Below are 249,869 nucleotides of genomic sequence, written 5' to 3'. Positions count from 1 at the left end.
TTCCACACTGCATAGAACATCGATAACTACCTAGAACGAACTGAAGATTGTGATTAGATGGTCAAAAATGTATATTTAATGCTAGAACTAGGTAACCAGTACATAATTAATTCCTATATTTCCGTGAACTATTTTTATCTTTCGTCTCATCTCGCTTGAGTTGTTCCACACAAAATAAAATATCCGGTACCTAATTGAAATCATAATTTCTAATTGGATATTAGTTTTAGGCTTAACTCATATACTTAGTGTGCTGTAACTAAATAACCTACATTTCCGTGAACTATTTGTATCTTATGTCACACCCTGTCTTCATCATCCCAGTTCTTGGTGAAAAGTAAAACAGGGAACACCATTTTTGATCGCACCCGGAGTCCGTCTTTTAGCTGTCGTTCTGCTTTCCGAATCGTCCTCGGAAATTAGGACGGGTGGGTGGGTGTTTGGGGGCAAATGGTTTAACGCGTGCGAGTTAGATCATAAGTTCTGTATTGAATCAAGTGGTGTGGTTTCGATTACAAGCTTGTACGTTACAAGTGGGTTTTCACTTGCTCCTCCGGTTTCCTCCTACTACTCAAGACCTCTACTCGCAAGCGAATTACTGAAACAGAATTGAACCGGTTGTTGTTTCAATTCATAAGAAACATCCACAATCCCAACAACACCTTTTATAATCACTGGTGTTTATTCATTTCAGGAAATGGCATCATACAAGGCAAATATTTTGTTAGAGGAAGATTTATTTTAGGGGTCTCACCAGATTACTTTAATAATGCATACTTATAGGATATTAAAGTAACACGATAAATTGTGGACATGAACAACAATAATTGTGATTTTGTTAGTTATAAAACTAGAAATGAGAATTATTTTTGCATACTATGAAATGAAATAAAATGAAATAGGCTTTGTCCTACTTTTCTGCACCGACTAGATCATTTCGGGACTAACATGGTTCAATTTTATTTCAATACTTCGCTTGCGCGTTGGGGTCTTTAGCAGTTGGAGGAAACCGGATGACACGGAGAAAACCCATGAGGTTGGACATGCTACCCTACTCCTTGTCACGTTCTACTGGGGAATCGGAACCACGCCAATTGACTCATTGACAGACCTTATGATACTGCGCTCACGGGCTAACCATTCCCCCCTTCGGGCTAACAAAGACTGGGCTTATACACTATAATAAATATACACCAATGTTACTTAGGGGGTGGCTGTGTTGACCGCGAAAGTTCCCCCTGATTGTCCAGTATGGTTTTGGAATTGGAAATAAGAGTTGGTCGTAGTGCCGCTGTCCGGGCAAAATTTCCTTCTTGGCATATACTAAGCCCGCCTTCATTAGCCCAGTAGGTGCAGATAAGTAGGACGTTAAATCTCATTTCAATTCCAGTGCTACTTGATATAATTATAGCTTATGCTTCGTTTGGTAGCAATGTGTCCATAATGTGAACCGATCGCAGATAGAACTGCAAAGCTTTCACACAATGTAGCCGATGCAGCCAAACAACAGTGATATTGATGACCTTCATCTTTTCGAGTGACTTGCTTCAAAACCATGTCCACTGGCACATTAACACATTTTCTTTGTATGTATAATAACACAAACCTCAATTGGTTAATTAAACACGATGGTACTTGATATATAGCAACATTATGCCATTAGGTTCTGAGGGGATCGTGGGTTGATATATTAGTGTAAAATAAGCATGGTTCATATTGCCTCTCGGCTATACAACTCGAGGTATTTGCTACAAGAGACGAACAGCTGAATTATATAACGCGTGTATGGTCGACCATGGACATAAACTTACAATTATGTTATATACAGTAGCCAATAACCTTTATAACCTCTCGTTTACACGCCCGACATTTCCCACATTTATTTTCACAGTTATCAATTAATAACAAAATACCTGTAAAAGCCTTGGAGGAAAAACCTGTTGCTTATATACATTTAATGTGTTGTTAGTTTTTTACTGGTAGTTACTATGCTCGGCCATACATCTACTAATTACCAAAACAGATTTAGAAGACAGGACTTGAGTGGAAAGCTTAGTAGAGCCCATTAACAAGATTAGATGGTCAGTTATTTTGGTAGACGGCGATGATTCATGGAATTTGCCACCTACCTAGAGATATAGGATAGTTTTCAGACAATTTGTTAGTTTTATTTATCGTTACTTTTTTTACTTACTATCACGAGTGCTTGCTTTTTATCTGTGTTTGTTTTAATTGTGCGTTTAGTATGAGGAAAGTGTGAAGAAAAACGCTCAATTTCACACCCCGTTCGTTATACACCATATGTGTTTATCTATGCAGTATTTCTAATTCATCTTATCAGATAACATCATAAATATAATGTTTTATCTTTTGACTGTAAATAAATAAACATTATTATGAAAGCTAACATAAATCGCAATTGTTCCTACTATAGCAAATGTCGTAAATGTAGCTTTTCTAATATATAGAGGATATTTGTCGTTTTAGTGTGAATAACATATTTTATTTCGTGAAAATATAAACGTTTTCTTGCTTAAAGATGAAATAAAATATCTTATTCATGACAAAACGACAAATGTTCTATTTATTTTATGATTTTACAATCATTTTAGGTAAAAACAACTATTTCACTGCTAGCCAGTGGAATAACACTTTTATTTCACTGATAAAACGCGGCATTCCACTACTGATCATAAAATAAATTCATTTATATAACAGTGATTATTTCAGTGAGTATTTAACTGATCGATTCCCTGCTTGTACGCAGCAATGCGTAATAGGGTCGCCTGTCGAACTTTATCATTCTGCACACACAGATCTCTGCCAGGAATGACCGCCATATTCAACCTTGAGCATCGCTAACGCTGCAATATAGACCCACATTCCTACTTTGATTGATATGGTACTTTTTAAAATGAAGAGAATAAAATGCAAAGAAGGCTAGGCGTTGGGTTTGTTTTGCCAAATTTACAGACACACTATTAACAAAAAAGTGGGCGTGTGGCACCGCCCCTGGGGGTCAGAGCATGCACCAAAATAAATAGTTGCTGTCTTTACGGTATAAGGAATAAATCTGCAAGTTCCAAGATGATGATCCATTCAGAATTGCAGTCTGTAGACGATAAATACAAAAATCAGGCGTGGCTCCAGATCATTCCAAATCTGTTAAGCTATATATCATATACAGACAAAATATCAACAAAGAGTGGGTGTGGCACCGCCAAAAGGGCAGGGGGCGGGGTATCGTGCACCAAAATCAATAATTGCCGTCCTAAGAATTGTGGCCTTTGGGCAAAAAGTTTGCGTGGCTCATTCCCTGGGGGTCGGGGCATGCACCAAAATCAATAGTTGCCGCCCTTAGGCTATAAGGAATACATAAGCCAATTACTACTGATTAATTCAGATTTGCGGCCTGTGTAAGATAAACACAAAAATTATGCATGTCTCTGCCCCTGGGGGCGGGAAATGCAGTTGTCGTCCTTGGGCTCTAAGGAATACATATCCCATGTTCCAAAACGATCCATTAAGAATTTTGGCCTGTAGGCAACACGCAGAGACACAAAAAATGGGTGTAGCTCCGCCCCTGGGGGTCGGGCATGCGCCAAAAACAATAGGGATCATCCTTAGGGTATAAGGAATAAATATGATTTTTTTTTAAGTCAATCGACTTGTAGAGGACGAAGAAATACAAGAAATGGACGTGGCTCTGCCCCTGGGGGTCGGGTATGCACCAAAAACAATAGGGATCATCCTTAGGGTATAAGGAATAAGTCAGTAAAGTTTCAAGATGATCACTTAAGAATTGCGGTCTGTACGCGACACACACACACACACACACACACAGACAGGGGCGACGGCAATATATATACTATTCAAAAAAAGTAGGGGATATTTGATTTTTAAGTGTTATTAAAGTCACCTAATGAAACTGACGAAGAAACAAATGACAAAATGAAATGAAGTTCACATTCATCGATTTATTCCAAATGATCGTTAGACTAAGTAAGGCACAGACTGACCATTATAAGGGTAAAATGATACCCGGGGTCAAACAGCAAAGTTACCACAGCATCACAACCAAGTCAGTAACGGGTGAATCCTCCTCTGTTTGCCAAACAAGCATTGATCCGACGTGGCATACTCCTAATGAGACGTCTAAGGTCATTTTGGTCCAGATTGTCCCATTCCTGTTGCAACGCAGCAGCAAGTTCTTGGACATTGGCAGGACGTTGTTGACGTTGACGTAACCTCTGTTCAAGCATGTCCCAGACATGCTCGATGGGGGAGAGGTCGGGACTCAGTGCTGGCCAAGGTAATGTGGTGATGTTCTGTTGTTGGAGGTAACCTGTAACGATCCTGGCCCTGTGACATCTTGCGTTGTCATCCTGGAAGACGAAACGGCGGCCATGACGTCGTGCGAACGGCACAACATGGACTGCCAAGATGTTGTCCCGGTAGTACTGGCCTGTAACACGCCCTGCAACAACATGTAAAGCCGTTCTTCCAGCAACAGTGATGCCTCCCCAAACCATAACAGAACCACCCCCAAATCGATCATGTCTGATGACGTTACGTCTTGGAAGCGCTCGTTTCGACGACGCCACACCCTCCTACGTCTGTCCAAAAAATCAACAGTTAACCTTGACTCATCTGAAAACATCACATTGCTCCAGCGTCGATTATCCCAGTGTTGACGATCCCTACACCAACGACGTCTTGCCTGAATGTGATGATCTCTCAAACAAGGGATCACGCGAGGACGTCGGGCGCGAAGGTGACCCCTATGCAGTCGATTCCGAATCGTCTGGCCACTCACTCTCACACCAGTGTCTGTTTGAAGACGAGCGCTGATCTGATTTGCTGTGATGACACGATTTCTCAAAGCCAAGGTACGGATAAATCGATCCTGGGCTTGAGTTGTCGCCCTTGGTCGACCTGAGCGTGGTCTGTCCTGTACAGATTGTGTATCACGGTATCTGGACCATAGCCTGCTTATGACAGACTGAGAAACATTCATCGTCCGCGCCACAACCGCCTGTGTTGTGCCGATCTGTAGCATGCCAAGGGCACGTAACCTTTCATTTTGGGTAAGCCGACGCATATCAAAATTTGTTTTCTGGTCACTAAAACAATTAAACTGATGTTTCCACCCTGGAATTCAATGCCACAATGACTGTAACATTCAAAGTCAGAGTCGTGCAAATCTTGGGTTGGACCCCCATGATGATCCCAAGCATCACCTGCATTCCATGCGGTAGCTATTGGTGCGTTTGGGCGTCACATGTAACTGGAAATGTTTCTTCTGTTAGGTTCTATAGTGACTTTTTTCGTAGTCATTTGCATATTTTAGTATTATGCCCCCAAAATCAAATATCCCCTACTTTTTTTGAATAGTATACTATTTCATGCACACAAAGACTAAATAAACCTTTTCAGTTTTATTAAACGGCAGCGTGATAAATACTTCTTAAAATGTCGGCCAACTAGTTTGCGTCTGTTCTCAAGCAGAGCTAACTGTAGACAGGCACCTACAGATTAGTATGGAACGTCATTGGCGACTTATTGCAATACAAATAATCTCTCTCCCTCTAGCTCAATGGCAATAGTAGCCGACATAAGAGTAATCATATACTGCATCGTGCAATATACTCGTCAATATCTATAGCGTATAACGCCTGGCATAGGTAGCGCACAGGGTGACTCCGCGGTGATGCCAGATGACGCAACGGACCACTCACGCGAATTTAAATGACAGATGACGTAACTAGAGTGTCAACCTGGCTTTTGGTCGTCAGGTTGCTGCACATTTCTGAGGCAAGTACTAAAGTAGCGCAAGCGTCATATTACTCCTGAAAATATAATTATTTATCTATTTCTATTGCCTGTATCATACTAGTGTGTCCCCTTTCTGTGTAACCCCTTGTGCCACCTAGCGTAGGCATTTGCGCAGAATAGTGACGCACTTGTGTGAGATAGGCTTCAGACTAAACATTGGCCAGCTTTTGTGATATTGTGATGACGAGACATTATACTCCATTTATGTCTTATCTGAACGTCGTGTTTAATGCTGGGTAATTAAAAGACGTAACATGTGGGTAGGAGTACAAACATATAAGAAAGTTTTACTTATGTGAAGATCCAAAATGTTCAGTGCTGCAAACAATAGGATTAGTCCCGTCACATTCTGTTAATATCAATTCGACACAAGAGACGCGAAAAGAGATACGTGTCACCTAATCATCGGATTTAATCGCTATCGTCAGATGGCTACAACATCTAAATTCTCTAGATAATTTGGTGAGACTTATCATTAAATCTTTAATCAATGTCTGGGTAGGTATAGATCGCTTCTATTGTTATTGAATTCGACTTCTTTCAACAAATTCAATTTGCTTGAATTTAAAATTGGTTTAGAATAAAAGTCTTAGTAGTTAGAGAAATCTTTAATGTGTTGCAGCATACCTCTTAAAGGACAACTTTAATTAAAAGCGATTTCCGTATTACCCGTTGGCGTTTCTTTTAATGTTCAATCACCACTATGTCGACTTCGTTATATGTAGGCACTAATACAATTATAAAAACTCGCAGACAAAACAGTATACCCTGAACCGGCATTCAAAATATACAGAATAATGAATTTATAATATAATAGTGGAAATATATACATACAAACTTAACGACCTGTTTATATTCCAGTTATTATAAAATAGAGAAAACAACAAAATGTTGACAATTATGTAAGCGCATATGGCCAATAATAATTTGTCTTAATCACAATGAAGAAAAATAAACGTTTTGAAGTGTTCTTTAATCTTAAGTAGCATTTATTAATCGAGAAACACACCAACAAGTTAGTATCCTCTTTTCGTTATCAAGCACAATATCGCTCTTATATAAATAATAAAACAAGTTATTGTCTCCCATAAAAATTGTGTTAAAGTCTTCTTGGACTGGAAGTTCGTGGACAGAAATGAAATATCGTCCAGGCGTTGGTAAAGCGTGAAATCCATGCGACTGTTTGATTTGAATAATTTCTCGACTAATGTGCTCTTTTAATCAGCCTACATTTCAATTTCAAAATCCTTATTTGCATTTTAGTCTAGAATATATTTTCTATAATTTAAGATACGAAAGCTGGATAAAAATGTCTGGCACCATGAAAGTTCCAGATGGATGGAAAATGATATCGTTTAGATTTTCGAGATACATTAAGTATTTTCTGTCTCGTCTACGACACTCATAGCTCTGGCGCCGAGCTGCCATAGATTAGAATTTGCTACTTTTCATTTAAAGTGAGGATTGTCGTTTTACAGCAAATATTTGTGGGGAGAAATTAAGCCTTCCCTCGATCGCAGAGATACAGAATGATTTACTTCTCTCAGCATCAAATTTTATAATTTCCCGTTTCAATAAGTCTTTTCACGTATTCTTCGTTATTCAGTTAGTGTAGATTTTGTAAAAGGTCGCAATTTAAAGTTAAGTAGTACTGAAAACGGTGATGCAAATAAATAAAACACCAAGCAAAAAAGTAGCGAATTTCAAGTAATTTTCTCAGCCTCAATTTGAAATATTTATTGGGAGTGTCGAATTTGTGTATCATTTAATGACGACAAAACCGTTTATAGCTTGTGTCTTTTCTGGAAAGTTCGTTAAATTGCGCCAAAGAAACAGGGACTTTTTTTTATCACTCAATAATACATTCTACAGTAGATATCGCTTTACATGAATTTGATTGGTCAGTTGAAAAGGAACTACTTTTTTTTCAAAGAACAGTTCATTTCTTATTAAAAGTAATTTGTTTTTTTATTAAAAATGAACTATTGTTATTCAATTGACCTTGATGGAAACACTGGGTCAATATAAAGGACTTTGCAATGGTTGAATTGCTGTCAAAAAATGATGTATCACTACGCCGTAATGTTCAGTAAAAGTGAAATCTACAGCAAAGAATTATATTTATCTATTTGTGCATGTAAGAAGGGATTGGGTGATAAATAAAATCTCCTACTCGTCTTTTTTGATATCAAAAAATATCAACACTCGTTGATAAAGTAAAAAAAACCAACTCGGCAGAGCCTCGTTTATTGTTACTTTATCAACTAGTGTTGATATTTTTTGATATCAAAAAAGACTGGTAGGAGATTCTCTATATATGCAATTACATACGTTTAGTTTTATTTTGTAAAATAGCATTTGAATAGATTTAATAACTAGAATTTCAAGTGTAGCCAATACTAGAAGGTGTGTTAATATCAGATAGTACATTAATCACCATCTGATCCAACAAATGCAAGACAAATATCTATTCTTATCTCTAATAGAGATACATGATACCGTTCACATATTGGATAGGTAGTTTGATAAAGTAGGCAGAAAACATGGTCAGATAAACATAGGCTACTTGAAAAATACACGTAGCCTCAAGACCTTTTTAATCAATCAAAAGATGTTTGTGTTGTCCAGAAAATATGCACGATTCACAGGCTCAACATTCCAAATTTAAATATGGAATAAGATCGTCAGTACATCGCGTTGATTTCGGTTTATGTTGCGAGTGGTTATCGATAAATAAACTATTCAAATTAATTTAACATGTTTCATATGAATTTAGACGTGGGTAATGCTTTCTGACATTTAGAACTTTGTCTCTTATACATTTTTACACGAAGCGAAGAGATCGGTATTCATCTGCTTCCCACATGCAGAGTTACGTACGTTACACGCAAATCAGGCCCAACGCTTGACAGGAACACGGGGGCCAATCGGACCCCTAACTGATAACATCAGGGAATTTGCTAATGTGTTTGTTGTCTGATACCATATTGCGCATGCCAGAATATTCTCTCTTTTAGCATTTGATTGTTATAAATACCCAAAATTAAATGACGAATCCCAAATATTCAATGGTTTTTGTATCAAGAGTGAATTGCCATTTAACCTTTTTATCACATAGCACACATATTAGCAATGTTGTGAGAATTATTAAATCTTTAGCATATGTCACTTAATGTCTTTGGATAACAATTTAGTTAGTTTTTCAGATGTCACATATGAATGCAAATAAAAACCAAGCCGCTGCCTTTTTATACGTCCACATTCATAATGTGGTCGTATATTGCCGTTGCCCCTGTCTGTGTGTGTGTGTATATGGGGTGCTGGGTGTCGCCTACAGGCCACAATTCTTACGTGATCATCTTGAAACTTTACATACTTATTCCTTTTATTTTTGGCGCATGCCCGACCCCCAGGGGCAGAGCCACGCCCATTTCTTGTATTTGTTTTTCGTCTACAGGCACCAATTCTTACGTGATCATCTTGAAACTTTACATACTTATTCCTTATACCCTAAGGATGCACAACCCCCTGCTCCACCCACCCCCTGCCCTTTCGCGGTACCACACCCACGTTTTGTTGATATTTTGTCTGTAAATGATATAAAGGTTGCAATTTTTAACAGATTTGGATCCAATTTGAAATTATCCAGCATATGGTTGTACCTATATATATTGGTCCATGTCAAACCCAGAGGGCAGAGCCACGATCAATTTTTCTGCTTTTTGTCTACAGGCTAGAATTCTAAATGGATTATCTTGGAACTTGGCATATTTATTCCTTATTCTGTAAGGACACCCCCTTTTGTGTTAGTTTTTATTTGTAAATACTCTACAGGTTGCAATAATTAACAGATTTTGTTCAAATTGAGCATATCAGTCATTTCAATAACAGGGTGGTACTATTTACATATTGTTCCATATCCAACCCCCAAGGGCAGCGCCACGCCCAATTTTTGTATTTATCGTCTACAGGCTACAATTCTGAATTGATCATCTTGGAACTTTGCATATTTATTCCTTATACCGTAAAGACAGCAACTATTTATTATGGTGCATGCCCCGACCCCCTGGGGCAGTGTCACACCCACTTTTTTGTTAATATGTTGTCTGAAAATTTGTCAAAACAAACCCAACGCCTAGCCTTCTTGTCATATTACAGCCATTTCATATTTCATTCAAAAAAGTACCATATCAATCAAAGCAGGAATATGGACGTATATTGCAGCGTTAGCGATGCTCTCATAATTCAAATGTAGCTGTACATAAAAAAGTTGAATTATAACTGGGGTCCATATGGACCCCTGATAACCTGCTATGTGATTCTCACAACGTGCACCCACAAGGGTTAAACCGGCGAAATTGCAGGAATGTGGACGTATATTGCAGCGTTAGCGATGCTCTTGTAATTCAAATGTAGCTGTACATAAAAAGTTTGAATTATAACTGGGGCCCATATGGACCCCTGGTAACCTGCTATGTGATTCTCACAACGTGCAACCACAAGGGTTAAACCGGCGAAACTGAGCATGAATCTACACATAAATGAAATTAAATTTGAAATGAAATTTGGTTTAACGTATAACATATCTGCCCCGACACGGCTAACGAAGACCGTAATACACCATAAAGTGTACTGGGAGTGAAAATTTGCTTGGAAAGCGGCACTACCGCCTTCTCTAATTACAAATTCTGTCAAGGATTTTTTTACGTGAACGCCAATATGTATACGGGACCTCATCGGGCCCTCCTCCGTCCTGCAACACTGACAAGGGGGAATCAAACCACATTGGAAAATCCTAAGGAACTGTCTCGGTCAACACCGGGAGCAAACCCGAGACCTCTTCGTTAGCGACCCAGTGTCGTATTCACGGAGTCACGGTGGTTCCAGTGACATGAAATGAGTTTTAACGTAATACTGTTCTGCACCAACTGGGATATATTAAAGACGAGCTTACACCATACTATGGTGGAAATAATTGCCCGGAAATTTCAACTGTCAAGGGTTCTTTTACGTGCACACGGGAACTCGTTTTTATGTCCCTTCAGAACTAGACATGGTCCTGGTCAAGTCCTTCGTCCTGCAACACTAACAAGTAAAATCCGAGACCTCCTGGTTAGCGTGTACTTCATTTGCCACCGCGGTTCCATAAAGAAAAGAACAAGACCAGAAAAGAACACGATCTTCGGCAATCTAAATAAAATAAAGGATATGTAGCAAACATCCGTATTCATCCCTTTCATCTCAGTCGGGCATTATAAGATTATCTCCAAATAACTCTGGGTTTCACGGTTGCTCAGAAGAGAGGAATTATATTATCACGATACAAAGTCGGAAATATCTACATGGTTTTACGCCTGATTAGTCTTCACTGTATTATAATTATCATGCTAACGAATTCCCATGAATACATCTGTGAATCGTCTTACTAAAAACAGAAAATCTTAATGTCTGGCGTCAAACACGATAATGCAGATTTCGTGTAATTATGCAAGAACGGTGATTGGGCGGCAACAAACTTTGCGAACAACATGGCAAAGTTCTTAGATCTTGATTATGTTCAGCTGATCAATCGACAGTACAAAGGAGTTATTGTGTGGTTATCTTAGAAAAGATTGCTGGCTTTTTCTATAATAACGCATTCTCTAGTTTCATTTGTCTTGTCCAAAGTATAGGAACATAGAAAAGGAATGGGGATTAACGCCCTACTGGTCTGCGCCGACTGGGTTAATGAAGACAGGCGTACGCAATTCAATCTGTTAAGAGGAATAATCTTGCCTGGGCAGCGGCGCTATGGCCTACTCATATTAGAACTACCAAGGGTAGTTTTACTTGTTCCTCGGTTGTTCGTCCCATCCGAACGACTGGACGATGACCTTGTCAAGCCCCCCGACTTGTACCTCTGACCAGGTGAAACAATGCTGGAATATGCCGGAGAAATTTCTTGGCCAACATAATAAGCCACAGTGCCTCCGAATACACACACCCGATTACATTAATTTTTCTATTCATGGATACAGATGAGATGTAATTACATAGAAGTTGGATATATCGTTACCTAATCAGTTGTAATGGTTGAAATATAGGCTTTTACTATTCAAAGAAATGGTGTCAATTTATTTCCTTCCAATCATTTAATGATTTATACAGTTTCACTTACCTAACGAATATAATTCATTGATCCCAGATATATTCTTCTACACCCCAGTTCTATTCGCGTGTAACGTGAGATCGATGTCAGTTTTTGTTAACTGAACAATGGACATTGTACATATTTTAGGGCCCGTCATTCCACGGCAGTAGCCACCAAGGAGTCAGTAAGATACTGCAAGTCATTCAATTGTGTAACAAGCGGTTGCCAGGCAAGATTTTTCGTAAATCAGGGGCCATAATCCAGGAAGTTATGGTCTTAAATGCGCGAATATCAAAGGTGACAGATCTTTTGGATATATTTTAAATTTCATCAAAATCGGATAAACATTTTGACCACTAGAGGGTTCACAACCTTCGTATTACATACTTTTACACAATTTGCGTACCAGGAGCGGCCATTCTGTCCGGCAGTTTCGGTCCGATTTTCACTAAACCCTCATTTCAAGTTTCGCTAAAATCTGATAAAAATTGTAGAGTGACCACAAACAAAATGTGAACGGACGGACAGGGTTGTCGAAAATATACGTCCACACGAAAATGTGGGCGTATAAAAACAGACGCACTCGCCAAACTCTGTTAAACAATGCCGCAAAGAGCGTAATGATGGACCCTACAATGTGAGATATCGAATAGAATATTACAGTGGCGATATACACGCAACTGACTTGTGTTTACCATAATTCGTGTGACAATAATTTTAGGCTCTGCGTGCACAATTCTCTGAATAGACAAACGTGCTAGTAAGTAGACGGGGGTTGGATGGCCGAATGGTAAGCACGTGCACGCTGTATCACGAGGCCTGTCATTGCGTGAACTGGCGTGGTTTCGAATCCCCAGTTGTACGTGACAAGGAGTAGGGTTGCCTGTCCAACCTCGTGAGTTTTCTCCGGGTCCTCCCACTGCTAAAGACCCCTACGCGCAAGCAAATTATTGAAATAAAATTAAAACCATATGTTAGTACCGAAATGACCCAGTCTGGGTCGAGTGGACGTTAAACCCCATTTCTCTCTCTCTAGTAAGTAGACCTGATATTAAAAGAAGAACAGTCGCAGGATGTCATGAATTTATGCTCTCTAGTCGAAAATAATGACAAATAACAATGAACCAACTTGAAACGTTGTGATAAAATGGCTTCATTTCCAGACGAAAGGAAATGTTGAAATCTTACTTCGGAGATTCAAGAGCATTCGTCCAGAAAGAGGGACTCTGAGATGTAATTAATCTTAGAGAAACAACTCTTACAATGTCACGCACATATTATGAAAATACAAGTACGGATTCCAGTGATGAAAAGTTTCGTCATGATTAATGCTACAATCAGATTCCTAATTTTCTATGAAACGATAAACTATCTTATGTAGAATCTGTCAAAGATTACTATCCAAACTCCAGTAAACTAAGCCTCATTTCTGGTTTGATTTCCTCCCTGATACAGTCCGATACTTTAATCAGTGGAACAGAAACTAAACAATAAGTTACGTCGTTAGGACAAGCTATACAGACGGACTGTGATGGCACCCTTACAGCTAGGATTAGCGATGCAACTACATGGCTATGGGATTTTGCTCATCGTAGAGTGGGGTTCCCATATTGAATTTAAATGCTGCCTGCTGTGACGTGGATATGCCAATAGGTGCGATGTCTGAAAAAGGACTCTCGTTTGCGGCTGATAATGTTGATTATAACATTACGATGGAAAGGGTGAATTTCACGGATTGGGGTGACAGCTACAGTAACACCAAGAAACCATGTTGTTCAGAACATTCCACTTATAGATGTGCCGAAGTTGAATGTATCTTGACATTTGCGACAGACCGGATCACTTCAGCCTCAACAAAATACACCGAACTGGGTAGGCAGTATATGAACCTAATTTACGAAGACGGTACTTGTCACGGATAGTCCTCGTGGTACGTACTGAATATGACATATATATATATATATATATATATATATGCGTTCTAGTGTCATATCTTGTCAACTATAGTTTACAATTACCAGCTTTTGGAAGGCATCGGCAATTCTGAATGATTTGAATGAAGATAATGATTTGGAAAATAGTGTGTTGATACTTGGATATTTCATACACCGATGAACTTATTATGCGTTATTAGGACTCGGATGATACGAGTCAAGTGAGAATGGCAGTATGTAAGACCGTTGAATTACTGGTAGGAAAAAACTTAAATCAGATACTCGAGGTAATTAATTCCAAAAGGAACGAATTGTGGTCAAAGACGGGGACGTATGCACCTTCAAAATATGGCGAAATTAGAAACTACGCAGTTCTCGAAATTTCATCCATGTTCTTGCCACCACAAGTGAACAAATGCTTACATTTTCCTAATTATGGGGATTTCATAAGTTTAAAAAATGTCGTCGATTTCTCCAAGTTTGAAAATCCTTGATGTACCAACTTTGCGGAAGACCCCCGGACCCATTGACTTGAATTCATATTCGTTGTTTATTTCTTGCAATGTCTATGTAGTTTGTATTGTCCGCAGGTTTGTCTTGTCGGTTGAGTTTTGTGTGTAGTGCGGTTCTCCTGTACTTACTATCAGAACAATTTTATTGTTCAGAATCAATTGATTTTGTAAAAAGTTAAAAAGATCCAAAATAAATATAAGGCTAATAATATATGTGTTGTAGTATAGTACCACCTCATTCGTCTATAGGCCTTATATATAAAGTCTCATTTTTATGGACACATGCTTGACCAAATACTACATGAAAACTGAAAAAAGTATTTCACAATCTCCACAAGAGATAAATATTCGTGCTTTGTCTTCCGTCACACTTTTTGGGACACAATAACTCTCTTTCTAATTGAGCTAGAATGTTCAAACACGATAACTTTAGTTCTAATTAAGTGAAAGTGATGACATTTGGTGTATAATTTTATTACATCAATACCTTGAGCAAGTTCAATAATGAACATTTTCTGCTCAGGGTAAGCAGAGCAATAAGCAATTTGATTAGCCGAGACTTTGGAACCCAATAACTCTCATTCTAATTGAGCTAGAATGTTCAAACTTGGTGTAGGTGTTATAAGCTCAATGCCTAGATGAGGTTCGAAAATGAGCATTTTCGGCTTAGGGTAAGTAGAGATAAGCATTTTGATTGGTTGATGATTTGGGACGCGATAACTTTAGTTCTAATTTAGTGAGAGTGATGAAACTTTGTGTATAGTTTCATTACATCAATGCCTTCACTAAGTTTGATAATGAACATTTTCTGCTGAGGGTAAGCAGAGCAATAAGCAATTTGATTGGTCGATACTTTGGAACACAACAACTCACCTTCCAATTGAGATAGAATGTTCAAACTTGGTGTAGACGTTCATTTAAAGGTGAATGCCTTGATGGAGATCGATGATGAACATTGTCTCGTTACGGTAAGCAGAGATAAGCAATCTAATTGATTGATGCTTTGGGGCACGATAACTTTGGTTCTAATTAAGTGAGAGCGATGAAACGAAAAGTATAGATTCATTACCTTAACTAAGTTCGATGATAAGAATTTTCTGCTTAGGCTGCTTTTAATTGAGGTAGAATGTTAAAACTTGATGTAGATGTCCATTATGTGAATGTCTTGACTGCCGAGTTCAATGATTAACATTTCGAGCTGAAGCTAAGCAGAGCTAATCAATTTCATTGGTCGATCCTTTGGGACAAGATAATCTTGATTCTATCTGATAGAGAGTGATGAAACTTGGTGTATATGCTCGATACTTTTGAAAAAAATAAATGTGCGATTAATTAATTAATATGTGTCATCTATTTATTTTGGGATTTCGGCGGGGGGCATCAGCCTCACTGTTGGCTTGTTTATCCAGAACCATATCAGTTCAGAAAAGAGGTTTGATCATATTACAACCAATTACTTCTATATATACAACTTTTATTTTATGATCATCAGCAGTATACCAGTATGTAAATAATTGCAGTCACAATAACGTTTATCAATCTTTCATCCACAGTACAGTTATATTCAGCTTTGTATCAACAATCAAACATACAAAAAACTAAACAAACGACGACTGCAGTTGAAGGGTTTACACATACATTAATTCCACTTTCAATTAAATTATTTTTAAAGGTTTTTTTAAAAAAAAAAAAAAAATACAGATTAGGAATGTACAGGAGAAAACTCAGTTTAAGAACCACACTTGTTAATCTTAGATTTTAAATTGAAATAACACAAGACATTAACTATGTCTTCCAAAATAAACCAAAGATATGAACATTTATATGAAAGGACTATTAAAGTTACACAAGTTCTAATTAAAGTCGGAAACAGTTTTTAATTCATCCGCAAATTTCTTGCCAAAAACAAAAAAAAAATCCAACAAAAAAAACCCAGTTGGTTAACTTTATCGGAATTTAAACATGTTTGTTTACAAGACACAATATTTCCATTAGCGCTAAAGAGCCTTTCTGAAGGGCAATTTATAGCAGGAATGCACAGATATATACGAACAAGGTCACTTAATTTTGGGAAAAAAACTGTAGTTTTCTTTCCAACATCCCAACGTGTTGGATTCATACTCTGTATTGGCAAGAGCAAGATACCTTTTCAGATCAATGTCAATCACCTCGGCATCTTTAAGGGAAGTGTCTGTGTCATGAAACAGATTACCCAGTCGCAGCGTTTTAGGGGGTTGTGGAGATAATGTAAAAGAATCACTGGTGGTTGGGTACGTGTTACGAAAATTCAATGAAGTAATAGCCTCCGTTACTTTTATTTGAGTGTTTAGATTGTCTGCGGCTGTCAGAAATTTAGTTTTGTACCGCGGTCTAAGAATGAAGCTATGTTTAATAAAGGCTTTGACCTCTCATTTGAGTATTTGTCATTTAGATAGTCTAAAATTTTAATTATCTCTCTGATTAAAGTTGCATCTTCTTCTTTGTGAGCCAAAATATCATTATTAAGTAATTGAATAACTGGCCTCACTATTGAAACATTGACATGATTTTCACCGCTGAGAGCATCTGTGAACTCTACAATGGTGTGCATGGCTTTGATGACTGCCTCCAAGACTTCTAAATTCTGCCACTTTGTAAGTAGAGACACCCCTTTTCTGTCAGACGGTAGAGCAAACTTTATGGCCTTTTCCTGCTCCAAAAAACGATCAATCATCTTTTGAGTTGTATTATGTGTGCAACAAGGGGATGTCGAGGTAAATCCAGCTCTGTCTGAACCATCTCCGCATTACATTACACGAACAACCCTCTTACAAACTGTCACAGCTCGATTCTGTCGGGGGGTTGGATGGCCGAATGGTTAGCACGTGTGCTGTATCATAAAGTCTGTCATTGAGTCAACTGGCGTGGTTTCGAATCCCCGGTGTACGTGACAAGGAGTAGGGTCGCCTGCCCAACCTCGTGGGTTTTCTCCGGGTCCTCCCACTGCTAAAGACTCCTACGCGCAAGCGAATTATTGAAATAAAATTAAACCATGTTAGTCCCGAAATGACCTGGTTCGTGTCGAGTGGACGTGAAACCCCATTTCTCTCTCGATTCTGTCGTCCTTGGGAGGCCACAATTTACAGCAAAATGAAGCCGGTACCCACAACCTTGTAGACCTTGCCATTCGTTTAATTCTGAAGCTTTGACTGTATTCGACCTATTATTTGTTGGTTCGTCCGTCTGTCTGTCCATCCATTTGGTACACAATAACTCTCCTTCTAATTGAGCTAGAATGTTCAAACTTGGTGTAGGTGTTTATTATAAGGTCAGTGCCTTGACGGAGTTCGAAGATGAGCATTGTTTGCTTAGGGTATGCAGAGATAAGCAATTTGATTGGTTTATGCTTTGGGACACGATAACTTTAGTTCTAATTTAGTGAGAGTGACATTACATCAATACCTTGACTAATTTCAATAATGAGCATTTTCTGTCCAGGGTAAGCAGAGCGATAAGCAATTTGATTGGCCGAGACTTTGGAACACAATAACTCTACTTCGAAGGGAGGTAGAATGTTCAAACTTGGTGTAGGCGTTCATTGGGTGAATGTCTTGATGATGAACATTGCCTGCCTACGGAAGAAGAGATAAGCAATTTGATTGGTTGATGCTTTGGGACTTTAGTTCTAATTAAGTGAGAGCGATGAAATTTGGTGTATAATTTTATTACATCAATACCTTGACTAAGTTCGATAATGAGCATTTTCTGCTCAGGGTAAGCAGAACGATAAGCAATGGAACACGATAACTTTAGTTTTTATTGAGTGAGGACACTTGGTGTATAGTTTTATCAGATCAATACCTTGACTAAGTTCGATAATGGGCACTTTCTGCTCAGGGTAAGCAGAGCGATAAGCAATTTGATTGATCGAGACTTTCGAACACAATAATTGAGGTAGATTGTTCAAACTTGGTGTAGGCGTTCATTAGGTGAATGCCTTGATCTAGTTTGATGATGAATATTGTCTGCTTACGGTAAGCAGATGTAAGCAATCTGATTAGTTGATGCTTTGGGGCACGATCACTTTGGTTATAATTAAGTGAGAGTGATGAAACTCTGAGTATAGATTAATTACATCATTACCTTGACTAAGTTCAATGATGAGAATTTTCTGCTTAGGCTAAGGAGCGATAAGCAATTTGATTGGTCAAGACTTTGGAACATAACAACTCTGCTTGAGGTAGAATGTTTAAACTTAATGTAGATGTTCATTAGATGAATGTCTTGATTAACATTTTGAGCTAAAGCTAAGCAGGACTAAGCAATTTCATTGATCAATGCTTTAGGACAAGATAACTTTGATTCTATCTGATAGAATTAATATGTGTCATCTATTTATTTTGGGATTTTGGCGGGAGACATCAGCCTCACTGTTGACTTGTTCTTCTTGAAATCTCCATGAGTTTAGAGTATTTTTCAAAACCAGCTGCAATGTATACACCCGTATGGTCATCTGTGAAAAAGACTTTTCAATAGTATAAAAGGGAAGCATTCCTTTGCTAAACATTGTGTGATGGCGTTTGTCAGTGTTAACAATCTTTTGGATGTCTTCTGACATGATGCCCAGTATTGACGACTTAGAAGTATTTTGCACATTAGATTTAATACTGTTAGTGTCTGCCCCTGCCCCTTTGCATGTATTGTTTTGGGACGTTTTATTACTAGAAGTTGCACTCAAAGTTTTCTTTGGATTATCTACATCAAATGTTATTTTGATCAGTATCCTTCACGTCAAATCCAAAGTAAAGCCAAATACGTTTTGTGCAGTTTCTCTTCAGGACAATATGCGTGGTTGTCTCTTCTACTTCAATTACTTGAAGTACTTCGTCGGTGGCTGCAATTTTGTGGCCTTACCGATGGCTACAGACATCGTCGACCATCCAAAACTTTACAAATTTAAAGTAGCTAAGTATTTAGCTCAATATCATCCACAGTCCGCCACATTGAATACATGAATTATTTGTCAATTTAAATCAACATTGATGTTTTGATTTTACCGGGAAAGATGGGCTTCTGATATCCAATATTTAAGACAAAATAAACATTACAAAGGCTAGACATATTCAACAAGTCATGTCAAACGGTGACGTCATATTCTTATTTGGAGAGCATGTGCAATAAATACTATCGGTGTAGACGGGAATAATCAGATGCTAGAGATTGCCATTTGATTGAGACTTCTGGCGTATTTCGCCGAACATAACTGATTAGAAATTATAGTAAAACCAGAAACGATTGAATCTAAATCAGTTTATATACATTTATATTTCATTATTATGTGCGTTGCGACCCATTTGTGTCAATTTCTAGGTCTCATATATTAGCGATTTAGCTCCTTTAAATTTAACATTGACAATCAAGACTAGAAACATGCCGAGAATTGTAACGGTTTTTCCAGGGTTTTATAGTGTCGTTCCACTAGTCAGGATATTGACTAATTCGATTATATTTACCAGAAAAATGTGTATTATTTCTTCCTTAATCCATTATTAGCATGTGATATGTCGGATTAGATATTCGGGGCTGTCACTGAAGAATTATTAACGATAGTTGAAAAATTGTAATCGTTCTAATGAACGTTCTGAACTAAATTCGAAGAATATTGCAGTACCAACCGTGGTATTTGACACCAAACATACCCTAGAAGAAACCCGAAGGCATGATCGGTCTTGCCACAATTCTATTACTACATTATTGTCGACATCATCGACATTAGAAAAGCGGATGCCTTCGTTCGCTTCCATTTTGTCTATTTATAAAGTAACATGGCTCTTATCACGTGTTGTTATTTCCAAGAAAACGAACTGACGCCAGTTGAAAGAGCGCTCATGTCGACGGCAACCAGTTGCCGAATTTTGAAGCAAATTGCAGAAAGTTTAACATGGAGGAACTGGCTTCAACCGACTGGGAACTAGTTGCCTTGAGTTGTAAGAGGCGCCCAGGTCGACCTTTTCAGTTGGCGAACGCCAGTTGCTCTCAAACGTTATTCATTGCTTCGACTTTTTTATTTTAAAAAAAACGTTCAAATATACCACCGTTACATCATAATCATGGTTGAGTTCGAATTGCGTGAAAATCGGACCTAAACTTCTTGTCAAAATAATCTCTCACCTTTACGCAAATAGTGTGAAAGCATGTAATAAGTATACCAAAACGGTGGACCCTCTAGTCTGGCCAAGATAATAAATAACCTAGAACAAACTGCAACAGAATTCTTCTCGACAGAATCTGGTAAAGGGGACCCTGAAAGTTTCCCAAACAAAAATCTTCCAAAATAAAACGATTGGTTTTCGAGTAATTAGCATAAATTTAATATCTTGGGAATGGTTGAGTATAAAGGTTATGTATTGCGGATAGATAGAAAGCTGGTGTCAAAGAATCAGAAAATACATAGCCATTTGACGTCATACGTTTAATAATTAGCACGCCCGTTATTGAAACCTTAAAACTCCAATACCTCGGGAATAGTTGGGTCGCACTGGCCGAGAAAGTTTATCGGGATTTTCCGACGTGGTGCAGTGAAAAAATAAAGTTTTATGCCAAAAATAATTCTTCTAGTCTACACTATGTGACAGTGTTGACCAAACCACGATTTAAACATGAAAATACGGTATAGTTAATGTCATACGCTTAAAGATGCATTATGTAAGAGCTATATCTGTCTATTGCAGGTTTTTATGTTATATAAATTATTATTTAAATATTTATTCACATGACAATCCTATAATGAAATCTCTAGACTATCGGATGGCGCAGGTAAAATAATAAAAATACGGTCGTCATTTAATGATTTTATTTAAAAATGGAGAAGCAAGGTTGAGTCTCGATTAACAAGTAAAGTTGCTACTGTAATAAACAATATGTGCCAAAAACTTCAAACAGTGATAACTTCGCTCAGAATGAAGTAATTTTGATTAAATTTTCAATATATCAATTTTTAATTATTTATTTTGTAGCAAGAATGTGCAGGTTTTTATCTTAATCTTGCATAATGCATCTTTAATGAAGTAAATCAAGTGGGGAATTAGCGAGAAAAATGAAGTTGTAAACAAGGCTATAATACTGTCATCTTAATTCAGGAACTCATCCGTATTGCCTTTTAGTATTGTGTCTTTTTAACAACCTTCTATTATTTGTAAAAACCTTGTTTAAAGATACTTTCCAGCCTACAAACTGTGTGATTTGATGATATATTTGGACTAAAAACATATTCAAACTAGATAATCTATCAAAAATTTGCTTCAAATTCCTCTCAAAAGCTACAAATGAACTGTTGTTAGAAGCCATATCTGTCACCTCAACAATTCATTAAGGGAGGGTCTATTTTTCAGAATGTACTTGTCATTACTTACCATTGGGTGTTTGTCGAGTAATCCAGTATTTTTGTCCCCCGCCTTTCGAAGAAAGCAGGGGACTATTAAAATGGGTTCGTCTGTCTGTCCGTCACACTTTTTGGGACACAATAACTCTCTTCCTAATTGAGCTAGAATGTTCAAACTTGGTGTATGTGTTTATTAGGTCAATGCCTTGATGGAGTTCGAAGATGAGCATTTTCCGCTTAGAGTAAGCAGAGATAAGCAATTTGATTGGTTGATGCTTTGGGACACGATAACTCTCTTCCTAATTGGGCTAGAATGTTCAAACTTGGTGTATGTGTTGATTAGGTCAATGCCTTGATGGAGTTCGAAGATGAGCATTTTCCGCTTAGGGTAAGCAGAGATAAGCAATTTGATTGGTTGATGCTTTGGGACACGATAACTTTTAATTGAGCTAGAATGTTCAAACTTGGTGTATGTGTTTATTAGGTCAATGCCTTGATGGAGTTCGAAGATGAGCATTTTCCGCTTAGGGTAAGCAGAGATAAGCAATTTGATTGGTTGATACTTTGGGGCACGATAACTCTCTTCCTAATTGAGCTAGAATGTTCAAACTTGGTGTATGTGTTGATTAGGTCAATGCCTTGATGGAGTTCGAAGATGAGCATTTTCCGCTTAGGGTAAGCAGAGATAAGCAATTTGATTGGTTGATGCTTTGGGACACGATAACTTTAGTTCTAATTAAGTGAGATTGATGAAACTTGGTGTATAGTTTCATTACAGTAATACCTTGACTAAGTTTGATAATGAGCATTTTCTGCTCAGGGTAAGCAGAGCGATACGCAATTTGATTGGTCGAGACTTTGGAAAACAATAACTCTCCTACTTTGATTGTTAGACTATAAGTAAAGATATACTGTTTGATTGTTCAATACTTTGTAAAAGATAATTTGTGATAAATTTATATGTGTCCTCTAATTATTTTCCTATTTCGGCGGGGGACATCAGCCTCACTGTTGGCTTGTTCTCGTACAATTAGGTGTCAATACTTCTCTTACATACGAAATTTCCCATACTTTTAACCACCCGATAAATATTTTCGGGACATTGTATCGTTAATATCTTGTTCAGTGTTACTATTTATAATTAATTATGTTCTACCAACATTAAAGCTTGGTTAACGTTTGGTACCATCTACAGCACCTTTGTTTATATTGAGATAATATTGGAATGATTTTTTTTTTGTAAAATATGGAAATCTTTCAGTCAACCAATTACCCTCTCCACGTGAATACGAACATGAGCAAGCTGCCTTGACTCATTTACGTCGCTTACTAATAACTATGATTTCCCCTTAGTAAAACTCGGACATTCCCTTTTTCAAACACCTCATGAATCAAGAAGCCACGATCAGCCAAATTGCAGTCGCCAGTAGACAGCTTAACAATAAAGCCAGAACCTACGATGATCTGTTTATCGGACACTCTTCCACGTAAACCTTCAGAAACTGAGACAGATAGCTAACGATACTCGCAGGACTTATTCCAATCAGATATTAACCCATGTTGTGTTTATAAATTGACCATGATTGTGCACTATGACGATGATCTTCATATGATGGCACAGTTTCACGTCGTCTTTAATTAAATCAAGCACCCAATTTAACACTGCACTAGTCCAGTATAAAAATTCACAGTTCTATCATTTTTTTTTATTTTGTTAAAACTAAATAGAGGCTTTGACTTTTCTTCCTTTAGCATTATTTTTTTGTCGGACGTAGAAGATATTTTTATTTCCTTCACTTGATTCATTTTGTTAATCTTTATCATCCAGAAAAACATTCTACAAATATTAGTTTGGGTGCGTTGTCAACATTTTAGAATAAAAGGCCATTGGCTAGATTATCCGGTCTTTTACATTATCATAATCAGCGTCTAAGGGAGGTAACTCGTACTATAACAAGATGACGCCTATGAAATTAATTTAAGAATGCCATTTCAAATAATCCATTTGATTGCATGCCAGTTCAATATCCAACACTCTTATTTTTTTTATTGTAAAATTTCTTTCTTCATGGGCCATGTCTATGTTTTTAAATTAATTCTAATTCGTCGTCATGATTCATGTTTGTTTATATTAATGCAAGCATTATGGGATTTATTGCAGGAAGGGGTGCAACTCTTACTTGACTTGGCCAGATACTGGATAATCACTGACATTAAAAAACAAACTCCCTGTTACGCATGGGTAATGGACTTTGGGTCCCAGACCCTCCGTACGTTGAAGACTATGAAGTTCTGGGTGACCGAGACTATCATAAGCTTTTGATAGTTTCTTTTAATAACCTGATTTCCCTTTCAGTTTTTCTAAGTTATTCAGTTTCTGTAATATCACCAATCTCATCATTTCTATTTCCTTGTTCTGCATAGTCCTGGGAACTTGGAAGCTCATTTTTTGATCGGTTATCATTGATATGACAATATCTAGTTTTAATTTTTAAACACCCGCATTTTCATGTGGACGTATTATGCCGTCGCCCGTTCTTCCGGACGTCCGTCCACAATTTGTTTGTGGACACTCTACAGGTCACAATTTTTATTCCATTTTGACGATCTCAGTCCCTTTCGATATTGGCATGTATTGGACCATAACTTCATGGATTATGACCCCTGATTGTACACTCTAGAGGTCACACTTTTCATCTGAATTTGATGAAACTTGACATGCATGTTTATAACCCAAAGATCTTGGTTCCTTTCGATATATGCGCATATCGGATTGTAACTTCCTGAATTATGGCCCTTGATTGTACGAAAAATCGCGTATTTAGCTTGTGGTCCCTCTTATAGGTCACAATTTGTAGAGTTCGAATTTCGTGAAAATCGGACCAAAACTTTGTAACAATTGGCCATTAACTTCATTAATTTTCTTAAATCTATCCCAGGATTATCTTCCACTCATTGTTTCTAAATTGTACCTATCTACAACAGATTAACACACGTGTGTACATGTTTCCTATTACCTATATACTATGTAACCATAGACAATGGTAACTATAGCCAATTAAAACCACAGTGTTACTATGTAAATATGTATAAATGCACTAAACTGTCAATATTTATGACCTTTTTTATGAATAGTACGGACGAAAAGTACTTGTTAAAATCTTATTAAACCAGTGTTGAAATCAGTTTGTGTCGGCATACCTTTACCGTCTACCATGAAACAAAGAGTTGTTTTACTACAGAAAATTCGGTTTTTGCGAGTACTTCTTTCCGCTTTATTAAGCTTCTTCTGGTAAACTTTACCAATTCCAATAATTGATGAAATGAAATGGAGTTTAACGTCCTACTGTTCTGCTCCTATGCTGGGCTAATGAAGACGGGCATACGCCATACAGTGTGCTATGAGGGAAATTTTGCCCGGGCAGCGGCACTATCGCCTACTCTTATATCGAATTCCAACTGCCAAGGGATCTTTTACGTGCATTCTGCATCACTTTCTGATGAACTTTTTCGGCCAATGCAGGGATCGAACACCCGACCTCCAGGCTAGCGAGCCAGCGTCTTACCCACTTAGCCACGTGATCCCCATGTGACATAATAACGTCACGGTTACACCATTGAACTATAATGGATATATTACTATGCACGATAAAATAATATGCATGTGTCATTAACGAAATTATTAATTAAACTTTTATAATCATCGAATTGTTCAATAAAATATGACTCCTTTGCTTCTAATAATAGGTCGTTGATTTTGCTGTTTAATTGATATAACGGATTTGCCACAAACATCGAGGTGTCGGCACAGGGGTATCATCCTGTATAGCGGATTACGAATATGTTGTCGATGGAGGTTCATTCTTAATCTAAGCATAATTTGTGGTCTTTCCGATATATCTACCCTTTCAGCCCGGACAAATTATAACATATATTGTAATCTGATTTACAAGTGATGGGTTGTTTTACATGAAATGTAAAATTGTCTGTAATATTTATGGATGAACCCTCAATTATGATTGAACACGTTTTACCTTTGGATTCATTACACTTGTTAACTGTGGGTATGATTTTAGTTGATTCGAATTTTGATGAGATTAGTAATTTATTATTTTTGAATTATTTAATATATCTTCCAAAGTCGGGCTATTTTTAAGAATATGGAGATTATTATTAATTATAAATATATAGAAAGGATCTCGAATTATTTCGATGACTGTTCACATCGGATCTCCCGATCTTGAGTTATGCTCCCTTTCCCGAAATATTGTGAACGCAATAAACGTTCTGAATGCGATAACCACTACAGTTTTGATATTCAGATTCCCGTTGCCGAAATATCAAAGTTGATCAACATCCAAGCTTTCCAGTCGGATAAGCTGCTGCTGAGACATTGCTGCTCTGTGGGCGTATTTCCATGCTTAGAGTGGATATCTTTACCAATCACGTTAATACAATTAGTTTAATTCAGCGAAACCACTACTTTCAAAAAATAAATATTTCCAAATTGTATGATTGGAATTCACTGGAACTACTTAACAGCTAGTCCTTACAAATAGACTTTCTTATTTATTGTTTTGATTAATATATTCTTTCATTTGTATTAAATCCGATTTTACGATAAACCCCCAAGACATCATTGTCTGATGTGATTAGAACTTTAGATAAAAAAAACCTTTTAATATAGAAAATAACTCATCATGGTGGAAGAGGATTTGAAAGCATAGTCCAGTCACATTATGTTAAGATATATACGACACAAGACATGTCACGTAATCTTTAGGTTTTAATCATTAGTCAGATAGATTCAACATTCAACTGGCGAAATAATTTGGTTAGACTTACCATTAAATCTGTTATCAATTTCATATATTACCTCTTTTATTACCAAGGCCGGTTCCTTTCTACATATTCAATTTGAATTTACTTTAGCACCGAAGTTGTAAATCAGCAAACATCTTAAAAGAGTACATTTGACTAGAATCGTTTTCTTCATGTTGGCTCTCCTGTATAAAAAAATAAAATATTACATCGAAACCGAATGTTGACTATTGATACGATTATCAGTAACCCTGCAAGCGATAATACCTTGAACCGATATTCGATCTAAACATTTTGATACTTTTACAGTTTCGTATTATGTTAGTTTTAGGTACAAAAGTAGGACATGGTTTGTTTAGCACCGAAAAACGTCCAGGTGAGTGGTATAGTGGTATTTTCTGTATGTCGCTTCTATGACTCGCATATAATATATATATATAACTGGTTTTCCAGCAATAACTTTGGGAGAGGAGTTAAATGTATAAAATGTTGTAATTATTTCTATCACATTTTATCAATTCCTTTTTTTGTAAGCCTGTTCACTTCACCCAATTTTAAGGAATCAGTTGGTGAGGACCTTAGGAGAAAGAGTACTGAAATAATTGTAGGTGCAATGATATGCAAAACAAATCGAGCAAACGACCAGAGAATGGGGATGGCCTCAGCTGTGATGCGAGACATTATTTATATGATCAAAACCCTTACAGACCTGCGACTTTTTTTTAGAATGTTTGTTGCCTCTAATAACGCAGGGACTGTATAGGCTTTAGGAATCACCTAAAAGCTTAAAGTGGCTTGCGTGTAGTCTAGTATTAAAAGAGTTTGGGATGGAAAGCCGAATGCCTTGAAACGATTTGAGGAGCTGTTTAGAACGGAAATGGGAACTAGCTGTATAAAAAAGGGCAAACGTATAACAATACCTCGAATGCACCACTGCTGTCTTAAATGAAAAGCCAAGGGACCAATCAGATTTGCAACGATACTGCTAGGACATATGCTCAAATATTTTGATGAGGTACCAACTAACAAACCTGAAAAAGGAATAATATAAATCGACTGCACCCCATGTTGTTTACTCCCAGTAGGCCTACAGGTTATTCGTGTCTTTATATATGAATGGTTTCAAGCGTTTAAGACTCCTTTATTTAAAGAACTTTGTCGGGGAAATGGGGTTCAGGATGTTTACATCTTATATGTATACATATTTATATAAAAGACTGGACCATATGACCGATCTGATTCACTGGTCTTTGATACTCGATCCATAAACGACCAGCATGTGGGGCTGGATCATTACATGTATAGTTTAAAGTTACTTGCAGATGATTCTAGTTTTACTACGTATTCATATGCGTGTTAATGTTGGCTATACTGTCTTAGTACTAATGCGAATGAGCACGTGTAATCCGGCGAAATAAATCATCCACTACCCCGTTTTATTACTTCGTTAATTGAGCTTTCAAACAATTAGTTTTGTGTATATAGTGGCCCGAGGCGGTTATACAATTACCTTCATCTAGTTTTTATTTTGTAATGAATCATATGCATGTATTTAATAATAAACATTTATCAGTCAGTGCCGATAGTGCCAGAAAGCAATAATACATTAATCACCATCCGATCAACAACTGCTAGACAAATATCTACTTGCGTATCTATCATGGTATACATGTAATTATGGGTCTCCCGTGCTTCTGTTTCATGATAGACTGTTTAATACACTGGCAAATATAGTCTATTTGAAAAACACATGTTAAACGTTTATTTATTAAAATTCGTGTTCCTCTCTAGTGAGCCTGTAGATGTTTCGGAGCATTTTCATGGGCAACGTAAAATTGTAACACAGGTTGACAAAGAGAGAATCTAATTTTTGACAGCTAGGGTACTATTTCACCGTCTTAACTTTTACCATCAACATTTATATTACAGGGCCTATGTATTACACTGGCACTATATTGACTTCAACTTCTATGAACCCCCGGGTATTTAAGATTAGCGATTATAGCTAAATATCACAATTAAACAGAGGTCAGTTGGATCGGGTAAACCAGAGGTCACCCTATTAGCGTGAGCAAAATAATTTGTCTCGGACATGCGAGGCAAAATATGATTGGACTTCAGCTTTCATTTGATACTTTATGGTTTGTCTTCAAGTTGTTACACAATTTAGTAATATAATAGTATATATTACAGAAAGAAGGAATAGTCCCCTATCTCGTCTTCATTATGGGTAATGATATCAATCCACGAAGTTCCGGTAATAATGAAATGTGGCTTAAGGTCGTACTTTTCTGCACATACCGGGTTAATCAAGGCGTTTTCTTGTAATACCATGGGCTAATAGCACCATATTTAATAAGGTTATTCATTTGTAAAATATATGTACAGTTTTTGTTACAATCAAATTTAGTAAATCACTAGATAACGACAAAAAGCAAAGTTGTTTTCACTGTATAATGTTACGGTTATGTCTTTGCCATTCACTAATGCAATGTACAAAATACCTTGTATGCATTAATTACTGTCCATCAGATATTCTTGTATCTATGTTATTGTAACCGTTTGTACAACATTATATCGTTAATTTACTAAACTAAAATAATCAACTAAATCTGTTAATTTCTGGATAGATGATATTCTGCTCCTGAGCACTAGAACCGACTGTAACAGTGGTCAGTATCTGTATGTAATAGGGACGATAGCTGCAGTATACCGGAAAGGCGATTTCCGGACGGATACACCAGTACCACTAGGCGTCATTATGCATTTTAAAAATACATAGGTTACAAGCACAGATTAAAAAATAAAGTCATTCTCTCTATCTCTCAACCCAGATGTTGCCCCTTGAAGCTCAAGAGTCTACTCCAACGACATGATGTTTGCCCTCTCAAATCTACATATGATGTCTAAAATCGAGTGTTTGTATATGCCTTAACTTTTGCTACCTATTATTTAATTGGTCAAATATTACATAAATTAATAATGATGATTTGCTACTAAGTCTAATCACCACATGACTAAGCCAATAAAAGTTTAATCTTGGCCATAGACCGCTGTGTCCTGTTATTGTGGGTTCTTCATTGATGTCAGGGTTTGCATAATCAGCTTACCATTGTATATTAAATTTCGACAAATGATACCAGTAAGCCAAGACGTATATAGCCTAACCCGACAAACTGAAATTTTTTATCTTTCTCCATCGATTTCAATATGACTGAAAGAAAATTGAAAGGTTATACCGGAAGGCATAGAAACAAATATATACCGGACGTCAGTTGCTTCAAAACTTACACTCGTGTGACAAATTTAAAGAGTAAAAATGTAGGACATGGGTAAAGAGTATTGGTATTGCATATCTCAGTACTCTTTGTTTAATGGATCCCAGTGTGTAGACGGCAAACATAACTAGAATCACATTAAAAGGGTTACATGGGAATATGTGTCTTAAATATCTGGTTTTACTACTTGATTAGTCTTCAATGTGGTTTAATTATCATGTTAACAATTTTCAATGAATACATCTGTGAACCGTCTTACTAAAACGGATAATCCTAATGTCTGGCGTTAAACACGATAATGAAGATTTTATGCAATTATGCAAGGACGGTATTCGCTGGGGATAGACCAACATGGCAAGATTTGTACAAAACATAATATTCTATGGCTAAAGAAGGTGTCTGGTTATGGTCAACCAGTGTTTTATAAATATTATCAAAACCCATGAAAATTTGTTGGCTTCGTGTTAAGTTTTACTGAATAATTATGTAAATGAACCATTTTCGTAAATTATGTCCAATTTATAGAATTAACATAGTTGATGATATTAATTTTATATCCACGGAGACCTGAAATATATCCGATTTGATATAATAAGATCATATATGAATACCTAATTATCACATTAATGTATAATTAAGATCGAGAGAAAGATCGTAAATTTCTTGCCAGTAATCCACATACTAATTTATGGTCTCAGTTAACTATAGAATTACTAGTAATTTGTCATAGTTCTTGTGTAGTTCGACTATATATAGAATATCTATCTTGGTCCTCTTTCTTCCATTTTCCTGACAATTTTTGTTGACTTTGAGGTCAAGAATCGAAGATGTAAAAGTGCACGAATTGGGCAAATCACCTAGGTTCGCTACCGCCTAAATATTCCCTAAACCCTCTTCAATATTTTAACAGATAATTGTGAAACCATTAGTTCTTTCAGTCCCGACAGAATCGTGCAAAATATCATCAGAGTTTTGCATTTTATAGTAAAAGTATAAAACGCAGGTACTAACTTGGGGGGCAAAATTTGGGATTATTATGCAGTTTTGTCATTGCATGCAGAGAGTTCGTCATTACGTGCGGTGGCTTTTTCTTTACACATTTCTTTACATATATGGATGTTGTAAGATATCTTAATAACACTTAAAGATTCGTATAATAAAGAATGCAGACCAATTACCCCCTCGACTATGTAATCTGAAGTCACATAAAAAATATAGGAACATTTGGAGTCAACTCTATAGGTTAATCTTGTAACCTACCATATGTGGCGTTATATTATCACTAACGAAAAAATACAACTTAAATAATGTCAGTTATATTTAACTTTATTTCATGTCGTGTGCGCAACATGGTGTGTGGAAGCATTATTGGCTGTGCTGAAAAGTTTACTACATTAAACATAAAAATTATTGGAAAATGGGTAATCATAATGCTTAATAAGAAGTTCTTCGTCCGGCAACGGTACAGTTTCCGACGGTCTTGGAAGATAGATCCTATTAATACACTGTTGGAAGTTGGCAAATATGAAGGGGTGTTTGGTTGAGTAAATTTGATGGTTGGCTAAATCGTAAAACCCAAGAAGGTTTCCTCTTCAGCTGCTGTAACAAACCTTAAGCCTTCAAACAAAGTAACTCCCCCTCTACGTGCACCTATAATTAAAGGTATTGAAAGCTCTGCTAAGAATTGAGATCAACTTTGAACTATTCATGGAAGCCTAATTTGCATATTTGCCGAATGTATGACAACTCATCCCAAGGATCACTCGGGCAAAGATAGAATATCACTCGGACCAAGATAGAAGACTACTCGGACCAGGTTCAGAAGACCGCTCCGACCAAGTTTAGAAGACCAATCATCTCACAGTAGTTGCGTTTGTTATAATATGGTCCGAGATAGACGACCACTCGGACCTAATTAAAATAAAATACCTCTTCATCACTTCCACCTTCTTTATTTGATGGAGCCACGGTTGCTCAGTGGGGAGGACGCCGGCTCGCTAACCTGCAGGCCGTGTGTTCGATCCCTGAATTGGCCGGGAAAGTTCTGGATTTTCCGGGGTGGTTTCCCCTTGTCAGTGGTGCAGGACTGAGGGCCTGACAAGAACAGCTGTCTAGTCGTTCGCGGATGGGACGAAAAACCGAGGTCCCGTGTACACATTGACGTGCACGTAAAAAAATCCCTAGACTGTAGGAATTCGATATAAGAGTAGGCCATAGTGCCGCTGCCCAGGCAAAATATCCCTCATAGCACTCTGTATGACGTATGCCCGTCGTCATTACCCCAGTCAGAGCAGAACAGTAGCACGTTAATCCCCATTTCATTTCTTTATTTCATTGAAAAGTGTTGTTATGAACGTGTGGTAGAAGTGAACACTTCAGTGCATCAAATGTTTTTTTGTTTTTTTTTTAAAAAAAAACAGCACTTTTATGAGGAAAGTGTCACGGTCGTGTGCTTTAGCCTTTATCATCAGATGGTTTGATGGGATGGGCATTCAAAGAGCTATATAATGATGCTGATATGTGTGATGTCACAATTTATGATTTGCATCAATGAAATTGAATCACAATGTGATTATATTAATTCGTAAAACGTCAAACGAGGTGTTGGATTTCTCTCTTTTAAAAGCTCAGTGTGTATATATGCCAACGTAATTAGGAGAGGATGGCATCATATATTGTCAACTGTCAAATTTCTTTAACAGAAACCGGGCAAAGCCGCTCCTGCATAAATTTCTGGACCTAGCCCTGGTATTACTTCGAACACGTCTCTGTGTCGCCTCATTAACACTTCATATTCATGGCGTCATCACTTAATTTGGGTAAGAAAAGAATATTGGTGGTTAGAGAAAATTAAACGGGATTTAACGTTCTACACTACTGGATCAAATGAAGACGATCATAAGCCATACGGCTATGGGGGAATTTGGCAAACTCCAGGGTATTTATATTATAACGTTACTACCAATGGTATTCACCAGATCTAACCTCGTATTCCCATGTTCGATCCCTGTGTTGACAGAAAAAAATCATCGGGATTTTTCCGGCGTGGATGCCCCTCGTAAGTGGTGCAGGATGGAGGGCCTGGCAAGGGACAACGTATACGTGTACATATTGACGTGCATGTAAAAGATCCCTCGGCAGTTGTAATTCGATATCAGAGTAGTCCGTAGCGCCACTATCCGGGCAAAATTTCACTCATGGCACACTATAGCTGGAGCAATTCATTTTGGCTACCCTTCTCTATCACCCGATTAGATTTTATTACATACTTCGAGAAGGTATTTGTTGAGTACTTTAAACCCAATTCTTACCCTAACCCTAATGGCACTGGCGTGTTTAAAGATAAAGATTCGAATATCACATATATTTGTAACATTCTGTAGGCTCTAAGAAGAGACACGCATTATACCACTTAGTATTTTAATATGGCAAACTACAAGACAATAGAGACACCCGATTAGATTTTATTACATACTTCGAGAAGGTATTTGTTGAGTAATAAAACCTTCTAGTAGTTTATCGAGGGCTGGCCGTCCTTACCGCACGGTACAAATAAAACCTTCTAGTAGTTGTCCCCCGCCTTTCGAAGAAAGCAGGGGACTATTAAAATGGGTTCGTCCGTCCGTCTGTCTGTCCGTCACACTTTTTGGGACACAATAACTCTCTTCCTAATTGAGCTAGAATGTTCAAACTTGGTGTATGTGTTTATTAGGTCAACTTGGTGTATGTGTTTATTAGGTCAATGCCTTGATGGAGTTCGAAGATGAGCATTTTCCGCTTAGGGTAAGCAGAGATAAGCAATTTGATTGGTTGATGCTTTGGGACACGATAACTCTCTTCCTAATTGGGCTAGAATGTTCAAACTTGGTGTATGTGTTGATTAGGTCAATGCCTTGATGGAGTTCGAAGATGAGCATTTTCCGCTTAGGGTAAGCAGAGATAAGCAATTTGATTGGTTGATGCTTTGGGACACGATAACTCTCTTCCTAATTGGGCTAGAATGTTCAAACTTGGTGTATGTGTTGATTAGGTCAATGCCTTGATGGAGTTCGAAGATGAGCATTTTCCGCTTAGGGTAAGCAGAGATAAGCAATTTGATTGGTTGATGCTTTGGGACACGATAACTTTTAATTGAGCTAGAATGTTCAAACTTGGTGTATGTGTTTATTAGGTCAATGCCTTGATGGAGTTCGAAGATGAGCATTTTCCGCTTAGGGTAAGCAGAGATAAGCAATTTGATTGGTTGATACTTTGGGGCACGATAACTCTCTTCCTAATTGAGCTAGAATGTTCAAACTTGGTGTATGTGTTGATTAGGTCAATGCCTTGATGGAGTTCGAAGATGAGCATTTTCCGCTTAGGGTAAGCAGAGATAAGCAATTTGATTGGTTGATGCTTTGGGACACGATAACTTTAGTTCTAATTAAGTGAGATTGATGAAACTTGGTGTATAGTTTCATTACAGTAATACCTTGACTAAGTTTGATAATGAGCATTTTCTGCTCAGGGTAAGCAGAGCGATACGCAATTTGATTGGTCGAGACTTTGGAAAACAATAACTCTCCTACTTTGATTGTCCCCCGCCTTTCGAAGAAAGCAGGGAACTATTAAAATGGGTTCGTCCGTCTGTCTGTTTGTCTGTCTGTCCGTTCCGCTTATGGTAAGCAGAGATAAACAATTTGATTGGTTGATCTTCGAATTGAGTAAATGTCCATGCTTATTGTCCCCCGCCTTTCGAAGAAAGCAGGGAACTATTAAAATGGGTTCGTCCGTCTGTCTGTTTGTCCGTCCGTTCCGCTTAGGGTAAGCAGAGATAAACAATTTGATTGGTTGATGCTTTGGGACACTATAACTTTAGTTCTAATTAAGTAGATAAACAATTTGATTGGTTGATGCTTTGGGACACTATAACTTTAGTTCTAATTAAGTGAGAGTGATGAAACTTGGTGTATAGTTTCATTACAGTAATACCTTGACTAAGATCGATAATGAGCATTTTCTGCTCAGATTAAGCAGAGCGATAAGCAATTTGATTTGCTGAGACTTTGGAACACAATAACTCTCCTTCGAATTGAGTTAAAATGTTCAAAATTGGTGTGTATGCTTATTGTCCCCCGCCTTTCGAAGAAAGCAGGGGACTATTAAAATGGGTTCGTCCGTCGTCTGTTTGTCTGTCTGTCCGTCACACTCCTTCGAATTGAGTTAAAATGTTCAAAATTGGTGTGTATGCTTATTGTCCCCCGCCTTTCGAAGAAAGCAGGGGACTATTAAAATGGGTTCGTCCGTCCGTCTGTCTGTTTGTCTGTCTGTCCGTCACACTTTTTGGGACACAATAACTCTCCTCCCAATTGAGGTAGAAGGTTCAAACTTGGTGTAGGCCTTTATTAGGTCAATGCCTAGATGGAGTTCGAAGATGAACCTTTTCTGCGTAGGCTAAGCCGACATAAGTCATTTGATTGGTTGATGCTTTGGGACACGATAACTTTAGTTCTAATTAAGTGAGAGTGATCAAACTTGGTTTATAGTTTCATTACATGAATACCTCGATAATGAGCATTTTCTGCATAGGCCGAGATAAGCTATTTGATTGATTGATGCTTTGGGGCACGATAACTTTAGTTCTAATTAGATGAACCTTTTCTGCGCAGGCTAGGCCACTTATGTATACATTTAGGTTACATTATAGCCTACATGTCCCGACTCAACTTGCCACATTACATGTCATAATATTATAACCAGGTATTGATAAAAGCATCAATTGAGCAATTCCAATACAATCCAATACAATGAATATAGGCAAGGTAAATAAACAAATAAATGGAAAAAACAAATTGAAAAAGAAACTATTATAAATTAATTAAATATGTAGTATGCAATAATGAATTGACATTTAATGACAGAAAGAAAACAGTGAACTTTGCACAACTTGCAGCAAGATGGAAAATAGACCCGTTGATACAACCAAACTCTAGATCTGTTGGCATAGAGCATGTTTTCCCCTTAATATGCTATAATTATTCCATCAAAAACATTGTATGCTTAGACCATAAGTAAAGATATACTGTTTGATTGTTCAATACTTTGTAAAAGATAATTTGTGATAAATTTATATGTGTCCTCTAATTATTTTCCTATTTCGGCGGGGGACATCAGCCTCACTGTTGGCTTGTTTATCGAGGTTCGGGTGCTTCCGGAGTCCAAAATGGCCGCTTTATATAAATGAGAATTTTGGGGATAACTAACCCGAACCCTAACCCTTTTTAAAAGACTGAACTTGGGTCTAATTTAGTTTTTACTTTTCTTAAAAGGGTTAGGGTTCGGGTTAGTATTCCTCTAAATACTCATTTGTATAAAGCGGCTATTTTGGTATGAGTTCTGGCTTGTTCTGGAATTTGTTGCTTCTAGTGGTGATAATATTTGTACCGTGCGGTAAGGACGGCCAGCCCTCGATAAACTACTAGAAGGTTTTATTTAGGGTTATAGCTTGCCCCTTTACATCCCGTGACGTTGACGAAACCCGGTTGTGGCCTCAACATTTACATATAAACAGCTACAAACTTTGGGCTTGGGACACTGATTCTGTCACCTATGGTTTCTACACCTAGATGTATAAGTTCATTGTCTGCGATATTTGTAATGATTTCCATGTTCCATTAGATTCAAAACTGATCAATAGGTCTGGTAACCGTAAAACTTTCTGAATCGACGCCATAATTGCTTGAAGAGACGATCGCTTTGGCAAGATCGGTCGCATTATTCCGTTACATCTTTGTGTAAATCGTTTTTTTTTCCATTTTGAGTGAGGCCCGGGACTGTACAACGCAATGGAGGCTTACGGCTTGATATTTGTTGATTTTTTGCAATGTCTATAATCTGTCTTCTCCACCCACAGGGTTGTCTTTGCGTGTAGTGCGGTCCTCCTGCACTTTATATTAGGAAAAGTTATCCCCCTTTAGACTGGATAACCTCCTCTAAAAGACGTCATGTTTCTCCTACGTCACGGCGCTATGAGAACTTAAATAGTTATAATGATAATTCACCGCATGTAATCAAGAATACACATCACGTAATGACATAACCACATCACGTCACGTAATGACATAACCACATCACGTAATGACATAACCACATCACATAATGGCAGTAGGCAGTAGTGTATGGTACACCGTTTCTGCCTTAGGTGGTTATATTTTGGATGATTATGTAGTTTTGTCATCGAAAGTTCTGCGGAATGAACTTTCAGCTCTTGGAAAAGGTACCCTTAAAGAACTGATAAAATTCTGCGACTTTTATATTCATCTTTTACAAATTTTGTTTCGCTGCTAAAGAAATAATAAATGCCCGGTTACATTTTTATTGGCTATAATTGAACTATTGAAACCAGATAATTATAAAACTTAGGCCTTGTCCATCATTTGTTTGCAATACGAGAACCGAGTTTTTATTTCATCTACATAATTATGAAACCATAATTAGGCCTTGTCAATCAATTATTATAGTACTATAAGTGTGCCAGACACGCTACCAGGCACGCCACGGTTTTTGTAGTGTAAACGGGTCAAACATAAGCGTGTCGAACTGAGTATCGTGCCAATTTGGCCCATTGAAGCGAGGTGGTCTCGGCACAGTGCCAGACACGGCATGGTTAAACTGTGGTGTAAACGCTATCCGGTCCTTTGTCTACGATATCAGCTTAGGTGGAAGTGGACATAAAACTCTAGGAACGAACGAACTATCCGGTCCGAGAATGGTTACCATTACGATTACTGTCCATGCGCCAAATGAACCTTGACCCTGTTTCCCGCGAACTTTGACAGTTGTGTCAAAATGTTTTCAACCGGGTAATTTGCATAGGGGCTGAAATTAACTTTTCTGTGAAGAGTTCTGCATTTGGCATGTCTGGTACGGTTCCGAGGACGGTTATTTTAGAGTAATGTAAACGGGTAAATTTCTTGAAATTTATCGCGGCCGGGTACCGTGCCGAGGAAGGCACTCTTGTCGCGGCTAAGTGGAAATGGGGCTTATGCCTTGATAAATCGCAATCTTCTTAGTTTGCGACAAGATGGTTATGGATTTTGAGATCTTAGCGATTGGCCGAGACTGATTAGTAGCGGTGTGATCCTCCAAGCAACGACTCCAGTAGTTATAATGCAGTAGTTACAATATAAACATTAGTTACAATATAAGCAGTAGGTAAACCAAGTTAAAATATAAAAATTCGTTACAATGTCAGCAGTAGTTAAATGTGAACATTAGTTAAAATGTAAACATGAGTTATAATGTAAATAATAGTTATAAAGATAACTCAGCACGTAAGAAGAACGAACATCACGTAATTGTAAAACCACATCGCATAATGGGAATGAATGCGCACCACGTAATAACAAAATGATACGCACAACTGGTAATGGCAACGCCACCATATATAAATAAAAAACAACAGCGCGTTATGACTAAACCACCCCATGTCATGTCAAAACTTCATAATCATCATAACCACCTAAGGCAGACCCGGCGTTCCATATAACAATCTGAAAACAGCCACACGAGAAAGTAACAGCGTTACATATAAAAGCACCAAATTGGACAGAATGATAGGTTATGGTGTACTTAAATTACTGGATATCGAAATATATCCCTTTTTGCCCCGTCACTGCCTGACTGATGTGTCTAATAATATACGATTCATGCCTGCGTGTAATTACTGCCACTACGTTCCTGCGAATGTTTGGCTCTATGGTTTTTTGTGTAAATCGTTTTTTTTTCCATTTTGAGTGAGGCCCGGGACTGTACAACGCAGTGGAGGCTTACGGCTTGATATTTGTTGATTTTTTGCAATGTCTATATTCTGTCTTCTCCACCCACAGGGTTGTCTTTGCGTGTAGTGCGGTCCTCCTGCACTTTATATTAGGAAAAGTTATCCCCCTTTAGACTGGATAACCTCCTCTAAAAGACGCCATGTTTCTCCTACGTCACGGCGCTATGAGAACTTAAATAGTTATAATGATAATTCACCGCATGTAATCAAGAATACACATCACGTAATGACATAACCACATCACGTCACGTAATGACATAACCACATCACGTAATGACATAACCACATCACATAATGGCAGTAGTGTATGGTACACCGTTTCTGCCTTAGGTGGTTATATTTTGGATGATTATGTAGTTTTGTCACCGAAAGTTCTGCGGAATGAACTTTCAGCTCTTGGAAAAGGTACCCTTAAAGAACTGATAAAATTCTGCGACTTTTATATTCATCTTTTACAAATTTTGTTTCGCTGCTAAAGAAATAATAAATGCCCGGTTACATTTTTATTGGCTATAATTGAACTATTGAAACCAGATAATTATAAAACTTAGGCCTTGTCCATCAGTTGTTTGCAATACGAGAACCGAGTTTTTATTTCATCTACATAATTATGAAACCATAATTAGGCCTTGTCAATCAATTATTATAGTACTATAAGTGTGCCAGACACGCTACCAGGCACGCCACGGTTTTTGTAGTGTAAACGGGTCAAACATAAGCGTGTCGAACTGAGTATCGTGCCAATTTGGCCCATTGAAGCGAGGTGGTCTCGGCACAGTGCCAGACACGGCATGGTTAAACTGTGGTGTAAACGCTATCCGGTCCTTTGTCTACGATATCAGCTTAGGTGGAAGTGGACATAAAACTCTAGGAACGAACGAACTATCCGGTCCGAGAATGGTTACCATTACGATTACTGTCCATGCGCCAAATGAACCTTGACCCTGTTTCCCGCGAACTTTGACAGTTGTGTCAAAATGTTTTCAACCGGGTAATTTGCATAGGGGCTGAAATTAACTTTACTGTGAAGAGTTCTGCATTTGGCATGTCTGGTACGGTTCCGAGGACGGTTATTTTAGAGTAATGTAAACGGGTAAATTTCTTGAAATTTATCGCGGCCGGGTACCGTGCCGAGGACGGCACTCTTGTCGCGGCTAAGTGGAAATGGGGCTTATGCCTTGATAAATCGCAATCTTCTTAGTTTGCGACAAGATGGTTATGGATTTTGAGATCTTAGCGATTGGCCGAGACTGATTAGTAGCGGTGTGATCCTCCAAGCAACGACTCCAGTAGTTATAATGCAGTAGTTACAATATAAACATTAGTTACAATATAAGCAGTAGGTAAACCAAGTTAAAATATAAAAATTCGTTACAATGTCAGCAGTAGTTAAATGTGAACATTAGTTAAAATGTAAACATGAGTTATAATGTAAATAATAGTTATAAAGATAACTCAGCACGTAAGAAGAACGAACATCACGTAATTGTAAAACCACATCGCATAATGGGAATGAATGCGCACCACGTAATAACAAAATGATACGCACAACTGGTAATGGCAACGCCACCATATATAAATAAAAAACAACAGCGCGTTATGACTAAACCACCCCATGTCATGTCAAAACTTCATAATCATCATAACCACCTAAGGCAGACCCGGCGTTCCATATAACAATCTGAAAACAGCCACACAAGAAAGTAACAGCGTTACATATAAAAGCACCAAATTGGACAGAATGATAGGTTATGGTGTACTTAAATTACTGGATATCGAAATATATCCCTTTTGGCCCCGTCACTGCCTGACTGATGTGTCTAATAATATACGATTCATGCCTGCGTGTAATTACTGCCACTACGTTCCTGCGAATGTTTGGCTCTATGGTTTTTTTGATAGCTTGTAAAGTGCTTGATGGCCATGGGTGAATCAGCAAGATAAACTTCAATGATTCGGAGATTTCTGCGAATTTTTATACATGTATGCCCTCTCCTACATATACGTATTATACCTTTCTATGACTTATATATCCAAGCTTAATCACAGAATAGACCTACCACAAATTGACAATTATCAACCTTTCGTCAGCAGGTGATACTGTTTTATTTTCCAAGAGCTAATTGGGTTGTTTATTCAAGATTCTAAATCCAGACAATTTGGTTCCTGGGTCTGTGAGATTCGATCTTAAAAATCGCAATATTTTAATCGAAGTTTCAAAATTTGTCATGAAATCAAAAATAATTTTAGAATAGTTGTTGGAATACAATTTTAGATGACGTACGGTAACATCGGCTAAAAGTCAGTTCGACACAACAGTGCGTTCTTCTACATACTTTAATTTCAAATCTTGTCTCTTTCCACAACAGACGTAGCAACATCTGGCAATGTTTTTCTCTAAAACTTGTAAGAGGTTGACGATGGGAATTGTTAAGACACAAAATTAGAATGGTCATAGCCTTCTAGTAAACATGTAGGCCTAATTATCTGCCGTGCATATTACCGTAATAAACCTATTAGCTTTATGATTTTTTTCGGCTCTATACCATTAATATTTAGCAGAATGGGGCAAATACTCTCTGATTAGATCGTGGATCATAATTTTAACAAAAATGAATATGAAAGAGAGAGGGGTGGAAGTGGGGGTATCCTGCAGATAACCACATAACGTGTCCACTATTTTAGACAATATGGCGTCATTGGAGGTGGAGTTTGTCTGCGATATCACATCGGTGGAAGCAGACGTAAAATAAAGCTATTTCACACACATTAGAGGTGAAATTACTATTGATAAAATATTTTATTTTGACAGCTTGAGATGAGCTTCTTGACGAGAGACCGATTTTTATTATGATAAACCCGCCTTTAACCTTTAAGGCAAGTCCCTCTATTTGTTGTTGTAATTTTTTTCCGATTTATTGCCCAGTTGTCGTCTCTGAGTTATTTGTTCCAGGAGCCGCTGTGGTTCAGCATAAGAAGCTGGCTCGCTTACCAGGTCTCGGTTTCGCTTCCGGTTTTGATCGAGAATGTTCAACGGGCCCTTGACTGTGGTTATAGTAGATTATATTGGTAATAGATTATACATAATATCTGATAAAAATAGAACAAAAGGTTTTAGGTATAAAATACGAGATTTCTTACTCGGTCTTAACGGGTGTAAATTGAGCAAAATACAATATCAATGTTTAAACGTAATGAGATGAGATATATGTCTATAGATCAATTACGAAATCTGGCTGTAAACATATCAATACACATTTCCTTGGCAGATATTCTTGGACGGTAGTTGATATAATTTTTATCTCCGGTACTAATGGATATTCTGTTTATTTACAACTGGCGGTAGTTTTTTCTTTGATGACGTCATCTCAGGTCGATATATTCCGTGCATATCAACCGCTGATGACGTTTATGATTGAAATAATACAAATACCACAGAAATAAATATTTATTCTTTTGACAATTAAAAAATGTTATGGCACAGTTTGTAAAATAGAGCACCGAAATAGACGGCGTACTTATCGGCATGTGTAGATCGGTTATCCATGTCTAAGGTATCTTTCGGAATTTTCTTGTCCACATTTCGATTAATTCTCAACACACTCCAATACTTGAAAGTATTTATAGCCCAAGAGTTCCACTGTAAAGTATTTTTGGGTACAGTCCACTTAATACAGTCGGTTAAATCATTCTCTGAACATACCGAAAATCTTCACGGTTTACTGTCAGAATTAATTATCTTCAGCATTTTCACTAGCAACTAGTAGATCCTCGACGAAATTACATTCACATCTATTCCACCGTCAATCTGTTGGCTAAAAGGATTGATTATTCGTCTGATAACGTATTACTATCCTTTTTGTTTTTGCTTTCAATTCAATTTAACATAATATATTTACTCCAAAATGACAAGGTATTTGGTTATTAACAATGCAGTCTCTTGATTAGTTCGGTAATGTTCGTTATTTGGCGGAAATATCCAACAATAATATCCAATCATTGTTGACTTTTAATGGAAGAGTCCATTTAATTTAAGGGTAATTAAAACTATGACGTTGTATATGTCGGATATAAACCTTCTCTCCCTCGAATTGATATGATGGAGAACGCCTGGGCTTCGCCCACGTGTTCTCTATCATATCAACCTCGGGTAGGTTAATATCCTATACTTACTGCGTTTACAGATCCCCGTTAATAATGGTTAGAATGCCAGAAGAGTGATGCGTTCGAACATATTTTGTAATCCGTTCAGATAAATTACCAACTATCCGACTTTGTCCCCAAGTAAATGGATCTTTCAGATGGGTAGTTTGTGGGTGGCGTGTAACTATATTCGTCTACTTTATATAAACAAGCGTTTGATAGGATTTAATAATTCTTATGTATCAGGAAGTGTAGACATTGCTAGAAGGGAATGTTAATGTGAATAGAAAGGCAATACATTAGTCACCATCTTTTTAGCGAAGGCTAAAGAAATATATAATTGTATCTATCTCTATTATGCGTCTCTCACACCGCCGTTTCCTGTGTGGATATATTGTTTGATAAAGTAGTAGAGTGAAAGAAGTAGTTTATATTAAGATTCCTTTATAAATGTAGTCATGTGGCCTTAAGGTGTATTTAATAAATCAACATGTAGTTGCTTTACAGGTTCTACGTTATACATTTGATTTTCCATTCACCTCGTATATGTCTGCTGATGACTGTCCTCAACAGCGAGACATTAGGCGTGTAAAGACCATCGACGAGTCTGGGCAATAAATATAATATCATCGATCACAAAGAGAAAGCATATTAAAGGTCAATAATTTCATCAAAAGAAACAAGTGTAATAGCGTGTCGAGTCGAAAATAGAGCATGTTCCTTAAGCAGCGGAAGCGAGTTTTACAAGATCTAGCCATTGCTAGATTAGTCTGAAATTCCCGAACTTTAAGGTACGTTGTCACCCTTCACCACACTCGTGAACAATAACGTTGGCCAATAAGAGGTCGGTATACGAACACATAAGGGAACAGAAACGTTTACGGCCTTTTGGGGGCTTTTTGAGTTGAAAATACACGGAACACAAAAGAAAAATGAACTTACTAGCAAACAGAAGAACAGAAAAGTCAATTAGAAAGGTTTGGACTAAGATGTGAAGTGGGTCAGTGCATAATCATAGCGAAAAAGCTTAGGCTGAAGTAGAAAAGTTCCAACAACCCTGAAGTTGAACGAACCTTGAACTTTGCAGCTCGATTATCACAGGTAGACATTTCAATTGTAAAGTGCGAGACTATCGAGGAGTCGGAGAGGTCTGGAGCTGGGGTCTAGACCAATCGAAATTAGTGACGAAAAATGTAAAGTATTACGTGAAGGGCCCGATTGGATTTACTGAGATCAAGCATTCTATTGAAGATGAATGTAGGGAAGCATTATAAAGTATTCCGAGTAAAGTTAACAAGACAGAATTTAAATTTTACGGAAGACCATTAGGATCAATCAAATGAAAAAAAAAAAAATTCTGATTATCTTGTAATTAAAAGATAGCTATCTTCCAAATCTTTGAAAATCGGAGTTGATTATTGTCTTGTCATGTTAATAAATGTCTAATTAATAGTGCATATAACATTTGAGGCCCAAAGAAATACCTCCAATAGTCAATATAATCCAAATCTGTTGAAAATCGGAGTTGATTATTGTCTTGTCATGTTAATAAATGTCTAATTAATAATGTGTATATAATATTTGAGGCCTAAAGAAAGACCTTCAATGGTCAGATTTGAAACTTGCATAATGTATGTTTAAGGGAGCTAAGTCTCTAAACACGAATTAGAATTCAATATTAATCAATTTCTATCAATATTGAGGTTATCTTGCCCTGAAGCTATAGGATCCTAATATCCAATATTTAAGACACAATTAACATTTTATAATCGGTACACGATTTGCGCATATCAGATCGTAACTTACTGGATTATGGCCCCTTATTGTACGAAAATCGCGTTTTTAGCTAACGACAAAATAATAATTTAAGAAACGTGTAGAATGCTCTAAGCAGGCGTAAATGACTGCCGTTCAATTTGAACTGTTCGCGTAATTCAACGAACGTAATTGATTAGAAATTACAATATAATACATTAATAATATATATTTCAAGGTTCCAAAAAAATAGAGCCATACGCCCTTTAATAAGAACCCACTGACGTATATTTAGGTAAATTTGTATCACAGTTTTGTTTTAGTTCGTGTTAACTTGAAACAGTCATACATGTATAAGTTTTGGTCGTTTTGGATTAGCACCGTTTCGTCCATATCCCTTTAGGTTTCGATGAACCTCTTTCATGCGCCTCTATTTAATTCGATTGGATCCAAGCCTGCAAATTATCTATCCTTGCTATCTTGATTTTGATTTCTTTAATGATCTATTGGTGTACATTCAGGCTTGGATTAACAAACTTTTCTGAAAAATTTAAATGGCATTCCGTGGATTTAAAGATACATTGTCCCGAGAGTATTTATCTGGTGGTTATTTGGAATAAAAGTATGGCAAATTTGGTATATATAGACACCCAATGTTACTGGAAAAAATACTGGATTACCCGAAAAAAAAACACCAATGGGGCAAGCAATGGGCAAAATTGTCAGGATATCACGAACTGGCAACCCGACTGTTATATGCGAGCTTATTGTATGCTAGCTTGCCTGAAATAAACTAGTCAGAACACTTTTTTTCATATGATTGGCCCTAATGGGCTTCTCCGTATCTTGTAATTATAAGATAATCAGAATATTTTTTTTTTCATTTGATTGACCCTAATGGTGTTCCATAAAATTTCCCTTTTTGTTGTGTTATGTGAATATTGTACCCACAGCTCCAAATCGTGTCTAAAATTCATCGTTTCTCCCCTCTAACTTTTCACTAGTTAGGTGTAAACTGTGAACACCATTTTAAACAGCATTACTAATAGTGCTGTCGTGTGCTGTATAGCTTGTTCTTTATCGTGTTAACTACCATGGCCTGTCTTGTAAAAACTGGAAAATCTTAAGATCTGACGTCGACGCGATACTGAAGATTGCGTGTAATTATGCAAGAACGGTAATCACAAGGGATACATCTTCTCATTTACATAGCACGGCATTTAGATCCAGCTTACGAATCAATTGATTAATCCGTCGTATAAAGAATGTGTCTGTTATTAATCACGTTGTATTTTGGAGTCCAGGAACAATTACTGGCTTCTTGACAAGTTTGTCTTGAAGAATTATAATGAAGCATTATCTTGCTTCATTTGTCTGGTCCAAATTACACATTTACCATCACTGATTAAATTTATTTTCTGCCCATTGATAGAAGAAATATATGTAATCGTGGGGTATAATCGTGTTTATATATTCTTATAACTTTATTTCTATACTGATTACTTATGTTCTTGGAACTGTATAATCATACTAAACTCTAAATAAAGCCACTTGAATTCAGTTAAAGCCATGTCGTTACCATTCACGGACACCGTCAACTGACGTGCACAACGAATACAGTCGAGACATAAGCATTCTACATTGCTATATCCATTATTTCCAAGTCGCTGCATCTACAAAGTGGTAAAAACTACCGTCAAACTTTCGCATAAGTCCAACACTCCATAAACTCAAATTTGTCTTGAAAACTTATTTGGATTAAATTTTTAGACACGGTCTCTATATAAATGGGCATATTAATATTATTATTCTCCGTGTGCTAGGAAAGAAATTGGGATTAAGGTCCTACTTTAGAGAGAGAGAGAGAAATGGGGTTTAACGTCGACTCGACACAAACTATGTCATTTCGGGACTAACATATGGTTTAATTTTATTTCAATAATTCGCTTGCGCGTAGGGGTCTTTAGCAGTGGGAGGACCCGGAGAAAACCCACGAGGTTGGACAGGCGACCCTAATCCTTGTCACGTACAACCGGGAATTCGAAACCACGCCAGTTAACTCAATGACGGGCCTTATGATACAGCACGCACGTGCTAACCTTTCGGCCATCCAACCCCCCTCCTACTTTAGAAATAAATCAGATCTTCTTACTCTCATTATCTTCAACCATTTAACTTCGATTTCTTCCATGACTACGGATCTGAATACAAACACATCTTTCATGTTCATATGTATATATGGTGATCGTAATTAGGGCCAAGCTTTCTGTATTTTATCGTGTGAAATAATCCTGATAATCTAGTCCTGTCAGTCGTCTGAGATCATGACTAATTTCAAATCATTTTAAGATGTGCTTAGCAGTTTAATGCCCGTGTCCGGTCGTCGTGACCATCTATTGTTATTGCTTTGAAATGGTTATAACTTATTAGATGCAATGTGACTATTTATATAGTTATAAGAAACTGGTTGAGGGGGGGGGGGGGCTGCTATAATATGAATATTGTGGCAAAACTATCGATATATTAGAAAATGTTATCATATGATGGGATACCCTAGTAACCCTAACTAAGGGAATCGGTTGCTGAAAATTGTTGTATCGACTTTGACATGTGATAATAAACCTATTAAATTCTATAATAATTAACTAGATGTAATTTACCAATGAAATATCCTACGCATTTGAAGAATTCTTGAATTACTAAAGATCCGTGCAAAGTAGGTAGTTGTGTTTTAATTTCAACAAGCCAACGGTGAGACTGATGCCGCCCCGCCCCCCCCCCCCCCCAGGTTTTGAAGTACCTAGTAATGAGTGAAATTCTACACTAAGTTTCATCACTCTCCTTCAGTTAGAATCAAAGTTATCTTGTCCCAAAGCATCGACCAAAGAAATGCTTAGCTCTGCTTTGCTTTAATGGGAAATATTAATCATTGAACTCAGTCAAGACATGCACCTAATGAACATCTATACCTCAATTAAAAAAGCAGAATTGTTATGTTCCAAAGTCTTGACCAATCAAATTGCTTATCGCTCCTTAGCCTAAGCAGAAAATTCTCACCATCAAACTTAGTCAATGTATTATATAATGAATCTATACTCAGAGTTTTATCGCTCTCGCCCAATTAGAACCAAAGTTATCGTGTTCCAAAGTCTCAACCAATCAAATTGCTCATCTCTGCTTAGCCTTAGTGGAAAATGCGCATGAACGAACTATGTCAATGTATTCACGTAATAGACACCTACATCAATTTTGAACATTCTAACTCAATTAGGGAGAGAGAGACAGAGAGAGAGAGAGAGTTATTGTGTTCCAAAGTCTGGACCAATCAGATCGAAGTCTCTACTCTGCCTAAGCAGAACATGCTCAACATTGAACCATGTAACAGTATTGATGTAATAAATCTATACACGAAGTTTCACCACTATCACGCAATTACAATCAAAGCTGTCGAGCTCCAAATTGCTTACCCCGAGCCGAAAATGCTTTCATAATCCAATTTAGTCAAGGTATTGATGTGATGAAAGTATACACCAAGTTTTATCACTCTCACTTAATTAGAACCAAAGTTATCGTATCCCAAAGCATCAACCAATCAAGTTGCTTATCTCTGCCAACACTAAGCAGAACTTGTCCTCTTTAAAATTCATCAGGGCATTCACCCAATCAACGCCTACACCAAGTTTGAACATTCTACCTCAATTCGAAGGAGAGTTATTTTGTTCCAAAATATTGGCCAATCAAATTGCTTATCGCTCTGCTTACCCTTAGCAGAAAATGCTCATTATCGAACTCGGTAAAGGTATTGATGTAATGAAATATACACTAAATTTTGTCACTCTCACTTAATTAGAACTAACGTTATCGTGTCCCATAGCATCAACCAGTCAAACCCATTTTAATAGACCCGTCTTTCGAAGAACAATAAATCATAGCAAAACCTCTGATGATCATTAACGAAGCGAAGCATAGTTGAGTGACTATGAGACATTTATACGCATTAAAGTTGTGTTATGCCTGTTTTTTTTTAATTTAATATTTGTTTTTATTTTATGTATTATGAAATGGGGTTTAACGTCTACAAACTCGGTCATTTGGGGACTAACATAGGGTTAAAATTTTTTAATAATTTGCTTGCGCGTAGGGGTCTTTAGCAGTGGGAATAAACCGGGGGATTTGGAGAAAACCCACAAGGTTGGACAGGTAATCCTACTTCTTGTCACGTACAACCGGGAAATTGAAACCACACCAGTTGACTCAATGACAGACCGTATGTTGCAACGCGCATGCGCTAACCATTCAGCCATCCACACCCACCCTATCCTGATTGGTTCTGACATACTATAACACACCATTGTATACATTACTTTCGTCTATCGCAGCCGCTCGTACATTGTATTTCTAAAATATGATCAAGAGAGAAATGGGGTTTAAAGTCCACTCAACATAAACTAGGTCATTTCAGGACTAACACATGATTCAATTTTATTTCAATAATTCATTTGTGCGTAGGGGTCTTTAGCAGTGGGAGGAAACTGGAGGACTCGGAGAAAACCCACAAGGTTATGCAGGCGACCCTACTCCTTGTCATGTGTAACTGGGAAATCGAAACCATGCAAGTTGACCCTATGAAAGACCTTATGATACAACACGCTAACTATTCGGCCATCCAACCCCCCGAAATATGATTGAAACCCCCATCTTTATTAACCCAGTTGGTGCAGAGAGTAGGATGTTGAAGTCCATTTCCCCAACATTTAGTCAATATAAAAGGAGGCTACTGCCGTTTTATCCAGACAGGTTTTGTATATTGAATGTATGTAAAACAACTGCTTTTTTAATAATCAAAACATATGAAATAAACAATATGTATACCATGTCACACTGACTTAAAAATGTAAAATTTATGATAAATTTATAACCTTTAAAGTAAGTAACTTCTGGTACAATTGTATTTCAATAATTTTGTAGCGTGAGGAAAACCCCCACAAGATCAAACAGGCAACTCTGCTCATTTTTGTCATGTACATGCTTGGAGTCGAAACAACACCAATTTACAAAATCACAGACCTTATGATCGAAAGTATGCTATGAGGGGACCTCATTATTTTTGTCCCAACAATGTTCCTTGCCAGGCCCTTTATCCTATACCACTGACAAGGAAAAACCTGAATCAAACACAGGACTATATGGCTTAAAAAGGCAATACGATATTATCAGATTAATATTATATAACACCAGAATCCCACCAGGTCAGTAAAATTCTCGCCGCCGTTATATCATTGTAACAAATTAACGTTCAGTAACAATTGGCTAGAAACTTCTGATCAGAAGATACATGTACCAGAGGAAGCCGAATGTTGCGAAATTGGCAATGCAAAATATCTGTCTAAATTATGAAGGGCATTGATTCATTTTTGTCGTTTAAACGGGATTCAATTTAAACACATGGTTGTACCAGTTGGGTGATAGTCGTCAACAGATAAAAATGAGCATTTATTACCTTTATTTAACATTTAACAAACCTCACTAGCACAATTTGACAAATTCATGTGCAAAATAACAAACATAATACACTCAAAATATTCCACAATAGATGTATGTAAAAAAACTGTGTAATGGATTAAAGGCAAAAATAGAACAACATTTAATATAAAATACAAAACACCATGTTAAATTAGCATGGATTACAAAAATAAAACAATATATCATTCAGTAGTAGGTCCAATAACACTGACAGTGTAATAATATAAAGATGGGGTGGAAATTAATAATTGCATTATCATTTCACTTAGAAACTAAATGCAAATAATTTTAAATATAATATTTTTAAAATAACTATTGACTCTTAATTACAGATAACCAAAGTATGGAGGCCATGGAAGAAGCTGTTTTGAGCAAGTATTCTTAAACTCAAAATCTTTATTAAAAAAATTAAAACTTTATCATCTTTGCGAATTACTAATAATGAATGTGGGTATATAACAAAAACTCAACAATAACTAAGATATTTTGGGACTAACATGATATGTAGTTCCATTTTTAAGTAATTTGCAAACAGATAGGAGCCTGTGGTCATTCGCGAAAACCAAATAAAGCCAGAGAACACCATTGAGGCCTGGCACACAACCTTCCCACAATTGAATTGTGACAGATACATGTATCATCCAAACTAAACAATAACTAAAACATTTTGGGACTAACATGAGATAATTGCATTGTTAAATAAATTGCTTAATGGGAACCTGTGGTAGTGCGAGAAATAGACACACAACCCAGTTTATCTTGTGAGGTACCTGCAACTGAACTGACAGATACATGTATGATCCACAGTATTCCACAGTGTAGTGCTTTTTACAAGAAAACATTGAAATTTTTTACTCATAATCTATAAGTGTATTGTATCTGCATGTGTACATGTAGAGCAAAACATACAGTGGTAATTGTTTAACTGAATGGAATATGGCACAATGGCTTGAATGGGGTCTCTAAATATATACAACATTTTAACATGATACAACTTACTGTAAAATGATATTACAACAAATAGAAAGGTGTGTGGTACAATATACATGTAGTTAGCCAGTAAGGGACCTCTTTCGGTGGGGATAAAATAGGCATAAAATTACTTTATACATTACTGTCTGAGTCATGGATTACACATTGCAATTCATATTCCAATCTACAAATCAGATGATCTATATTGATCAAAAATTGTATTTAAATTTGCTTCCAATCCAAAATAATATTATTTGTTGTAATTATGTAACCATTGAATTTTGTGGCAGTTTTTGAATACCCATTTTTCTAAGAGTTAAGCTTTTCTGTGAAATCTTGGATCGAAAGAGTACATACATGTAAGAAGTACAAAATTTATCTATAGTTATAAAATTAGTTGTTTGAAATTATATTACAGGATATTTTTCCATAATATTGTATACACAAAACATGTTAATATCTAATCCCAACGTATTTATAGTTAACATACACAAATGATTCAGTGTATGGAGGAGTTATTTCCCTTTAATAAATAAAAGCTGGGTTATTATTAAAGCTTCAAAACATAAAAAAGTTTAGAACATATATGTAGTAACAAGTATCCAAGGCACTGCATCAGAAATATGAAAGAAAATGTATATTGTACATAAAATCAAGGTACAGGTACCCAAAAATATGTCAACTGAAATAATAATAATCAATATTGCATGGTTAAAAATGTCAGGGTAATTCAAAATACAAAATATACATACATATATAACAAACATATAAAAAGAAATATAAAAGTGCAAATATGCTGCAGTTTCGGGAGATAGACACATTGTTCCTTTAAAGTTATTGTAAGATTACTTTAAGAGGACTTGCCAATAGACGTGTTACTAATCAATCATGCTCACAACACACAAGAAAATGTATAAGATTCAGAAGTTCATCACTTGCAGAAATTTTTTTAAACTTCATTAATCCTTTTAGCGCTTAGACCGCTCAATACTAGGGCCCCTTAGACAACCCCAAACCTTCTAGCAGATGCATACATTGTACATGTAGCTGTGGCGCATGCAAAATGGTCCTATAGTGTGGAAAGTTATTCATATATTCAGGGTGGTTTGAGGTTGTTTCAGGGATGTACCGGTACCAATATTAATATGTCACTTTTCTCTAATATTTTTCAATATTTACATGTACCAAGAGCTAAAGGGTTAATATTTGTGAGTAATTATATTAAATATAATTTATGAAAGTGATGACATGCTCGCCACCCTTCTGTTCATTTCAAGCTCAGTAAAACAGACAGTTATTTAAGTTTACCCAGTTTTACGTTAACCCTATGTAGTGTAAATATACAGTTTCAACAGTAGGCAAAACATCTTTTAATAGAATGTAATGCTTCAAACTATCTGGTATGTTCAACTGAGCTATTTTACTATGTATATTTTTACCTAATGTTCCTCGTATCATTTTACGGGAGTAACTTTTCAGGGACGGCACTTTCCCATACAAATTATTCAGCCATTTGTAGACATTTTCATCCTTACTGCACTTTTGCTTGGCCCAGTAGAATTTTGTATAAGTACAACCGCTTTTAACAAGAACATCCGCCACCTCCAAACATTTTCTTTCCAGTGCCAGGAGAAATGGGGGAGATAGATTAGTTTTGAGCATAGTTCCATACACTGGAGCACACAACATGTCCAGTTCACAATTATGATAAATAAGAAAGGTCACAGCATCTAAACAGCGTTTCCATGCAGCATAATGTAAAGGTGTCCAGCCCAGGCTATCAGCTTGATTTATATTAGCTCCTGCTTTAACCAGTGCAATTAATAACATTAAACGACTTTTACTATCTACCAATTCACTAAAACAACAATGAATAGCTCCAACACCATTATCATTTGTAAAATTAACATTGCAGCCTTTTTCGATGAGAATGTGTAAGCAGTCGACAGATCCATAGAAAGCAGCATCCATTAAAGGCGTTCTTCCTTTCGAGGAGACTTGATTTTTGTTGATTTGGGGTAAACTAACAAGAAATTCTGTGACATCAGTTCGCCCGTCTAGAACTGACTTATGCAGAAGCGTAGATTCATAATAACGTTTATTTACATCAGCTCCTTCAGAGATTAAGTATTTTAATCCTTCAATGGACCCAACCTCAATTGCACAATGCAACAAAAATGCAATAATGCCAGGGAATGTGGTAAAGATATCAATGCTTGAACATTTGGCTTTTTCAATCAGATATCGTAAACATTTCATATGGTTTTCATAAATAGCTGTGGCACAACATTCCAAAATAGTTGCAGTGTCCATTTTCTCTGTGTCTAATATATATTCGAAACTCTCCATATCTCCCTGATAAATTGTAAACTCTAGCCTCCTGTAACAAACAAAAAAAGAGGATTTCAATGATTGAAATCTGTTAATTAATGATAACTAATATAGGCTACATGTACATGTATTAGCAAAGCTTTTTGTTCATTTGATGATACAAATATGATAGGTGGATATAGGTTGGCTTTGGGTTGTCCGTTAAATTGTTCATCTGCTTGGCACTAAAGGCTTGCTTAGTGTCATTTTAGAAACTGATCACGAGCATGTAGGCTACATCGCACTGTGACTACTAAATTTATTTTGACAAATGGCTCTATCAATGTCAAGGCTGTAGAAAGATAATGCTGAAACCATTACATCTAGCCTATTTTATTTAATTAAATAAGTTTACTGAACTTTATAAATCATAATAACACAGACTTGTCTTGACTTTTACTGAATGTCCACACATTAATACATGGTATAAATGATACTGACTATTGCTTGATAAGGCAGTTGAAAATTATTGACATGAGAGATGAACTTCTTGTCACTTTTCAGTTTTGCATCATCATAATAATCACGAAACAGCTAAAAAGAAATAGCAGCATATTTTCTTTCAAGATTTATCGTATTAGTTCGAGGGTTTTCCACCTTTACGGTTAACTATCAATGTACAAATAATGTTACGACCATAATTACCATTTCGGACTCTTTTGAAGGCGCCTCCAACTCTCTAAATCCATATTATTTTGTCATAGAAAAACAAAAACAATTTTTTCCGTCATTTTATCAATAACACTAAGAGTTATCTCCCTTCGTGTAGTTTCGATTATCCTGCAAAATTTCCCCCCCTACTAGTTTATTTCCAGTGGCATCTGAAAATGAAATGGCGTTTAATGTCCTACTTTTCTGCACCAAATTGACGAATGAAGATAGATGTAGTCTATAATAAGCACCTCCGTAGACAGCCGGTGGGGGGGGGAGGGGTTCCCAAAAAAGTGATTTGCCCACTCCCGGAAAAAATATTGCCAACCATATAGTTCTAGAATACCTACTGTTTGCAATAGGCAGCAGTCAGGGATCATCATGTCACATATGTAGTATTGATTTGGGGATGTGGCACCTTGCACCCAGTCCCATGTTATTCGTTATGTTCTGTCATCTATATGCCAAATATTTTGTACTGACTTACCCAATGACGTACTGTCTTGTCACCATATGTTAATTGTTCATCGAGTTCGTTAGAGAACGGTTTTTAGGGCTGGAAAACACGTCCGGCCGTCCAATTTTCAAAATTTTCAGGGGGAGAACCAATGACCGATCATGAAGACCCATTTCCCCAAAATCGTGAAACATAGTTTTGAAATTATGACGTAGGTCAGATAAAAATTGATATCAACGATTCCACCTTGTTTGGGTTGAGCGGGAAGGTTATATCAGAAATGTTTTCATAGCCCGTAACCCGAAAGAGTACATGTATTTCTGTTTGACAGGTACCGGTCTTGTTAATTGTCCAATTTTCAAAATTTTCTTGGGGAGAACCAGTTATGGATCATGGGGAGGGCAACAGAGGCCAATGCCTGGGGCCAAAACCAAAAGGGGTCCAGTGATTTGGTGACAATGTTTTGTACCCCCCCCCCCAAAAAAAAAACCAACAAAAAAAAAAAAAGAAACATAATAGTGGCCTTTTTTCGATGAGTTTTGAAATTATTAATTAGGAGGACCCCAAGGAACATTGGCCAGAAAAAAAAAGTTGATATCAACGATTCCACCTTGGGTGGGTTGGCAGCGGGAAGGTGATATCATAAATGTTTCCATAATCCGTAACTCGAAATACTATTTCTTGTGGTAGCGGTCCGTTTGGTCCTCGTTTCTCACTCGGGGGGTTGGATGACTGAATGGTTAGCGTGCGCGCGCTTTATCATAAAGTCTGTCATTGAGTCGACTGGCGTGGTTTCGAATCCCCGGTTGTACGTGGCAAGGAGTAGGGTCGCCTATCCAACCTCGTGGGTTTTCTCCGGGTCCTCCGGTTTCCTCCCACTGCTAAAGATCCCTACGCGCAAGCGAATTATGTAAATAAAATTAAACCATATGTTAGTCCCGAAATGACCTAGTTTGTGTCAAGTGGACGTTAAATCCCAATTCTCTCTAGCTCGTTTCTCACTCAACCAGCTCGTTTGACAATAAGAATCGCGAACCGATGTAATTTTCCAATGCCACTAAAAGTTCACTTTCCCTCTGCAGCCAACAGGCTGCATGGCTACGGGCCTGATTATAGGTAACGGTCAAACACGTTATGGACCGTTAGATGTAATGGACAAACACGTTATGGACCGTTAGATGTAATGGACAAACACAATTGGATAATGTCAACAATGCTAACATAGGAATTATGTACCGGTATTTATAATGAAGATAATAATAAACATAAATAGATTACAATTAATACATGTATAATTTTGACAGGGCTGTGTTGTTTTTCCGTTTTAAATGTGTTAAATGCTTCGTCACTATTTTCACCGGATAGTGTGTCGTAATTCCATTTTCTTTTTTTTCTTTTTTTACTTTTCAAGTTGAATGTCTTGACTTGAAGAGGAAATGGAATGAATTGACCGGAATCAGTTAGTGACCTAGTTCTTTGTACACTGAGCCACCGCAGCTCCCGTCTTGAAGACGACTAAGGCATATTAAATTTAACGGCCTACGTTTCTGAACGCCAATGTAGTGTCGTGTAACTGTCAAGGGTTCCTTCCCATACATGTGTATCCGGGACCCCCGAACGATAAACAAATGAATATAAATATTTTGGTGTTATCTGGCTTTTATTTTGAAAAATCATAGGTTTGTAACAGGAAAAATCAAATAACAACTAATAAAACAAATACGATGATAACAGAAATATACATTAATTATACAGCCCATTTGATCAAATTTTACGATCCTCGCTGTAGTTCACAGAATTCCATACTAAAATTGTCAAACGGTGGTTCAGATCCGGTTGCCTCTGTAAAACTTTCTTGGTTCGTGTTCGAAGGAGGACTGTTTGTTTCACCCCGAAGATCGCTAATAATACCGTTTACGCAGTCTTGAACTTGCACCCACTTCAATCTTCTGTACATGTCGAAGGTGTCACGTAACCCCTGTACCACACGTTTCCTAAGGATCAGTTGATAACCGCCGCTGATATAGCCTTCATCGCTTCTGGAAGAAATCTTGAAATTAAGTGACTGCAACAGTTCATCTGCAAAGATAAATTAGATAAAAGATGGTAATAAAAAGAATAGCCAATTAGAATATAATTATGTTAACCCGTTCAGATATTGCCAGATATCAATAGATTAATCAATATATGGACACACCTAATTGTTGAAGATTTTGCACACTGTGATCGTGCACTTTCAAAAGCGATCGTAGTTTAATTGCCGCCGTCAAACTATCCATTCTGAACAACAGTCGTATTGCAAATAATGAGACTAAGACCGATTAAAGAACAGAAGTGTTTAATGCTCAGTACTTTCTCTACTGGTTATATATAGTGTAGTTAGTTTTCTGAATTTACTCACAAATCAAAAGTAATGATAAGGTTTTACTTTAATGGTTGCCGATGCTCTTCCCTGTGTAAACATCTAGGATGGTCATTACTTTGATCATTATTGATTGATTGGTAATGATATTTCGACCTCACGGCGATCTACGTCTTTGATCTCGAATGATTAAATGATGACGCGTTTATTTCTTTGATGTTACAAACGAAGCCATTTGTACATGATCGACTTTAACCAAAGCCATTAGCATATGATTGATTGATTGATTGCTAATGCCTTCCTTCTTTGATATTTTGACCACACCGCGATATTCGTCTTTGATCCCCAATGATTAAATGACGACGCGTTTATTTTTTTGACGTTACAAACGAAGCCATTTGTATATGATGGACGTTATAACAGAAACCATTTGCATATGATCGACGTTATAACAGAAACCATTTGCATATGATTATTATTGATTGATTGCTATATGCCTTCCTTCTTTGAGATTTCGACCTCACAGCGATATTCGTCTTGTATCTTGATAAAATGATAACCCGCTTATTTCGTTCAAGTTACAAACCAAACCATTTGTATTATGATCGATGTTTAAGAACGGGTTGACTTTTGAACCAATAATTAATTAATCCTTGATTGCACAAGGATTGGTCAATTCATTCGGAAAGTGTTGGATCATAGACATTGGTAGATATTTTGAATACGTTTTGTTCAATATTTCTCGTTTACACATTTCTTACTTTGTAAGCTAATCATAGACTTTTGTTTAAAGAATCTCAATTTCAGCAAATAAGCATTTAAACAAAAACTTATTTAATTTACAGGGTAGAAAAATTTTATAATTTTTCTGTTAAATTTGATGATTGGCTGATCTTTAAAAATGATAATTTGATTAATAAAGGGGAAGAACGGTTTGACTTTTGAGCCAATAATTAATTAATCCTTGCACAAGGACTGTTCAATTCATTCGGAAAGTGTGCGATCATAGACTTAGATATTTTGAATATGATTTGTTCAATATTTCTCGTTTACTCGTTTCTTACTTTGTAAGCTAATCATAGCCTTTTGTTTAAAGAATCTCAATTTCAACAAATACGCACCTAAACAAAAACTTATTTAATTTACGGGATAGAAAGATCCGTAAAAGGATTATAATAAACTATAATTTTTCTGTTAAATTTGTTGTTTGGCTGATCTTTAAAAATGATCATTTGATTAATAAAACGTTATAGACATGTTAATATAGTGTTCTGGGATGTGTTTGTGTCCATTTGGTATCTGAACACCCAAGGTTCCGTAAAAGGTTATAATAATCTATAATTTTCCTGTTAAATTTGTTGATTGGCTGATCTTTAAAATTGATCATTTTAATATAGTGTTCTGGGATGTGTTTGTGTCCATTTGGTATCTGAACACCCAAGGTGATGCGTTATGTTAACCTACCTGCCCAATTTTAAAATATTCGACGCTGCGAGCAGGATTCGAACCTGCGCGGGTAGAACCCATTGGATTTCGAGTCCAACGCCTTAACCACTCGGCCATCACAGCGACAAATGATGAAAAGAAAATCCTAATAGAATTCGAACATAAGAACAAATTTAACGGCCTACGTTTTTACTTTTCAAGTTGAATGTCTTGACTTGAAGAGGAAATGGAATGAATTGACCGGAATCAGTTATTGACCTAGTTCTTTGTGCACTGAGCAACCGCAGCTCCCGTCTTGAAGACGACTAAGGCATATTAAATTTAACGGCCTACGTTTCTGAACGCCAATGTAGTGTCGTGTAACTGTCAAGGGTTCCTTCCCATACATGTGTATCCGGGACCCCCGAACGATAAACAAATGAATATAAATATTTTTGGTGTTATCTGGCTTTTATTTTGAAAAATCATAGGTTTGTAACAGGAAAAATCAAATAACAACTAATAAAACAAATACGATGATAACAGAAATATACATTAATTATACAGCCCATTTGATCAAATTTTACGATCATCGCTGTAGTTCACAGAATTCCATACTAAAATTGTCAAACGGTGGTTCAGATCCGGTTGCCTCTGTAAAACTTTCTTGGTTCGTGTTCGAAGGAGGACTGTTTGTTTCACCCCGAAGATCGCTAATAATACCGTTTACGCAGTCTTGAACTTGCACCCACTTCAATCTTCTGTACATGTCGAAGGTGTCACGTAACCCCTGTACCACACGTTTCCTAAGGATCAGTTGATAACCGCCGCTGATATAGCCTTCATCGCTTCTGGAAGAAATCTTCAAATTAAGTGACTGCAACAGTTCATCTGCAAAGATAAATTAGATAAAAGATGGTAATGAAAAGAATAACCAATTAGAATATAATTATGTTAACCCGTTCAGATATTGCCAGATATCAATAGATTAATCAATATATGGACACACCTAATTGTTGAAGATTTTGCACACTGTGATCGTGCACTTTCAAAAGCGATCGTAGTTTAATTGCCGCCGTCAAACTATCCATTCTGAACAACAGTCGTATTGCAAATAACGAGACTAAGACCGATTAAAGAACAGGAGTGTTTAATGCTCAGTACTTTCTCTACTGGTTATATATAGTGTAGTTAGTTTTCTGAATTTACTCACAAATCAAAAGTAATGATAAGGTTTTACTTTAATGGTTGCCGATGCTCTTCCCTGTGTAAACATCTAGGATGGTCATTACTTTGATCATTATTGATTGATTGGTAATGATATTTCGACCTCACGGCGATCTACGTCTTTGATCTCGAATGATTAAATGATGACGAGTTTATTTCTTTGATGTTACAAACGAAGCCATTTGTACATGATCGACTTTAACCAAAGCCATTAGCATATGATTGATTGATTGATTGCTAATGCCTTCCTTCTTTGATATTTTGACCACACCGCGATATTCGTCTTTGATCCCCAATGATTAAATGACGACGCGTTTATTTTTTGACGTTACAAACGAAGCCATTTGTATATGATGGACGTTATAACAGAAACCATTTGCATATGATCGACGTTATAACAGAAACCATTTGCATATGATTATTATTGATTGATTGCTATATGCCTTCCTTCTTTGAGATTTCGACCTCACAGCGATATTCGTCTTGTATCTTGATAAAATGATAACGCGCTTATTTCGTTCAAGTTACAAACCAAACCATTTGTATTATGATCGATGTTTAAGAACGGGTTGACTTTTGAACCAATAATTAATTAATCCTTGATTGCACAAGGATTGGTCAATCATTCGGAAAGTGTTCGATCATAGACATTGGTAGATATTTTGAATACGTTTTGTTCAATATTTCTCGTTTACACATTTCTTACTTTGTAAGCTAATCATAGACTTTTGTTTAAAGAATCTCAATTTCAGCAAATAAGCATTTAAACAAAAACTTATTTAATTTACAAGGTAGAAAAATCTTATAATTTTTCTGTTAAATTTGTTGATTGGCTGGTCTTTAAAAATGATAATTTGATTAATAAAGGGGAAGAACGGTTTGACTTTTGAGCCAATAATTAATTAATCCTTGATTGCACAAGGACTGTTCAATTCATTCGGAAAGTGTGCGATCATAGACTTAGATATAGTGTAGTTAGTTTTCTGAATTTACTCACAAATCAAAAGTAATGATAAGGTTTTACTTTAATGGTTGCCGATGCTCTTCCCTGTGTAAACATCTAGGATGGTCATTACTTTGATCATTATTGATTGATTGGTAATGATATTTCGACCTCACGGCGATCTACGTCTTTGATCTCGAATGATTAAATGATGACGAGTTTATTTCTTTGATGTTACAAACGAAGCCATTTGTACATGATCGACTTTAACCAAAGCCATTAGCATATGATTGATTGATTGATTGCTAATGCCTTCCTTCTTTGATATTTTGACCACACCGCGATATTCGTCTTTGATCCCCAATGATTAAATGACGACGCGTTTATTTTTTGACGTTACAAACGAAGCCATTTGTATATGATGGACGTTATAACAGAAACCATTTGCATATGATCGACGTTATAACAGAAACCATTTGCATATGATTATTATTGATTGATTGCTATATGCCTTCCTTCTTTGAGATTTCGACCTCACAGCGATATTCGTCTTGTATCTTGATAAAATGATAACGCGCTTATTTCGTTCAAGTTACAAACCAAACCATTTGTATTATGATCGATGTTTAAGAACGGGTTGACTTTTGAACCAATAATTAATTAATCCTTGATTGCACAAGGATTGGTCAATCATTCGGAAAGTGTTCGATCATAGACATTGGTAGATATTTTGAATACGTTTTGTTCAATATTTCTCGTTTACACATTTCTTACTTTGTAAGCTAATCATAGACTTTTGTTTAAAGAATCTCAATTTCAGCAAATAAGCATTTAAACAAAAACTTATTTAATTTACAGGGTAGAAAAATCTTATAATTTTTCTGTTAAATTTGTTGATTGGCTGGTCTTTAAAAATGATAATTTGATTAATAAAGGGGAAGAACGGTTTGACTTTTGAGCCAATAATTAATTAATCCTTGATTGCACAAGGACTGTTCAATTCATTCGGAAAGTGTGCGATCATAGACTTAGATATTTTGAATATGATTTGTTCAATATTTCTCGTTTACTCGTTTCTTACTTTGTAGGCTAATCATAGCCTTTTGTTTAAAGAATCTCAATTTCAACAAATACGCACCTAAACAAAAACTTATTTAATTTACGGGATAGAAAGATCCGTAAAAGGATTATAATAATCTATAATTTTTCTGTTAAATTTGTTGTTTGGCTGATCTTTAAAAATGATCATTTGATTAATAAAACGTTATAGACATGTTAATATAGTGTTCTGGGATGTGTTTGTGTCCATTTGGTATCTGAACACCCAAGGTTCCGTAAAAGGTTATAATAATCTATAATTTTCCTGTTAAATTTGTTGATTGGCTGATCTTTAAAATTGATCATTTTAATATAGTGTTCTGGGATGTGTTTGTGTCCATTTGGTATCTGAACACCCAAGGTGATGCGTTATGTTAACCTACCTGCCCAATTTTAAAATATTCGACGCTGCGAGCAGGATTCGAACCTGCGCGGGTAGAACCCATTGGATTTCGAGTCCAACGCCTTAACCACTCGGCCATCACAGCGACAAATGATGAAAAGAAAATCCTAATAGAATTCGAACATAAGAACAAATTTAACGGCCTACGTTTTTACTTTTCAAGTTGAATGTCTTGACTTGAAGAGGAAATGGAATGAATTGACCGGAATCAGTTAGTGACCTAGTTCTTTGTGCACTGAGCCACCGCAGCTCCCGTCTTGAAGACGACTAAGGCATATTAAATTTAACGGCCTACGTTTCTGAACGCCAATGTAGTGTCGTGTAACTGTCAAGGGTTCCTTCCCATACATGTGTATCCGGGACCCCCGAACGATAAACAAATGAATATAAATATTTTTGGTGTTATCTGGCTTTTATTTTGAAAAATCATAGGTTTGTAACAGGAAAAATCAAATAACAACTAATAAAACAAATACGATGATAACAGAAATATACATTAATTATACAGCCCATTTGATCAAATTTTACGATCCTCGCTGTAGTTCACAGAATTCCATACTAAAATTGTCAAACGGTGGTTCAGATCCGGTTGCCTCTGTAAAACTTTCTTGGTTCGAGTTCGAAGGAGGACTGTTTGTTTCACCCTGAAGATCGCTAATAATACCGTTTACGCAGTCTTGAACTTGCACCCACTTCAATCTTCTGTACATGTCGAAGGTGTCACGTAACCCCTGTACCACACGTTTCCTAAGGATCAGTTGATAACCGCCGCTGATATAGCCTTCATCGCTTCTGGAAGAAATCTTGAAATTAAGTGACTGCAACAGTTCATCTGCAAAGATAAATTAGATAAAAGATGGTAATGAAAAGAATAACCAATTAGAATATAATTATGTTAACCCGTTCAGATATTGCCAGATATCAATAGATTAATCAATATATAGACATACCTAATTGTTGAAGATTTTGCACACTGTGATCGTGCACTTTCAAAAGCGATCGTAGTTTAATTGCCGCCGTCAAACTATCCATTCTGAACAACAGTCGTATTGCAAATAACGAGACTAAGACCGATTAAAGAACAGAAGTGTTTAATGCTCAGTACTTTCTCTACTGGTTATATATAGTGTAGTTAGTTTTCTGAATTTACTCACAAATCAAAAGTTATGATAAGGTTTTACTTTAATGGTAGCCGATGCTCTTCCCTGTGTAAACATCTAGGATGGTCATTACTTTGATCATTATTGATTGATTGGTAATGATATTTCGACCTCACGGCGATCTACGTCTTTGATCTCGAATGATTAAATGATGACGAGTTTATTTCTTTGATGTTACAAACGAAGCCATTTGTACATGATCGACTTTAACCAAAGCCATTAGCATATGATTGATTGATTGATTGCTAATGCCTTCCTTCTTTGATATTTTGACCACACCGCGATATTCGTCTTTGATCCCCAATGATTAAATGACGACGCGTTTATTTTTTTGACGTTACAAACGAAGCCATTTGTATATGATGGACGTTATAACAGAAACCATTTGCATATGATCGACGTTATAACAGAAACCATTTGCATATGATTATTATTGATTGATTGCTATATGCCTTCCTTCTTTGAGATTTCGACCTCACAGCGATATTCGTCTTGTATCTTGATAAAATGATAACGCGCTTATTTCGTTCAAGTTACAAACCAAACCATTTGTATTATGATCGATGTTTAAGAACGGGTTGACTTTTGAACCAATAATTAATTAATCCTTGATTGCACAAGGATTGGTCAATTCATTCGGAAAGTGTTCGATCATAGACATTGGTAGATATTTTGAATACGTTTTGTTCAATATTTCTCGTTTACACATTTCTTACTTTGTAAGCTAATCATAGACTTTTGTTTAAAGAATCTCAATTTCAGCAAATAAGCATTTAAACAAAAACTTATTTAATTTACAGGGTAGAAAAATCTTATAATTTTTCTGTTAAATTTGTTGATTGGCTGATCTTTAAAAATGATAATTTGATTAATAAAGGGGAAGAACGGTTTGACTTTTGAGCCAATAATTAATTAATCCTTGCACAAGGACTGTTCAATTCATTCGGAAAGTGTGCGATCATAGACTTAGATATTTTGAATATGATTTGTTCAATATTTCTCGTTTACTCGTTTCTTACTTTGTAAACTAATCATAGCCTTTTGTTTAAAGAATCTCAATTTCAACAAATACGCACCTAAACAAAAACTTAATTTACGGGATAGAAAGATCCGTAAAAGGATTATAATAATCTATAATTTTTCTGTTAAATTTGTTGTTTGGCTGATCTTTAAAAATGATCATTTGATTAATAAAACGTTATAGACATGTTAATATAGTGTTCTGGGATGTGTTTGTGTCCATTTGGTATCTGAACACCCAAGGTTCCGTAAAAGGTTATAATAATCTATAATTTTCCTGTTAAATTTGTTGATTGGCTGATCTTTAAAATTGATCATTTTAATATAGTGTTCTGGGATGTGTTTGTGTCCATTTGGTATCTGAACACCCAAGGTGATGCGTTATGTTAACCTACCTACCCAATTTTAAAATATTCGACGCTGCGAGCAGGATTCGAACCTGCGCGGGTAGAACCCATTGGATTTCGAGTCCAACGCCTTAACCACTCGGCCATCACAGCGACAAATGATGAAAAGAAAATCCTAATAGAATTCGAACATAAGAACAAATTTAACGGCCTACGTTTTTACTTTTCAAGTTGAATGTCTTGACTTGAAGAGGAAATGGAATGAATTGACCGGAATCAGTTAGTGACCTAGTTCTTTGTGCACTGAGCCACCACAGCTCCCGTCTTGAAGACGACTAAGGCATATTAAATTTAACGGCCTACGTTTCTGAACGCCAATGTAGTGTCGTGTAACTGTCAAGGGTTCCTTCCCATACATGTGTATCCGGGACCCCCGAACGATAAACAAATGAATATAAATATTTTTGGTGTTATCTGGCTTTTATTTTGAAAAATCATAGGTTTGTAACAGGAAAAATCAAATAAGAACTAATAAAACAAATACGATGATAACAGAAATATAAATTAATTATACAGCCCATTTGATCAAATTTTACGATCCTCGCTGTAGTTCACAGAATTCCATACTAAAATTGTCAAACGGTGGTTCAGATCCGGTTGCCTCTGTAAAACTTTCTTGGTTCGAGTTCGAAGGAGGACTGTTTGTTTCACCCTGAAGATCGCTAATAATACCGTTTACGCAGTCTTGAACTTGCACCCACTTCAATCTTCTATACATGTCGAAGGTGTCACGTAACCCCTGTACCACACGTTTCCTAAGGATCAGTTGATAACCGCCGCTGATATAGCCTTCATCGCTTCTGGAAGAAATCTTGAAATTAAGTGACTGCAACAGTTCATCTGCAAAGATAAATTAGATAAAAGATGGTAATGAAAAGAATAACCAATTAGAATATAATTATGTTAACCCGTTCAGATATTGCCAGATATCAATAGATTAATCAATATATAGACATACCTAATTGTTGAAGATTTTGCACACTGTGATCGTGCACTTTCAAAAGCGATCGTAGTTTAATTGCCGCCGTCAAACTATCCATTCTGAACAACAGTCGTATTGCAAATAACGAGACTAAGACCGATTAAAGAACAGAAGTGTTTAATGCTCAGTACTTTCTCTACTGGTTATATATAGTGTAGTTAGTTTTCTGAATTTACTCACAAATCAAAAGTTATGATAAGGTTTTACTTTAATGGTAGCCGATGCTCTTCCCTGTGTAAACATCTAGGATGGTCATTACTTTGATCATTATTGATTGATTGGTAATGATATTTCGACCTCACGGCGATCTACGTCTTTGATCTCGAATGATTAAATGATGACGAGTTTATTTCTTTGATGTTACAAACGAAGCCATTTGTACATGATCGACTTTAACCAAAGCCATTAGCATATGATTGATTGATTGATTGCTAATGCCTTCCTTCTTTGATATTTTGACCACACCGCGATATTCGTCTTTGATCCCCAATGATTAAATGACGACGCGTTTATTTTTTTGACGTTACAAACGAAGCCATTTGTATATGATGGACGTTATAACAGAAACCATTTGCATATGATCGACGTTATAACAGAAACCATTTGCATATGATTATTATTGATTGATTGCTATATGCCTTCCTTCTTTGAGATTTCGACCTCACAGCGATATTCGTCTTGTATCTTGATAAAATGATAACGCGCTTATTTCGTTCAAGTTACAAACCAAACCATTTGTATTATGATCGATGTTTAAGAACGGGTTGACTTTTGAACCAATAATTAATTAATCCTTGATTGCACAAGGATTGGTCAATTCATTCGGAAAGTGTTCGATCATAGACATTGGTAGATATTTTGAATACGTTTTGTTCAATATTTCTCGTTTACACATTTCTTACTTTGTAAGCTAATCATAGACTTTTGTTTAAAGAATCTCAATTTCAGCAAATAAGCATTTAAACAAAAACTTATTTAATTTACAGGGTAGAAAAATCTTATAATTTTTCTGTTAAATTTGTTGATTGGCTGATCTTTAAAAATGATAATTTGATTAATAAAGGGGAAGAACGGTTTGACTTTTGAGCCAATAATTAATTAATCCTTGCACAAGGACTGTTCAATTCATTCGGAAAGTGTGCGATCATAGACTTAGATATTTTGAATATGATTTGTTCAATATTTCTCGTTTACTCGTTTCTTACTTTGTAAACTAATCATAGCCTTTTGTTTAAAGAATCTCAATTTCAACAAATACGCACCTAAACAAAAACTTAATTTACGGGATAGAAAGATCCGTAAAAGGATTATAATAATCTATAATTTTTCTGTTAAATTTGTTGTTTGGCTGATCTTTAAAAATGATCATTTGATTAATAAAACGTTATAGACATGTTAATATAGTGTTCTGGGATGTGTTTGTGTCCATTTGGTATCTGAACACCCAAGGTTCCGTAAAAGGTTATAATAATCTATAATTTTCCTGTTAAATTTGTTGATTGGCTGATCTTTAAAATTGATCATTTTAATATAGTGTTCTGGGATGTGTTTGTGTCCATTTGGTATCTGAACACCCAAGGTGATGCGTTATGTTAACCTACCTACCCAATTTTAAAATATTCGACGCTGCGAGCAGGATTCGAACCTGCGCGGGTAGAACCCATTGGATTTCGAGTCCAACGCCTTAACCACTCGGCCATCACAGCGACAAATGATGAAAAGAAAATCCTAATAGAATTCGAACATAAGAACAAATTTAACGGCCTACGTTTTTACTTTTCAAGTTGAATGTCTTGACTTGAAGAGGAAATGGAATGAATTGACCGGAATCAGTTAGTGACCTAGTTCTTTGTGCACTGAGCCACCACAGCTCCCGTCTTGAAGACGACTAAGGCATATTAAATTTAACGGCCTACGTTTCTGAACGCCAATGTAGTGTCGTGTAACTGTCAAGGGTTCCTTCCCATACATGTGTATCCGGGACCCCCGAACGATAAACAAATGAATATAAATATTTTTGGTGTTATCTGGCTTTTATTTTGAAAAATCATAGGTTTGTAACAGGAAAAATCAAATAAGAACTAATAAAACAAATACGATGATAACAGAAATATAAATTAATTATACAGCCCATTTGATCAAATTTTACGATCCTCGCTGTAGTTCACAGAATTCCATACTAAAATTGTCAAACGGTGGTTCAGATCCGGTTGCCTCTGTAAAACTTTCTTGGTTCGAGTTCGAAGGAGGACTGTTTGTTTCACCCTGAAGATCGCTAATAATACCGTTTACGCAGTCTTGAACTTGCACCCACTTCAATCTTCTATACATGTCGAAGGTGTCACGTAACCCCTGTACCACACGTTTCCTAAGGATCAGTTGATAACCGCCGCTGATATAGCCTTCATCGCTTCTGGAAGAAATCTTGAAATTAAGTGACTGCAACAGTTCATCTGCAAAGATAAATTAGATAAAAGATGGTAATGAAAAGAATAACCAATTAGAATATAATTATGTTAACCCGTTCAGATATTGCCAGATATCAATAGATTAATCAATATATAGACATACCTAATTGTTGAAGATTTTGCACACTGTGATCGTGCACTTTCAAAAGCGATCGTAGTTTAATTGCCGCCGTCAAACTATCCATTCTGAACAACAGTCGTATTGCAAATAACGAGACTAAGACCGATTAAAGAACAGAAGTGTTTAATGCTCAGTACTTTCTCTACTGGTTATATATAGTGTAGTTAGTTTTCTGAATTTACTCACAAATCAAAAGTTATGATAAGGTTTTACTTTAATGGTAGCCGATGCTCTTCCCTGTGTAAACATCTAGGATGGTCATTACTTTGATCATTATTGATTGATTGGTAATGATATTTCGACCTCACGGCGATCTACGTCTTTGATCTCGAATGATTAAATGATGACGAGTTTATTTCTTTGATGTTACAAACGAAGCCATTTGTACATGATCGACTTTAACCAAAGCCATTAGCATATGATTGATTGATTGATTGCTAATGCCTTCCTTCTTTGATATTTTGACCACACCGCGATATTCGTCTTTGATCCCCAATGATTAAATGACGACGCGTTTATTTTTTTGACGTTACAAACGAAGCCATTTGTATATGATGGACGTTATAACAGAAACCATTTGCATATGATCGACGTTATAACAGAAACCATTTGCATATGATTATTATTGATTGATTGCTATATGCCTTCCTTCTTTGAGATTTCGACCTCACAGCGATATTCGTCTTGTATCTTGATAAAATGATAACGCGCTTATTTCGTTCAAGTTACAAACCAAACCATTTGTATTATGATCGATGTTTAAGAACGGGTTGACTTTTGAACCAATAATTAATTAATCCTTGATTGCACAAGGATTGGTCAATTCATTCGGAAAGTGTTCGATCATAGACATTGGTAGATATTTTGAATACGTTTTGTTCAATATTTCTCGTTTACACATTTCTTACTTTGTAAGCTAATCATAGACTTTTGTTTAAAGAATCTCAATTTCAGCAAATAAGCATTTAAACAAAAACTTATTTAATTTACAGGGTAGAAAAATCTTATAATTTTTCTGTTAAATTTGTTGATTGGCTGGTCTTTAAAAATGATAATTTGATTAATAAAGGGGAAGAACGGTTTGACTTTTGAGCCAATAATTAATTAATCCTTGATTGCACAAGGACTGTTCAATTCATTCGGAAAGTGTGCGATCATAGACTTAGATATTTTGAATATGATTTGTTCAATATTTCTCGTTTACTCGTTTCTTACTTTGTAGGCTAATCATAGCCTTTTGTTTAAAGAATCTCAATTTCAACAAATACGCACCTAAACAAAAACTTATTTAATTTACGGGATAGAAAGATCCGTAAAAGGATTATAATAATCTATAATTTTTCTGTTAAATTTGTTGTTTGGCTGATCTTTAAAAATGATCATTTGATTAATAAAACGTTATAGACATGTTAATATAGTGTTCTGGGATGTGTTTGTGTCCATTTGGTATCTGAACACCCAAGGTTCCGTAAAAGGTTATAATAATCTATAATTTTCCTGTTAAATTTGTTGATTGGCTGATCTTTAAAATTGATCATTTTAATATAGTGTTCTGGGATGTGTTTGTGTCCATTTGGTATCTGAACACCCAAGGTGATGCGTTATGTTAACCTACCTGCCCAATTTTAAAATATTCGACGCTGCGAGCAGGATTCGAACCTGCGCGGGTAGAACCCATTGGATTTCGAGTCCAACGCCTTAACCACTCGGCCATCACAGCGACAAATGATGAAAAGAAAATCCTAATAGAATTCGAACATAAGAACAAATTTAACGGCCTACGTTTTTACTTTTCAAGTTGAATGTCTTGACTTGAAGAGGAAATGGAATGAATTGACCGGAATCAGTTAGTGACCTAGTTCTTTGTGCACTGAGCCACCGCAGCTCCCGTCTTGAAGACGACTAAGGCATATTAAATTTAACGGCCTACGTTTCTGAACGCCAATGTAGTGTCGTGTAACTGTCAAGGGTTCCTTCCCATACATGTGTATCCGGGACCCCCGAACGATAAACAAATGAATATAAATATTTTTGGTGTTATCTGGCTTTTATTTTGAAAAATCATAGGTTTGTAACAGGAAAAATCAAATAACAACTAATAAAACAAATACGATGATAACAGAAATATACATTAATTATACAGCCCATTTGATCAAATTTTACGATCCTCGCTGTAGTTCACAGAATTCCATACTAAAATTGTCAAACGGTGGTTCAGATCCGGTTGCCTCTGTAAAACTTTCTTGGTTCGAGTTCGAAGGAGGACTGTTTGTTTCACCCTGAAGATCGCTAATAATACCGTTTACGCAGTCTTGAACTTGCACCCACTTCAATCTTCTGTACATGTCGAAGGTGTCACGTAACCCCTGTACCACACGTTTCCTAAGGATCAGTTGATAACCGCCGCTGATATAGCCTTCATCGCTTCTGGAAGAAATCTTGAAATTAAGTGACTGCAACAGTTCATCTGCAAAGATAAATTAGATAAAAGATGGTAATGAAAAGAATAACCAATTAGAATATAATTATGTTAACCCGTTCAGATATTGCCAGATATCAATAGATTAATCAATATATAGACATACCTAATTGTTGAAGATTTTGCACACTGTGATCGTGCACTTTCAAAAGCGATCGTAGTTTAATTGCCGCCGTCAAACTATCCATTCTGAACAACAGTCGTATTGCAAATAACGAGACTAAGACCGATTAAAGAACAGAAGTGTTTAATGCTCAGTACTTTCTCTACTGGTTATATATAGTGTAGTTAGTTTTCTGAATTTACTCACAAATCAAAAGTTATGATAAGGTTTTACTTTAATGGTAGCCGATGCTCTTCCCTGTGTAAACATCTAGGATGGTCATTACTTTGATCATTATTGATTGATTGGTAATGATATTTCGACCTCACGGCGATCTACGTCTTTGATCTCGAATGATTAAATGATGACGAGTTTATTTCTTTGATGTTACAAACGAAGCCATTTGTACATGATCGACTTTAACCAAAGCCATTAGCATATGATTGATTGATTGATTGCTAATGCCTTCCTTCTTTGATATTTTGACCACACCGCGATATTCGTCTTTGATCCCCAATGATTAAATGACGACGCGTTTATTTTTTTGACGTTACAAACGAAGCCATTTGTATATGATGGACGTTATAACAGAAACCATTTGCATATGATCGACGTTATAACAGAAACCATTTGCATATGATTATTATTGATTGATTGCTATATGCCTTCCTTCTTTGAGATTTCGACCTCACAGCGATATTCGTCTTGTATCTTGATAAAATGATAACGCGCTTATTTCGTTCAAGTTACAAACCAAACCATTTGTATTATGATCGATGTTTAAGAACGGGTTGACTTTTGAACCAATAATTAATTAATCCTTGATTGCACAAGGATTGGTCAATTCATTCGGAAAGTGTTCGATCATAGACATTGGTAGATATTTTGAATACGTTTTGTTCAATATTTCTCGTTTACACATTTCTTACTTTGTAAGCTAATCATAGACTTTTGTTTAAAGAATCTCAATTTCAGCAAATAAGCATTTAAACAAAAACTTATTTAATTTACAGGGTAGAAAAATCTTATAATTTTTCTGTTAAATTTGTTGATTGGCTGATCTTTAAAAATGATAATTTGATTAATAAAGGGGAAGAACGGTTTGACTTTTGAGCCAATAATTAATTAATCCTTGCACAAGGACTGTTCAATTCATTCGGAAAGTGTGCGATCATAGACTTAGATATTTTGAATATGATTTGTTCAATATTTCTCGTTTACTCGTTTCTTACTTTGTAAACTAATCATAGCCTTTTGTTTAAAGAATCTCAATTTCAACAAATACGCACCTAAACAAAAACTTATTTAATTTACGGGATAGAAAGATCCGTAAAAGGATTATAATAATCTATAATTTTTCTGTTAAATTTGTTGTTTGGCTGATCTTTAAAAATGATCATTTGATTAATAAAACGTTATAGACATGTTAATATAGTGTTCTGGGATGTGTTTGTGTCCATTTGGTATCTGAACACCCAAGGTTCCGTAAAAGGTTATAATAATCTATAATTTTCCTGTTAAATTTGTTGATTGGCTGATCTTTAAAATTGATCATTTTAATATAGTGTTCTGGGATGTGTTTGTGTCCATTTGGTATCTGAACACCCAAGGTGATGCGTTATGTTAACCTACCTACCCAATTTTAAAATATTCGACGCTGCGAGCAGGATTCGAACCTGCGCGGGTAGAACCCATTGGATTTCGAGTCCAACGCCTTAACCACTCGGCCATCACAGCGACAAATGATGAAAAGAAAATCCTAATAGAATTCGAACATAAGAACAAATTTAACGGCCTACGTTTTTACTTTTCAAGTTGAATGTCTTGACTTGAAGAGGAAATGGAATGAATTGACCGGAATCAGTTAGTGACCTAGTTCTTTGTGCACTGAGCCACCACAGCTCCCGTCTTGAAGACGACTAAGGCATATTAAATTTAACGACCTACGTTTCTGAACGCCAATGTAGTGTCGTGTAACTGTCAAGGGTTCCTTCCCATACATGTGTATCCGGGACCCCCGAACGATAAACAAATGAATATAAATATTTTTGGTGTTATCTGGCTTTTATTTTGAAAAATCATAGGTTTGTAACAGGAAAAATCAAATAAGAACTAATAAAACAAATACGATGATAACAGAAATATAAATTAATTATACAGCCCATTTGATCAAATTTTACGATCCTCGCTGTAGTTCACAGAATTCCATACTAAAATTGTCAAACGGTGGTTCAGATCCGGTTGCCTCTGTAAAACTTTCTTGGTTCGAGTTCGAAGGAGGACTGTTTGTTTCACCCTGAAGATCGCTAATAATACCGTTTACGCAGTCTTGAACTTGCACCCACTTCAATCTTCTGTACATGTCGAAGGTGTCACGTAACCCCTGTACCACACGTTTCCTAAGGATCAGTTGATAACCGCCGCTGATATAGCCTTCATCGCTTCTGGAAGAAATCTTGAAATTAAGTGACTGCAACAGTTCATCTGCAAAGATAAATTAGATAAAAGATGGTAATGAAAAGAATAACCAATTAGAATATAATTATGTTAACCCGTTCAGATATTGCCAGATATCAATAGATTAATCAATATATAGACATACCTAATTGTTGAAGATTTTGCACACTGTGATCGTGCACTTTCAAAAGCGATCGTAGTTTAATTGCCGCCGTCAAACTATCCATTCTGAACAACAGTCGTATTGCAAATAACGAGACTAAGACCGATTAAAGAACAGAAGTGTTTAATGCTCAGTACTTTCTCTACTGGTTATATATAGTGTAGTTAGTTTTCTGAATTTACTCACAAATCAAAAGTAATGATAAGGTTTTACTTTAATGGTAGCCGATGCTCTTCCCTGTGTAAACATCTAGGATGGTCATTACTTTGATCATTATTGATTGATTGGTAATGATATTTCGACCTCACGGCGATCTACGTCTTTGATCTCGAATGATTAAATGATGACGAGTTTATTTCTTTGATGTTACAAACGAAGCCATTTGTACATGATCGACTTTAACCAAAGCCATTAGCATATGATTGATTGATTGATTGCTAATGCCTTCCTTCTTTGATATTTTGACCACACCGCGATATTCGTCTTTGATCCCCAATGATTAAATGACGACGCGTTTATTTTTTTGACGTTACAAACGAAGCCATTTGTATATGATGGACGTTATAACAGAAACCATTTGCATATGATCGACGTTATAACAGAAACCATTTGCATATGATTATTATTGATTGATTGCTATATGCCTTCCTTCTTTGAGATTTCGACCTCACAGCGATATTCGTCTTGTATCTTGATAAAATGATAACGCGCTTATTTCGTTCAAGTTACAAACCAAACCATTTGTATTATGATCGATGTTTAAGAACGGGTTGACTTTTGAACCAATAATTAATTAATCCTTGATTGCACAAGGATTGGTCAATTCATTCGGAAAGTGTTCGATCATAGACATTGGTAGATATTTTGAATACGTTTTGTTCAATATTTCTCGTTTACACATTTCTTACTTTGTAAGCTAATCATAGACTTTTGTTTAAAGAATCTCAATTTCAGCAAATAAGCATTTAAACAAAAACTTATTTAATTTACAGGGTAGAAAAATCTTATAATTTTTCTGTTAAATTTGTTGATTGGCTGATCTTTAAAAATGATAATTTGATTAATAAAGGGGAAGAACGGTTTGACTTTTGAGCCAATAATTAATTAATCCTTGCACAAGGACTGTTCAATTCATTCGGAAAGTGTGCGATCATAGACTTAGATATTTTGAATATGATTTGTTCAATATTTCTCGTTTACTCGTTTCTTACTTTGTAAGCTAATCATAGCCTTTTGTTTAAAGAATCTCAATTTCAACAAATACGCACCTAAACAAAAACTTATTTAATTTACGGGATAGAAAGATCCGTAAAAGGATTATAATAATCTATAATTTTTCTGTTAAATTTGTTGTTTGGCTGATCTTAAAAAATGATCATTTGATTAATAAAACGTTATAGACATGTTAATATAGTGTTCTGGGATGTGTTTGTGTCCATTTGGTATCTGAACACCCAAGGTTCCGTAAAATGTTATAATAATCTATAATTTTCCTGTTAAATTTGTTGATTGGCTGATCTTTAAAATTGATCATTTTAATATAGTGTTCTGGGATGTGTTTGTGTCCATTTGGTATCTGAACACCCAAGGTGATGCGTTATGTTAACCTACCTACCCAATTTTAAAATATTCGACGCTGCGAGCAGGATTCGAACCTGCGCGGGTAGAACCCATTGGATTTCGAGTCCAACGCCTTAACCACTCGGCCATCACAGCGACAAATGATGAAAAGAAAATCCTAATAGAATTCGAACATAAGAACAAATTTAACGGCCTACGTTTTTACTTTTCAAGTTGAATGTCTTGACTTGAAGAGGAAATGGAATGAATTGACCGGAATCAGTTAGTGACCTAGTTCTTTGTGCACTGAGCCACTGCAGCTCCCGTCTTGAAGACGACTAAGGCATATTAAATTTAACGGCCTACGTTTCTGAACGCCAATGTAGTGTCGTGTAACTGTCAAGGGTTCCTTCCCATACATGTGTATCCGGGACCCCCGAACGATAAACAAATGAATATAAATATTTTTGGTGTTATCTGGCTTTTATTTTGAAAAATCATAGGTTTGTAACAGGAAAAATCAAATAAGAACTAATAAAACAAATACGATGATAACAGAAATATAAATTAATTATACAGCCCATTTGATCAAATTTTACGATCCTCGCTGTAGTTCACAGAATTCCATACTAAAATTGTCAAACGGTGGTTCAGATCCGGTTGCCTCTGTAAAACTTTCTTGGTTCGAGTTCGAAGGAGGACTGTTTGTTTCACCCTGAAGATCGCTAATAATACCGTTTACGCAGTCTTGAACTTGCACCCACTTCAATCTTCTGTACATGTCGAAGGTGTCACGTAACCCCTGTACCACACGTTTCCTAAGGATCAGTTGATAACCGCCGCTGATATAGCCTTCATCGCTTCTGGAAGAAATCTTGAAATTAAGTGACTGCAACAGTTCATCTGCAAAGATAAATTAGATAAAAGATGGTAATGAAAAGAATAACCAATTAGAATATAATTATGTTAACCCGTTCAGATATTGCCAGATATCAATAGATTAATCAATATATAGACATACCTAATTGTTGAAGATTTTGCACACTGTGATCGTGCACTTTCAAAAGCGATCGTAGTTTAATTGCCGCCGTCAAACTATCCATTCTGAACAACAGTCGTATTGCAAATAACGAGACTAAGACCGATTAAAGAACAGAAGTGTTTAATGCTCAGTACTTTCTCTACTGGTTATATATAGTGTAGTTAGTTTTCTGAATTTACTCACAAATCAAAAGTAATGATAAGGTTTTACTTTAATGGTAGCCGATGCTCTTCCCTGTGTAAACATCTAGGATGGTCATTACTTTGATCATTATTGATTGATTGGTAATGATATTTCGACCTCACGGCGATCTACGTCTTTGATCTCGAATGATTAAATGATGACGAGTTTATTTCTTTGATGTTACAAACGAAGCTATTTGTACATGATCGACTTTAACCAAAGCCATTAGCATATGATTGATTGATTGATTGCTAATGCCTTCCTTCTTTGATATTTTGACCACACCGCGATATTCGTCTTTGATCCCCAATGATTAAATGACGACGCGTTTATTTTTTTGACGTTACAAACGAAGCCATTTGTATATGATGGACGTTATAACAGAAACCATTTGCATATGATCGACGTTATAACAGAAACCATTTGCATATGATTATTATTGATTGATTGCTATATGCCTTCCTTCTTTGAGATTTCGACCTCACAGCGATATTCGTCTTGTATCTTGATAAAATGATAACGCGCTTATTTCGTTCAAGTTACAAACCAAACCATTTGTATTATGATCGATGTTTAAGAACGGGTTGACTTTTGAACCAATAATTAATTAATCCTTGATTGCACAAGGATTGGTCAATTCATTCGGAAAGTGTTCGATCATAGACATTGGTAGATATTTTGAATACGTTTTGTTCAATATTTCTCGTTTACACATTTCTTACTTTGTAAGCTAATCATAGACTTTTGTTTAAAGAATCTCAATTTCAGCAAATAAGCATTTAAACAAAAACTTATTTAATTTACAGGGTAGAAAAATCTTATAATTTTTCTGTTAAATTTGTTGATTGGCTGATCTTTAAAAATGATAATTTGATTAATAAAGGGGAAGAACGGTTTGACTTTTGAGCCAATAATTAATTAATCCTTGCACAAGGACTGTTCAATTCATTCGGAAAGTGTGCGATCATAGACTTAGATATTTTGAATATGATTTGTTCAATATTTCTCGTTTACTCGTTTCTTACTTTGTAAGCTAATCATAGCCTTTTGTTTAAAGAATCTCAATTTCAACAAATACGCACCTAAACAAAAACTTATTTAATTTACGGGATAGAAAGATCCGTAAAAGGATTATAATAATCTATAATTTTTCTGTTAAATTTGTTGTTTGGCTGATCTTTAAAAATGATCATTTGATTAATAAAACGTTATAGACATGTTAATATAGTGTTCTGGGATGTGTTTGTGTCCATTTGGTATCTGAACACCCAAGGTTCCGTAAAAGGTTATAATAATCTATAATTTTCCTGTTAAATTTGTTGATTGGCTGATCTTTAAAATTGATCATTTTAATATAGTGTTCTGGGATGTGTTTGTGTCCATTTGGTATCTGAACACCCAAGGTGATGCGTTATGTTAACCTACCTACCCAATTTTAAAATATTCGACGCTGCGAGCAGGATTCGAACCTGCGCGGGTAGAACCCATTGGATTTCGAGTCCAACGCCTTAACCACTCGGCCATCACAGCGACAAATGATGAAAAGAAAATCCTAATAGAATTCGAACATAAGAACAAATTTAACGGCCTACGTTTTTACTTTTCAAGTTGAATGTCTTGACTTGAAGAGGAAATGGAATGAATTGACCGGAATCAGTTAGTGACCTAGTTCTTTGTGCACTGAGCCACTGCAGCTCCCGTCTTGAAGACGACTAAGGCATATTAAATTTAACGGCCTACGTTTCTGAACGCCAATGTAGTGTCGTGTAACTGTCAAGGGTTCCTTCCCATACATGTGTATCCGGGACCCCCGAACGATAAACAAATGAATATAAATATTTTTGGTGTTATCTGGCTTTTATTTTGAAAAATCATAGGTTTGTAACAGGAAAAATCAAATAAGAACTAATAAAACAAATACGATGATAACAGAAATATAAATTAATTATACAGCCCATTTGATCAAATTTTACGATCCTCGCTGTAGTTCACAGAATTCCATACTAAAATTGTCAAACGGTGGTTCAGATCCGGTTGCCTCTGTAAAACTTTCTTGGTTCGAGTTCGAAGGAGGACTGTTTGTTTCACCCTGAAGATCGCTAATAATACCGTTTACGCAGTCTTGAACTTGCACCCACTTCAATCTTCTGTACATGTCGAAGGTGTCACGTAACCCCTGTACCACACGTTTCCTAAGGATCAGTTGATAACCGCCGCTGATATAGCCTTCATCGCTTCTGGAAGAAATCTTGAAATTAAGTGACTGCAACAGTTCATCTGCAAAGATAAATTAGATAAAAGATGGTAATGAAAAGAATAACCAATTAGAATATAATTATGTTAACCCGTTCAGATATTGCCAGATATCAATAGATTAATCAATATATAGACATACCTAATTGTTGAAGATTTTGCACACTGTGATCGTGCACTTTCAAAAGCGATCGTAGTTTAATTGCCGCCGTCAAACTATCCATTCTGAACAACAGTCGTATTGCAAATAACGAGACTAAGACCGATTAAAGAACAGAAGTGTTTAATGCTCAGTACTTTCTCTACTGGTTATATATAGTGTAGTTAGTTTTCTGAATTTACTCACAAATCAAAAGTAATGATAAGGTTTTACTTTAATGGTAGCCGATGCTCTTCCCTGTGTAAACATCTAGGATGGTCATTACTTTGATCATTATTGATTGATTGGTAATGATATTTCGACCTCACGGCGATCTACGTCTTTGATCTCGAATGATTAAATGATGACGAGTTTATTTCTTTGATGTTACAAACGAAGCTATTTGTACATGATCGACTTTAACCAAAGCCATTAGCATATGATTGATTGATTGATTGCTAATGCCTTCCTTCTTTGATATTTTGACCACACCGCGATATTCGTCTTTGATCCCCAATGATTAAATGACGACGCGTTTATTTTTTTGACGTTACAAACGAAGCCATTTGTATATGATGGACGTTATAACAGAAACCATTTGCATATGATCGACGTTATAACAGAAACCATTTGCATATGATTATTATTGATTGATTGCTATATGCCTTCCTTCTTTGAGATTTCGACCTCACAGCGATATTCGTCTTGTATCTTGATAAAATGATAACGCGCTTATTTCGTTCAAGTTACAAACCAAACCATTTGTATTATGATCGATGTTTAAGAACGGGTTGACTTTTGAACCAATAATTAATTAATCCTTGATTGCACAAGGATTGGTCAATTCATTCGGAAAGTGTTCGATCATAGACATTGGTAGATATTTTGAATACGTTTTGTTCAATATTTCTCGTTTACACATTTCTTACTTTGTAAGCTAATCATAGACTTTTGTTTAAAGAATCTCAATTTCAGCAAATAAGCATTTAAACAAAAACTTATTTAATTTACAGGGTAGAAAAATCTTATAATTTTTCTGTTAAATTTGTTGATTGGCTGATCTTTAAAAATGATAATTTGATTAATAAAGGGGAAGAACGGTTTGACTTTTGAGCCAATAATTAATTAATCCTTGCACAAGGACTGTTCAATTCATTCGGAAAGTGTGCGATCATAGACTTAGATATTTTGAATATGATTTGTTCAATATTTCTCGTTTACTCGTTTCTTACTTTGTAAGCTAATCATAGCCTTTTGTTTAAAGAATCTCAATTTCAACAAATACGCACCTAAACAAAAACTTATTTAATTTACGGGATAGAAAGATCCGTAAAAGGATTATAATAATCTATAATTTTTCTGTTAAATTTGTTGTTTGGCTGATCTTTAAAAATGATCATTTGATTAATAAAACGTTATAGACATGTTAATATAGTGTTCTGGGATGTGTTTGTGTCCATTTGGTATCTGAACACCCAAGGTTCCGTAAAAGGTTATAATAATCTATAATTTTCCTGTTAAATTTGTTGATTGGCTGATCTTTAAAATTGATCATTTTAATATAGTGTTCTGGGATGTGTTTGTGTCCATTTGGTATCTGAACACCCAAGGTGATGCGTTATGTTAACCTACCTACCCAATTTTAAAATATTCGACGCTGCGAGCAGGATTCGAACCTGCGCGGGTAGAACCCATTGGATTTCGAGTCCAACGCCTTAACCACTCGGCCATCACAGCGACAAATGATGAAAAGAAAATCCTAATAGAATTCGAACATAAGAACAAATTTAACGGCCTACGTTTTTACTTTTCAAGTTGAATGTCTTGACTTGAAGAGGAAATGGAATGAATTGACCGGAATCAGTTAGTGACCTAGTTCTTTGTGCACTGAGCCACTGCAGCTCCCGTCTTGAAGACGACTAAGGCATATTAAATTTAACGGCCTACGTTTCTGAACGCCAATGTAGTGTCGTGTAACTGTCAAGGGTTCCTTCACATACATGTGTATCCGGGACCCCCGAACGATAAACAAATGAATATAAATATTTTTGGTGTTATCTGGCTTTTATTTTGAAAAATCATAGGTTTGTAACAGGAAAAATCAAATAAGAACTAATAAAACAAATACGATGATAACAGAAATATAAATTAATTATACAGCCCATTTGATCAAATTTTACGATCCTCGCTGTAGTTCACAGAATTCCATACTAAAATTGTCAAACGGTGGTTCAGATCCGGTTGCCTCTGTAAAACTTTCTTGGTTCGAGTTCGAAGGAGGACTGTTTGTTTCACCCTGAAGATCGCTAATAATACCGTTTACGCAGTCTTGAACTTGCACCCACTTCAATCTTCTGTACATGTCGAAGGTGTCACGTAACCCCTGTACCACACGTTTCCTAAGGATCAGTTGATAACCGCCGCTGATATAGCCTTCATCGCTTCTGGAAGAAATCTTGAAATTAAGTGACTGCAACAGTTCATCTGCAAAGATAAATTAGATAAAAGATGGTAATGAAAAGAATAACCAATTAGAATATAATTATGTTAACCCGTTCAGATATTGCCAGATATCAATAGATTAATCAATATATAGACATACCTAATTGTTGAAGATTTTGCACACTGTGATCGTGCACTTTCAAAAGCGATCGTAGTTTAATTGCCGCCGTCAAACTATCCATTCTGAACAACAGTCGTATTGCAAATAACGAGACTAAGACCGATTAAAGAACAGAAGTGTTTAATGCTCAGTACTTTCTCTACTGGTTATATATAGTGTAGTTAGTTTTCTGAATTTACTCACAAATCAAAAGTAATGATAAGGTTTTACTTTAATGGTAGCCGATGCTCTTCCCTGTGTAAACATCTAGGATGGTCATTACTTTGATCATTATTGATTGATTGGTAATGATATTTCGACCTCACGGCGATCTACGTCTTTGATCTCGAATGATTAAATGATGACGAGTTTATTTCTTTGATGTTACAAACGAAGCCATTTGTACATGATCGACTTTAACCAAAGCCATTAGCATATGATTGATTGATTGATTGCTAATGCCTTCCTTCTTTGATATTTTGACCACACCGCGATATTCGTCTTTGATCCCCAATGATTAAATGACGACGCGTTTATTTTTTTGACGTTACAAACGAAGCCATTTGTATATGATGGACGTTATAACAGAAACCATTTGCATATGATCGACGTTATAACAGAAACCATTTGCATATGATTATTATTGATTGATTGCTATATGCCTTCCTTCTTTGAGATTTCGACCTCACAGCGATATTCGTCTTGTATCTTGATAAAATGATAACGCGCTTATTTCGTTCAAGTTACAAACCAAACCATTTGTATTATGATCGATGTTTAAGAACGGGTTGACTTTTGAACCAATAATTAATTAATCCTTGATTGCACAAGGATTGGTCAATTCATTCGGAAAGTGTTCGATCATAGACATTGGTAGATATTTTGAATACGTTTTGTTCAATATTTCTCGTTTACACATTTCTTACTTTGTAAGCTAATCATAGACTTTTGTTTAAAGAATCTCAATTTCAGCAAATAAGCATTTAAACAAAAACTTATTTAATTTACAGGGTAGAAAAATCTTATAATTTTTCTGTTAAATTTGTTGATTGGCTGATCTTTAAAAATGATAATTTGATTAATAAAGGGGAAGAACGGTTTGACTTTTGAGCCAATAATTAATTAATCCTTGCACAAGGACTGTTCAATTCATTCGGAAAGTGTGCGATCATAGACTTAGATATTTTGAATATGATTTGTTCAATATTTCTCGTTTACTCGTTTCTTACTTTGTAAGCTAATCATAGCCTTTTGTTTAAAGAATCTCAATTTCAACAAATACGCACCTAAACAAAAACTTATTTAATTTACGGGATAGAAAGATCCGTAAAAGGATTATAATAATCTATAATTTTTCTGTTAAATTTGTTGTTTGGCTGATCTTTAAAAATGATCATTTGATTAATAAAACGTTATAGACATGTTAATATAGTGTTCTGGGATGTGTTTGTGTCCATTTGGTATCTGAACACCCAAGGTTCCGTAAAAGGTTATAATAATCTATAATTTTCCTGTTAAATTTGTTGATTGGCTGATCTTTAAAATTGATCATTTTAATATAGTGTTCTGGGATGTGTTTGTGTCCATTTGGTATCTGAACACCCAAGGTGATGCGTTATGTTAACCTACCTACCCAATTTTAAAATATTCGACGCTGCGAGCAGGATTCGAACCTGCGCGGGTAGAACCCATTGGATTTCGAGTCCAACGCCTTAACCACTCGGCCATCACAGCGACAAATGATGAAAAGAAAATCCTAATAGAATTCGAACATAAGAACAAATTTAACGGCCTACGTTTTTACTTTTCAAGTTGAATGTCTTGACTTGAAGAGGAAATGGAATGAATTGACCGGAATCAGTTAGTGACCTAGTTCTTTGTGCACTGAGCCACTGCAGCTCCCGTCTTGAAGACGACTAAGGCATATTAAATTTAACGGCCTACGTTTCTGAACGCCAATGTAGTGTCGTGTAACTGTCAAGGGTTCCTTCACATACATGTGTATCCGGGACCCCCGAACGATAAACAAATGAATATAAATATTTTTGGTGTTATCTGGCTTTTATTTTGAAAAATCATAGGTTTGTAACAGGAAAAATCAAATAAGAACTAATAAAACAAATACGATGATAACAGAAATATAAATTAATTATACAGCCCATTTGATCAAATTTTACGATCCTCGCTGTAGTTCACAGAATTCCATACTAAAATTGTCAAACGGGGGTTCAGATCCGGTTGCCTCTGTAAAACTTTCTTGGTTCGAGTTCGAAGGAGGACTGTTTGTTTCACCCTGAAGATCGCTAATAATACCGTTTACGCAGTCTTGAACTTGCACCCACTTCAATCTTCTGTACATGTCGAAGGTGTCACGTAACCCCTGTACCACACGTTTCCTAAGGATCAGTTGATAACCGCCGCTGATATAGCCTTCATCGCTTCTGGAAGAAATCTTGAAATTAAGTGACTGCAACAGTTCATCTGCAAAGATAAATTAGATAAAAGATGGTAATGAAAAGAATAACCAATTAGAACATAATTATGTTAACCCGTTCAGATATTGCCAGATATCAATAGATTAATCAATATATAGACATACCTAATTGTTGAAGATTTTGCACACTGTGATCGTGCACTTTCAAAAGCGATCGTAGTTTAATTGCCGCCGTCAAACTATCCATTCTGAACAACAGTCGTATTGCAAATAACGAGACTAAGACCGATTAAAGAACAGAAGTGTTTAATGCTCAGTACTTTCTCTACTGGTTATATATAGTGTAGTTAGTTTTCTGAATTTACTCACAAATCAAAAGTAATGATAAGGTTTTACTTTAATGGTAGCCGATGCTCTTCCCTGTGTAAACATCTAGGATGGTCATTACTTTGATCATTATTGATTGATTGGTAATGATATTTCGACCTCACGGCGATCTACGTCTTTGATCTCGAATGATTAAATGATGACGAGTTCATTTCTTTGATGTTACAAACGAAGCCATTTGTACATGATCGACTTTAACCAAAGCCATTAGCATATGATTGATTGATTGATTGCTAATGCCTTCCTTCTTTGATATTTTGACCACACCGCGATATTCGTCTTTGATCCCCAATGATTAAATGACGACGCGTTTATTTTTTTGACGTTACAAACGAAGCCATTTGTATATGATGGACGTTATAACAGAAACCATTTGCATATGATCGACGTTATAACAGAAACCATTTGCATATGATTATTATTGATTGATTGCTATATGCCTTCCTTCTTTGAGATTTCGACCTCACAGCGATATTCGTCTTGTATCTTGATAAAATGATAACGCGCTTATTTCGTTCAAGTTACAAACCAAACCATTTGTATTATGATCGATGTTGACTTTTGAACCAATAATTAATTAATCCTTGATTGCACAAGGATTGGTCAATTCATTCGGAAAGTGTTCGATCATAGACATTGGTAGATATTTTGAATACGTTTTGTTCAATATTTCTCGTTTACACATTTCTTACTTTGTAAGCTAATCATAGACTTTTGTTTAAAGAATCTCAATTTCAGCAAATAAGCATTTAAACAAAAACTTATTTAATTTACAGGGTAGAAAAATCTTATAATTTTTCTGTTAAATTTGTTGATTGGCTGATCTTTAAAAATGATAATTTGATTAATAAAGGGGAAGAACGGTTTGACTTTTGAGCCAATAATTAATTAATCCTTGCACAAGGACTGTTCAATTCATTCGGAAAGTGTGCGATCATAGACTTAGATATTTTGAATATGATTTGTTCAATATTTCTCGTTTACTCGTTTCTTACTTTGTAAGCTAATCATAGCCTTTTGTTTAAAGAATCTCAATTTCAACAAATACGCACCTAAACAAAAACTTATTTAATTTACGGGATAGAAAGATCCGTAAAAGGATTATAATAATCTATAATTTTTCTGTTAAATTTGTTGTTTGGCTGATCTTTAAAAATGATCATTTGATTAATAAAACGTTATAGACATGTTAATATAGTGTTCTGGGATGTGTTTGTGTCCATTTGGTATCTGAACACCCAAGGTTCCGTAAAAGGTTATAATAATCTATAATTTTCCTGTTAAATTTGTTGATTGGCTGATCTTTAAAATTGATCATTTTAATATAGTGTTCTGGGATGTGTTTGTGTCCATTTGGTATCTGAACACCCAAGGTGATGCGTTATGTTAACCTACCTACCCAATTTTAAAATATTCGACGCTGCGAGCAGGATTCGAACCTGCGCGGGTAGAACCCATTGGATTTCGAGTCCAACGCCTTAACCACTCGGCCATCACAGCGACAAATGATGAAAAGAAAATCCTAATAGAATTCGAACATAAGAACAAATTTAACGGCCTACGTTTTTACTTTTCAAGTTGAATGTCTTGACTTGAAGAGGAAATGGAATGAATTGACCGGAATCAGTTAGTGACCTAGTTCTTTGTGCACTGAGCCACTGCAGCTCCCGTCTTGAAGACGACTAAGGCATATTAAATTTAACGGCCTACGTTTCTGAACGCCAATGTAGTGTCGTGTAACTGTCAAGGGTTCCTTCACATACATGTGTATCCGGGACCCCCGAACGATAAACAAATGAATATAAATATTTTTGGTGTTATCTGGCTTTTATTTTGAAAAATCATAGGTTTGTAACAGGAAAAATCAAATAAGAACTAATAAAACAAATACGATGATAACAGAAATATAAATTAATTATACAGCCCATTTGATCAAATTTTACGATCCTCGCTGTAGTTCACAGAATTCCATACTAAAATTGTCAAACGGTGGTTCAGATCCGGTTGCCTCTGTAAAACTTTCTTGGTTCGAGTTCGAAGGAGGACTGTTTGTTTCACCCTGAAGATCGCTAATAATACCGTTTACGCAGTCTTGAACTTGCACCCACTTCAATCTTCTGTACATGTCGAAGGTGTCACGTAACCCCTGTACCACACGTTTCCTAAGGATCAGTTGATAACCGCCGCTGATATAGCCTTCATCGCTTCTGGAAGAAATCTTGAAATTAAGTGACTGCAACAGTTCATCTGCAAAGATAAATTAGATAAAAGATGGTAATGAAAAGAATAACCAATTAGAATATAATTATGTTAACCCGTTCAGATATTGCCAGATATCAATAGATTAATCAATATATAGACATACCTAATTGTTGAAGATTTTGCACACTGTGATCGTGCACTTTCAAAAGCGATCGTAGTTTAATTGCCGCCGTCAAACTATCCATTCTGAACAACAGTCGTATTGCAAATAACGAGACTAAGACCGATTAAAGAACAGAAGTGTTTAATGCTCAGTACTTTCTCTACTGGTTATATATAGTGTAGTTAGTTTTCTGAATTTACTCACAAATCAAAAGTAATGATAAGGTTTTACTTTAATGGTAGCCGATGCTCTTCCCTGTGTAAACATCTAGGATGGTCATTACTTTGATCATTATTGATTGATTGGTAATGATATTTCGACCTCACGGCGATCTACGTCTTTGATCTCGAATGATTAAATGATGACGAGTTTATTTCTTTGATGTTACAAACGAAGCCATTTGTACATGATCGACTTTAACCAAAGCCATTAGCATATGATTGATTGATTGATTGCTAATGCCTTCCTTCTTTGATATTTTGACCACACCGCGATATTCGTCTTTGATCCCCAATGATTAAATGACGACGCGTTTATTTTTTTGACGTTACAAACGAAGCCATTTGTATATGATGGACGTTATAACAGAAACCATTTGCATATGATCGACGTTATAACAGAAACCATTTGCATATGATTATTATTGATTGATTGCTATATGCCTTCCTTCTTTGAGATTTCGACCTCACAGCGATATTCGTCTTGTATCTTGATAAAATGATAACGCGCTTATTTCGTTCAAGTTACAAACCAAACCATTTGTATTATGATCGATGTTTAAGAACGGGTTGACTTTTGAACCAATAATTAATTAATCCTTGATTGCACAAGGATTGGTCAATTCATTCGGAAAGTGTTCGATCATAGACATTGGTAGATATTTTGAATACGTTTTGTTCAATATTTCTCGTTTACACATTTCTTACTTTGTAAGCTAATCATAGACTTTTGTTTAAAGAATCTCAATTTCAGCAAATAAGCATTTAAACAAAAACTTATTTAATTTACAGGGTAGAAAAATCTTATAATTTTTCTGTTAAATTTGTTGATTGGCTGATCTTTAAAAATGATAATTTGATTAATAAAGGGGAAGAACGGTTTGACTTTTGAGCCAATAATTAATTAATCCTTGCACAAGGACTGTTCAATTCATTCGGAAAGTGTGCGATCATAGACTTAGATATTTTGAATATGATTTGTTCAATATTTCTCGTTTACTCGTTTCTTACTTTGTAAGCTAATCATAGCCTTTTGTTTAAAGAATCTCAATTTCAACAAATACGCACCTAAACAAAAACTTATTTAATTTACGGGATAGAAAGATCCGTAAAAGGATTATAATAATCTATAATTTTTCTGTTAAATTTGTTGTTTGGCTGATCTTTAAAAATGATCATTTGATTAATAAAACGTTATAGACATGTTAATATAGTGTTCTGGGATGTGTTTGTGTCCATTTGGTATCTGAACACCCAAGGTTCCGTAAAAGGTTATAATAATCTATAATTTTCCTGTTAAATTTGTTGATTGGCTGATCTTTAAAATTGATCATTTTAATATAGTGTTCTGGGATGTGTTTGTGTCCATTTGGTATCTGAACACCCAAGGTGATGCGTTATGTTAACCTACCTACCCAATTTTAAAATATTCGACGCTGCGAGCAGGATTCGAACCTGCGCGGGTAGAACCCATTGGATTTCGAGTCCAACGCCTTAACCACTCGGCCATCACAGCGACAAATGATGAAAAGAAAATCCTAATAGAATTCGAACATAAGAACAAATTTAACGGCCTACGTTTTTACTTTTCAAGTTGAATGTCTTGACTTGAAGAGGAAATGGAATGAATTGACCGGAATCAGTTAGTGACCTAGTTCTTTGTGCACTGAGCCACTGCAGCTCCCGTCTTGAAGACGACTAAGGCATATTAAATTTAACGGCCTACGTTTCTGAACGCCAATGTAGTGTCGTGTAACTGTCAAGGGTTCCTTCACATACATGTGTATCCGGGACCCCCGAACGATAAACAAATGAATATAAATATTTTTGGTGTTATCTGGCTTTTATTTTGAAAAATCATAGGTTTGTAACAGGAAAAATCAAATAAGAACTAATAAAACAAATACGATGATAACAGAAATATAAATTAATTATACAGCCCATTTGATCAAATTTTACGATCCTCGCTGTAGTTCACAGAATTCCATACTAAAATTGTCAAACGGGGGTTCAGATCCGGTTGCCTCTGTAAAACTTTCTTGGTTCGAGTTCGAAGGAGGACTGTTTGTTTCACCCTGAAGATCGCTAATAATACCGTTTACGCAGTCTTGAACTTGCACCCACTTCAATCTTCTGTACATGTCGAAGGTGTCACGTAACCCCTGTACCACACGTTTCCTAAGGATCAGTTGATAACCGCCGCTGATATAGCCTTCATCGCTTCTGGAAGAAATCTTGAAATTAAGTGACTGCAACAGTTCATCTGCAAAGATAAATTAGATAAAAGATGGTAATGAAAAGAATAACCAATTAGAACATAATTATGTTAACCCGTTCAGATATTGCCAGATATCAATAGATTAATCAATATATAGACATACCTAATTGTTGAAGATTTTGCACACTGTGATCGTGCACTTTCAAAAGCGATCGTAGTTTAATTGCCGCCGTCAAACTATCCATTCTGAACAACAGTCGTATTGCAAATAACGAGACTAAGACCGATTAAAGAACAGAAGTGTTTAATGCTCAGTACTTTCTCTACTGGTTATATATAGTGTAGTTAGTTTTCTGAATTTACTCACAAATCAAAAGTAATGATAAGGTTTTACTTTAATGGTAGCCGATGCTCTTCCCTGTGTAAACATCTAGGATGGTCATTACTTTGATCATTATTGATTGATTGGTAATGATATTTCGACCTCACGGCGATCTACGTCTTTGATCTCGAATGATTAAATGATGACGAGTTCATTTCTTTGATGTTACAAACGAAGCCATTTGTACATGATCGACTTTAACCAAAGCCATTAGCATATGATTGATTGATTGATTGCTAATGCCTTCCTTCTTTGATATTTTGACCACACCGCGATATTCGTCTTTGATCCCCAATGATTAAATGACGACGCGTTTATTTTTTTGACGTTACAAACGAAGCCATTTGTATATGATGGACGTTATAACAGAAACCATTTGCATATGATCGACGTTATAACAGAAACCATTTGCATATGATTATTATTGATTGATTGCTATATGCCTTCCTTCTTTGAGATTTCGACCTCACAGCGATATTCGTCTTGTATCTTGATAAAATGATAACGCGCTTATTTCGTTCAAGTTACAAACCAAACCATTTGTATTATGATCGATGTTGACTTTTGAACCAATAATTAATTAATCCTTGATTGCACAAGGATTGGTCAATTCATTCGGAAAGTGTTCGATCATAGACATTGGTAGATATTTTGAATACGTTTTGTTCAATATTTCTCGTTTACACATTTCTTACTTTGTAAGCTAATCATAGACTTTTGTTTAAAGAATCTCAATTTCAGCAAATAAGCATTTAAACAAAAACTTATTTAATTTACAGGGTAGAAAAATCTTATAATTTTTCTGTTAAATTTGTTGATTGGCTGATCTTTAAAAATGATAATTTGATTAATAAAGGGGAAGAACGGTTTGACTTTTGAGCCAATAATTAATTAATCCTTGCACAAGGACTGTTCAATTCATTCGGAAAGTGTGCGATCATAGACTTAGATATTTTGAATATGATTTGTTCAATATTTCTCGTTTACTCGTTTCTTACTTTGTAAGCTAATCATAGCCTTTTGTTTAAAGAATCTCAATTTCAACAAATACGCACCTAAACAAAAACTTATTTAATTTACGGGATAGAAAGATCCGTAAAAGGATTATAATAATCTATAATTTTTCTGTTAAATTTGTTGTTTGGCTGATCTTTAAAAATGATCATTTGATTAATAAAACGTTATAGACATGTTAATATAGTGTTCTGGGATGTGTTTGTGTCCATTTGGTATCTGAACACCCAAGGTTCCGTAAAAGGTTATAATAATGTTAAATTTGTTGATTGGCTGATCTTTAAAATTGATCATTTGGTATCTGAACACCCAAGGTTCCGTAAAAGGTTATAATAATGTTAAATTTGTTGATTGGCTGATCTTTAAAATTGATCATTTTAATATAGTGTTCTGGGATGTGTTTGTGTCCATTTGGTATCTGAACACCCAAGGTGATGCGTTATGTTAACCTACCTGCCCAATTTTAAAATATTCGACGCTGCGAGCAGGATTCGAACCTGCGCGGGTAGAACCCATTGGATTTCGAGTCCAACGCCTTAACCACTCGGCCATCACAGCGACAAATGATGAAAAGAAAATCCTAATAGAATTCGAACATAAGAACAAATTTAACGGCCTACGTTTTTACTTTTCAAGTTGAATGTCTTGACTTGAAGAGGAAATGGAATGAATTGACCGGAATCAGTTAGTGACCTAGTTCTTTGTGCACTGAGCCACTACAGCTCCCGTCTTGAAGACGACTAAGGCATATTAAATTTAACGGCCTACGTTTCTGAACGCCAATGTAGTGTCGTGTAACTGTCAAGGGTTCCTTCCCATACATGTGTATCCGGGACCCCCGAACGATAAACAAATGAATATAAATATTTTTGGTGTTATCTGGCTTTTATTTTGAAAAATCATAGGTTTGTAACAGGAAAAATCAAATAAGAACTAATAAAACAAATACGATGATAACAGAAATATAAATTAATTATACAGCCCATTTGATCAAATTTTACGATCCTCGCTGTAGTTCACAGAATTCCATACTAAAATTGTCAAACGGTGGTTCAGATCCGGTTGCCTCTGTAAAACTTTCTTGGTTCGAGTTCGAAGGAGGACTGTTTGTTTCACCCTGAAGATCGCTAATAATACCGTTTACGCAGTCTTGAACTTGCACCCACTTCAATCTTCTGTACATGTCGAAGGTGTCACGTAACCCCTGTACCACACGTTTCCTAAGGATCAGTTGATAACCGCCGCTGATATAGCCTTCATCGCTTCTGGAAGAAATCTTGAAATTAAGTGACTGCAACAGTTCATCTGCAAAGATAAATTAGATAAAAGATGGTAATGAAAAGAATAACCAATTAGAATATAATTATGTTAACCCGTTCAGATATTGCCAGATATCAATAGATTAATCAATATATAGACATACCTAATTGTTGAAGATTTTGCACACTGTGATCGTGCACTTTCAAAAGCGATCGTAGTTTAATTGCCGCCGTCAAACTATCCATTCTGAACAACAGTCGTATTGCAAATAACGAGACTAAGACCGATTAAAGAACAGAAGTGTTTAATGCTCAGTACTTTCTCTACTGGTTATATATAGTGTAGTTAGTTTTCTGAATTTACTCACAAATCAAAAGTAATGATAAGGTTTTACTTTAATGGTAGCCGATGCTCTTCCCTGTGTAAACATCTAGGATGGTCATTACTTTGATCATTATTGATTGATTGGTAATGATATTTCGACCTCACGGCGATCTACGTCTTTGATCTCGAATGATTAAATGATGACGAGTTTATTTCTTTGATGTTACAAACGAAGCCATTTGTACATGATCGACTTTAACCAAAGCCATTAGCATATGATTGATTGATTGATTGCTAATGCCTTCCTTCTTTGATATTTTGACCACACCGCGATATTCGTCTTTGATCCCCAATGATTAAATGACGACGCGTTTATTTTTTTGACGTTACAAACGAAGCCATTTGTATATGATGGACGTTATAACAGAAACCATTTGCATATGATCGACGTTATAACAGAAACCATTTGCATATGATTATTATTGATTGATTGCTATATGCCTTCCTTCTTTGAGATTTCGACCTCACAGCGATATTCGTCTTGTATCTTGATAAAATGATAACGCGCTTATTTCGTTCAAGTTACAAACCAAACCATTTGTATTATGATCGATGTTGACTTTTGAACCAATAATTAATTAATCCTTGATTGCACAAGGATTGGTCAATTCATTCGGAAAGTGTTCGATCATAGACATTGGTAGATATTTTGAATACGTTTTGTTCAATATTTCTCGTTTACACATTTCTTACTTTGTAAGCTAATCATAGACTTTTGTTTAAAGAATCTCAATTTCAGCAAATAAGCATTTAAACAAAAACTTATTTAATTTACAGGGTAGAAAAATCTTATAATTTTTCTGTTAAATTTGTTGATTGGCTGATCTTTAAAAATGATAATTTGATTAATAAAGGGGAAGAACGGTTTGACTTTTGAGCCAATAATTAATTAATCCTTGCACAAGGACTGTTCAATTCATTCGGAAAGTGTGCGATCATAGACTTAGATATTTTGAATATGATTTGTTCAATATTTCTCGTTTACTCGTTTCTTACTTTGTAAGCTAATCATAGCCTTTTGTTTAAAGAATCTCAATTTCAACAAATACGCACCTAAACAAAAACTTATTTAATTTACGGGATAGAAAGATCCGTAAAAGGATTATAATAATCTATAATTTTTCTGTTAAATTTGTTGTTTGGCTGATCTTTAAAAATGATCATTTGATTAATAAAACGTTATAGACATGTTAATATAGTGTTCTGGGATGTGTTTGTGTCCATTTGGTATCTGAACACCCAAGGTTCCGTAAAAGGTTATAATAATGTTAAATTTGTTGATTGGCTGATCTTTAAAATTGATCATTTGGTATCTGAACACCCAAGGTTCCGTAAAAGGTTATAATAATGTTAAATTTGTTGATTGGCTGATCTTTAAAATTGATCTTTTTAATATAGTGTTCTGGGATGTGTTTGTGTCCATTTGGTATCTGAACACCCAAGGTGATGCGTTATGTTAACCTACCTGCCCAATTTTAAAATATTCGACGCTGCGAGCAGGATTCGAACCTGCGCGGGTAGAACCCATTGGATTTCGAGTCCAACGCCTTAACCACTCGGCCATCACAGCGACAAATGATGAAAAGAAAATCCTAATAGAATTCGAACATAAGAACAAATTTAACGGCCTACGTTTCTGAACGCCAATGTAGTGTCGTGTAACTGTCAAGGGTTCCTTCCCATACATGTGTATCCGGGACCTCCGAACGATAAACAAATGAATATAAATATTTTTGGTGTTATCTGGCTTTTATTTTGAAAAATCATAGGTTTGTAACAGGAAAAATCAAATAACAACTAATAAAACAAATACGATGATAACAGAAATATGAATTAATTATACAGCCCATTTGATCAAATTTTACGATCCTCGCTGTAGTTCACAGAATTCCATACTAAAATTGTCAAACGGTGGTTCAGATCCGGTTGCCTCTGTAAAACTTTCTTGGTTCGTGTTCGAAGGAGGACTGTTTATTTCACCCTGAAGATCGCTAATAATACCGTTTACGCAGTCTTGAACTTGCACCCACTTCAATCTTCTGTACATGTCGAAGGTGTCACGTAACCCCTGTACCACACGTTTCCTAAGGATCAGTTGATAACCGCCGCTGATATAGCCTTCATCGCTTCTGGAAGAAATCTTGAAATTAAGTGACTGCAACAGTTCATCTGCAAAGATAAATTAGATAAAAGATGGTAATAAAAAGAATAACCAATTAGAATATAATTATGTTAACCCGTTCAGATATTGCCAGATATCAATAGATTAATCAATATATGGACACACCTAATTGTTGAAGATTTTGCACACTGTGATCGTGCACTTTCAAAAGCGATCGTAGTTTAATTGCCGCCGTCAAACTATCCATTCTGAACAACAGTCGTATTGCAAATAACGAGACTAAGACCGATTAAAGAACAGAAGTGTTTAATGCTCAGTACTTTCTCTACTGGTTATATATAGTGTAGTTAGTTTTCTGACTTTACTCACAAATCAAAAGTAATGATAAGGTTTTACTTTAATGGTTGCCGATGCTCTTCCCTGTGTAAACATCTAGGATGGTCATTACTTTGATCATTATTGATTGATTGGTAAAGATATTTCGACCTCACGGCGATCTACGTCTTTGATCTCGAATGATTAAATGATGACGCGTTTATTTCTTTGATGTTACAAACGAAGCCATTTGTACATGATCGACTTTAACCAAAGCCATTTGCATATGATTGATTGATTGATTGCTAATGCCTTCCTTCTTTGATATTTTGACCACACCGCGATATTCGTCTTTGATCCCCAATGATTAAATGACGACGCGTTTATTTTTTTGACGTTACAAACGAAGCCATTTGTATATGATGGACGTTATAACAGAAACCATTTGCATATGATCGACGTTATAACAGAAACCATTTGCATATGATTATTATTGATTGATTGCTATATGCCTTCCTTCTTTGAGATTTCGACCTCACAGCGATATTCGTCTTGTATCTTGATAAAATGATAACGCGCTTATTTCGTTCAAATTACAAACCAAACCATTTGTATTATGATCGATGTTTAAGAACGGGTTGACTTTTGAACCAATAATTAATTAATCCTTGATTGCACAAGGACTGTTCAATTCATTCGGAAAGTGTGCGATCATAGACTTAGATATTTTGAATATGATTTGTTCAATATTTCTCGTTTACTCGTTTCTTACTTTGTAAGCTAATCATAGACTTTTGTTTAAAGAATCTCAATTTCAACAAATACGCACCTAAACAAAAACTTATTTAATTTACGGGATAGAAAGATCCGTAAAAGGATTATAATAATCTATAATTTTTCTGTTAAATTTGTTGTTTGGCTGATCTTTAAAAATGATCATTTGATTAATAAAACGTTATAGACATGTTAATATAGTGTTCTGGGATGTGTTTGTGTCCATTTGGTATCTGAACACCCAAGGTTCCGTAAAAGGTTATAATAATCTATAATTTTCCTGTTAAATTTGTTGATTGGCTGATCTTTAAAATTGATCATTTGATTAATAAATGTTATAGACATGTTAATATAGTGTTCTGGGATGTGTTTGTGTCCATTTGGTATCTGAACACCCAAGGTGATGCGTTATGTTAACCTACCTGCCCAATTTTAAAATATTCGACGCTGCGAGCAGGATTCGAACCTGCGCGGGTAGAACCCATTGGATTTCGAGTCCAACGCCTTAACCACTCGGCCATCACAGCGACAAATGATGAAAAGAAAATCCTAATAGAATTCGAACATAAGAACAAATTTAACGGCCTACGTTTCTGAACGCCAATGTAGTGTCGTGTAACTGTCAAGGGTTCCTTCCCATACATGTGTATCCGGGACCTCCGAAAGATAAACAAATGAATATAAATATTTTTGGTGTTATCTGGCTTTTATTTTGAAAAATCATAGGTTTGTAACAGGAAAAATCAAATAACAACTAATAAAACAAATACGATGATAACAGAAATATGAATTAATTATACAGCCCATTTGATCAAATTTTACGATCCTCGCTGTAGTTCACAGAATTCCATACTAAAATTGTCAAACGGTGGTTCAGATCCGGTTGCCTCTGTAAAACTTTCTTGGTTCGTGTTCGAAGGAGGACTGTTTATTTCACCCTGAAGATCGCTAATAATACCGTTTACGCAGTCTTGAACTTGCACCCACTTCAATCTTCTGTACATGTCGAAGGTGTCACGTAACCCCTGTACCACACGTTTCCTAAGGATCAGTTGATAACCGCCGCTGATATAGCCTTCATCGCTTCTGGAAGAAATCTTGAAATTAAGTGACTGCAACAGTTCATCTGCAAAGATAAATTAGATAAAAGATGGTAATAAAAAGAATAACCAATTAGAATATAATTATGTTAACCCGTTCAAATATTGCCAGATATCAATAGATTAATCAATATATGGACACACCTAATTGTTGAAGATTTTGCACACTGTGATCGTGCACTTTCAAAAGCGATCGTAGTTTAATTGCCGCCGTCAAACTATCCATTCTGAACAACAGTCGTATTGCAAATAACGAGACTAAGACCGATTAAAGAACAGAAGTGTTTAATGCTCAGTACTTTCTCTACTGGTTATATATAGTGTAGTTAGTTTTCTGACTTTACTCACAAATCAAAAGTAATGATAAGGTTTTACTTTAATGGTTGCCGATGCTCTTCCCTGTGTAAACATCTAGGATGGTCATTACTTTGATCATTATTGATTGATTGGTAAAGATATTTCGACCTCACGGCGATCTACGTCTTTGATCTCGAATGATTAAATGATGACGCGTTTATTTCTTTGATGTTACAAACGAAGCCATTTGTACATGATCGACTTTAACCAAAGCCATTTGCATATGATTGATTGATTGATTGCTAATGCCTTCCTTCTTTGATATTTTGACCACACCGCGATATTCGTCTTTGATCCCCAATGATTAAATGACGACGCGTTTATTTTTTTGACGTTACAAACGAAGCCATTTGTATATGATGGACGTTATAACAGAAACCATTTGCATATGATGGACGTTATAACAGAAACCATTTGCATATGATTATTATTGATTGATTGCTATATGCCTTCCTTCTTTGAGATTTCGACCTCACAGCGATATTCGTCTTGTATCTTGATAAAATGATAACGCGCTTATTTCGTTCAAATTACAAACCAAACCATTTGTATTATGATCGATGTTTAAGAACGGGTTGACTTTTGAACCAATAATTAATTAATCCTTGATTGCACAAGGACTGTTCAATTCATTCGGAAAGTGTGCGATCATAGACTTAGATATTTTGAATATGATTTGTTCAATATTTCTCGTTTACTCGTTTCTTACTTTGTAAGCTAATCATAGCCTTTTGTTTAAAGAATCTCAATTTCAACAAATACGCACCTAAACAAAAACTTATTTAATTTACGGGATAGAAAGATCCGTAAAAGGATTATAATAATCTATAATTTTTCTGTTAAATTTGTTGTTTGGCTGATCTTTAAAAATGATCATTTGATTAATAAAACGTTATAGACATGTTAATATAGTGTTCTGGGATGTGTTTGTGTCCATTTGGTATCTGAACACCCAAGGTTCCGTAAAAGGTTATAATAATCTATAATTTTCCTGTTAAATTTGTTGATTGGCTGATCTTTAAAATTGATCATTTGATTAATAAATGTTATAGACATGTTAATATAGTGTTCTGGGATGTGTTTGTGTCCATTTGGTATCTGAACACCCAAGGTGATGCGTTATGTTAACCTACCTGCCCAATTTTAAAATATTCGACGCTGCGAGCAGGATTCGAACCTGCGCGGGTAGAACCCATTGGATTTCGAGTCCAACGCCTTAACCACTCGGCCATCACACCGACAAATGTTGAAAAGAAAATCCTAATAGAATTCGAACATCAGAACAAATTTAACGGCCTACGTTTCTAAAGACGACGGGCATACGCCAATGTAGTGTCGTGTAACTGTCAAGGGTTCCTTCCCATACATGTGTATCCGGGACCTCCGAACGATAAACAAATGAATATAAATATTTTTGGTGTTATCTGGCTTTTATTTTGAAAAATCATAGGTTTGTAACAGGAAAAATCAAATAACAACTAATAAAACAAATACGATGATAACAGAAATATAAATTAATTATACAGCCCATTTGATCAAATTTTTACGATCCTCGCTGTAGTTCACAGAATTCCATACTAAAATTGTCAAACGGTGGTTCAGATCCGGTTGCCTCTGTAAAACTTTCTTGGTTCGTGTTCGAAGGAGGACTGTTTGTTTCACCCTGAAGATCGCTAATAATACCGTTTACGCAGTCTTGAACTTGCACCCACTTCAATCTTCTGTACATGTCGAAGGTGTCACGTAACCCCTGTACCACACGTTTCCTAAGGATCAGTTGATAACCGCCGCTGATATAGCCTTCATCGCTTCTGGAAGAAATCTTGAAATTAAGTGACTGCAACAGTTCATCTGCAAAGATAAATTAGATAAAAGATGGTAATGAAAAGAATAACCAATTAGAATATAATTATGTTAACCCGTTCAGATATTGCCAAATATCAATAGATTAATCAATATATAGACATACCTAATTGTTGAAGATTTTGCACACTGTGATCGTGCACTTTCAAAAGCGATCGTAGTTTAATTGCCGCCGTCAAACTATCCATTCTGAACAACAGTCGTATTGCAAATAACGAGACTAAGACCGATTAAAGAACAGAAGTGTTTAATGCTCAGTACTTTCACTACTGGTTATATATAGTGTAGTTAGTTTTCTGAATTTACTCACAAATCAAAAGTAATGATAAGGTTTTACTTTAATGGTAGCCGATGCTCTTCCCTGTGTAAACATCTAGGATGGTCATTACTTTGATCATTATTGATTGATTGGTAATGATATTTCGACCTCACGGCGATCTACGTCTTTGATCTCGAATGATTAAATGATGACGAGTTTATTTCTTTGATGTTACAAACGAAGCCATTTGTACATGATCGACTTTAACCAAAGCCATTAGCATATGATTGATTGATTGATTGCTAATGCCTTCCTTCTTTGATATTTTGACCACACCGCGATATTCGTCTTTGATCCCCAATGATTAAATGACGACGCGTTTATTTTTTTGACGTTACAAACGAAGCCATTTGTATATGATGGACGTTATAACAGAAACCATTTGCATATGATCGACGTTATAACAGAAACCATTTGCATATGATTATTATTGATTGATTGCTATATGCCTTCCTTCTTTGAGATTTCGACCTCACAGCGATATTCGTCTTGTATCTTGATAAAATGATAACGCGCTTATTTCGTTCAAGTTACAAACCAAACCATTTGTATTATGATCGATGTTTAAGAAAGGGTTGACTTTTGAACCAATAATTAATTAATCCTTGATTGCACAAGGATTGGTCAATTCATTCGGAAAGTGTTCGATCATAGACATTGGTAGATATTTTGAATACGTTTTGTTCAATATTTCTCGTTTACACATTTCTTACTTTGTAAGCTAATAATAGACTTTTGTTTAAAGAATCTCAATTTCAGCAAATAAGCATTTAAACAAAAACTTATTTAATTTACAGGGTAGAAAAATCTTATAATTTTTCTGTTAAATTTGTTGATTGGCTGATCTTTAAAAATGATAATTTGATTAATAAAGGGGAAGAACGGTTTGACTTTTGAGCCAATAATTAATTAATCCTTGCACAAGGACTGTTCAATTCATTCGGAAAGTGTGCGATCATAGACTTAGATATTTTGAATATGATTTGTTCAATATTTCTCGTTTACTCGTTTCTTACTTTGTAAGCTAATCATAGCCTTTTGTTTAAAGAATCTCAATTTCAGCAAATACGCACCTAAACAAAAACTTATTTAATTTACGGGATAGAAAGATCCGTAAAAGGATTATAATAATCTATAATTTTTCTGTTAAATTTGTTGTTTGGCTGATCTTTAAAAATGATCATTTGATTAATAAAACGTTATAGACATGTTAATATAGTGTTCTGGGATGTGTTTGTGTCCATTTGGTATCTGAACACCCAAGGTTCCGTAAAAGGTTATAATAATGTTAAATTTGTTGATTGGCTGATCTTTAAAATTGATCATTTGGTATCTGAACACCCAAGGTTCCGTAAAAGGTTATAATAATGTTAAATTTGTTGATTGGCTGATCTTTAAAATTGATCATTTTAATATAGTGTTCTGGGATGTGTTTGTGTCCATTTGGTATCTGAACACCCAAGGTGATGCGTTATGTTAACCTACCTGCCCAATTTTAAAATATTCGACGCTGCGAGCAGGATTCGAACCTGCGCGGGTAGAACCCATTGGATTTCGAGTCCAACGCCTTAACCACTCGGCCATCACACCGACAAATGTTGAAAAGAAAATCCTAATAGAATTCGAACATAAGAACAAATTTAACGGCCTACGTTTCTGAACGCCAATGTAGTGTCGTGTAACTGTCAAGGGTTCCTTCCCATACATGTGTATCCGGGACCTCCGAACGATAAACAAATGAATATAAATATTTTTGGTGTTATCTGGCTTTTATTTTGAAAAATCATAGGTTTGTAACAGGAAAAATCAAATAACAACTAATAAAACAAATACGATGATAACAGAAATATGAATTAATTATACAGCCCATTTGATCAAATTTTACGATCCTCGCTGTAGTTCACAGAATTCCATACTAAAATTGTCAAACGGTGGTTCAGATCCGGTTGCCTCTGTAAAACTTTCTTGGTTCGTGTTCGAAGGAGGACTGTTTGTTTCACCCTGAAAACTTTCTTGGTTCGTGTTCGAAGGAGGACTGTTTGTTTCACCCTGAAGATCGCTAATAATACCGTTTACGCAGTCTTGAACTTGCACCCACTTCAATCTTCTGTACATGTCGAAGGTGTCACGTAACCCCTGTACCACACGTTTCCTAAGGATCAGTTGATAACCGCCGCTGATATAGCCTTCATCGCTTCTGGAAGAAATCTTGAAATTAAGTGACTGCAACAGTTCATCTGCAAAGATAAATTAGATAAAAGATGGTAATAAAAAGAATAACCAATTAGAATATAATTATGTTAACCCGTTCAGATATTGCCAGATATCAATAGATTAATCAATATATGGACACACCTAATTGTTGAAGATTTTGCACACTGTGATCGTGCACTTTCAAAAGCGATCGTAGTTTAATTGCCGCCGTCAAACTATCCATTCTGAACAACAGTCGTATTGCAAATAACGAGACTAAGACCGATTAAAGAACAGAAGTGTTTAATGCTCAGTACTTTCTCTACTGGTTATATATAGTGTAGTTAGTTTTCTGACTTTACTCACAAATCAAAAGTAATGATAAGGTTTTACTTTAATGGTTGCCGATGCTCTTCCCTGTGTAAACATCTAGGATGGTCATTACTTTGATCATTATTGATTGATTGGTAAAGATATTTCGACCTCACGGCGATCTACGTCTTTGATCTCGAATGATTAAATGATGACGCGTTTATTTCTTTGATGTTACAAACGAAGCCATTTGTACATGATCGACTTTAACCAAAGCCATTTGCATATGATTGATTGATTGATTGCTAATGCCTTCCTTCTTTGATATTTTGACCACACCGCGATATTCGTCTTTGATCCCCAATGATTAAATGACGACGCGTTTATTTTTTTGACGTTACAAACGAAGCCATTTGTATATGATGGACGTTATAACAGAAACCATTTGCATATGATCGACGTTATAACAGAAACCATTTGCATATGATTATTATTGATTGATTGCTATATGCCTTCCTTCTTTGAGATTTCGACCTCACAGCGATATTCGTCTTGTATCTTGATAAAATGATAACGCGCTTATTTCGTTCAAATTACAAACCAAACCATTTGTATTATGATCGATGTTTAAGAACGGGTTGACTTTTGAACCAATAATTAATTAATCCTTGATTGCACAAGGACTGTTCAATTCATTCGGAAAGTGTGCGATCATAGACTTAGATATTTTGAATATGATTTGTTCAATATTTCTCGTTTACTCGTTTCTTACTTTGTAAGCTAATCATAGCCTTTTGTTTAAAGAATCTCAATTTCAACAAATACGCACCTAAACAAAAACTTATTTAATTTACGGGATAGAAAGATCCGTAAAAGGATTATAATAATCTATAATTTTTCTGTTAAATTTGTTGTTTGGCTGATCTTTAAAAATGATCATTTGATTAATAAAACGTTATAGACATGTTAATATAGTGTTCTGGGATGTGTTTGTGTCCATTTGGTATCTGAACACCCAAGGTTCCGTAAAAGGTTATAATAATCTATAATTTTCCTGTTAAATTTGTTGATTGGCTGATCTTTAAAATTGATCATTTGATTAATAAATGTTATAGACATGTTAATATAGTGTTCTGGGATGTGTTTGTGTCCATTTGGTATCTGAACACCCAAGGTGATGCGTTATGTTAACCTACCTGCCCAATTTTAAAATATTCGACGCTGCGAGCAGGATTCGAACCTGCGCGGGTAGAACCCATTGGATTTCGAGCCCAACGCCTTAACCACTCGGCCATCACACCGACAAATGTTGAAAAGAAAATCCTAATAGAATTCGAACATCAGAACAAATTTAACGGCCTACGTTTCTAAAGACGACGGGCATACGCCAATGTAGTGTCGTGTAACTGTCAAGGGTTCCTTCCCATACATGTGTATCCGGGACCTCCGAACGATAAACAAATGAATATAAATATTTTTGGTGTTATCTGGCTTTTATTTTGAAAAATCATAGGTTTGTAACAGGAAAAATCAAATAACAACTAATAAAACAAATACGATGATAACAGAAATATAAATTAATTATACAGCCCATTTGATCAAATTTTTACGATCCTCGCTGTAGTTCACAGAATTCCATACTAAAATTGTCAAACGGTGGTTCAGATCCGGTTGCCTCTGTAAAACTTTCTTGGTTCGTGTTCGAAGGAGGACTGTTTGTTTCACCCTGAAGATCGCTAATAATACCGTTTACGCAGTCTTGAACTTGCACCCACTTCAATCTTCTGTACATGTCGAAGGTGTCACGTAACCCCTGTACCACACGTTTCCTAAGGATCAGTTGATAACCGCCGCTGATATAGCCTTCATCGCTTCTGGAAGAAATCTTGAAATTAAGTGACTGCAACAGTTCATCTGCAAAGATAAATTAGATAAAAGATGGTAATGAAAAGAATAACCAATTAGAATATAATTATGTTAACCCGTTCAGATATTGCCAAATATCAATAGATTAATCAATATATAGACATACCTAATTGTTGAAGATTTTGCACACTGTGATCGTGCACTTTCAAAAGCGATCGTAGTTTAATTGCCGCCGTCAAACTATCCATTCTGAACAACAGTCGTATTGCAAATAACGAGACTAAGACCGATTAAAGAACAGAAGTGTTTAATGCTCAGTACTTTCACTACTGGTTATATATAGTGTAGTTAGTTTTCTGAATTTACTCACAAATCAAAAGTAATGATAAGGTTTTACTTTAATGGTAGCCGATGCTCTTCCCTGTGTAAACATCTAGGATGGTCATTACTTTGATCATTATTGATTGATTGGTAATGATATTTCGACCTCACGGCGATCTACGTCTTTGATCTCGAATGATTAAATGATGACGAGTTTATTTCTTTGATGTTACAAACGAAGCCATTTGTACATGATCGACTTTAACCAAAGCCATTAGCATATGATTGATTGATTGATTGCTAATGCCTTCCTTCTTTGATATTTTGACCACACCGCGATATTCGTCTTTGATCCCCAATGATTAAATGACGACGCGTTTATTTTTTTGACGTTACAAACGAAGCCATTTGTATATGATGGACGTTATAACAGAAACCATTTGCATATGATCGACGTTATAACAGAAACCATTTGCATATGATTATTATTGATTGATTGCTATATGCCTTCCTTCTTTGAGATTTCGACCTCACAGCGATATTCGTCTTGTATCTTGATAAAATGATAACGCGCTTATTTCGTTCAAGTTACAAACCAAACCATTTGTATTATGATCGATGTTTAAGAAAGGGTTGACTTTTGAACCAATAATTAATTAATCCTTGATTGCACAAGGATTGGTCAATTCATTCGGAAAGTGTTCGATCATAGACCTTTGGTAGATATTTTGAATACGTTTTGTTCAATATTTCTCGTTTACACATTTCTTACTTTGTAAGCTAATCATAGCCTTTTGTTTAAAGAATCTCAATTTCAACAAATAAGCATTTAAACAAAAACTTATTTAATTTACAGGGTAGAAAAATCTTATAATTTTTCTGTTAAATTTGTTGATTGGCCGATCTTTAAAAATGATAATTTGATTAATAAAGGGGAAGAACGGTTTGACTTTTGAACCAATAATTAATTAATCCTTGATTGCACAAGGACTGTTCAATTCATTCGGAAAGTGTGCGATCATAGACTTAGATATTTTGAATATGATTTGTTCAATATTTCTCGTTTACTCGTTTCTTACTTTGTAAGCTAATCATAGCCTTTTGTTTAAAGAATCTCAATTTCAGCAAATACGCACCTAAACAAAAACTTATTTAATTTACGGGATAGAAAGATCCGTAAAAGGATTATAATAATCTATAATTTTTCTGTTAAATTTGTTGTTTGGCTGATCTTTAAAAATGATCATTTGATTAATAAAACGTTATAGACATGTTAATATAGTGTTCTGGGATGTGTTTGTGTCCATTTGGTATCTGAACACCCAAGGTTCCGTAAAAGGTTATAATAATCTATAATTTTCCTGTTAAATTTGTTGATTGGCTGATCTTTAAAATTGATCATTTTAATATAGTGTTCTGGGATGTGTTTGTGTCCATTTGGTATCTGAACACCCAAGGTGATGCGTTATGTTAACCTACCTGCCCAATTTTAAAATATTCGACGCTGCGAGCAGGATTCGAACCTGCGCGGGTAGAACCCATTGGATTTCGAGTCCAACGCCTTAACCACTCGGCCATCACAGCGACAAATGATGAAAAGAAAATCCTAATAGAATTCGAACATAAGAACAAATTTAACGGCCTACGTTTTTACTTTTCAAGTTGAATGTCTTGACTTGAAGAGGAAATGGAATGAATTGACCGGAATCAGTTAGTGACCTAGTTCTTTGTGCACTGAGCCACCGCAGCTCCCGTCTTGAAGACGACTAAGGCATATTAAATTTAACGGCCTACGTTTCTGAACGCCAATGTAGTGTCGTGTAACTGTCAAGGGTTCCTTCCCATACATGTGTATCCGGGACCCCCGAACGATAAACAAATGAATATAAATATTTTTGGTGTTATCTGGCTTTTATTTTGAAAAATCATAGGTTTGTAACAGGAAAAATCAAATAACAACTAATAAAACAAATACGATGATAACAGAAATATAAATTAATTATACAGCCCATTTGATCAAATTTTACGATCCTCGCTGTAGTTCACAGAATTCCATACTAAAATTGTCAAACGGTGGTTCAGATCCGGTTGCCTCTGTAAAACTTTCTTGGTTCGTGTTCGAAGGAGGACTGTTTGTTTCACCCTGAAGATCGCTAATAATACCGTTTACGCAGTCTTGAACTTGCACCCACTTCAATCTTCTGTACATGTCGAAGGTGTCACGTAACCCCTGTACCACACGTTTCCTAAGGATCAGTTGATAACCGCCGCTGATATAGCCTTCATCGCTTCTGGAAGAAATCTTGAAATTAAGTGACTGCAACAGTTCATCTGCAAAGATAAATTAGATAAAAGATGGTAATGAAAAGAATAACCAATTAGAATATAATTATGTTAACCCGTTCAGATATTGCCAGATATCAATAGATTAATCAATATATAGACATACCTAATTGTTGAAGATTTTGCACACTGTGATCGTGCACTTTCAAAAGCGATCGTAGTTTAATTGCCGCCGTCAAACTATCCATTCTGAACAACAGTCGTATTGCAAATAACGAGACTAAGACCGATTAAAGAACAGAAGTGTTTAATGCTCAGTACTTTCTCTACTGGTTATATATAGTGTAGTTAGTTTTCTGAATTTACTCACAAATCAAAAGTAATGATAAGGTTTTACTTTAATGGTAGCCGATGCTCTTCCCTGTGTAAACATCTAGGATGGTCATTACTTTGATCATTATTGATTGATTGGTAATGATATTTCGACCTCACGGCGATCTACGTCTTTGATCTCGAATGATTAAATGATGACGCGTTTATTTCTTTGATGTTACAAACGAAGCCATTTGTACATGATCGACTTTAACCAAAGCCATTTGCATATGATTGATTGATTGATTGCTAATGCCTTCCTTCTTTGATATTTTGACCACACCGCGATATTCGTCTTTGATCCCCAATGATTAAATGACGACGCGTTTATTTTTTTGACGTTACAAACGAAGCCATTTGTATATGATGGACGTTATAACAGAAACCATTTGCATATGATCGACGTTATAACAGAAACCATTTGCATATGATTATTATTGATTGATTGCTATATGCCTTCCTTCTTTGAGATTTCGACCTCACAGCGATATTCGTTTTGTATCTTGATAAAATGATAACGCGTTTATTTCGTTTATTGCACAAGGATTGGTCAATTCATTCGGAAAGTGTTCGATCATAGACCTTTGGTAGATATTTTGAATACGTTTTGTTCAATATTTCTCGTTTACACATTTCTTACTTTGTAAGCTAATCATAGCCTTTTGTTTAAAGAATCTCAATTTCAACAAATAAGCATTTAAACAAAAACTTATTTAATTTACAGGGTAGAAAAATCTTATAATTTTTCTGTTAAATTTGTTGATTGGCTGATCTTTAAAAATGATAATTTGATTAATAAAGGGGAAGAACGGTTTGACTTTTGAACCAATAATTAATTAATCCTTGATTGCACAAGGACTGTTCAATTCATTCGGAAAGTGTGCGATCATAGACTTAGATATTTTGAATATGATTTGTTCAATATTTCTCGTTTACTCGTTTCTTACTTTGTAAGCTAATCATAGCCTTTTGTTTAAAGAATCTCAATTTCAGCAAATACGCACCTAAACAAAAACTTATTTAATTTACGGGATAGAAAGATCCGCAAAAGGATTATAATAATCTATAATTTTTCTGTTAAATTTGTTGTTTGGCTGATCTTTAAAAATGATCATTTGATTAATAAAACGTTATAGACATGTTAATATAGTGTTCTGGGATGTGTTTGTGTCCATTTGGTATCTGAACACCCAAGGTTCCGTAAAAGGTTATAATAATCTATAATTTTCCTGTTAAATTTGTTGATTGGCTGATCTTTAAAATTGATCATTTGATTAATAAATGTTATAGACATGTTAATATAGTGTTCTGGGATGTGTTTGTGTCCATTTGGTATCTGAACACCCAAGGTGATGCGTTATGTTAACCTACCTGCCCAATTTTAAAATATTCGACGCTGCGAGCAGGATTCGAACCTGCGCGGGTAGAACCCATTGGATTTCGAGTCCAACGCCTTAACCACTCGGCCATCACAGCGACAAATGATGAAAAGAAAATCCTAATAGAATTCGAACATAAGAACAAATTTAACGACCTACGTTTCTAAAGACGACGGGCATACGCCAATGTAGTGTCGTGTAACTGTCAAGGGTTCCTTCCCATACATGTGTATCCGGGACCTCCGAACGATAAACAAATGAATATAAATATTTTTGGTGTTATCTGGCTTTTATTTTGAAAAATCATAGGTTTGTAACGATAAAATCAAATAACAACTAATAAAACAAATACGATGATAACAGAAATATAAATTAATTATACAGCCCATTTGATCAAATTTTACGATCCTCGCTGTAGTTCACAGAATTCCATACTAAAATTGTCAAACGGTGGTTTGTTTCACCCTGAAGATCGCTAATAATACCGTTTACGCAGTCTTGAACTTGCACCCACTTCAATCTTCTGTACATGTCGAAGGTGTCACGTAACCCCTGTACCACACGTTTCCTAAGGATCAGTTGATAACCGCCGCTGATATAGCCTTCATCGCTTCTGGAAGAAATCTTGAAATTAAGTGACTGCAACAGTTCATCTGCAAAGATAAATTAGATAAAAGATGGTAATGAAAAGGATAACCAATTGAATATAATTATGTTAACCCGTTCAGATATTGCCAGATATCAATAGATTAATCAATATATGGACATACCTAATTGTTGAAGATTTTGCACACTGTGATCGTGCACTTTCAAAAGCGATCGTAGTTTTATTGCCGCCGTCAAACTATCCATTCTGAACAACAGTCGTATTGCAAATAACGAGACTAAGACCGATTAAAGAACAGAAGTGTTTAATGCTCAGTACTATCTCTACTGGTTATATATAGTGTAGTTAGTTTTCTGAATTTACTCACAAATCAAAAGTAATGATAAGGTTTTACTTTAATGGTTGCCGATGCTCTTCCCTGTGTAAACATCTAGGATGGTCATTACTTTGATCATTATTGATTGATTGCTAATGATATTTCGAACTCACGGCGATCTACGTCTTTGATCTCGAATGATTAAATGATGACGCGTTTATTTCTTTGATGTTACAAACGAAGCCATATGTACATGATCGACTTTAACCAAATCCATTTGCATATGATTGATTGATTGATTGCTAATGCCTTCCTTCTTTGATATTTTGACCACACCGCGATATTCGTCTTTGATCCCCAATGATTAAATGACGACGCGTTTATTTTTTTGACGTTACAAACGAAGCCATTTGTATATGATGGACGTTATAACAGAAACCATTTGCATATGATCGACGTTATAACAGAAACCATTTGCATATGATTATTATTGATTGATTGCTATATGCCTTCCTTCTTTGAGATTTCGACCTCACAGCGATATTCGTCTTGTATCTTGATAAAATGATAACGCGTTTATTTCGTTTATTGCACAAGGATTGGTCAATTCATTCGGAAAGTGTTCGATCATAGACCTTTGGTAGATATTTTGAATACGTTTTGTTCAATATTTCTCGTTTACACATTTCTTACTTTGTAAGCTAATCATAGCCTTTTGTTTAAAGAATCTCAATTTCAACAAATAAGCATTTAAACAAAAACTTATTTAATTTACAGGGTAGAAAAATCTTATAATTTTTCTGTTAAATTTGTTGATTGGCTGATCTTTAAAAATGATAATTTGATTAATAAAGGGGAAGAACGGTTTGACTTTTGAACCAATAATTAATTAATTCTTGATTGCACAAGGACTGTTCAATTCATTCGGAAAGTGTGCGATCATAGACTTAGATATTTTGAATATGATTTGTTCAATATTTCTCGTTTACTCGTTTCTTACTTTGTAAGCTAATCATAGCCTTTTGTTTAAAGAATCTCAATTTCAGCAAATACGCACCTAAACAAAAACTTATTTAATTTACGGGATAGAAAGATCCGTAAAAGGATTATAATAATCTATAATTTTTCTGTTAAATTTGTTGTTTGGCTGATCTTTAAAAATGATCATTTGATTAATAAAACGTTATAGACATGTTAATATAGTGTTCTGGGATGTGTTTGTGTCCATTTGGTATCTGAACACCCAAGGTTCCGTAAAAGGTTATAATAATCTATAATTTTCCTGTTAAATTTGTTGATTGGCTGATCTTTAAAATTGATCATTTGATTAATAAATGTTATAGACATGTTAATATAGTGTTCTGGGATGTGTTTGTGTCCATTTGGTATCTCTAACACCTAAGGTTCCATAAAAGGTTATAATAATCTATAATTTTCCTGTTAAATTTGTTGATTGGCTGATCTTTAAAAATGATCATTTGATAAATAAAACGTTATAAACATGTTAATATAGTGTTCTGGGATGTGTTTGTGTTCATTTGGTATCTGAACACCCAAGGTTCCGTAAAGGGTTATTATAATCTATAATTTTCCTGTTAAATTTGTTGATTGGCTGATCCGTAAAAGGATTATAATAATCTATAATTTTTCTGTTAAATTTGTTGTTTGGCTGATCTTTAAAAATGATCATTTGATTAATAAAAGGTTATAAACATGTTAATATAGTGTTCTGGGATGTGTTTGTGTCCATTTGGTATCTGAACACCCAAGGTTCCGTAAAAGCTTATAATAATCTACAATTTTCCTGTTAAATTTGTTGATTGGCTGATCTTTAAAATTGATCATTTGATTAATAAATGTTATAGACATGTTAATATAGTGTTCTGGGATGTGTTTGTGTCCATTTGGTATCTGAACACCCAAGGTGATGCGTTATGTTAACCTACCTGCCCAATTTTAAAATATTCGACGCTGCGAGCAGGATTCGAACCTGCGCGGGTAGAACCCATTGGATTTCGAGTCCAACGCCTTAACCACTCGGCCATCACAGCGACAAATGATGAAAAGAAAATCCTAATAGAATTCGAACATAAGAACAAATTTAACGGCCTACGTTTCTAAAGACGACGGGCATACGCCAATGTAGTGTCGTGTAACTGTCAAGGGTTCCTTCCCATACATGTGTATCCGGGACCTCCGAACGATAAACAAATGAATATAAATATTTTTGGTGTTATCTGGCTTTTATTTTGAAAAATCATAGGTTTGTAACAGGAAAAATCAAATAACAACTAATAAAACAAATACGATGATAACAGAAATATAAATTAATTATACAGCCCATTTGATCAAATTTTTACGATCCTCGCTGTAGTTCACAGAATTCCATACTAAAATTGTCAAACGGTGGTTCAGATCCGGTTGCCTCTGTAAAACTTTCTTGGTTCGTGTTCGAAGGAGGACTGTTTGTTTCACCCTGAAGATCGCTAATAATACCGTTTACGCAGTCTTGAACTTGCACCCACTTCAATCTTCTGTACATGTCGAAGGTGTCACGTAACCCCTGTACCACACGTTTCCTAAGGATCAGTTGATAACCGCCGCTGATATAGCCTTCATCGCTTCTGGAAGAAATCTTGAAATTAAGTGACTGCAACAGTTCATCTGCAAAGATAAATTAGATAAAAGATGGTAATGAAAAGAATAACCAATTAGAATATAATTATGTTAACCCGTTCAGATATTGCCAAATATCAATAGATTAATCAATATATAGACATACCTAATTGTTGAAGATTTTGCACACTGTGATCGTGCACTTTCAAAAGCGATCGTAGTTTAATTGCCGCCGTCAAACTATCCATTCTGAACAACAGTCGTATTGCAAATAACGAGACTAAGACCGATTAAAGAACAGAAGTGTTTAATGCTCAGTACTTTCACTACTGGTTATATATAGTGTAGTTAGTTTTCTGAATTTACTCACAAATCAAAAGTAATGATAAGGTTTTACTTTAATGGTAGCCGATGCTCTTCCCTGTGTAAACATCTAGGATGGTCATTACTTTGATCATTATTGATTGATTGGTAATGATATTTCGACCTCACGGCGATCTACGTCTTTGATCTCGAATGATTAAATGATGACGAGTTTATTTCTTTGATGTTACAAACGAAGCCATTTGTACATGATCGACTTTAACCAAAGCCATTAGCATATGATTGATTGATTGATTGCTAATGCCTTCCTTCTTTGATATTTTGACCACACCGCGATATTCGTCTTTGATCCCCAATGATTAAATGACGACGCGTTTATTTTTTTGACGTTACAAACGAAGCCATTTGTATATGATGGACGTTATAACAGAAACCATTTGCATATGATCGACGTTATAACAGAAACCATTTGCATATGATTATTATTGATTGATTGCTATATGCCTTCCTTCTTTGAGATTTCGACCTCACAGCGATATTCGTCTTGTATCTTGATAAAATGATAACGCGCTTATTTCGTTCAAGTTACAAACCAAACCATTTGTATTATGATCGATGTTTAAGAAAGGGTTGACTTTTGAACCAATAATTAATTAATCCTTGATTGCACAAGGATTGGTCAATTCATTCGGAAAGTGTTCGATCATAGACCTTTGGTAGATATTTTGAATACGTTTTGTTCAATATTTCTCGTTTACACATTTCTTACTTTGTAAGCTAATCATAGCCTTTTGTTTAAAGAATCTCAATTTCAACAAATAAGCATTTAAACAAAAACTTATTTAATTTACAGGGTAGAAAAATCTTATAATTTTTCTGTTAAATTTGTTGATTGGCCGATCTTTAAAAATGATAATTTGATTAATAAAGGGGAAGAACGGTTTGACTTTTGAACCAATAATTAATTAATCCTTGATTGCACAAGGACTGTTCAATTCATTCGGAAAGTGTGCGATCATAGACTTAGATATTTTGAATATGATTTGTTCAATATTTCTCGTTTACTCGTTTCTTACTTTGTAAGCTAATCATAGCCTTTTGTTTAAAGAATCTCAATTTCAGCAAATACGCACCTAAACAAAAACTTATTTAATTTACGGGATAGAAAGATCCGTAAAAGGATTATAATAATCTATAATTTTTCTGTTAAATTTGTTGTTTGGCTGATCTTTAAAAATGATCATTTGATTAATAAAACGTTATAGACATGTTAATATAGTGTTCTGGGATGTGTTTGTGTCCATTTGGTATCTGAACACCCAAGGTTCCGTAAAAGGTTATAATAATCTATAATTTTCCTGTTAAATTTGTTGATTGGCTGATCTTTAAAATTGATCATTTTAATATAGTGTTCTGGGATGTGTTTGTGTCCATTTGGTATCTGAACACCCAAGGTGATGCGTTATGTTAACCTACCTGCCCAATTTTAAAATATTCGACGCTGCGAGCAGGATTCGAACCTGCGCGGGTAGAACCCATTGGATTTCGAGTCCAACGCCTTAACCACTCGGCCATCACAGCGACAAATGATGAAAAGAAAATCCTAATAGAATTCGAACATAAGAACAAATTTAACGGCCTACGTTTTTACTTTTCAAGTTGAATGTCTTGACTTGAAGAGGAAATGGAATGAATTGACCGGAATCAGTTAGTGACCTAGTTCTTTGTGCACTGAGCCACCGCAGCTCCCGTCTTGAAGACGACTAAGGCATATTAAATTTAACGGCCTACGTTTCTGAACGCCAATGTAGTGTCGTGTAACTGTCAAGGGTTCCTTCCCATACATGTGTATCCGGGACCCCCGAACGATAAACAAATGAATATAAATATTTTTGGTGTTATCTGGCTTTTATTTTGAAAAATCATAGGTTTGTAACAGGAAAAATCAAATAACAACTAATAAAACAAATACGATGATAACAGAAATATAAATTAATTATACAGCCCATTTGATCAAATTTTACGATCCTCGCTGTAGTTCACAGAATTCCATACTAAAATTGTCAAACGGTGGTTCAGATCCGGTTGCCTCTGTAAAACTTTCTTGGTTCGTGTTCGAAGGAGGACTGTTTGTTTCACCCTGAAGATCGCTAATAATACCGTTTACGCAGTCTTGAACTTGCACCCACTTCAATCTTCTGTACATGTCGAAGGTGTCACGTAACCCCTGTACCACACGTTTCCTAAGGATCAGTTGATAACCGCCGCTGATATAGCCTTCATCGCTTCTGGAAGAAATCTTGAAATTAAGTGACTGCAACAGTTCATCTGCAAAGATAAATTAGATAAAAGATGGTAATGAAAAGAATAACCAATTAGAATATAATTATGTTAACCCGTTCAGATATTGCCAGATATCAATAGATTAATCAATATATAGACATACCTAATTGTTGAAGATTTTGCACACTGTGATCGTGCACTTTCAAAAGCGATCGTAGTTTAATTGCCGCCGTCAAACTATCCATTCTGAACAACAGTCGTATTGCAAATAACGAGACTAAGACCGATTAAAGAACAGAAGTGTTTAATGCTCAGTACTTTCTCTACTGGTTATATATAGTGTAGTTAGTTTTCTGAATTTACTCACAAATCAAAAGTAATGATAAGGTTTTACTTTAATGGTAGCCGATGCTCTTCCCTGTGTAAACATCTAGGATGGTCATTACTTTGATCATTATTGATTGATTGGTAATGATATTTCGACCTCACGGCGATCTACGTCTTTGATCTCGAATGATTAAATGATGACGCGTTTATTTCTTTGATGTTACAAACGAAGCCATTTGTACATGATCGACTTTAACCAAAGCCATTTGCATATGATTGATTGATTGATTGCTAATGCCTTCCTTCTTTGATATTTTGACCACACCGCGATATTCGTCTTTGATCCCCAATGATTAAATGACGACGCGTTTATTTTTTTGACGTTACAAACGAAGCCATTTGTATATGATGGACGTTATAACAGAAACCATTTGCATATGATCGACGTTATAACAGAAACCATTTGCATATGATTATTATTGATTGATTGCTATATGCCTTCCTTCTTTGAGATTTCGACCTCACAGCGATATTCGTTTTGTATCTTGATAAAATGATAACGCGTTTATTTCGTTTATTGCACAAGGATTGGTCAATTCATTCGGAAAGTGTTCGATCATAGACCTTTGGTAGATATTTTGAATACGTTTTGTTCAATATTTCTCGTTTACACATTTCTTACTTTGTAAGCTAATCATAGCCTTTTGTTTAAAGAATCTCAATTTCAACAAATAAGCATTTAAACAAAAACTTATTTAATTTACAGGGTAGAAAAATCTTATAATTTTTCTGTTAAATTTGTTGATTGGCTGATCTTTAAAAATGATAATTTGATTAATAAAGGGGAAGAACGGTTTGACTTTTGAACCAATAATTAATTAATCCTTGATTGCACAAGGACTGTTCAATTCATTCGGAAAGTGTGCGATCATAGACTTAGATATTTTGAATATGATTTGTTCAATATTTCTCGTTTACTCGTTTCTTACTTTGTAAGCTAATCATAGCCTTTTGTTTAAAGAATCTCAATTTCAGCAAATACGCACCTAAACAAAAACTTATTTAATTTACGGGATAGAAAGATCCGCAAAAGGATTATAATAATCTATAATTTTTCTGTTAAATTTGTTGTTTGGCTGATCTTTAAAAATGATCATTTGATTAATAAAACGTTATAGACATGTTAATATAGTGTTCTGGGATGTGTTTGTGTCCATTTGGTATCTGAACACCCAAGGTTCCGTAAAAGGTTATAATAATCTATAATTTTCCTGTTAAATTTGTTGATTGGCTGATCTTTAAAATTGATCATTTGATTAATAAATGTTATAGACATGTTAATATAGTGTTCTGGGATGTGTTTGTGTCCATTTGGTATCTGAACACCCAAGGTGATGCGTTATGTTAACCTACCTGCCCAATTTTAAAATATTCGACGCTGCGAGCAGGATTCGAACCTGCGCGGGTAGAACCCATTGGATTTCGAGTCCAACGCCTTAACCACTCGGCCATCACAGCGACAAATGATGAAAAGAAAATCCTAATAGAATTCGAACATAAGAACAAATTTAACGACCTACGTTTCTAAAGACGACGGGCATACGCCAATGTAGTGTCGTGTAACTGTCAAGGGTTCCTTCCCATACATGTGTATCCGGGACCTCCGAACGATAAACAAATGAATATAAATATTTTTGGTGTTATCTGGCTTTTATTTTGAAAAATCATAGGTTTGTAACGATAAAATCAAATAACAACTAATAAAACAAATACGATGATAACAGAAATATAAATTAATTATACAGCCCATTTGATCAAATTTTACGATCCTCGCTGTAGTTCACAGAATTCCATACTAAAATTGTCAAACGGTGGTTTGTTTCACCCTGAAGATCGCTAATAATACCGTTTACGCAGTCTTGAACTTGCACCCACTTCAATCTTCTGTACATGTCGAAGGTGTCACGTAACCCCTGTACCACACGTTTCCTAAGGATCAGTTGATAACCGCCGCTGATATAGCCTTCATCGCTTCTGGAAGAAATCTTGAAATTAAGTGACTGCAACAGTTCATCTGCAAAGATAAATTAGATAAAAGATGGTAATGAAAAGGATAACCAATTGAATATAATTATGTTAACCCGTTCAGATATTGCCAGATATCAATAGATTAATCAATATATGGACATACCTAATTGTTGAAGATTTTGCACACTGTGATCGTGCACTTTCAAAAGCGATCGTAGTTTTATTGCCGCCGTCAAACTATCCATTCTGAACAACAGTCGTATTGCAAATAACGAGACTAAGACCGATTAAAGAACAGAAGTGTTTAATGCTCAGTACTATCTCTACTGGTTATATATAGTGTAGTTAGTTTTCTGAATTTACTCACAAATCAAAAGTAATGATAAGGTTTTACTTTAATGGTTGCCGATGCTCTTCCCTGTGTAAACATCTAGGATGGTCATTACTTTGATCATTATTGATTGATTGCTAATGATATTTCGAACTCACGGCGATCTACGTCTTTGATCTCGAATGATTAAATGATGACGCGTTTATTTCTTTGATGTTACAAACGAAGCCATTTGTACATGATCGACTTTAACCAAATCCATTTGCATATGATTGATTGATTGATTGCTAATGCCTTCCTTCTTTGATATTTTGACCACACCGCGATATTCGTCTTTGATCCCCAATGATTAAATGACGACGCGTTTATTTTTTTGACGTTACAAACGAAGCCATTTGTATATGATGGACGTTATAACAGAAACCATTTGCATATGATCGACGTTATAACAGAAACCATTTGCATATGATTATTATTGATTGATTGCTATATGCCTTCCTTCTTTGAGATTTCGACCTCACAGCGATATTCGTCTTGTATCTTGATAAAATGATAACGCGTTTATTTCGTTTATTGCACAAGGATTGGTCAATTCATTCGGAAAGTGTTCGATCATAGACCTTTGGTAGATATTTTGAATACGTTTTGTTCAATATTTCTCGTTTACACATTTCTTACTTTGTAAGCTAATCATAGCCTTTTGTTTAAAGAATCTCAATTTCAACAAATAAGCATTTAAACAAAAACTTATTTAATTTACAGGGTAGAAAAATCTTATAATTTTTCTGTTAAATTTGTTGATTGGCTGATCTTTAAAAATGATAATTTGATTAATAAAGGGGAAGAACGGTTTGACTTTTGAACCAATAATTAATTAATTCTTGATTGCACAAGGACTGTTCAATTCATTCGGAAAGTGTGCGATCATAGACTTAGATATTTTGAATATGATTTGTTCAATATTTCTCGTTTACTCGTTTCTTACTTTGTAAGCTAATCATAGCCTTTTGTTTAAAGAATCTCAATTTCAGCAAATACGCACCTAAACAAAAACTTATTTAATTTACGGGATAGAAAGATCCGTAAAAGGATTATAATAATCTATAATTTTTCTGTTAAATTTGTTGTTTGGCTGATCTTTAAAAATGATCATTTGATTAATAAAACGTTATAGACATGTTAATATAGTGTTCTGGGATGTGTTTGTGTCCATTTGGTATCTGAACACCCAAGGTTCCGTAAAAGGTTATAATAATCTATAATTTTCCTGTTAAATTTGTTGATTGGCTGATCTTTAAAATTGATCATTTGATTAATAAATGTTATAGACATGTTAATATAGTGTTCTGGGATGTGTTTGTGTCCATTTGGTATCTCTAACACCTAAGGTTCCATAAAAGGTTATAATAATCTATAATTTTCCTGTTAAATTTGTTGATTGGCTGATCTTTAAAAATGATCATTTGATAAATAAAACGTTATAAACATGTTAATATAGTGTTCTGGGATGTGTTTGTGTTCATTTGGTATCTGAACACCCAAGGTTCCGTAAAGGGTTATTATAATCTATAATTTTCCTGTTAAATTTGTTGATTGGCTGATCCGTAAAAGGATTATAATAATCTATAATTTTTCTGTTAAATTTGTTGTTTGGCTGATCTTTAAAAATGATCATTTGATTAATAAAAGGTTATAAACATGTTAATATAGTGTTCTGGGATGTGTTTGTGTCCATTTGGTATCTGAACACCCAAGGTTCCGTAAAAGCTTATAATAATCTACAATTTTCCTGTTAAATTTGTTGATTGGCTGATCTTTAAAATTGATCATTTGATTAATAAATGTTATAGACATGTTAATATAGTGTTCTGGGATGTGTTTGTGTCCATTTGGTATCTGAACACCCAAGGTGATGCGTTATGTTAACCTACCTGCCCAATTTTAAAATATTCGACGCTGCGAGCAGGATTCGAACCTGCGCGGGTAGAACCCATTGGATTTCGAGTCCAACGCCTTAACCACTCGGCCATCACAGCGACAAATGATGAAAAGAAAATCCTAATAGAATTCGAACATAAGAACAAATTTAACGGCCTACGTTTCTAAAGACGACGGGCATACGCCAATGTAGTGTCGTGTAACTGTCAAGGGTTCCTTCCCATACATGTGTATCCGGGACCTCCGAACGATATAAATATTTTTGGTATTATATGGCTTTTATTTTGAAAAATCATAGGTTTGTAACAGGAAAAATCAAATAACAACTAATAAAACAAATACGATGATAACAGAAATATACATTAATTATACAGCCCATTTGATCAAATTTTACGATCCTCGCTGTAGTTCACAGAATTCCATACTAAAATTGTCAAACGGTGGTTCAGATCCGGTTGCCTCTGTAAAACTTTCTTGGTTCGTGTTCGAAGGAGGACTGTTTGTTTCACCCTGAAGATCGCTAATAATACAGTTTACGCAGTCTTGAACTTGCACCCACTTCAATCTTCTGTACATGTCGAAGGTGTCACGTAACCCCTGTACCACATGTTTCCTAAGGATCAGTTGATAACCGCCGCTGATATAGCCTTCATCGCTTCTGGAAGAAATCTTGAAATTAAGTGACTGCAACAGTTCATCTGCAAAGATAAATTAGATAAAAGATGGTAATGAAAAGAATAACCAATTAGAATATAATTATGTTAACCCGTTCAGATATTGCCAGATATCAATAGATTAATCAATATATGGACATACCTAATTGTTGAAGATTTTGCACACTGTGATCGTGCACTTTCAAAAGCGATCGTAGTTTAATTGCCGCCGTCAAACTATCCATTCTGAACAACAGTCGTATTGCAAATAACGAGACTAAGACCGATTAAAGAACAGAAGTGTTTAATGCTCAGTACTTTCTCTACTGGTTATATATAGTGTAGTTAGTTTTCTGAATTTACTCACAAATCAAAAGTAATGATAAGGTTTTACTTTAATGGTAGCCGATGCTCTTCCCTGAGTAAACATCTAGGATGGTCATTACTTTGATCATTATTGATTGATTGCTAATGATATTTCGAACTCACGGCGATCTACGTCTTTGATCTCGAATGTTTAAATGATGACCCGTTTATTTCTTTGATGTTACAAACGAAGCCATTTGTACATGATCGACTTTAACCAAAGCCATTTCCATATGATTGATTGATTGATTGCTAATGCCTTCCTTCTTTGATATTTTGACCACACCGCGATATTCGTCTTTGATCCCCAATGATTAAATGATGACGCGTTTATTTCTTTGATGTTACAAACGAAGCCATTTGTATATGATCGACGTTATAACAGAAACCATTTGCATATGATCGACGTTATAACAGAAACCATTTGCATATGATTATTATTGATTGATTGCTATATGCCTTCCTTCTTGATAAAATGATAACGCGTTTATTTCGTTCAAGTTACAGACCAAACCATTTGTATGTTTAAGAACGGTTTGACTTTTGAACCAATAATTAATTAATCCTTGATTGCACAAGGATTGGTCAATTCATTCGGAAAGTGTTCGATCATAGGCATTGGTAGATATTTTGAATACCTTTTGTTCAATATTTCTCGTTTACACATTTCTTACTTTGTAAGCTAATCATAGCCTTTTGTTTAAAGAATCTCAATTTCAGCAAATAAGCATTTAAACAAAAACTTATTTAATTTACAGGGTAGAAAAATCTTATAATTTTTCTGTTAAATTTGTTGATTGGCTGATCTTTAAAATTGATAATTTGATTAATAAAACGTTAAGAACGGTTTGACTTTTGAACCAATAATTGATTAATCCTTGATTGCACAAGGATTGGTCAATTCATTCGGAAAGTGTGCGATCATAGACTTAGATATTTTGAATATGATTTGTTCAATATTTCTCGTTTACTTGTTTCTTACTTTGTAAGCTAATCATAGCCTTTTGTTTAAAGAATTTCAATTTCAGCAAATACGCACCTAAACAAAAACTTATTTAATTTACGGGATAGAAAGATCCGCAAAAGGATTATAATAATCTATAATTTTTCTGTTTAATTTGTTGTTTGGCTGATCTTTAAAAATGATCATTTGATAAATAAAACGTTATAAACATGTTAATATAGTGTTCTGGGATGTGTTTGTATTCATTTGGTATCTGAACACCCAAGGTTCCGTAAAAGGTTATAATAATCTATAATTTTCCTGTTAAATTTGTTGATTGGCTGATCTTTAAAAATGATCATTTGATTAATAAATATTATAGACATGTTAATATAGTGTTCTGGGATGTGTTTGTGTCCATTTGGTATCTGAACACCCAAGGTTCAGTAAAAGGTTATAATAAATGTTATAGACATGTTAATATAGTGTTCTGGGATGTGTTTGTGTCCATTTGGTATCTCTAACCGTAAAAGGTTATAATAATCTATAATTTTCCTGTTAAATTTGTTGATTGGCTGATCTTTAAAAATGATCATTTGATTAATAAATGTTATAGACATGTTAATATAGTGTTCTGGGATGTGTTTGTGTCCATTTGGTATCTGACACCCAACGACAAATGAAGAATAGAAAATCCTAATAGAATTCGAACAAAAAGTTATAATAATCTATAATTTTTCTGTTAAATTTGTTGATTCGTCGATTTTTAAAAATGATCATCTGATTAATAAAACGTTATAGACATGTTAATATAGTGTTCTGGGGTGTGTTTGTATCCATTTGGTATCTGAACACCCAAGGTGATGCATTATGTTAACCTACCTGCCAAGTGTTAAAATATTCGACGCTGCGAGCAGGATTCAAACCTGCGCGGGTAGAACCCATTGGATTTCGAGTCCAACGCCTTAACATCTCGGCCATCACAGCGACAAATGACCTAAAGAAAATCCTAATAGAATTCGAACATCATACAAATTTAACGGCCTACGTTTCTAAAGACGACGGCCATACAACAATGTAGTGTCGTGTAACTGTCAAGGGTTCCTTCCCATACATGCGTATCCGGGAGATCCGAACGATAAACAAATGAATATAAATATTTTTGGTATTATATGGCTTTTATTTTGAAAAATCATAGGTTTGTAACAGGAAAAATCAAATAACAACTAATAAAACAAATACGATGATAACAGAAATATAAATTAATTATACAGCCCATTTGATCAAATTTTACGATCCTCGCTGTAGTTCACAGAATTCCATACTAAAATTGTCAAACGGTGGTTCAGATCCGGTTGCCTCTGTAAAACTTTCTTGGTTCGTGTTCGAAGGAGGACTGTTTGTTTCACCCTGAAGATCGCTAATAATACCGTTTACGCAGTCTTGAACTTGCACCCACTTCAATCTTCTGTACATGTCGAAGGTGTCACGTAACCCCTGTACCACACGTTTCCTAAGGATCAGTTGATAACCGCCGCTGATATAGCCTTCATCGCTTCTGGAAGAAATCTTGAAATTAAGTGACTGCAACAGTTCATCTGCAAAGATAAATTAGATAAAAGATGGTAATGAAAAGAATAACCAATTAGAATATAATTATGTTAACCCGTTCAGATATTGCCAGATATCAATAGATTAATCAATATATAGACATACCTAATTGTTGAAGATTTTGCACACTGTGATCGTGCACTTTCAAAAGCGATCGTAGTTTAATTGCCGCCGTCAAACTATCCATTCTGAACAACAGTCGTATTGCAAATAACGAGACTAAGACCGATTAAAGAACAGAAGTGTTTAATGCTCAGTACTTTCTCTACTGGTTATATATAGTGTAGTTAGTTTTCTGAATTTACTCACAAATCAAAAGTAATGATAAGGTTTTACTTTAATGGTAGCCGGTGCTCTTCCCTGTGTAAACATCTAGGATGGTCATTACTTTGATCATTATTGATTGATTGGTAATGATATTTCGACCTCACGGCGATCTACGTCTTTGATCTCGAATGATTAAATGATGACGCGTTTTTTTCTTTGATGTTACAAACGAAGCCATTTGTACATGATCGACTTTAACTAAAGCCATTAGCATATGATTGATTGATTGATTGCTAATGCCTTCCTTCTTTGATATTTTGACCACACCGCGATATTCGTCTTTGATCCCCAATGATTAAATGACGACGCGTTTATTTTTTTGACGTTACAAACGAAGCCATTTGTATATGATGGACGTTATAACAGAAACCATTTGCATATGATCGACGTTATAACAGAAACCATTTGCATATGATTATTATTGATTGATTGCTATATGCCTTCCTTCTTTGAGATTTCGACCTCACAGCGATATTCGTCTTGTATCTCGATAAAATGATAACGCGTTTATTTCGTTTATTGCACAAGGATTGGTCAATTCATTCGGAAAGTGTTCGATCATAGACCTTTGGTATATATTTTGAATACGTTTTGTTCAATATTTCTCGTTTACACATTTCTTACTTTGTAAGCTAATCATAGCCTTTTGTTTAAAGAATCTCAATTTCAACAAATAAGCATTTAAACAAAAACTTATTTAATTTACAGGGTAGAAAAATCTTATAATTTTTCTGTTAAATTTGTTGATTGGCTGATCTTTAAAATTGATAATTTGATTAATAAAACGTTAAGAACGGTTTGACTTTTGAACCAATAATTGATTAATCCTTGATTGCACAAGGACTGTTCAATTCATTCGGAAAGTGTGCGATCATAGACTTAGATATTTTGAATATGATTTGTTCAATATTTCTCGTTTACTCGTTTCTTACTTTGTAAGCTAATCATAGCCTTTTGTTTAAAGAATCTCAATTTCAGCAAATACGCACCTAAACAAAAACTTATTTAATTTACGGGATAGAAAGATCCGTAAAAGGATTATAATAATCTATAATTTTTCTGTTAAATTTGTTGTTTGGCTGATCTTTAAAAATAATCATTTGATTAATAAAACGTTATAGACATGTTAATATAGTGTTCTGGGATGTGTTTGTGTCCATTTGGTATCTGAACACCCAAGGTTCCGTAAAAGGTTATAATAATCTATAATTTTCCTGTTAAATTTGTTGATTGGCTGATCTTTAAAATTGATCATTTGATTAATAAATGTTATAGACATGTTAATATAGTGTTCTGGGATGTGTTTGTGTCCATTTGGTATCTCTAACACCTAAGGTTCCGTAAAAGGTTATAATAATCTATAATTTTCCTGTTAAATTTGTTGATTGGCTGATCTTTAAAAATGATCATTTGATAAATAAAACGTTATAAACATGTTAATATAGTGTTCTGGGATGTGTTTGTGTTCATTTGGTATCTGAACACCCAAGGTTCCGTAAAGGGTTATTATAATCTATAATTTTCCTGTTAAATTTGTTGATTGGCTGATCCGTAAAAGGATTATAATAATCTATAATTTTTCTGTTAAATTTGTTGTTTGGCTGATCTTTAAAAATGATCATTTGATTAATAAAAGGTTATAAACATGTTAATATAGTGTTCTGGGATGTGTTTGTGTCCATTTGGTATCTGAACACCCAAGGTTCCGTAAAAGCTTATAATAATCTACAATTTTCCTGTTAAATTTGTTGATTGGCTGATCTTTAAAATTGATCATTTGATTAATAAATGTTATAGACATGTTAATATAGTGTTCTGGGATGTGTTTGTGTCCATTTGGTATCTGAACACCCAAGGTGATGCGTTATGTTAACCTACCTGCCCAATTTTAAAATATTCGACGCTGCGAGCAGGATTCGAACCTGCGCGGGTAGAACCCATTGGATTTCGAGTCCAACGCCTTAACCACTCGGCCATCACAGCGACAAATGATGAAAAGAAAATCCTAATAGAATTCGAACATAAGAACAAATTTAACGGCCTACGTTTCTTAAGACGACGGGCATACGCCAATGTAGTGTCGTGTAACTGTCAAGGGTTCCTTCCCATACATGTGTATCCGGGACCTCCGAACGATATAAATATTTTTGGTATTATATGGCTTTTATTTTGAAAAATCATAGGTTTGTAACAGGAAAAATCAAATAACAACTAATAAAACAAATACGATGATAACAGAAATATACATTAATTATACAGCCCATTTGATCAAATTTTACGATCCTCGCTGTAGTTCACAGAATTCCATACTAAAATTGTCAAACGGTGGTTCAGATCCGGTTGCCTCTGTAAAACTTTCTTGGTTCGTGTTCGAAGGAGGACTGTTTGTTTCACCCTGAAGATCGCTAATAATACAGTTTACGCAGTCTTGAACTTGCACCCACTTCAATCTTCTGTACATGTCGAAGGTGTCACGTAACCCCTGTACCACATGTTTCCTAAGGATCAGTTGATAACCGCCGCTGATATAGCCTTCATCGCTTCTGGAAGAAATCTTGAAATTAAGTGACTGCAACAGTTCATCTGCAAAGATAAATTAGATAAAAGATGGTAATGAAAAGAATAACCAATTAGAATATAATTATGTTAACCCGTTCAGATATTGCCAGATATCAATAGATTAATCAATATATGGACATACCTAATTGTTGAAGATTTTGCACACTGTGATCGTGCACTTTCAAAAGCGATCGTAGTTTAATTGCCGCCGTCAAACTATCCATTCTGAACAACAGTCGTATTGCAAATAACGAGACTAAGACCGATTAAAGAACAGAAGTGTTTAATGCTCAGTACTTTCTCTACTGGTTATATATAGTGTAGTTAGTTTTCTGAATTTACTCACAAATCAAAAGTAATGATAAGGTTTTACTTTAATGGTAGCCGATGCTCTTCCCTGAGTAAACATCTAGGATGGTCATTACTTTGATCATTATTGATTGATTGCTAATGATATTTCGAACTCACGGCGATCTACGTCTTTGATCTCGAATGTTTAAATGATGACCCGTTTATTTCTTTGATGTTACAAACGAAGCCATTTGTACATGATCGACTTTAACCAAAGCCATTTCCATATGATTGATTGATTGATTGCTAATGCCTTCCTTCTTTGATATTTTGACCACACCGCGATATTCGTCTTTGATCCCCAATGATTAAATGATGACGCGTTGATTTCTTTGATGTTACAAACGAAGCCATTTGTATATGATCGACGTTATAACAGAAACCATTTGCATATGATCGACGTTATAACAGAAACCATTTGCATATGATTATTATTGATTGATTGCTATATGCCTTCCTTCTTGATAAAATGATAACGCGTTTATTTCGTTCAAGTTACAGACCAAACCATTTGTATGTTTAAGAACGGTTTGACTTTTGAACCAATAATTAATTAATCCTTGATTGCACAAGGATTGGTCAATTCATTCGGAAAGTGTTCGATCATAGGCATTGGTAGATATTTTGAATACCTTTTGTTCAATATTTCTCGTTTACACATTTCTTACTTTGTAAGCTAATCATAGCCTTTTGTTTAAAGAATCTCAATTTCAGCAAATAAGCATTTAAACAAAAACTTATTTAATTTACAGGGTAGAAAAATCTTATAATTTTTCTGTTAAATTTGTTGATTGGCTGATCTTTAAAATTGATAATTTGATTAATAAAACGTTAAGAACGGTTTGACTTTTGAACCAATAATTGATTAATCCTTGATTGCACAAGGATTGGTCAATTCATTCGGAAAGTGTGCGATCATAGACTTAGATATTTTGAATATGATTTGTTCAATATTTCTCGTTTACTTGTTTCTTACTTTGTAAGCTAATCATAGCCTTTTGTTTAAAGAATTTCAATTTCAGCAAATACGCACCTAAACAAAAACTTATTTAATTTACGGGATAGAAAGATCCGCAAAAGGATTATAATAATCTATAATTTTTCTGTTTAATTTGTTGTTTGGCTGATCTTTAAAAATGATCATTTGATAAATAAAACGTTATAAACATGTTAATATAGTGTTCTGGGATGTGTTTGTATTCATTTGGTATCTGAACACCCAAGGTTCCGTAAAAGGTTATAATAATCTATAATTTTCCTGTTAAATTTGTTGATTGGCTGATCTTTAAAAATGATCATTTGATTAATAAATATTATAGACATGTTAATATAGTGTTCTGGGATGTGTTTGTGTCCATTTGGTATCTGAACACCCAAGGTTCAGTAAAAGGTTATAATAAATGTTATAGACATGTTAATATAGTGTTCTGGGATGTGTTTGTGTCCATTTGGTATCTCTAACCGTAAAAGGTTATAATAATCTATAATTTTCCTGTTAAATTTGTTGATTGGCTGATCTTTAAAAATGATCATTTGATTAATAAATGTTATAGACATGTTAATATAGTGTTCTGGGATGTGTTTGTGTCCATTTGGTATCTGACACCCAACGACAAATGAAGAATAGAAAATCCTAATAGAATTCGAACAAAAAGTTATAATAATCTATAATTTTTCTGTTAAATTTGTTGATTCGTCGATTTTTAAAAATGATCATCTGATTAATAAAACGTTATAGACATGTTAATATAGTGTTCTGGGGTGTGTTTGTATCCATTTGGTATCTGAACACCCAAGGTGATGCATTATGTTAACCTACCTGCCAAGTGTTAAAATATTCGACGCTGCGAGCAGGATTCAAACCTGCGCGGGTAGAACCCATTGGATTTCGAGTCCAACGCCTTAACATCTCGGCCATCACAGCGACAAATGACCTAAAGAAAATCCTAATAGAATTCGAACATCATACAAATTTAACGGCCTACGTTTCTAAAGACGACGGCCATACAACAATGTAGTGTCGTGTAACTGTCAAGGGTTCCTTCCCATACATGCGTATCCGGGAGATCCGAACGATAAACAAATGAATATAAATATTTTTGGTATTATATGGCTTTTATTTTGAAAAATCATAGGTTTGTAACAGGAAAAATCAAATAACAACTAATAAAACAAATACGATGATAACAGAAATATAAATTAATTATACAGCCCATTTGATCAAATTTTACGATCCTCGCTGTAGTTCACAGAATTCCATACTAAAATTGTCAAACGGTGGTTCAGATCCGGTTGCCTCTGTAAAACTTTCTTGGTTCGTGTTCGAAGGAGGACTGTTTGTTTCACCCTGAAGATCGCTAATAATACCGTTTACGCAGTCTTGAACTTGCACCCACTTCAATCTTCTGTACATGTCGAAGGTGTCACGTAACCCCTGTACCACACGTTTCCTAAGGATCAGTTGATAACCGCCGCTGATATAGCCTTCATCGCTTCTGGAAGAAATCTTGAAATTAAGTGACTGCAACAGTTCATCTGCAAAGATAAATTAGATAAAAGATGGTAATGAAAAGAATAACCAATTAGAATATAATTATGTTAACCCGTTCAGATATTGCCAGATATCAATAGATTAATCAATATATAGACATACCTAATTGTTGAAGATTTTGCACACTGTGATCGTGCACTTTCAAAAGCGATCGTAGTTTAATTGCCGCCGTCAAACTATCCATTCTGAACAACAGTCGTATTGCAAATAACGAGACTAAGACCGATTAAAGAACAGAAGTGTTTAATGCTCAGTACTTTCTCTACTGGTTATATATAGTGTAGTTAGTTTTCTGAATTTACTCACAAATCAAAAGTAATGATAAGGTTTTACTTTAATGGTAGCCGGTGCTCTTCCCTGTGTAAACATCTAGGATGGTCATTACTTTGATCATTATTGATTGATTGGTAATGATATTTCGACCTCACGGCGATCTACGTCTTTGATCTCGAATGATTAAATGATGACGCGTTTTTTTCTTTGATGTTACAAACGAAGCCATTTGTACATGATCGACTTTAACTAAAGCCATTAGCATATGATTGATTGATTGATTGCTAATGCCTTCCTTCTTTGATATTTTGACCACACCGCGATATTCGTCTTTGATCCCCAATGATTAAATGACGACGCGTTTATTTTTTTGACGTTACAAACGAAGCCATTTGTATATGATGGACGTTATAACAGAAACCATTTGCATATGATCGACGTTATAACAGAAACCATTTGCATATGATTATTATTGATTGATTGCTATATGCCTTCCTTCTTTGAGATTTCGACCTCACAGCGATATTCGTCTTGTATCTCGATAAAATGATAACGCGTTTATTTCGTTTATTGCACAAGGATTGGTCAATTCATTCGGAAAGTGTTCGATCATAGACCTTTGGTATATATTTTGAATACGTTTTGTTCAATATTTCTCGTTTACACATTTCTTACTTTGTAAGCTAATCATAGCCTTTTGTTTAAAGAATCTCAATTTCAACAAATAAGCATTTAAACAAAAACTTATTTAATTTACAGGGTAGAAAAATCTTATAATTTTTCTGTTAAATTTGTTGATTGGCTGATCTTTAAAATTGATAATTTGATTAATAAAACGTTAAGAACGGTTTGACTTTTGAACCAATAATTGATTAATCCTTGATTGCACAAGGACTGTTCAATTCATTCGGAAAGTGTGCGATCATAGACTTAGATATTTTGAATATGATTTGTTCAATATTTCTCGTTTACTCGTTTCTTACTTTGTAAGCTAATCATAGCCTTTTGTTTAAAGAATCTCAATTTCAGCAAATACGCACCTAAACAAAAACTTATTTAATTTACGGGATAGAAAGATCCGTAAAAGGATTATAATAATCTATAATTTTTCTGTTAAATTTGTTGTTTGGCTGATCTTTAAAAATGATCATTTGATTAATAAAACGTTATAGACATGTTAATATAGTGTTCTGGGATGTGTTTGTGTCCATTTGGTATCTGAACACCCAAGGTTCCGTAAAAGGTTATAATAATCTATAATTTTCCTGTTAAATTTGTTGATTGGCTGATCTTTAAAATTGATCATTTGATTAATAAATGTTATAGACATGTTAATATAGTGTTCTGGGATGTGTTTGTGTCCATTTGGTATCTCTAACACCTAAGGTTCCGTAAAAGGTTATAATAATCTATAATTTTCCTGTTAAATTTGTTGATTGGCTGATCTTTAAAAATGATCATTTGATAAATAAAACGTTATAAACATGTTAATATAGTGTTCTGGGATGTGTTTGTGTTCATTTGGTATCTGAACACCCAAGGTTCCGTAAAGGGTTATTATAATCTATAATTTTCCTGTTAAATTTGTTGATTGGCTGATCCGTAAAAGGATTATAATAATCTATAATTTTTCTGTTAAATTTGTTGTTTGGCTGATCTTTAAAAATGATCATTTGATTAATAAAAGGTTATAAACATGTTAATATAGTGTTCTGGGATGTGTTTGTGTCCATTTGGTATCTGAACACCCAAGGTTCCGTAAAAGCTTATAATAATCTACAATTTTCCTGTTAAATTTGTTGATTGGCTGATCTTTAAAATTGATCATTTGATTAATAAATGTTATAGACATGTTAATATAGTGTTCTGGGATGTGTTTGTGTCCATTTGGTATCTGAACACCCAAGGTGATGCGTTATGTTAACCTACCTGCCCAATTTTAAAATATTCGACGCTGCGAGCAGGATTCGAACCTGCGCGGGTAGAACCCATTGGATTTCGAGTCCAACGCCTTAACCACTCGGCCATCACAGCGACAAATGATGAAAAGAAAATCCTAATAGAATTCGAACATAAGAACAAATTTAACGGCCTACGTTTCTTAAGACGACGGGCATACGCCAATGTAGTGTCGTGTAACTGTCAAGGGTTCCTTCCCATACATGTGTATCCGGGACCTCCGAACGATATAAATATTTTTGGTATTATATGGCTTTTATTTTGAAAAATCATAGGTTTGTAACAGGAAAAATCAAATAACAACTAATAAAACAAATACGATGATAACAGAAATATACATTAATTATACAGCCCATTTGATCAAATTTTACGATCCTCGCTGTAGTTCACAGAATTCCATACTAAAATTGTCAAACGGTGGTTCAGATCCGGTTGCCTCTGTAAAACTTTCTTGGTTCGTGTTCGAAGGAGGACTGTTTGTTTCACCCTGAAGATCGCTAATAATACAGTTTACGCAGTCTTGAACTTGCACCCACTTCAATCTTCTGTACATGTCGAAGGTGTCACGTAACCCCTGTACCACATGTTTCCTAAGGATCAGTTGATAACCGCCGCTGATATAGCCTTCATCGCTTCTGGAAGAAATCTTGAAATTAAGTGACTGCAACAGTTCATCTGCAAAGATAAATTAGATAAAAGATGGTAATGAAAAGAATAACCAATTAGAATATAATTATGTTAACCCGTTCAGATATTGCCAGATATCAATAGATTAATCAATATATGGACATACCTAATTGTTGAAGATTTTGCACACTGTGATCGTGCACTTTCAAAAGCGATCGTAGTTTAATTGCCGCCGTCAAACTATCCATTCTGAACAACAGTCGTATTGCAAATAACGAGACTAAGACCGATTAAAGAACAGAAGTGTTTAATGCTCAGTACTTTCTCTACTGGTTATATATAGTGTAGTTAGTTTTCTGAATTTACTCACAAATCAAAAGTAATGATAAGGTTTTACTTTAATGGTAGCCGATGCTCTTCCCTGAGTAAACATCTAGGATGGTCATTACTTTGATCATTATTGATTGATTGCTAATGATATTTCGAACTCACGGCGATCTACGTCTTTGATCTCGAATGTTTAAATGATGACCCGTTTATTTCTTTGATGTTACAAACGAAGCCATTTGTACATGATCGACTTTAACCAAAGCCATTTCCATATGATTGATTGATTGATTGCTAATGCCTTCCTTCTTTGATATTTTGACCACACCGCGATATTCGTCTTTGATCCCCAATGATTAAATGATGACGCGTTGATTTCTTTGATGTTACAAACGAAGCCATTTGTATATGATCGACGTTATAACAGAAACCATTTGCATATGATCGACGTTATAACAGAAACCATTTGCATATGATTATTATTGATTGATTGCTATATGCCTTCCTTCTTGATAAAATGATAACGCGTTTATTTCGTTCAAGTTACAGACCAAACCATTTGTATGTTTAAGAACGGTTTGACTTTTGAACCAATAATTAATTAATCCTTGATTGCACAAGGATTGGTCAATTCATTCGGAAAGTGTTCGATCATAGGCATTGGTAGATATTTTGAATACCTTTTGTTCAATATTTCTCGTTTACACATTTCTTACTTTGTAAGCTAATCATAGCCTTTTGTTTAAAGAATCTCAATTTCAGCAAATAAGCATTTAAACAAAAACTTATTTAATTTACAGGGTAGAAAAATCTTATAATTTTTCTGTTAAATTTGTTGATTGGCTGATCTTTAAAATTGATAATTTGATTAATAAAACGTTAAGAACGGTTTGACTTTTGAACCAATAATTGATTAATCCTTGATTGCACAAGGATTGGTCAATTCATTCGGAAAGTGTGCGATCATAGACTTAGATATTTTGAATATGATTTGTTCAATATTTCTCGTTTACTTGTTTCTTACTTTGTAAGCTAATCATAGCCTTTTGTTTAAAGAATTTCAATTTCAGCAAATACGCACCTAAACAAAAACTTATTTAATTTACGGGATAGAAAGATCCGCAAAAGGATTATAATAATCTATAATTTTTCTGTTTAATTTGTTGTTTGGCTGATCTTTAAAAATGATCATTTGATAAATAAAACGTTATAAACATGTTAATATAGTGTTCTGGGATGTGTTTGTATTCATTTGGTATCTGAACACCCAAGGTTCCGTAAAAGGTTATAATAATCTATAATTTTCCTGTTAAATTTGTTGATTGGCTGATCTTTAAAAATGATCATTTGATTAATAAATATTATAGACATGTTAATATAGTGTTCTGGGATGTGTTTGTGTCCATTTGGTATCTGAACACCCAAGGTTCAGTAAAAGGTTATAATAAATGTTATAGACATGTTAATATAGTGTTCTGGGATGTGTTTGTGTCCATTTGGTATCTCTAACCGTAAAAGGTTATAATAATCTATAATTTTCCTGTTAAATTTGTTGATTGGCTGATCTTTAAAAATGATCATTTGATTAATAAATGTTATAGACATGTTAATATAGTGTTCTGGGATGTGTTTGTGTCCATTTGGTATCTGACACCCAACGACAAATGAAGAATAGAAAATCCTAATAGAATTCGAACAAAAAGTTATAATAATCTATAATTTTTCTGTTAAATTTGTTGATTCGTCGATTTTTAAAAATGATCATCTGATTAATAAAACGTTATAGACATGTTAATATAGTGTTCTGGGGTGTGTTTGTATCCATTTGGTATCTGAACACCCAAGGTGATGCATTATGTTAACCTACCTGCCAAGTGTTAAAATATTCGACGCTGCGAGCAGGATTCAAACCTGCGCGGGTAGAACCCATTGGATTTCGAGTCCAACGCCTTAACATCTCGGCCATCACAGCGACAAATGACCTAAAGAAAATCCTAATAGAATTCGAACATCATACAAATTTAACGGCCTACGTTTCTAAAGACGACGGCCATACAACAATGTAGTGTCGTGTAACTGTCAAGGGTTCCTTCCCATACATGCGTATCCGGGAGATCCGAACGATAAACAAATGAATATAAATATTTTTGGTATTATATGGCTTTTATTTTGAAAAATCATAGGTTTGTAACAGGAAAAATCAAATAACAACTAATAAAACAAATACGATGATAACAGAAATATAAATTAATTATACAGCCCATTTGATCAAATTTTACGATCCTCGCTGTAGTTCACAGAATTCCATACTAAAATTGTCAAACGGTGGTTCAGATCCGGTTGCCTCTGTAAAACTTTCTTGGTTCGTGTTCGAAGGAGGACTGTTTGTTTCACCCTGAAGATCGCTAATAATACCGTTTACGCAGTCTTGAACTTGCACCCACTTCAATCTTCTGTACATGTCGAAGGTGTCACGTAACCCCTGTACCACACGTTTCCTAAGGATCAGTTGATAACCGCCGCTGATATAGCCTTCATCGCTTCTGGAAGAAATCTTGAAATTAAGTGACTGCAACAGTTCATCTGCAAAGATAAATTAGATAAAAGATGGTAATGAAAAGAATAACCAATTAGAATATAATTATGTTAACCCGTTCAGATATTGCCAGATATCAATAGATTAATCAATATATAGACATACCTAATTGTTGAAGATTTTGCACACTGTGATCGTGCACTTTCAAAAGCGATCGTAGTTTAATTGCCGCCGTCAAACTATCCATTCTGAACAACAGTCGTATTGCAAATAACGAGACTAAGACCGATTAAAGAACAGAAGTGTTTAATGCTCAGTACTTTCTCTACTGGTTATATATAGTGTAGTTAGTTTTCTGAATTTACTCACAAATCAAAAGTAATGATAAGGTTTTACTTTAATGGTAGCCGGTGCTCTTCCCTGTGTAAACATCTAGGATGGTCATTACTTTGATCATTATTGATTGATTGGTAATGATATTTCGACCTCACGGCGATCTACGTCTTTGATCTCGAATGATTAAATGATGACGCGTTTTTTTCTTTGATGTTACAAACGAAGCCATTTGTACATGATCGACTTTAACTAAAGCCATTAGCATATGATTGATTGATTGATTGCTAATGCCTTCCTTCTTTGATATTTTGACCACACCGCGATATTCGTCTTTGATCCCCAATGATTAAATGACGACGCGTTTATTTTTTTGACGTTACAAACGAAGCCATTTGTATATGATGGACGTTATAACAGAAACCATTTGCATATGATCGACGTTATAACAGAAACCATTTCCATATGATTATTATTGATTGATTGCTATATGCCTTCCTTCTTTGAGATTTCGACCTCACAGCGATATTCGTCTTGTATCTCGATAAAATGATAACGCGTTTATTTCGTTTATTGCACAAGGATTGGTCAATTCATTCGGAAAGTGTTCGATCATAGACCTTTGGTATATATTTTGAATACGTTTTGTTCAATATTTCTCGTTTACACATTTCTTACTTTGTAAGCTAATCATAGCCTTTTGTTTAAAGAATCTCAATTTCAACAAATAAGCATTTAAACAAAAACTTATTTAATTTAATAGAATTCGAACATCATACAAATTTAACGGCCTACGTTTCTAAAGACGACGGCCATACAACAATGTAGTGTCGTGTAACTGTCAAGGGTTCCTTCCCATACATGCGTATCCGGGAGATCCGAACGATAAACAAATGAATATAAATATTTTTGGTATTATATGGCTTTTATTTTGAAAAATCATAGGTTTGTAACAGGAAAAATCAAATAACAACTAATAAAACAAATACGATGATAACAGAAATATAAATTAATTATACAGCCCATTTGATCAAATTTTACGATCCTCGCTGTAGTTCACAGAATTCCATACTAAAATTGTCAAACGGTGGTTCAGATCCGGTTGCCTCTGTAAAACTTTCTTGGTTCGTGATCGAAGGAGGACTGTTTGTTTCACCCTGAAGATCGCTAATAATACCGTTTACGCAGTCTTGAACTTGCACCCACTTCAATCTTCTGTACATGTCGAAGGTGTCACGTAACCCCTGTACCACACGTTTCCTAAGGATCAGTTGATAACCGCCGCTGATATAGCCTTCATCGCTTCTGGAAGAAATCTTGAAATTAAGTGACTGCAACAGTTCATCTGCAAAGATAAATTAGATAAAAGATGGTAATGAAAAGAATAACCAATTAGAATATAATTATGTTAACCCGTTCAGATATTGCCAGATATCAATAGATTAATCAATATATAGACATACCTAATTGTTGAAGATTTTGCACACTGTGATCGTGCACTTTCAAAAGCGATCGTAGTTTAATTGCCGCCGTCAAACTATCCATTCTGAACAACAGTCGTATTGCAAATAACGAGACTAAGACCGATTAAAGAACAGAAGTGTTTAATGCTCAGTACTTTCTCTACTGGTTATATATAGTGTAGTTAGTTTTCTGAATTTACTCACAAATCAAAAGTAATGATAAGGTTTTACTTTAATGGTAGCCGGTGCTCTTCCCTGTGTAAACATCTAGGATGGTCATTACTTTGATCATTATTGATTGATTGGTAATGATATTTCGACCTCACGGCGATCTACGTCTTTGATCTCGAATGATTAAATGATGACGCGTTTTTTTCTTTGATGTTACAAACGAAGCCATTTGTACATGATCGACTTTAACTAAAGCCATTAGCATATGATTGATTGATTGATTGCTAATGCCTTCCTTCTTTGATATTTTGACCTCACCGCGATATTCGTCTTTGATCCCCAATGATTAAATGACGACGCGTTTATTTTTTTGACGTTACAAACGAAGCCATTTGTATATGATGGACGTTATAACAGAAACCATTTGCATATGATCGACGTTATAACAGAAACCATTTGCATATGATTATTATTGATTGATTGCTATATGCCTTCCTTCTTTGAGATTTCGACCTCACAGCGATATTCGTCTTGTATCTCGATAAAATGATAACGCGTTTATTTCGTTTATTGCACAAGGATTGGTCAATTCATTCGGAAAGTGTTCGATCATAGACCTTTGGTATATATTTTGAATACGTTTTGTTCAATATTTCTCGTTTACACATTTCTTACTTTGTAAGCTAATCATAGCCTTTTGTTTAAAGAATCTCAATTTCAACAAATAAGCATTTAAACAAAAACTTATTTAATTTACAGGGTAGAAAAATCTTATAATTTTTCTGTTAAATTTGTTGATTGGCTGATCTTTAAAATTGATAATTTGATTAATAAAACGTTAAGAACGGTTTGACTTTTGAACCAATAATTGATTAATCCTTGATTGCACAAGGACTGTTCAATTCATTCGGAAAGTGTGCGATCATAGACTTAGATATTTTGAATATGATTTGTTCAATATTTCTCGTTTACTCGTTTCTTACTTTGTAAGCTAATCATAGCCTTTTGTTTAAAGAATCTCAATTTCAGCAAATACGCACCTAAACAAAAACTTATTTAATTTAAGGGATAGAAAGATCCGTAAAAGGATTATAATAATCTATAATTTTTCTGTTAAATTTGTTGTTTGGCTGATCTTTAAAAATGATCATTTGATTAATAAAACGTTATAGACATGTTAATATAGTGTTCTGGGATGTGTTTGTGTCCATTTGGTATCTGAACACCCAAGGTTCCGTAAAAGGTTATAATAATCTATAATTTTCCTGTTAAATTTGTTGATTGGCTGATCTTTAAAATTGATCATTTGATTAATAAATGTTATAGACATGTTAATATAGTGTTCTGGGATGTGTTTGTGTCCATTTGGTATCTCTAACACCTAAGGTTCCGTAAAAGGTTATAATAATCTATAATTTTCCTGTTAAATTTGTTGATTGGCTGATCTTTAAAAATGATCATTTGATAAATAAAACGTTATAAACATGTTAATATAGTGTTCTGGGATGTGTTTGTGTTCATTTGGTATCTGAACACCCAAGGTTCCGTAAAGGGTTATTATAATCTATAATTTTCCTGTTAAATTTGTTGATTGGCTGATCCGTAAAAGGATTATAATAATCTATAATTTTTCTGTTAAATTTGTTGTTTGGCTGATCTTTAAAAATGATCATTTGATTAATAAAAGGTTATAAACATGTTAATATAGTGTTCTGGGATGTGTTTGTGTCCATTTGGTATCTGAACACCCAAGGTTCCGTAAAAGCTTATAATAATCTACAATTTTCCTGTTAAATTTGTTGATTGGCTGATCTTTAAAATTGATCATTTGATTAATAAATGTTATAGACATGTTAATATAGTGTTCTGGGATGTGTTTGTGTCCATTTGGTATCTGAACACCCAAGGTGATGCGTTATGTTAACCTACCTGCCCAATTTTAAAATATTCGACGCTGCGAGCAGGATTCGAACCTGCGCGGGTAGAACCCATTGGATTTCGAGTCCAACGCCTTAACCACTCGGCCATCACAGCGACAAATGATGAAAAGAAAATCCTAATAGAATTCGAACATAAGAACAAATTTAACGGCCTACGTTTCTAAAGACGACGGGCATACGCCAATGTAGTGTCGTGTAACTGTCAAGGGTTCCTTCCCATACATGTGTATCCGGGACCTCCGAACGATATAAATATTTTTGGTATTATATGGCTTTTATTTTGAAAAATCATAGGTTTGTAACAGGAAAAATCAAATAACAACTAATAAAACAAATACGATGATAACAGAAATATACATTAATTATACAGCCCATTTGATCAAATTTTACGATCCTCGCTGTAGTTCACAGAATTCCATACTAAAATTGTCAAACGGTGGTTCAGATCCGGTTGCCTCTGTAAAACTTTCTTGGTTCGTGTTCGAAGGAGGACTGTTTGTTTCACCCTGAAGATCGCTAATAATACAGTTTACGCAGTCTTGAACTTGCACCCACTTCAATCTTCTGTACATGTCGAAGGTGTCACGTAACCCCTGTACCACATGTTTCCTAAGGATCAGTTGATAACCGCCGCTGATATAGCCTTCATCGCTTCTGGAAGAAATCTTGAAATTAAGTGACTGCAACAGTTCATCTGCAAAGATAAATTAGATAAAAGATGGTAATGAAAAGAATAACCAATTAGAATATAATTATGTTAACCCGTTCAGATATTGCCAGATATCAATAGATTAATCAATATATGGACATACCTAATTGTTGAAGATTTTGCACACTGTGATCGTGCACTTTCAAAAGCGATCGTAGTTTAATTGCCGCCGTCAAACTATCCATTCTGAACAACAGTCGTATTGCAAATAACGAGACTAAGACCGATTAAAGAACAGAAGTGTTTAATGCTCAGTACTTTCTCTACTGGTTATATATAGTGTAGTTAGTTTTCTGAATTTACTCACAAATCAAAAGTAATGATAAGGTTTTACTTTAATGGTAGCCGATGCTCTTCCCTGAGTAAACATCTAGGATGGTCATTACTTTGATCATTATTGATTGATTGCTAATGATATTTCGAACTCACGGCGATCTAGAACCCATTGGATTTCGAGTCCAACGCCTTAACATCTCGGCCATCACAGCGACAAATGACCTAAAGAAAATCCTAATAGAATTCGAACATCATACAAATTTAACGGCCTACGTTTCTAAAGACGACGGCCATACAACAATGTAGTGTCGTGTAACTGTCAAGGGTTCCTTCCCATACATGCGTATCCGGGAGATCCGAACGATAAACAAATGAATATAAATATTTTTGGTATTATATGGCTTTTATTTTGAAAAATCATAGGTTTGTAACAGGAAAAATCAAATAACAACTAATAAAACAAATACGATGATAACAGAAATATAAATTAATTATACAGCCCATTTGATCAAATTTTACGATCCTCGCTGTAGTTCACAGAATTCCATACTAAAATTGTCAAACGGTGGTTCAGATCCGGTTGCCTCTGTAAAACTTTCTTGGTTCGTGTTCGAAGGAGGACTGTTTGTTTCACCCTGAAGATCGCTAATAATACCGTTTACGCAGTCTTGAACTTGCACCCACTTCAATCTTCTGTACATGTCGAAGGTGTCACGTAACCCCTGTACCACACGTTTCCTAAGGATCAGTTGATAACCGCCGCTGATATAGCCTTCATCGCTTCTGGAAGAAATCTTGAAATTAAGTGACTGCAACAGTTCATCTGCAAAGATAAATTAGATAAAAGATGGTAATGAAAAGAATAACCAATTAGAATATAATTATGTTAACCCGTTCAGATATTGCCAGATATCAATAGATTAATCAATATATAGACATACCTAATTGTTGAAGATTTTGCACACTGTGATCGTGCACTTTCAAAAGCGATCGTAGTTTAATTGCCGCCGTCAAACTATCCATTCTGAACAACAGTCGTATTGCAAATAACGAGACTAAGACCGATTAAAGAACAGAAGTGTTTAATGCTCAGTACTTTCTCTACTGGTTATATATAGTGTAGTTAGTTTTCTGAATTTACTCACAAATCAAAAGTAATGATAAGGTTTTACTTTAATGGTAGCCGGTGCTCTTCCCTGTGTAAACATCTAGGATGGTCATTACTTTGATCATTATTGATTGATTGGTAATGATATTTCGACCTCACGGCGATCTACGTCTTTGATCTCGAATGATTAAATGATGACGCGTTTTTTTCTTTGATGTTACAAACGAAGCCATTTGTACATGATCGACTTTAACTAAAGCCATTAGCATATGATTGATTGATTGATTGCTAATGCCTTCCTTCTTTGATATTTTGACCACACCGCGATATTCGTCTTTGATCCCCAATGATTAAATGACGACGCGTTTATTTTTTTGACGTTACAAACGAAGCCATTTGTATATGATGGACGTTATAACAGAAACCATTTGCATATGATCGACGTTATAACAGAAACCATTTGCATATGATTATTATTGATTGATTGCTATATGCCTTCCTTCTTTGAGATTTCGACCTCACAGCGATATTCGTCTTGTATCTCGATAAAATGATAACGCGTTTATTTCGTTTATTGCACAAGGATTGGTCAATTCATTCGGAAAGTGTTCGATCATAGACCTTTGGTATATATTTTGAATACGTTTTGTTCAATATTTCTCGTTTACACATTTCTTACTTTGTAAGCTAATCATAGCCTTTTGTTTAAAGAATCTCAATTTCAACAAATAAGCATTTAAACAAAAACTTATTTAATTTAATAGAATTCGAACATCATACAAATTTAACGGCCTACGTTTCTAAAGACGACGGCCATACAACAATGTAGTGTCGTGTAACTGTCAAGGGTTCCTTCCCATACATGCGTATCCGGGAGATCCGAACGATAAACAAATGAATATAAATATTTTTGGTATTATATGGCTTTTATTTTGAAAAATCATAGGTTTGTAACAGGAAAAATCAAATAACAACTAATAAAACAAATACGATGATAACAGAAATATAAATTAATTATACAGCCCATTTGATCAAATTTTACGATCCTCGCTGTAGTTCACAGAATTCCATACTAAAATTGTCAAACGGTGGTTCAGATCCGGTTGCCTCTGTAAAACTTTCTTGGTTCGTGTTCGAAGGAGGACTGTTTGTTTCACCCTGAAGATCGCTAATAATACCGTTTACGCAGTCTTGAACTTGCACCCACTTCAATCTTCTGTACATGTCGAAGGTGTCACGTAACCCCTGTACCACACGTTTCCTAAGGATCAGTTGATAACCGCCGCTGATATAGCCTTCATCGCTTCTGGAAGAAATCTTGAAATTAAGTGACTGCAACAGTTCATCTGCAAAGATAAATTAGATAAAAGATGGTAATGAAAAGAATAACCAATTAGAATATAATTATGTTAACCCGTTCAGATATTGCCAGATATCAATAGATTAATCAATATATAGACATACCTAATTGTTGAAGATTTTGCACACTGTGATCGTGCACTTTCAAAAGCGATCGTAGTTTAATTGCCGCCGTCAAACTATCCATTCTGAACAACAGTCGTATTGCAAATAACGAGACTAAGACCGATTAAAGAACAGAAGTGTTTAATGCTCAGTACTTTCTCTACTGGTTATATATAGTGTAGTTAGTTTTCTGAATTTACTCACAAATCAAAAGTAATGATAAGGTTTTACTTTAATGGTAGCCGGTGCTCTTCCCTGTGTAAACATCTAGGATGGTCATTACTTTGATCATTATTGATTGATTGGTAATGATATTTCGACCTCACGGCGATCTACGTCTTTGATCTCGAATGATTAAATGATGACCCGTTTATTTCTTTGATGTTACAAACGAAGCCATTTGTACATGATCGACTTTAACCAAAGCCATTTCCATATGATTGATTGATTGATTGCTAATGCCTTCCTTCTTTGATATTTTGACCACACCGCGATATTCGTCTTTGATCCCCAATGATTAAATGATGACGCGTTTATTTCTTTGATGTTACAAACGAAGCCATTTGTATATGATCGACGTTATAACAGAAACCATTTGCATATGATCGACGTTATAACAGAAACCATTTGCATATGATTATTATTGATTGATTGCTATATGCCTTCCTTCTTTGAGATTTCGACCTCACAGCGATATTCGTCTTGTATCTCGATAAAATGATAACGCGTTTATTTCGTTTATTGCACAAGGATTGGTCAATTCATTCGGAAAGTGTTCGATCATAGACCTTTGGTATATATTTTGAATACGTTTTGTTCAATATTTCTCGTTTACACATTTCTTACTTTGTAAGCTAATCATAGCCTTTTGTTTAAAGAATCTCAATTTCAACAAATAAGCATTTAAACAAAAACTTATTTAATTTACAGGGTAGAAAAATCTTATAATTTTTCTGTTAAATTTGTTGATTGGCTGATCTTTAAAATTGATAATTTGATTAATAAAACGTTAAGAACGGTTTGACTTTTGAACCAATAATTGATTAATCCTTGATTGCACAAGGACTGTTCAATTCATTCGGAAAGTGTGCGATCATAGACTTAGATATTTTGAATATGATTTGTTCAATATTTCTCGTTTACTCGTTTCTTACTTTGTAAGCTAATCATAGCCTTTTGTTTAAAGAATCTCAATTTCAGCAAATACGCACCTAAACAAAAACTTATTTAATTTACGGGATAGAAAGATCCGTAAAAGGATTATAATAATCTATAATTTTTCTGTTAAATTTGTTGTTTGGCTGATCTTTAAAAATGATCATTTGATTAATAAAACGTTATAGACATGTTAATATAGTGTTCTGGGATGTGTTTGTGTCCATTTGGTATCTGAACACCCAAGGTTCCGTAAAAGGTTATAATAATCTATAATTTTCCTGTTAAATTTGTTGATTGGCTGATCTTTAAAATTGATCATTTGATTAATAAATGTTATAGACATGTTAATATAGTGTTCTGGGATGTGTTTGTGTCCATTTGGTATCTCTAACACCTAAGGTTCCGTAAAAGGTTATAATAATCTATAATTTTCCTGTTAAATTTGTTGATTGGCTGATCTTTAAAAATGATCATTTGATAAATAAAACGTTATAAACATGTTAATATAGTGTTCTGGGATGTGTTTGTGTTCATTTGGTATCTGAACACCCAAGGTTCCGTAAAGGGTTATTATAATCTATAATTTTCCTGTTAAATTTGTTGATTGGCTGATCCGTAAAAGGATTATAATAATCTATAATTTTTCTGTTAAATTTGTTGTTTGGCTGATCTTTAAAAATGATCATTTGATTAATAAAAGGTTATAAACATGTTAATATAGTGTTCTGGGATGTGTTTGTGTCCATTTGGTATCTGAACACCCAAGGTTCCGTAAAAGCTTATAATAATCTACAATTTTCCTGTTAAATTTGTTGATTGGCTGATCTTTAAAATTGATCATTTGATTAATAAATGTTATAGACATGTTAATATAGTGTTCTGGGATGTGTTTGTGTCCATTTGGTATCTGAACACCCAAGGTGATGCGTTATGTTAACCTACCTGCCCAATTTTAAAATATTCGACGCTGCGAGCAGGATTCGAACCTGCGCGGGTAGAACCCATTGGATTTCGAGTCCAACGCCTTAACCACTCGGCCATCACAGCGACAAATGATGAAAAGAAAATCCTAATAGAATTCGAACATAAGAACAAATTTAACGGCCTACGTTTCTAAAGACGACGGGCATACGCCAATGTAGTGTCGTGTAACTGTCAAGGGTTCCTTCCCATACATGTGTATCCGGGACCTCCGAACGATATAAATATTTTTGGTATTATATGGCTTTTATTTTGAAAAATCATAGGTTTGTAACAGGAAAAATCAAATAACAACTAATAAAACAAATACGATGATAACAGAAATATACATTAATTATACAGCCCATTTGATCAAATTTTACGATCCTCGCTGTAGTTCACAGAATTCCATACTAAAATTGTCAAACGGTGGTTCAGATCCGGTTGCCTCTGTAAAACTTTCTTGGTTCGTGTTCGAAGGAGGACTGTTTGTTTCACCCTGAAGATCGCTAATAATACAGTTTACGCAGTCTTGAACTTGCACCCACTTCAATCTTCTGTACATGTCGAAGGTGTCACGTAACCCCTGTACCACATGTTTCCTAAGGATCAGTTGATAACCGCCGCTGATATAGCCTTCATCGCTTCTGGAAGAAATCTTGAAATTAAGTGACTGCAACAGTTCATCTGCAAAGATAAATTAGATAAAAGATGGTAATGAAAAGAATAACCAATTAGAATATAATTATGTTAACCCGTTCAGATATTGCCAGATATCAATAGATTAATCAATATATGGACATACCTAATTGTTGAAGATTTTGCACACTGTGATCGTGCACTTTCAAAAGCGATCGTAGTTTAATTGCCGCCGTCAAACTATCCATTCTGAACAACAGTCGTATTGCAAATAACGAGACTAAGACCGATTAAAGAACAGAAGTGTTTAATGCTCAGTACTTTCTCTACTGGTTATATATAGTGTAGTTAGTTTTCTGAATTTACTCACAAATCAAAAGTAATGATAAGGTTTTACTTTAATGGTAGCCGATGCTCTTCCCTGAGTAAACATCTAGGATGGTCATTACTTTGATCATTATTGATTGATTGCTAATGATATTTCGAACTCACGGCGATCTACGTCTTTGATCTCGAATGATTAAATGATGACCCGTTTATTTCTTTGATGTTACAAACGAAGCCATTTGTACATGATCGACTTTAACCAAAGCCATTTCCATATGATTGATTGATTGATTGCTAATGCCTTCCTTCTTTGATATTTTGACCACACCGCGATATTCGTCTTTGATCCCCAATGATTAAATGATGACGCGTTTATTTCTTTGATGTTACAAACGAAGCCATTTGTATATGATCGACGTTATAACAGAAACCATTTGCATATGATCGACGTTATAACAGAAACCATTTGCATATGATTATTATTGATTGATTGCTATATGCCTTCCTTCTTGATAAAATGATAACGCGTTTATTTCGTTCAAGTTACAGACCAAACTATTTGTATGTTTAAGAACGGTTTGACTTTTGAACCAATAATTAATTAATCCTTGATTGCACAAGGATTGGTCAATTCATTCGGAAAGTGTTCGATCATAGGCATTGGTAGATATTTTGAATACCTTTTGTTCAATATTTCTCGTTTACACATTTCTTACTTTGTAAGCTAATCATAGCCTTTTGTTTAAAGAATCTCAATTTCAGCAAATAAGCTTTTAAACAAAAACTTATTTAATTTACAGGGTAGAAAAATCTTATAATTTTTCTGTTAAATTTGTTGATTGGCTGATCTTTAAAATTGATAATTTGATTAATAAAACGTTAAGAACGGTTTGACTTTTGAACCAATAATTGATTAATCCTTGATTGCACAAGGATTGGTCAATTCATTCGGAAAGTGTGCGATCATAGACTTAGATATTTTGAATATGATTTGTTCAATATTTCTCGTTTACTTGTTTCTTACTTTGTAAGCTAATCATAGCCTTTTGTTTAAAGAATTTCAATTTCAGCAAATACGCACCTAAACAAAAACTTATTTAATTTACGGGATAGAAAGATCCGTAAAAGGATTATAATAATCTATAATTTTTCTGTTTAATTTGTTGTTTGGCTGATCTTTAAAAATGATCATTTGATAAATAAAACGTTATAAACATGTTAATATAGTGTTCTGGGATGTGTTTGTATTCATTTGGTATCTGAACACCCAAGGTTCCGTAAAAGGTTATAATAATCTATAATTTTCCTGTTAAATTTGTTGATTGGCTGATCTTTAAAAATGATCATTTGATTAATAAAACGTTATAGACATGTTAATATAGTGTTCTGGGATGTGTTTGTGTCCATTTGGTATCTGAACACCCAAGGTTCCGTAAAAGGTTATAATAATCTATAATTTTCCTGTTAAATTTGTTGATTGGCTGATCTTTAAAATTGATCATTTGATTAATAAATGTTATAGACATGTTAATATAGTGTTCTGGGATGTGTTTGTGTCCATTTGGTATCTCTAACACCTAAGGTTCCGTAAAAGGTTATAATAATCTATAATTTTCCTGTTAAATTTGTTGATTGGCTGATCTTTAAAAATGATCATTTGATAAATAAAACGTTATAAACATGTTAATATAGTGTTCTGGGATGTGTTTGTGTTCATTTGGTATCTGAACACCCAAGGTTCCGTAAAGGGTTATTATAATCTATAATTTTCCTGTTAAATTTGTTGATTGGCTGATCCGTAAAAGGATTATAATAATCTATAATTTTTCTGTTAAATTTGTTGTTTGGCTGATCTTTAAAAATGATCATTTGATTAATAAAAGGTTATAAACATGTTAATATAGTGTTCTGGGATGTGTTTGTGTCCATTTGGTATCTGAACACCCAAGGTTCCGTAAAAGCTTATAATAATCTACAATTTTCCTGTTAAATTTGTTGATTGGCTGATCTTTAAAATTGATCATTTGATTAATAAATGTTATAGACATGTTAATATAGTGTTCTGGGATGTGTTTGTGTCCATTTGGTATCTGAACACCCAAGGTGATGCGTTATGTTAACCTACCTGCCCAATTTTAAAATATTCGACGCTGCGAGCAGGATTCGAACCTGCGCGGGTAGAACCCATTGGATTTCGAGTCCAACGCCTTAACCACTCGGCCATCACAGCGACAAATGATGAAAAGAAAATCCTAATAGAATTCGAACATAAGAACAAATTTAACGGCCTACGTTTCTAAAGACGACGGGCATACGCCAATGTAGTGTCGTGTAACTGTCAAGGGTTCCTTCCCATACATGTGTATCCGGGACCTCCGAACGATATAAATATTTTTGGTATTATATGGCTTTTATTTTGAAAAATCATAGGTTTGTAACAGGAAAAATCAAATAACAACTAATAAAACAAATACGATGATAACAGAAATATACATTAATTATACAGCCCATTTGATCAAATTTTACGATCCTCGCTGTAGTTCACAGAATTCCATACTAAAATTGTCAAACGGTGGTTCAGATCCGGTTGCCTCTGTAAAACTTTCTTGGTTCGTGTTCGAAGGAGGACTGTTTGTTTCACCCTGAAGATCGCTAATAATACAGTTTACGCAGTCTTGAACTTGCACCCACTTCAATCTTCTGTACATGTCGAAGGTGTCACGTAACCCCTGTACCACATGTTTCCTAAGGATCAGTTGATAACCGCCGCTGATATAGCCTTCATCGCTTCTGGAAGAAATCTTGAAATTAAGTGACTGCAACAGTTCATCTGCAAAGATAAATTAGATAAAAGATGGTAATGAAAAGAATAACCAATTAGAATATAATTATGTTAACCCGTTCAGATATTGCCAGATATCAATAGATTAATCAATATATGGACATACCTAATTGTTGAAGATTTTGCACACTGTGATCGTGCACTTTCAAAAGCGATCGTAGTTTAATTGCCGCCGTCAAACTATCCATTCTGAACAACAGTCGTATTGCAAATAACGAGACTAAGACCGATTAAAGAACAGAAGTGTTTAATGCTCAGTACTTTCTCTACTGGTTATATATAGTGTAGTTAGTTTTCTGAATTTACTCACAAATCAAAAGTAATGATAAGGTTTTACTTTAATGGTAGCCGATGCTCTTCCCTGAGTAAACATCTAGGATGGTCATTACTTTGATCATTATTGATTGATTGCTAATGATATTTCGAACTCACGGCGATCTACGTCTTTGATCTCGAATGATTAAATGATGACCCGTTTATTTCTTTGATGTTACAAACGAAGCCATTTGTACATGATCGACTTTAACCAAAGCCATTTCCATATGATTGATTGATTGATTGCTAATGCCTTCCTTCTTTGATATTTTGACCACACCGCGATATTCGTCTTTGATCCCCAATGATTAAATGATGACGCGTTTATTTCTTTGATGTTACAAACGAAGCCATTTGTATATGATCGACGTTATAACAGAAACCATTTGCATATGATCGACGTTATAACAGAAACCATTTGCATATGATTATTATTGATTGATTGCTATATGCCTTCCTTCTTGATAAAATGATAACGCGTTTATTTCGTTCAAGTTACAGACCAAACTATTTGTATGTTTAAGAACGGTTTGACTTTTGAACCAATAATTAATTAATCCTTGATTGCACAAGGATTGGTCAATTCATTCGGAAAGTGTTCGATCATAGGCATTGGTAGATATTTTGAATACCTTTTGTTCAATATTTCTCGTTTACACATTTCTTACTTTGTAAGCTAATCATAGCCTTTTGTTTAAAGAATCTCAATTTCAGCAAATAAGCTTTTAAACAAAAACTTATTTAATTTACAGGGTAGAAAAATCTTATAATTTTTCTGTTAAATTTGTTGATTGGCTGATCTTTAAAATTGATAATTTGATTAATAAAACGTTAAGAACGGTTTGACTTTTGAACCAATAATTGATTAATCCTTGATTGCACAAGGATTGGTCAATTCATTCGGAAAGTGTGCGATCATAGACTTAGATATTTTGAATATGATTTGTTCAATATTTCTCGTTTACTTGTTTCTTACTTTGTAAGCTAATCATAGCCTTTTGTTTAAAGAATTTCAATTTCAGCAAATACGCACCTAAACAAAAACTTATTTAATTTACGGGATAGAAAGATCCGTAAAAGGATTATAATAATCTATAATTTTTCTGTTTAATTTGTTGTTTGGCTGATCTTTAAAAATGATCATTTGATAAATAAAACGTTATAAACATGTTAATATAGTGTTCTGGGATGTGTTTGTATTCATTTGGTATCTGAACACCCAAGGTTCCGTAAAAGGTTATAATAATCTATAATTTTCCTGTTAAATTTGTTGATTGGCTGATCTTTAAAAATGATCATTTGATAAATAAAACGTTATAAACATGTTAATATAGTGTTTTGGGATGTGTTTGTATTCATTTGGTATCTGAACACCCAAGGTTCCGTAAAAGGTTATAATAATCTATAATTTTCCTGTTAAATTTGTTGATTGGCTGATCTTTAAAAATGATCATTTGATTAATAAATATTATAGACATGTTAATATAGTGTTCTGGGATGTGTTTGTGTCCATTTGGTATCTGAACACCCAAGGTTCAGTAAAAGGTTATAATAAATGTTATAGACATGTTAATATAGTGTTCTGGGATGTGTTTGTGTCCATTTGGTATCTCTAACCGTAAAAGGTTATAATAATCTATAATTTCCTGTTAAATTTGTTGATTGGCTGATCTTTAAAAATGATCATTTGATTAATAAATGTTATAGACATGTTAATATAGTGTTCTGGGATGTGTTTGTGTCCATTTGGTATCTGACACCCAACGACAAATGAAGAATAGAAAATCCTAATAGAATTCGAACAAAAAGTTATAATAATCTATAATTTTTCTGTTAAATTTGTTGATTCGTCGATTTTTAAAAATGATCATCTGATTAATAAAACGTTATAGACATGTTAATATAGTGTTCTGGGGTGTGTTTGTATCCATTTGGTATCTGAACACCCAAGGTGATGCATTATGTTAACCTACCTGCCAAGTGTTAAAATATTCGACGCTGCGAGCAGGATTCAAACCTGCGCGGGTAGAACCCATTGGATTTCGAGTCCAACGCCTTAACATCTCGGCCATCACAGCGACAAATGACCTAAAGAAAATCCTAATAGAATTCGAACATCATACAAATTTAACGGCCTACGTTTCTAAAGACGACGGCCATACAACAATGTAGTGTCGTGTAACTGTCAAGGGTTCCTTCCCATACATGCGTATCCGGGAGATCCGAACGATAAACAAATGAATATAAATATTTTTGGTATTATATGGCTTTTATTTTGAAAAATCATAGGTTTGTAACAGGAAAAATCAAATAACAACTAATAAAACAAATACGATGATAACAGAAATATAAATTAATTATACAGCCCATTTGATCAAATTTTACGATCCTCGCTGTAGTTCACAGAATTCCATACTAAAATTGTCAAACGGTGGTTCAGATCCGGTTGCCTCTGTAAAACTTTCTTGGTTCGTGTTCGAAGGAGGACTGTTTGTTTCACCCTGAAGATCGCTAATAATACCGTTTACGCAGTCTTGAACTTGCACCCACTTCAATCTTCTGTACATGTCGAAGGTGTCACGTAACCCCTGTACCACACGTTTCCTAAGGATCAGTTGATAACCGCCGCTGATATAGCCTTCATCGCTTCTGGAAGAAATCTTGAAATTAAGTGACTGCAACAGTTCATCTGCAAAGATAAATTAGATAAAAGATGGTAATGAAAAGAATAACCAATTAGAATATAATTATGTTAACCCGTTCAGATATTGCCAGATATCAATAGATTAATCAATATATAGACATACCTAATTGTTGAAGATTTTGCACACTGTGATCGTGCACTTTCAAAAGCGATCGTAGTTTAATTGCCGCCGTCAAACTATCCATTCTGAACAACAGTCGTATTGCAAATAACGAGACTAAGACCGATTAAAGAACAGAAGTGTTTAATGCTCAGTACTTTCTCTACTGGTTATATATAGTGTAGTTAGTTTTCTGAATTTACTCACAAATCAAAAGTAATGATAAGGTTTTACTTTAATGGTAGCCGGTGCTCTTCCCTGTGTAAACATCTAGGATGGTCATTACTTTGATCATTATTGATTGATTGGTAATGATATTTCGACCTCACGGCGATCTACGTCTTTGATCTCGAATGATTAAATGATGACGCGTTTTTTTCTTTGATGTTACAAACGAAGCCATTTGTACATGATCGACTTTAACTAAAGCCATTAGCATATGATTGATTGATTGATTGCTAATGCCTTCCTTCTTTGATATTTTGACCACACCGCGATATTCGTCTTTGATCCCCAATGATTAAATGACGACGCGTTTATTTTTTTGACGTTACAAACGAAGCCATTTGTATATGATGGACGTTATAACAGAAACCATTTGCATATGATCGACGTTATAACAGAAACCATTTGCATATGATTATTATTGATTGATTGCTATATGCCTTCCTTCTTTGAGATTTCGACTTCACAGCGATATTCGTCTTGTATCTCGATAAAATGATAACGCGTTTATTTCGTTTATTGCACAAGGATTGGTCAATTCATTCGGAAAGTGTTCGATCATAGACCTTTGGTATATATTTTGAATACGTTTTGTTCAATATTTCTCGTTTACACATTTCTTACTTTGTAAGCTAATCATAGCCTTTTGTTTAAAGAATCTCAATTTCAACAAATAAGCATTTAAACAAAAACTTATTTAATTTACAGGGTAGAAAAATCTTATAATTTTTCTGTTAAATTTGTTGATTGGCTGATCTTTAAAATTGATAATTTGATTAATAAAACGTTAAGAACGGTTTGACTTTTGAACCAATAATTGATTAATCCTTGATTGCACAAGGACTGTTCAATTCATTCGGAAAGTGTGCGATCATAGACTTAGATATTTTGAATATGATTTGTTCAATATTTCTCGTTTACTCGTTTCTTACTTTGTAAGCTAATCATAGCCTTTTGTTTAAAGAATCTCAATTTCAGCAAATACGCACCTAAACAAAAACTTATTTAATTTACGGGATAGAAAGATCCGTAAAAGGATTATAATAATCTATAATTTTTCTGTTAAATTTGTTGTTTGGCTGATCTTTAAAAATGATCATTTGATTAATAAAACGTTATAGACATGTTAATATAGTGTTCTGGGATGTGTTTGTGTCCATTTGGTATCTGAACACCCAAGGTTCCGTAAAAGGTTATAATAATCTATAATTTTCCTGTTAAATTTGTTGATTGGCTGATCTTTAAAATTGATCATTTGATTAATAAATGTTATAGACATGTTAATATAGTGTTCTGGGATGTGTTTGTGTCCATTTGGTATCTCTAACACCTAAGGTTCCGTAAAAGGTTATAATAATCTATAATTTTCCTGTTAAATTTGTTGATTGGCTGATCTTTAAAAATGATCATTTGATAAATAAAACGTTATAAACATGTTAATATAGTGTTCTGGGATGTGTTTGTGTTCATTTGGTATCTGAACACCCAAGGTTCCGTAAAGGGTTATTATAATCTATAATTTTCCTGTTAAATTTGTTGATTGGCTGATCCGTAAAAGGATTATAATAATCTATAATTTTTCTGTTAAATTTGTTGTTTGGCTGATCTTTAAAAATGATCATTTGATTAATAAAAGGTTATAAACATGTTAATATAGTGTTCTGGGATGTGTTTGTGTCCATTTGGTATCTGAACACCCAAGGTTCCGTAAAAGCTTATAATAATCTACAATTTTCCTGTTAAATTTGTTGATTGGCTGATCTTTAAAATTGATCATTTGATTAATAAATGTTATAGACATGTTAATATAGTGTTCTGGGATGTGTTTGTGTCCATTTGGTATCTGAACACCCAAGGTGATGCGTTATGTTAACCTACCTGCCCAATTTTAAAATATTCGACGCTGCGAGCAGGATTCGAACCTGCGCGGGTAGAACCCATTGGATTTCGAGTCCAACGCCTTAACCACTCGGCCATCACAGCGACAAATGATGAAAAGAAAATCCTAATAGAATTCGAACATAAGAACAAATTTAACGGCCTACGTTTCTAAAGACGACGGGCATACGCCAATGTAGTGTCGTGTAACTGTCAAGGGTTCCTTCCCATACATGTGTATCCGGGACCTCCGAACGATATAAATATTTTTGGTATTATATGGCTTTTATTTTGAAAAATCATAGGTTTGTAACAGGAAAAATCAAATAACAACTAATAAAACAAATACGATGATAACAGAAATATACATTAATTATACAGCCCATTTGATCAAATTTTACGATCCTCGCTGTAGTTCACAGAATTCCATACTAAAATTGTCAAACGGTGGTTCAGATCCGGTTGCCTCTGTAAAACTTTCTTGGTTCGTGTTCGAAGGAGGACTGTTTGTTTCACCCTGAAGATCGCCAATAATACAGTTTACGCAGTCTTGAACTTGCACCCACTTCAATCTTCTGTACATGTCGAAGGTGTCACGTAACCCCTGTACCACATGTTTCCTAAGGATCAGTTGATAACCGCCGCTGATATAGCCTTCATCGCTTCTGGAAGAAATCTTGAAATTAAGTGACTGCAACAGTTCATCTGCAAAGATAAATTAGATAAAAGATGGTAATGAAAAGAATAACCAATTAGAATATAATTATGTTAACCCGTTCAGATATTGCCAGATATCAATAGATTAATCAATATATGGACATACCTAATTGTTGAAGATTTTGCACACTGTGATCGTGCACTTTCAAAAGCGATCGTAGTTTAATTGCCGCCGTCAAACTATCCATTCTGAACAACAGTCGTATTGCAAATAACGAGACTAAGACCGATTAAAGAACAGAAGTGTTTAATGCTCAGTACTTTCTCTACTGGTTATATATAGTGTAGTTAGTTTTCTGAATTTACTCACAAATCAAAAGTAATGATAAGGTTTTACTTTAATGGTAGCCGATGCTCTTCCCTGAGTAAACATCTAGGATGGTCATTACTTTGATCATTATTGATTGATTGCTAATGATATTTCGAACTCACGGCGATCTACGTCTTTGATCTCGAATGATTAAATGATGACCCGTTTATTTCTTTGATGTTACAAACGAAGCCATTTGTACATGATCGACTTTAACCAAAGCCATATGATTGATTGATTGATTGCTAATGCCTTCCTTCTTTGATATTTTGACCACACCGCGATATTCGTCTTTGATCCCCAATGATTAAATGATGACGCGTTTATTTCTTTGATGTTACAAACGAAGCCATTTGTATATGATCGACGTTATAACAGAAACCATTTGCATATGATCGACGTTATAACAGAAACCATTTGCATATGATTATTATTGATTGATTGCTATATGCCTTCCTTCTTGATAAAATGATAACGCGTTTATTTCGTTCAAGTTACAAACCAAACCATTTTTATGTTTAAGAACGGTTTGACTTTTGAACCAATAATTAATTAATCCTTGATTGCACAAGGATTGGTCAATTCATTCGGAAAGTGTTCGATCATAGGCATTGGTAGATATTTTGAATACCTTTTGTTCAATATTTCTCGTTTACACATTTCTTACTTTGTAAGCTAATCATAGCCTTTTGTTTAAAGAATCTCAATTTCAGCAAATAAGCATTTAAACAAAAACTTATTTAATTTACAGGGTAGAAAAATCTTATAATTTTTCTGTTAAATTTGTTGATTGGCTGATCTTTAAAATTGATAATTTGATTAATAAAACGTTAAGAACGGTTTGACTTTTGAACCAATAATTGATTAATCCTTGATTGCACAAGGATTGGTCAATTCATTCGGAAAGTGTGCGATCATAGACTTAGATATTTTGAATATGATTTGTTCAATATTTCTCGTTTACTTGTTTCTTACTTTGTAAGCTAATCATAGCCTTTTGTTTAAAGAATTTCAATTTCAGCAAATACGCACCTAAACAAAAACTTATTTAATTTACGGGATAGAAAGATCCGTAAAAGGATTATAATAATCTATAATTTTTCTGTTTAATTTGTTGTTTGGCTGATCTTTAAAAATGATCATTTGATAAATAAAACGCTATAAACATGTTAATATAGTGTTCTGGGATGTGTTTGTATTCATTTGGTATCTGAACACCCAAGGTTCCGTAAAAGGTTATAATAATCTATAATTTTCCTGTTAAATTTGTTGATTGGCTGATCTTTAAAAATGATCATTTGATTAATAAATATTATAGACATGTTAATATAGTGTTCTGGGATGTGTTTGTGTCCATTTGGTATCTGAACACCCAAGGTTCAGTAAAAGGTTATAATAAATGTTATAGACATGTTAATATAGTGTTCTGGGATGTGTTTGTGTCCATTTGGTATCTCTAACCGTAAAAGGTTATAATAATCTATAATTTTCCTGTTAAATTTGTTGATTGGCTGATCTTTAAAAATGATCATTTGATTAATAAATGTTATAGACATGTTAATATAGTGTTCTGGGATGTGTTTGTGTCCATTTGGTATCTGACACCCAACGACAAATGAAGAATAGAAAATCCTAATAGAATTCGAACAAAAAGTTATAATAATCTATAATTTTTCTGTTAAATTTGTTGATTCGTCGATTTTTAAAAATGATCATCTGATTAATAAAACGTTATAGACATGTTAATATAGTGTTCTGGGGTGTGTTTGTATCCATTTGGTATCTGAACACCCAAGGTGATGCATTATGTTAACCTACCTGCCAAGTGTTAAAATATTCGACGCTGCGAGCAGGATTCAAACCTGCGCGGGTAGAACCCATTGGATTTCGAGTCCAACGCCTTAACATCTCGGCCATCACAGCGACAAATGACCTAAAGAAAATCCTAATAGAATTCGAACATCAGAACAAATTTAACGGCCCACGTTTCTAAAGACGCGGGGCATACGCCAATATATTGTCGTGTAATTGTCAAGTTTTCCTTCCCATACATGTGTATCCGGGACCTCCGAACGATAAACAATTGAATATAAATATTTTTGATGTTATCTACCTTTTATTTTGAAAAATCATAGGTTTGTAACAGGAAAAATCAAATAACTACTTATAAAACAAATACGATGATAACACTGAACCAGTAAAGACAGATCGTTCGTTCTTGCGTAGGGTTTTACGTCCGCTCCCAGCTTGGGGGATATCGCATTTTCATCAATGCTATGATCATGTCTAGGCTAGGTTTTAATATCTGCCCGAGATATACTAAATTAGGCCACGGTTTCTGGCTTCCCAAGTAATTAAAATCAACAAAGGAACGCACACGGCGGAGTCTAGCGTCGTCGTCCGTAAAGATTGGCAAAGTGAAACAATACAGTCCTGTCCTGGATCTCGCTTCGGTACCGTTGGCGTTGGCTATTGAGATTACTTCTAACTGTTACCAATGGAAGCGCACAGTCAAAAGAAAGACATCCCCGTGTCATGATAGAGCCATTGCCGAATGGAACCTATTCTAGGATGTTCCTCGGCGCATATGCCATGTTAATAGATCGACATGTCCGTGTTCTACCATCTCGCAAATGCTGTCATAATATATACATTGTACAATGAGACAAAAGTATCGCACTGGGTTTCGTATAAAGGTATTTCAAAGGATAATAAATATTATCTTTGTAGGGTCAAGGTCGACACCTTTGAATCAGCCTACTGTTACGCTGATAGATATTCATTTATAGTGTCAGCTTTTGATAAAATGACATGCGAAGATTTCCCAAATAATTGATCAGTTATGAATAATTATTTCTGCATAATAGCACTGATTTTGTACAATGTCCATGGCGCACCGACAGACTTATTTCACAGTGCTCTGAAGTGTGGTTACGGGGTAAGTTTATGTTTTAATTCTAAAACGAAAGTAGTTAACACAGTGTAAAATGTTTGGGCCATTTACCGTTGTAAAACAAAACGAGAAATTTCATTATTGTAGAATAATGCACGTTTCATCACATCTTTCTTTCTATATAAAATAAACAGCTTCCATTTGATGATATCACATGTGAGACGAACGAGTTTCCTGGTGTAATCTACGGTGAATCATCGTTGCCAATACATATTAAACATTTTCGTTTTTGCAACGCGAAACAACTTCCATTCCGATAGCGAAATGGAGATTATAATTTATTGCCTGCAAAATCTGGTCTTAATGTTGATGTAATATCATGTATCTGGTACATTATAATAGTGAGTGAAGGGGGATCGCACTACACGCAAACAGAACCAATAAGACAAACCTTCGTTCAAGACATTGCAAGAAAATATTAAAAAAAATATCAAATCAAGTGAATGCAGGTATAATCTCAGATAGTGAATTCTGTCATATTTCCTACTATTACAACGATATCGTATCGAAAGGTTGTTATTACTTATTATCTAGTTCAATACGCAACCTGATTTTATACTGGCTATTTTAAAATAGGATAATACTGAATAGGTTAGTTCATACAGTGGAACTATTTTCCCACATTGTACCGAATGTTTGTTCAAATTCATTGGACTAGTTAATCAAGGTTGGCTAGTAACCATGTGAAACACGAGATGTTAAATGTGTTAACATTTATTGTGTAGAGTTGGAATCCCTTAAAAGGATGGGGTGGCAAATATAAAATGTATTAGTTTTAATCTAGTTCAAGGTGGGATAATGTAATCTTTATCGATATTTATTTGCGAGAGTTGTAACCCTGATAATGATGTTGGAGGGGGGGGGGGGCAAATGTACAAGTATATCAATATTTGTTATTGGACAGTTGTAATCCGGTTAAAGATGGGGTGATCAAATTATCTAAATCAATATTTGTTGTTATAGATTTGTAATCCGGTTAAATATGGGATGATACATGTAATCTATATCAATATGTGTTCTTGTACAGTTGTAATCCGCTAAAGGATGGGGTGATTAATGTAATCTATATCGATATTTGTTATTGTAGAGTTGTAATCCGATTAAAGATAGAATGATAATTGTAATCTATATTAATATGCCTTGTTGTAATCCAGTTAAAGATAGGATGATAATTGTAATCTATATCGATATTTGTTGTTGTAGAGTTGTAATCCGGTTAAAGATGGGATGATAAATGTGCACCTGGTACCACATACACACGATGACGTTGGCTGGTTAAAAACAGTAGATCAATATTATTATGGAGGTTTTAAAATTTATTATTCTTAAAATAATACTAATTATCCGTTAACTTTAACTATTAGTTGTCTTGGAATACGACATATATAAAGTCATGTGTTTAAATATACTACAGTACTACAAAAGCTCGTTCGCTATGTGAACTACTCAAATTGCCTCAAATTGTTTAAATACGAAACATTTGGATACAGCCGCGACCTTTGTGTCTACATCAGCAAAGGAAATAAAATTTTGTGAAGATGTAAACTTTAACTTTTATATTACTGCCACATTTTCAACTGTACGTGTGACCTTCAAGTTTATCATTTCTGTTGCGTTGTCACTTTATTATCATTTAATATCAGCGATCGTAGTTTAATTGCCGCCGTCAAACTATCCATTCTGAACAACAGTCGTATTGCAAATAACGAGACTAAGACCGATTAAAGAACAGAAGTGTTTAATGCTCAGTACTTTCTCTACTGGTTATATATAGTGTAGTTAGTTTTCTGAATTTACTCACAAATCAAAAGTAATGATAAGGTTTTACTTTAATGGTAGCCGGTGCTCTTCCCTGTGTAAACATCTAGGATGGTCATTACTTTGATCATTATTGATTGATTGGTAATGATATTTCGACCTCACGGCGATCTACGTCTTTGATCTCGAATGATTAAATGATGACGCGTTTTTTTCTTTGATGTTACAAACGAAGCCATTTGTACATGATCGACTTTAACTAAAGCCATTAGCATATGATTGATTGATTGATTGCTAATGCCTTCCTTCTTTGATATTTTGACCACACCGCGATATTCGTCTTTGATCCCCAATGATTAAATGACGACGCGTTTATTTTTTTGACGTTACAAACGAAGCCATTTGTATATGATGGACGTTATAACAGAAACCATTTGCATATGATCGACGTTATAACAGAAACCATTTGCATATGATTATTATTGATTGATTGCTATATGCCTTCCTTCTTTGAGATTTCGACTTCACAGCGATATTCGTCTTGTATCTCGATAAAATGATAACGCGTTTATTTCGTTTATTGCACAAGGATTGGTCAATTCATTCGGAAAGTGTTCGATCATAGACCTTTGGTATATATTTTGAATACGTTTTGTTCAATATTTCTCGTTTACACATTTCTTACTTTGTAAGCTAATCATAGCCTTTTGTTTAAAGAATCTCAATTTCAACAAATAAGCATTTAAACAAAAACTTATTTAATTTACAGGGTAGAAAAATCTTATAATTTTTCTGTTAAATTTGTTGATTGGCTGATCTTTAAAATTGATAATTTGATTAATAAAACGTTAAGAACGGTTTGACTTTTGAACCAATAATTGATTAATCCTTGATTGCACAAGGACTGTTCAATTCATTCGGAAAGTGTGCGATCATAGACTTAGATATTTTGAATATGATTTGTTCAATATTTCTCGTTTACTCGTTTCTTACTTTGTAAGCTAATCATAGCCTTTTGTTTAAAGAATCTCAATTTCAGCAAATACGCACCTAAACAAAAACTTATTTAATTTACGGGATAGAAAGATCCGTAAAAGGATTATAATAATCTATAATTTTTCTGTTAAATTTGTTGTTTGGCTGATCTTTAAAAATGATCATTTGATTAATAAAACGTTATAGACATGTTAATATAGTGTTCTGGGATGTGTTTGTGTCCATTTGGTATCTGAACACCCAAGGTTCCGTAAAAGGTTATAATAATCTATAATTTTCCTGTTAAATTTGTTGATTGGCTGATCTTTAAAATTGATCATTTGATTAATAAATGTTATAGACATGTTAATATAGTGTTCTGGGATGTGTTTGTGTCCATTTGGTATCTCTAACACCTAAGGTTCCGTAAAAGGTTATAATAATCTATAATTTTCCTGTTAAATTTGTTGATTGGCTGATCTTTAAAAATGATCATTTGATAAATAAAACGTTATAAACATGTTAATATAGTGTTCTGGGATGTGTTTGTGTTCATTTGGTATCTGAACACCCAAGGTTCCGTAAAGGGTTATTATAATCTATAATTTTCCTGTTAAATTTGTTGATTGGCTGATCCGTAAAAGGATTATAATAATCTATAATTTTTCTGTTAAATTTGTTGTTTGGCTGATCTTTAAAAATGATCATTTGATTAATAAAAGGTTATAAACATGTTAATATAGTGTTCTGGGATGTGTTTGTGTCCATTTGGTATCTGAACACCCAAGGTTCCGTAAAAGCTTATAATAATCTACAATTTTCCTGTTAAATTTGTTGATTGGCTGATCTTTAAAATTGATCATTTGATTAATAAATGTTATAGACATGTTAATATAGTGTTCTGGGATGTGTTTGTGTCCATTTGGTATCTGAACACCCAAGGTGATGCGTTATGTTAACCTACCTGCCCAATTTTAAAATATTCGACGCTGCGAGCAGGATTCGAACCTGCGCGGGTAGAACCCATTGGATTTCGAGTCCAACGCCTTAACCACTCGGCCATCACAGCGACAAATGATGAAAAGAAAATCCTAATAGAATTCGAACATAAGAACAAATTTAACGGCCTACGTTTCTAAAGACGACGGGCATACGCCAATGTAGTGTCGTGTAACTGTCAAGGGTTCCTTCCCATACATGTGTATCCGGGACCTCCGAACGATATAAATATTTTTGGTATTATATGGCTTTTATTTTGAAAAATCATAGGTTTGTAACAGGAAAAATCAAATAACAACTAATAAAACAAATACGATGATAACAGAAATATACATTAATTATACAGCCCATTTGATCAAATTTTACGATCCTCGCTGTAGTTCACAGAATTCCATACTAAAATTGTCAAACGGTGGTTCAGATCCGGTTGCCTCTGTAAAACTTTCTTGGTTCGTGTTCGAAGGAGGACTGTTTGTTTCACCCTGAAGATCGCCAATAATACAGTTTACGCAGTCTTGAACTTGCACCCACTTCAATCTTCTGTACATGTCGAAGGTGTCACGTAACCCCTGTACCACATGTTTCCTAAGGATCAGTTGATAACCGCCGCTGATATAGCCTTCATCGCTTCTGGAAGAAATCTTGAAATTAAGTGACTGCAACAGTTCATCTGCAAAGATAAATTAGATAAAAGATGGTAATGAAAAGAATAACCAATTAGAATATAATTATGTTAACCCGTTCAGATATTGCCAGATATCAATAGATTAATCAATATATGGACATACCTAATTGTTGAAGATTTTGCACACTGTGATCGTGCACTTTCAAAAGCGATCGTAGTTTAATTGCCGCCGTCAAACTATCCATTCTGAACAACAGTCGTATTGCAAATAACGAGACTAAGACCGATTAAAGAACAGAAGTGTTTAATGCTCAGTACTTTCTCTACTGGTTATATATAGTGTAGTTAGTTTTCTGAATTTACTCACAAATCAAAAGTAATGATAAGGTTTTACTTTAATGGTAGCCGATGCTCTTCCCTGAGTAAACATCTAGGATGGTCATTACTTTGATCATTATTGATTGATTGCTAATGATATTTCGAACTCACGGCGATCTACGTCTTTGATCTCGAATGATTAAATGATGACCCGTTTATTTCTTTGATGTTACAAACGAAGCCATTTGTACATGATCGACTTTAACCAAAGCCATATGATTGATTGATTGATTGCTAATGCCTTCCTTCTTTGATATTTTGACCACACCGCGATATTCGTCTTTGATCCCCAATGATTAAATGATGACGCGTTTATTTCTTTGATGTTACAAACGAAGCCATTTGTATATGATCGACGTTATAACAGAAACCATTTGCATATGATCGACGTTATAACAGAAACCATTTGCATATGATTATTATTGATTGATTGCTATATGCCTTCCTTCTTGATAAAATGATAACGCGTTTATTTCGTTCAAGTTACAAACCAAACCATTTTTATGTTTAAGAACGGTTTGACTTTTGAACCAATAATTAATTAATCCTTGATTGCACAAGGATTGGTCAATTCATTCGGAAAGTGTTCGATCATAGGCATTGGTAGATATTTTGAATACCTTTTGTTCAATATTTCTCGTTTACACATTTCTTACTTTGTAAGCTAATCATAGCCTTTTGTTTAAAGAATCTCAATTTCAGCAAATAAGCATTTAAACAAAAACTTATTTAATTTACAGGGTAGAAAAATCTTATAATTTTTCTGTTAAATTTGTTGATTGGCTGATCTTTAAAATTGATAATTTGATTAATAAAACGTTAAGAACGGTTTGACTTTTGAACCAATAATTGATTAATCCTTGATTGCACAAGGATTGGTCAATTCATTCGGAAAGTGTGCGATCATAGACTTAGATATTTTGAATATGATTTGTTCAATATTTCTCGTTTACTTGTTTCTTACTTTGTAAGCTAATCATAGCCTTTTGTTTAAAGAATTTCAATTTCAGCAAATACGCACCTAAACAAAAACTTATTTAATTTACGGGATAGAAAGATCCGTAAAAGGATTATAATAATCTATAATTTTTCTGTTTAATTTGTTGTTTGGCTGATCTTTAAAAATGATCATTTGATAAATAAAACGCTATAAACATGTTAATATAGTGTTCTGGGATGTGTTTGTATTCATTTGGTATCTGAACACCCAAGGTTCCGTAAAAGGTTATAATAATCTATAATTTTCCTGTTAAATTTGTTGATTGGCTGATCTTTAAAAATGATCATTTGATTAATAAATATTATAGACATGTTAATATAGTGTTCTGGGATGTGTTTGTGTCCATTTGGTATCTGAACACCCAAGGTTCAGTAAAAGGTTATAATAAATGTTATAGACATGTTAATATAGTGTTCTGGGATGTGTTTGTGTCCATTTGGTATCTCTAACCGTAAAAGGTTATAATAATCTATAATTTTCCTGTTAAATTTGTTGATTGGCTGATCTTTAAAAATGATCATTTGATTAATAAATGTTATAGACATGTTAATATAGTGTTCTGGGATGTGTTTGTGTCCATTTGGTATCTGACACCCAACGACAAATGAAGAATAGAAAATCCTAATAGAATTCGAACAAAAAGTTATAATAATCTATAATTTTTCTGTTAAATTTGTTGATTCGTCGATTTTTAAAAATGATCATCTGATTAATAAAACGTTATAGACATGTTAATATAGTGTTCTGGGGTGTGTTTGTATCCATTTGGTATCTGAACACCCAAGGTGATGCATTATGTTAACCTACCTGCCAAGTGTTAAAATATTCGACGCTGCGAGCAGGATTCAAACCTGCGCGGGTAGAACCCATTGGATTTCGAGTCCAACGCCTTAACATCTCGGCCATCACAGCGACAAATGACCTAAAGAAAATCCTAATAGAATTCGAACATCAGAACAAATTTAACGGCCCACGTTTCTAAAGACGCGGGGCATACGCCAATATATTGTCGTGTAATTGTCAAGTTTTCCTTCCCATACATGTGTATCCGGGACCTCCGAACGATAAACAATTGAATATAAATATTTTTGATGTTATCTACCTTTTATTTTGAAAAATCATAGGTTTGTAACAGGAAAAATCAAATAACTACTTATAAAACAAATACGATGATAACACTGAACCAGTAAAGACAGATCGTTCGTTCTTGCGTAGGGTTTTACGTCCGCTCCCAGCTTGGGGGATATCGCATTTTCATCAATGCTATGATCATGTCTAGGCTAGGTTTTAATATCTGCCCGAGATATACTAAATTAGGCCACGGTTTCTGGCTTCCCAAGTAATTAAAATCAACAAAGGAACGCACACGGCGGAGTCTAGCGTCGTCGTCCGTAAAGATTGGCAAAGTGAAACAATACAGTCCTGTCCTGGATCTCGCTTCGGTACCGTTGGCGTTGGCTATTGAGATTACTTCTAACTGTTACCAATGGAAGCGCACAGTCAAAAGAAAGACATCCCCGTGTCATGATAGAGCCATTGCCGAATGGAACCTATTCTAGGATGTTCCTCGGCGCATATGCCATGTTAATAGATCGACATGTCCGTGTTCTACCATCTCGCAAATGCTGTCATAATATATACATTGTACAATGAGACAAAAGTATCGCACTGGGTTTCGTATAAAGGTATTTCAAAGGATAATAAATATTATCTTTGTAGGGTCAAGGTCGACACCTTTGAATCAGCCTACTGTTACGCTGATAGATATTCATTTATAGTGTCAGCTTTTGATAAAATGACATGCGAAGATTTCCCAAATAATTGATCAGTTATGAATAATTATTTCTGCATAATAGCACTGATTTTGTACAATGTCCATGGCGCACCGACAGACTTATTTCACAGTGCTCTGAAGTGTGGTTACGGGGTAAGTTTATGTTTTAATTCTAAAACGAAAGTAGTTAACACAGTGTAAAATGTTTGGGCCATTTACCGTTGTAAAACAAAACGAGAAATTTCATTATTGTAGAATAATGCACGTTTCATCACATCTTTCTTTCTATATAAAATAAACAGCTTCCATTTGATGATATCACATGTGAGACGAACGAGTTTCCTGGTGTAATCTACGGTGAATCATCGTTGCCAATACATATTAAACATTTTCGTTTTTGCAACGCGAAACAACTTCCATTCCGATAGCGAAATGGAGATTATAATTTATTGCCTGCAAAATCTGGTCTTAATGTTGATGTAATATCATGTATCTGGTACATTATAATAGTGAGTGAAGGGGGATCGCACTACACGCAAACAGAACCAATAAGACAAACCTTCGTTCAAGACATTGCAAGAAAATATTAAAAAAAATATCAAATCAAGTGAATGCAGGTATAATCTCAGATAGTGAATTCTGTCATATTTCCTACTATTACAACGATATCGTATCGAAAGGTTGTTATTACTTATTATCTAGTTCAATACGCAACCTGATTTTATACTGGCTATTTTAAAATAGGATAATACTGAATAGGTTAGTTCATACAGTGGAACTATTTTCCCACATTGTACCGAATGTTTGTTCAAATTCATTGGACTAGTTAATCAAGGTTGGCTAGTAACCATGTGAAACACGAGATGTTAAATGTGTTAACATTTATTGTGTAGAGTTGGAATCCCTTAAAAGGATGGGGTGGCAAATATAAAATGTATTAGTTTTAATCTAGTTCAAGGTGGGATAATGTAATCTTTATCGATATTTATTTGCGAGAGTTGTAACCCTGATAATGATGTTGGAGGGGGGGGGGGGCAAATGTACAAGTATATCAATATTTGTTATTGGACAGTTGTAATCCGGTTAAAGATGGGGTGATCAAATTATCTAAATCAATATTTGTTGTTATAGATTTGTAATCCGGTTAAATATGGGATGATACATGTAATCTATATCAATATGTGTTCTTGTACAGTTGTAATCCGCTAAAGGATGGGGTGATTAATGTAATCTATATCGATATTTGTTATTGTAGAGTTGTAATCCGATTAAAGATAGAATGATAATTGTAATCTATATTAATATGCCTTGTTGTAATCCAGTTAAAGATAGGATGATAATTGTAATCTATATCGATATTTGTTGTTGTAGAGTTGTAATCCGGTTAAAGATGGGATGATAAATGTGCACCTGGTACCACATACACACGATGACGTTGGCTGGTTAAAAACAGTAGATCAATATTATTATGGAGGTTTTAAAATTTATTATTCTTAAAATAATACTAATTATCCGTTAACTTTAACTATTAGTTGTCTTGGAATACGACATATATAAAGTCATGTGTTTAAATATACTACAGTACTACAAAAGCTCGTTCGCTATGTGAACTACTCAAATTGCCTCAAATTGTTTAAATACGAAACATTTGGATACAGCCGCGACCTTTGTGTCTACATCAGCAAAGGAAATAAAATTTTGTGAAGATGTAAACTTTAACTTTTATATTACTGCCACATTTTCAACTGTACGTGTGACCTTCAAGTTTATCATTTCTGTTGCGTTGTCACTTTATTATCATTTAATATCAGCGATCGTAGTTTAATTGCCGCCGTCAAACTATCCATTCTGAACAACAGTCGTATTGCAAATAACGAGACTAAGACCGATTAAAGAACAGAAGTGTTTAATGCTCAGTACTTTCTCTACTGGTTATATATAGTGTAGTTAGTTTTCTGAATTTACTCACAAATCAAAAGTAATGATAAGGTTTTACTTTAATGGTAGCCGGTGCTCTTCCCTGTGTAAACATCTAGGATGGTCATTACTTTGATCATTATTGATTGATTGGTAATGATATTTCGACCTCACGGCGATCTACGTCTTTGATCTCGAATGATTAAATGATGACGCGTTTTTTTCTTTGATGTTACAAACGAAGCCATTTGTACATGATCGACTTTAACTAAAGCCATTAGCATATGATTGATTGATTGATTGCTAATGCCTTCCTTCTTTGATATTTTGACCACACCGCGATATTCGTCTTTGATCCCCAATGATTAAATGACGACGCGTTTATTTTTTTGACGTTACAAACGAAGCCATTTGTATATGATGGACGTTATAACAGAAACCATTTGCATATGATCGACGTTATAACAGAAACCATTTGCATATGATTATTATTGATTGATTGCTATATGCCTTCCTTCTTTGAGATTTCGACTTCACAGCGATATTCGTCTTGTATCTCGATAAAATGATAACGCGTTTATTTCGTTTATTGCACAAGGATTGGTCAATTCATTCGGAAAGTGTTCGATCATAGACCTTTGGTATATATTTTGAATACGTTTTGTTCAATATTTCTCGTTTACACATTTCTTACTTTGTAAGCTAATCATAGCCTTTTGTTTAAAGAATCTCAATTTCAACAAATAAGCATTTAAACAAAAACTTATTTAATTTACAGGGTAGAAAAATCTTATAATTTTTCTGTTAAATTTGTTGATTGGCTGATCTTTAAAATTGATAATTTGATTAATAAAACGTTAAGAACGGTTTGACTTTTGAACCAATAATTGATTAATCCTTGATTGCACAAGGACTGTTCAATTCATTCGGAAAGTGTGCGATCATAGACTTAGATATTTTGAATATGATTTGTTCAATATTTCTCGTTTACTCGTTTCTTACTTTGTAAGCTAATCATAGCCTTTTGTTTAAAGAATCTCAATTTCAGCAAATACGCACCTAAACAAAAACTTATTTAATTTACGGGATAGAAAGATCCGTAAAAGGATTATAATAATCTATAATTTTTCTGTTAAATTTGTTGTTTGGCTGATCTTTAAAAATGATCATTTGATTAATAAAACGTTATAGACATGTTAATATAGTGTTCTGGGATGTGTTTGTGTCCATTTGGTATCTGAACACCCAAGGTTCCGTAAAAGGTTATAATAATCTATAATTTTCCTGTTAAATTTGTTGATTGGCTGATCTTTAAAATTGATCATTTGATTAATAAATGTTATAGACATGTTAATATAGTGTTCTGGGATGTGTTTGTGTCCATTTGGTATCTCTAACACCTAAGGTTCCGTAAAAGGTTATAATAATCTATAATTTTCCTGTTAAATTTGTTGATTGGCTGATCTTTAAAAATGATCATTTGATAAATAAAACGTTATAAACATGTTAATATAGTGTTCTGGGATGTGTTTGTGTTCATTTGGTATCTGAACACCCAAGGTTCCGTAAAGGGTTATTATAATCTATAATTTTCCTGTTAAATTTGTTGATTGGCTGATCCGTAAAAGGATTATAATAATCTATAATTTTTCTGTTAAATTTGTTGTTTGGCTGATCTTTAAAAATGATCATTTGATTAATAAAAGGTTATAAACATGTTAATATAGTGTTCTGGGATGTGTTTGTGTCCATTTGGTATCTGAACACCCAAGGTTCCGTAAAAGCTTATAATAATCTACAATTTTCCTGTTAAATTTGTTGATTGGCTGATCTTTAAAATTGATCATTTGATTAATAAATGTTATAGACATGTTAATATAGTGTTCTGGGATGTGTTTGTGTCCATTTGGTATCTGAACACCCAAGGTGATGCGTTATGTTAACCTACCTGCCCAATTTTAAAATATTCGACGCTGCGAGCAGGATTCGAACCTGCGCGGGTAGAACCCATTGGATTTCGAGTCCAACGCCTTAACCACTCGGCCATCACAGCGACAAATGATGAAAAGAAAATCCTAATAGAATTCGAACATAAGAACAAATTTAACGGCCTACGTTTCTAAAGACGACGGGCATACGCCAATGTAGTGTCGTGTAACTGTCAAGGGTTCCTTCCCATACATGTGTATCCGGGACCTCCGAACGATATAAATATTTTTGGTATTATATGGCTTTTATTTTGAAAAATCATAGGTTTGTAACAGGAAAAATCAAATAACAACTAATAAAACAAATACGATGATAACAGAAATATACATTAATTATACAGCCCATTTGATCAAATTTTACGATCCTCGCTGTAGTTCACAGAATTCCATACTAAAATTGTCAAACGGTGGTTCAGATCCGGTTGCCTCTGTAAAACTTTCTTGGTTCGTGTTCGAAGGAGGACTGTTTGTTTCACCCTGAAGATCGCCAATAATACAGTTTACGCAGTCTTGAACTTGCACCCACTTCAATCTTCTGTACATGTCGAAGGTGTCACGTAACCCCTGTACCACATGTTTCCTAAGGATCAGTTGATAACCGCCGCTGATATAGCCTTCATCGCTTCTGGAAGAAATCTTGAAATTAAGTGACTGCAACAGTTCATCTGCAAAGATAAATTAGATAAAAGATGGTAATGAAAAGAATAACCAATTAGAATATAATTATGTTAACCCGTTCAGATATTGCCAGATATCAATAGATTAATCAATATATGGACATACCTAATTGTTGAAGATTTTGCACACTGTGATCGTGCACTTTCAAAAGCGATCGTAGTTTAATTGCCGCCGTCAAACTATCCATTCTGAACAACAGTCGTATTGCAAATAACGAGACTAAGACCGATTAAAGAACAGAAGTGTTTAATGCTCAGTACTTTCTCTACTGGTTATATATAGTGTAGTTAGTTTTCTGAATTTACTCACAAATCAAAAGTAATGATAAGGTTTTACTTTAATGGTAGCCGATGCTCTTCCCTGAGTAAACATCTAGGATGGTCATTACTTTGATCATTATTGATTGATTGCTAATGATATTTCGAACTCACGGCGATCTACGTCTTTGATCTCGAATGATTAAATGATGACCCGTTTATTTCTTTGATGTTACAAACGAAGCCATTTGTACATGATCGACTTTAACCAAAGCCATATGATTGATTGATTGATTGCTAATGCCTTCCTTCTTTGATATTTTGACCACACCGCGATATTCGTCTTTGATCCCCAATGATTAAATGATGACGCGTTTATTTCTTTGATGTTACAAACGAAGCCATTTGTATATGATCGACGTTATAACAGAAACCATTTGCATATGATCGACGTTATAACAGAAACCATTTGCATATGATTATTATTGATTGATTGCTATATGCCTTCCTTCTTGATAAAATGATAACGCGTTTATTTCGTTCAAGTTACAAACCAAACCATTTTTATGTTTAAGAACGGTTTGACTTTTGAACCAATAATTAATTAATCCTTGATTGCACAAGGATTGGTCAATTCATTCGGAAAGTGTTCGATCATAGGCATTGGTAGATATTTTGAATACCTTTTGTTCAATATTTCTCGTTTACACATTTCTTACTTTGTAAGCTAATCATAGCCTTTTGTTTAAAGAATCTCAATTTCAGCAAATAAGCATTTAAACAAAAACTTATTTAATTTACAGGGTAGAAAAATCTTATAATTTTTCTGTTAAATTTGTTGATTGGCTGATCTTTAAAATTGATAATTTGATTAATAAAACGTTAAGAACGGTTTGACTTTTGAACCAATAATTGATTAATCCTTGATTGCACAAGGATTGGTCAATTCATTCGGAAAGTGTGCGATCATAGACTTAGATATTTTGAATATGATTTGTTCAATATTTCTCGTTTACTTGTTTCTTACTTTGTAAGCTAATCATAGCCTTTTGTTTAAAGAATTTCAATTTCAGCAAATACGCACCTAAACAAAAACTTATTTAATTTACGGGATAGAAAGATCCGTAAAAGGATTATAATAATCTATAATTTTTCTGTTTAATTTGTTGTTTGGCTGATCTTTAAAAATGATCATTTGATAAATAAAACGCTATAAACATGTTAATATAGTGTTCTGGGATGTGTTTGTATTCATTTGGTATCTGAACACCCAAGGTTCCGTAAAAGGTTATAATAATCTATAATTTTCCTGTTAAATTTGTTGATTGGCTGATCTTTAAAAATGATCATTTGATTAATAAATATTATAGACATGTTAATATAGTGTTCTGGGATGTGTTTGTGTCCATTTGGTATCTGAACACCCAAGGTTCAGTAAAAGGTTATAATAAATGTTATAGACATGTTAATATAGTGTTCTGGGATGTGTTTGTGTCCATTTGGTATCTCTAACCGTAAAAGGTTATAATAATCTATAATTTTCCTGTTAAATTTGTTGATTGGCTGATCTTTAAAAATGATCATTTGATTAATAAATGTTATAGACATGTTAATATAGTGTTCTGGGATGTGTTTGTGTCCATTTGGTATCTGACACCCAACGACAAATGAAGAATAGAAAATCCTAATAGAATTCGAACAAAAAGTTATAATAATCTATAATTTTTCTGTTAAATTTGTTGATTCGTCGATTTTTAAAAATGATCATCTGATTAATAAAACGTTATAGACATGTTAATATAGTGTTCTGGGGTGTGTTTGTATCCATTTGGTATCTGAACACCCAAGGTGATGCATTATGTTAACCTACCTGCCAAGTGTTAAAATATTCGACGCTGCGAGCAGGATTCAAACCTGCGCGGGTAGAACCCATTGGATTTCGAGTCCAACGCCTTAACATCTCGGCCATCACAGCGACAAATGACCTAAAGAAAATCCTAATAGAATTCGAACATCAGAACAAATTTAACGGCCCACGTTTCTAAAGACGCGGGGCATACGCCAATATATTGTCGTGTAATTGTCAAGTTTTCCTTCCCATACATGTGTATCCGGGACCTCCGAACGATAAACAATTGAATATAAATATTTTTGATGTTATCTACCTTTTATTTTGAAAAATCATAGGTTTGTAACAGGAAAAATCAAATAACTACTTATAAAACAAATACGATGATAACACTGAACCAGTAAAGACAGATCGTTCGTTCTTGCGTAGGGTTTTACGTCCGCTCCCAGCTTGGGGGATATCGCATTTTCATCAATGCTATGATCATGTCTAGGCTAGGTTTTAATATCTGCCCGAGATATACTAAATTAGGCCACGGTTTCTGGCTTCCCAAGTAATTAAAATCAACAAAGGAACGCACACGGCGGAGTCTAGCGTCGTCGTCCGTAAAGATTGGCAAAGTGAAACAATACAGTCCTGTCCTGGATCTCGCTTCGGTACCGTTGGCGTTGGCTATTGAGATTACTTCTAACTGTTACCAATGGAAGCGCACAGTCAAAAGAAAGACATCCCCGTGTCATGATAGAGCCATTGCCGAATGGAACCTATTCTAGGATGTTCCTCGGCGCATATGCCATGTTAATAGATCGACATGTCCGTGTTCTACCATCTCGCAAATGCTGTCATAATATATACATTGTACAATGAGACAAAAGTATCGCACTGGGTTTCGTATAAAGGTATTTCAAAGGATAATAAATATTATCTTTGTAGGGTCAAGGTCGACACCTTTGAATCAGCCTACTGTTACGCTGATAGATATTCATTTATAGTGTCAGCTTTTGATAAAATGACATGCGAAGATTTCCCAAATAATTGATCAGTTATGAATAATTATTTCTGCATAATAGCACTGATTTTGTACAATGTCCATGGCGCACCGACAGACTTATTTCACAGTGCTCTGAAGTGTGGTTACGGGGTAAGTTTATGTTTTAATTCTAAAACGAAAGTAGTTAACACAGTGTAAAATGTTTGGGCCATTTACCGTTGTAAAACAAAACGAGAAATTTCATTATTGTAGAATAATGCACGTTTCATCACATCTTTCTTTCTATATAAAATAAACAGCTTCCATTTGATGATATCACATGTGAGACGAACGAGTTTCCTGGTGTAATCTACGGTGAATCATCGTTGCCAATACATATTAAACATTTTCGTTTTTGCAACGCGAAACAACTTCCATTCCGATAGCGAAATGGAGATTATAATTTATTGCCTGCAAAATCTGGTCTTAATGTTGATGTAATATCATGTATCTGGTACATTATAATAGTGAGTGAAGGGGGATCGCACTACACGCAAACAGAACCAATAAGACAAACCTTCGTTCAAGACATTGCAAGAAAATATTAAAAAAAATATCAAATCAAGTGAATGCAGGTATAATCTCAGATAGTGAATTCTGTCATATTTCCTACTATTACAACGATATCGTATCGAAAGGTTGTTATTACTTATTATCTAGTTCAATACGCAACCTGATTTTATACTGGCTATTTTAAAATAGGATAATACTGAATAGGTTAGTTCATACAGTGGAACTATTTTCCCACATTGTACCGAATGTTTGTTCAAATTCATTGGACTAGTTAATCAAGGTTGGCTAGTAACCATGTGAAACACGAGATGTTAAATGTGTTAACATTTATTGTGTAGAGTTGGAATCCCTTAAAAGGATGGGGTGGCAAATATAAAATGTATTAGTTTTAATCTAGTTCAAGGTGGGATAATGTAATCTTTATCGATATTTATTTGCGAGAGTTGTAACCCTGATAATGATGTTGGAGGGGGGGGGGGGCAAATGTACAAGTATATCAATATTTGTTATTGGACAGTTGTAATCCGGTTAAAGATGGGGTGATCAAATTATCTAAATCAATATTTGTTGTTATAGATTTGTAATCCGGTTAAATATGGGATGATACATGTAATCTATATCAATATGTGTTCTTGTACAGTTGTAATCCGCTAAAGGATGGGGTGATTAATGTAATCTATATCGATATTTGTTATTGTAGAGTTGTAATCCGATTAAAGATAGAATGATAATTGTAATCTATATTAATATGCCTTGTTGTAATCCAGTTAAAGATAGGATGATAATTGTAATCTATATCGATATTTGTTGTTGTAGAGTTGTAATCCGGTTAAAGATGGGATGATAAATGTGCACCTGGTACCACATACACACGATGACGTTGGCTGGTTAAAAACAGTAGATCAATATTATTATGGAGGTTTTAAAATTTATTATTCTTAAAATAATACTAATTATCCGTTAACTTTAACTATTAGTTGTCTTGGAATACGACATATATAAAGTCATGTGTTTAAATATACTACAGTACTACAAAAGCTCGTTCGCTATGTGAACTACTCAAATTGCCTCAAATTGTTTAAATACGAAACATTTGGATACAGCCGCGACCTTTGTGTCTACATCAGCAAAGGAAATAAAATTTTGTGAAGATGTAAACTTTAACTTTTATATTACTGCCACATTTTCAACTGTACGTGTGACCTTCAAGTTTATCATTTCTGTTGCGTTGTCACTTTATTATCATTTAATATCAGCTAAAATCTCGATATCAGTTAAACATTCTCAAACGTAAATGGTGGACTATGTATTGATGATAACGTTGTTTGCCTTTGTGTTAACAGTTTGTTTTATAAATTCGAAACCAATGCTCAGATTCGGCCAATATTTTACATCAAAGCTATTAGAGCAATAACAAGAAATGTTTAATATTCCAACGGGCCTCTATGTTTTAGTTAGCTTTTTCATTAACAATACACTAACAAAGGGAGGGGTGGTGGGGAATGGTTAGCGCGTGCGCGCTGTTATCAAAAGGTCTGTCATTGAGTCAAATGGCGTGGCGTTGTTCCGATTCCCCGGTTGTACGTAACAAGGAGTAGGGTCGCCTGTCCAACCTTGTGGGTTTTCTTCGGGTCCTCCGGTTTCCTCCCACTGCTAAAAACCCCTACGCGCAAGCGAATTATTGAATAAAATTGAACCAGATGTTAGTCTCGAAATAACCTAGTTTGTGTCGAGTGGACTTTAAACCCAATTTCTCTCTATCGCCCACAAAACCAAAGTAGTCCCTACTAAAATATTACATGTCCAAATTTTTCAGATCATAATGATATCGCATTGGCGGGAGTACAATATATCCTAGATTCCGTTATTCCACAGCTAGTCAGTGATCCATCTAAAAGATTTATTTATGTAGAAATAGCATTTTTCTCAAGATGGTGGCGAGAACAGACGGACAGTATGAGACACGTTGTCAAGGGACTAGTAGCAGAAGGTATAAATACAGCTTATTATGTTATTTTGGTTATGTCGGTTTCCATGCAAAGTGATATCGAAGTGATTGGTTTCTGAACCAGTCGTTGGCTGGCTGTATATGGGTCCACGCTCAAAACCGGCGAATAGGTTATAGACACCTAGCTTAAAGCCCCAGTTCCAGTGTGGCTAGTAGTAACATGTTATTGTTTTGTCACAGTAATAATAACACTTCTCTATATTCTTAGCTAGTTACTTAATAGTAAGTGCAGGAGGACTCCAAAACAAACCTGCGAACAAGATAAACTGCGTAGACAATGCCAGAAATAATCAACAAATATCAAATCAAGTGAATGGATCGGGAATCATGTCAAATCTCCAACGTATATGTTTATACGTGCATGGATTAAGTACTCTATCTAATATATAACTCTTCAAAAAAAAGTAGGGGATACGGTATTCAGAAACAATACAAAACGGCGGAAATGCACTGCTGTTTTTATTAGAGGTAACCAGTGTATGTTAATAACTGGCCAATTGCCTACACAGGAACATAAATAGTTCATATGGGCGGCTTATCTGACGGCCCCATTTCACTCGCAAAGAGATACACTGTCAAAAGTGAAAATGGACGTTTTTGATTTTTGTCTTAATAATGAGTAATTGCTCCACCAATCCCCAGACATTCAGGAATTCGTTGTGGCACGCTCCTAATCAACCGTCCAATCACGATTTGAGGCAATTTGACCCACTCCTCTTGCAGTGCCACGGCCAATTCTTGCAGTGTTGTCGGTTAACATTGACGCCGACGAACAAGTCTCCCGATCATGTCCCAGACATGCTTTATAGGGGAAAGGTCAGGACTCATGGCTGGCCACGGCACATGGACAATATGGTGACGCTGGAGGTAGTCAGTCAAGACACGAGCGCGGTGGGCACTGGCATTATCATCTTGAAAGATGAAACGTCGACCTGCACATTGAGCAAAGGGCAGAACTATCGGTGCCAGGATGTTGTCACGGTAGTACACACCCGTAACCCTTTATTGTACAATATGCAAGTCCGTTCTGCCTGTCATGGTGATTCCTCCCCACATCATAACAGACCCACGCCCGAATCTGTTTGGCGTTAAAGTTAGCATGACGCTTATTTACACGCCTCCAAACGCGAGCACGCCTATCGATCAAATTCAGAGTAAATCTGTTGTGTGAGACTGTGAGAGGATATCTGACAATTCATAAAAAGAATTGACTACCACTAGATAAGATAACACGAAAGAAAAACAGAAAAAGTCCGTGCATTACCATGTTTTTATAAGGTATTGAATGAATATAAACACCCGTAAATGTACGGACTGTTTCTATTTTTCTCGTGTTCTCTTATCTAATGACATACAATTACTTTATTGAACTGTCAGGTATCCTCTTACAGTCCCATATAACAACTTTTGGTCTTCGAAGGAATTATTAGTGAGCAGAAATTCGGCCGTGTATCTGTTATAACTCGTCACATTAGTCAGTTATATAGAGAGATGACTCGTGTTTTCCTTTGGCGTTCGTCACTTCCGATTCGGGAAACCTGTATTACTCCGCTATCGTAGCAATGATCTCTGTGTTAGAATTATATTTGGAATGTGTTTAACCAGCTCTATCACATATCTGATGATGACTGGCACCAATATTGTCCTTTAAGCATGTTGGCTACTGCTCGCTGTGTAGAACCCATTTTAAGCATGCCAACATCACGTAGACGTTCATCATGTTGAAGACGTCTCATTTCAAATTAAACGTAACACACTAAAGCAAAGATACGCTAAAAGGTAAATCTTATGCAAGAACCGATAGGAAAGCAAACATGGATAGGATAAACCAGCACGCGGCAGTGTTCATTAACCCTTCCTTGAAGTGTCAAATTTGACAATGAACCCTCCCACTTGTATGGCGCTATTGCGTGTCGCACGTGCATACTCTCAAAGCATTCAAGTGGCCATGACTATTTATCATATCACAACGTGCATAGGTATTTGCATTTCAATATCCCCTACATTTTTTGAAGAGTATATAATTGTGAACTGGGGGGGGGGGGGCATGGCGATATGTACCATTATTGCGAACTTCACATCTCTATTTCAATTTCAGGGCGTTTAGAGTTTATTTTAGGAGGATGGTCAATGGACGATGAAGCGACCACTCATTACAATGCGATCATTGATCAGCATACTCTTGGTTTTGACTTTCTGCGTCAAAACTTCCAGGACTGTGGTCGTCCTAGGGTAGCCTGGCAAATCGACCCCTTTGGTCACTCAAGAGAACAGGCCTCATTATTTGCCCAGGTAAAAAAGATGTAGACCATATTTTACAACCTCAAGTCTATTTAATAATATGATGTGTACTGAAATAGGGCTTAACCATGAATACGTGGCAATGCAGTGAAATATGATGGGATTTTTCAAGAACAGCTGAGTTTCCGAACAACACTTCGCTAATTTCAACTGAAAATAGTTCTTTTGCATGCATGCCAACGAGGGGCCTTCTCGGCAAACACCTCTGGTTAAACATGCATTATGCAAGAGCAAAATCTGCTTATTACAAGTCCTTCTTTAGACCTGAAATGTTATCTAAATTATCAATTAGACATTAATTAACTTATCCAGACCATAATAAACTCTCGATGCCAAGGCTTGCCTTCGATGTTGGCTGGATTAGATTCCTATATGCCGCTTAACGGCCATTGATAATTAAATCAAAACAGTGGACTATCGAAACTATTCTGTTTATATTAATGATTTTAGTAATGATGACCGAGACTATGCGAAAATTTCACCCACCTTCGTTCTCGGCTCATAGTGGATCAATTTGACTGAAATTTTCAGCAAATTACCTTTACACTATCTAGTTTTTAACTATTATAGCGAGAACTGCCATCTCTTTATCTTATCTCCCATAATGTATCTTTAATGAACCAATAAAATAACATAAAAGACGATATATGTTTTTGAAGTCTGATCATTTCGTGGGTTTTGTAATTAAACACCGATTTTTACAGATGGGATTCGATGGTCTTTTCTTTGGACGACTCGATTATCAAGATAAAGCAAACCGACTAAACAAAAAGACAATGGAAATGATATGGAAAGGGAGTCCTAAAAATCTGGGTGAGTTTTATTTTAGATCTTAGTAATAATATTTACCATCAACTATTGAGAACTTTCAGAATTTATCATTCATTCAACCGTCCAATATTCGCCTTTTCCTTAATATTAAATTATGTAATCTATTGAGAACATACCTTCATGGAATTTTTTGAAATACAGTCTGAAAATTCTATGACGATTTGGGCTGATATTGTTCTTCTCATTTTAGGACAAACATCCGAGCTTTTTACGGGTGCTTTGTTTAATCAATATGGCCCACCTGCTGGATTTTGCTGGGACTTTGATCATTGTGATAGTGGCCCAATTATGGTATGGTAATAAATTTAAATATAATTGTATTAAAATACTTACATTTATTATTATTGTGACATTAAAATGTTTTCATAAATTTACAATGTTGAAATCTATTGGAATATTGTTTGTTATGTTTGCCAACTTTTGCCAAGACTGTCCATTATTACAAGGTTAAATTTGGTGAATGTATTATTTTAATAACAATTTTTACTAAATTTAATTTTTAATAGGATGATGAACGCCTCCATGACTATAACGTGCCTACAGTATTAGCAGATTTGTTTAAAGCAGTTAGTGACCAGGTAGGTGGAAGTCATCATCATCACCTTCTTCATCATCGCTATGTTTTTAGTATTATAATTATTTACCACTCATCATCATCAAATCCTGATATAATTGTTCATGTTCTACCATTTCAGGCAGATCACTATCAAACGAAACATATTATATGGACAATGGGTTCAGACTTTCAGTACGATAATGCCAATGTATGGTACAAAAACATGGATAAGTTAATCAAATACGCAAATGCTCTGGTAGGTGAATAAACATTTGGTACATTTTCCGGTTCTAACAGGATATGACGGCCTAAAGAAAGCAACCATCTTCTAAATGCCATTAAAAGATTTTGATATTTTTGTGTATGTTTATATTCCATAAGACATTATTGTAAAGACATTATGTATGCAGTCTTTTTAATATCGGTTTTAATTTAGAAACCAATATTTAAAAGATGATATTTTATATTTTAATATATAGCAAGCTAATGGTAGTACTATAAATCTGTTATATTCCACACCATCATGTTATTTGGATCAATTGAATAAAGCTGGTTTAAAATGGACAACAAAGGAAGATGATTTCTTCCCTTACTCTAATGATGCTCACAGTGTATGGACAGGCTTCCTTACTAGTCGACCGACATTAAAATTTTACGTCAGGAGAACTAATAATTTTCTCCAGGTAAGAGCAATACACTCGTGAAAATATAAAACGGAATTTAATTTCTAAGATATCAATAATCAAGGGAAGAACGCTTGATTTGTCTTCTATTGATAAACGAAGCCCATTAAAGATGCATTATGTAAAGGCTAAATCTACCCATTGCAGTTCTATCCATTGTTATATATATGAATTATTATTTAGTCATTTATTTACATGACAACCCCATAATCAACTCTCAAGGCAATCGGATTGGATATATATTAAATGAATTAGAACATCTGTGCCATTTAATAATTTAACGTTCAAATGGGTAATCGAGACTTTGTTTACTATCAAGACTATTTAGGCTGCATCTTGTCCAAACTTCTAACAACATCCATAACTTGGCTCGGCAAAAGTAATTTGATTGATTCATTTTTTTTTAAAGAAAATCCATCTGTAGACTATGATAGCAAGAGCTATTTATCTAAATCTTACTTACTTATCTTACATATAAAGGAGAGAGAGAGAGAGAGAGAGAGAGAGAGAGAGAGAGAGAGAGCGGTGGCTCAGTAAGTAAAGTTCTTTCTTGCTAATCAGTATTTGTCGGGTTCGCTTCCGGTGTATTTCCCTGCGCGGTTTCCATTTGTCAGTGGCCCAGAAGAGCCTGACAAGGACAGATGTCTAGTCGTTCGGGTGGGTAGAAACCCTTAGGTCCCACGTAGACATTGGCGTACACGTGAAAGAACTCTTGGCAGTTGCAATCAGAAATAAATGTACTCACTGGCGTGCACTTAAAAAACCTTGGGAGTTGGAATTCGGAATAATAGTAGACCCTAGTGCCTTCGTTAGCCCATTCGGTGCAGAAAGGTAGGACGTTAAACCCCATTCCATTTCACTTCATTATATTTCAGGTTACAAAACAAATGGATGCACTGGCCATGTTAGAAGATACAGATAATAGTACTTATAATATAAATATTTTAAGTACGTATAAGAACATTTATATCTTTATTAAAAGAACGCGAGTTTTATTATGGACTATATTTTAGTTAAAATAAGGCGAACAATTTTGAGTAAATTCTTAACTTGCTTTATGAACTTGGGGCCAGATCTTTCATTATTCAATTTTGACGTCATAACAGTGGGCTATTGTTGATAAGAGAATCTTCAGGAAACGACATTGCTTTTTGGGGGCATGCTTAAATATACTATAAGTTACCTATAGTCTGAATTGCTTTGGGTATAGTGTTTTAAGTTTTAAGTGTTAATGTAATGTTGTGAAAGAGTAACGTAATTTACAGTAGATCGCTGAATATTTGATAATTTTCCTTGCTGTAAAGCCAAAAAGAGACCGGATCTATTAACATCTCTCTAAGTGATACTAATAGAACAAATTTAAATCAAAATTTAACGTCCTCGATATTCTTTTTTCAGAGGAAGCTATGGGTGTTGCTCAACATCATGACGCAGTATCGTAAGTTTAAATCTTAATTTCCTTGTGTCATAATTTTCTGGCGGATGTATAATAACTTTATGGTAAACTCGGAGTAATAACCACTAAATATATGTAATGTTCTTCATAGGTCATAACTTTGATTAAGACAAAATTAAAATGTGAGATTGGATGGATGTATCCCTTGTGTTATTGCCTTCAACTAGTTTCGTTTTATGATTACGGGTATAACAGTTTTAATGCCCAGACACTTTTATTTCTCGTGTAAATAAAGGAGGGTATGTCATTTTAAAGACACATTTCCTTAGTATTTGAAAACAAATGTTCAAATTACCGGAGAAATATATCTTTCAAGATACTTCACGATACGCGATAGAACAGTGTATCAACATGAAATGCCCAGATATCAACGGCCCTGATAATGGTTGACATTCGGTACCAATTAACCAATTTCATTCATGTGCAACGATATCAATTTTCCACGTCTCTAGAAATGTCATACTTTCAGATAAAAATGAGAGGAAAAGAAGATGACTTGAAATAAAATTGAATCATGTGTTAGTCCCGAAATGACCTAGTTTGTGTCGAGTGCACGTTAAACCCCATTTCTCTCTCTCTATCGCCTGTCATTTGCTTGTATTTCTTATTACCAGAGGAACAGAGAAACAACCAGTGGCCTATGATTATGCTACAAGATTAGCGAATGGTGTCAACGAATGCCAGGTCAGTTATTACTATGTGTTTAAGAAATCTTCGATTATCCATGCAAACACTGGACGCAGTATGACTATACTGGACATCATGAAGCGCGATATACGGTTATATATGGTTTCTGAATTGTTTATTTAAAATAGTTCCCCTGATTAAATAGTTCCATTGTACAGCGCAGTGGACCATCACAACTTGTCCCCGGGTCCCTTCATTTGTTCTGATATTGGTTGATGTGTATGTGTAGTAGTGGACATAATGTCTTGTCCGTAGGTTTTGTCCTATGTAATTGTTTATGTGTGACGCGGTCCTCCTGCACTTATATAGCTAGTTTGTATTAAATGGCTGGACGTTAACCCCAAGTTATCAGTCTCTTCCTGTGAAATACACAGACTAATTGATTAATTGGACATGCTACCCCTATAAACCCGAGATGAAATAATGCGATTTTTTTTAGATGTATCTGAAACATATTTATGCTAATTCTGCGCATCTTAAATCTCTGATTATTTCGCAAATTTTACCAGGATCTGTATTAAATTTTGAATTTCAGAAAGTTATCAATGATGCTTATGGTAAACTAATGCCACTAGGGAGCCAGAAACCACCGGGTCACCAATTCTGTACTCTGTTAAACATTAGTTCTTGTTCTGTTACAGAGAATAATAAAATGGTAAGCTTAAGTAATCTTCTTTGACAGCCTTGAAGAAAAGTATACTAATACGGGAGCGGCAGTGGCTGGGTCACTAGTCTGGAGATCCCGGGTGGTTTTCCGTAGTCAGCTGTGTAGGACAGAGGGTGGGGGTGGCTGTATAACCTAGGTCCTGTGTGTACACTGGTGTGCGCGTAACAGGACCCTTGACAGTTGACATTCGAAAAAAAGAGTAGGCCGTAGAGCCGCTGTCAGAGTAATACCCCCCCCCACATAGCACACTGCATAGCTTATACTGATCTTCATTAACCAGCAGAATAATTAATAACTAGCAGCAACAGTACAATTGTGTAATACCCCTTTGTTAAAGTATATCCAAGTACTTTAGTAATAAACAGTTGAGGTTTTTATAATTTTGTTTTTGGTGATGATTGATTGTCAGTATATTAAATAGACAAACTGTAGTAAATATGTAAATTAAAACAGTGTATTACAAATCTGATTTCTTTGAAAGTTCTTTTCAGCAGCAAAGGGTAATATTTCGACGTTGAAGATGCGTACAGGTATATCTATATACTGTCAACAGTTAGATTTGTTATACGCCCACGTTAAAATGTAATCGTATATCATCGTCGTCCCACGCCGTCCGTCCTTCTATGGGTCTATCTACATTAAATATATATGTGTCATTTTCATTGCGACGAATACAATTACAACGAGCTACTCATGTTCTTGATTATGTTATAGAATCTCGTCAATGCTCCAATTATGTTCCACGGTGTACAATTGTTGTGTTTTATGTAGCTAAAACATGTGGCCACCTTTATTGACTAATCGAACAACATATATTTCAAAAGATTTAATGTATGTTTAGTTTCAGTTGCACATTTACAACCCGATAGCTAGACCAGTCGAGTATTATGTTAAACTACCTGTTGTTGGTAAACTATATTATGTTATTGGACCAGACGGCATAGCTATTGAAACACAGGTACGTAAAGAAACACGGGTAGGTTAAGAAAGAGAGAGAGAGAGAGAGAGAGAGAGAGAGAGAGAGAGAAATGGGGTTTTACGTCTATTCGACACAAACTAGGTCATTTCGGGACTAACATATGGTTTTAATTTTATTTCAATAATTTGCTTGCGCGTAGGGGTCTTTAGCAGTGGGGGGAAACCGGGGGACCCGGAGAAAACCCACGAGGTTGGACGGGTAGGTTAAGAAACATGGATACGTAAATGGTAATCCTTCAAATATAATATACATGTAAATAATTATCGGTTCAAGAATATTTATTTGAAATCTATTAAAGACTAACTGCTTAAAGATTTTTGACAAGAAATTATGTTCTGTTAGTCGAGGGATGCTTGTTTTTAGTATGACGTCATATGGTGGGGCAGGCTTTCCCCAATTAAATAGAGTTAACCAAGACGTAACAAATTAACTCCTTGTCATAAAATAGACAAAGAAAAAATGCAGGAATTTTATAGGAATATTTTGATTGAAATATTTTACTCTTTTAAAAGCTTCTTCAAGTTCAGCCGATTATTCTTATCTTACAGTGCACGAGCTGAAAATTAAAAAGCGTCAATAAATTCGGTTTATATGATTTATAATCTAGACGATGCCGATTCCGTTTTACATGTTTCAGGTATTGCCAATATCTCCTGACACAATGAGGATACCAGAAAGGAATGGATCATTGGCGACAAATGAGTTGATCTTTCCTACAACATTACAACCTTTAGGTTTTACAACTTACTTTATTCAAATGGGAGCAGGTAATTCTCTATTTAGAAGTTTTTATTTGTATTGTGTGAGGTGACTTGAATTGACGAAAACAATAGAAATTCTCTGCAGTTTTTTTGTTACTGTTTTGAAGCTTTCAAAAGAATTTCCATAGAATCCAAGTGGACTTTGATTATAAAGAAAATAACTCTTTGGCAGTTTATTTTGAAATTTGAATAGTTCACAATAAAAACCACAATCTGACGCAGCGAAAAGCGAAAAATGTTACAAGGATTGCACACATGCCCGATTATAACATTTCAAAAAATAAATACAAGGTATCGATATCAAGAACAATAACTCTGTACATAATTGATATGCGGCTCATAAAGTCATGTGATAGGACATCCAACAGCAAGTTTGAAAACATTTGAACAAAGCTGACTTTCCAATGGATTACTACAAGGAATTGGAAGTGTATAGACTCTAGTCATGGGTCATTAATAATATGTGATTTATTTTTATACAGATGAAAAAACAAAACAAAACCATGCTACCAAAATAAAACACCTTTCAAAATTAGGGGACGGTGACGACTTCGTTCTAGAGAATCTGGTAATAATTATTAATTATACATTCATCTGTATATTGTAGTTAGAAAATGTGTTTCAACATAAATAATAACTTGTTTGCTTTATTGGCTAACAGCATTCAATTTATTTAGACCACAACGAAACAAATACATGGAGGACCGCCGATATATATCATAATGTCTAGCATGGGTCAGGTGACGGGATTCCGATCCAAAGCTTGTACGTGACAAGGAGTGGGTCGACTGCCCAACTTCGTTGGTTTTCTCCGGCTCCCCCTTAAGACATTTACGCGCATGCGAATTATTGAATATTTTAATCCGGAATTAAGCTAGCTTTTGACGAGTGGATGTTAAATCCAATTTTTCTCTCGCACCCACACACACGGCTTTGGGCTTAGCAATGTGAAATTTAAAAAAATATATACCGATATATGCAAGTCGATTTTAACTAGGTCAGAAGTGACATTAATTTTTATCTTAGATAAATCTAGCTTATGGTGAAATTTGTCTAGATCCAAACTGTTTAGATAATTTATTTTAAATGTAAATGGATTTTTTGCCATATTTCAATAGGCCTTATATACGTTGAAGTTAAAGAATTTTATTTTGATCAAAATAGGCCTATTTACCAAGTGCTTTTAAGTTCCGTAGCTAGAACATTGGCTTAGTAATATGAAATAAAATAGAAAAAAAATAAATATACATTTGCAAGTTGATGTTAACTACCCAGAAGTGATATTATTTTTTATTTAGTCTAAAGTCATAACGTTTCCACAGACGCGATGCCGATTGTCTGTTATAGCAGCAGACCTTATTATTTATTACACCATAGATGGTTCATCTTATTTTTTTTATCAATGAAATATTAATATCATTGCAAATTTCGACAGCTATTCTAATGAAGACACATGCGGACTTAGCATAAGGCTGTGATGTTCGAATTCAAACTTTTATAAATCGGCTATCAAAGTCCTAGCTAGGCCTACCAATACTGTTGTTGAAAGGGCGCCTAGCTCTCATTCCATGACCATTCTACCGTTATCTCTATTACTACACACAACAGGACAGCACCAAGTGATCATGATAAATAAGCAAACATATGCGTATCAAATGAATGAGAATCTGCAGGCTTCTTACTGTTACTCTTTATCATATTCCCGCCTTCTGTCTGAACCGGATATTAATGCTGGTATGTTATCTAGATTGGACATGCGCGCGGTCTTAGTTAATATATATATATATATATATACGTCATTATGTCAGGGCATAATTTCTTTCAGTGCACACAGTATGGCGCATCCCCGTCTTCGTTAGCCCGGATGGCGCAGAAAAGTAGGACGTTAAACCTTATTTCATTTCACAGCACGCTAGCGTATTACTAAAATATATTTTTCTTATTTCAGTTTATTTCTCTGACATTTGATATTCAGACCGGAAGACTTAAAAATATAAAGAACAAGCGGAAGAATATTTCTGTTAACATGACTCAAGAGTTTCGATACTATTACGGTTTTGATGGAAATGATTCAAAAGACGAGCTTCAACCCTCTAACTCATATATATTCCGCCCTAATGGTACACAGAGTTATAACTGCTCTACCCCTTCTCTGACTACTAAAACATATTATACTGAACCGGTAATATTTTTATAACATTTACATCGCCATCTATTTCAATTTTGAAGCCACGGTAGCTATAGCTGCGTTTACTCGTGGCCATAATCAACTTGGTGTTCAAGACATTGCACCGTTGGCAGGCACACTAAATGTGGAACTCTTTACAACACAGTTAAAAATCATGAAAAAATGATTTGATGCTTATCTTCAATGAGTCAGCAGTCTCACCAATACGAAATGGGACGAAAGCAAATAGTCACATTGTTAAGACATAATATACAGCTTTGGTAGTATTGCAAGTTAACAGGGGAAAGGTGTCAAAGGGTCAAATTTAATACAAAAGCATGCGCAAAAATCCGTACCTGGAACCATCCTGAGACCGGATAGTGTTTACTCTATGAAAAATTAACCGTTCCATTCTCTGGAGCGCTACTGGTACGCTTAAATTTTGTAATGTAGATTTGGTTAATGTGAGTATACACTGGCTCACTAACCAAGAGGTGTCCGTGATGGGCGACACAGTTACTGGGGAATTCAGAGCCTGGATGTAGAATAGCCAACCTCCAAGCCGTTTTCAGTGATTTTGGTATATGCATACTTTACATTGTGCACTATGTATGCATGCAATCATATCTGTAGGATATAAAACAATTATTTCATATATTAAAATAGAATAAAAAGGGCTACAAGATTGGCCCGTTTTAGGAATTTTTCTTCCAATGAATACACTCCATTCCATCATGTAAAAGTCTCAAGTTTTTGTATGTTTTTTTTTTTAAATAGATAGTCGAAACATAGGGGAAGGGGCGTTTTAGTATGTTCCAGCTTACCGCCAACCCTCAGATTCTAGTTATCTGAGATTGGTTAATTCTATATGTAATCAACCAATGATATAATGTTTAAAATATATAAAATAATTGAAGTAATAATTGAAAGGTCTTTTTAATAGGGAGAATTGGTTCAGGAACTGCACCAGACCTTTAGTCCCTGGGCTACTCAAACAATTATTCTATATGAAAATGCCAGATTTGCTGAGTTCCAGTGGACCGTTGGACCCATACCGATAGAGTAAGTCTCCTTTAGTGCGCTATTTGATTTACAATCTAGGCAAGATTCACCTATCTGTGGGCTCTGGACCCAATTAATCAGTGGGCCCTCTACATTTATAAAAATGTTGGCATGTTGCTTGTTCCTGTTGTTCATAGTGTACTTAGATATGGTGTTACACATATCGTCTGCACAGAAAACATTTTACCAGCTTAAGGTGGTACTATAAAAAAACAGGGAAACTGGATCAGGACCTCTTCCAATTTGGCTATGACTTCGCTTGGTAATCTGCATCGGGTTCTTTATTCTTAGCAAAATAATCATTTCATATGAACTAACGTGTATAGTAAGACCACGCCAATTTAAAATTGTGTTATCCGGGAACACCTGAAAATCATGCCTCCAATTTATTCAAATATTAATAAAAGAACATCGCACACAACAATTGTGTGGGTCATTTATTAACCAAGAACTCTAATAACTTATATTTCAATTTTATGGGGGGGGGGTGTTAGATGGCCGTATGGTTAGCACGAGCGCGGTATCATAAGGTTACACTTTTAGGTTCTTTGCATCCGTTCTGGATGGCAACACTAGTTTAACTTCATATAATACTTTTATACTGGCATAGCTTGACTTGACACCCTTGTGTGTCAACTCCCAAATAACTTACCTGGCTCCTTACCGGTCTTAACTGAGACGCTCTCGCATTTTTAATAATCTCCTTGAATTCCTGCTTAAAACCCCATTTCTAGACAAATGATGATCAAGGAGATTATGCAACTGGCTATATTGCATCATAACTCAGACCAGGGGTAGTAACTAATGACTTCTACGTGGCAGTTGGCCGTGTCAGACAAGTGCCAGGGTCGACCATCTGTGGGTCATAATCTGATAAGGATGTTTTAATCGATTTCATGTATGGAAGTTGTTAAGTGACATGTTCCTGAATAATTTCAATTGTGAAACAGTGGTTTCGATTCGCCGATTGTACGTGACAAGGAGTAGGGTCGCATGTCCAACATCGTGGGTTTTCTCCGGATCCTCCGGTTTCCTCCCACTGCTAAAGACCCCAACCCGCAAGGAAATTGTTGAAATAAAATTGAACCATATGTTAGTCCCAAAATGACTTAGTAAGGGTCGAGTGGACGTTAAACCCCAGTCCTCTCCCTCTCGCTCTTTCAATTTTTGGGCCTAATGTGTTTTTGTAATCTTTCTATCTAGTGATAAATTGGGTAAAGAAGTAATCAGTAAATTTACAACAGATCTTAAGAACCAAGGTTTTTATTATACTGATGCTAATGGTCGAGAAATATTAGAGAGAAGGTAAGCATAACCCACTAATGTATAAATATCAAAGACAAATGTCGTAATTGATATTATCAATTGGAAAATCATCAGTTACGTCCCTTTATTTTTTGTAACATTCACATAGATAACGATTTTGGTTATTATTATTGTACTATTTTACTCTGCCATGTTTGTTGTTTTCTAGACGAAATCATCGAGATACCTGGGCGTTAAATTTGTCTGAACCAATAGCTGGCAATTATTATCCTATAAACAGTAGGATCTTTATACAGGTAAAAAATATTAAATCAAATTAAATGGGGTTTATCATCCTATTTTTCTGCATTAATCGGGGGTTATTCGTCGTCGAATTGCAATTACTAAGGCTTATTTTAGGTGTACTTCGATATGTACACAATACCTTGATATTTAGTCTAATCCGGAAAGTTTCTCCCCAGGAAACACACTGGGATATCCCAAGGATCTTTCACGGCCATCAACAGAATAGAAGCCAGTCCTTCTGTGTAGTGCAACTTACTCACTGGAGTTACACCCTCCCCCCCCCCTTCACTTTGTCGAAAACCTTGTGAATGTGAAGGAGGCTACAGTTTTTATCGGATTATTTTCATATAAGCATTGTGGTCATGAGAGAATGAACCCTATCCAGTTGCAGTGCTCCGCGATTTTACATTCCAGGGTTATCAACCCCCTGCTGAAATAAACCTTGTGGACACAAGTGATCCTACAGTGTTTAAGTGATTTTTTCAAATTTGATCTGAAGCATTGGGGTGATGCGCGGACGAACACTACCGTAGCAGATTTATTGCCCATATGCCGGATTTTAATTATTCAAATTTGGCTTAAATATGGGGGTCACGAGAGGAGGAACTCTATCGATATCCTACTTTCTTCGATATTTTTTTACCTGCCTGTTAACAAGGGATTCTTGTTGCCTAAATGACACATATAATAATTAAATGATTTATAATACATGTTAAATATATAAACAGAAAAATACAACTAACTCTATAGGGTGATTTATATATTTAACAGGACCAAACAGCCAATGTACAACTGACTATATTAAATGATAGATCTCAGGGGGGTGCAAGCATTCAAGATGGTGAAATAGAGATTATGGTATGTATTTGAATGTGACTTTATTTGGCACACAACAGATATTATGTGAATGCGAGAATTGCTATTATTGTTATTTCCACCATGCAGTAAATAGCTTCGCATTATAGAAACTTATGCAGCCCAAAGCTATCGTGAGCTTAAGATATTCTATTTTCGAATACAATTAAATGAAATGGAAGTTAAACGTCACACCTTTCTGTGCCAACCGCGCTAATAAAAACAGAAATAGCGTAAAATTCGAATTCCAATTGCCTACGGTTATTTTACCTGTACGCCAATTTGTACACAGGATTTCCGTCTTTCGTCCCATGCGAATGATTAGACAATGTTCCTTTTCAGACCTGCCGTCCTGAACCACTGACAAAGAGAGAGAAGCAACGCCGACAATCTCGAAGATCTTACTAAACCAACACCGGGATATAACCCGGAACCGCGATATTAGCGAGTCAGCAACTTACTGATTGAACCTTCCTGGCCCTAATACAGGATACGAAATGTTTGCGCTTCAGATATGTATGATGGACCTCTGTTTCTTATTTCTGTTATATTTTTGAGTTAGTCTGTTATTTTATAACACAGGTACACCGAAGATTATTAAATACTGTTAGTTTAGGAGAAGCGCTAAATGAAACTGGTTCAGATGGAAAGGGGCTTGTAGTTAGAGGTAAATATCAAACATTTACTTGAGACTTATTGTCTAATCTTTAAATCAATATTACATTTATTGAAAGTTTGGGGGGCTTTTGTGTGGTATTGCAGTCCACAAGGTTGACAACTAAGAATAAGTGATTTTAGTCAGTGTGTTTTAACCACAGGATTTTCACAAAATGCCTAAAATATGTTATGTAAACCGATACAAACAGTTCTCATTTGGTATATATGTTAATGCATCCAACTCAAGGTTATGTTATCCCAGGAATTTTGGGTGTGGTTTAAGTGATAATTTGCTAAGTTGCAAAACTGTTACAAATCTATGATGGATGAAAGGGGGAGTTAAAAAAATACGACCCTTCCCCCTCCCCCCGCCCTTCCCTGTTTTCTACGAAATGCACTAAATGGTGATATTGGATGAATCTAGCATAAATACGCTGAGCAGGTAACTGGTATCTTTCAGCAACATATGTTAACGAGCTCTGCTTGAAACATGGCCAAGTTTTCAATGGAATATTGCTGGCATACGGTGGAACCCTATGAAAACAATCGCCCCGTAAATTTCGTACAGCTTTGATGGGTTATCTTTTTATTCACATTAGAACATTTATGAAGGACAGGCGACAGAGAAATGGCATTTTATGTCAACTCTTTTGAGATTTAGAACTTAGTGTCAATGATGTGCCGGACGCTAATGTGTACACGGCTGTACCTCGACTTCTTGTCCTTCCTGAACGACTAGATATACGTTTCGGGATTCGAACCCGGGACATACTAGACGAGAATTCGCCTATCTGAACACTCGCACTACAAATGCCGCCCTGGGTGTCAGGTACACTAATAAGGTTCGTCTCTGGGTTTTGTTTCTTCCAGGTAGCCATTATGTATATTTGGACACCATAGAAGCATCTGCAGCTTTGCATAGAGAAAAGGCCGAAGAACTATTTATGGCACCGCAGATGTCTTTTACTACAGTAAAAACTAATTATAGTGACTGGAGTAAAAACTTTAGAACAATGGTATGAATTTTTTTTAGAGATTTATATTATTTGTGTTCCTGAGATTATCACAGGAGTTCCACAACGCTGCTATACTATAATAGACCTACTTTAGAAATGTAATACATTGGTATCTATATCCGAAATTTGATTCATCCTGAAGTATTAAATATGGAAGAAATTAATCAGAATTACACTTTCTTTTTTGTAATCTTTGGATACAAGCTTGCGATAATTGATAGCTCGCTTACATGTAGATTTCTAATTCAAAGGGGTACAGGGCGTAGTTCTATGCAGGATTATTCATGTTTGACTTGAATGTTCAGTAGATTTTAAACTCATAAACATTGTTGAAATAAAAATGTTCCATGACCACAATTGCTGTTTCATTCCGACTTACGTTTGAACGTTTAAAGCCGCCTATTTAACATGATATATCACGAATTTTTGTTTTGTCGTTTTCTAATATTAGAGATAGAGCTCATAATTATGTGTCTTTCTAGAATCCGAAATGCTAGTTCTAATGTTAAGCCTTCGTAAATGTAAACGTTTGGGTAAACTATTTTCAGTGGTCCGGAGTAAAACAAGCCTTACCACCAAATGTCCATTTGTTGACATTGGAACAGTTCGCTGGAACCGGTCCAGTGCCATCACAGAGTCAGCCATATTTGCTCAGATTAGAACATATGTATGAAACAGATGAAGATGCTACACTCTCTAAACCAGTCAATGTATCTCTTCAGGTAGATTATTGTTTTATTGGTTTAACCACACACGCTGGTTTGGAACAGTTGTTTATTATCTTGCCAAATGAGCTAAATGTGTATTCTTTGGAACCTAAAATAGATCAACACTTCTATTGTAATTTCTAATCGGGTTTGATCGTCGAAAATGCAGTCCAAATTAAATGGCAGTCACAATGAATGACGTTTAACCTCGTTAACGGGTGTGTACTGGTTTTGTAAAATTGTTGACTGTATTTTAAATATTTGATAGCAGCAACACATATTTTATATTTTCATGGTAAGTTAACAACATCACTATAGATTGGAATGGACTAATAATTGCTGTTGGTAATGTCGACGACTCTGGATCAAATTGAGTTAAAGCTTTACGCCTTTTAATTTTTCTGCTGGGATGGCACATCTTGAATCAATTAACTAACTAATCCGAGTAGGAAAATGGAGTTAGCATCAAATGTGTTCTAGATGATGGCTAATTCATAATAATACGACGAATGCTTATCTATATAATTATATAGTTATTATTCAAATATATGCACTTTCGGATGGGACGAAAATCATCAGACGAACTGTTTGAATTTGAAATAAGAATAGGCCGTAGCGCCGCTCTCCCGGCAAATATTCCCCATAGCACACTGTATTGTGTATGCCCGCCTTCATTAGCTCAGTCGTTGCAGAAAAATGGGATGTTAAACCCCATTTAATTCATTTCAAATATATTCAATGTGGTACAAAAAACAGTAAAAAAGACTCTTGAATGTTTTAGAGCCGCAGAGATTTGAGAAACGCCTCGAATTAAACATTCAGTATAATCTTCACGCCTAGTTATAATTGTGAGTGTAAACTGCTTTTGTTTATTGTTTTCAGGATTTATTTACAACATTTGAAATAACATCAGCAACAGAACTTACTTTAGGTGCCAATCTTCCACTAAGTCAACTACAAAGATTAAAATGGATGTCAGCTGATGACGTTGATACAGAACCAACCGATGATCAAGGTAAAATGAAATGATCAAGATCTATAGTACAGTGAAATCCCTCTATTAAGACCCGTTGTGGGGCTGATATTTAATGGTCGTAATAGTGAGACGGTGTTTCTACCGAGTTGGAATCGAGGGATGCAGACTTCATACAATCATTTAAAATACAGTCGTATACGAGACGGGGTAGTGATACTAGTTCTTGTGTTTTGGATTTGATAATCACAATCGTATTATAGGTCACCGGGAAAGGCAGTATACTGGGGCCCCTACCTATCCGTGTACAGGTTGGCGTGCTTGTAAAAGATCCTTTGGAAGATCCGAAATTTCCCTCATAGCACACCGCATGGCACATAATATGATTGCTTTTATTAGCTTGGTTCTTACAGACACATTAGGACATTTATTGCAAATGTATTTTGTTCTGTTTATTATCTGTCGATATTTGTTGTTGGGCGTTTAGGGCTGCATTATCTTATAAATAATTTCGAACATTTTCACATGCATGACAATTTCCTTCTAGGAAAGAATCGTGTAAAGAGGATAGCGTCGTGCAACTGTTTTCATGGAATCCAGAGGTAGAATCAGTGCGGTATAAGCTTCCATGCCAGACAGACATGGGGATTAACGTCCACTCAATTCAAACTAGTCATTTTGACAATATCATATAGTACAATTGTATTTCAATAATTCGCTTCAGTAGCGGGAGAAAACAGAAGAATCCGGAGAAAACCTACTCCTTGTCACACCTTCCCCACTGCCAGACCATTGTCTGTTATTAATGGAAACTTGATTATATTTTAGGATAAGAAATACATGTTAAAGTCGTCTTTTTATTCCAGATTCCTACCTAAAATACCAAAGATTAACACTAAGCGATTCACTAACTATTACCCTCAATCCGATGCAGATTAGGACATTACAGATAGAGATAAAAAGTCGACAACAATTTTTAAAAAAATGATAATATTTAATTATTATACTGGAGAAAAATAATTTATGTTATGAAATTGTACCTTTTTTATTACTGTTGATATATTAAAGTTAATGAACCTGTTGACTGTATTTATTGTAACCGTTGTTCCGTGAAAGACAAATTACTTAAATTACAACAATAACGGAAGTATTAATTGGCCAACTGCCCAAGGACATGAAAGGGGCATTCACGATGGCAAATTATAGAATGTACTGTTAAGCCCATATTTGAAGATACAGTATGAAAGAGCTAAATCTGCCCATTGCAGGTGTTTATTTTGACTTCAAATGTTATATACATGACACGCCCATAAGCAATAATTAAACCATCGGGGGTGGGGGGCGTTTTATAAAATGGGCTCTTTATCCGAATCTTACATAATGTACTTTTAATATGAGTTCGAAATAAGACAATGCTACTGGGGGATTTATTTGGGAATTGGTTTTATACCTAACAATGTTCTGCTTATCGTCCCTACTTTTTGTCATTTAACAAGCTTGGGACTGTAACCATATTACTTGACTCGGTGACAGACCTTATGATCCAAATCACACGCATAGAATATTCAGCCACCAAACAGACGTTGGAATCTAGAATCAGCATGGTCCATCTAAAAAAATATTTTCTTAAAGGTTTCATTCCTTGATGTTTCAAAATGAAACGACAACTGATGAGCCTACTATGTAAACGTTCTACCTTCTACAGTTAAGAGGTTTGTATACTTTGCCATGATACATGTATATCGCAACCTCTTAGGGATGTTCGCAGGGTCATTTACTTTAAGAGGGGTCTTTATAACAAATAAAGGAACAAAAATCAATCATTTTCCAAAAGTGGCAAACATATGGATGAAAATTCACATATCACTGCCACGGTGCTTTCAAAGGGAAAGTTTGTCCGGAGAACATCGCAACGGCCTAGACTGCCTTCGAGTCCCAGCGTACAGGTTGAAATTTAGCGTTATATGTACACGGCACACCCGAAGGACTAGACAATGCTTGGATCGAACCTGGGAAATCCTGGCTAGGGTATTGGGGGTGGGGGGTGGGTGCGTGTCGCAAGTAAGATTATATCCAATTACTTTATTATAGTGATTATTGTTTGTGCTGAAATAATAACTATAATTATTGTGTAATGTGATAGTACCAGGGACTTCTAAATAATTCGCTGCATGTGATTCAATATCAATGTCACCACCACAAATTTCGACTACTATTATTCTATATTTAATCTTCCTGAATGGAACAAAGCTCTAGTTTAATCTGTTGGCGATTTAATGTTTAATGATGCGATTGTTATTCTTTTTAAAACAAAAATCCTCGAAACATTATACATCAAAATATAAAGTATTATATATTTAATTAAAGGGTGTATATTATGTTTAAAGGGTAATTCATAAAAAAAAAACAGTTAGAGCCGATGATCGTCAATTTCTAATTTTTCACAGTTTAATCCATCCTAAAATGTACTGACATTGATTATTCCCCATTTGATTAAAAAAACAAAATCAGAAAAGCAAGGGTAGATAATCTCCCGGCTTAGATGTAATCGGATTGAAAGGGGCCTATCTAAAGATTATAGGTGGCGCTGGCTTATTGTCACCAAATCACGTTTATGTCGTTTGCAGAGTAATTTTCACTTCATCATATGGTCATTTCAGGACTAACATATGTTTCAATTGTATTTCAATTAATGTTTGCGCGTAGGGGTTTTTAGCAGACCCGGAGAAATTGGACAAGCGACTCGACTCTACTCTAATCGAAACCACGCCAGTTGACTCGATAACAATCCTTGTGATACAACGTGCATGTGATAACCATTCGGCCACCCAACCCCCTCTAAATGAAATGAAAGGGGGTTAATTAATGTCCTACCTATCTGCTTCATCCTATCTACTGACACACGCCATGCAAAGTTGGAATGTGTCATGAGAGAATATTCTCCTGGACATCGGTACCAATGTCTACACGTCAATGTGTACACAGGTTCTCGATGTTTCGTCCCACCGAACGTCTAGACGTTGCTTCTTGCCACCTCCTCCCCCCCCCCCCCCCACTGACAAGGAGATTTCACGCGTACTTTCAAGCAGCGCTTTACTATAATAGCTATTGTTTACACTGTTAAAAATGGGTGTAATTGAAAACTATAGGCAGTGTTAATTAGGTGTAAATTTTACACAACAGCTAGGGTTTTTAAAAGGTAACACTTTTACAGGAGTAACCAACTAAAAGAGCTACACATAACAAGTGTAACCGATATTCATGATTACTAACCACCCGAATAGGTGTAATTGTGGGGTGTTTTGGATAAGCCACATCACTACCAGTGGTATAAGTATTATTGGGGAATAAATACTATGCAAAAGTGCAATCGATATTCATGAATACTGAACACCTTTACAAGCGTTTTATTGCATTAACACTAACAGGTGGAATTATTATTAGAGAAACATTCCTCCGAATAAGGTACTAATTTTACACCTATCTTGCATTAATTACAAAAGTGTTTGTGAACTCCAATTTGAGTGCTTTTGTATCATGTATAATAATCTTAATAATATTTCATAGCGCCTCAAGTATAGATTATTTTAGCTTGTAAAATACTACCAAGTACTATATCTTTATTAATTATTCTTAATTCGTGGGAGGTGCATAAATGAATAAACCACATTATTCAAGATATGTGTACTGATTTTTCCTCGTGATTTATATTCATTGTACATTGTCCAACAGGAGTTGATTTTGAATCAGTCTGGTGGATATTTGTCAATTTAATGTCGTTGTAAAATGAAGCGAAGTAGCCGACGGTCTATATGTAATCTAGGTTAGGACCAAACGCCCTATACTAATTATCATAGAGACCCATATAAAATTTCAAGATTTCTGAACTTAGAAGTCGGTGGCTTGAAATAAATATCCAACAAAACAAATTACACCACGTTAGTGTAATGATTAACGTGGAAGTGTAATTTACAGAACATACTTGAGGGGTAATGCTCAATCCACACCCACGGATGTAAACTATTTAAATGTAATAATTACACTGTATGAGTGCATCAGGCAGGTTACACTACTGGAAGTGGCAACTAGTTTCCACCTGAATTGGTGTAATATTCTACATTAGTTGGATGTTATCAGTTTAGGTGGCAACTAGTTTCCACCCGAATTGGTGTAAACTACCTTATTATTTTTAACAAAAGTGATGGCGACGTGTCATGTAAATTGAACGAAACGATAGTAATCAATAAAGCCCCCAAAATTTCTACACTCGGCCCGTAAAGTTGGCTTCGCCCCTGGGAATTCCCCCAAAAAATAAATCAAGTATCGATAGCGTTCAACAACGGCTTAATTTATAGCTTATTCATTAAATCCGTCATGAATGACGATTCCATTGTCCAAACGTAAGCATGTTTTAAAGGCTTATATTTATGTAAGGCAATGCTCCCATTATTGTACATACAGTATATCAACCATTATCATTTATTTTTGGTGTCTTGATTTCAGACCTTTTGTAAAAATGAATATTTGTTATAACAGATCTCTTAATTATTAGTCATTTACCATATCATTTACCATTCCCGCGGCGAGCAGAGTAATGTAAAGACGTGCCACTCGCAACTAAATTTCACAAGTGTAGGAAAATGGCTCCTGCAAAGGTAAGGTATTAATGGAATATCTTTTGGAAAAGGATCATCAAAAATATTTCTGAACTCGCCTAATTATTTAATTCCATTATACATACGCATTCATCAGTAGGGGTCAATGAAGAACTTTTTTCAAATTTTGATCGGGCCTAACACGTTTGACCATATTCAGCTACCCAAACACCATAGGCTCAGATTGAAATGTGGTCATATATTGTCTTCGCCTCCGTCCGTCCGTCCGTCCGGCGTCCACAATTGCTTGTGGACCCTAGAGGATTAAGTTAATATTAATATCCGATTGACTTTAATTGTATACACAGTGTCTATGGTCATGAGACGAAGAATCCTATTGATTTTCACCGATTTCCGATAATTACTGCCACAGTTATGACCCTTGATCACCTTGAAAAATTTTGTGGATGCTTTAGAGACCATAGTTATCATCTGATCGATTTTATATTTATACACCGTGTTTACGCTTATATATAATCGTCTCGATTGACTTTACATTGATCCACAGAGTTTAAGGGCTTGAAACGAACATGTATGATTTTCAAAGATTTTTGATAACTTGAACAGCTAAATCCATGATATTTTAATGTTTTGTATACTAAACGTTAGCATTGGCCAAACAACTTCTAATGATTTTCCGATAATTACTTAATGAGTTGTTACTCTTAATTAGATTTTAGTATATTTGTCATACCGACAAAAGTAAAAATTTATGTGACAACTCTTGTTGACTGCCCGTGGGCGTATGTTTCGTTGCCTGGCAACCTATCTTGTAATATACATGCAACAAAGGGACTTATATAAATCCCTTATACCGGATTAGCATGCTTTAAATATATCAATATCGATAATATTAAATATATATTATGTATTGGTTGAAAAACTGTGCCCATACATTAAATTAATATCCAGTCTATTTTAGTTTATTTTTACTTTTCAGATGTTCGCTTTTATTGTTATTACGTGTTCACTTGTAGATGTCACTTACACTGGTAAGGCCTATTATATTTGTCGTTAAATATGCATTCCCATATTTAGGTTGTAGATATATCCCATAACAGTTAGGGTGCCCTAACAGATCTATATTTCGTGTCGTTTTTTTATATTTTCGATGACCTACACTACATGAAGATATGACAAGTTATAGCGATAGGTCACGTCAGGGGTCAAAAGACCGACTTATGCCCCTATGACGTCAGACACATTTCATTTTATTTGATTAACCAATTAGCTTTGATGTTACTAGTGGATTACCCACAGTTCCGTGAAAAACACGCCTAAAGCTCGCCGTAACAGACCGTTTCATTGGCTTATCCCTGACACCATTCAGAACGAGAGTTAAATAACAACTCTTCCAGATCCAAGTGTAGTAAAGACAAGTTAAACGAAATTTTGAACTATAAAAACGAAACGAAATAGGATCTGTGTTTTAATCAGATTGCTTTCCGATCGGTTCTTGCATAAGATTTACTGTTTGGCGTATTTTTGCTTTAGTGTGTTCCGTTTAATTTGCAATGAGATGTCTTCAACATGATGAACGTCTACGTGCTGTTGGCATGCTTCAAATGGGTTCTACACAGCGAGTAGTAGCCAGCATGAATAATGTGTCAGAGTCTGTGATCAGCAGACTATGGAACCGGAACCAACAAACTTACAATGTTGATGATATACCTCGTTGAGGTCGTTCTAGAGTCACCTCACAAGCCCAGGATCGATACATTCGTACACAGGTCCTGCGAAATCGAGGACAAACGGCTAATCAGCTTTCTGTAAACTTGTACCAAGTTACAGGAATTCGAGTTACACCCCAAACGATTACAAATCGGCTACATGCAGCCAATTTGCATGCGCAACGACCACGTGTTGTGCCTCCATTAACTCGCCAGCACATGGCAAACAGACGTCAATGGTGTAGGCAGCGTAGAAATTGGGGTAATCGTCGAGGGCGCGTGTAATGTTCTCAGATGAGTCCAGATTTACTCTGGATTTCACCGATAGGCGTCTCGCTTTTGGAGGTGTGCAAATAAGCGTCATGCTAACGTTAACGCCAGACATCATGACAGATTCAGGCGTTGGTCTATTATGGTGTGGGGAGGAATCGCCATGACTGGCAGAATGGACTTGCAATATATTGTTCAAGGAAGGGTCACTGGTGTGTACTACCGTGACCACAACCTGGCACCGATAGTTCCGCCCTTTACTCAACGTGCAGGTCGACGTTTCATCTTTCAAGATGATAATGCCCGTGCCCACCGCGCTCGACTCGTGAATGACTACCTCCAGATTCACCATATTGTCCATATGCCTTGGCCAGCCATGAGTCCTGACCTTTCCCATATAGGGCCTGTCTGGGGCATGATCGGGAGATGTGTTCGTCGACGTCAACGTCAACCGACAACACTGCAAGAATTGACCGTGGCACTGCAAGAGGAGTGGTTCGGATTGCCCCAAATCGTGATTGAACGGTTGATTAGGAGCATGCCACGACGAATTGTTGAATGTCTGAGAATTGGTGGAGTAATTACTCAATATTAAGACAATAATCAAAAACGTCCATTTTCACTTTTAACAGTGTATCTATTTGCACATAAGCCGCCCATATGAACTGTTTATGTCCATGTGTAGGCAATGGGCCCGTTATTAACAAACACTTGTTACCTCTAATAAAAACAGCAGTGCATTTCCACAGTTTTGTACTGTTTCTGAATATCCCCTACTTTTTTTTAAGAGTATATATATATATATTAGAATAGTTAATTAAAGCTGCTCTTTGGTAATATATAATTGAAATTAAAGATGGCAAAATAAAACTACATTTTTATGCTAACGTTTTCACCGCGATAGCGGCTCTTCAGGCATTTGTTAAACAATAATTCAATTAACAATAGTCTATAGGCATTTATTAAACAATAATTCAATTAACAATAGTCTATAACATTTATTAAACAATAATTCAATTAACAATAGTCTATAGTATATAATTGAAATTAAAAATGGCAAAATTTTTATGCTAACGTTTTCACTGCGATAGCGGCTCTTCAGGCATTTATAGAGATACTAAATAATTACAGTCATGTTGTACTTAATTATTTAATAAGCTATGACCATTTAACCATCCATAAATAATAGACTGAAAGTGGTTAGGAGTGTCGGCCATAAAATCCGGGCACTTTTGAGTAAAAAATAGGTTACGTGACCTTGTTTTGAAATTAGTCTAGCGTAACCAGTCTATCGACCATTCTACGTCTAATTGACAGGCCGGAATAATCAAGACTACTTTTTTTACGAAACATAACAGAAAGCTCCAACAAGAAATTGAATTTAGAAACACACACGTTATTCAACAATTGCCTTAAGAACCTTGTATAAGTAAAATGAAACTACTGCTAGTATCATGTGCTTGCACAACCCGAGTGTTTCAGAGATATTATTGGTACTAAACCGAAAGATGCCGATCCTAACGATCCAGTTAATGATAAAGCAATTTAAAAAATAAAATGAACGTAGTTTCTAAATCTGCTGTAATAACCAAAAAGCTAAATATTACTGTTATTCAGAATCGTCAACAATAGATTGTTTACGGCTGTAATAGTTGATAGATGTGTAGAGAATTGCACGTGCTCTAGCTCTGTGTATTATCGCACTGCGTGATTAGCCAGAAATCCCTTCGAGACAAGTCACTGAAGCGTGCACATTCACCGTGTCGAGTTTAACTTTCTGTAGGGAAAATTTTCGCTGCCAGGGGCACCCTAACAGTATGGCAATTTTGGTATATACGGAAAATAGAGACGCCCACTCATACTAGAAAAATATTGGATTCCACGAAACACACCTGAAGCGCTCACGGGACAAATATATATCACATGTAAGGATATTACAAACTGGCGGACGATCGGCTGGTCTGCTCCAGTGGCGTGATGGCTTGGCGTGTTGATCAAATGGCTAACAGTGGTCAGAACACTTAAAGGACAATATTGGTGTCAGTCATTATCACATATTTGATAGAACTTGTTTAACGCGTTCCAAATATAATTTTAACACAGAGATCATTGCTACGACAGATGCGTAGTGAAGGTTTCTACAAAAGGAAGTGGCTAATAAAAGGAAAACACGAGTTATCCTTCTATATAACTGAATGAAGTGACGAGTGATAACAGATACACGGGCGAATTTCTGTTCACTAATAATTCCTTCGAAGACCAAAAGTTGTTAAATAAGACTGTGAGAGGATATCTGACAATTCAAAACAGAAATTGACTGTCACTAGAAAAGAGAAAATGAAAAAATATAGAAAAAGTCCGTGCGTTACCATGATTTTATAAAGGCGAGAATGAATAAAAACAAGTTACTGTACGGACTATCTCTATTTTTCTCCTGTTCTCTTATCTTTTAACATTCATGTCGTCTCCTTGTATCCTCGAATTATCGGGGCGACAAGTCGAGGAAAGGGGTACACGACTATTTTAATGGAAATAACTGTGTTTTAAATGTTTTTGTTATATATCAGGTCGGAGAAACAATGGTATCTCAATAAACACATGACACGCAAACGTACTGCTGCATACCCCATCATCACTATTCCGGATGACGGAACTAATGTTAGTTTTATAATTTACATGCTCATGAAATGGGGTTTTGCCAAGGCAGCGGAACTAAGGCCTACTCTTATTTTAAATTATAGCTGTCAATGTTTCCCTTTTCGTGCACGCCAGCATTTAAACGTGACCTCGGTTTGTCGTTCCATCCAAAAGACTAAACGCTGTACATGCCATGCACCACTGACAAGGGGAACCATGCTGGAAAACCCCACTGGATTAAATTATTAAATATATTGTAGTAATTTTCTCGTTTACAATACATTATTTCATTAGATTTCTAGATTGGATCAGTGTCAAAATTTTGTTAGTTATATCAAATTATATCAGAAAGGATTTTGTTTAAATTGCCGATTATATTTCATTAATTCGCTTGCACGTAGGGGTCTTTAGCACGATGTTAAGCAGCCAATGAACATCCACATATAGTCCGGTGGCTGAAGGGGGGTAATCGCCACCCGAGCTGTGAATTTATGAGACCAAGTTTTTCCAGACCAGTTTTTTGCGTAGATTCTGAATCTGGGTGGTGATCAGGCGTTTGAGGGGGCGTTTTCGAGATATATTGGGGTCCAATGTCTACAATTGGGGGGCAATGTCATTATGTTGACATAAATGATTATCATGTTATATATTAATAAAACATAAATTTCTAGGACTGTCCTCCTTTAAAGAAGTGTGTATGATGCCCTTGGGCAACTGTTTTGATTTGTGGGGAGGTGGGGTGGTGGGTAGCAGGTGAGCGTGTATGGAGGTTTTTTTTTTTTGGGGGGGGGGGGAAATTGGCGGGAAATTTTCTTAGAGCTTGGTAAAAAGATTACTTTTTAATTCCGCTGCACACCTCTATATATGGGTGTAAGATTCCCATTGTATGTGGCGGGGAGAGGGGTGTAATTTTGGGGACAGAAACCACTTGGTTCAAAATTAGCCAAAGCAGCGGTCTGTTACCGCGAGTTATTGGCGTGCTCTGCACGGAACTTTGTGTAAACCCCCAGAAACGTCAACGCTGAATGATTAATCAATGTCTGACGTCATAGGGTCAAAAGCCGCTCGTATGACTCCTGACGCGACCTCCCAGTACAACTGGTCAGATCTCCATGTAGTGTAGGCCATCGAAAGTATAAGAAAAACCAAACGAAATATACATTTGTATTTTAACTGGTTTGCTTTTTCGTTCAGTACGAATTTCGTTATTCAAAATATTAAATTATAATGGTATTTTTTCAAGAAATCTGGAAACGTGCATAAAAAACACAGTAAATCAGAGACTTTATTCTTAATCTTCATCAGAAGATTCAAAATCAAAGTGCATAATATGAGCGGGATAGATATCTTCTGGATGGCTAATCAACAGCTCGCATATATCCTTTGGATATGCTTCAGACACCCATTCACATTGTAAATCTTCATTCCAGCCTTGTATCGCAGGATCATCTTGTTCAATCATTGGTTTTGCAGCCTGTCCCCATATTGTTGCAACATAATTGTTGCGTTTAATGTGCAGCAAAAGACTACTCAGGCAAGATGGTAATAAAGAAAGAAAGGTTTAATATTTTTCATCACAATTAAAATTCCTCCAGAAAATCCTTCTTTTAGTGTCATCTACTGACGTAAGTCGCCTTTCGCCGTACATGGTACAAACATTTGTTTCTAAACCAACAATTACGTCACCAGAAACATCATTTGTCTGTCCTAGCTCTTTAAAATTGTTAGAAAGTTGGAAAAAGAAAGACAGATAGTCATTACCACCGAAAGCATGTAGGCCAAGATATTCTTGACACTTCAATACTAATCTTGATTGGATAAAATAATATATATGAAGATTAGTATTGAAAGTGTCGAGAATATCCTAGAACTGACAACAAACCACGAGGACACCAAAATAGCTTACCTACTCCTCTTCGCATAGCAAATTAATGGGGGCGCTGAATTAAATTGTATTTTGCGTTCTTGCTTGGGCGAAATATACACCCCAATCATTCTCCTCGCAAACAATGATCAAAATATACACATTCTGGTGGATAATGAAACGGGCAAAGGTAGAAAATATCGCGGAAGGCGACATACATCAGTAGATGACGCTACAAGAAAGATTTTCTGGGTGAAAAAAAAACCAGGCCTTTCTTTATTACCCCCTTGCCGTAGTGGTCTTTTGCTGCATGGCTGGAATGAAGATTTATAATGTGAATTGGCATCTGAAGCATATGCAAAGGATATATGCGAGCTGTTGGTCAGCAACCAAGCAGATATTTATCCCGCTCATATTATGACCCCTGATTTTATGAACATATTTCAGAGGTTTCATTTGCAAGCTCTAAGAATATCATCATTTAAATCGACGTGAGCTCATTTCCTGCGAATTTTACCCCCCCCCCCCCCACTCCTCACACGCAAACCTGCAACCACCCCACCCCACTTCGCCACAAATCAAAACCGTTGTCCAGGGGCATCATACACACTTCTTTAGAGATGGTAGCGCCGCTGCCCGGGCAAAATTGCCCTCATAGCACACTGTATGGCGTATGCCCGTCTTCATTAGCCCAGGTTAGGAGCAGAACAGTAGGACGTTAAACCCCATTTCATTTCATTTCATTTCTTTAGAGATGGACACTCCTAGAAATTTATGTTTTATTAATATATAACATGATAATCATTTATGTCAACATAATGACATTGCCCCCCAATTGTGGATCGACATTGGACCCCCATATATCTCAAAAACGCCCCTTCAAACGCCTGATCACCACCCAGATTTGGAATCTACGCAAAAAACTGGTCTAGAAAAACTTGGTCTCATAAATTCACAGCTCGGGTGGCGACCCCCCCCCCCCCTTCAGCCACCGGACTAATAGGCTTGTACAATAATGGTGTAACTCAAACAAAGTGACTGGAATAAGATATTAAAAAGAACAGGATATTGATAAGAAAGTGATTAGATCATAATCAAATAAGGAGGTTGATTTTAGGTGTTTTAGCTTCAAAACGATAGAATATTATAAATTAAATGTTAGTTAGTTAGTTCTTGGTGTTTAACTTCTGCTTCCACATAAGTGATATCGCAGACAAGACATAGAAGAGCCGAAGCTGCTTCCTGTTTTTTAAAATATGATTTTGCAATCTTTCCATTTGGCCTTAGGCCATGGATTTGGTTTAGTGGGACGTTCTTCCCTTTATTTAATATAAAACATATCGTTTGGTAGATGATCTCGTCTGCTTCTGGATTGGTAGTTAGTTTGTTTAGGTGCCAGGCCCGTCTTATCGTGGCCTCCCCTTACTCCACTAGAAATTAAATGTCGATTATTTAGTCTTAAATCGCATGAAAATCTACCCGTGTCTGTTAACCTACGGATAGAAAATGATAAATCAAATGTCGATTATTTAGTTTTAAATCGCATCAAAATCTACCCGTGTCTGTTAACTGGACTTGGGTCTACATCACAAGCAAGTGGTTTGCCCAAGTGGATAACGAGACAGTGGCGTTGGTGTCATTTATTCCCAGCGTTTTCAAAGGTGACACGTCCATTAAATGTCAATGATTCTAGACTCTACAAATTACTTATAGATGTTAACATCTATATATACGTCATGTGTTATTTGAACAGATATTTTCCTGTCAACTTCAGTGTCAACAACAGCTATGGTAACACCATCTGCAACACCTACTTATTATGATTGGTGTTCGTCTAATCCCTGTCGTAATGGATTTTCATGTTATAATAATCGTTGTTATTGTTATGCTGGATATACGGGACAATACTGTGAATGTAAGTAAATTTTATTTTATTTGTTAAAGGCAGGTTACACCAGGTAAGAACATGATAAATATCGGTTATCCCTCTTTGATTTTGGCCATTAATGATGCCAGGGCCTAACGATTTCATTTGCATTATATTTTATTTTGGTTTTGCTGCATATCGTTATTTCAGACATTACTTAGATCAGCAGTGGAATTTTGATATTATCCTTACAATATTTTAGTATTATCATTGTCGGTATTTGTACATTAACATTATCCATATTATGGCTTATGTTACTCGACCGACCCTATTTTGTTATGTCAAAATCGCCGACACTAAACTATTGTTCTCATTTCCCAGACCATATAACTCCGTACTGGCGCGATTTTCTTTACACATATTCCATCACTGAAATATCTGTATCATTATCATAAGAAATGCTAGGGAATAGATAATACAAAGCTCACAAAAATTAAAAATTAAAAGCTTTTATCGACGACCCTATTTGGTGATCTTAATCGGTGAAGTGAAAGTGTCGCTTTTTTTGCCAAACTACTATATTCTGTAGCTAGATATTCGAAATGAAAATGTTCGAAATATTGCCTAAATGGCAACCAAACTGAGGATTTCAAGAAAGTCACAATATTCTGAAAAAAATGCACCTTTTGTTCAAAACATCGACTTAAAATTAGAGGCTAAGGTATAGATTATTCGATGTGTTGTTTTACCGTAGATTTTCTTGTCAGCTTCAGCGACAACTACGCAAGCTGCAACTACTGCTTATTATGATTGGTGTTCGCTTTATCCCTGTCGTAATGGATATTCATGTGATAGTTATTATAGACGTTGTTATTGTCATGTTGGATATACGGGACAATATTGTGAATGTAAGTAGATTTATTTGTTCAAGCCAGGTTAAAGGACAATATTGGTGCCAGTCATTATCACATATGTGATAGAACTGGTTAAGCACATTCCAAATATTATTTTATCACAGAGATCATTGCTACGATAGATGAGTAATAAATGTTTCAACAATAGGAAGTGACGAACGCAAAAGGAAAACACGAGTTATCCCTTTATATAACTGAATGACGTGACGGGTGATAACAGATACATGGGCGAATTTCTGCTCACTAATAATTCCTTCGAAGACCAAAAGTTGTTGCATGGGGCTGTGAAAGGATATCCGACAATTCATGAACAAAACTGACTCTCACTCTCACCACTGACAAGGGGAACCATGCTGGAAAATCACACTGTATTAAATTATTAAAATTATTGTAGTAATTTTCTCGTTTACAATACATTATTTCATTAGATTTCTAGATTAGATCAGTGTCAAAATTTTGTTAGTTATATCAATTATCAGAATAGATTTTGTTTAAATTGCAGATTATATTTCCGCCTCCCCTGTAATTACTGCAAGTGAGTATCTCTATCAGTTATTATGTAAAAAAAAATATGTAGGACTGCTTTGGATTGGAATATCCCAGTGGTGTTTTCTATGATCCTTTTACGTCATCTAGTTTGTGACCTATCCGGTTGAATGTTCATTGTCCGTATGACCTAATAATAGTAATTGGTAATCCGTTATTATTTTAGATAGTGTACTTTTCCTTAACTATATATTTGAATAGTTCCATTAAAGTTTGTCAGGAATGCTGCACTGCTGGCACAATTTTACCTTTTCAAATTAAATCAGGTTACATACGGTCTAAAACATATTTACGAGGAAAGAAATGTGGTTTAACGTTCACTCGACAGGAAATATACATTTTGATTATTATATGATTCAATTATATTTCATTAATTCGCTTGCACGTAGGGGTCTTTAGCAGTGGGAGCAAACCGGGGGATATTGATAATAGGAGGTTGATTTTAGGTGTTTTAGCTTCAAAACGATAGAAAATGATAAATTAAATGTCGATTATTTAGTCTTAAATCGCATCAAAATCTGCCCGCGTCTGTTAACTGGACTTGAGTCTACATCACAAGCAAGTGGTTTGCCCAAGTGGATAACGAGACAGTGGCGTTGGTGTCATTTTTATTCCCAACATTTTCAAAGGTGACACGTCTATTAAATGTCAATGATTCTAGACTACACAAATTACTTATAGAAGTTTTAAACATCCATATATATGTTATGTGTTATTTGAACGGGTACTTTCTTGTCAACTTCAGTGTCGACAACAGCTATGGTAACACAATCTGCAACAACTAGTTATTATGATTGGTGTTCGCCTAATCCCTGTCGTAATGGATTTTCATGTTATAATAATCGTTGTTATTGTTATGCTGGATATACGGGACAATACTGTGAATGTAAGTAAATTTTATTTTATTTGTATAAGGCGGGTTACACCAAGTTAAGACATGATAAATATCAGCTATTCCTCTTTGATTTTGGCCAGTAATGAGGCCAGCAGAGGATATATTTATATACGAATAATTTAAGAAGTTTCAATGTGATTTTTTTATCGTATTTCATACTTGTGCCATATTTATGGCAATACAGCTATGATACACGTTCTCATAGAATATACACAATACAATATCGCTGTCATATCCTGATTTGGTGAAATATAATACACGTTCCCCGAGAATGTTAGATTTATGGATCATGGATCGGGGTTTAACGTTCTACTTGTCTATATCGTGTGCCATGGGGAAATATTTTCCAAGACAGCTGCACTATGGCCTACTCTTATATCAAATTCCAGCTGTCAAGGGTTCTTTTTCGTGCACGCCAATATGTACACGGGACCTCGGTTTTTCGTCCCATATGACTAAATGCTCCATACACCACTGACAAGGGGAAACCACGGTGGAAAATCCCACGGAATTTACTCCTCCAACGACAGGTCTCCTGGTTAGCGAGCCGGCGTATGATTTTTTTAAAAGGCAAACAAATTATAGGTTAGAACCATAGATTTCAGCCTAAATCGTGTTTTTATCTGTGTTGATTTAGAATGCTATGCACGGAATTTAGCTAAAGAAAAACATAGGTCTATTTAAAATGTTTGAAATGTTAAGAGAATCAGACAGAATCATATCGAATTCGACTAAAGAGTTGAAGTTAAGTCATAAAATAAAATGCATCTCAAGCCTGTTGGTGAACTAATCTTATAAAATACATTGTAATGAAATTAGTTACAATAGATTTAGCGATACTAGTGGGTGTCTAGATAAGAAAATTCATCTCTCAACTCTCCGTGTTTCGAGATAAGAGATGGTACTATATATATAGGCAAGATGGTAATAAAGAAAGAAAGGTTTAATATTTTTCATCACAATTAAAATTCCTCCAGAAAATTCTTCTTTTAGTGTCATCTACTGACGTAAGTCGCCTTTCGCCGTACATAGTACAAACATTTGTTTCTAAACCAACAATTACGTCACCAGAAACATCATTTGTCTGTCCCAGCTCTTTAAAATTGTTAGAAAGTTGGAAAAAGAAAGACAGATAGTCATTACCACCGAAAGCATGTAGGCCAAGATATTCTTGACAATTCAATACTAATCTTGATTGGATAAAATAATATATATCAAGATTAGTACTGAAAGTGTCGAGCATATCCTAGAACTGACAACAAACCATGAGGACACCAAAATAGCTTACCTACTCCTCTTCGCATAGCAAATTAATGGGGACGCTGAATTAACTTGTATTTTGCGTTCTTGCTTGGGCGAAATATACACCCCAATCATTCTCCTCGCAAACAATGATCCAAATATACACATTCTGGTCGATAATGAAACGGGCAAAGGTAGAAAATATCGCGGAAGGCGACATACATCAGTAGATGACGCAACAAGAAAGATTTTCTGGGTAAAAAAAAATAACAGGCCTTTCTTTATTACCCCCTTGCCGTAGTGGTCTTTTGCTGCATGGCTGGAATGAAGATTTATAATGTGAATTGGCATCTGAAGCATATGCAAAGGATATATGCGAGCTGTTGGTCAGCAACCAAGCAGATATTTATCCCGCTCATATTATGACCCCTGATTTTATGAACATATTTCAGATGTTTCATTTGCAAGCTCTAAGAATATCATCATTTAAATCGACGTGAGCTCATTTCCTGCGAATTTTACCCCCCCCCCCCCACCCCACTCCTCACACGCAAACCTGCAACCACCCTACCCCACTTCGCCACAAATCAAAACGGTTGTCCAGGGGCATCATACACACTTCTTTAGAGATGGTAGCGCCGCTGCCCGGGCAAAATTGCCCTCATAGCACACTGTATGGCGTATGCCCGTCTTCATTAGCCCAGCTTAGGAGCAGAACAGTAGGACGTTAAACCCCATTTCATTTCATTTCATTTCTTTAGAGATGGACACTCCTAGAAATTTATTAATATATAACATGATAATCATTTATGTCAACATAATGACATTGCCCCCCAATTGTGGATCGACATTGGACCCCCACATATCTCAAAAACGCCCCCTCAAACGCCTGATCACCACCCAGATTTGGAATCTACGCAAAAAACTGGTCTAGAAAAACTTGGTCTCATAAATTCACAGCTCGGGTGGCGACCCCCCCCCCCCCCCTTCAGCCACCGGACTAATAGGCTTGTACAATAATGGTGTAACTCAAACAAAGTGACTGGAATAAGATATTAAAAAGAACAGGATATTGATAAGAAAGTGATTAGATCATAATCAAATAAGGAGGTTGATTTTAGGTGTTTTAGCTTCAAAACGATAGAAAATTATAAATTAAATGTAAGTTAGTTAGTTCTTGGTGTTTAACGTCTGCTTCCACATAAGTGATATCGCAGACAAGACATAGGAGAGCCGAAGCTGATTCCTGTTTTTTTTAATATGATTTTGCAATCTTTCCATTTGGCCTTAGGCCATGGATTTGGTTTAGTGGGACGTTCTTCCCTTTATTTAATATAAAACATATCGTTTGGTAGATGATCTCGTCTGCTTCTGGATTGGTAGTTAGTTTGTTTAGGTGCCAGGCCCGTCTTATCGTGGCCTCCCCTTACTCCACTAGAAATTAAATGTCGATTATTTAGTCTTAAATCGCATCAAAATCTACCCGTGTCTGTTAACTGGACTTGAGTCTACATCACAAGCAAGTGGTTTGCCCAAGTGGATAACGAGACAGTGGCGTTGGTGTCATTTATTCCCAGCGTTTTCAAAGGTGACACGTCCATTAAATGTCAATGATTCTAGACTACACATGTGTTATTTGAACAGATATTTTCCTGTCAACTTCAGTGTCAACAACAGCTATGGTAACACCATCTGCAACACCTACTTATTATGATTGGTGTTCGTCTAATCCCTGTCGTAATGGATTTTCATGTTATAATAATCGTTGTTATTGTTATGCTGGATATACGGGACAATACTGTGAATGTAAGTAAATTTTATTTTATTTGTAAAAGGCAGGTTACACCAGGTTAAGACATCATAAATATCGGTTATCCCTCTTTGATTTTGGCCATTAATGATGCCAGGGCCTAATGATTTCATTTGCATTATATTTTATTTTGGTTTTGCTGCATATCGTTATTTCAGACATTACTTAGATCAGCAGTGGAATTTTGATATTATCCTTACAATATTTTAGTATTATCATTGTCGGTATTTGTACATTAACATTATCCATATTATGGCTTATGTTACTCGACCGACCCTATTTTGTTATGTCAAAATCGCCGACACTAAACTATTGTTCTCATTTCCCAGACCATATAACTCCGTACTGGCGCGATTTTCTTTACACAAATTCCATCACTGAAATGTCTGTATCATTATCACAAGAAATGCTAGGGAATAGATAATACAAAGCTTACAAAAATTAAAAATTAAAAGCTTTTATCGACGACCCTATTTGGTGATCTTAATCGGTGAAGTGAAAGTGTCGCTTTTTTTGTCAAACTACTATATTCTGTAGCTAGATATTCGAAATGAAAATGTTCGAAATATTGCCTAAATGGCAACCAAACTGAGGATTTCAAGAAAGTCACAATATTCTGAAAAAAATGCACCTTTTGTTCAAAACATCGACTTAAAATTAGAGGCTAAGGTATAGATTATTCGATGTGTTGTTTTACCGTAGATTTTCTTGTCAGCTTCAGTGACAACTACGCAAGCTGCAACTACTGCTTATTATGATTGGTGTTCGCCTTATCCCTGTCGTAATGGATATTCATGTGATAGTTATTATAGACGTTGTTATTGTCATGTTGGATATACGGGACAATATTGTGAATGTAAGTAGATTTATTTGTTCAAGCCAGGTTAAAGGACAATATTGGTGCCAGTCATTATCACATATGTGATAGAACTGGTTAAACACATTCCAAATATTATTTTATCACAGAGATCATTGCTACGATAGATGAGTAATAAATGTTTCAACAATAGGAAGTGACGAACGCAAAAGGAAAACACGAGTTATCCCTTTATATAACTGAATGACGTGACGGGTGATAACAGATACATGGGCGAATTTCTGCTCACTAATAATTCCTTCGAAGACCAAAAGTTGTTGCATGGGACTGTGAAAGGATATCCGACAATTCATGAACAAAACTGACTCTCACTCTCACCATTGACAAGGGGAACCATGCTGGAAAATCACACTGTATTAAATTATTAAAATTATTGTAGTAATTTTCTCGTTTACAATACATTATTTCATTAGATTTCTAGATTAGATCAGTGTCAAAATTTTGTTAGTTATATCAATTATCAGAATAGATTTTGTTTAAATTGCAGATTATATTTCCGCCTCCCCTGTAATTACTGCAAGTGAGTATCTCTATCAGTTATTATGTAAAAAAAATTATGTAGGACTGCTTTGGATTGGAATATCCCAGTGGTGTTTTCTATGATCCTTTTACGTCATCTAGTTTGGGACCTATCCGGTTGAATGTTCATTGTCCGTATGACCTAATAATAGTAATTGGTAATCCGTTATTATTTTAGATAGTGTACTTTTCCTTAACTATATATTTGAATAGTTCCATTAAAGTTTGTCAGGAATGCTGCACTGCTGGCACAATTTTACCTTTTCAAATTAAATCAGGTTACATACGGTCTAAAACATATTTACGAGGAAAGAAATGTGGTTTAACGTTCACTCGACAGGAAATATACATTTTGATTATTATATGATTCAATTATATTTCATTAATTCGCTTGCACGTAGGGGTCTTTAGCAGTGGGAGCAAACCGGGGGATATTGATAATAGGAGGTTGATTTTAGGTGTTTTAGCTTCAAAACGATAGAAAATGATAAATTAAATGTCGATTATTTAGTCTTAAATCGCATCAAAATCTGCCCGCGTCTGTTAACTGGACTTGAGTCTACATCACAAGCAAGTGGTTTGCCCAAGTGGATAACGAGACAGTGGCGTTGGTGTCATTTTTATTCCCAACATTTTCAAAGGTGACACGTCTATTAAATGTCAATGATTCTAGACTACACAAATTACTTATAGAAGTTTTAAACATCCATATATATGTTATGTGTTATTTGAACGGGTACTTTCTTGTCAACTTCAGTGTCGACAACAGCTATGGTAACACAATCTGCAACAACTAGTTATTATGATTGGTGTTCGCCTAATCCCTGTCGTAATGGATTTTCATGTTATAATAATCGTTGTTATTGTTATGCTGGATATACGGGACAATACTGTGAATGTAAGTAAATTTTATTTTATTTGTATAAGGCGGGTTACACCAAGTTAAGACATGATAAATATCAGCTATTTCTCTTTGATTTTGGCCAGTAATGAGGCCAGCAGAGGATATATTTATATACGAATAATTTAAGAAGTTTCAATGTGATTTTTTTTATCGTATTTCATACTTGTGCCATATTTATGGGAATACAGCTATGATACACGTTCTCATAGAATATACACAATACAATATCGCTGTCATATCCTGATTTGGTGAAATATAATACACGTTCCCCGAGAATGTTAGTTTTATCATTTGCATCCTCATGGATCGAGGTTTAACGTTCTACTTGTCTATATCGTGTGCCATGGGGAAATATTTTCCAAGACAGCTGCACTATGGCCTACTCTTATATCAAATTCCAGCTGTCAAGGGTTCTTTTTCGTGCACGCCAATATGTACACGGGACCTCGGTTTTTCGTCCCATATGACTAAATGCTCCATACACCACTGACAAGGGGAAACCACGGTGGAAAATCCCACGGAATTTACTCCTCCAACGACAGGTCTCCTGGTTAGCGAGCCAGCGTATGATTTTTTTAAAAGGCAAACAAATTATAGGTTAGAACCATAGATTTCAGCCTAAATCGTGTTTTTATCTGTGTTGATTTAGAATGCTATGCACGGAATTTAGCTAAAAAAAAACATAGGTCTATTTAAAATGTTTGAAATGTTAAGAGAATCAGACAGAATCATATCGAATTCGACTAAAGAGTTGAAGTTAAGTCATAAAATAAAATGCATCTCAAGCCTGTTGGTGAACTAATCTTATAAAATACATTGTAATGAAATTAGTTACAATAGATTTAGCGATACTAGTGGGTGTCTAGATAAGAAAATTCATCTCTCAACTCTCCGTGTTTCGAGATAAGAGATGGTACTATATAGGTGTACCTGGGAATACACCTATATTACACATACTCATAGAATATACACAATAAACGATCGCTGTCATACCCTGATTTGGTGGAATATAATACACGTTCCCTAAGAATGTTAGTTTTATAATTTACATGCTCATGAAATGGGGTTTAACGTTCACCTTGCCTGCATCGACTGTGATAATGCAGACGGGCATACGTCACAACGTGTGCTGCGGGGAACATTTTGCCAAGGCAGCGGAACTAAGGCCTACTCTTATTTTAAATTCTAGCTGTCAATGTTTCCTTGTTCGTGCACGCCAACATTTAAACGTGACCTCGGTTTATCGTTCCATCCAAAAGACTAAACGCTGTACATGCCATGCACCACTGACAAGGGGAACCATGCTGGAAAACCCCACTGTATTAAATTATTAAAATCATTGTAGTAATTTTCTCTTTTACAATACATTATTTCATTAGATTTCTAGATAAGATCAGTGTCAAAATTTTTTTAGTTATATCAATTATCAGAATAGATTTTGTTTAAATTGCAGATTATATTTCCTCCTCTCCTGTAATTACTGCAAGTGAGTATCTCTATCAGTTATTATGCAAAAGAAATTATGTAGGACTGCTTTGGATTGGAATATCCCAGTGGTGTTTTCTATGATCCTTTTACGTCATCTAGTTTGTGACCTATCCGGTTGAATGTTCATTGTCCGTATGACCTAATAATAGTAATTGGTAATCCGTTATTATTTTAGATAGTGTACTTTTCCTTAACTATATATTTGAATAGTTCCATTAAAGTTTGTCAGGAATGCTGCACTGCTGGCACAATTTTACCTTTTCAAATTAAATCGGGTTACATACGGTCTAAAACATATTTACGAGGAAAGAAATGTGGTTTAACGTTCACTCGACAGAAAATATATGATTTTGATTATTATATGATTCAATTATATTTCATTAATTCGCTCGCACGTAGGAGTCTTTAGCAGTGGGAGCAAACCGGGGGATCCGGAGAAAGTCCACGATGTTAAGCAGCTAATGTACATCCACAAAGGCTTGTAGAATAATGGTGTAATTCAATCAAAGTGACTGGAATAAGATTTTAAAAAGAACAGGATATTGATAAGAAAGTAATTAGACCATAATCAAATAAGGGGTTGATTTTAGTTGTTTTAGCTTCAAAACGAATAACCTACGGATAGAAAATGATCAATTAAATGTCGATTATTTAGTTTTAAATCGCATCAAAATCTACCCGTGTCTGTTAACTGGACTTGAGTCTACATCACAAGCAAGTGGTTTGCCCAAGTGGATAACGAGACAGTGGCGTTGGTGTCATTTTTATTCCCAGCGTTTTCAAAGGTGACACGTCTATTAAATGTCAATGCTTCTAGACTACACAAATTAATTATAGAAGTTAACATCTATATATACGTCATGTGTTATTTGAACAGGTATTTTCTTATCAACTTCAGTGTCAACAACAGCTATGGTAACATTATCTGCAACACCTAGTTATTATGATTGGTGTTCATCTAATCCCTGTCATAATGGATATTCATGTTATAATAATCGTTGTTATTGTTATGCTGGATATACGGGACGATACTGTGAATGTAAGTAAATTTTATTTTATTTGTATAAGGCAGGTTACACCAGGTTAAGACATGATAAATATCCGCTATTCCTCTTTGATTTTGGCCAGTAATGAGGCCAGCGCCTAGCGATTTAAGTTGTAATGGAAATTTAGATGTTGATTAGATTTAACTACGATTAACACCAGGAAAATGATTAATAGAATGGTATAAACAGTAGTAGTATAATTGTATACTGTCACGCAGCGTGATAAGAATATTTTAGTATCATCATAATGTTAAAGAACCCCCCCCCCTCCCGTCCGACCAAATCACGATGGTGTTCAGATCTAAAACGTTTGGCGATCCGGCGAAGTAGACGTTAATACGACCCATCACGACGTAGCGCGCTTTGGGCAGATTTCATTCTCAGAATACTATTTCCAATCCACATTTTTCTGTAAAAGCCCTATCACACCAAAGCACGACCTAACGCGACTCATATTATTTTAAGTCGTGTTGTAAAGCTCGATAAGGTCTTCTTGGATTGCGAAGGTCGCCGTCAGGTCTTGGTGAATCGGGAGCATGACTTGTTGAAAAGGAATCAACCTGATCTCTTCCCGGCGAGTGACCATGACGGTCCAGGTCGAGCTTTGGTCGCGTTGGGAGCCTTGGGAAGCCATATCTGTTACGAGTCTGACGAGAAGCGTGTTAATGTTGAGCTGATCGTATCGGGGTCGTGTACACCGTGTTTAGGTCGTGTTCAGGTCGACCAACTCCCTCCAATCTAGATCCAATAATAAGACCTACTCGACCTAATCAAGACTCAAACACGACAAGCTCGCTTCTGTCCAGATACTGTACAGATCCTGTCCAGATCCATCACAACCTCTGCAGAATAGTATGAACTTGTCAGAAATGGGCGTGTAGTTTCATATCGTGTGAGTTTCAAGCAGGTCTCGTATAATCGCGGTACAAATTTGATGAACTTGCTTCCATCAGTCTCCAGGCCCGACAGACTCGGTATCTGCACGATGTCGATACGGTCAAACAAGGCCCCAACACGCTCTCAACACGATCAAGGCGATCCAGTCAGACTTAATACGACCGTACGCGATCCCAATGCGATGTAACAAGATCACTTCCAGGCCCCTCAAGCAAGGCTGACACTTGCACGATTCCGTGGCACGCAAACTAGTCGTAAACTGGCGTGAAGTGTGCGTAAACCCGTCGTGACTGCGTGCCATGTCGGAACGAGAATTTTGAAATGTTCAAAATTTTGGTCACGACAAAATTTAGCGACCGGGTCGTGAACTATGCGCAAACTGTTCGTGAACTCGTCGGGACGATGCGGGAGGATGCGTGGGAGGATGCGTGACAGTGTGCGCCATGCCACGACTGTCACGAACTGCCACGAATAGTTCACGACTAGTTCACGAACAGTTCACGACTACTGCGGCACGACACCGTCCGAATTGCGCAAACTCGTCGTGCCAATGCGGGAAGTGCGTAAACAATGCGCAAACTATGCGTGACCTCGTCGTGTCAACGTGGACACTGATGGGCACGCATTCGTGAACTCGTCGTGAACTATGTGTGAACTAGTCGTGAACAGTGTGGGAGCCTCCCAATTCGTGTCCAAAAATGGCACGACTTGCCACGACAAAATCGTGGCCAAAAGTCGTGCAAGTCTCAGCCTGGCTTAACGCGAACCAAGCTGGACCATCACGGTCAGTCGTCGGGAAGAGATCGATTATATGCCTTTTCAACAAGATCTGCTTCCGACCTTCGCGATCCAGGAATACCTTCTCCGGCTTTACAACGAGACTCAAAATAATTTGAGTCGCGTTAGGTCGTGCTTTGGTCTGGCGGGATCTTAACTATTTTAGGTGATATTGTATTAATCATCTATGTTAACTATTTCATTTTATAGATTACTATGGAACAGCAACAACATCAACAACAGGTACTTATGACTGATTTTTACAGTTTGAACACTGTGTGTTATTAACGTTACATATAGTTATCTTTAGGGCACATTATGGTAATGATGCGTCATTTGCATTTTTTGCTAAGATATCAAAATTTCGCGGGCCTTGGTCAACGCTAATATGTACTAACATTCATTGCCCTAAATTGGCCCGTAGACAAACCAACAGATAAGAACTGATAGGTGTTATGTCCTTATGTTCCCAACGTTGTTAAAGGTGACATTCCTGTAGAATGTCTATGATGATAAGCTATGTGAAATTAACAAAATGTTATATTGTAAAAGTATATTTCCCCTCTGTTGAATCATAGAAGGAAATACGTCAACATTTTCGTACTCCGTTGGCTAGGATGGGGAAGAGGGTGGGTTGGTCAAGATATATATACGGGATATTCGTTTGGATGCAATTGGTGTTATTGTGCTATTATTCTTTGGAATACAACTATAAGCCAATGATAAATGTCCGAAAATTAAATTGCCTCAGTATTCTGAAGGAAAAAAATAATATATGTTTCACAAATGGCTTTTCAAAGATACAATCCAAATATACGTCATGATCGGGGATTTTCTGGTCAACTTCAGTGTCAACAACAGCTATGGTAACACCATCTGTAACACCTAGTTATTATGATTGGTGTTCGTCTAATCCCTGTCGTAATGGATTTTCATGTGATAGTTATAACAAGCGTTGGTCTCAAGATGGTTGAATTATTAAGCTGACAGTCCATTCCCTTCTGCTTGTATAGTAAAAGATCAAACTTGATTGTGTATAGTTTGGTTTGATAATATGTTTGCTATTTGTTTTAGCTTATTTTTGTCGTTCCGGTCACTGTTTTAATGGTAAATCATGTCATTTTGGAATGTGTTATTGTTATAATGGATATGTTATTATTTTTAATAGAAATAGCCTTTAAATGTTATTGTTATAGATCGGATCGGATAAACAATGGTATCTTAATAAACACATGGCACGCAAACGCACTTCAGCATGCTCCATCGTCATTATTCCGGTTGATTCAATCCGCTTTTCATTTCAATTAATTTTTGTTACATATCGTATTACAGAATTTTGATATGATCGAAACAACATTTTAGTATTATCATTGTCGGTATTTTTATATTAAAATTATCCATATTATGGCTTAGGTTACTCGATCCAGCCTGTAGTTTTGTTAAGCCAAAATCGCCGACCCTAAACTTTTTCTCTCATTTCCCTGACCCCACAACTCTGTCCTGGCGTGATTTTCTCTAGATAAATTCCATCACTGAAATATCTATATGATTTTCCATAACCATTTTTAGTAATTAAGTAAAGCATCAATTGGTTTGTTTTGTCGAATTACTATATGCGACCCTTGCTGTCGAAATGGGTCGGAATGCGCAAAGTCTAATATTTAATCAAAACAAATGAAAATAATTATTTTGATGGAAATTGAGATTTTCACAAAAATGAGTCTATAAATATGCTATCTATCGACCCAAAAGATCACTCATCATTTTTATTTCCAACGTTTTCAAAGGTGACACGACTGTTGAATGTCCATGATTCTAGGCTACACAAATTACTTATAGAAGTTAAAGTAGCTAAGACTCTAACTCAATATCATCCAAAATCTTCGACATTGAAAACACGATTTATTTGTCGGTTTAAATCAACATTGATGTTGTGATCTTACCGGAAAAAGATGGTCTTCTGATATCCAATATTTAAGACAAAATAAACATTTTACAATGCGTTTCAGCGCTATGTGTAATAAGGGACTCGAAAAACGGGGCTAGGCATATTCCTCAAGTCATGTCAAACGATGACGCTATATTCTTATCTGGAGAGTATGCCCAATAAATACTATCGGCGTAGACTGGAATAACCAGACGCTAGAGATTGAAATTCGATTGAGAATACTGGCGTATGTCGCCGAACCTAACTGATTAGAAATTACAGAAAAAACAGAAACGATTGAATGTAAATCAATTTATATACATTCATATTACATTACACTATGCGTTGCGACCCATTTGTGTCAATTTCTAGGTCCCAAATATTAGCGACTTAGCTCCTTGAACATCCATCCATACATACGTTATGTGGTATTTGAACGGGTACTTTCTTGTCAATTTCAGTGTCAACAACAGCTATGGTAACACAATCTGCAACACTTAGTTATTATGATTGGTGTTCGCCTAATCCCTGTCGTAATGGATATTCATGTTATAATAATCGTTGTTATTGTTATGGTGGATATACGGGACAATACTGTGAATGTAAGTAAATTTTATTTTATTTGTATAAGGCGGGTTACACCAGGTTAAAACATGATAAATATCGGCTATTCCTCTTTGATTTTGGCTAGTAATGAGGCCAGCAAGGATATAATTGTACGATAAACGTGATGACTTTGACTTTCCGATTGTTAACTTTCCATTTATTAGTAGTAACATTCCAATATCAAGGATATAATTGTACGATAAACGTGATGACTTTGACTTTCCGATTGTTAACTTTCCATTTATTAGTAGTAACATTCCAATATCACCAGCTTATGGAGTGTTTGTGTCTCAACTAAATCGTTACGCGTGAGCTTGTTCATTTTATTCTGATTTTTTAAGTAGATCGAGACATTTGTCATCTAAGCTTCAACTACAGGGATACTTGCGAACTAAACTTATTAAAACCTTTAAAAAGTTTTATGGGCGTAATATTGACTTGATTGTTAAATATAACATGTCACTCTCGGCTATTATTCTAGATATATTTAATTGACGCGTATACAATCTCCCTGATAATGTATGTCTACTACATCGTTAACACTGTTCATCACGTGCATTTTGCATACCGATAGTCCATTGGCCAATCACGCTATTTTACCGAGATTTCGCCTAATAGTTTGGATGCAGCTATGGTGGGTGTGGCGCCAGGCAGGGTAAGCTTACCACTGTTTGTCGTGTATTTTGTACACGGTGAACAGTCCATATGCTGATTACACTATTTTGCCTTATTACACTATTTTGCCTATACCATTTTTTTAGGACTTCGAATTTTGTCTAATGGTTTGGATTGTTCGTACCTAATGCCATTTACGATTTCATACAAGTAATTTAACACTTTTACTGTTACCGGAAGTAACGTCATTGTGGCAAAAACTGTATTTTTAGCCTTCAAAACAGATATTTTATTCAAATGAGTCTGATTTGTATTGTTTTTAAAATTATGATATTTGATTCCAATCAACATATAGATTAAACCCACACGATCATACAGATACCAAAAAATGGTTTCTAACTTGTACGGTTGCAGAGAAATAGAAGATTTTCTACAGGTCACTTTTCAAGGTGTTTGTTCTATAAAAGCATCCCAAACTTAGGCTGCCTATCTACAGCTAGCTCCGGCTGAGAATAGGCCCTAAGCTAATTAACCGACATTTAAATTCCTACATCGACGATTTTAGTCGAAAACACTGAGTATGCTTTTAGAAATTTTTAAAATTATTTATTTCTCTTCTATTGTCATATTGAATGAAATTAAATATGTTTATTTAGCCGCTGTGTGTATGAAAAATGTCAAACTAATCAAAGCCGAATCACAAAATAGTCCTCTAATTATTCAATATGGCAGCGCCCATGAAACATAATTTCACAGAGGCGGTTTTATTTGCGAAAACAAATTTAGGAGTATCTAACCTTGTTTTGAAAGATAAACAGATTGAAACTCTAAAGACAGTTTACTATGGTAAAGAATTTATTGCAATATTACCCATAGCACATATTATATATCGCTTTTACGCGAGTGTCAGCGACATGCCGTGTTTACATAAAACACTCGTGCGTGGGTTATTTTTACTCTGTTGTCTAAACAAAGCGGTCTCGAGTCGATAAGTCCCGCCCCAAAATGATCACATGAGCGTTTTAAATGGCGGATAATCAGTGCAGTGTCACATTCTGGGAAATATGACGTAGATGGGTCGCTGCGTGCAGTATGCTATAAAAGTGGCAATTATTATTCGATTTACATGAAAATTTTCACCAAGTGATGCCTTATGCCATTTATGATTTCATAAAACTAATTTAGAATTTTCATTATCACCGGAAGTAATGTAATTTTGTCAGGATCACTTACATGTAACACATGTATACAATGAATTGATATTGTCGGATTTGGTTGATTCTGCGTACATTTTATGTGATGTGTGCAATGCTTAAATGGAAACCTGTTTAATGGTTTCATCGGTACCGGAAGTGACATATGTTCAAGGGTAACGGGGCACCGGTGAAACCCGCCATTACTGCATCGCAGTTCTAGTTTTATTTATATTTATATACGAACAATTTAAGAAGTTTCAATGTGATTTTTTTTTATATCGTATTTCATACTTGTGCCATATTTATGGGAATACACCTATGTTAGACGCTCTCATAGAATATACATACATTATCGCTGTCATATCCTGATTTGATGGAATATAATACACGTTCCCCGAGAATGTTAGTTTTATGGATCATGGATTGTCTATATCGTGTGCCATGGGGAAATATTTTCCAAGACAGCTGCACTATGGCCTACTCTTATATCAAATTCCATAAATTCCAGCTGTCAAGGGTTATTTTTCGTGCACGCCAATATGTACACGGGACCTCGGTTTTTAGTCCCATCTGACTAAAAGCTCCATACACCACTGACAAGGGGAAACCACTGTGGAAAATCCCAGGGAATTTACTCCGCCAACGGCAGGTCTCCTGGTTAGCGAGCTGGCGTATGAAATTTGTTACAATAGATTTAGCGATACTAGTGGGTGTCTAGATAAGAAAATTCATCTCTCAACTCTCCGTGTTTCGAGATAAGAGATGGTACTATATAGGTGTACCTGGCAAAATCCCAATGTAAATCACATCAGGCTTCAAACAGCAAAACAACGATTGATTACTGTTACTGCCACATCCAACTACATTTAAGCATATATAATCCTACGTGACACGGGTACAAATCATCTCTTTTAAATCGATGCTTTAATAGCTGGCTTTATTTTATGATCAGTAGTGTTATTCCACTGGCTAAAGTAGTCCATGTTGTTTTTACCTAAAATGATTGTAAAATCATGAAATAAATTGAACATTTGTCGTTTTGTCGTGAATAACATATTTTATTTCATCGAGAAGCAAGAAAACTTGCGTAGCATGAGTGAAAATATAAACGTTTTGTTGCTTCTCGATGAAATAAAATATGTTATTCACGACAAAACGACAAATATCCTCTATTTATCCGGCATTTTAAATTTGAGAGAGAGAGAGAGAGAGATGGGGTTTAACGTCCACTCGACACAGGCTAGGTCATTTTGGGACTAACATATGGTTTAATTTTATTTCAATAATTCGCTTGCGCGTAGGGGTCTTTAGCAGTGGGAGGAAACCGGTTTTAAATTTGACATCTTTACGTCATTTAGGTAGGGCTAAAAATATGCCATGTACAACACCCAATCAAAATACGCGAAATGTAGGATAACCTTTATAGAAACACCGCTTGATAACTTTACTGTCAATATTTAGAGTTAAACGAAAGTTGTTCCATTACATTAGACTGGGTATGTTTAACGTCTTTAGCTATACGTCCTCGTAGCTGTGGGTGTCGTGAAAAAGGAAGGGCACCATTACGCTTTCAAGAAGATCCGATATCTGTAGTTAAACAAAGCTGGCACCTTTCCACTTGTTCTTTTGTATTTCAAAAGTTTTTATTATATATGTATATATTTACTTTTATTTCAGATAATATTTACACTACAACTCGATCACCTCAGAGACAGGGTGAGCAAGGTGAGTTCGAACTCGTATAAATATCTGGTACATCAATAGAACATAGTTATACTGTTTCATATTTTTAACATGTTAATAAATTTATCTGGAACATGAAACAGAGGTCACGGACATTAAATTTTGTGGTATCAAGGCTAGAAGGTTGCCGGTGGTGGTGATTTGGTAGATACATTATCATGCAAATATAATCAAGTACACGTATCCTAATTATAAAAGGCACAGTAAGTCCGATAACTGTCAAAAATATGCACTGTTGTGATATTGCTTTTTAAAACATGGCTCTGGGAAATCATTAGACACGATTGTAATCTTTAAATTCGTGTATTGTTTCAAAACTCTATATTTAACCACTGAGGAGTGTAATTTACTTCATGGTATGTATCGGGTCGTGTAAAATAATATTGCATTCCCTTCCGGTTTTCATTCTTGACAGCTTCTTAGGCCTCCATCCTAGAGGATGTCTCCTCCAGGCGCAAGAAAACATGTTAAAAAAAGAACTGTAAATTGCGCTTTCTTTAGTATATCCTTTGGAGACTAAAAAGCCCTCTCGCCCCAAAATACATAAAACCATTAACTTCTTTCGGGGCCCCCGAGTCGAGCATAGGCCTACTCACAGGTTTCACCACTGGAACGATCAGTTACTTCTGACTACAAATCTGCAATTTAATCCATCCGTCTATTTTGAATAGTTTAGATGGTGGTACCAAGGTATCTTAACCATCCGTACTTTTCAAACTACACAGGCACAATTCAATTTATCTATCTATTTTGGAATATTTTAGACGATATCCAGGTACTTTGTGATCATAACAGGTTTCAAGTGACAGTAGATCATGATTGGTTAGTTTCAAAGCATCCTACAGTATTAAGCTCTGCGTATATGAATATATATTTTGGCACTTGTCAAGTATATAATCGTTACAGTATTTACATGTCAAACCAGTACAGTTTTATACATTACTTTATCAGCTGTGGAACTACAAGAACGGTAATTTATTTTATTATTTTGTCTTGTGCGCTTTTCCACACTTCGTGTTGATTTTAAGTTTGACAGCGGAGATGTGTTTGCTACGTTTTCAGGTGAAACCAGCGGTTGTCAGGCAATATACGCCCACATTTTGCAAAAAAACGCGATTTTTCGAACAATCAGGGGCCATAATGCACCATCTTCGTATTACATACTTTTACACAATTTGTGTACAAAATGCGGCCAATTTGTCAGACAGTTTAATTTCGATTTTCCCGAAATTCAAACTCAACCTTCATTTCATTATGGTGGAACGGTGAAATAATTAAATGGTTTGTAAAATCGGATAGAAATTGTGACCTCTAGAGGACCCACACTATAAAAACTGGGATTTTTGGTACAATCAGATGCCATAATGCTGGAAGTTATGGTCTTATATGTGCGAATATCCCAAGGAATTGAGATCTTTGAGATATAAACATATATTTTAAGTTTCATCAAAATTGGGTCCATAACCTTAGTATTACATACTTTTACACAATTTGCGTTCAAGAAGCGGCCATTTTGTCGAGCAGTTTCGGTCCGATTATTACGAAATTAGAACTTAATCATCATCAGGATGTAAAGATAATATATTTAAACGATTTTTAAAATCAGATAAAAATTGTGACCTCTAGATGGTCCACAAGCTAACATTGCAACATTTTCGTACAATCAGGGGCCATACTCCAGGAATTTATGGCTCGATATGCGCAAATATCGACAGGAACCGAGATCTTTGGGATATAAACACTTGTTTTAAGTTTCATCAAATTCGGATAACAATTGTGACCTCTAGATGGTCCACAACCTTGATATTATATACTTTAAGACTATTTGCGTGGAGATGCCAGCGTGCTCTGTTAGTATTATCTTTACGTATATTAGGACTTCTTATGCTGGGGATGCGTAGCTCTAATACGGCGAAGCACAGCGCTCTCACGATATTTATTATTCAAGGAGCTTTAATCTATAAGAAACATAAGTACTAATTATTTGACGTCGAACTGGGTGTATTAATGAATGAACATCACAACACAAATAAAGAAACTGAAATCACAATTAAAACATCAATTACAAATTATCTATAATGAAAAATTGAATATATAATATTGGCATATATTATGTGACCAAGTGTAATTGAAAGCTTTTTCACATTATCATATTATGCATAAAAGAACCATACATTAATCAATAAGCGAATATAAAGTATTATCATACTATGTAAATAAGTGTAGTAAACTATTTCAAATCATATTATTATGCATAAAATAAACATAATAAATACACACAATTATAAACTAACTCACCTATCGCTAACTTAATAACTAGCAATTTTTGAACATATACGTGATAATAAGAGTTAGACATATAATACAAAATGTGATATAAATTAACATATTTACATTACTGAGACTTATCTCGAATACAGGCACATACTAAATCAATGCCTAAGATGCATGTTAAGTAATAATTACGTAATATATCGTTACATTAAAGATACATTAGTTAAGAGTTTAATAACGAGTTTGCAATTCTTGCTATAATAATTCAAAAATAGATGATAAAAAAAAAGAAAATATTGAAAATTTCAGTCAAATTACTTTATTCTGAACGGAGTTAGTTGTCACTGTTGGAAGTTTGGACTAGAAATAGGCAGGAACTGTGTCCGCACCGTCTACGAGAATTGCCGATCGTTTGATTGACAAACGATAACTCCAACCACAAATTCTCGATTATCAAGTAACATTCTCAATGGCTATGGTACCCTCGCTTCGTAGGCCTTTCATCGGAAGTTTCCGGTAGTGACGTCAGTGACAAACGATAAACGAATGAATTTATATGGATTTAAAAAACGTTAACCAAAGGAAACATATAGTGTCAGTGTGACCATAATGTACAATTTACGTAGAAATGCAAGAAAACATTTAACAAATTATAAAAGATAATATTTATATAAATTGTCTATCAAATTCCTGATAAGTCCAATCATTGTGGCACACGGTCTGTCGTATTCGTGCATGGTGATGGGGCAGATGTCCATATAAACTTAACAGAACGATCTATTTGAAGAAGATAAAAGAGGCGCTGAATTGACTTTCTGTGGATGAAAAAATAAATAAGTCTGGGTTGAAGAACAAGTGTAGCTTTCACTGGAACTGTCTAGCAATTATGCACATTGCTGTGTAGAGGAGAGACCAATCATATCCCATTAACAATTTCATTCGTCGTATTTCCCTAATAGATCGAAGTTAACTTTTAGTGAAATTTGTTCTTTTTGTTTCGTCTTGAACCATTTGGTTTGTAATTATTATTGAAATTCTTACTGTGGATTTCGTCAATATTTTGTTCTGGTTGCCAAGTTTTAGATGTATCACCCCTTAGTATTTAGTATTGACCTGTATCTCAATACTTTCGTTTCCTTAAAATTCTTATAAAGCTATATGCTCTGTCTGTATCCACATTTGCGCTCTTAGTCCATGAAGCAATATTGCCGTTGCGAAATTGTTTTCAATTTATAGGCAAGGAATGGCATTATATTTCATTAATTAATATCTGTGGTGGCAAGTTATTAAATTCACATATATGTAGAATTGTATTAAAATCAACTTAGTCTGTAATTGACAGTTGACACATAAAAGAGTTATTTAGCAAAAGCATGTGTCTATAAAATACCACGAGATATCACGTGCATGGAAATTTACCATTGCATCATTTGGTTTAATTTAACCAATCATATCGTTAATTGCACAGGTTCAGGGCCATGATCACACTTGATTGTGCATGATATCCATAGGTCTTATAAAAGAAATCATAGTAAACTTTTAAGTCAGACTTCCATTAGATTCCAGAGAGGTTCCATCTGAGTTCCTTGACAGCCGCGGGGCTGGCTAGGGTGGAGAAATGGTTTTAGCTAGTATTGTAATCTGTGCTATACTTGTATACATGTATTCAGCTATATAAAATGTAGAAGCGAACTGTTGTATTGTTATTCCTGGTAAGACAAACGTCTTAAGAAAACAGTAAGAAGTAAATACACAACGTGAAGCAGAAGTAAAGACAGTTAGAGACAAATTCTAGACGATCACAAGGCTACAGAAATATGTAGTAAGAAAAGATGCATGGGTCGTACGTAGGATGTGGCAACCGGTTTTTGGAATCCCCGCTTTCCACGTCAGACAGAAGGCCCATGGTGCTACATCCATCGATATACATGTTGACACACACTGTTTGTATTCGCTGGTCCCCCGATGGCCGTTTGACAACTTTGATTCACATTTTTTTCCCACAGAACACATTGTTTCCACCGAAACCAAAGGCAATGAGTCGCTCTCTGCGGCCACTTGAACCGTTTTAGACACCTTGGGGTCATTTATATCACTTCGTTTAAAAGAAATTAACGATACCTGCTGAAAGTCGCTTTTCCTAGATAGAAATTCTTGACGGTGCCGTTGATGTTTCAATGGTACTGTTATTCTGTCTCCGGTTCGAAGTTACTAGTAACGTGTCCATATACCTGGTGACGGCCACAGCTGCTGCTGGAAAATAGCGTTCCATGTCGTTGTGAAAATATGAGTAACTAAATACTCTACCAATCTTTACCAATTGACGAAGTGCTGTATTCCAGGGTCTGTAGCTTATTCCAACACCAACAACGAAAACTCAGATAAATAGTTAAAATTGTACTTTTAATAACCAGTGTCCAAAACTGGTCAACGGTCATTAATAACGAGATAGTTATCGCTTGGGCGAGTCGTCACCAAGCAAAAGTTACAGTAGAATATTGAACATATATGCAAGCTTAGGATTAAAATAATTATTTAATAATATTTGATCAGAAATGTTCAATTGTACATAGGAAACAGTGTTTAAATAGAGAACAAAATTTGGACATAGCAAGAACGCGTGTTAAGAATAATTACGTAATATATATCGTTACATTAAGTATAAACCCAAACAGTTAAAAGACTTGAAAAGTTGATGAGATATCAATTCAGACATTGGTCAATTACTACTTTACTAAAATGATATAATAAAATATATACAAAGGTACACTATAACACAGGGGGCGGCAAATGTGTCCGAAGTTTCGTTCCGATTTTCACGAAATTCGAACTCAACCATCATAATTGTGTAACGGTGTTATATAAACGGTTTTCTAAATCGGATAAAGTAGAAACCCGATTTTCATACAATCAGGGGTCATAATCCCGGAAGTTATGGACTGGGATCTTTGGAATATAAACATATATTTCAAGTTTCTTCAAAATCGGATAAAACTTGTGTCCTATAGAGGGTCCACAACCGTGGTATTACACACTTTTACAGTTACAGTACTTGCGTATCGGGAGCGACCATTCTGTCAGGCAAATGCAGTCCGACTTTCATGAACTTCGAAATCAACTATGATTATGGTGTAACGGTGCATATTTGAACGGTTTTTCAAATCTGATAAAAATTGTGACCTCTAGAGGATCCACAAACCAAGAACGCGATTTTTCGTACAACCAAGGGCCATAATTAGGGAAGTTACGATCCGATATGCGCGAATATCGACAAGGAACCAAGATCTTTGTGTAATAAACATACATTTCAAGCTTCATCAAAATCGGATGAAAATTGTGGCCTCTAGAGAGTCCACAAGCTTGTAATACCATATTTTTACAGTATTTTGTCCGACAGTTTTGGTGCGCTTTTCAAGAAATTCGAACTCAAGCTACATTATGGTGTAACGGTGATATATTCGAACGTTTTTTTTTTTTAAATCACGTTTTAGCTTGTGGTCCATCTAGAGGTCACATTTAAAAAAACGTTCGAATATATCGTTACACCATAATGTAGGTTCTTTTAGCTTGTGGATTCTCTAGAGGTCACAAATTTTTCCTATTTTAAAAACAGTTTAAATATATCACCATTCAACCACAATGAAGGTTGAATTCGAATTTCGGGAAAATCGAAACAATACTGCCCGACAAAATGGCCGCTCTTTGTACGCAAATTGTGTATAAGTATGTTAAATACGAAGGTTGTGGACCCTTAGAATTCACAATTTTTATCCGATTTCGATGAAACCTAAAATATATCTTTATAATAGCCTATCCCAAAGATGTCACCCCTTTCGATATTCGCGCATTTCAGAGCATAACTTTCTGGATTATGGCCCCTAATTGTACGAAAAATCGATTTTGTTTTTAGCGTTTTCTCTATCCATATCTTGCAAAATGTGGGTGTATTTTGCCTGGCAACCGCTGGTTGTGTAAAGTTATTATATATTATTATGCAATTTAACAATCAAAATACATGTTTATATCATTCATTTTTCTTGCTTTTAGGAAGCCGATTTATATAAACCATTAGCTTGTTTCGTGCATAAAATATTTGGTACATTGTTTTTTTTTATTTCAGGAAACGTATAATGAAATTGTGTATACCAATAGGCTGTATATTAAAGATAATAATGCTATGATAACACGAGAAGAGATGGGATATTTGATAGAATGTCGAATGAATAAAGATACGTCTGTCAACGGAAGTTTCCATTCTTCGAATGTATCGCAAATAATTTCCAGTTCTGGCAACTTCTCGGCTTCAATGAGATTCAGTAGACAAGAGTTTTCAAACTATATCTACACTTACCCTGCCCAAGTGAGTTTGAATGAAACAATTTACGCTCACATTAATCTTGATTCCATGCTTTATTCGCTTAAATCAGTTATAGAAGAGTGTGTAGCAAGGCCTGATAACACTTCACGAACTGACGAAGTATATTACCTAATTAGAAACAGGTACGTAAATATATTATACATTTCGAATGTATATTAAAGATATATTAAATATATATTATGGGAGATTAGATAAAGAGCTGGCAGTTCTCACAATAATAGTTAAAAACTAGATAATGTAAAGGGAATTTGCTGAAAATTTCAGTCAAATTTATCCACTCTGAACCGAGATTTTAGCGATTGAATTTTAGGCCTAGTCTCGATCATCATTACTAAAGTCGGTAGGATAAAAAAGAACATAGTATCGATTATCCAGTTCATGATTAAATTATGAATGGAAGTTGAACAGCAAACCGGAACCTAATCCAATAAACATCGCAGGCTAGCGTTGACATCGAGAGTTGATTATGGTCTGGATAAGTTAATTAATGTCTGATTAATAATTTAGATAATTTTTCAGGCCTAAAAAAGACCTCCAATAGGCAGGTTTAGCTCTTGCATAACGTATGTTTAAAAGGGCTTTGTTTTATGTAAAACCGGTGAAATAGTACGCTTCTTAAGATTATTTTACAGTCCCCTGTAACTATTACAAAATCCTCTATTTACTATTAGTAACCACAAAGAAGATTAACATATTTTTAGCCCCGGAAAACTCAGTTCCAGGCAAACCATTTAATGGCTGAAAACATGATTATTATTTAAACGACATAATTATATGAGTGGAATCCTGCACTTAACCGGCTTACTGCCATTGCAATTGCACTATACATATACTTACGACCTCTGAATGTTCAAAGTGCACGTAACAATTACAAAATCGTAAATAAACCGTTTACATTTTTATAATGTTACCGTTGCATTGTCAAAGGTTGATTAGTTAATATTTTGTTCTTGAAAATGTGTTGTGATTCCTGGACATTAAATGACTCATTTCAGGTGTCCAGTAGATTCAACCACGGATATGGTCCACAACCAGACATCTAAATTCCGGTTCAAAACTTTTGATTTTATTCGGGAAACTGGTTCTGTTTATATAGAATGCAAAGTACACATCTGTACTGCCGATGATAACTCTTATAGATGTACTTGGGGCTGTTCCGGTTATGGTCGTAAGAAGAGAACTGTTGACGTAGAGGAACCTATTACACTGTCTAATGGGCCGTTTGTCTACATCATGGGTAAGTGCAATAGCCAACCAACATATTATTATCATCCTTCGCGTGGTCTTTGTGATTCTGTGATGATTTGACTTTACCAATATAAATTTGGGGGGGAATCGCAGCGTTTTCGTACAAATTTGTACAAGCGACTCCATGTAAACTTGTGAGAAAACTAAATTAATATTTTTAATAATCATGGAAGGTTGGCTTGTCTAGTGGTTTAACGCGTGTGCGTGAAATCATAAGGTCTGTAATTGAGTCAAGAGGCGTGGTTACAAGGAGTTGGGTAGCCTGTCCAAACTCGTGGATTTTCTTCGGATCTTCCGGTTTCTTCCCACGGCTAAAAACCCCTACGCGCAAGCGAATTATTGAATTATTGAACCCTTTGCTTTTAGCTAAGGTAAATTTACCGATTTCCCAAGGATGATTCGGGGAGAGGCGCAATGTGTCTTACACATATTAAGCCAGATGCAAATGGGGTGAAAAGTGAGTGTTTCCTTATGTCATTTCTTTAAAACCAGTAACATGCCAACTGTTTTGTTCTCACAGAAACCACCAGCGAGGATACAGATGTGGACAATGGTGTGACAACAGCTATGGCAGTAGGTATAGGAGTAGGTACAACGGTTGTGGCTGCATTTGTGATAACATTGGTCGTTAAACTCAAACCTGTTCTGATGGCCAGCGCCAAGGTGGCACCCGCTGGTTATATGAGTGTCCCTCAAACAATGTAAACGATATGTTATATTGTCTTTATTTAAATATTTCTTCAAGCTATGAATATATATATATATATATATATATATATATAACCGTATTACATACCGAACGACGAAATATACAGAAAATGAAAGCATCTAAACGAGAAAATAGCTAAAATATGTTGGCCCTACATCAAATCGGCTGATTCGAGAAGAAAATTGCCATTTTTCGGTGAATTTTTGATTTATACGGACGTATTACGCCGTCGACCACGTACGTCCGTCCACAATTTATTTGTGGACACTTTCTACAGGTCACAATTTTTATCTGATTTTGACGAAATTTGAAATATAGGCATATCTCCCAAAGATCTCGGCTCCTTTCGATATTGGCATGTATCGGACCGTAACTTCATGGATCATGGCCCCTGATTGTACGAAAAATCACGTTTTTAGCTTGTGGACACTCTAGAAGTCACAATTTTCATCTGATTTTGATGAAACTGGAAATGCCTGTTTATAACTCAGAGATCATAGTTAGATAAACGCGCAAATCGGATCGTAACTTCCTGAATTATGGCTCCTGATTGTTCGAAAAAACACGTTTTTAGCTTGTGGTCCCTCTAGAGGCAACAATTATTATCGGATTTAAAAAAACGTTTGGATATATTACCGTTACACCCAATGTCGGTTGAGTTCAAATTTCGTGAAAATCGGACCAAAACTACCGGACAAAATGGCCGCCCCTTGTAATCAAATTGTGTAAAAAGAATATGGTGTACACGGTTGTGGACCTCTAGAGGCCACAATTTCGATCCGATTTTGATGAAACTTTAAATTTATCTTTATATCACAAAGATCTTGGCTCGTTTAGATAATCGCGCATATACGGAAGTAACTTCCTGGATTATGACCCCTGATTGTTCGAAAAATCGCATTTTTAGCTTGTGGACCTGCTAAAAGTCACAATTTGTATTCATTTTTTTAAAACGTTTACATATATATCACCGTTACACATGAATGAAGATTGAGTTTGGATTTCGTAAAAATCTGACTGAAACTGCCGGACAAAATGGACCCTTGTTGTACAAAATATCGAGGGTTTTGTTTTTTTTAAGCGTGTTCTCTCTTACAAAATGTGGGCATATCTTCTCTGGCAACCGCTGGTTAAAGTTTTTAAGCGTAGTTCCCTATGTCGTTTAGAATATAATAAACAGGAAAGGATTATGGGTCATAACTATTTTGAGTATTTTCCCACTTAAAGTTTATTAGTTTGCTTTTTGAAACGTGTTGTTATGATATAGTCTACATAGGCTAAATACAGTAACCACATTGTCTATATTATATGATCGGGTAAAAATCAATAGAACTTGTATACCTATCAGTCACGTTCACCAGTTAAAAATTATCAATAATTATTTATCTATTATAGACTTTGATTTCCACAAACCAAGGACAAGTGAATTGCATCGGCCACAATGGGATCTTTCGTTTTAGCTGACTTTACTTTCAAATGATAACCTATATACAATATTGAAAAAAAAATACATATCTTATCAAATACAAACTTTATAGATAAATAGATATTTTAGGCAAGTTCAGATTGGTCAATTGTATATCATATGTTTAATATTAATTTCTTTTTTTTTCGGTCCAAGTATCTTGTACAACCGACAATACGTCGTTCATAATATTATAGCCATCTCTTTGAGCCACAGTGAATTGGTGGTGCAATTTTTTTTTAAGCGCTGGCTGACTGACCAGGATGTCCGGAGTTCTGTCCCGGCGTTGGCCTAGGAAAATCTCCGGTATTTTCTGGCGTGGTTTCCTTTGCAAGTGGGACAGGATGTAGGGCCTTGCAAGTACACGTTATAGTGTGCACGTTAAAGAACCCTTGACAAGAAACATTTTCCCTCATAGCACACTGCATGACGTATGCCCGTCATCATTTTCCCAATTGGTTCAGAACAGTGGCATCTTAAACCTCATTTCATTTCAAAATCTTTCAATAACCTGTTTAATTAGCAGACTGTCGTAAAGAAACCCGTATTTATATGTGTTTTTTTTTATCTATTAATAATTGCCAATTATAAAATGGTGATACAATTATATCTATTTTTTTGGTTTGTATACCCTATGTATTAGTTGCCAATTATCAAATAGTGATACAATTAAATCTATTATTTGTGTTTGTGTATTATTATAAATAACCGAGTGCTTCTTTCGATTTAGTGCAGTTAGGTGTGTTTGTGTAATATCATCATGTTTGTATACCCTATGTATAACTTGACAATAATTATGGTGATGCAATTAAATCTTTTTTTTTTCCTTTTGATTTAGTGCGGTTAGGTGTGTTTGTGTACTATTATCCTGTTTTGTAGCCTACACTCATCAATGTATCAATCGTTTAATGCGTTCTCTATTTTTATTTTTATATTATACTATATTCAATCATTATACCTTTCCTTTCTGTGCTATATTCCAGGTGTTTTAAAAGAGGGGGGGGGGGGATTTTAGATTATATATTTATGGTGACTTTTTTGTGATACCAGAATCTGATATTATACCATAAACCTATTAAACAATAAAATGTTCTTTCTTTCTCCTTTTGTTTTTATTTCTGTGCGTTCTTTCGTTCTATATATATATATAGAATGGCATCGATCTATGGAAATACTATGCAGTCTATCTCATGATACTGTACTAATTAATTTGATTGTTTTTTAGTTGATACGGGTAGAAGTGTGGGTGGCTAAGTGTGGGGGCAATTGGGGTGGGGTGGGGTATCGGGTGCGTAGTGGAACGTATTGTACCCAAGGGTTTTATTCTTATAGAACTGAAGACCGACATACGTTCTCTGTGTACTCAAACTGTTTAGGGATTCTCGACGTACGGTAGGCCTACACACAAATGTACATGTACAGTGCTAGGACTATCTAGGAAAAAGTGCTAAATTTTGGATGTTTGGGTTTGGTTTGATTTTAATTGCTTGGTATGCTGATCTAAACAACATGTCCTTCTTGAGTAGCATTGCCCTAATATAAATTACATAAGCGCTGACAACTATGAACCGGCCAGTGTGAGTATCAAATAACTTAACATTTTAATTTCTAAAATAAAAATCTCATTTTATATAAAGTCTTTGATATCAGTTGTTTGGTCTTCCAAAAACCAAGTTTTATCATGCTGATCTATTTTTGTACGCCCACATTTTCAAGTGGACGTGTATTGAGTCGCCCCTGTCAGCCCACAATTTATTTGTGGACACGCGGTTCCTTTCGATATTGGCATTTTATCCAATATTAAAAGCTGTTCTAACATATCACCATATGATGGTTGAGTTCGAATTTCACGAAAATCGGATTGAAACTGCCCGCTCCTCGTTAGCAAATAGTGTAAAAGTATATAATACCAAGGTTGTGGACACAGTAGAAGTCACAATTTTTTTTATCCGATTTTGATCAAACTTAAAATATATGTCTATATTCCACGGATTTTTGTTTCTTTCCATATTCGCACATATCGGTCCATAACCTCTTAGATTATGGACCTTGGTTGTACCAAAAATTACAGTTTATACCCGATTTTAAAAACTGTTTGAATTTCGTGATGATCGGATCGAAGGCTGTGGTCCCTCTAACGATTTGTATCCGGTTTTGAAAAAATCTTAATATTATATGTTTATTTATCAAAGATCTCGGTTTGATGTTCTCGTATATCGGGCCTAACTTCTTGCCTTGTGGCCCCTAATGTACGAGAAATCGTGGGTTTTTTTTAGCTTGTCGGATTATATGTTCATATCCCAAAGTTCTGAGTTCCTGTCGATACTTCAGACCGTGTCTGCCTGGATGATGACCTCATTTTTTAGCTTGTTCTCTGTCCATCTCTTGCGAGATGTGGGCGTCTCTTGCATGGTAACCGCTTTTTTCAAATATATTTCATATTAAAATTCACATTGTATATCAAAGTATCTAAGTCTTTAACTCAATATCATCAACAGTCTTCCGGCATTGAAAACACGAATTATTTGTCAATTTAAATGAACGTTGATGTTGTGATTTTACCAGGAAAAGATAGGCCTATGCTTATGATATCCAAATTGTATAGAAGACTATAACTACCGTTCATAATCTCTACTTTTCGTCTCTTCAAAACATGAAAGTCAAAAAGTCGAAAAGTAGAAGTTACGACAAAATGAGAAGGGGTGATTCATCTTCTTAACAATGAAGGGTTTTCTCTGGATCCGCTCACTGCTAAAAAAAAAACCACTGTGCAAGAAAATTATTGCGTTAAAAATGTAGGGTATGTTGGTCCAGAAATGACCTAGTTTGTGTTGAATGGAAGTTAAGTCTCAATTCTCTCTCACTTTTTCTCTCTCTCTCTCTCCATTTTATTGGGTATAAAGTAAGAAATATGTCAGTAAATGAGGTCAGTGTTTAAGAGTATTTTGTTAATGATCTGTTAACTCACCTGACCGTTATAACATGGGATAGAATAGAATGATAAATATAGTATGATATACAGATTATAGAATAGAATGATAAATATAGTATGATATACAGATTATAGCCCTCGACTTCTTCACTCCTGCCATCTTTTAACAGCAAAATCACTAAAACAAAAGTCTGCCATTGAAAAAACGAACAGTCATCATCACGTACTTATCCCACACCGAACAAAGTTAAGGGTTTCGTCTGTACTTCCTTTTTTTTCCAGAACAGATCTAATAAACCATTTAAGATATGTTTATGAAACTTTGTTCCCATCATCCTATTATAGTAATTGTGCCATTTTTTTTTATACGCCCACATTGAAATGTGGTCGTATATTGTTGTTAACTATTATAGTGAGAACTGCCAGCTCTTTATCTTATCTCCCATAATGTATGTTTAATAGTGTTAAACAAAGAATATTGGAGACAGGTGATTAGGGAAATATGATATAGATATAAATGGGGGGTAATTAAGGTGGATTAAGATTCATTAAAATATAGCTGACTGAACTAAGTAACACTGTGCGGATTAGTACAACGTATTAAACATTTACTATTGGGCTGTAATTATCAATTGTAAGAATAATGCATATTTATAAACGAATTTCACCCTACGAGTTCTTGATGTGGAAATTTACACGGAAATATTTATTTATGGCTAGGGATATGATATCATATCTTTCTTATCTAAATTACATCATGCTTATTGTAAATTTCCACATCAAGAACTCTGTGGTGACAGAGAATATAAGTAATATTGTTATAATACATTATTGAAGGTGTACTGTTTTGTTGACATTGACAATAAATTCGCGTTAACAAAATAGTCTATAAAGTCTAGTATTGATGGCGGGGGGGTTGGATGGCTGAATGGTTAGCGTGCGCGCGCTGTATCATAAAGTCTGTAATTGAGTCGACTGGCGTGGTTTCGAATCCCCGGTTGTACGTGACAAGGAGTAGGGTCGCCTGTCCAACCTCGTGGGTTTCCTCCCACTGCTAAAGACCATAACGCGCAAGCGAATTATTGAAATAAAATTAAACCATATGTTAGTCCCGAAATGACCTAGTTTGATTTTGGCTTGCTGTCGTACTGTTGTCTTTTCGCCTCGGAAGTTGATGTAGTCTCTACTTAAAATTTCAAGGTAACTTTTCGTGATTTGAAGGGGCGAAAAGTAGAAATTATGAATGGTAGTTATAGGCTTCCATAAAATTGTAAGACAAAATAAACATTTTACCATTGGTTCACGAATGCCTTTAGGTGCCATTTATAACAAGGGACTCGAAGGACGGGGCTAGATATATTCCTCAAGTAATTCAAACGGTTACGTCATATTCCTATCTGGGGAGCATGCGCAATAAATACTAAATCAGTTTATGTACATTCATATTACATTATTATTTGTGTTGCGAACCATGTGTCAATTTCTAGGGCCTAAATATTAGCGATTTAGCTCCTTTAAATAACAAATACATGTAGATTGTTTTGGGGTGACATTTTCCTTAAATAATCAGTAAATGTTCATATTTTTGCAACCCTTGTTTTACTTATGAATATTAATCTCCACAAGAAAAAGTTCCAAAATCATTTAATTGGTTAACATCAAATTGGTCATGTAGATTGTTTTGGGGTGACATTTTCCTTAAATAATCAGTAAATGTTCATATTTTTGCACCAAAATAGATAATTTTGGATCAAATTTTGTTTTACTGATAATTGATAAGTTCGTAAATAGTATTGTACGATGGATCAATAGGCCATTAATATTTCGATATTGACCCCGTTCTATAGAAATCAATATATAATTGGCAAGAGTTATACAATCGTAATGTCCTCAACAACCCTTGTTTTACTTATGAATATTAATCTCCACAAGAAAAAGTTCCAAAATCATTTAATTGGTTAACATCAAATTGGTCAATATCAAAGTATATGAGTAAAATAATGTAAGATATTTTATACCCTGGCTTAGACAAGCTGCTGTAGATATTACATCAAATTAATAAGCTTATTATTACATTATGTAATAGTTGAAGCAATTTTTTCATAGAATCTGATTCCAAACCCATCTAGCTTTAGTTTTACATTCTAAATATAGATCAGTGTAATATATACAATACACCATCGGAAAAGATACTAATTGGGCTACAATTTATTATCTTTGAAAGGTTGATGACAGGATTCTCTTCAACAAATCTTTGACTTGAGGTCACATTCCCAAACTTGAAGAAATCTGGCTGTGTAGGGCCTCCACACGGGGCTCCGGTTTAATATCCCGTCCGAACGACTAGAGGCTGTTTCTTGCCAACTGGACGGCGTTTGGCTAGAACAGATTGTGCTCCTGGGTTTAATGCTTTATTAAAATAGGAAAATATCACACGCAAAAATTTAGCAAATGAATTTTGTTACCTATACTGGCTTCCATCTCAAACTATTCGCAAAAACACTTCCTGTTTCGGTCAAGGCCGTACTAAAGTCACGAGTATCCCTGCTGATCTAGCAGACCGTATTTATATTGTGAGTCTTGAGAAAGTCTCGGGACCTCCGCAAATATTGAATGATGAATTACTTTATTTACTTACTATCGTTTTTTATATGTTCCGCTCAATGTGCTCCACAAAATGTATTTAGCAGTGCATCAAGCTGTGGATACAGTGTAAGTTCTCTATGTATAATATTATTTAAAACGCAAAAGATAAAGTAAAAGTAGACAAGCGTAGGTGGAATTTGTCTGGTAGTAGTTACCCACTCACTGCACAAGCAAATACTTAGAATATCTATAAACTCATGTTCATGATAAACAATAGTTTAGAGCAAAACCATTTCTGTCGGATCTTCCTGCACCTAAATGAGGGTCCATCAACAGATTTGCCCAAAACAACACATAAATTTTTATATTGTTTTCTTACTTTTCTGTGTGTACAGATTGAGATGATTGATATTACCTATACTTTACTCGTTTTCTAAAAAAAAATGTAAATAATGGAAGAAAAAAGCAAGAAAGACAACTTTTATTGTCATCATAGTGGGTTGTTTCATCCCATCCAATTTCTAGATTGGTCTTGTTTTACTTTATTATCATCATATATTTTTAAGTTTAGATACCGGTAATACAATAAATTTTGAATAAAGGAAGTGGATAGACGACCGGATTTGGTTCCTTACGAAAATTTACTACGAAACCGGATATCGTCTCTGATTGGCCAATTTCATCACGTGGTTATTCTATCGCGATAGGTTTGGTTCTAACCCTAACCCTAACCCTCACTTTCTTGCATTTTCTAATGTCCGCGTATCTCTTCGCCAATATGTCACTTTATTCTTAAATTCAAATTGTTTCATCGCCTCTAAAGTGAATTTAGAGTCGTAAATTCATCACCAACAAGGATGCCTGTAAAGGCCGCCATATTGGAAAAGACTGCTAATAACCATGTGATAAAATTGGCCAATCAGAGACGATATCCGGTTTCGTAGTAAATTTTCGTCAGAAACCGAATCCGGTCGTTTATCCACTTCCTTTCCTAATACAAACGTCTTGTAACTATTAATTTCAATATTATTTTGGGCGATCCTGTTTTGATCAGACTTTTTTTTACTATTTCCATCACTTTTAAATTCCATCACATTACTTTTACATTCCATCACTTTTACATTTTAGGATTAGGTTTAAATTCCATCACATTACTTTTATATTCCATCACTTTTACATTTTAGGGTTAGGGTCAGGTATTTAAGATTAAAACCTATAAATTCAGGGTTAGGGGTTAAAGATTAAAAGCAATGAGTAAGACAAAATCTTCAACAACAATGAAATATTGAGACACAAAAATGGGAGTCACATCAAACATGAATGCCTTATTTTGTGGGGATCAGTTATAAATTAGCAATAATATGGGTGAAACAAGAATGCTAACTCTTATACTGCAATTTGTATTATTTTCTTCTTAAAATGATTTACTTGTAATCCATATCAATATTTGGTTTAAACAATATTTTTTCATAAAATATCATATGACATGACAATTTTAAAGATATGTGACAAACAGGTTCTCTATATGAATTTGGTTCATACATGGCTATATTATTTACTTAAAGATAAAGATAGATTTTTATAACAAGTTAGCCCTTCTTGCTATAACACTTCAAAAATAGATGATGAAAGAAGAATATATTGAAAATTTCAGTCAAATTACTTTATTCTGAACATAGTTATCACCAGTGTAATTTTTGACTAGAAATGGGATTGAATTCCATCTTCACCGATTCTTAGTATTGCCGATCATTTGATTGACAGGCGTTAACTCGACCTAAATAATCTCTGCTGTCTTTTGTCTGCTGTCATCATATCCGAATTTGTGTTTTACCTTTTTGGATTTTTATAACAATTGGATAAAATGAGTGAGAGGGTAAATTTTCATTCTTACTTGTATTTTGGGCATGCATTAAATCAATTGAATATAGGACATAATATTATGATACAATTATGATAAATCTATAGGTATACACCAGTGGCGTCGTGCCTATTATTGGGGAAATAAAAATATTTTTATTGATATTATTAAGACAGAAGACCTATCAGTCTGTATTAGTCTTCATAATTTGTCATTATCTGTGTTTAGTTTATTGCACTTTAAATAGTTTAGATGTCATTTGTTAAGGCATCGCTCAACAGCGGCCTCGCTTCATACACTCTATCATTTAGCCTCGATCCGGGAGTATGACGTCAACGTAACGGTTAATCTCTGCTCACGACGCCATTTATAATTAAATCAGTCAACGTAATCATGTTTAAATCCAAGCTGAATCCAAGCCATCCGTGGGTCTACAGAGTTGATTTTGTGCTTGTTGTGTAAATAAAGATCTAATTTATAATTTTTATGACATCTGAAGCCCAAATAAAGACTTGCAATAATCAGATTTAGCTCTTGCATAATGTATTTTTAAGGTACATGTTTTATGACGAGGAAACCTAAAAAAAAAATAATATAAATAAATAATATGAATAAATAATATAGATAAATAATTTATAAATAAATGAAAAAAAATAAATGAGTACCAGACCGTTCTACACCACACCAACTCCCTAAATTAGGCTACATTGATACAGTTAAAGGACCTAAGTCCGTAACTCAAAATCCTCCAAAATCTTCGACATCGAAAACACGAATTATTGGTCAATTTAAATCAACATTGATGATGTAAACTTACCGGGAAAAGATGAGCTTCTGATATCCGATATTTAAGATAAAATAATTTTTTTAACATTGGTACACGAATCGTGTACCATAATGCGCTTCAGCCCCAGTTGTATTGAGAGACTCGAGGGACGAGGCTAGACACATTGCACCAAATCAAATGGAGTTATGTAGACTAGAATAACTAGACGCTAGAAATTTGCACTCGATTGAGATTGCTGACTTATTTCGCCGAAAATAGCTGATTTGAAATTGGAGTAAAAACGGAAACCATTAAATGTAAATCAGTTTATATACATTCATATTACAGTATTATATGCGTTGCGACCCACTTTTGTCAATTTCTAGGTCCCAAATGTTAGCGATTTAGCTCCTTTAATGTTAAAGACATCAATATTTGGTGTTGTAGAGTTGTAAACCGGTTAAAGATAGGATAATCTATATTAATATTTGTTATTGTAGAGTTGTAATCCAGTTAAAGATGGGATGATAAATGTAATCTATCAATATTTGTTATTGTACTTGTAGAGTTGTAATCCTGTTAAAAATGGGATGATTAATGTATGTAATCTATCAATATTTGTTATTGTAGAGTTGTAATCCAGTTAAAGATGGGATGATAAATGTGCATTTGGTACCACATACACACGATGATGTTGGCTGGTTGAAAACAGTTGATCAATATTTTTATGGAGGTTTGTTTATTGTCTATACGATCAAGAAGGGTGTGTGAGTGGCCAGATGACCATTTAAGAAATGCTAATTGAAACCCAAATTCATTCATGCATATAGAAGAGTTGTGTATTGTTATTAACAATTACACAAGACAAACCTTTGGACAGGAAAAAATACACACAGACACCTCAAACAAACAAAATATCGTTGGGGAGTCAAAAGGTTGTATCTGGAATATTTTGCGAAATTCACTTTTTTGCTTCTTCAGAATGAGGATTTTCTTGCGTATCTTTTCATCTAGTTGTCATATTTCTAAGCCAATAAAAAGAGGTTTTATAGATATTGTTTCAAAATGTCGTATATGGGGTGTTCCCAAAAAAAAAAAAAAAAATATTAAGAGTGAAAATGTCGTATTTTTAAAAAAAAAAAAAAAAATCAACTTTGTGTCTAACCAAAGTATTACAATCAAATGAAATGTAGCCAGTATTGTTTTATAGTTAAGTATGTATTGTTGAGCGTCTACTGTGTGAATTTTATGAAATTGAAGCATTTTCCTGAGATACATCTTTGCTGTATAAAATTGCAAATAACTAGCTTTCACTCTTTATTTCTGCACTAAATGTTGAGCTTGATACGTGCGGATAGTTACATATATTTTCACTTTACCTTGATGAATTGATTGATATTTTATTATATTAATATCTTTAATTATTAAGACATACCTAGTATAGTAACTCATTATATCAAAGTTTATGACAATTGTGCACATTGTATGTATGTTCTATGGGTCTCTGACCTTGAAAATGTAATAAAACAGTCTAAACTTTAAAACTTTAATGGCTACACATACACTTTGTACAGAAATATTTAAGAAAAGCTTCAGAAATACGACATTTTACATACAACATTTTGACTTGACGGTTTTATTAGACATTTTGATTCTTAACCTGTGTGTGTTTTTTGGCTCTCCTGGACAATTTCGCAAAATCCAGATACAATCTTTTGACTCCCCATCGACGATATATCAGACCAAGTAATTGAATGAGGGGCTAACTGTAAGCATCCACTGCAGCCTACTATACAATCTTGAGCCTATAGTGATGTATATCAGATCAAGTGATTGGCTCCGGGAGCTAGTCGTAAGCGTCCCGGGCCTGCACTCGAAATTTGAAGCTTTGCTAATTACCGTTAAATGATTGCATTAGGCTACAGTTACATGTATCTTTCTTATCTCGATGATAATTGAGTGTCTTTAGCATGAATTTGAGAGATAAACAAGATAGTTAGAATACAGCCAACTGATTGTTGCATCTAGTTGAATTTAAATTATAAGGTTATACAATCTAGTTGATTTATGTCACATGAGGTTGGCTTGACAATTCTTATAAACTCACTACAGATTAGAGTTTATATAAACTTAATAGAGATTTAAAAAAAAATTTGTCGCACAATGATTTTTAGTTGAGTTATTGCCCATGTTACCGAAACCTTGAAAGCCCTCTACAGAACAGCATGCTTAAATTGTTCAGCTAAGGATCCTTTAGACATGTAAAGCCATCCATCAATTTTATGCATTGTTATGGTTTCTGATCCAAAAACTTAACAGCAATCCTTCAAAATGATGTCATTATCAGGCAATACTATATTTCTATGACAGCAAGCTGGAAAACTTTTGTTACTTAAATTTTGCTTTGGGTTAAAAATGGCACTGAAGCAGTTCTAAAAAATGTGATTGGATATTTCTAAGATTTACCTGAGAAACATTGATATGAATGAAACAGGGCTTTACAAACTACCTTCCTGACAGGTTTTTAAGGTAGATCTTTTGATTTGGACATATGAATGTGAATAATTAGTAATAAGGTCCAGACAAACTATCCTAAAATTATTTTGCACAACAATGACCAAAGTATTGTGTAGATGAGACACCCCCCCCCCCCCAACCATAAGCATGAACCATCCATTTTTGAATATTGGTTTTAGTTAAAAATTGATTTATTCTGAAAATTTGGGTAACAAAGAAAATTTTCGGGCAGATAATCTCAAGCATTCCATTCCTATAAACACTTATTTATTATCAGTTATCTTAAAATTTATGAAATGTTCAATATTTTGTTTTCTGTATAATTTTATGTAATTCTGCTCTGTTTATAGATAAAAATGATATACAAATAGCTGGAGTACAATATATCTTAGATTCCGTTATTCCACAATTGATCAACGATCCATCTAAAAGATTTATTTATGTAGAAATAGCATTTTTCGCAAGATGGTGGCGAGAACAGACGGACAGTATGAGACACGTTGTCAAGGGATTAGTAGCAGAAGGTAATACAGGTCACAATATATTTGGATAATGAGTTGAATCAACAACGTGGGTTGACAAATGTGTGCAAATTGGTGTACTAATATATTATATGGTGAGGGAGGAAGGGGCCATCCAATCAAAGAGTGAAATTGTGAAATAAGACATATTTAAAATGTCTTCCTTTCTCATATTTCTGAGCATCCGGTATTAGATCTTGTACTTGAGTCTTGGGGGGGGGGGGTAAACAATCAAGGAGTTAGCCAGAGGCATTGCCAGACCTCAGTATGCCACTGTATGTGTGTGAAACATATTAAACCAGTGAATGTGAAAAGCCTATTCTTTACATCGCATGTATTTGATTGAAGTATTTGACTATTTAAAGCAGTGATTCTCAACCATTGTTCCTCAAAATTTGAATGGCACTCTAAGAAAATGCAAAAAAACCATGTGATCCATCCGACTTACCTTGTTTTTATTTTGCAAAATTCAAATATTTTTCATATATATTTAGCCAGGTGTGCCACTATTTTTTCATGTGTTCCAAGGTGTGCCATTGGCGAAAAAAGATTGAGAACCACTGATTTAAAGTCTCTGATCCACATTTCAGTGATTTTGAATCACTTGCCAACTGCAATGTGAAAATTAAATCTCGTAAGAAATATCAGTATCAGTCCAAAAGGGTTCAATTCAATTCTGTATATACAATGATATGATCGTGAGTTCAAAATTTGACATGGTCAAAACAACCCAAATTCATTTTGATGAAAAAAGGAAAGAAACTGAGCTTACCATCTATAATCTAATACACATATTCAGTTAATAGATTGCCATGCAGAAAGTATTAAATACCATCAAGATTCATCAAATAATGCCCAGTTTGTGCTACGGTTTAGTTTAAGAAACACCATTTAGTTTTGACATCGGTCATCTAGTTTATGACCTTTTAGTTAAGTTTTGATATTGGTCATCCAGTTTATGACCATTTAATTTCATAAACTAGACATCCAAGCACAAACTGGGCGGTTTTGGATGAATCTTGATGGTATTTAACACTTTCTGCATGACAATCTATTAACTGAATATGTGTATTAGATTATAGATGGCAAGCTCAGTTTCTTTCCCTTTTTCATCAAATCTGAATGATACTCGGTCCCTAGTGATATGCAGATACATCATTGGATTCATTTAGGAGAACACATATTTAATTGGTCGTTTTGACCAATCTATGGCCGTTTTGAGCAAATGTTTGTGCCATTTTGTCTATAATCATAATCCATTTAAACAATCCAGCACCACCTATAAATTTATTAACATATGAATTAAAACTCAGGGTGGACTTCCATTAGATAACTCAAATTTAAAATTAAACAGAAACTGATGAATCCATGGTTGAAAAATTTAAAAATGCTTAAAGTATACCTGAGTTCTTGATTCAGTCATATTTGTCAGTCTTGATTGACAGGCAGTGAAACTGACCATGTAGATGACATACCTGTCAGTCAAATTTACATGCAATAAAATGAGAATTTAAAAATAGGAATGCATCTATAAAAATTTGGATGATTGTAATACTAAAAGTTGTTTCATTCTTTGGAAAAAACATCTTTGGTGAACAAAATACATAATTGACTGTATGAAAACTTTCTATTTGAAATGTTTTGTATTATTTTCAGGACGTCTGGAGTTTATTCTAGGAGGATGGTGTATGAATGACGAAGCTTCAACTCATTATAATGCTATCATTGATCAACACACAATTGGTTTTGAATTTTTACGCCAAAACTTCAAAGATTGTGGCCGACCAAGAGTAGCATGGCAAATTGACCCATTTGGTCATTCTAGAGAACAGGCTTCATTATTTGCTCAGGTATTTAATGAATCTTATTCAGACGGCCATATATATAAGTAGTAGATAGTAACCGCTTTCCAATTTGTTATTCAAAATAAAAATTCTAAGGGAAAGGTCCCCCGGTTTTATTTCAAATAACAACCGTTGAAATAGGTTGCTATCTGACAAACTATAAAGATTGTCGCCAAATATTGCTCGCGCACATGAAATTCAAAGCAGGTGGTTATTTGGGGTTAATATTATCACAACATCAACCCGATTTGAAGGTTGATAAATGGAATAGTCACCATAAAACATCAAAATATAAAGTTGCTATGGGAGATATAGTCTGGACTCTGGAGATGTGTAAGTTAGTTTAAAAACACTGACAGACAGTAAAATTAATTATCCTACTTGAAACCGCCAATTTCCACAAAAAGTAATGAAATGTGTCTTTCAAAGATGGCTCAAGCTGTCAATTTTGAAATGACCCATTCAGATAGCCAAGATAAGCGGTTCAGATAAAAGGCCTTCTCGAAGACCGGTTTACTTGCATTTATACATCAGAGTTGAGTTAGGGTAATGCTCTTTGGGGTTTTTCTACCAACTTTATATTCTTAAGTATCTGAACAGCACACAGTTAATAATTTGACAAACTCTTAGGCAAAGATCTTCTGGTCATCTCATACCTTATGGGGATCATTTTAAGAAATGTGTGAAAAATGAATATTATCAGTATATTTTTGATATGATTTATTAATTTTAATCACATGTTATGTGTATATTTTTAATATGATTTATTAATTTTGATCACATATTATGTGTATATTATTAATAAGATTTATTAATTTTAATCACATAGACGAAACAATTATATCTAATGTATATATACTGTGAATCGCCTGTTGAAATCGGGAGGTTTGAAATTCCAAGTACACTTGATTTTTAATAATGAGTAGGAAATTAATCTATGTCTGAACTTTTTAAACAGATGGGCTTCGATGGTTTATTTTTTGGACGTCTGGATTATGAAGACAAAGCAAACAGACTGAAAAAAAAGACAATGGAGATGATATGGAAAGGAAGTCCTAAAAATTTGGGTAAACAAATTTTTTATATGTTATATTTTAACTTGATCAATCAATAATTAAGTGTGAGATAAGTTTAATTTTATAGAAATATTGTACTTCTATGATTACAACTGGGAGCTATAACCCATGCATGTAACCAATTAGATCAGGAGCCACAATAGGGGTGTATCTATGTCCCAGTATTGGTGAATGGTGTCACTGCCTTACTTCCATTCTAATTGCAGTATTATACTGAAAATGTATAAAATTCTCACAGGCAATTGGCAATTATGAACAGGTTTCAAAAATTGTTTAAAATCAAGTCGTATGTTCACAAAATACCCCTTGTAATCTCACATGCCACACAACTGTTATTTTGTCAACCTAACTGATTTTCTGTTGTGTCGTATATATGATTATTTAGTCTCGGTCACCCAGCACCTCCTAGTCTTCAACGTATGGAGGGTCTGGGACCGTTGTCTATATTTGGCAAAAAGTCCATTGCCCATGTGTAATCTGGAGTTTGGTTTTTAATGTGGTTAATTATCCAGTATCTTTGGCCAAGTCAAGTAAGAGTTTTGCCCCTTCCCGCAATAAATCCCATAACTCTTGCATTAATATAAACAAACATGAATCATGACAACGAATTAGGATTAATTTAAAAAACATATATATGGCCTATGAAGAGATCAACTTTATGCTAAAAAAATAAGAGTGTTAGATATTGAAATTGCAATGCAATCAAATGGATTTTTTTAAATGGCATTCTTAAATTAATTTCATGGGCGTCAACATCTTGTTTTAGGACTAGTTACTTCCCTTAGACTTTATCTATAATACTGTAAAAGACCGGATAATCCAGCCAATGACATATTATTCTCAAATGCTGAAAATGAATCCAAACTAATATTCGTAGAATATTTTTCTGGATGATGGAGACTAATGATTATTATAGAAATAAAACTTGTATTTCATGATTGAAGGATCTGTATCCGATTTATTCACTGGGGCTCTGTATAATGGATATGGTCCACCAGGTGGATTTTGTTGGGACACAATCTGTGGTGATTCACCTGTTATGGTAAATATATAGATTAATATAATATTCATTATTAATGAAGGTTCAACATCAGAATTATTTACTGGTGCTCTGTTTGATGGATATGGTCCACCGGGTGATTTTTGTTGGGACATTAGATGTAATAGTGACCCAATAATGGTATAAATTAATGTAGCTCTTTAATGTAACTTTTTAAACCTTGCAATAACCTGCTTGCATCGAATACTTCATTTGTATAAATTGCTTTATTTGCATACTATTCAATAGTCTTTGCAGCAAAAAATAAGGATAAATAGTATTTCTGTACAATTTTATTATTTATGGCTATTTGTTTTGTTTGCTTGTCTGTAGACATTTATAAGAAAATAAGCCAAAAATATTCCCCAACACATTTTAAGCATACAACATAATATATTTCATTCAACAAACATTTTTCATAATACGTTTTATTTAGTATTACAAATTCTTTGGGTATTTTATTTTTTGTTTCATATTTATGTGCCCATATTTTATAATTATTTAAAAGATTTAATTAAGATAAAATGTAATCTCAATATTTTTTTTATTTTATTTTAATCTGTTTTTGATTAGTAGATATTATAACGGTTTCCCAGATTTTGTTGCATGTGGATTTTTATTTTAACATTGTGGACTTAAAGTAATTGTTGCAAATTAGATCACATGCAAACTTTGTTCCAGCTTTTCCATTTCCAAGATACAGAAAACTGTAATGATCCACATTGTAATTTATTCACAGCAACTAATTCTGTAGTGTAATAGAAGTGCAGGAAGACCGCACCACACATAAACAAAACCTATGAGACAAGCCCACAGAGAAGGTGCACAATACACACACACACTGCAAGCAATAAACAACAAATCAAGAATATATCAAATTTTGACGACAGCCATAAATGGCTCTTAGTATGCTAGGACGTCTGTTTCTTTATTTCCAGTAATGATGTGAGTCTGATAAATAAACAGAACCTTTAAATTTATAAGGAGAGTTCTGGTGCCTCTTTAACTTTAAGTATTGTGCTCAAAATGATTAATATGTAAGACTGATTATTTTAATAGGATGATGATCGTCTACATGATTATAATGTACCAGCAGTGATGCAAAACTTAGTTAAAGCTGTAAATGACCAGGTAATTCATTATATAAATTATTATAGCATAACGGGAGGAGGAGGGTAGGGGGATATCGACAACACTCCCTTGAAGGAGTAGCAGATAGATCTGGGTAGGTGCTGACTCAAAAACAGATGCAGGCTGAGAGAGTAGACATGAATAGATGATGAAATGTTACCATTGAACAAAAAGTACAGACCAAATAAGATAAGATCAGATAAATTTTACTGCATATAAACACACAAAGGGAGCAGCATAAAATATAAAATTACCATATATGGTGGTCAACAAACATGTACACAATATTAGAAGCCATTACTCATTGTTACAACATACATGTATTATTGCCATCTTGGGAGTAAGGCAGTGGCTCACTAACCAGCAGGGCTTGGCAAGGAACAGCTTCTAGTAATCCGGAAGAACCAAAAAAACGAGGTTCTGTGCACATGTTGGTGTGCATGTAAAAGAGCTCTTGTTAGTTGGAATTGCATTGAAAACTTGAAAACCACCCATCAAAAAGTGTATATTCATTGTTACTTTATGCACTCCAGAGTTATTTTGATTAATTAATTAAGTGCATTGATCTTTTGCTAACATATAATATTCCATTATTTCAGGCCAAACATTATCAAACCAAACACCTTATATGGACTATGGGATCAGATTTCCAGTACAGTAATGCCAATACTTGGTTCAAAAACTTGGATAAACTCATAAAATATGCTAATGCCATGGTAGGTGAAAACGTATTTGATATATTTCATTATTATTATTATTATTATTATTATTATTATTGTTCGATTTATATAGCGCTTCATTACACATGAGTGTTTCTAAGCGCATTCACAACAAAACAGTTCAAAAACATTTTTGAAATAAGTATGTTTTTAAGTTAGTCTTAAAGCTCTGGATGGAAGAGGACTCTCTAAGAGTTTTTGGAAGATCATTCCACATTTTAGCTGCTCTGACGGAGAAAGCATATTCACCAGAACGCTTATTATATTTGGGGATCCTCAATATGCTACGATCACTTGAAGAACGAAGGTTGGATCGCCGGGGAGTATAGAAATCAAAGAGT

General features: G+C 35.1%; 4 protein-coding genes, 2 long non-coding RNA genes and 39 other non-coding genes across 46 annotated transcripts; 5 read left to right on the top strand and 40 right to left on the bottom strand.

The window, feature by feature from the left end:
* Nucleotides 1-49,398: 49,398 nt before the first annotated feature.
* Nucleotides 49,399-54,200, bottom strand: LOC126811429 (serine/threonine-protein phosphatase 6 regulatory ankyrin repeat subunit C). The gene is made up of 2 exons (XM_050537031.2): nucleotides 54,097-54,200; nucleotides 49,399-53,461 (listed from the first exon to the last, which is right to left on the bottom strand). Exons 1-2 carry the CDS (start codon nucleotides 54,138-54,140, stop codon nucleotides 52,396-52,398), a joined length of 1,110 nt encoding a protein of 369 aa, XP_050392988.2. The 5' UTR covers nucleotides 54,141-54,200; the 3' UTR covers nucleotides 49,399-52,395.
* Nucleotides 54,201-58,408: 4,208 nt separating this feature from the next.
* On the bottom strand, nucleotides 58,409-58,490 carry Trnas-cga (transfer RNA serine (anticodon CGA)). The gene has a single exon. It is a non-coding gene; the product is annotated as a tRNA-Ser (tRNA).
* Nucleotides 58,491-62,020: 3,530 nt separating this feature from the next.
* On the bottom strand, nucleotides 62,021-62,102 carry Trnas-cga (transfer RNA serine (anticodon CGA)). Its single transcript has one exon. It is a non-coding gene; the product is annotated as a tRNA-Ser (tRNA).
* Nucleotides 62,103-64,615: 2,513 nt separating this feature from the next.
* On the bottom strand, nucleotides 64,616-64,697 carry Trnas-cga (transfer RNA serine (anticodon CGA)). Its single transcript has one exon. It is a non-coding gene; the product is annotated as a tRNA-Ser (tRNA).
* Nucleotides 64,698-67,210: 2,513 nt separating this feature from the next.
* Nucleotides 67,211-67,292, bottom strand: Trnas-cga (transfer RNA serine (anticodon CGA)). The gene has a single exon. It is a non-coding gene; the product is annotated as a tRNA-Ser (tRNA).
* A 2,521-nt stretch (nucleotides 67,293-69,813) lies between these two features.
* Nucleotides 69,814-69,895, bottom strand: Trnas-cga (transfer RNA serine (anticodon CGA)). Its single transcript has one exon. It is a non-coding gene; the product is annotated as a tRNA-Ser (tRNA).
* Nucleotides 69,896-72,412: 2,517 nt separating this feature from the next.
* Nucleotides 72,413-72,494, bottom strand: Trnas-cga (transfer RNA serine (anticodon CGA)). The gene has a single exon. It is a non-coding gene; the product is annotated as a tRNA-Ser (tRNA).
* Nucleotides 72,495-75,011: 2,517 nt separating this feature from the next.
* Trnas-cga (transfer RNA serine (anticodon CGA)) lies at nucleotides 75,012-75,093 on the bottom strand. Its single transcript has one exon. It is a non-coding gene; the product is annotated as a tRNA-Ser (tRNA).
* A 2,517-nt stretch (nucleotides 75,094-77,610) lies between these two features.
* Nucleotides 77,611-77,692, bottom strand: Trnas-cga (transfer RNA serine (anticodon CGA)). Its single transcript has one exon. It is a non-coding gene; the product is annotated as a tRNA-Ser (tRNA).
* Nucleotides 77,693-80,209: 2,517 nt separating this feature from the next.
* Trnas-cga (transfer RNA serine (anticodon CGA)) lies at nucleotides 80,210-80,291 on the bottom strand. The gene has a single exon. It is a non-coding gene; the product is annotated as a tRNA-Ser (tRNA).
* Nucleotides 80,292-82,808: 2,517 nt separating this feature from the next.
* Trnas-cga (transfer RNA serine (anticodon CGA)) lies at nucleotides 82,809-82,890 on the bottom strand. The gene has a single exon. It is a non-coding gene; the product is annotated as a tRNA-Ser (tRNA).
* Nucleotides 82,891-85,395: 2,505 nt separating this feature from the next.
* Nucleotides 85,396-85,477, bottom strand: Trnas-cga (transfer RNA serine (anticodon CGA)). The gene has a single exon. It is a non-coding gene; the product is annotated as a tRNA-Ser (tRNA).
* A 2,517-nt stretch (nucleotides 85,478-87,994) lies between these two features.
* Trnas-cga (transfer RNA serine (anticodon CGA)) lies at nucleotides 87,995-88,076 on the bottom strand. Its single transcript has one exon. It is a non-coding gene; the product is annotated as a tRNA-Ser (tRNA).
* A 2,574-nt stretch (nucleotides 88,077-90,650) lies between these two features.
* Trnas-cga (transfer RNA serine (anticodon CGA)) lies at nucleotides 90,651-90,732 on the bottom strand. The gene has a single exon. It is a non-coding gene; the product is annotated as a tRNA-Ser (tRNA).
* A 2,574-nt stretch (nucleotides 90,733-93,306) lies between these two features.
* On the bottom strand, nucleotides 93,307-93,388 carry Trnas-cga (transfer RNA serine (anticodon CGA)). Its single transcript has one exon. It is a non-coding gene; the product is annotated as a tRNA-Ser (tRNA).
* A 2,086-nt stretch (nucleotides 93,389-95,474) lies between these two features.
* Nucleotides 95,475-95,556, bottom strand: Trnas-cga (transfer RNA serine (anticodon CGA)). The gene has a single exon. It is a non-coding gene; the product is annotated as a tRNA-Ser (tRNA).
* A 2,086-nt stretch (nucleotides 95,557-97,642) lies between these two features.
* Nucleotides 97,643-97,724, bottom strand: Trnas-cga (transfer RNA serine (anticodon CGA)). Its single transcript has one exon. It is a non-coding gene; the product is annotated as a tRNA-Ser (tRNA).
* Nucleotides 97,725-100,176: 2,452 nt separating this feature from the next.
* Trnas-cga (transfer RNA serine (anticodon CGA)) lies at nucleotides 100,177-100,258 on the bottom strand. The gene has a single exon. It is a non-coding gene; the product is annotated as a tRNA-Ser (tRNA).
* Nucleotides 100,259-102,392: 2,134 nt separating this feature from the next.
* Trnas-cga (transfer RNA serine (anticodon CGA)) lies at nucleotides 102,393-102,474 on the bottom strand. The gene has a single exon. It is a non-coding gene; the product is annotated as a tRNA-Ser (tRNA).
* A 2,388-nt stretch (nucleotides 102,475-104,862) lies between these two features.
* Nucleotides 104,863-104,944, bottom strand: Trnas-cga (transfer RNA serine (anticodon CGA)). The gene has a single exon. It is a non-coding gene; the product is annotated as a tRNA-Ser (tRNA).
* Nucleotides 104,945-107,409: 2,465 nt separating this feature from the next.
* Trnas-cga (transfer RNA serine (anticodon CGA)) lies at nucleotides 107,410-107,491 on the bottom strand. Its single transcript has one exon. It is a non-coding gene; the product is annotated as a tRNA-Ser (tRNA).
* A 2,795-nt stretch (nucleotides 107,492-110,286) lies between these two features.
* Trnas-cga (transfer RNA serine (anticodon CGA)) lies at nucleotides 110,287-110,368 on the bottom strand. The gene has a single exon. It is a non-coding gene; the product is annotated as a tRNA-Ser (tRNA).
* A 2,388-nt stretch (nucleotides 110,369-112,756) lies between these two features.
* Trnas-cga (transfer RNA serine (anticodon CGA)) lies at nucleotides 112,757-112,838 on the bottom strand. Its single transcript has one exon. It is a non-coding gene; the product is annotated as a tRNA-Ser (tRNA).
* A 2,465-nt stretch (nucleotides 112,839-115,303) lies between these two features.
* Trnas-cga (transfer RNA serine (anticodon CGA)) lies at nucleotides 115,304-115,385 on the bottom strand. The gene has a single exon. It is a non-coding gene; the product is annotated as a tRNA-Ser (tRNA).
* A 2,795-nt stretch (nucleotides 115,386-118,180) lies between these two features.
* Nucleotides 118,181-118,262, bottom strand: Trnas-cga (transfer RNA serine (anticodon CGA)). Its single transcript has one exon. It is a non-coding gene; the product is annotated as a tRNA-Ser (tRNA).
* Nucleotides 118,263-121,031: 2,769 nt separating this feature from the next.
* Nucleotides 121,032-121,113, bottom strand: Trnas-cga (transfer RNA serine (anticodon CGA)). The gene has a single exon. It is a non-coding gene; the product is annotated as a tRNA-Ser (tRNA).
* A 2,852-nt stretch (nucleotides 121,114-123,965) lies between these two features.
* On the bottom strand, nucleotides 123,966-124,047 carry Trnas-cga (transfer RNA serine (anticodon CGA)). Its single transcript has one exon. It is a non-coding gene; the product is annotated as a tRNA-Ser (tRNA).
* Nucleotides 124,048-126,816: 2,769 nt separating this feature from the next.
* On the bottom strand, nucleotides 126,817-126,898 carry Trnas-cga (transfer RNA serine (anticodon CGA)). Its single transcript has one exon. It is a non-coding gene; the product is annotated as a tRNA-Ser (tRNA).
* Nucleotides 126,899-129,750: 2,852 nt separating this feature from the next.
* Trnas-cga (transfer RNA serine (anticodon CGA)) lies at nucleotides 129,751-129,832 on the bottom strand. The gene has a single exon. It is a non-coding gene; the product is annotated as a tRNA-Ser (tRNA).
* Nucleotides 129,833-132,601: 2,769 nt separating this feature from the next.
* Nucleotides 132,602-132,683, bottom strand: Trnas-cga (transfer RNA serine (anticodon CGA)). The gene has a single exon. It is a non-coding gene; the product is annotated as a tRNA-Ser (tRNA).
* A 4,483-nt stretch (nucleotides 132,684-137,166) lies between these two features.
* On the bottom strand, nucleotides 137,167-137,248 carry Trnas-cga (transfer RNA serine (anticodon CGA)). Its single transcript has one exon. It is a non-coding gene; the product is annotated as a tRNA-Ser (tRNA).
* A 5,586-nt stretch (nucleotides 137,249-142,834) lies between these two features.
* On the bottom strand, nucleotides 142,835-142,916 carry Trnas-cga (transfer RNA serine (anticodon CGA)). The gene has a single exon. It is a non-coding gene; the product is annotated as a tRNA-Ser (tRNA).
* Nucleotides 142,917-145,943: 3,027 nt separating this feature from the next.
* Nucleotides 145,944-146,025, bottom strand: Trnas-cga (transfer RNA serine (anticodon CGA)). Its single transcript has one exon. It is a non-coding gene; the product is annotated as a tRNA-Ser (tRNA).
* Nucleotides 146,026-148,948: 2,923 nt separating this feature from the next.
* Trnas-cga (transfer RNA serine (anticodon CGA)) lies at nucleotides 148,949-149,030 on the bottom strand. The gene has a single exon. It is a non-coding gene; the product is annotated as a tRNA-Ser (tRNA).
* Nucleotides 149,031-151,882: 2,852 nt separating this feature from the next.
* Trnas-cga (transfer RNA serine (anticodon CGA)) lies at nucleotides 151,883-151,964 on the bottom strand. Its single transcript has one exon. It is a non-coding gene; the product is annotated as a tRNA-Ser (tRNA).
* Nucleotides 151,965-154,727: 2,763 nt separating this feature from the next.
* On the bottom strand, nucleotides 154,728-154,809 carry Trnas-cga (transfer RNA serine (anticodon CGA)). Its single transcript has one exon. It is a non-coding gene; the product is annotated as a tRNA-Ser (tRNA).
* Nucleotides 154,810-159,559: 4,750 nt separating this feature from the next.
* Trnas-cga (transfer RNA serine (anticodon CGA)) lies at nucleotides 159,560-159,641 on the bottom strand. The gene has a single exon. It is a non-coding gene; the product is annotated as a tRNA-Ser (tRNA).
* Nucleotides 159,642-162,404: 2,763 nt separating this feature from the next.
* On the bottom strand, nucleotides 162,405-162,486 carry Trnas-cga (transfer RNA serine (anticodon CGA)). Its single transcript has one exon. It is a non-coding gene; the product is annotated as a tRNA-Ser (tRNA).
* Nucleotides 162,487-167,236: 4,750 nt separating this feature from the next.
* Trnas-cga (transfer RNA serine (anticodon CGA)) lies at nucleotides 167,237-167,318 on the bottom strand. Its single transcript has one exon. It is a non-coding gene; the product is annotated as a tRNA-Ser (tRNA).
* A 2,763-nt stretch (nucleotides 167,319-170,081) lies between these two features.
* On the bottom strand, nucleotides 170,082-170,163 carry Trnas-cga (transfer RNA serine (anticodon CGA)). The gene has a single exon. It is a non-coding gene; the product is annotated as a tRNA-Ser (tRNA).
* An 817-nt stretch (nucleotides 170,164-170,980) lies between these two features.
* Nucleotides 170,981-192,578, top strand: LOC126811437 (lysosomal alpha-mannosidase). Its single transcript, XM_050537039.2, has 26 exons — nucleotides 170,981-171,178; nucleotides 172,397-172,499; nucleotides 173,397-173,570; nucleotides 175,687-175,880; nucleotides 176,594-176,702; nucleotides 176,911-177,011; nucleotides 177,227-177,298; nucleotides 177,416-177,532; nucleotides 177,756-177,959; nucleotides 178,835-178,907; nucleotides 179,358-179,397; nucleotides 180,030-180,099; nucleotides 180,638-180,757; nucleotides 181,611-181,727; nucleotides 182,386-182,515; nucleotides 182,992-183,077; nucleotides 184,458-184,691; nucleotides 185,620-185,738; nucleotides 186,942-187,043; nucleotides 187,213-187,300; nucleotides 188,061-188,147; nucleotides 188,727-188,811; nucleotides 189,672-189,817; nucleotides 190,366-190,539; nucleotides 191,407-191,539; nucleotides 192,364-192,578. Exons 1-26 carry the CDS (start codon nucleotides 171,083-171,085, stop codon nucleotides 192,483-192,485), a joined length of 3,096 nt encoding a protein of 1,031 aa, XP_050392996.2. The 5' UTR covers nucleotides 170,981-171,082; the 3' UTR covers nucleotides 192,486-192,578.
* Nucleotides 192,579-196,069: 3,491 nt separating this feature from the next.
* LOC130010702 (uncharacterized) lies at nucleotides 196,070-204,496 on the top strand. Its single transcript, XR_008785979.1, has 3 exons — nucleotides 196,070-196,152; nucleotides 197,093-197,144; nucleotides 204,368-204,496. It is a non-coding gene; the product is annotated as an uncharacterized LOC130010702 (long non-coding RNA).
* A 734-nt stretch (nucleotides 204,497-205,230) lies between these two features.
* Nucleotides 205,231-206,800, top strand: LOC130010701 (uncharacterized). Its single transcript, XR_008785978.1, has 3 exons — nucleotides 205,231-205,368; nucleotides 205,877-205,909; nucleotides 206,666-206,800. It is a non-coding gene; the product is annotated as an uncharacterized LOC130010701 (long non-coding RNA).
* Nucleotides 206,801-209,728: 2,928 nt separating this feature from the next.
* On the top strand, nucleotides 209,729-231,102 carry LOC126811443 (deleted in malignant brain tumors 1 protein). 2 transcript variants are annotated; one of them, XM_056098577.1, is made up of 13 exons: nucleotides 209,729-209,863; nucleotides 210,583-210,723; nucleotides 211,232-211,264; nucleotides 212,021-212,161; nucleotides 213,621-213,653; nucleotides 214,554-214,694; nucleotides 216,586-216,618; nucleotides 218,764-218,904; nucleotides 222,397-222,444; nucleotides 223,227-223,432; nucleotides 228,857-229,236; nucleotides 230,110-230,351; nucleotides 230,883-231,102. In XM_056098577.1, the coding sequence occupies exons 1-13, from the start codon at nucleotides 209,737-209,739 to the stop codon at nucleotides 231,065-231,067; spliced, it is 1,851 nt and encodes a 616-aa protein (XP_055954552.1). In that variant the 5' UTR covers nucleotides 209,729-209,736; the 3' UTR covers nucleotides 231,068-231,102. The 2 variants fall into 2 exon arrangements, with proteins under 2 accessions (XP_055954552.1, XP_055954553.1); XM_056098578.1 differs by lacking the exons at nucleotides 212,021-212,161; nucleotides 213,621-213,653.
* A 6,893-nt stretch (nucleotides 231,103-237,995) lies between these two features.
* LOC126809599 (lysosomal alpha-mannosidase) lies at nucleotides 237,996-247,825 on the top strand. The gene is made up of 6 exons (XM_056098576.1): nucleotides 237,996-238,180; nucleotides 241,312-241,414; nucleotides 243,549-243,722; nucleotides 245,376-245,569; nucleotides 246,522-246,630; nucleotides 247,722-247,825. The coding sequence occupies exons 1-6, from the start codon at nucleotides 238,082-238,084 to the stop codon at nucleotides 247,823-247,825; spliced, it is 783 nt and encodes a 260-aa protein (XP_055954551.1). The 5' UTR covers nucleotides 237,996-238,081.
* Nucleotides 247,826-249,869: the final 2,044 nt, after the last annotated feature.

The sequence above is a fragment of the Patella vulgata genome, chromosome 2 (genome assembly GCF_932274485.2).
Source record: "Patella vulgata chromosome 2, xgPatVulg1.2, whole genome shotgun sequence".
In the NCBI taxonomy this organism is placed as follows: domain Eukaryota; kingdom Metazoa; phylum Mollusca; class Gastropoda; family Patellidae; genus Patella; species Patella vulgata.
This window is presented reverse-complemented; position numbering and strand designations above follow the sequence as displayed.

What these genes read in the sequence shown, in the direction of transcription:
- LOC126811429 (XM_050537031.2), bottom strand. Translation starts at nt 54,140, where the DNA reads ATGGATTTAGAGAGTTGGAGGCGCCTTCAAAAGAGTCCGAAATG. An exon ending in CTTCAAAAGAGTCCGAAATG is followed by an intron (nt 53,462 to 54,096) that starts GTAATTATGGTC and finishes TGTTTGTTACAG; the next exon opens with GAGGCTAGAGTTTACAATTT.
- LOC126811437 (XM_050537039.2), top strand. Translation starts at nt 171,083, where the DNA reads ATGAATAATTATTTCTGCATAATAGCACTGATTTTGTACAATGTCCAT. An exon ending in AGATCAATATTATTATGGAG is followed by an intron (nt 172,500 to 173,396) that starts GTTTTAAAATTT and finishes CAAATTTTTCAG; the next exon opens with ATCATAATGATATCGCATTG. An exon ending in TTAAAGCAGTTAGTGACCAG is followed by an intron (nt 177,299 to 177,415) that starts GTAGGTGGAAGT and finishes CTACCATTTCAG; the next exon opens with GCAGATCACTATCAAACGAA.
- LOC126811443 (XM_056098577.1), top strand. Translation starts at nt 209,737, where the DNA reads ATGGTAACACCATCTGCAACACCTACTTATTATGATTGGTGTTCGTCT. An exon ending in TACGGGACAATACTGTGAAT is followed by an intron (nt 209,864 to 210,582) that starts GTAAGTAAATTT and finishes TTTTCTTGTCAG; the next exon opens with CTTCAGTGACAACTACGCAA. An exon ending in GCCGTTTGTCTACATCATGG is followed by an intron (nt 230,352 to 230,882) that starts GTAAGTGCAATA and finishes TTGTTCTCACAG; the next exon opens with AAACCACCAGCGAGGATACA.
- LOC126809599 (XM_056098576.1), top strand. Translation starts at nt 238,082, where the DNA reads ATGATGAATTACTTTATTTACTTACTATCGTTTTTTATATGTTCCGCT. An exon ending in AGGCTTCATTATTTGCTCAG is followed by an intron (nt 245,570 to 246,521) that starts GTATTTAATGAA and finishes CTTTTTAAACAG; the next exon opens with ATGGGCTTCGATGGTTTATT. An exon ending in AGGAAGTCCTAAAAATTTGG is followed by an intron (nt 246,631 to 247,721) that starts GTAAACAAATTT and finishes TTATTAATGAAG; the next exon opens with GTTCAACATCAGAATTATTT.